The sequence below is a fragment of the Heterocephalus glaber genome, unplaced genomic scaffold (assembly GCF_053883595.1).
Source record: "Heterocephalus glaber isolate CG9 unplaced genomic scaffold, H.glaber_assembly_v1.0 deba00001744, whole genome shotgun sequence".
In the NCBI taxonomy this organism is placed as follows: Eukaryota; Metazoa; Chordata; class Mammalia; order Rodentia; family Bathyergidae; genus Heterocephalus; species Heterocephalus glaber.
Window position 1 is genome coordinate 5334433 of NW_028258450.1, and position 238213 is coordinate 5572645.

The 238213-nt window shown below is 53.4% G+C and overlaps 18 protein-coding genes, 3 long non-coding RNA genes, 5 other non-coding genes and 1 pseudogene across 73 annotated transcripts; 19 read left to right on the forward strand and 8 right to left on the reverse strand.

Moving 5' to 3' along the window:
* The first annotated feature begins 8794 nt into the window (after positions 1-8794).
* On the forward strand, positions 8795-21236 carry LOC147821374 (uncharacterized). Its single transcript, XR_015447167.1, has 2 exons — positions 8795-9635; positions 17482-21236. It is a non-coding gene; the product is annotated as an uncharacterized LOC147821374 (long non-coding RNA).
* Positions 9692-20827, reverse strand: LOC101703471 (orphan sodium- and chloride-dependent neurotransmitter transporter NTT5). Of its 5 annotated transcripts, none has more exons than XM_087200655.1 (12): positions 20729-20827; positions 19447-19949; positions 18475-18632; positions 18111-18237; positions 17739-17914; positions 17437-17547; positions 17055-17296; positions 12824-12911; positions 12295-12496; positions 12044-12203; positions 10039-10201; positions 9692-9948 (listed from the first exon to the last, which is right to left on the reverse strand). In XM_087200655.1, exons 1-12 carry the CDS (start codon positions 20773-20775, stop codon positions 9706-9708), a joined length of 2220 nt encoding a protein of 739 aa, XP_087056781.1. In that variant the 5' UTR covers positions 20776-20827; the 3' UTR covers positions 9692-9705. The 5 variants fall into 5 exon arrangements, 4 of the variants coding, with proteins under 4 accessions (XP_087056781.1, XP_087056782.1, XP_021101704.2 ...); XM_087200656.1 differs by having other exon boundaries at positions 12130-12203; positions 12824-13010; XM_021246045.2 differs by having other exon boundaries at positions 12824-13010.
* On the reverse strand, positions 13042-15673 carry LOC147821375 (glyceraldehyde-3-phosphate dehydrogenase pseudogene; annotated as a pseudogene).
* A 15389-nt stretch (positions 21237-36625) lies between the features above and the next one.
* Cd37 (CD37 molecule) lies at positions 36626-41373 on the forward strand. 2 transcript variants are annotated; one of them, XM_087200660.1, is made up of 9 exons: positions 36626-36785; positions 37030-37104; positions 37200-37272; positions 38241-38365; positions 38456-38530; positions 38984-39088; positions 39375-39611; positions 39997-40080; positions 41048-41373. In XM_087200660.1, exons 1-9 carry the CDS (start codon positions 36723-36725, stop codon positions 41123-41125), a joined length of 915 nt encoding a protein of 304 aa, XP_087056786.1. In that variant the 5' UTR covers positions 36626-36722; the 3' UTR covers positions 41126-41373. The 2 variants fall into 2 exon arrangements, with proteins under 2 accessions (XP_087056786.1, XP_004867004.2); XM_004866947.3 differs by lacking the exon at positions 36626-36785 and having other exon boundaries at positions 36892-37104.
* On the reverse strand, positions 41363-56916 carry Tead2 (TEA domain transcription factor 2). Of its 3 annotated transcripts, none has more exons than XM_004866948.3 (13): positions 56816-56916; positions 54966-55203; positions 54568-54632; positions 54076-54138; positions 53029-53040; positions 52690-52797; positions 52538-52596; positions 49512-49576; positions 48363-48505; positions 45977-46150; positions 43025-43195; positions 42266-42418; positions 41363-42043 (listed from the first exon to the last, which is right to left on the reverse strand). In XM_004866948.3, the coding sequence occupies exons 2-13, from the start codon at positions 55195-55197 to the stop codon at positions 41930-41932; spliced, it is 1359 nt and encodes a 452-aa protein (XP_004867005.1). In that variant the 5' UTR covers positions 55198-55203; positions 56816-56916; the 3' UTR covers positions 41363-41929. The 3 variants fall into 3 exon arrangements, with proteins under 3 accessions (XP_004867005.1, XP_021101712.1, XP_021101713.1); XM_021246053.2 differs by having other exon boundaries at positions 56777-56874; XM_021246054.2 differs by lacking the exon at positions 53029-53040.
* An 886-nt stretch (positions 56917-57802) lies between these two features.
* Dkkl1 (dickkopf like acrosomal protein 1) lies at positions 57803-62218 on the forward strand. Of its 3 annotated transcripts, XM_087200662.1 has the most exons (6): positions 57803-57821; positions 58989-59163; positions 59426-59566; positions 59686-59764; positions 59884-59965; positions 61838-62218. In XM_087200662.1, the coding sequence occupies exons 2-6, from the start codon at positions 59005-59007 to the stop codon at positions 61983-61985; spliced, it is 609 nt and encodes a 202-aa protein (XP_087056788.1). In that variant the 5' UTR covers positions 57803-57821; positions 58989-59004; the 3' UTR covers positions 61986-62218. The 3 variants fall into 3 exon arrangements, with proteins under 3 accessions (XP_087056788.1, XP_004867007.1, XP_004867006.1); XM_004866950.3 differs by lacking the exons at positions 57803-57821; positions 59884-59965 and adding an exon at positions 58524-58726 and having other exon boundaries at positions 59686-59772; XM_004866949.3 differs by lacking the exons at positions 57803-57821; positions 59884-59965 and adding an exon at positions 58556-58765 and having other exon boundaries at positions 59686-59772.
* A 10395-nt stretch (positions 62219-72613) lies between these two features.
* Positions 72614-94934, forward strand: Kash5 (KASH domain containing 5). 5 transcript variants are annotated; one of them, XM_021246046.2, is made up of 20 exons: positions 72614-72824; positions 75214-75337; positions 78311-78415; positions 78849-79035; positions 79471-79535; positions 80722-80788; positions 81063-81224; positions 81910-82027; positions 82379-82429; positions 86980-87057; positions 87291-87347; positions 87554-87613; positions 88155-88219; positions 88303-88390; positions 88830-88952; positions 91404-91462; positions 92882-92936; positions 94267-94331; positions 94411-94524; positions 94611-94934. In XM_021246046.2, exons 2-20 carry the CDS (start codon positions 75295-75297, stop codon positions 94759-94761), a joined length of 1713 nt encoding a protein of 570 aa, XP_021101705.2. In that variant the 5' UTR covers positions 72614-72824; positions 75214-75294; the 3' UTR covers positions 94762-94934. The 5 variants fall into 5 exon arrangements, with proteins under 5 accessions (XP_021101705.2, XP_004866996.2, XP_021101708.2 ...); XM_004866939.4 differs by lacking the exon at positions 72614-72824 and adding an exon at positions 72923-73042; XM_021246049.2 differs by lacking the exons at positions 72614-72824; positions 87554-87613 and adding an exon at positions 72923-73042.
* A 2422-nt stretch (positions 94935-97356) lies between these two features.
* On the reverse strand, positions 97357-98117 carry Pth2 (parathyroid hormone 2). The gene is made up of 2 exons (XM_004866934.4): positions 97986-98117; positions 97357-97549 (listed from the first exon to the last, which is right to left on the reverse strand). Exons 1-2 carry the CDS (start codon positions 98108-98110, stop codon positions 97375-97377), a joined length of 300 nt encoding a protein of 99 aa, XP_004866991.2. The 5' UTR covers positions 98111-98117; the 3' UTR covers positions 97357-97374.
* Positions 98112-102806, forward strand: Gfy (golgi associated olfactory signaling regulator). Of its 2 annotated transcripts, XM_087200659.1 has the most exons (6): positions 98112-99160; positions 99481-99678; positions 100272-100391; positions 100564-101749; positions 101854-102027; positions 102440-102806. In XM_087200659.1, exons 4-6 carry the CDS (start codon positions 100585-100587, stop codon positions 102637-102639), a joined length of 1539 nt encoding a protein of 512 aa, XP_087056785.1. In that variant the 5' UTR covers positions 98112-99160; positions 99481-99678; positions 100272-100391; positions 100564-100584; the 3' UTR covers positions 102640-102806. The 2 variants fall into 2 exon arrangements, with proteins under 2 accessions (XP_087056785.1, XP_087056784.1); XM_087200658.1 differs by lacking the exon at positions 100272-100391.
* Positions 102807-103011: 205 nt separating this feature from the next.
* Positions 103012-113320, reverse strand: Slc17a7 (solute carrier family 17 member 7). The gene is made up of 12 exons (XM_004866933.3): positions 113131-113320; positions 108784-109036; positions 107437-107555; positions 107098-107212; positions 106934-107021; positions 106695-106781; positions 106463-106605; positions 105567-105716; positions 105316-105448; positions 104713-104823; positions 104457-104584; positions 103012-104380 (listed from the first exon to the last, which is right to left on the reverse strand). Exons 1-12 carry the CDS (start codon positions 113190-113192, stop codon positions 104087-104089), a joined length of 1683 nt encoding a protein of 560 aa, XP_004866990.1. The 5' UTR covers positions 113193-113320; the 3' UTR covers positions 103012-104086.
* A 3250-nt stretch (positions 113321-116570) lies between these two features.
* Positions 116571-121180, reverse strand: Pih1d1 (PIH1 domain containing 1). Its single transcript, XM_004866929.4, has 10 exons — positions 120997-121180; positions 120080-120173; positions 119694-119760; positions 119104-119283; positions 118050-118111; positions 117877-117958; positions 117378-117507; positions 117100-117175; positions 116805-116948; positions 116571-116689 (listed from the first exon to the last, which is right to left on the reverse strand). The coding sequence occupies exons 2-10, from the start codon at positions 120167-120169 to the stop codon at positions 116648-116650; spliced, it is 873 nt and encodes a 290-aa protein (XP_004866986.1). The 5' UTR covers positions 120170-120173; positions 120997-121180; the 3' UTR covers positions 116571-116647.
* On the forward strand, positions 120962-137942 carry Aldh16a1 (aldehyde dehydrogenase 16 family member A1). Of its 6 annotated transcripts, none has more exons than XM_087200715.1 (17): positions 120974-121149; positions 125452-125554; positions 125892-126018; positions 126553-126731; positions 126813-126890; positions 127084-127265; positions 127343-127510; positions 127894-128079; positions 128231-128326; positions 128485-128621; positions 128770-128875; positions 128963-129093; positions 129474-129641; positions 129808-130015; positions 132074-132259; positions 132473-132595; positions 137722-137942. In XM_087200715.1, exons 1-17 carry the CDS (start codon positions 121060-121062, stop codon positions 137749-137751), a joined length of 2298 nt encoding a protein of 765 aa, XP_087056841.1. In that variant the 5' UTR covers positions 120974-121059; the 3' UTR covers positions 137752-137942. The 6 variants fall into 6 exon arrangements, with proteins under 6 accessions (XP_087056843.1, XP_087056841.1, XP_087056840.1 ...); XM_087200714.1 differs by lacking the exon at positions 137722-137942 and adding an exon at positions 133149-133408; XM_004866930.3 differs by lacking the exon at positions 137722-137942 and adding an exon at positions 133149-133408 and having other exon boundaries at positions 127343-127495.
* Positions 135991-137476, forward strand: LOC147821376 (uncharacterized). Of its 3 annotated transcripts, none has more exons than XR_015447182.1 (4): positions 135991-136181; positions 136260-136347; positions 136446-136530; positions 137306-137476. It is a non-coding gene; the product is annotated as an uncharacterized LOC147821376 (long non-coding RNA). The 3 variants fall into 3 exon arrangements; XR_015447183.1 differs by having other exon boundaries at positions 136260-136334; XR_015447181.1 differs by lacking the exon at positions 135991-136181 and having other exon boundaries at positions 136182-136347.
* A 1265-nt stretch (positions 137943-139207) lies between the features above and the next one.
* Flt3lg (fms related receptor tyrosine kinase 3 ligand) lies at positions 139208-144778 on the forward strand. 14 transcript variants are annotated; one of them, XM_004866924.3, is made up of 9 exons: positions 139208-139310; positions 139600-139666; positions 140180-140299; positions 140488-140613; positions 140754-140897; positions 141218-141356; positions 142262-142455; positions 142533-142601; positions 144407-144627. In XM_004866924.3, the coding sequence occupies exons 2-8, from the start codon at positions 139634-139636 to the stop codon at positions 142578-142580; spliced, it is 804 nt and encodes a 267-aa protein (XP_004866981.1). In that variant the 5' UTR covers positions 139208-139310; positions 139600-139633; the 3' UTR covers positions 142581-142601; positions 144407-144627. The 14 variants fall into 14 exon arrangements, with proteins under 14 accessions (XP_004866981.1, XP_087056848.1, XP_087056850.1 ...); XM_087200722.1 differs by having other exon boundaries at positions 140488-140541; XM_087200724.1 differs by having other exon boundaries at positions 140488-140541; positions 141272-141356.
* Positions 144779-146043: 1265 nt separating this feature from the next.
* Positions 146044-149695, forward strand: Rpl13a (ribosomal protein L13a). 4 transcript variants are annotated; one of them, XM_004866919.4, is made up of 8 exons: positions 146044-146150; positions 147751-147823; positions 148107-148172; positions 148325-148426; positions 148617-148702; positions 148877-148936; positions 149344-149466; positions 149583-149695. In XM_004866919.4, exons 1-8 carry the CDS (start codon positions 146136-146138, stop codon positions 149667-149669), a joined length of 612 nt encoding a protein of 203 aa, XP_004866976.1. In that variant the 5' UTR covers positions 146044-146135; the 3' UTR covers positions 149670-149695. The 4 variants fall into 4 exon arrangements, with proteins under 4 accessions (XP_004866976.1, XP_087056852.1, XP_087056851.1 ...); XM_087200726.1 differs by having other exon boundaries at positions 146114-147451; XM_087200725.1 differs by lacking the exon at positions 146044-146150 and adding an exon at positions 147429-147451 and having other exon boundaries at positions 148303-148426.
* LOC147821377 (small nucleolar RNA Z195/SNORD33/SNORD32 family) lies at positions 147866-147949 on the forward strand. Its single transcript, XR_015447238.1, has one exon. It is a non-coding gene; the product is annotated as a small nucleolar RNA Z195/SNORD33/SNORD32 family (small nucleolar RNA).
* On the forward strand, positions 148460-148544 carry LOC147821378 (small nucleolar RNA Z195/SNORD33/SNORD32 family). The gene has a single exon (XR_015447237.1). It is a non-coding gene; the product is annotated as a small nucleolar RNA Z195/SNORD33/SNORD32 family (small nucleolar RNA).
* On the forward strand, positions 148743-148813 carry LOC147821379 (small nucleolar RNA SNORD34). The gene has a single exon (XR_015447227.1). It is a non-coding gene; the product is annotated as a small nucleolar RNA SNORD34 (small nucleolar RNA).
* On the forward strand, positions 148994-149078 carry LOC147821380 (small nucleolar RNA SNORD35). The gene has a single exon (XR_015447229.1). It is a non-coding gene; the product is annotated as a small nucleolar RNA SNORD35 (small nucleolar RNA).
* Positions 149696-151001: 1306 nt separating the features above from the next.
* LOC147821381 (uncharacterized) lies at positions 151002-152749 on the reverse strand. Its single transcript, XR_015447184.1, has 2 exons — positions 152611-152749; positions 151002-151190 (listed from the first exon to the last, which is right to left on the reverse strand). It is a non-coding gene; the product is annotated as an uncharacterized LOC147821381 (long non-coding RNA).
* On the forward strand, positions 151828-153835 carry Rps11 (ribosomal protein S11). The gene is made up of 5 exons (XM_004866922.3): positions 151828-152065; positions 152650-152781; positions 152979-153054; positions 153291-153420; positions 153659-153835. Exons 1-5 carry the CDS (start codon positions 152051-152053, stop codon positions 153780-153782), a joined length of 477 nt encoding a protein of 158 aa, XP_004866979.1. The 5' UTR covers positions 151828-152050; the 3' UTR covers positions 153783-153835.
* Positions 153106-153193, forward strand: LOC147821382 (small nucleolar RNA SNORD35). The gene has a single exon (XR_015447228.1). It is a non-coding gene; the product is annotated as a small nucleolar RNA SNORD35 (small nucleolar RNA).
* A 3827-nt stretch (positions 153836-157662) lies between the features above and the next one.
* Positions 157663-168433, forward strand: Fcgrt (Fc gamma receptor and transporter). Of its 4 annotated transcripts, XM_087200799.1 has the most exons (8): positions 157708-158021; positions 158721-158963; positions 159852-159944; positions 160221-160472; positions 160573-160857; positions 166945-167214; positions 167854-167973; positions 168152-168433. In XM_087200799.1, exons 2-8 carry the CDS (start codon positions 158753-158755, stop codon positions 168250-168252), a joined length of 1332 nt encoding a protein of 443 aa, XP_087056925.1. In that variant the 5' UTR covers positions 157708-158021; positions 158721-158752; the 3' UTR covers positions 168253-168433. The 4 variants fall into 4 exon arrangements, with proteins under 4 accessions (XP_087056926.1, XP_087056925.1, XP_012921878.1 ...); XM_087200800.1 differs by lacking the exon at positions 158721-158963 and having other exon boundaries at positions 157663-158021; XM_013066424.3 differs by lacking the exons at positions 157708-158021; positions 158721-158963 and adding an exon at positions 159447-159573.
* Positions 168434-169270: 837 nt separating this feature from the next.
* Rcn3 (reticulocalbin 3) lies at positions 169271-179161 on the forward strand. 2 transcript variants are annotated; one of them, XM_004866913.3, is made up of 7 exons: positions 169271-169374; positions 169754-170004; positions 172195-172397; positions 174152-174324; positions 176993-177053; positions 178458-178657; positions 178740-179161. In XM_004866913.3, exons 2-7 carry the CDS (start codon positions 169763-169765, stop codon positions 178845-178847), a joined length of 987 nt encoding a protein of 328 aa, XP_004866970.1. In that variant the 5' UTR covers positions 169271-169374; positions 169754-169762; the 3' UTR covers positions 178848-179161. The 2 variants fall into 2 exon arrangements, with proteins under 2 accessions (XP_004866970.1, XP_087056927.1); XM_087200801.1 differs by lacking the exon at positions 176993-177053.
* Positions 179162-187373: 8212 nt separating this feature from the next.
* Positions 187374-203649, reverse strand: Nosip (nitric oxide synthase interacting protein). 4 transcript variants are annotated; one of them, XM_021245766.2, is made up of 11 exons: positions 203469-203648; positions 201871-202011; positions 198769-198842; positions 191795-191865; positions 191313-191418; positions 190942-191023; positions 189403-189562; positions 189198-189322; positions 188908-189095; positions 188685-188793; positions 187374-188453 (listed from the first exon to the last, which is right to left on the reverse strand). In XM_021245766.2, exons 4-11 carry the CDS (start codon positions 191862-191864, stop codon positions 188382-188384), a joined length of 912 nt encoding a protein of 303 aa, XP_021101425.1. In that variant the 5' UTR covers position 191865; positions 198769-198842; positions 201871-202011; positions 203469-203648; the 3' UTR covers positions 187374-188381. The 4 variants fall into 4 exon arrangements, with proteins under 4 accessions (XP_021101425.1, XP_021101426.1, XP_021101424.1 ...); XM_021245767.2 differs by lacking the exon at positions 198769-198842; XM_021245765.2 differs by lacking the exon at positions 201871-202011 and having other exon boundaries at positions 203469-203605.
* On the forward strand, positions 203473-210486 carry Prrg2 (proline rich and Gla domain 2). 3 transcript variants are annotated; one of them, XM_004866912.4, is made up of 7 exons: positions 203473-203618; positions 205040-205137; positions 205289-205470; positions 205658-205697; positions 208180-208324; positions 209449-209577; positions 209873-210085. In XM_004866912.4, the coding sequence occupies exons 2-7, from the start codon at positions 205053-205055 to the stop codon at positions 209889-209891; spliced, it is 600 nt and encodes a 199-aa protein (XP_004866969.1). In that variant the 5' UTR covers positions 203473-203618; positions 205040-205052; the 3' UTR covers positions 209892-210085. The 3 variants fall into 3 exon arrangements, with proteins under 3 accessions (XP_004866969.1, XP_004866968.1, XP_004866967.1); XM_004866911.4 differs by lacking the exon at positions 203473-203618 and adding an exon at positions 204300-204445 and having other exon boundaries at positions 209873-210486; XM_004866910.4 differs by lacking the exon at positions 203473-203618 and adding an exon at positions 204381-204445 and having other exon boundaries at positions 204966-205137; positions 209873-210486.
* Positions 210487-210661: 175 nt separating this feature from the next.
* On the forward strand, positions 210662-237332 carry Prr12 (proline rich 12). Of its 2 annotated transcripts, none has more exons than XM_004866906.3 (14): positions 210662-211224; positions 212705-212817; positions 214034-214195; positions 214276-217565; positions 218040-218706; positions 220523-220953; positions 229174-229290; positions 229682-229815; positions 230008-230465; positions 231933-232058; positions 232283-232380; positions 235675-235821; positions 235901-235996; positions 236210-237332. In XM_004866906.3, the coding sequence occupies exons 1-14, from the start codon at positions 211139-211141 to the stop codon at positions 236354-236356; spliced, it is 6072 nt and encodes a 2023-aa protein (XP_004866963.2). In that variant the 5' UTR covers positions 210662-211138; the 3' UTR covers positions 236357-237332. The 2 variants fall into 2 exon arrangements, with proteins under 2 accessions (XP_004866963.2, XP_087056751.1); XM_087200625.1 differs by having other exon boundaries at positions 214612-217565.
* Positions 237333-238213: the final 881 nt, after the last annotated feature.

The following is a 238213-nucleotide window of genomic DNA, read 5'->3' on the forward strand; positions in this document are numbered from 1 at the left end:
GCAAGCACAAGATCCCGAGTTCGATCCCCGGTACCAAAAAAATAAAATTTTTTAAAAATGTTTTTTTGTTTTGTGACAGGGTCCCGCTATGTAGTCCAGCCTGGCCTCAAACTTGCTGTAATCCTCCTGCCTCAGCCTCCAGAGTGCCAGGATTACAGGCATGTGGCAGCACTCCTGGCTACCTGGCTGGTCTCTGAATATAAAGCTGCACACTAGGAGAGGCAAGCTGATGAGAGCAGGACTGAACAACATCCATCAACTTTCACCTAAAGGAAGCGCCCAGAGAAAAGCAACCACTGTGCCCCACCTCTGCAAGCCTTCTCTCCAAAAGAACTGATTTCATTTGATAGAAGACGTGGGAGTGTTCAAAGCCCTGGAGGTTTTGGTGGTAAGCAAGGCTGAGTGGGCTGGAAACTTCATGAGAGATAAGAACTAAACCGCAGGCCAGGTGGGACCCCAGAGGGAATCAGGGAGAGGGCTGATCTCTCTTGGAGTCAAAAAATATCTCAAACTCCCTGCTGCACAAGTGCAAGGACCTAAGTTCAATCCCCAGTATCAAAAAAAAAAAAATCTCAAACTCTATCCTCCTTCCCCCAAAACTAAAACACTATCCCTTTAAGCCAGGTGTGGTAGTGCACATGTCCATAATCCTAGCACTCATGGAGGCTGAGGCAGGAGGATTGCAAGCTGAAACCCAGCCTGGGAAGTTGAGTGAGCTAGTGAAACCCTCTCTGAATAAGAAGTATCAAGGTGGGGAGTGGGGGAAGTTGTTTGTGTAGCTTAGTGGAAAGGCCTTGGGTTCTATTCCCAGCACTGCAAAACAAAACAAACTACCCCTTTAAAGGAGCCCAAATCTAATGAGATCAAATGTAGAATAATTTGTGCCTCAGAATTTGTCAAACAGTTATCAGCCAGCAAATGAGGGACCCCAAAAGCTGTTATGTGATCAGGGAAAGAGACAAAGAAATCTTTCTAAAACTACTGTTATCCCAGGGTGACCTGCATGCCTAAGGCCTTCCCTGTGAGAATTACAGACTATGACCAAGTTGGATCTCTCCCATGACTGTGGATTGACTTCACATTTGAAAACCAGTCGATGCACTCATCATATCTAGACTAAAGCAGCAGTCTCTAACTTTTTGGTCATCAGGGACCAGTTTCATGGAAAGCAATTTTTTTTCATGGATGGGGGTGTCTGGGTCAGAGGGTGGTTTGGGGATGACTCATCTAGGTTTGTGTAAGTTCACTCTATGAGGCCAGACGTGGTGGCACACTTCTATAATCTCAGCACCCTGGGAGGCAGAGGCAAGAGGATCACCAGTTTGAGCCCAGCCTGTGTAGTTTAGTGTCTTAGCAAGACCCTGTCTCAAAATAAAAAAGGGCTGGGGATGCAGCTCAGTGAGAAGGTCCTGGTTCAATTCTCAGTATCAAAAAGTAGATTATACACAGATAAAGGGATAATTATTAACTTGAGAGATATACTAGAAGAAAATCTCCAGAATGATGTTTGGGAACAAAATGATGAAAACTGGAGAAAAGAACATCAATGGGCAGAGCAACAGGCTGCAAATGTAATAATCAAGAGTATCAGCAAGCAGGATGAGGGAATGGGGCAAATGCAATTTGAAAAGGGGAAGATGACTGCTAATTTTAACAATTAAATGAAAGACACCAAGCCACAGACTCCAGAAACTCACTCTGCTAAGTTACTGACATTAAGGCACCTTGCTAGGCAACATTATGGTGGTAACAACTAGTACAAGGTCCAAGCAAGCACAATAAGATAAGGGGACGGTTTGGAAAAGAAGAAATACATCTGCTTTTATTTATTGACATGATTGTGTATGGAAAAAAATGAAAAATAGGACTGGGGATGTAGCTCAGCAGCACAGCACCTGCCTGGCAAGCACAAGGTCCTGAGTTCAATCCTTGGTACAAAAAAAAAAAAAAAAATCCATAGATATATTATTAGGATTACTAAATTTATCAAGCTTCTGGATACACAGTTAATAAAGCACAACTTATAGCATTTTTACAAACCAGCAAGAATAAACAGGTAATGAAAAAAGTTGAAAGTAACAATTATAAGAACATGAAAATACCTAGCCATTAGGTACATAGGTATAAATTAGGTACATAAGTACAAAGGTACATAGCCATAAATCTAACAGAAGTAGTACAAGACCTCGGCACCCAAACCCATAACCATTATTAAGAGAAGTTAAAGTGCTATGTAAATGAAGAGATGCTCCACATCAGCCTTGAGTTGTGTGGAAATGACAGCATTAAAGAGCAGTGGGAGAATGTCTATTTATATGGAAAAGGTGAAATTAAATCCTTTTTCACATCACACAAAAGTTAATCCACAAGGATCATAGGTTTAAACATGAAAAGCAAATTCATAAAGCTTTTAGAAATTAATGTGGGAGGATATTTTTATGATGTGGAAGTTAAAAAAAACACTGTGAAGCAGAAAAAATATTTCACCATATGGCTGAAAGAGCACTTATCCAGAATCTACAAAAGAACTACAAGTCAATAAGAAAAATATAAGCAACTTAGTAGAAAATGTTCAAGCACCCAGAAGAGATTGTCAGCAAAGTGAGTCCCCAGTGGCCAGGGGCATCTGGAAGGTTCTCCAGCTCTCTCATCAGCAGGGAAGGGGCACTAGAACCACATTGAGGCCAAGACATGAGTATCTGCAGAATGAGGGATCATGGGGATCTCACACATCACTGGTGGGAATGAAAACTGATAAAATTATTCTGAAAGATGGGTCTGCATTTCTATTGAGGGTGATGATACGGCCCACAGCCCAAGATTAGGAATTACATTCTTAGCTATGAGTGCAATAAAGATATGTGTACAAATTTGCCCAGCATTGTTTGAAACACTTTCAAACAGGAAGCAACCCCAAAGTCCATCACACTAACATGGATAACCAGTCTTGTGATCAGTACCAAGGAATATTACACACCAAAGAAAAATGAATAATAACTACCCTGAAGGCCAAGAAAGAATCTCAAAACCTTAACCCTGAGAGAAAGAAGTTACATACAAAAGAATATATAACATGTGATTCTGTTTACTTTTTTTTTTTCTTTTTTTTCTTTTTTTTTTTTGGTACCAGGGATCAAACTTGGGTCCTTGCGCTTGCACAGCAGGTGGCGAAACCACTGAGCTAAATCCCTGGCCCCTTTTTTTTTTTGGCACTGGGGATCAGGCATACCACTGAGCTAAATCCCCAGCACCGTGATTCTGTTTATATTCAAATTAAAAAATAGGCAAAACTGAATTAAAGTGCTTAAGGCATGCATACTCAGGTGGCAGAACTGAAAATGAAAGCAAAGACGTTTTGACCCTTAGTGTTACACACTGATCCAATCCTGAGGGTGGAGGGATTGGAGTTTGGGCAGAGGAGGCTCAAGGAAAGGCATCTGGAGTTGGACAATGTTATCATGTTGAGGCCAGGATGCTGGGGACGCTTGCTTTGTAATGAATCACTGAGAGAAATGTTTGAATTTTGCATAACTTTGCATTTGTTTTTCACCTATGCGTGCACACATTCTGTTAGGGTTAGATCGGAAGTGGCCCCAGACCCGTGTTTGGAAGGGACCGGATTATAGGGCTGTGGGTGACTTGTGGCCGGGAGGCGGGTCCTGGGTGGAAGAGGCGGATCCTGGGAGTTTGTCTCCTCCCCAGCTCCTTTCCGCTCTCTGCAGCGCGGAGAGCAGTTTTTCCTCTGTCGTGCTGTCCCGCTTTGGAGCCTGCCAACCATGGACTATAACTGTGTGAAAAACAAAACAAAACAAAACAAAACCCTCTCCTTTAGATCGTGGGCGTGGATATGGTGTCCTAGCGACACACACACACACACACACACACACACACACGCACGCACGCACGCACACTCGGTACTGGGCACTGAACCCAGGGCCTTCTCACTGAGCTACATCTCCGACTCTTTCAAAAAAATTGACAGAGGGTCTCAGTCGCTAAATTGCCCAGACTGGAGTCGAACTTGGAATCCTCCTGCCTCAGCCTCCCAGAGTGCTGGGATTACAGGCGTGTTCCATCACTCAACTATAATTTTTGCTAGACGCTTAGGATTCCAGTGCCGCTCCATAAACCTGGCCCAGTTTATCATTTGCTCAAATCTCCCCGCGAGTCTCGCAGCCCTTTCGCTCTGGCTCCCGGCCCGGGGTTGTCCGACTCCCGCCCTGCGCATGCTCGCTCCTCCGGAGCTCCCCGGCCTCGGCCGGCGGCGGTGTCCGCCAGGGGGCGCCAGCCTTGCAGCTTCCCCTCGGGGCCGGTCGCGATCGCAGGATTTGCGCTCAGCCTGTCCCGGCCTCTGCTCCTCTCCCCTCGGCTCTCGGAGAATCCGGGAGCCACAACCTGCTTGAAGAGCAGCTCAGAAGCCCTGGGACAAACGGGGCAGTCCCGGGAGGTGGCCCCAGAGGAGTCCTCAGCTCTGCCCCCGCTGGGGAGGTCGTTGTCCCCAGGGCGGCTAGAGAGGCGGAGAGGACTGGAGGCGGCGGGCTGCGAGCGGAACGAGGGGCCAAGGGATCCCGAGCCCCGGTCCACCCTGTCCCTCCCTGTCTCGGCGCATCCTGGGTTCCCAAATTCCTGGAGTCAAAGCGAGGCTCCGGGGTCAGAGGTGCCGGGGAAGACACCGGGCTCCCCGAGAGGTCCGGCGCCCCCTTTACCCGCCACTGGGGCGCGAGTCGAGAAAATCGGTGGCCTCGTCGGGTCGAGCGACGCGAGTCCGAGAGTCAGTGAGAGCTGCGGTCACCAGGTTACAGGCGACCTCTGTTTTTCTTCTTTTTTCTTTTTGAGACAGGGCCTCGCTATGCAGTTCAGACCCGTAAGCTCGCTCAGGTGTCGAGGGCCCGCCCACCCCACAGCCCCCGCTCGGCAAGCGGCCATCCCTCTCCTTCCCACCCCTGGTCCCCAGTCCTTGGAGCGTCTTCCACCCAGCGTGTTCTGTGACAACTGTCCCTGAGGCCACCAGGTCCTGGAAACTGAACCCCGCGCGGGTGAGACGTCACTGGTTGCTAGGCAGACTGAGGCTGCGCGGTGCGCGAACCTGGCGGGTTGGGGTCCTCTCGGCTCACAGCTGGCCCGTGCGGCTCCTCCGAGCCAAGCAGCTGCTGGGCTGTGGGCAGCTGGGGCGAGTGAGGGCCCGAGCTTGTAGATGGGGGGGGGGGGGTCTGCACCAGCGACAGGGCGCAGGCGGGGCAGGAGGATGGAGAAGGCTTCCTCTGGTGGAGAACACGCGCGCGTGTGCTGGGGACGGAAAGAGCCGCTCTGCCACTGCTACATCCCCAGCCGTTTTTATTTTGAGACAATGTCTTGCTGAATTGTCCACGCTGGCCTTGAACTTGAGATCCTCCTGCCTCAGCCTCCTGAGTAGCTGGGATTACCGGCTGCAACACTGCATCAAGCATTAGAGAACTCTGCCGCTTAGGGGTCCACTACAGCCAGATCTTAGCATCAATGAGCTGCCAAATAAAAATGACAATATACGTAAGGGCCCCTGTGGGCGACTGGGAAAATGGCACTACTGAAAAGACAGGCAGGATTAAACAGGTATGCACATGCGTGCACACCACACACACACACACACACAGAAAGCTAAAGGGTGCTTGAGGAGATTAAAGTGCAACACAAAAAGATTTTTTGAAAATGGTAAAAGAATATAATGTTTAAGCTTTAAAATTCAGCAGATAAATCGAAGGAGAGATGGTAATTTTTGCGATATATATGAGGGATATTAAAGTAGTACACTAGCTGGGCGTGGTAGTGCACACTTGTAATCCCACCACTTGGGAAGTGGAGGCAGGAGTTTGAGGCTAGCCTGGGCTACATAGGGAGTTCAAGGCCAGCCTGAACTGCATAGCGCGAGACCCTGCCTCAAAAAACAAAAACAAACAAGCAAACAAATAATAGTACACTACATCACAGAGGAATAAAGTTGAGAAAAACCATGGGTTCAGGGTGTGTGTGTGTGTGTCAGTAACAGCACAGTAACAGCAATCCCAAAGAAAGGAGAACGGATGGAGAAAAGACAATAAATGAACTAGAACTAGAAGATAATGTCCCTCAATAAAAGAGAAACTTTTTTTTTCAAATTGAAAGCTTTACTGTGTTCCAGGCATTTTTTTAAAATATCATTTCCTCTGTGTCCTTTTTTTTTGGTACTGGGGATCAAACTCGGGACCTTGTGCTTTCAAGGCAGGCGGCGGAACCACTGAGCTAAATCCCCAGCCCTGTTCCAGGTGTTTTTAATGAGAAAAGATGTGTATGCAGCAGATCTGGTGGGATCGGTGAACTCCAGCAATGTAGAGAAAACCTGTCAGGTATCCAGACAGAACGAGCTACAGGCAAAGGCCAAGGGGTCAGACGGGGATGGGGCTTTTCATCACCAGCCCTGGAAAGCAGAGGCTATGCCTAAAGGGAGAGAAAGGAACCGAAACACAAGAATCCTCTCCCCAGCCTAATATCATTAACTTCCAGGGCAAAGATATTTGAAGACATTGGAGATAAGCATGTCACCCAGCTGTCCCCTCTGAGGAAAATTCCTACAGAAGGGTTCTAGCCACAAAACATACGAACCAGAATGAAGAACTCAAAGGAGAGGAGAAAAAAGAGAAGGAACATGTCATAAACGACAGACACTAAAGCCCGTTCTGCACACATGTGTCAGCCTGGTCCGTGTGAATGTGCAGACTGCAGAGATAGGTGTTCACGTGCAGAGAAGTATATTTTATTTTATTTTATTTTTATTCTTGGTACAGGGGATCGAACTCGGGTCTTTGTGCTTGCGCAGCAGGCAGTGAAACAACTGAGCTAAATCCCCAGCCCCATGAAAAACTTTTTTAATAGAAGAATTTTTTTTTACTTAGAAGAGACAAACTCCCAGGGATCTTAAATAAAAATTTAGAACATTTAGCTCCTGGCATCTCAGCAAAAAATCCAGGAGTTAAAGGTAGAATAAAAGGGTGAGGAAAAGGATTCCAGGTGTCTCGTCTTACTTGGAATGAGAGGGCGGGGGAAACGGGAGATCGTGGTGTGTGGGGAGGAATGCGGACGTCTTTCATTAAAATTATATAAGGGAAGGAAACTTCACAAGCTTGTCTAGGACTGGAAGTGCAGATGCTCTGGGTCAGGTGAGAATTGAGTGTTCATGAATGGAGATGATAAGAAATTTAGAGATCTGGGAATCAGTAAGAGTCTACAATACATTGATGGCACAAAACATGGGGCAAACCAAGCTTTTTTATATTTATACAATACCACTTCAGATTATTAAAAGTGGGCTTTTTTAATCAAAAGAGAAATGGCTAAGGATTTAGCTCAGTAACACTGTGTCTGCCTTGCAGGTGCAAGGTCCTGAGTTTGATCCCCAGTACGGGGTAGGGGTGGGGGTAACAGCCAGGTGTGGTGCTGAACGCCTGCAATCTCAGCATTTGGCAGGCTGAGGCAGGAGGATCACTGTGAATTTGAAGCCAGGCTGGGCTATGTAGTGAGACTCTGTCTCAAAAACACCCAAAAGAGTCAGGGATTTAGCTCATTGGACCTCATCCGCCTCAAAAGTGCAAGGTACTGAGTTGGACCCCTGGTACCAAAAAACAAACAACCCAAAAAACAAAACAAAACATTAGGAAATAGAAAATTCTTGGGCAGAGACTGAAAAACTGTGGGCTATTTAAACACCATCCCTGGGCTAATCTAGTCTTAAATACTCGATCGCTCACTTGGGCTAGGAAATGAATATACAAGACACTGCAGCTGGTGGTAGGGATACGGTGAGCAGCAAACAATCCCTGGCTTCTTGTAGCCTACATTCCAGTAAAGCTCAGATCCTAGTGATTTAAAACGGCTTATGGAATGGGTAATATCCGAGTTGTAATTTCTGTTTATAAAATCTGAATAAATGTGCAGATTTAGAGAAAAATGATACGGTCAGCACACTATTCTCTACATCAGCTCTTTTATCGCAGGACGACTTCATTATGCTGTCATTTGACTTCCTAGCAAATCTGTGGAACTACTTCCCCATCTCCATGTGACGAGTAAGAAAACTAAGGCTAGGAGGGGACAGTGCCTCGCTGAGTGTCCCAGAACTCTCTGAGGGGTTGGAACAGCACGCGCGTGGGTTTGTCTGTCTCTGAGTGCTGTGTTCTTGGCGCCCAGACCCCGAAATCCCCCAGGACGACGACCTCAGCGGTCCCATCACGAGGGACGGAAGCGGAGGCGCCAGCCAGGGAGTTGCTGCGTCCGGGAAGGAGGCGGGAGCTTCAAGGCAGAGTCCAGAGGTCCTCCGGCCACACCCAGAGCTCTGTGGAGAGGCACCTACTACCGAAGCCAGCCTCTGCCGCCGCATCGACGCCCCTACAGCAGTGTGGGGCAGCCCCAGTCCACACAGCCCGAGTCAGGGGTGCAAGGACGACGAACAAACAAGTGGCCAGAGGAAAGACAGTGGGAGGGACAGGTGCATCATCCATCGCGCGCTGGAAGGAAGCGATCGCTTGGTCCCCAATAGAGGACCAAGGCCCTGCTATTGCACCATTAGCAGAAGGCCACGCCCTCCCTCCCATCCACACTGTGTTCGACTCCACGGCAACCTAGTCAAGCAGACCAGTGGTCCCGATTGGAGCGCGGGGAGGGGGCGCGGGAGCGAGGGGCGGGTGCAGGGGCCCGAGAGCCAATGGGAAGGGGGCGCTGGAGCGAGGGGCGGGATTAAAGGGCCTGGGAGCCAATGGGCAGCGGCTCGAAACCACGCCTCCTCCAACCCTGAAATTGAGGGCCGTCCAGAGCCCTCCGACGCCTACAAGCTTCCTGCTGTCAGCAGGCCCACACCTGAGTCTTCTTTTCCTTCGGAAACTGCCCATGGGCCCGGGACGATCCAAACTCCTGAGATCTCTGCGCATTTGAGGGGAACCTATTTCCCGGATCTCCGGGAATCTACACCGCTGCCTACAGCCTCCACGCCGCCTCTGATGCTCCTTGGTCCGGGAGAAGAGGGTCCTCCCGGCCGCTGGCAGAGACCCGCAGTTTTCAGACATTGGCCAAACCCACCGGATTCCTCTCCGTGAGGAAACCAGCGGTGTCTCACTAAGCACAGGCGATGGGCCCCGCCGTGGTTTACAGATGCACCCGGTGCTTTCGGGACCCACTGGCTCAAACTCTCGAAAGCCTTCAGACGACGATGAGGTCGCCCTCCTCAGGAGCAGGCACATTTATAGCCTGTCTGCCTTCCTTCGTTTCCTGGGCTAAAGCCAAACCCTGAATAAGGCCAATCTAGTAGTGTAGAATTTGAGTTTGCCAGGGGCTGGACATTTGGTTCTAGAAAGAACGGAAGCCTGTGACGGAGAACTCAACACCCAAGACAGCTGCAGAAAAACTCTCAGCCGCGGGGCCTGGGCTCAGCGGACTGAGTCACTGGCCTCTTCCCGCTCCAGCCCGGAAGCGCAGGTTTGGTGGGGACGAGAGTGCTGCGGACAGGGACAGAAACGCAGGAGAAGATGGGGCCCGACAGGGCTGAAGCCAGGCCCCATTGCCTCTGTCAGTGCCCCTCCGTAGAGAACGAAAGCGCTCTGGGTCCAGTGACACCAATGGTTGGAAGCTGTTAGGTATGTTTTGGGGGCTGCGGGAGGTTGGAAAGAAAGAATGGAGCTAGGAAGTCGGATGACTGGCTGATCATCACGTCCCTTTATTATCTTGGTGAACTTCTTTCTCTTGGGCCTCCTTACCCGGCATCATCTGGTTCCCCTGACGCAGGGGTGTGGAGGATTTTCCACGCTTGTCCCCACCACTGGGCCTGAAGGGAATCCCGTGGGCGAGGCCGTAGAAGAGGTACACAGGGATGGGAGCGATGACAATGAGGAGAAGTATGATCATCAAGAGCAGCGCCCACGACGGGTACTCTCGAGTCACCTCTGTAGACTGCAGAGACCCGGGGAGGGTTCAGAGAGGGGACTGGAAGGTCCGGTCCCACGCTCTGGGGGCCCCAAGGGCCTGGGCAGGGGCGCTCACATTGCTTGAGTCCCAGGCCAGGTAGGTGATGGGCTTCACACAGCGCTGAACCAGGAGGGCTACAAACATGACGAGCAGCATGACCGGAGTCAAGTAGCTCCACACCCAGCTGTAGAAGCGGAGGGTGAAGCCCTGCGCCAGGTTCATCAGGTCTCCAAGAAACCTGTGGAAGGAAGGGTGTGGGTGGCCAGCCGGGCCTTACCTGGCCTTGGGGACAGTGCCAGCCCAACCTTAGCATCTTTCAGACATTCTGTGACAGCTCTAACCCCTGCTTTCTCTCAGGTCCCTTCCTCTCTCGTCTTCTCTCCAGTCAGTCCATCTTCCATCCTGAACCAAGGAGACTCCAAATGTCCCTCTGTGGTGTGAGGCCTTCTGTGCATCTCACCGCCACTTCCCTCCCATTCACCCCTCCAATATGAGAATATCCGCGATGGGCCAGGGGCTCGCAGATGCTGGGTACCCAGGAGTGAACAAAGGGAAATACAGTTCTCAGGGGACTGATCCTAGTTTTATCAGCCTCATGCCCAGCCTCCTCTACTACATGTTCTCTGTCTCCATGAACATGTAAGAGGGGCCACTGGCATCAAATGTCCCCCTCCCCCTTTCTCTGCCTATTCATCCGCCAGACTCTGCTCCAGCCTCCTCCCCCTGGGACAGCATCCCTAGCTCGCCCTCTCCCTTAAGCAACCATCTGTGGCCCTACCTAGCCTGACCCTATTCCTCCAATACTGACTTCCCACCGCCTGCTGGGATTCTTCCCATGCTCCTTCACTTTGGACTCTGTGCTCTTGGAGCAGAGGGGGCTCAAACTAAGCAATCATGTCCCAGGCCCACCTGGCTTTCCTGACACAGACGGTCTCAAGAGGTGTCTGAGTTCGTCGATGAGGTAATAAGTGGAGGAAATGACTCCAAGAACCACTGCCACCTGCATGTGCCACCCTTTGAGCCTCCGTGCCTGAGTGGCACCACATGGATGCTCACACACCAGTCTGAAAAAGGTCAGACTCAGGAGTCCTGTGTCCTTGGTCTGGACTCTCCTTCTCTTCCATTCCAGTTAGGACTTGCAGGTCCCGCCCCTGGTTATCTTGTCCCCTTTCCTGGTAGCTCCCCTTTCCAAAATCAGACTACTTCGCTCCAGCTACACCTTTACCACCCAAGCCCGGGCCAGCTAGCTCTCACTGGAAGAGGGTGTAGCTCCCAATTCTCGTTTCACATTTGGCTCTGCAGTCTGTCCTTCACAATGCAGTGACAGACATCTTTGTAAAAAATAAATCTGATAGGACCAGGGTTAGCCATTGCCTGCCTCGCAAGTGCAAGGTCCTGAGTTTGATCCCCAGTACCAAAATATAAAATAAAATAAATCTGATAATGCTACTCCCCAAATTCTTCCAACATATTAGCTCTTGCTCTTCAGGAAAAGTTTAAGTCCCATCATGCCCTACAAGGCCCTCACGACCCAGCCCACTCGCTCTCTGCCCCATCTGACATCCTGCTCCGGCCTCTCTGGCCAGCTTGCTCCCCACACACCCAGACACCATGCTTCATCTGACCTGGCTCTTCCTGCTGCCCTGCCTGGTCACTCTCCAACTCTGTCGTGACTCCCTCCCGGGTCCGTGCTGGAACCTGCTCACGGGTCACTGTCCCAGAAGGCCCCTCTCCCACCCTGTCAGGACCCAACTCCTGGTCTAGGTCATCTTGCCCTACTCTGACTTCCTCAGGTCCCTCATCCTTTTCATTATTTCTGTCAGTTTGGTTATTACCTGTCTACACCACCAGAATGTAAGTTCCCTGAGGACAGGGGTGTTTATGGAACACAGTATTTCTGGTAACTAAAACAGTGCCTGCTGCATATGAAAATGTGTGTGTTAAATAAAGAAATGATAAAAAGATGACCCAAAAGGCCCTGCTATGTCACTCTAGTTGGGTGAAAAGCAGAAGCAACAAGAAAGGGGTCAATCTCCCCCTCAGACCCATGCTTTCCAGGAGACTCAGCTTAGGATGTCACCTCTTGGCCCTGAAGGCCCAGGCCACGGCAATGTTTTCACAGATGATGATGAAGATGATGGGCATGGGGGTCCAGTATTCCCTCACCAGCTTGATGATGTAAACGCCAGGGGGACGAGTGAAGTACAGACCACATAGGAACAGCAGCATAGAGATGCTCCCTGGAGGAAACACTGGGTCAGAAGGCTGGCAGGATGACCAGGGCCAGCTAAGGGCCATCAGGGTTGAGAAGCAGGCTGTGGGTCAGAGTACCTGTGAGCAGCTTGGTTTGTTTTCTGAGGAAAGAGGAGGAGTCCTGGAGCGGGATAATGAGGCCTTGCATGAATCCTATCGTGGTGCTCAAGCTTAGCAACAGCAGCATCAAGAAGAAGAGGATGCACCAGAAGATTGACCGAGGAAGGAAGGATGCGGCTTCAGCAAAGGACAGGAATACAAAGCCTGGGCCCTCCTTAGCCTGTAAGGAGAGAAGAGGGAGGAGTTGCAGCATCTTTGAATCTAGCAACAAGAACAGCAAAAGCAAAATGCAAAGGTACGTTCTAGTTTCTCTGGAAAATGCTTTGAAAGCCCTGAACCACTGAGAAAAGCAGACCTCCAAGCAAATCAGAAAGAAAGAAAAGCAGATCCACCTCCATTGCTCGCAGAAGTGAGCCACACCTCTTTCTATTGGTGGGACTGATGGTTACATGGGGTTTCTGAGATTTTCCCCAGTGCACAGAAGCCACACTCACTGTGTCCTGCAGGCCCAGAGGATTCTGGGCCACCTGCAGCTCTCTGCACTCACCTGCAGAATCCTCAACTCTCTGTCACACTTGGACACCTTGCTGAGCACCAGGCTCTTGATATCCTGGGCGAGGCCGCTAAGCCAGGAGCTGTAGGTGGAGGTGGGGTCGTTGTTCAGGTCATCAGGGGGCTTAGCCTCAGGAGGCAGTATCCCCATGTTCACCAGCATCAACAGCATTTCCATGTTCCTGAGGAAAGCAGTTCAGTCAGACAGACAGTGAAGCCTCTTGGGACAGGGCATCTCTTTCTCCACCTTGCCAAGCAAGAGAAAGCTGCCTGCTAGCCTACCATTACTAACTGGGGAGGAAACCTGGGAGGCACCCACTTTTGAGGCCATGAATTCACTATGTGAGCCCAAAGAGTTGATGACCATGGGCCCCTCAAGAGGAGGGTTTTCTATAACCCCCAGGGACTTGGAGTCTTTCCTCTAGTGATGGGAATTCATTCACACCCACTTCCTTGCTGAGACCAGTGGGTGAAAGTTGACCATCTAAATTTCAAACCACAGAATGCTGGGAGCAGTTTACTTGGACTATGCTATGTATAATGAATGTTCCCAAGGAGCTCTGCTATGTGAGCGAAACCTGCTTCTTAAAAAAATTTTTTTTGGCTGGGGATTTAGCTCAGTGGTGCCACCGCCTGCCTCACAAGCACAAGGTGCAGAGTTTCATCCCTGGTACCACACAAAAAATTTTTTTGTGTGCTACTGGAGATTGAAACCAGGTCCTTTGCACTGACCGATACCCCAGCCCTTTTTAAATTTTGAAACAGGGTCTCTCTAAATCACTAAGTTGCCCAGACTGGGCTAGACAAGCTAGTGATCCTCCTGCCTCGGCCTCCCAGAGTGCAGGAATTATAGGTGTGAGCCTTTGACTTTCTGATGTGAACCCCGTTGACTATGCTAGTCTCATCACCCTCCACAACCCCGTTGATAGTCCATGTGCTGCTCACATGTACCTATTTAATATGCTGTCTCATTAGGGACCTCCCCAACCCTGTCATTCTTCACTCAGCTAACTCGTACAAATCCATTCAAGCTCAGCTCACTGCTCTGTAAGAACAGCATTAGAAGGTGTGCCAAGATTTACTGATATGAGCGAAATGCAAGATTTTAGAAAATAAGAACAGTTGGATCACATTTTAGAAAACAAAATACTACATATGTTATTCTGTTAGTAGGCCAGTTAGCTATTTGGACTAATCTTTTCATCAGAAATTATTAAAGGGCTTAAAGATGTTTTTCAACCTTCTGAAAACAATACTGCAGTGGCACAGTAGTACTCCATTGTGTATATATACCACATTCTCTTTATCCATTCATCTGTTGATGGACATACAGGTGCTTCCAAGTTTAGCTATTATGAGTTGTGGTGCTGTAAACATGGGTATGCGTGGGTCACCAGGATAGGATGTCTAACTCTTTTGGGAAGATACCCAGAAGGGGAATAGCTGGATCAAATGAAATTGCTATTTTTAGTTTTTTTGAGGAATCTCCATCCTGATTTCCAGAGCAGCTGTACTAGTTTACATTCCCACCAATGTGGAAAGGTACCATTTTCTCTGCAGCCTCACCAGCAGTTGTTATTACTTGACTTCCTGATGATGATAGCCATTCTTTCTGGAATGAGATGGAATCTGTGTTGTCTTAATTTGTGTTCCACTAATAGCTAGAGGTGTTCAATATATTTTCTTATGTTGATTGGCCATTTGTACTTCTTCTGAGAAGGGTATTCATTTCAGTTGCCAATTTCTTGTTTGGGAATTTTACTTGGTGGGGGTAATGTTTTAAGTTCTTTCTATATTCTATATATGAGTCCTCTATCTGAGAAGTAGCTGCCAAAATTTTTTCCCATCCTGTAGGTTGTTGCTTCACTCTGGAGGTTGTTTCCTTTGCTATGTAAAAGCTTTTTGGTTTTTTTCTTTCATAAATTCTTTTATCGGTACAATTTAGGTATACAATACATTTACATTTATCATTGGGAACTTGTACCTTTACATAATGTATCTTGGTGGTGGTTGTTTTTTTGGTGCCAGGGATCGAACTCTGGACCCTGCACTTTCGAGGCAGGGATTTTGCCACTGAGCTAAATCCCTGGCCTGTTTTTTTAATTTGTTATAATACTATTTGTTAATTTTTTTTCTTGAGAAGTCTCACTATGTTGTTTTAGGCTGGTATTGAACTCATTATGTTTTTCAGGCTGGCCTCAAACTCAAAGTGATTCTCCTACCTCAGTCTCCCGAGTGCTGGGATTACAGGCATGCTGTTCAGAAAGTCCTTGCCTATGCCCATGTTTTCAGGAGTTTTACCTATTTTATTTTCCAGCAGATTATTTAACACTTAGATCTTTGATTCATTATGATTTGGGGGGGGGGTGCAGCAGGCTTTATTGATGGTGTGATGAGCCAGGCTCTCTGGGCCTTCTAGGGCCTGGGATGGAAGCTGTGGGGAGATTCTCAGTGTGCTCGGGCTGGCTGAGTTGGGGGGGCCTCTGCAGTGAGGCCTCTCCCTTCCGCCTTGCTGGGGCAGTGGTTGGGGTGCTCACTCCTTGGAGGCCATGTGGACCATGAGGTCCACCACTCTGTTGCTGTAGCCAAGCTCATTGTCATACCAGGAAATAAGCTTGACAAAGTGGTCATTGAAGGCGATGCCAGCCCCAGCATCAAAGGTGGAAGAGTGAGTGTCACTGTTGAAGTCGCAGGAGACAACCTGGTCCTTGGTGTAGCGCAGGATGCCCTTCAGTGGGCCCTCTGACCCCTGCTTCACCACCTTCTTGATGTCATCGTATTTGGCCACTTTCTCCAGGCGGCAGGTCAGGTCCACCACCGACACATTGGGCGTGGGCACGATGCATTATGATTTTATTTTAGTACATGGTGAGAGATACAGGTCTAGAGTCAATCTTCTGCATGTAGATAGCTGGTTTTCCCAGCACCATTTATTAAAGAGGCTATCTTTCCTCCAGTGTATATTTTTGGCCCCTCTGTCAAAGATCAGATGGCTGAATGTGCCTGGAGTTGTTTCTGCATCCTCTATTCTCTTCCAAAAAATGTCCATTTTTGTGCTATAGGTTTGTAATATAACTTGAAATCCAGGATTGTGGTATCTCCTACTTTACTCTTGTTCCCCAGGATTGCTTTTGCTATTCTTTTTCTCTTCTGGTTCCATATCAATTTTAGGATTTTCTAGTTCTGTGAAGAATGCTGTCGGTATTCTGATTGGAGCTGCACTAAATCTATATGTCAGTTTTGGTAATGTGGCCATTTTGGCAATATTTATTCTGCCTATCCAGAAACAGGGGATATCTTTCCATTTTCTAATCTTCTCTTAGATCTCCTTTTCAGAGTACTATAGTTTTCACTGTAGAGGTCTTTCACTACTTTTGTTTGGTTAATTTCTAATATTTGATTTTTCTTGAAGCTATTGTGAATAATATTATTTTCCTAATTTCTTTCTCAGTGAGTTCATTATTGGTGTATGGGTCACTATGTACCTCAGGCTGGCTTTGAATCTGTGGCAATCCTGCTGCCTCAGCTTCCCAAGTACTGGCATTACAGGCATGTGCTACCACAACCAGCTAGATGTTTTTAAAATTAATGCCTAAAGAATAAAAACTAGGCTGGGAGTGGTGGGACATGACTATAATCCCACCTACTCAGGAGGCTGAGGAAGAAAGATTGCAAGTTCAAGGGAAGCCTGGGCAACATAGCAAGACCTCAAAAATAAAAAATAAGAGCCTAGGGATGTAGCACTGTGGTAGATTCACAAGGCCCTGGGTCCAATGCCCAGTACCTCCAAATAAATAAACAAACCAGGAGTGATCTGACAATAAAGGCTCTAGTGCTGAGAATCCTTTTGGATTTAAGTATGCCAGATGGACAGAAATTGCTAAATTTAATGAGCCCACAGTTATAGGTGGAGGCATTCAGGAATTCCAAGGACAGCCTTGGAAGGATCTCTGAATAGGTATGTTCTCAGGAGGTGTCATTTTGTGTTTTGGGGATAGATTAACGGGGACTTGAATATTGGTCATTTTTAGTATACGTTAGCATAGCTATTTCGAGATGGGTAGTTGGTGACCTCTGAGTCTGAAGACTCCCACAGCAGGCTTCTACTCTCTTCAGAAATGGGTAAGCAGAGACTCAAGAGCACACCCAAGTGGGGATATGTGAATGTGGGTCTTTGGGTTCTCCCGTTCTCTGGGGCTAGGACCCCTCGAAGGAGCTGGCCTTACTTCTCAGTGCAGCGATGTGTGAGGACTGTAGCCCAGAAGCCCAGGAGGGCGAGGATGAAAGGTGTCATGAAGAGCAAGGTGACCAGGTAGATCAGAGCCATGACAAAGGCATCGCCGAGACAGTTGTTGGACTGGGGCATGTGGGAGGATAAGGAGGCAATGGGGCCAAAGCCTAGGCCCAGATCAAACAAAACTTGGCCTCCTGCTACCGACCACACACTCAGGTCATACACAGCCGACATCTGAAAGGGAAAAGGTGAGTGTAAGGGAGGACGTAATAAAGAAGGCGAGGACAACTACAGCAGAAAGGCTGGGGGTGCGGAACAGGAGATAATGGGGACAGGAGCTCTAAGAACAGGCACTTTGGTCTCCTCCACCTCACCTTGGCAGCTAGCAAATGTTTAAGGCCGTATTTTGCCCCTTCCAGGTGTAGACTCCAGATGAAGAAGCAGAAGAAGATGATATAGGAAAGTGACATCAAGATAAACATGCCCTGCATCGAGAGGGGGACAGATTACCATCGTGTACTGGCAGGGGCCATCAGGGATCGAAGGTTCTGGGGCACAAATTAGCAGGCGGTAGAGGAGAGATTTCAGCAGGGCTTGGGGCAAGTGGAAGTAAAGAGCCAGGAGTGAGGTGGCTGTGGCATCTGAGAACATCAAGGGACCCAACATGCCAGCTCACCTTCCCTAGGAACTTGAGCCCCTTGATCATGAAGGCACTAACAAGACACCAGGACACAAAGAAAGGCAGGCTGAGACTCGAGACCACCGGCCCACCATCCTCGATCCTGTCTGAGACCTTCAGGGTCTGCTGGTACCAGAAGTACATGGAGGGTGTCGTCTGTGCGCACTCAGGATCTGAGGGGACCTGGCTTTGGATGTGCCTGCCAGACAGTCGTCGCCCACCCTCGGGGCCCCACTGCCCTCTCCTCCCCCTCCCATCTGTGTTTCCTTCTGTCTTCCTCTGCCTTGTCCCTCCTCCCTCCTGTTTCCTCTTCCAAATTCCCTTGCAGTTTTCATTTTCCCCTTCTCCTTCTCTTTGGCTTCCTCTCACCAAAGTCACTGGAATTCTTCAATAAGGGACATTTCTCCCATGGAAGAGGGAACTGGAAGGTGTGGCTCAGGTAGAAGAGGATCCAGGCATTCAACACATTCGTGTACGTGCTCGTGATGAAACACATCTGGGAGCAGGGAGGAGCTGGCTGAGGGACGAGTAGGCAGGTGACAGCACCACAGAGCTAAATCCCTGGCTCTGAGGGGATGAGTAGGGACAGGAAGACAGGGAATGTGACAGAAGAGTTCGGAGGGAATGCAGGGACATGACCTGGGGAAGTGGTCAGGGGACCTGCTTCAGACAAGGGTTGGGACTCAGGGTGGGATGGTAATCAAGGAGGCCTGGGCAGCCCAGAGCTCCTCACTATAAAGCTGGCGTAGCCTACGCCACCAGCCCAAGGGGCAATGATCTGCCATGTGTCCATGCTGTTCCGATGCATTCTCTGACCAACTGCCATCTCCAGGAAGAGCAGAGGGGTCCCGACAATCAGCAGGATGACAGTGTAGATGAAGAAGAAGGTGCCTACAAAGGAGAGTCCAGAAGGGTTCCGAGAACCATTGCCTTTAGTGCCTGGAACCCTTCACAGGTCCAAGACACCATGCTCACCACCAGAGGCCTCACACCGGGCCCCCAGCACCAAGGGTCACCTGTTTCCACATCCTCACATCCCAGCCACCTCATCTCCTGGTCCCCAATTTCCAGAAGGCCCAGATACCTGGTTTCCACTGCTATGGTTTGATCTAGAACATCCCCCCTGAATCTCGTGTGTTCTGAGATGTGGCTTTTGGGAGGTGATTGGATCATGGGGGCACTGTGCTCCTGAGTGGATTAATCCACTGGAAGTTCAGAGCTGAAAGCGCTGTTAGGAGACAGGGCCTCGCTGGAGGAGGGTGAACCACGGGGGGTGTGTGACCTGGGAGAGTATATTATCCTCCGAAGCCCCTTCCCCTCTCTGGCTTGTCCTCATTCTCTGCTTCCAGCTGCCATGAGGTGAGGAGCTTTCCTCTGCCATGCCAGCAAACCCTGGACTGAAACCTCCTGAAACTGTGAGCCAAAATACATCCTTCCTCCTCTAAGCTGGGGATGTTGGGCTTCTTGTCCCAGTGATGAGAAACTGAATAATATTCCCCCCACCGCTGACCAGGCCTTCAGCTCTACCATCCACACATCAGATACACTCTACCACCTCCCCTCTCATGATTGTAGGCATTCAGGCTCCTTGCTCCTCTCCTGCTCACAGTACCAACTTTCCAGCATTGACCACAGCTCAGAGTTTGAATCCTGAGCAGGCCTCTGTCCTGCCAGCCCCCCATGGCTCCTTGTTTCCCGGACTTACCACCTCCTTTGTGAAGCCACAGGTACACAGAGCTCCAGATATTGGCTGGCTTCACGATGTAGCCCATCAGGGTCAGGATGTACTCAACCGTCCTGGGCCAGAGCGGACGAACAAAGAAGTCATCGCTTTCTTCTCTGTTGGCCAGTTCTTCCTTCTCCTTCGAGGGTTTCGGCTTCAGGACTGAGACAGGTGTCACCTCCACTGCAGAACTTTGGTGCAGTTGTCCAGCCCTGGCCTGGGTCTCTAAAGTGTACATCTCCCAGGCCTGAGCATTCGAGACCTGGGGCAGTGAATCTTCAGGCCCCAAAGACCAGATCATTTCAGACGAGGTTGATGTTTGTCCCGAGGCAGAGAGTCCTGAGTAAGTCTGGGAAAGCTCGGACTCACTAGACCAGCTTGTTTCCAGCACCGATTCCAAAGTGTGGGGCTCTGGCTCCCTCCCAGGCTGACTGTCAGGAGTACCTCTGTGAGCTGCAAGGGAGGGATCCCCTTCCTGAGCAGACCTTAAAAATGTCAACAAGTGCAGATTTTAGGTTTTAGAGTGGAAAATTTACTAAGTTCTGAAACCATCCTCACAAAGTCCTTAAAGCAAACCTTCATTTCTACCTCTCCCACACATACACACAGCTAAAGCACAGTCTCACACACATCCCTCATTTAAGTTTCACTTCTTAGAAATGCTTTAGTGCAAAGGTCAGGGGCAGAAAGAGTCAAGCTCGGTGGAAAGAAGACAGGAATCACACCTGAAGGATTCTGAGAACATGGAGACATGCTCCTTATCCAGTGGTGGGGTATTGTATTGTAATGTGTTGTTTTCTGCTGTTATGGATTGAGCCCAGGGTCTTTGCACTGAGCTACATCCCAGACCAACCTTCCTTCCTTCCTTCCTTCATTCCTTTTTCTCTCCCTTTCTCCCTTTTGCCCACACTGGGTTTGAACTAGTGATCCTCCTGCCTCAGCCTCCAGGAGTGCTGGGATTACAGGCGTGTACCATCACACCTGGTTTGGGAGGGGGGTGCTTGGGAAAGAAACCAATTTAACTGTAATCTGCATCTTCCCTGCGGGAAAGTTGTTTTGCTGCTCTGAGCTTTCTTATCCTTAAAACGCTCTGGTCTTCCTCAGGCCTCGCCTGCTTGTGAGAGCTGCCTCCTGCCCACCTGCTGCCTCCCCACTCCCCACTCCATGCCACCCACCCTTGTCTCTCTTTACAGCCTTTCTTTGTTTTGTCCTCCTTTCTTGGCCCCGATCGCTGCTCTACCCCAGTAACAGGATGGGGCCCTACCTCGTTTCTGGGGCCATGTTCTTCTCTTGTCGCTGTGCTCCCGCCATCCTGATCTTGTTTCGCTGCCTCCTCAAATGCTCTACGTGAGTATGGCCAAGGAGTGTGCTGAAAAAGAACAGAAAAAAAGTGGGCCGTGAAAGAGCTGTACCAAAGCGGATACTGCAGCTGGACCCTGAGGCAGCACTGCGCATGCGGGCCAAATGCATAGTGGGAAACTGTTCACAGATGCTGAGTCAGGACAAAACTAAGATGAAGAGCTCAGTCTGGTTCTACCTTTTTAAGTAGTTCTTTAAACCGTCTACAAAAAATATGTATTGCTTCAATAATCAAGAGAAATAGTAATGAGTAAAAGGTAAAAAGATGATACCAGACAAAGAAATCAAGTTGAGCTGGGTCCAGTGGTGCACACCTGTGAGCCTAGCATCGAGAGGCTGAGGCAGGAGGATCGCCAGAAGTTTGAAGCCACCCTGAACTACACAGAGAGACTCTGTCTCAAAAAAAAACCAAAGAAACCCCCACAAAACCCAAAATTTCATTTACCTAAATTCAGATATTTTTATGTGGAGATTTTGGTAGAAGTAGTATGTTGACAGTTCTCACCTAAGTCCTCTTATAAAGAATCACTTCTCCAGTATATTAATAAGAGTAGGTGAAAGAACAAAGCTGATATCTAAATTTTTATTTTGTTTTATTAACACAAATTAAAATGATACATACCGTTGGTGGTTTTGTTCTTATTCTTTTAGGCACGTATTTAGGCACAAACTTGGAATTTCATAGTTGGAAGTCAGGACTTAGACTCACCAAATGAGAATTCTGAGCTGGGAAAGGGTTATTAAAGCAGCTAATAGAATCATCTGATTCTTCCTTCCTTCCCACTAACATTACTGTGAGTGTGGAATTCCCATTCACTACCAGGTAATGTTGGGGGTGGGCATGAAGGGCTATGAAAAGTGTGAAATTGTGGGGGATACAAAGTGACTACAATGATTTGTGTGGCCAGTTTGGTTTTAACAGCTTGATCTATTCTCCTAAGTGAGGAAATAAACTAATTCCAAATCCACTTAGAGTATGTTACTTTAAAAGTATTTAAAATTAACAAAACCTTAAATTTCAATATTCATACCCTGAGATACTCTGCAAATTACTTAAGGGTCATTATCATAACCACTTGTGGTTACTACAGGAAGTGAAGGCCATTATGGTTGAAATTTTGGAAGGAAATCTGCCAGTCTCAGTAAGAGTGTTGTCTTGGATGCCCATGAAGGGGGTCAGTTCTCAGCTATAACCTCTGAAAATGGAGTGGTATTAAAGTTGAAGGTGTCCCACTTAGCAGAGTGGACTAAGTGAGTAAGGCAGCTTTCTGTAGAATGAGCCCCTATGCTAATGAGTCGGGACCTCACTCCAGCTCCCCAAAATCTGTACCCACCTGATGTTCCTCCAGAATCTCAATGTGAACAAATGTAGTTTGAATGTGTGTAGCTCCCCAGCCATGTGCTCCCTGTTCTTTTGCAATGATTTGAGATCTAATTCATATGTCACACAATTTGCCTAATTCAATTGTATGATTCAATGGTTTTTAGCATATTCACAGACTTACACAACTATTACCACAATCAATTTTAGAACATTGCCATAACTTCAAAAAGAAACTTTACTATTATCCATCATGGCCCAATCCTTCTGTTACCATCATCACTAACACTACTGCCTCCTCCAGCCCTAAGCACCTGATAATTACTTACTTTCTCAGTGAACTTGCCTATTCTGGACACTTCATATTAAACAAATCACATTAAAAAAATAAAAAAATTAACAAATCACAATATAGGATCCTTTGTGACTGCCTTCTTTTACTTAGCATAAAGTTTTCAAGGTTTGTTCATTTTTATGGCCAAATAATATCCAATTGTGTGGACCTACCGCATTGTGTTTATACACTGAGGAATGGAACTCTGACACTGAACAATAAATACACTTATACATTTTAAAAACATTTTATTAGTACCCATCACTTTTACAAAATATTGGGTTTCAATGTGGTATCTTCAACATGCATATAACGTATCTTGATCACATCTGTTTCCCCTATTACCTTGCCTTACACACACACATCTCCATTTCCTTCCTCTTGCCCAATAATAGTCTCCATTCTACTTTCATCCTTTTGGGGGGGACTGTTTAGATTTCACAATTTAGGGAAAACATGCAATTCTTGTCTTTCTGAATTTGGCTTATTTTACTTAACATGATCATTTCCAGTTCCATCCACCTACCCGTAAATGACCATTTTGTTTGTCTTTATGGTCCATTGTGTATACAGATCACATTTTATTTATCCATTCATCCATTGATGGACACCTAGGCTGGTTCCACATCTTGGCTACTGTGTACTGTGCACAATAAACATAGGTATACAGGTGTCACTATAGTGTGCTGACTTTAATTCCTTGGGGTATATACCAAGGAATGGTAGAGTTGGGTCCTACACTCCTTCTGTTTTTTGTTTTTTGAGGAACCTCCATACTGATATCCATAGTGGCGATTACTAATTTAATTGCCACCAGCAGAATAGAAGGAATTTTTTTCTGCATCCTCATCAGCACTTACTGTTTTTTTGTATTCTTGATGACAGCCATTCTGACTGGCATGAGATGGAATCATAATATAATTTTGACTTGTATTTTCCTAATAGTTAAGATGCTGAACATTTTCATATACTTATTGGCCATATGTACTTCTTTTGAGAAGTATTTGTTCAATTTATTTGCCCTTTTATTGATTGGGTTTCCAGGGGCGGGAGGTTAGTTCTTTATATAGTCTAGATATTAATCCTGTCAGAAGAGCAGCTTGCAAAGATTTTCTCCCTTTCTGTAGGATCTTAATGCTGTTGGTTGTTTCCTTTTCTGTCCAAAAACTTATTAATTTGATGTAGTCTCATTTGCTGATTCTTGGTATTATTTCCTGTGCTATTGGAGTCCTATTCAGGAAGTCTCTGCCTCTGCCTAGTGGCTTCAAGTGCTTCTCCTATGTTTTCTTCTAGTAGTTTCAAAGTTTCAGGTCTTTTACCTAGATCTTTGATCCACTTTGAATTGATTTTTATACAGGGTGGGATCTAGGGATCTAGTTTTAATCTTCTACATACGGATACCCACAGTTCCCAGCATCATTTGTTAAAGAGGATCTTTATTCCAATATATTATTGGTCCCTTTGTCAAGAATCAGATGGATTGCTGGGCTGGGTGGCACATGCCTGTAATCTCAACATTCAGGAGGCTAAGGCAGGAAGATTGCTACAAGTTTGAGGCCAGCCTGAGTTACATAGTGAATTCAACACCAGCCTGAACTACATAGTGAGACCCTGTCTCAAAAAACCAAAATAAAGGGCCAGGGATTTAGCTCAGTGGTTCTGCTGCCTGCCCCGCAAGCACAAGGACCTAAGTTCGATCCCCGGTACCAAAAAAAAAAAAAAAGAAGCCAAGTATTTTGCATCAAGACAACTGGAAAGATGCCTTGCTGGGACTGCACAAATCAGCAAGAAATCAGCAGAAATCACCTCCCTTTGCATGTTCATGGATGCAAAGCTGGACCAGAAGGGCCACCTTAGGAATTGATTCCCTGCAATTCAGTCTAGTGCTCAGCCATCCAGGCACTCAGAGGCTTCTGTGGCCAAGATCTAAAGGAGCCTAGCTACTGCTCAAGCTGGCAGCAGACCTTGGTGTCATCTACTTGGTGCTTGTTTTAGACGCATGCAAAATACAAAAGTTGTGGGGTCAAGAAGGTTCCTCTCAGGCTTCAGAAGGCCTGAAAGGCCAGACAGCATGCCACTGAGAAGGCAGTGTATGAAGCTGTGAGGGTGAAACTAAAAGGGAAATAGAGACCCCAGAAAGTTGGCGAAGCCAGGAACATGGAATATCTGAAGAAAGCTGCAGGCAGTGAGCAAAGCTACCCCATAAGAGAGGCCACGAGAGCTGCAACAACTCCTATGGCAATACCATAGGAGTGAGCCCACCCAAGCCATTTACAGCTCACATCTTTGTCCTGTGCCTGACAGAGCTTTAGAATTTAATGTTTGCTATGCTTGGTTTTGGTCTTGCTCTAGTGCCATTAGTTTCTATCCCCTTAATTCTCCCTTTTAGAATAGAAAATTTTACCTTGTGCCATTACATATTGGAAGTATTTAATTACCCTCTTGATTTTTATAGAGGCTCTCAGCTAAGAGTTTCAAATCTCACAGGAGACTTCAAACTTGGACTTTTCAGCAATTCTTAAACTGTTAAGACTTTAGCAACTCTTGGACTAAATATATTTGGCATAAAGAGATACGTGTAAGGGCCAGGGATTTAGCTCAGTGGTTCCGCCGCCTGCCTCGCAAACCCAAGGACTGGAGTTCGATCCCTGGTACCAAAAAAGCAAAAAAAGAGATACATGTAAGATTTTAGGGTCCAGGGACAGAATGTTATGTTTAATATCTACATATCCACCAAGGGCCTCACACTCATAGTCAGGGCTTTTGGAGGGTGAAACTATGGGGTTGGTATCACTGACTTGCTGTTAGGGGTCTGGTCAGAGGAGACAGGTCTAACCTGGAAAGGTTGATCTCCCTGCTATGTTCTTCTCCCTTCTCTCTCTCCTTCCTGACCACCATGATATAAGCATCTTTCTTCAAACCAGTCTTTTCTGTCATGCTGTTTCTCTGTTTAAGCCTTCCAAACAAAGGCTGAAACTTTGAAAACTCCTTTGAGTTGCAGCTATCAGATACTTTTCCCATGAAAAAAGTGACTAAACACTCACCAACGCTTGTTATAAAGAACCAAGAAAGGCTCCTCCTTAGTTTCTCTCTGGGGTCCTCTCTCATTGTATGAGTTTCCCCTCTCATATGCACTCACACCATAATGCTATTCACAACAGGCACTCACCAGATGCCAAGCAAATAGGGAGGCTTTCAGCCTCCAAAACTGTGAGTGTAATAAATCTCTTTTCTTTATGAGTACCCATCTTCAGGTCTTTTGTTGTAGCAATGGAAACCGGACTAATACAAAGGGACATCCTAAAGCTATCTGATTAACACCCTCAAACTGGCAACTTCACTGAAAATAAGAAAATGAAAACCTCAGACCAGATGAGATTTGGGAAACATGAATACTAAATGGGATATAAGATCCTAGATTGGCTTCTGGAACAGAAAAAGGACAATGAAAAAATTGGTGAAATCTGAATAAAATCTTGGGTTTAGATATTATAGTAATATACTAATGTTGGTGTTTTAGATTTGAAAAATATACTATAGTAATATAACACTAATGGAGAGAAACTGGGTAAGGGGTTATACAAGAAGCCTGGGTACTAGCTTTGCAACTTTTATGTAAGGTTAAAATTACTCCAAGATAAAAGCCAAAAACCTAACAAGAAAAAAACCAACGACCAATATTCTTTACTAATATTGATGGAAAAATCCTCCAGATAATACCAGTAAGCCAAATTCAGCAGTATATTAAAATGATTATGGACCATGAATAAGTAAGGTTTACTCCTGGAATACAAAGGATGGTTCAACATGAAAAAATCTATCAGAGAACTAAAATGGGGTACCCATCAGCAGCAAAATACAGCCTCTGCAGGACCCAGAATTCAAACACTTTGAAAATAACTTGGTGAAGAAAAAAAAAGAAGGAAGAGGAGCAGAAGGAGGGGGAGGAGGGAAGGGAGAAAGGGAAGAAGGTGAGGAGAGGAGGGTGGAGAAGTGATGAATCTCCTGGAAATGGGAGGGAACTGACAGGAAAATTAGAAGCTATAGAGAAGTTAGGGAGGTGAACCACAATGCCAAGAAAAGAATGAACCAGTCTGAAAGCTTAACCTGGCTCTTGAGAAGGAGAACCTGTCTCCACAGACATGAAGACCCCAGGATAGAGAGCTCCAGCTGCACCAGACCAAAGAAAAGCCCACAGCTATTGTAAACTGCAAAAACAGCACCGAGTTTTACTCCAAAAGGGGCTCCTGGGTGTAAAGGTGATTTGGGTGCAACAACTGTCACCCCATTTATCAACAGGGTTGATTCAGCTGATCTGGCTGGCTAGGTGAGTGTTCCCTTTCTCCCTCGTGGTTCCAGGTGTGTCCTTCCGAAGGCTGTGGTTGAGCAGGAAAACCACCTCTGATAGAGGAGGACTGTTTCCTCACTCAAGAGTATACAAGTAGCTTCGCTCCCCTGCTAGAATCTCCAAATAAGCTCCCAATGACTTCTGCATTGCAGGCTACAGTTAGAGGATTCCAGTGCAGTGCCCAGCATATTATCAGAGTATTTAATCAGATACCATTTCAAGAAGGGGTTGATTATTTAAGAATGAGCCTCAGAACAACTAAAACACAACTTCACTTCAGGGTTCCCAGTGTTACCTTCCTATGGTGATTGGGTGAGACAGCTATGGGAGACAGTCACAGAGAGGGTGCAGGCTAGACATAGATCTCCTGAGAAGTTTAAGCTCAGACCAGGAAGGACACAGGGCCTCAGCCTCCATGATGAGAAGTCAGGCCTGGTATGTGCCTTTCAGAAGCAGTTGGGTCTGCTTGGCATTAAGTAAAATGGTATGCTTGAACCCTTGCCTTGCTTTCTACATCCAGCACAGATGAGAATTCCACTGGTTTCCCCATTTACCAATGAGAGCAAGGACATGTCTCAGTTTGGACAGTTGCCACAGCCTAGGGTGAATGGACACAGAGACCTCTGGAATAGTGGGGCACCTCACAAAACCACAAGCTATAAAGCTAGGCAGAGAAAAACCATGATTTGCTGGATTCCAAAATGGATTCTGGAACAAAATCATTCATTCAAAAATACAGAGAAGGCTGGACATGGTGGTACATGCCTATAATCCCAGCACTGGGGAGGCTGAAGCAAGAGGATTGATATGCGTTGAGGGCAGCCTGGGTTACACAGTGAGTTCAAGGCTAGTCTGAATTACATAGCAAGACTCTGTCTCAAAAAAAGAGTCAAAAATACAAAAGTACAGAGGCTTTTTTTTTTCTCTTTCTTCACTTTTTTTCTTGATGTTTGGGGAAATCTTCCTTTTTTCCTTTCTTTTCTCTTTTTATCTTTCTTTTTCTTGTTTGTTAGTCTGTTAGCTTTATCTAAGTCTATTTATTTCCTTTTACTCTTTAATGGGATCCTTTATCTCACTTTTCTCTCCTTCATATCTTTAATTGGTTAATTTTTCAAATTCTTCTTTGATTCTCCCATTCCCCACATCCTGTCTTTATCAGTATAACCAGTAAGCTTTATTAATCTTTAGATAGGTAACTCTATGCTATGCTGTTTCTTTCCTATTGTTAGTGGAGGTACAGTTGTCACATTTAGTAGATATTTACTGTATGGCAATATTTAGTATGTATTTGTATTAGTGTTTATCTCTTTTCTATGGTTAAGGATGGTACACTATTGGTTCTTATGATATGCCAATATCCAGTTTGTCTCTGACATTATTATTATTACTTCTATTTTTTTTTTTTTGGTACTTTCTTTCTTTTTTTTTTTTTTTTCTGGTACCAGGGATCAAACTTGGGACCTTGTGCTTACAAGGCAGGCGGCGGAACCACTGAGCTAAATCCCCGGCCCAATCAGTTGTGCTTCTATGCACTAATAATGAACAATCTAAAAAGAAAATTATGAAAACAATTTCATTTACAGAAGCCGCTGAGGTTGGAAGATTGCTTTGATTTCGAGACCAGCCTGGGCTACACAGTGAGGCCAAGGCCACCCTGGAATACATAGACCCTGTCTCAAAAAGAACAAAAAATAAATTAAAAAATAAAAAGAGTAATCCTTACAACAAGCGTTCTGGTGAAACAGTCAATTCGGTCCTTCAGTGACTCGACTGAATTCTGGCCACCTGGCCACGCCAACACCCCTGGGCCCTGCTGACTCTTCCTCACTGGCCCGTGGCCCTGGCAGTGCTGAGCACCATTGTCCCCGCAACTCCTCTCCGAAGCAGCGTTCCCAGCGGGGTGCTCTCCCCTCACCTCCTTCCCTGGAATTAGAACCTCCCAGAAGGCAGAGAGAGCTGGTGTCCAAGGTCCTCAGGGGCCAGGAAACGGCTTCTGTTTCCAGCAGGCAGGGACACGGCCGGCGCGGGTTCCCATCCAGGTGACGCCAATGGCTTCAGCACAGGGCTACGCTGAGGCCAGGTCCTGTGAGGCGCAGAGGCAAGGGCTCTGCCACCCTCAGGGGAGCCGAAGAGCCCCGGCCTCCAGAATGGCTTGTTTCAGGGCTTCCCAGGCCAACTCCCCCTCACCTGGCCCGGAGACCCCGCCTTGCTCTTCTACCAGTCAGTCACACGGGTGAAACGGAAAGTGAAGAGCCTCGGCCGGCCGAGAAGTCTAGTTAAGCGCTCCTACCCGGCTTGGTCCAGCAACGTTCCTCATGCGCGTGCGCGGCCTTTCCCGCTGTTTCTTTGCGCATGCGCTGCCGCACCTCCTGACGCGCCCCCTACGGACATAAGAATTTTCGTATTCTGCCGACCCAGCGCTTCTGCACTCAGGTGCTCACCAGCTTGGACAGCACATGCACTGCTGTGCTCCCCTCATGTTCCTCTTGGGACCACGTGTCCAACCTCCTTCCTTCTCCACTCTCCCCTGAGTCCTTGGTCTGATGCTTTCTCTGATACTCTCAAGTGAGGTAAAAATATGAAGGTGGGAAGCCTCTTCCTGTTCATTCCTTCTGTGGTAGCCGTCAAACTTTTGACACACTCAAAGGTCCTCATATCAGCAGCCTAACTTTAAACACGCATCCAACAAGTCAGACTGGGACCTTGCTTTAAAAGACCTCAGAAATCTACTGGGGTGGTAGACAAGAATAAAAAACTAACAGAGCCAGGCATGGTGGCCCATGCCTGTAATCTCAGCAATCTAGGAGGCAGAGGCAGGAAGGTGCAAGTTGGAGCCCAGCCTGGGAAATTTAGGGATTTATCAAGACCCTGTCTGAAAATAAAATTAAAATAATAAAAGGGGCTGGAGGTGTTAGCTCAGTGTGAAGGCCCTATTTCAACTCCCAGATGGGGGATCAGGGACTGCAAACAGATTTACATGTGTCAACTAATCTCAAACATTTTTAGTCTCAAAACCTCTTTTACACTCTTACAAATTAAGGATAATGGCTTATATATGTGGGTTGTATGTTTATGTGAATTATATCTATCAATGAGAAATTTCTAAAATAATCATTGTCATTTAAAACTCTCTTATAGGGCCAGAGTTGTAGCTTAGTGACACTGCACCTGCCTGGAAAGCACAAGGTCCTGAATTTGATTCCCAGTACCAGAAATAAATAAATAAATAAATAAATAAATAAATAAATAAATAAAACTATTTTGTTGTTATTGTTTTGTTTTGTTTGGTACCAGGGATCAAACTCAGGTCCTTGCGCTTGTGCAGCAGGCGGCAAAACCACTGAGCCAAATCCCCGGCCCCATGTTATTGTTTTTTGATACAGGGATTGAACTCAGGACCTTGAGTTTATGAGGCAGGTGCAGTGCCGCTGAGCTAAATCCCCAGCCCCAAAATAAAACTCTTATATAGCTAGGCACTCTCATCTGTAACCCCAGCACTTGGGACACTGAGGCAGGAGAATTACAAGTTCAAGCCAACCCTGGGCAGTTTAGTGACTCAACAAGACTTGTCTCAAAATAAAACATAAATAAGGGGTTGCAGTTCAGTGTGATGGTGCTGGATTTAATCCCCAAGCATGAAAAAAAGCAAAACAACAACAGAAACTCCATTATGTGTCAATATAAATAACACTTTTATTAAAAAGTAATTATAATTTCCACTCCAAAAGAACATGTAGTGAGAAGACTGCCAATGGTTTACATTTTTGCAAATCTTTTTTGTGTGTGTGGTACTGAGGATTGAACTCGGGACTTTGTGCTTGCAAGGCAGGCGGCGCAACCACTGAGCTAAATCCCCAGCCCTGTAAATCTCTTTATAAGGTCTGGTTTAACAAAAGACAGTTGGATTCTTGTATCTGTTTCTGCACTGGATCTGTTGAAATAAGTTACTCATATAGCTTCTGGGAAAATATCACTACATACCCAGGAGAAAATGAGAGAGAAGGTGCTGAGGATGCAGCTCGGGAACAGAGCACTTGCCTAGCATGTGTGAGTTCCGGGGTTCTAGTTCCAGCCCTGCCAGGAAAAAAAGAGGGTGAAAGGCAAATAACATCTTAGTGTATTATGAAAGTAATTTCCACCGCCATGCCCCTGACAATATCCCCAGAAACCCCAGGAGTCTCTAGGTCACACATTAAAAAGCACGAGCTTCAATTGTAGTGATGGACGGAGGCACACAGAAAGCTTTCTGGATTCTGTAAGAATTCATCACAGTCTGAGGGAATCATTCAGTGCTGCAGGATGTATTTACAGAGAGGCTGCTAAAGGCCAGGCACTAACTCCTCTCATTTTTTGCTTCATACCATAGGAAAAATTTTATTAATCACAAGTAATTACCTACTCACAAATGTATTTAGTACTATGACAAACAAGATGGGAGAAGTTCTATGAGTCAATAATATCAGAGCTGAAAGTTGAAGGGTAATTTACTAAGTGAAAAGTAGGGAGGCCGGGGATGTAGCTCAGTGGCGCCTCGGATGCCTGGCAAGTACAAGGTCCTGAGTTTGATCCCTGGTACCAGGAAAATAAAAGAAAAAAAAAGAAAAAGAAAAGTGGGGACTGGGAGCCAGGTGTGGTAGTGCACATACGTAATCCCAGAACTCCAGAGGCTGAGGCAAGAGGATTGCCATGAGTTCAAGGCCAGCCTGAACTATGCAGCAAGAACTTATCTCAATAAAATAAAGGAGCAACATAAACAACATTGGGAAGAATATTCCAGGCAAAGGGAATGGCAAGAGCAAAGTCCTAGAGGCAGAAAGATACCTTGGGCCAGGGATTTAGCTCAGTGGTTCCATCACCTGCCTTGCAAGGTCCTGAGTTCGATCCCTGGTACAGAAAGAAAGAAAGAAAGAAAGAAAGAAAGAAAGAAAGAAAGAAAGAAAGAAGGAAGGAAGGAAGGAAGGAAGAAAGAAAGAAAGAAAGAAAGAAAGAAGAAGGAAGGAAGAAGGAAAGAAAGAAAGAAAGAAAGAAAGAAAGAAAGAAAGAAAGAAAGAAAGAAAGAAAGAAAGAAAGAAACCTGAGAGCTTTTTAAAAGAGCATGGAGTCTGTTATGGCGGGATCTCAGTGACGGGGGAAGGGTGGTCACAGATGGGTCAGAGAAGTGGCAGGAAAGGAATATGTATGGAGGCTGTTGTAGTCATAGCAGAAACTTGGGGGTTTTTTCTGAGAGAAATGAGAAGCCATTAGAGGCTTCTGAGTCAAGGAATGACTCAGGTTAGGACAGAGGGACCTGTGGTTTGGGGGCAGAGAATAGGATGTATAGGCAAAGGGTAGAAGTACTGTAACAAGCCCCAGAGGAGACTCTCCCACCAGTCCCTGAAAGAGGCCACTCATGGTGGTGCACGCCTATGATCCCAGCAATCTCAGAGGCTGAGGCAGGAGGATGGCAAGTTCAAACAGCCTGGGCAATTTACTGACTTAGCAAGATTCTGTCTCATAATAAAACAACAAAAATTAAAGGGCTGGGGATGTAGTTCAGTGCAAGGGCCCTGAGTTCAATCCCCCGTACCACAAAGATAGATAGACAGATAGATAGGTAATAGATAGATGGATGGCAGGCCCACCTTCAGACACCGAACCCCTAGCCAACAACTGACTGCCCCTCAGGCAGCACTGAGCAGGAACCAGCCAGCCAGCCGCTCCCTGTAGCCTGATCCACAGAAACTTATATCAGATAAGAAATGTTTACTGTCTTAAACTGTAAAACTCAGAGTCATTTGCGAGACTGTTAGAGAGCTAATGGCAATTGGGTTCAGGGGATTCGAGAAAGACAGGAATTGAGAAGGCCTAGCCAGGCCAGGTGGTGCTTGCCTACAATCCCAGCGCTCAGGAGGCTGAGGCAGGAGGATCACTGCAAGTTCAAGGACAGCTTGGGCTACATAGTAAGAGCCTGTCTCAAAACAACAAAAACAAGTTAGAAAGGAGGATACAGTGGAGACTAAGCAGCAGCCAGTGAGGAATAAAGCCAGAAGACAGTTGAGAGGGAGGGGCAGTGCACTGAACAAGGAGGAAGGTTCTAATGCAGATCGCCAGGCCCACAGCAGAATTCCTGACACGGTTGGTCTCTATTTCCCAGGGTTTCTGTACAAATAAGTGCAAACTGGGCCAGGGATTTAGCTCAGTGGTTTCGCTGCCTGCTGCATAAGTGCAAGGACCCGAGTTCAATCCCCAGTACTGAAAAAAAAAAAAAAATGGATAAGAATTACAAATAAGTGCAAACCCAGTGGCTTAAAATGACTCAAATGCATTCTCTCACAATTCTGGAGGCCAGACGTCTGGAATCAAAGTGTCCTCAGGGCCACCTCCTTCAATGGCTCTCAGAGAGGGGCCACCCATGCCGTTATCCCCGGGTGTCTCTACACTTGTACCGGCACTGCTCCAATCCCTGCCCCTCCCTTCATGTGGCCTTGTCCTCTGGGGTTGTCACTGCTGGGTATGTCCCCTATAAAACACATCACTGCATTGAGGGCCCACTCGGGGAATCCAGGTGGACCTCATCTTGGCTCTAACTCAGTCACATCTGCAAAGACCCTTTTTCCAAATAGTCATAGTCACAGGTTCCAGGACGTACGTGTCCCAAGCAACCTAATACATAGTACCAAACGGAGACTGAAAAACTGCTTATATTATATAGATTTTATATAATGTAAACATGTAACATAAAACATCTTATGTTGGTTATATGTTAATATTTTGTATATGCTATTGATATATTAAATATTTCATTAAAATAATTTCTGTTTCTTTCTTTTTTGCAGTACTGGGGATTAAACCCAGGGCCTTTGCACTGAGCTATATCCCTGGCTCTTCTGTAAATTTTTCCTTTGGAGAAAGGATCTTGCTAAGTCACTAAATTGGCCAGGCTGGGGTTGAACTTGGCATCCTCCTGCCTCAGCCTCCCAGAATACTGGGATTACACATGTGCATAACCATGCCCAGCTTCTTTTTATTTTTGTAACGATCAAAGGGTATTATTTGTAGTAACAAGAAAACTGGAAACAATAGCTGAATGGATGAATTGACATTTACTCAGGCTATGAAATAACACAGGATAAGAATATAAAAACTATGGCTGGGCCGGGGATTTAGCCCAGGGGTTTCCCCGCCTGCTGCGCAAGTGCAAGGACCTGAGTTTGATCCCCAGTACCAAAAAAATAATAATAAAAAAATAAAAACTATGGCTACTCACTCCATTGATACATCTCACAAACAACACTGAACAAAATAAGTCAAACACAGAAGAATATATACTGTGAGATTTCATTTATGTAGTGAAAAGTAGGCCAAATTAAACTGCAGTGTTCTAAGCCAGAAGGATGCAAGCTAGTGATTTAAAAGGCTGAAAGCGCTGATGACTCTCAAAGGAGTAAATGATGGCTTTGAGTTGGTGGCGACAGTGTCAGGTGGTGGTGGCTACATGGGTATTTGTTTTGAATAGCACATTGTGTTTTATGAGCATTATTATATGCATATGTCATCCATCACAATAAAAAGGTTAGCACAACATTAAGTACTTAAAATTATTAAAGGGAAATTTAAAAGCAGTGGTATAAATCTCAGATCTGAATTTTGACGCTGGCTAAAATACAGTGAAGAGAGTTCAATCCCCGATATCAAAAATAAAAAAAATAAAATAAAATACAGTGACGAGGATTCTATCTATAGTAGTGAGGATTATTAAAGTTGGATGCTTTAACAAACAACCCTAAAATCTTAGTGGTTTAATGCAGTAGCTTCTTACTTACATGAAGGCCAAAATGTTTGCTGGAGGAATAGCTCAGTGGTCGAGTTTTTACGTAGCATCTGCAAGGTCCTGGGTTTGAACCCCAGCACCCCAATAAAGTCTAAAATATTTTATGTAAGTTCAGGAGAAACCAGGGACCTAAGCTCCTTTTGTCTCTTGACCCTTCCATCATTGAGGCATCCACTGAATTTCAAGGCCTCCAAAAGCCAAATGACTAAAGGGAGACAGAAAGAGTAAAGTATACAGAGGACATTTTAGAGCCAAGTCTAGAAGGGGCCTAGGTCACTTCTGCACCCACTCCATTGGCCCAATACTAATTATGAGGCCTCAAACTCACTGCAAGGAGTCCTGGGAAATGTAGTCCTATGTGCCTAGGAAAGAAGCCACCTGCCCTTGGGCCTCCAATTACTCGTGCCTGCATCCCTGATGAGAGGACTAGGGGGTAGGATAGAGATCTTTGTATTAGTTTCCTATGGCTATGACAAGTTACCTCAAATTTGGTAGCTTAAAACAGAAATTGATTCCCGCCGTTTGTAAACTAGAAGTCCCAAATCAAGGGGCACCAAGGCCACAGCCCTTCCAAGCCTCTGGGCAAGAATCAGCTTTTTGACTCTTGAGCCTGGCTTATGGCTGCCCCACTCCAGTCTCTGACCCCTTCTTCACACGGTGCTGTCCTCTTCTGTCTTCTCCTCCAAGTGTCTCATAAAGACACTCGTCATGTGGCTTCAGGACCCTCCTAAATAATCCAGGATGATCTCGTCTTGTGATCTTTAATTCTATCTGTGAAAACCCCTTTTTCACCAAACAAAGTCACATTCACAAGCTCTGGGAGTCAGGGCACCGGCCTATCTTTTGGGTCATGATTTAACTCACCACAATGAGCCACAAGTATCCTTGTGGCTGGACTTAGGCTGGTGGCCTTCCAGAGAGGTAGATGAATTTGGAATGTACTTTGGAGGTACACCATAGAGAAGTCTGTCATGGCTTAGAAGCAGGAGCTGAGGAAGAAGGGGTGAAGGGTCAGGTTCAAACCAGAACTGGGACACAGCACTGTGTGGCTCAGGTCTGTGTGCTCAGGTTTGGGCCTGTATGGGGGAGAGGAGAGAGGAGACTGGGAGGTGCCTGGGTCCAGGTGGAAGAATGGAGTGCTGAATCAGCCTGCACCATGAGTAGCAGAGGAGGACTGGAGTGAAAAACAGAAGGGGCCTGGCTTTGGGACTGGCAGGGATGTGGCAGAGGTGGAGTGGGGTGAGCACAGCCCGTGGAAGGGATTGGCCCAGTGACTGAGTAGACGGTGGGGCAGCCTTGGATGTGGAAACCAGGCAAGGGAGAGACTCTGGTGGAGCCCCTGACCTCTGTGCAGAATGTGGTGAACAGTCAGCTAAGTTTTCAGAGGGCAGTTTCCCAGGGTCTGAGAGGATGGCTAGGTGCTGGGGAGCCCCCAACGCTGGAAATTTATGAGACTAGGGCCTGACAAGAAGGGGAGGACTCTGGGAAGACTGCAGAGGCTGCTGGGTGCACTGTAGCCATAAGACCACCAAGCCCCTGGCTCCTCTGAGGCCTCCTCCTCAGGGCTCTGGCAGAAGCAGGAAGTCATGCCTGAGGCTCAGCTTCTGCTCGCTGTTGGCACAGCCCAGCCATCCTTGCCACTCCAGGGACCTGCCCAGCTCTGCCTGCAGTACTTTCACTTCCCCAGGTACCCAGCCCCTGCCCCCAGCACGTGGGAACACCCGGTCTAGAACAGGGTGCTGTCTCCCCTGAAAGAGGGACCAAGATAAGAGGGTGGGGAGAGAAAGGACAGAGCCTCAGAGAGAAGCAGACAGAGAGACAGAGGGAGGAAGAACAGAGTCAGGGAGGAGGACACAGAGGAGGACAGAGACCCCCCGAGAGAGGCACAGAGAACCGGAAAGAGGGGACAGTGACCCAGGGAGGGGAAACAAGAGAAGGAGGACAGAGCTGGAGACAGAGATGGCAGAGCTTAGCAGCCATGAGGTCAGGGTGTCTGTGAGGTCAGCTGCAGTCCGGGGATGGCCCTGGGGTCCTGGTGCCCAGGGGTGGCTGCAAGTCAGTCAGGAGTCCCTGTGGGTCCTGAGCCATGGAGACCAGGGAGGGCCCACCTGCCGTGTCCTCGGTGCCCACCAATTTCAGGGCCCCACAGGTACCAGCATGTGTCCCCACAGGGCAGGTGAGGGAGTCAGGGACAGGCAGAGAAGAGTGTCACCTCGCATGAAGAGGGACGGGGTGGGGCCCCACCCCTGGGACTTCCTCTTTCTCTGTGTTCTTCCTTTCTGCCTCCTCTCGGCCTCTTTCTCTCTCCTTCCTGGCCTCTGTCCTTCCGTCCATCAGCCCCGCTGCCGACCTCCCTTCTGTCCGTCCCTCCAGCTGGTCATCCCCCCATCTAGGCCACGATGTCGGCCCAGGAGAGCTGCCTCAGCCTCATCAAGTACTTCCTCTTCGTGTTCAACCTCTTCTTCTTCGTGAGTTGCCCCGTGGTTCCCCAGCCCCAGCCGCAGCCCCCAGACCACAGCTCTGCCCCCCTAGTTGGTCACCACATTGTCATCTCCTCCCCTAGGCCCTTGGCAGCCTGATTTTCTGCTTCGGCATCTGGATTCTCATCGACAAGACCAGCTTCGTGTCCTTTGTGGGTGAGGGGGGCTGGGATAGTCTGGGAGGGCCTTCCTGGGGCAGATCTGGACCTAGCCTCTCCCCTTGTGACTTTCTGGTGTCTCCCTTGTCCTGGGGAGATCCACGGAGCCCAACTCCCCAGGCAGGTCCCCGGCTCCCAGCAACCACTCCCCACTGTGGCTGGGCCTTTTGGAGCCCATGGCCTTCCACGGGCAAATGGGGTTGTGCATACCAACAATAACAGCAGGGAGAGTGGCAGTGATAGCCATTTCTCAAGCATTTCCTGTGTCGGACTCGGACTGGTGCTCATCAGACTCTCCTACCAACCTTCCCCTCTTTTGAGGTTCAGAGAGGGGAAGTCCCTTGCTGGGTGCCACACAGAAAGGAAAGAGAGGAACAGAAATAACATTGAAACAATAAGGAAAATAATAATGGAGTAATCATCAAAGTCCTAATAGCTCATAAGTAGTATTTGCTTTGCACTGAGGGCTGGGTTGAGCACATGCTCTCACATGTCCCTCAAAACAACCATAAGGCCAGGAACCATGGTGCAAACCTGTAGTCCCTGTTACTCTGCAGCCTGAGGAGGAGGATCGCTTGGGCCCAGGGCTTTGAGATCAACCAGCCTGGATACAAAAAAAAGAAAGAAAAGAAAACAAACAAACAAAACCAACTAGGAAATGGATAACACTATGTCCTCAGCTTCAGAGAAGTCTAAGTGACAGGGCCAGGGTCACAGAACAAGTGATGGGGTTGAGGGGCTGCAGGAAAAAGAGAGGGACAGAGATCCAGAGAGGGGCAAAGGGGGTGAGAGACAGGAGAATTCTCAGGAGATAAACAGAGACTCGGGGTGGGACAAGGACAGAGTCCCTGGGACATCGGGAGTCCAGCCAGACTTCCACCCGCCCCAGGATGCTGCTCCCGACTTGGGGGCTGCCTGGGTGGGGCCTGGTGGGCAGAGCTCATGGCCTCTCGCCCTACCCCCCAGGCTTGTCCTTCGTGCCCCTGCAGACCTGGTCCAAGATCCTGGCAATCTCAGGGGTTCTCACCATGGGCCTCGCTCTCCTGGGTTGTGTGGGAGCCCTCAAGGAACTCCGAAGCCTTCTGGGTATGGTGAGTGCCCCACCCCTATCCCTAGAGCCACTCCCCAGCCTCAAGAGTCCCCTGGGGAGGGGTCAGCCTGACCTCTCCCCTCTGCTCCAGTATTTCGGGATGCTGCTGCTCCTGTTTGCCACGCAGATCACCCTGGGCATCCTCATCTCCACCCAGCGGGTCCGGGTGAGCTTACTGCTGCCACCAGCCACTCCTGGCAGCTAAGGGGTTTCAGGTGGAGGTTAGGGGAGCAGGTGCAGAGCAAGGGAAACAAAGCTGATAGGAATCAGAGAGAGACACAAGCACACAGGGAGATCCCAAGGAAAGCTGTGAGTGGTGGCATTCACAGTCCCAGCTACTAGGGAGACTGAGTCGGGAGGATGGATCGAGTCCAGGAGGTTAAGGCAGGTCTGGGCAGCAAAGAGAAAAGAGGGAGTGGGGTGGAAGCCCCTGGAGAAGCAATAGAGACCTAATGACCCCTAGAAATAGGACTGAGGTCTAAGAAAGAGAAAAACTAGTCGATCAAGGAGAACCGGAAGCCACCACAAGGATGCACCCGGGGACCCGTGGGGCTGAAAGCTCCGGGGGTGGATGGAGGGGCGGGGCAGATGGGGTGCAGCCTCACTCACCACCTCTCAGCTGGAGCGAAGGGTGAAGGAGCTCGTGCTGAGCACCATCCAAAACTACGGCTCCAACCCGGAGGAGACAGCGGCCGAGGAGAGCTGGGACTACGCCCAGTTCCAGGTTCGTGGCCCCGTCGCGCCTCCTCTTCCTCCGGGACTCTGGCTTGGCACTGCTCAGCTTGGACTCCAAGGAGGCTCCCCCCGGACGTGGCCCGTTCTCCAGCTCCGGGTCCCTCTCGAACCCCCCACTCCCTCCGGGTACCCAGATGCTGGCGTGGCTCCGCCCCCTACTTCAGGACTCCGCCTCTGCTCCCTGGCTTGACCTCAAACCGGTCACTTGGTCCCCCATTCCCAACGTCATCTGGCATCACCGCGAGCCCGACCCCTCACTCGCATCCCTCCCTCAGCTGCGCTGCTGCGGCTGGCACTCTCCGCAGGACTGGTTCCAGGTCCTCATCCTGAGAGGCAACGCGTCAGAGGCGGACCGCGTGCCCTGCTCCTGCTACAACTCGTCGGCGACCAACGACTCCGCAATCTTTGATAAGATCTACTCACCGCAGCCCGGCCGGCTCGGACCTCGGGCGAGGCCCAGGCACAGCACAGACCTGTGCTCCGTGCCCGCAAATGGCCACATCTACAGCGAGGTAGCTGAGGGTTTGGGGCCTGAGCTGCTCCAAGGGGAGGTGGCCTTTGCCAGGGGGCGTGGTCCGGTTGTGGGCGTGGTCCGGAGAGGCGTGGCTACAAGGGGATCTGTCCAACTAAGGGGAGAGAGCAACGCGAGGGGGCGGAGCCTTACAAAGGGACAGGGTGTGTAAGAAGGGCGGTCCCAGGTACACTGCTGTCTAGAGGGTCAAAGCTTGGAAGAGCTGAAGTGGATGCACAGACCTGAGACTAGGGAACCCCGGTAACTGGAAGAGAGGGTCGGTGCTTGAAAGAGAAAGGAGAACGAGGCAGAGAAGGACGCTGGAACTGGGCTTGAGGACGAATCCTGAAAGCAACGCCACTTTTAACTTTCTCCTGCAACGCCAGGGCTGCGCGAAAAGCCTCCGGACGTGGCTGCACAACAATCTCATCTCCATAGTGGGCATTTGTCTGGGCGTCGGTCTAATCGAGGTGATTTGGCCCCGCTCCCACTCGCGATTGGTCCCAGTCAGCAGATGGTCCCGCCCTCAAGCCCGGAGGACGCATGCGTAACGGAGCACCTGCCCCTTTTGGTCCTGTGGCCCTGGCTTTGGGGACAGGAGGGGCGGAGACCTAACTTCTGTGAGCTCTGATTGGCTATAAACAGGGAGACACTCCCCCTGTGATTGGCCGCCATATCCCTCCTCGCTTTCCTCGCAGGTGAGTCTGATGGTTCTGAGCCTGCAGCTGCACTGCACAGCTCTTCGCCGGGAACCGGAGGCACGAGTCCTGGGCCCCGCGCCCGGCCGCAAGGGGCAGCCGAGGCTCGGCGGGGGTCTACCACACCTGGGGAGACAGGGCGCCGCTGGGCATGGTCCCTAGGGCCCTGGCCGCTATGGGATCGAGTCTAGGAGCAGCCGGATACCCGGAGTGCGGAGGCGGAGACAAATGAAGCCCCAGAATAAAGGCCTCTGGGCTTGCTTCCGACTTCACGCCTTACCCTCGACGGGGTCCGCACTCAACCCCGTGATCTCCCTCCCTGCCCTGTCATTACTCAGCCTGCTGGTCTCTGGCTCGCTTCTCCCAGTTCTCCCTCTAGTCCGCCTTTCTTTTTTCTTTCTCCCAGTACTAGACTGAACTCAGGGCCTTCGCACTGATTTACATCCCCAATGCACTTTTTTTTTTTTTTTTTTGTAAACTTTAAGACAGGGTCTCACGAAGTTGCTAAAATGCCCAGGCTGGGCTTGAACTTGGAATCCTCCTGCCTCAACCTCCCAGAGTGCTGGGATTACAGGCCTGTGCCACCACTCCCGATTCCTACCCACTTCTTTAGTAGTTCTAGGAGCCCTCTTTCCTCCCCCTGGACCCCTTACCCTGATTTTTCTCCCTCGAGGTCCCATGAGACCCCTGTCGCTAGCACTCTTTCACCATCTCTGATCACCATCTCCTTTCTCCGTAGCTCGGCTTCATGACGCTCTCGATATTCATGTGCAGAAACCTGGAATACGTCTATGACCGACTTGCTCGATACCGCTAAGCCCGACTCCACCCCTTCAAGTGCCACGGGCACTTCCCCAGGACTGTAAATATTTGTTTCATCCAGTTTGCCCGGGCTTTGAGCAGCCCCTCATTCCCCTGAGGCCCCAGGTGTCTGCCTGCCCAGCCCCCCCCATTTCCCCCGAGGGACCTGGGGCTTCCTGCCCCACACATATCTGATGGGCAACCACCTCCCACAAGATTATTTTTGGCCCAAACCTCAAATAAATCCCCTATATTTTGGTAAAATAACTTTATCCTCTGTCAGAACACAAACCAACACGCTTTGGGAGGGAAAGGGAGGCAGCAGTCCAGTCCGGGGCTCACATACAAGGAGGGGGGGTGGGATTCAAAGGCCTCACCCCACTGCTCGCCCCACTGGGATAGAGTCACAACCCTAACACCCACGTATAAATATCTCGTTATATTAAAAAAAAATATTTCCAGGGCCTACCTGGCTCTGCTCCTGCACAGGAAGGGTTTTCATTTTGTGACATCACAGATCACAAAGAGGGGTGGTAGGAAGAGGCAGATATTGGGGGGCAGGAAATGGGACAAGTCAATGTGTAATTAGGGCCCCCCAAAATATCCAGAAGAGTGGGGGGACCTGGGTGTTGTTCACTCCTGTCCCCATCCCTGATGTGCTGCCAGCCTCCCTTCTTGCTAGGGGACAGTCCCTGTCCTCAGGTCTCTGAGGTCAGCCCCTTTCCACCACAGCCCCCGCCCCAGATGAGAAGCACAGGGAGCTGGAGGGTCCTCCTGTGAGGAGGATGTTCCGGGGACAGGCCAGTTGTTGGGTTGCCCTTCAGTCCCTGACCAGGCGGTAAATATGGTGCTGGGCCCCACGCTCACTGGTGGAGACCTCGAAGACGTAGGCGGTGCACAGCAGCAGTTCCTGGGTGTCTCTGTTCGTCACCACCTGCAGGGAAGCCAGGAGAACGCTTCGCTTGGACTGCTGCCCCTGCCAGGCAACCAGGGGGCCCCAGGAGCCCTCTCTGCCACCTCCCAAGGACAGTGCCCACCACATTAGAGGGCACCTATGCTAAGGGGCACCTGTGGGTTCCCCAGTGCCCTCTTTCCTGGCTAAAAGAGCCCACTGCGCACCAGTCCCCTGGATGAGGGGGCCCCAGCCCGTGGTCACCTGCAGGATGGTGAAGTTCTCCAGGACGCTGTTCATCATGTAGCGCTCGGGCAGCTGCCGAAGCTTGTGCAGGAAATTCACCAGGTACTCGCACATGGGCGAACGCAGCAGGCGATACACGAACCGCCCATCCTCTAGCTGGGCCCGCTCCGTCTGAACCAAGGGCAGGGAGGGGGGCAGCAGCTCAGAGGCACACGGGTCACCCCAGGAACCAGGACACTCCTCAGGTGTCCAACTCAGGATGTCTGGACCTGTAAGCTCCAGCCCCTCAAAGCAATGTTCTACCCTGAGACCCTTCAAGTCCCCAGAAACCCTAAGTGTAACTTGTGAGCCTCTTTGTCCTGTGAACTGCTTTATAGCCACAGCAGCCTTTTGCATCTTAGTAACTAAATCTCAACACCTTTCCCTTTTGGTTTTTTTATTTGTTTGTTTTGTTTTGTTTCCCTTTTGGTTTTTGAGATGGGGTCTTTCTATGTAGTTCAGGCTGGCCTTGAACTCACTATGGAGTCCAGCCTGCCCTTGAACTTGTGGGGATTCTCCTGCCTCAGCCTCCAGAGTGCTGGGATTACAGACATGAGCCACCTTGCCCAGTTTAATCTCTTCACCTTTCAACTCTCAAAACGGCCCCCTCTGACTTTTGAACTCTGCAATTCCCCCAAGCCCATGCACTAAACCCCAAGACAGGCTGAGACCCTCCCACCAGGTGTACCCCAAATGCCTGCACCATCATGGCTTCTGGTCCCTGGCCCCCAGCCTCACCTCCACCTTCTCCACCACCTGCTTGCCGAAGGAGCAGACTTTGGAGGAGCAGGTGAGGGTCATGTGCTCCAGACTCTCGTACTGGCTGCTCACTCCATAGAAGCCACCGCTGCCAGTGCTGCCACCACCAGCACCTGCCTCCTCACCGCTTGGGCCCCAGTTCAGGTCAGCCTGGGAGGTAGGGAGCACAGGATGGGTAGAGGGGACATTGTCAGAAACTCCGCCCAGGGCCAGGGATTTAGCTCAGTGGCAGTGCGCCTGCCTTGCAATCATAAGGTCCTGAGTTCAGTCCCAGGTACTGAGGAAAAAAAGAAACTGCCCAGAGCCTGCTTCCTCCCACTGCAATGGCAGCTGCCCTTTCTCAACTTTCAAAGTTCCCATCTCTCCAGGAGCTGTTTTTGGATAAGACCCACCCTTCCCATCAGTGTGGATAGGTCTGGGCTCTCAAAAAAGGTCCTGACCCTCTGTCCCTAGTAACCAAGGGGATCTGGAAATCAACTTCTTCCCCTTGAAGTTCCCAACTTCAGTTCAGCATCTCCCAAGGCCTGGTTACTAAGGACATAGTTACCTCTAGCAATCAGCGAAGGCCTAATCACATCCTGTTGGGACCCTGACTGCTAAAGCAACAGGCAGGACTCTGCTCAGAGCACCCTCTCCATGCTCACCCTTTCAACTGATGCTCGGAGTTGAGACACCTCCATTGCCCAGGGGACAAGTGCACAGACAGTTGGCCTTAGCCATTAGAGCAAGTGAGGCCGATGCAGCCTAAGACCAAATCACGTCTTGGGTCTGAGCCACCTCATCCTGGCTGCTGTCACACCCTTCAGAGGCCTGAACATACAGGAGCCAGGTCTCCTGAGGGGGTGGTATCCAGACCTGAGAGCTGGGGAGCCTGGCTTAAGCCCTAACCATGCCCAAGACCTGGGCAGTACATGCCCAGAGCCATCTCAGGCCACTATTTCATAGGCCAGGAAGCTTTACAACCATGGTCTTTCATGCCCAGCAAGACCAGTGCCGTTCAGGCCCCACACTGGTTACCATAGGAATTCAAACCCCTGAACACTCACTCAACACTGGTTGAGTCCCTATAGCATCTACGACTGTTCTGGACCCCAAAACAAACAGGCTCAAGAAAAACCTAAAGTCGGGTGTGAGGGCACACACCTGTGAGCCAGCTGGCTGTGGAAATAGCAGGACCTGTAAATTTCAGGGTCCCAGGGTAGGGCCAGATAACTCTTAGGGCCCCTTATGTAGAGCTTCTCACCGAGTTCCCACAAGAGGTGGAAAGCATAAAAGAGACAAGATGCCATGAGGAGCTCGCTATCATGACTCGCTATAGCCCACCCTGTGTCTCCTAGACCAGGATGTATTTCTGTTGTTACTTTTTTTATCCTTTTCTCTCTGTTTGGCCTAAGTTTGCTCTGCAGAAGTAGTTCTTTCCTTACCTCTTCACCTCTCATTTTCAAATAAACTTTTGGCACTGTTTTTGGCTTGTCTCATCCAATTCTTTGTTCGAGACAAGAAGGACCTGGAATACTTTTGTTTGGTGAGCCATTTCTAAAGGAACTACCCAACAACACCAGCACTCAGGAGGCTGAGGCAGGAGGATGGCCATGAGTTCAAAGCCAGCCTAGGCTACACAGTGAATTCAAGGCCAGCCTGAAATAAATAGTGAGACCCCATCACGGAAAGAAAAACTTACGTGGGAAATGGACCCACTCTGTCACAATTATATACCATTGTCCCTCAGTACTGGTACCAGGATTCCCTGTGGTACCAAGATCTATAGGTGCTCAAGTCCCTTGTATAAAATGGCATAGTATTTGCATAGAACCTGCACACATCCTCCTGTATACTTTTTGAAGTTTTTTTGTTCTGTTTTGTTTTTTGAGACAGGGTCTTGCAATGTCGTTCAGGCTGATCTTGAACTATGTAGCCTAGGCTGGCCTCGAACTCACAGTGATCCTATCTTGGCCACCCAAGTGCTTGGAATTACAAGCATAAGCCACCACACCTGGGCCTCTTGTATACTTTAAGTCATCTCTAGATGCCTTATGACACCAAATACAATGTAAATGCTATATAAATAGTTGTTATACTGTATTGTTCAGGGGATAAAGACAAGAAAAAAATTTGTAACATGTTCAATACAGATGCAGCCATTGTGGACCGAACCATATTCTCCATCTGCAGTTGGCTGAATCTGCGATGTGAAATCCACAGATACCAAACAGCTAAACAGCACCTGGTATCAGGCCTGTGTATGATAAATGCTCAAGGAATGTCAAATACAGGTCTCTGCAAAGCCAGCTCTTTCAATCACTTCAGGGTCAGACATTGGTGGGAAGTTAACAAAGCCCCAGTCCCCTCTTTAGAGGCTAGAACCACCAGGCCTGGTGGCAGATGCCTATATTCCCAGCATTCTGGGAGGCTGAGGTAGGAGGATCACAGGTTCAAGCCAGCCAGGGCAACTTAGCAAGTTAGCAAGAACCTGTCTCAAAATTTAAAAAAAAAAAAAAAGGCCTGGGGATGTAGCTCAGTGCAGAGGCTCTGGGTTCAATCACCAGCACCAAAAACAGGCGGTGGCACGGGGGGGGGGGGGGGGGGGGGGGGGGGGAGGGACACGGACTCAACGACACTGACCCTTAGCAACAAGACTAGATGTGGTCAGGCAAGGCCTGTAGAAGCCTGAAACGCGGCAAGCCAATCCCAGGGTCACATGACTATGGTGGCAAAGTCTAGTGGGCTCTGGGACACCCAGTACCTCCGTCCTGGATAACCTGGGGGCCAGATCCTCTATGTTCCTTCTTGCAAAGGGGCTCGGAGCCATGAGGCCTGACAGTTAAGCCCAGGCTGCCCTGGTAGTCCTGAGACCAAATCCCTTACAGCCAGTCGCTTAGCTGGGATTTCACACGGCTTATGAGCACTTTCAGTTTCGCTGCCAGAACTTACCCAGAACTTGACCAGGAAAAAGGCATGGGGGGGCCCGCGATCATACAGCTCCCGAAGACCACCCTTTTTCTCGGGAAATTTGTCGTAGATCTGCCGGACGTCCACGCTCTCCAGCGGGGGTGCGCCAGGGCTGGGACAGTGCTGGCTGATGTGGACGAACAGGTGCCTCTGGTACTGAGGAGGGCCAGCCACATGAGGAGGGGGCGGCTGGATGCCAACCCTCCCTGTGGGTGCCCGCCCCACACTGGCACTGTCCTCACAGTGGCAGCTAGCTGTCCCACACTGTCCAACAGTGCTGGGCCAGGCCCCGCACCACCCCACTCGCTGTCCCCCACTCCCACACCCACTTGGTCCCTGACTCTAGCCCCATCCCCTCTTCTCGGTCCCCACTGCTCCAGCCTTGGGCCTCATCCTCTCCCACCCTCAGCCTCCAGCTGTCTGTGGCCCTCTGTGACTCACACTCCTCCCACGGCTCCCCAGTGCCCACAGTCAAGCCCCACACCTGTTCAACCTGGCCCTGGATGGAAGAGGTGATGGGAAATGTTCAGTGAGAGGATGAATGGGAATCTACTGAGCCCACATGCGAGACTGTCTTTCTGCCCCCATTCCCATGATTTCTCTCGACTTTCTCCAAATCCTGAAAATCCTCCCCAACTTTTCCTCCAATACTAATCTTCTCTTCATCTTTCCAGCCCCAAATTCATCCAAATCCTGGAGGCCTCTCTTGATGGTGATCAATAGAATCGCTCTACTCACATCCTTTCCCTGGTTCCTCAGCCGCCTTAGGAAAAGTCTGCATTCTTCAGCTTGATGATGCCAGCTCCCCCTGAACCAGCATCTGCCTCACCACTTCTACTGTTTGTTTTCCTTAAAATTCTATGCTCTGCCCACCTCTATTCCTAGAACATCCAATCCTGCACATGACGAACCCCTACACAGCCCTCAAAGCCCAACTCAAAGATTGTCGTCTCAGGGAAGCCTTCCTTGATTGCCCAGGGTGAATTACTCCTCTGCGCATGCACAAAAACTTGACCTTCCCCATCCCTGCAGTGCTCATTATCCAACCATGCACTTAGAGGCCTGCTGTGTGTAGGTGCAAGGAGCTCTCAAAGGCTACAAGACAAAGTCCCTGACCTCATGGACTTCACAGTCTACTGGCACAGAAAGAAAACTGAAAGATCAATGGTGGATAATGTAAACTTCAGAGGGTGATGTACGCCGTGACAAAGATCACAGTAAAGTATAGTAAAAGGCACCTGACATTTGCATATTAAAGAGAATAACTGAGTAAAGCCCTGAATGAATTCGGAGAGTGAGTCACAGCAGGATCCAGCCAGCACACATTCCAGGCAGCAGAATGTCAGGTGCAAGAGCCCTGAGGAAGGAGTGGGCCTGGTGTGTTTGAGAAAGAGCAAGGAGGCTGTGCCGTTCAAATAGTGAGCAGAGAAAGAGGCAGGAATGGGGGTCAGCCTGTGCAGATCTTACTGAGCAAATGAAAGGATTCTAGCTTGTGCCACAAGTGGGAAGGCTTTAACCTAATCCAACTTGAGTTTTACAGCAATTAGTGATTTGATTGATATTTATATGCACAGCACAGAGCCAGGTCCTTTACAGTGCTAAACTACAATTCCCAGGCTCCTTTGCAATTAGAACTTAGACCACATGACTCAGTTCTGGCCAATGGGAGGTGAGCAGACCAGCCAGTTCCCACTTTCAAACAAGACGCGTAAAACCTCCTGTACAATTTTGCCTCTTTCCTCCATCTGCTGGCCAGATGTAAAGAATCTAGCAGCAGATTCCCAAGCCCTAGAGAACAGTGAACCACAAAATGGAAGGAGCCTGGAGCCCAGAATCACTACGTGGAAGGCTCCTGCGGAACACCCACACTGACATGTTATGTGATCGAGAAGCTTCTTTTCAGTTCCTGAGGTTGACAGCTGTTTCTTCTAACAGCCTTTCCAACTGGTACAGCAAGCTTCACCATCCTAGCCCAGGAGAAGCCCGAGCCCAGGAATAAGATCTGCTTTCCCAGATTCCTAGTGAGCATCACAAAGCCTATCAGACGGGGAACTCAAATGTGTTTGATGAATGAACAAGTGAACAATGTCCTGGGGAGTTTCCCTGATCTTCCCAACCTGTGATCCCACGACCTTCCAGTTCCTTGATGCTAGTGGTACTCAAAGTGTGGTTCAACGAGCAGCTACATCAACAACAACTGGGAGCGATGGAATGTGAATTCTCAACCCCGACCCCGCCCCCAGCAGATCTAATGAATCTGAAATTCTGGGAATGGGGCCAGCAGTCAATATTAACAAGGCCTGCAGATGATTTCTACACCTTCCCCGTTACCTTCTACCTTCCAAAGAGCTCCTGAATTTTCACTCACAGAGTCAACTGCATCTGGCGGTTCCACAAAGGCTGAGAATTCCACCAGCTGCAAACGGGCAGTGCCCAGGGCCCGACTCTGCCACGCTGGCGGTGATGGGGCAGGTGGGGGCAGGGGAGAGAGGGCTTGGGGGGGCTCGTACCCTAGAGGGGAGAAAGAACAATAAAAATTGCTAACATTTACTGACTGCACTAGGCACTGTTCTCTCTTGCCTGCCTCCACTTGGAAGCTGAAAAAGCTAAATACTCACTTTCCCAGCCTCCCATGCAGCTAGAGGTGGCCATGTGACACAGTCCTGGCCAATGAGACGTTAGGGAAAATCTGCTGGGGGGCTTCTGGGAAGGAGTTTCTTCCTGAATGAAAAAGACAGAACTTTGGGAGGAGAAAGCTTTTGGCCCTGGCCAAGTCCTGATTAGGACATGATGCCTGGAGTCACAGCAGCCATTCTGGCACAATAAGATAGAGGCTAGAGGAACTGCAGAGATGCAAGTCCTGATATTGCTGAGCTTCTGGGCCAGTTCAAGAGCAACCCACCTCCTCCAGACTTTGTGTTATGTCGCACCATTAAGGCCTATTTAAGGCACTATTAATTTGAGTGTTCTGTTACTTGCATCCTGAGGTATTCCTTACTGATGAATCTGTGGAACCTGACAGAGCTAGAGGCTTATTCTTTCACCAGTCAATCTGAGCATTCATGGTCATCTGAGCATGACCCTCTGGAAACCATCTCAGCTGCCAGGGGGCAGTGAAACCACCACAGAGGAAAGCAAATGGAAACAAGTCCCAGTGCTTCTACTGGGACCCTGGATCCAGCCATGGCTGAAGCTGTAACTCTGGACTATCAGTTAAACTAAGAAATTCGTTTTCCCCCCTTCAGCAAGCTAGATTTGGGTTTCTATCACTTGTGGCTGAAAGACTCTTGACTAAGCCACTTCCCCAATGTCTCATAAGCTAGCAAATGGCAGAACACAAACCCAGGATGTGTGGCTACGGAAGCCCTGCTCTTTACCACCGCAAAGGCTCACACACACCCTGCCCCAGCACAGCCTGCCTCAGGAAGATGAGTCCTCTGACTAATGGGAGGGGAAAGAAAGGCAGCAGGGCCACAGAGAGATGGGAGGCGAGCAGGGGCGCTGAGCAGGCCCTTACCTGGGAGGTCAGTAGATGGGGGTGTCAGTGACAAGGAGAACTGTGTCTGTGAGAATGGCTTCACACTGCGGGAGGAAGGAAGCCAAGGTCAGCAGGGTGAACAGTACCAAGGTCCCTGGAGGCTGGGACAAGCCTGACCATGTGCTGCGACATCACATGCACAATGCATCTCAATGAGGTGCAATTGCTGTGCTTCTCATTTTACACATGAGGAAACTAAGGCACAGAGGGGTCAGCTAATCTACCCAAAGTCACACAGCTGGCATGCAGTGAAGCCTGGACTCAAAACCAGGTCAGTCCCAATCATGAAGCCCATGGTTTGTTTTTGTTTTTGTTTTTGCAGTACTTGGGATTGAACCCAATTCCTTTGCGTTGAGCTGCCTCCCCAGCCCCAATTTTTTATTTTTTATCTTGAAACAGGGTCTTGCTAAGTTGCCCATGCTGGGATGGAATTTGAGATCCTCCTGCCTCAGCCTCCCAGAGAGCCTGGATTATAGGCATACAATAACGGCATTTTGATGCCTCTCAAAAAATGGCAGAAGGAAAAGTGAAAGCAAGTCTGGAGAGGTGCAGAGAAGACACAGAAGATGGGGAATTTAGAGGCAGCAGAGGCTAAAGGGTCAGTGGGATTGGAAGAAAATGACCAGCAATCACAAGCTGGAACAGCAGATAAAGGTAGGGGTGGGGAGAATGTCCTCCCTGTCCCACCTCTGCACTTTCCAACCTGGTAGCCACTGGCCACACATAGCTTCTGAGCACTAGGAACTGGATTTGACATTTTATTCAATTTTAACTAATTTTAATAAAAATAGCTACTTGTGGGCCAGGGGTTTAGCTCAGTCCGCCTCCTGCCTCGCAAGCACAAGGTCCCTAGTTCAATCCCCACTACCAAAAAAAAAAAAAAAAAAGCTATTTGTGGCTAATGGCTAACACAGCTACAGAGGTCTAGGGGTAGCATGGGAGATGGCAGCAAGACTCCAGTCAGAAGTGAGGAAAGAGCTCAAGGACACACTCCAGGAAGCTCCAGATCCTGATTTCCAAGGACTGCCCCAGTCCTTGTCATCTCAATTCCGAAATCTAAACTCCAAGATTCTGTTTGGTGACACAATCATTTGTCATCAGGGCCATCAGTCAAATGCCACCTCCCCAAAAAGGTCTTTTGTGACCTGTGTCTAAAACAGAGTTCTTGAGCGTGGCAGTGCACACCTGTAATCCCAGCACTTGAGAGGCTGAGGCAGGAGGATTAAGTGGGTTCAAGGTCAGCCTGCGTTGCACAGTGAGTTGAAGGCCAGGCTGAACTACATAGGAAGATCATCTCAAAAATAAATAAATAAATAATAAATAAATAAAATAGAGCTCTTAGGTCTGGCATAGCACTCACCCAGCATGCACAAAGCCTAGAGTTGCATCCCCAGCACCACGAAAATAAGGCATAATAAAACAAAGTTTAACTGGATGTGATGGTGCCTGCTTATAATCCCAGCACTCTGGGAGACTGTGGTAGGAGGACTATAAGTTCAAACCCAGTTCAACTTAGTGAGTTAGGGAGACCCTGTCTCAAAATAAAATTTTAAAAGGCTGGGGGTGTACCTCAGTGTGAAGGCTCTGGGTTCAAGCCCTCACATACCTTGCTTTATTTCTCATGTTTACTCCTTTCCTTATGAATTTTTTGTTTACATGGGTGCCATCTGTCTCCTCCCCTCCCCTAGTATGTACAGCTCCATGAAGTCAGGGATTCTGTCTACATACATTGTTCATGCCATGTCCTCAAACTGAGCACAGTACCAGGCCGTTAGCAGGTGCTCAATAGATATCTGACTGGCCAGCTGCTTTGTACTGTCAATTCTTTGACTCCAACTCCCGGAACCTCCCAAGCTTTCCCACCTCAAGGCCTTGTCACATGCTATTTTCTCAGCTCTAGCCCCCATCCCATTCTTTACCTGGCTAAATCCTACTCAGCCTTCAATGCTACCTCTTCAAAGAAACCCTAGAACCCTGGAACCCTTGCTGTGGTTCTTCACGCTTTACTTCTCACTCTTCAACCTGTTTATGCAGGTGATGATTTCATTAATATCTACCTCCCCCATCTGATACATCCTGTCACCCTTAGGTGACAGAGCTGAGAAGGGCCCTCTCATGAACCTGAGGCCCATTTTCTTCCCAGTCAGAAAGATAACTCTTTCTTCCAAGCTTGATATCAAAGGGATGAAAATGAGCCTTGCCATGAGCCTCTGGGGCTCCCTCCCCTCTCCCAGGGGCCTCTGGTCTTACAACTGCCTTCCCATGAGCGTCTGGAGCCCAACAGTCCCAGCAGGGGGGCATTATTCCTGTGGACAACCTTTGGGACCTTCTCATGCTGAGCTCTAAGTTCCATGCTGAGCTCATTACTCCCCAAAGCTGCTCCTCTTGTAGGCTGCACATCTCCAAATGGGCCCAACTTCAGTTCCCAGGAGAGCCTAGGATCTGTCCTTCCCCAACATGCCCTCCCCTTGTAGTCCTAGCCTAATTACTGTACATGTTATTTATTCCAGTAATAACCCTGTGAAAAAGGTAGTCTTGCCCAGCTGTGGTGGCACACACCCGTAATCTCAGCACTTGGAATGCTAAAACAGGAATATCTCAGCAAGTTTAAAGAAGGAGGAGGAGGAAGAAAGGAAGGAGGAGGCGGAGGAGGAGGAGAAGGAAGGGGAAGAAGGGGAGGAGGAGGAGGAGGAGGAGGAGGAAGACAAGGAACAAGGGGAAGAAGAAAGGTAGTCTTATCATCCCCATTTTAGAGATGAGAAAACTGAGGCTATACAGGGCAGGGCTAGGATTCAAATCCAGATAGCCTGGCTAAATCCATGTTCAAAAGACATTGGGGTGAGCCAGGGATTTAGCTCAGTGGTTTGGCGCCTGCTGCGCAAGTGCAAGGACCTGAGTTTGATCCCCGGAACCAAAAAAAAAAAAAGACATTGGGAGCTGGAAGGTGGGGTAAGAAAAGTGGACAACTGGAGAGCAAATGTTGAGCTGAGACACAATGTACTCACTCTGGCACATTCCAGGGGGGCCCAGAGCCCCCTGACCAAAACTGGAACAGCTCAGTGGCCTAGAGAGGAGACAAAGAAATGGGGATTAGTTGGCCCCTGTTGGCAGCTGCAGCCCCATCCTTCCAGCCCCAAACCCCACAATCCCCAGGCACCTGAGGACCAGCAGGACCCAGTTTGGCCTGCAAGGAAGGTGCGGAGATGAGCTGAGCGGATGACATGGTAGCCATCGTCTGGAAAGCCTTGTCCTTGGAAACCTGGTCCTGGGGGAGTTGGAGATCCATGTGAACAGGGCATCCCAGTCAGTACTGCAAGGGTGGGACCACGAGTGGGTGGAGCAAGGATGGGGAGAGGCAGACTTGGAGAGTCCAGGCAAAGGATGGGCAGAGGATGGCACGCCCTCTCCCTACAGCCCTCTGCCCCTCCTGGTCTCCTAAGGGAGGGGGCAGCCGTCTGGGGTCAGAGTGGGTGGGAGGAGGGGCAGGGGGACTTACCACATTCAGGGCCTGCCAGAGGGGGTGGGGAAAGGTGCCAAGGAAGGAAAGAAAACATGACTTAGGAAGCGAAGGCTGGACTCCCTGACTTCCCTGCCCTACCGGTCTGCAGGGCCCACCACCCTGAGCTTAGCAAAGGGGCTAAACGGGGAGCGAGGGGTGCATAAGAACAGAACAGAGGTGGCCGCAGCTAGAGCAGAAAGGGTTTTCAAGCCCAAATAAAAGACAGTAGTGCAAATTTCTAGGTCAAGAAAGGGCCAGAAGTAGAGGTTTCCAGATGCCCAGGCAACAGGAAATGAGAATTTCAGACCTCAGGGGAATAGGAGGTGAATGTTTCCTAATCCAGACAAAACAGAAGGGAACAGAAAAGATACAGAGAAGACCGGAAGTGAAGGCTTTTAGACCTAGAGAGGAAGGAAGGAAAGCTTCCAGGCACAAATAAAGAACAGGAAGCAATTATCCCCAAGTCCTAAAGAGGAGGCAGAAAAGACCTCACATCTAAAGGGGTAGAAAATGAGGGTCTCGGCCCAAGAAGGAACAAGAAATCCAGAGGATAAAGAAAAGAAAAGGAGTATGAAAATCTTCAACAGGAAATGAGGATTTCTGAGTACAAAAACAGTAGGCAGGTCACATGGGGGGCTAGGAAATGGGACAATGAAAGAAGGAAGATGGGGGAGGGGTCCCAGAGCACACGAGGGAAAAAGAGATGAGACCACTGAGAAGGGACAGGAGCAGAGGAAAGGGAGGGGGACGAGGACGAGGACAGCAGCTTGACAACCCTTCCTCACCTGTCCTGACCCAGTCTCTATCTTAGCTCTCTCCCCACGCAGGGTCTCAGCACCCCACCCCCAGATCCTCTGGGTCAGTCCTCATCTCTGCGTCTTGGACACTCAGTTTTCCGGGTCTCTGTTCTCCACTCTGAGGTCTCCTTCCACTCTCTCTAGGTCTCTCTCTCTCTCTCTCTCTCTCTCTCTCTATCTGTCTCTCTGTCTCTCTTTCTCATCTCTGTGCTCCTCTCTCTGGGTCTCTGTCTGCTTTGGTCCTTACCTTCAGCTTGGACTGGATTTCTCTCGATTTCCTCCGAGCCAAAACCTGGATGTGACTAGAGACCTGCAGGGGCAGATAGAGAAGCAAGTTGGAGCCACAGCCATCAGCCCCTGCATTGCTCCCCTTCTCTCCCTCCGGGGCCCACAGAGCCCCTCCATAGGAAGGATAGCAAAGACGCAGAACAAGTGGGCTGGGCCCTTCCCAGGAACTGGCTACCTCCTCGATCACCCTGACCCAGTAACCCAGGCCTCCTTTCCCATCCCCATCCTGCCCTCTTAGGCAATTTTGGTCTCCAACTCTACTTCTAATACAGCAGTACAGAAACGACCCCCAAATAGTCAATGCAATCATACTACCAGGCACACCAAGAAGCCAGGCAAAAGCCCATGAACCAGACCCTCCTTGATCAGGGAGCCCACAGGAAGTGAGAAGTGAGAAGTCCTGAAGTGAGAAGCCAACCCCCAACAGAAGCCCGCAAGCCAGTCATGAGACCTGTTTCCGAGTCCGGGTCTTCCCAGTTCTGAGCTTGATGTAGCGCGCAATCAGTTCATTCCGACCTGAAGAGTCAACGCCAAAGAGGGTTAGATGGTCAGCGGAACTTCCCTATGAGGAGATCACCTAAGAAAAGACTGGCATCTCCCAAGGGCTGCAGCCACCCAGGCTCCCAGTCTCCTCGGGTTTATGGGGCCAGATCCCTGTGGGCAAACCCTACCCCTGCCCACATACTAGCTCTGCAACCTTAGGCAAACTACTTAACCTTCCTGTGCCTCAGTTTCCTCATCTGTGCAAATAGTGAAGCTAGCTCCTAGCCCAGACAGCATTTAGGGCACCATCCAGGTGGGTATCATTACTATACAGTGGGGGTGAGGCCAAGAGAGGGGTGAGCTCACCATACATCTTGCCTTCATCAGACAGGATGATTTTCCGGCGGCCGCAGGGCGGGTAGATGGCCAGTGCCTCCTGGAAGCTCTGCTCGATGTCGGGGCTCCAGACACCCTCTGCATCTGGGCCGCCATCGCCCCCGGCCCCCTCGCTGCCACCCGTGCCCTCCTCACTGCCTTCCTCGCTGCCAGTCCAGCCGCTGCCATCCTCCAGGGGGACCCCAGCCCGGGGTTCCCCCATCTGGGCCTGGAGGAACACAGAGCTCAGCAAGCTTCCCTGACCCACCGAGAGGGACCGGGCCCGGACCCCCGGGTCTGAGGGAGGAGGGCTAGGCTAGGACCTGAGTCTGAGGGAGGAGGACAGGGGCCCAAGGGAGAGGGCTGGGCCTGGGTTTCTGCAGTAGTTTGGGAGGTTGTCCTCCTCTCAGTTTACAGAGGAGTTTGCACTGTGATGAAGCCTAAATACTCCCAAGTAATGCCTAGGGCCATGAGGGCTGAAACTTTGAGTGTGGGTTACCAGTTCAAAGAACACAGGAGTCAGTTAGTTGCTAGGAAGCAGAGTGTGGGTGAAAGCTCCCAGTCCCACCCCTAGAACAGGTGTTAGGAAGCCAGCAGCAGCTGCTAGAAAAGGAGGAGGGGCACAGGCCCAAGATGGACTGAGTGGAGACCCAGAGAGGGGACAGAGACCAGAGAGGGGGATGGGGACAGAAACGGGAGGGGCTGCGTTTGGGGGACAAGAATCCAGACGGAGGGAGAAGGGAGCTCGAGGGGCGGGAGCAGAGATCCAGTGAGATAGGAGCAGAGATTCAGGGCAGAAACTGATGCAGAGACCTGGAAAGAGCCACAGAACCACAGGCTGGGGGAAAGGGGCGCCCACAGAACCACAAGCTGGGGGAAGAGGCGCCCACAGAACCACAGGCTGGGGGACAGGGGCGCCCACAGAACCACAGGTTGGGGGACAGGGGCTCGGGGCCATCTGGAGAGCCAGAACAAAGGGCCCAGGCGTCCCCTCCCCCAGCTTCCCACAACCCCTGTCGGGGGCGGGGCTGCCGGCCATGGCACCTCCCCTCCAGCTCGGCCCCGCCCCGCCCCTCCCCCTACGCCGTGGGCTCGATCCAAGCCAAGTTCCCTGTGACTTTCCGGAGGCCGGGAACAGGGAAAACTTTTTCCAATACAGTCCAATCCTGCCTCCCTGGAGGCTCCATGTCTTCCGTAGCTTTTCCAGGACCTCAGAGTCCAGATCCCCATGCCCCTCTTTCCTCGGACCCCGGACCCCGGGTGGAAGCAGACAAAGACCCGAGGCCCAGCCCAGTGGCGCTAGCTCTCAGGAGCCCCCCCCCAGCCAAAACCGCAAGCCGGCCGTCCCCCATGTGGCCAGACAAAGAGACGTAGGCTCCGGGTAGGAAAGATCCCTCCTGATTTCCCGCCCCAGGCCTCAAACCTCGAAGGGACCAAAAAGCAGATATCAGACGCTCCGCAGCCCTCCCTCGGCCACCCGGGGGGCTCCCCGCGTCCCTGAGGGGGGCCGGACGCCCACAAATCACACCCTCACACCACCTCGATCAGAAACACACACGGGGTCTCTCTTGTGGCAAAGTGGCACCAGGACTCTGCAAGCCGCTACTGGCGGGGTCCCAGCCCCCGGCCACCCCGCGCCCGTATCCCGAGAGTCCGGGGCGCCCCAACTCCGCCAAAGTTCTCTGTGCGCCCGCGCGCGCGCAAACTCTAGCCCCGGGCCGAGGGGGTGCGGGCCGAGCCCAGAGGGTCCCCAAACGCAACCTCACCTCATCCCGCGTAACTTCCCACCCCAACTCACACACCCCAGAGCAGAATCCCGACTCCCGCCGGCGCCTTCCTACCTCCCGGCCTGGGCCTGGGGAGCCGCGGGCGGGCGGGGCGCGGCGGCGGAGAAAGTTGCCGGGAGCTTTGTTTGGGAAAAGTGGGAGGGACCGAGGGGGGGCGGGCCCCGGCGGCCAGCGGAGGGGACGGGATCCTCAGTGACAGTTTGGGGGAGGATTTTCGCATTGGGAGTGAAGTCTAACTGGGGACTAGGAGGAACTCAGGACTTGGATGCTCGGGTCCCTAGGAGATGAAGAGGGGGGAGAGTTGGGACTGAGGTAGGAGGGTCTGAGGGAGGAGGCTAGGGGACCAGGACTCTTGGGTCTGAGGAAGGAGGCCGAGGTCTGCACCTCTGGCTGCCCTGTAGGATGTCCGCGTATTGAAGATCGGTAATTATATAAACATGGAAGACTCTTTACTGTCAGCCCCAAGTATGTTTTTGAAGATTAGACAATTGGCATGGGTCCAATTGACTCCTATGCAACATGGCTTCCTTGTGAGCTCACCAGGTTAAGAATTGTAGGCAAAAATCTCCAGAAGTTGTGGAGGTCACCAGAGGTGCCAGGTCCTGCTCACTCGCAGTGATGGCCTGGAGGCTGTGGTTGACCCAGGACCTGACAGAGCCTCAGCCTGAGGAAGGAGGGGTTAAGGCCTTGACTCCTGGTTCCTTAAAAATGGAGGACTAGGGCTGGGATTTAGCTCAGTGGGTCCGGTTTCACCGCCTGCCTCACAAATGCAAGGTCCTGAGTGGTGGCCCAGCCCTGCAATCCCAGTTCTGGAGAGGCTGAAGCATGAGGATCACCATGAGTTCTAGGCCAGCCTGGACTACATAGCTAGACCCATTCTCAAAAAATCAACAAAAAGGACTGAACTCCCGCCACCAGGGGCTATCAACTGGATTTTGAGGAAAGGGAGCCTGGAGCCTTGGACGATGAAGCTTCTGGAGAAAGTAGGGGTTTTTGTTTGCTGTTTGTTTCCAGTACTGAGGATCGAACCCAGGACCTGCACTTGCCAGCCGAAATCAAGGTTCTTTTTTTTTTTTTCTTTTGGTACCAGGGATCGAACTTGGGTCCTTGAGCTTGTGCAGCAGGCGGCGAAACCACTGGGCTAAATCCCCGGCCCGAAATCAGGGTGCTTAAGGGGAACTGGAACAGGAAAATGAGAAGGGACATAGAGAAAGGCTCAGGGGTGGATATAAAATTGAAGGAGCCTGGGATGGTGCTGCACTCCTGTAATCCCAGCACTCTGAGAGGCTGAGGCAGAGGATGTCAGGTTTGAGCTCAGCCTGGACAATTTAGCAATTTGGCGACAGACTATCTGAAAAAATAAAAAAGGGCTGGGAATATAGATCAGTGTGAAGGCCCTGGTCTCAATCTCCAGTGCAAAAGAAGAAAATAAAAACTCTCAAAAGTAAGCGACTAGAATGACTGGATTCTGGCGTTTAAGGAGCACAAGGAGGCTAGGAATGAAACGGGGTGGGGCTGGGACACAGGCGTGACCCAAATTTAGGGGCACGTTCTAAAGAGAGGGTTGTGGCCTTAAATCAAGGAAGGTGGCTTTCTTCGATCTGCCTAGGACTAGGACTAGAGGGCCAGATCAAAGCACACAGGCAATAGTGTACTGGGTCTCCAAGGCTGAGGTTATCCAGAAGGGGAGTGGTCAGATGAAGGAGGCGTGGCCAAGGAAGAAAGCTGGGCTGCGATTTGTGTTTAAGAAAGGATGGGGCAAGGATCAAATTTTCAGGGGGCGTGGCTATGAAACAGGCCCAGACTCCTGGGTGAGGTCAGCAGGCCGGCTAGGTCAGACAATGGGGGCGTGGCCGCCTCTAACGCTCCAGGAGTCCCGCGTGGGCTGGAGACGGAACTGTTTGGACGGTAACAGTCCTTGGACTGCCGGAGTCGGGGAGTCCGGTGACTGGACTGCGGTCTAACGTAAGGCCGGGGCTCGGAAGGGACGGGGCGTGGGCAAAGGTGAGGCCTGAGATCGGTGTGTGAAGCTGAATCCAAAGAGATTTGGGAAGAGGGCGGCCTAAACTGGATGGAAGGGGCGGGAATGGAAGAAAGGTGGCATGGATGCGGTGTGGGGAGTTGCGCGGCCCGGGGCCGAGCCTGGGCCAGGGACAGTACGGAGGTGTCCTACGGGAGACGTGTGGCCCCTGTGGGGCGAGGGCCCTGACCCCCCTCCTCGGCACAGCCTTCAGCCGCCGGCCATGTGGCATCCGCTGGTCCTGCTGCTGCTGCTGCTCCCCTGCGCCCTGCTGCCCGCTTCGTCCGCGGCCCCCATTGGCGACGGTGACACCCAAGAGAGCTCTTCGGATTTCCTAGGCCTCCAGGGCCTTCTCCAAGGCTTCGGGCGACTCTTCCTGAAAGTAAGCGTTGGCAGGGAAGGAAGAGGCAGAAAGAGAGAGAGACAGGGTAGCAGAAGATAGGAAGAGGCAAGGAGGACAGATGAGGAGAGGAGGGATGGAGACACAGAGACTCAGGGACAGATGAGAGACAGGGAGTGAGGCTGGGGGACTGAGAACAGAGGCAGGACAGAAAAGCCTTGGGAATGAGAGGGACTTGAGGTAGGCCCAGGACATCCCCAGGAGATAAGGTCCAGTAGCTCACTGGTCTCCCCTCCTGCCCTAGGATGACCTGCTGCGGGGTCTGGACAGCATCTTCTCCTTCCTTATGGACTCCCGGGGCCTCCCCAGAGATTTCCACCAAGAGCAGGACCAGAAGCAGCGGGTGGGGAACAAGACCCTCTCCAGCCACCTCCAGATTGACAAGGTGCCTCCTCAGGGAAACCTGGCCTGCAGTCTCCCCAGCACCCTTCATGCTGCGGTACCCATCCAGAAGGAGAGTTCAGCAGCAAGATAGACTTGTTCTTTCTTGCTTGGTCCTCACAGGTGACTGACAACAAGACAGGAGAGGTGCTCATCTCTGAGAAGGTGGTGGCCTCCATGGAGCCAGAGGAAAGCCTGGAAGGTGACCAGGTTAGGACATGGGCGGACCAAGGGACCCAGGCCCCAACATTTGTGTCATTTAGGAGGAGGGGAGAGGAACTGAGTCTCCCACTCTCTCTGGGTGCAACTTCCTTTTTCTAGGCCCCAGTTTTGTCCCCTGTCAGAAGGGACAAACCAGCTCAGAGATGAGGTTCACAACCTCAGCATATATCCATCCTCAACTGTGAGTAAAGCACAGAGGGTTTTGTGAGCTCCAAGGGTTTTGTAGACTAAGTGCTTTTAATTGCAAGGGCTTTGTAAGTTCCACCCCTATAAACCTCAAAATATGTTTTTATTCAAAGTACATGTTCTCCCCCAGCACTTAAAAAACCTACCCCAAAGTGTTTGTTAAACTTCTCCCTTGGAAACTTCAAAATGTGTGCTTTAACCCTGGACTTTCAAACTGACATATATCCCCAGTCTTTTTAATTTCTTTTTTTTTAATTTTCAGACAAAATCTTGCTAAGCTTGCCAGGCTGGGCTCAAACTTGCAATCCTCCTGCCTCAGCCTCCCAGAGTGCTGGGATTATAATTGTGTGCCACCACACCAAAAACGAAAATGTATTTTTTCATCAGGTGAGGTAGCATAGACCTGTAGTTCCAGGATTCAGGAGGCTGAGGAAGGAGGATTGCTGTGAATTCAAGGCCAGCCTGGGCTACATAGCAAGACATAAATCAAAAAAACAAAAACAGACAAGATAAATATATATATTACTTTTATTTCTGAACTGTATGACAGGAAATTGCTGACATCAAGATATTTCACCCCTAATTACTTCCACACAATCTTCTAAGAATAAAATTTCCTCCCTCGTGACCTAAGTATCATTTTTATGGCCAAGAATATTAATGTTCTTATCAGACTTATCTCTGTATTACTTTACTCGGGCTGCTGTAACAAAAGACCACCAATTTGGTGGCTTTAATGATAGAAATGTATCGTCTGTCTAGAGCTTAAGCATTCAAGATCAAGGTGTCAGCAAGTCACGGTTCCTTTTTTTTTTTTTCAGTACTGGGGACTGAATTTGTATGTTTATTATACAGAGCTACAACCCCCACCCATTTATTTATTTTTTATTTTGAGCCAGGGGCTCACTAAGTTGCCCAAACTGGTCTGGAATTTGCAGTCCTCCTGCTTCAGCCTCCCAGAGTGCTGAGATCATAGGTGTGCGCCTCCACGCCCAGCTTGAAATGGCTCCTTCTGAGGGCTGTGAGGGAGAATCTCTTCGCTGCCTCTCCCGTGGCTTCTGGACTTTTGCTGGCTATCTTTGGCATCCCTTGGCTTGTCAGTGCCTCTCCCCAGTCTCTGCCTGTGCCTTTGCCCAGCGTCCTCCCTATGTTTTTCTGTGACCAAACTTTCTGTCTCAATGAGGACACCGGTTAGATTAGGACCCAAGGGAAGATTTCATCCCAAGTAATGAAATCTGCAATAACACAAATAAGGTCACATCCTAAGGTCTCCAACAAATTTGGAGAGGGTAACAGTCTATCCCACAGAGCTTCTCAGACCCCAGTTCGTTAAGTGCAGATGCTGGGCAGAGCAGGGGACGCACTCGTTTTTGTGCCTTGCACTTTCAGTAGTGAGGACTAGAAGGACATTCAGTCCACCATCAAATTTCCTCACTTAAAGCTGTCCTTGAAAGCTGGTTTCATTTTTGATCCAGGATTCAGTCAAAGATCCCACATTGTATTTATGGTCATGAGTCTCTGGTAAACCCAAGAGCTTTTAATCCCAAATCCTTTTGTACATTTCAAACTGCCTGCTAAACCTCAGAGAGTGTTTTATCCTAAAGTGCTTTGTAATCCAACAGGCATTATAAACCCTAAAGTTCTCTGTTTACCTCCCTTTTGAGACCCCCCAAATGTATTTTCAATCCCAAAGTATTCTATAAATCTCAGTGTCTTTAATTCTGAAGTATTTGCAAACAGTGCTTTGTAAACCTCAAAGAGCTTTTTAACCCCCAAAGCACCCCATCAGCTGTAAAGTGGGGTGAGCTGAGTGCTGGGTGTGCTCTATGGAGTGTGAGCACATCTCCTTGCACCTCATCCTCCCCAGGTTCCCAAGGAGGAGAAGGAAGCCCCAGTGCCCGCCAGAAACGCTATGGGCAGCTTCCATCTGGAAGCCCACCACCCAGCCTTCTGGATCATTAAGGTGCCTCGGAGGAAGTCCCACCAGGATGCTCAAGAGGACGGTGGCTGGCTAAGGGAGAAGAAACACCGCCTGCAGGCCATCAGGGATGGGCTCCGAGAGGGCACCCACAAAGGTGTCCTTGAACATGGGACCCAGGACTCCTCCTACTCCAGGCTGCCTACCCGAAAGACCCACTTCCTATACATCCTCAGGCCCTCCCACCAGCTATAGAGGTGGGGATGCCCAGCATAGACTCCCCAGGCCCCACCCCCAGAACCACATGGAAATAAAGAGTTCTTACACCTAGCAGCACTGTGTTTTCGGTATCTGTCCCCAGGCCACATAGGTCCCCCCAACCCCAGCCCTAAGCATGAGGGCTGGCTGTCATAGCTTTTGCCTAAGTCTCCAGGTTTGGTTTTCTCATGCAAACAGGGTCTGCCTCCTGACTGAGCCACTCAGTCCCCAAGCCTGTCACCTCCAGCCCTGTCTGTCCTCTCAGCCCCCAGCTTTTTCACCCCAGTCCTGTCCATCTGCTCAGCCCCTGTATTAGCCTCTTGTAGATACCATAACAAGTAACCACTGATTCAGTGACACAAAGCAACACAAATGTTCTGTAAGTCAAAAGTCCGAGGTGGCTTAGTGGGCCCTTGGTCTGGGTTTCACAAGGCCAGAATCAAGGTGTCCACCATCTAGGATCTTTTTTTTTTTGGTACCGGGAATCAAACTCGGGTCCTTGTGCTTGCGCAGCAGGTGGTGAAACCACTGAGCTAAATCCCCGGCCCTCTAGGATCTTCTTGGGGGGCCCTGGATAGAAGCTGCTTCCCACTTGGGTTTCTGGCAGAATCCAGATCCTTAGGCTTCTGGTCTGTGTCCTCGCTGTCAGCTGTGACCTCATGTCAGCTGCGTGTCACCATCTTTCACTCCTGGATGCCTCCTGGTTCCAGTGCATGGACCTGGATCTCAGAGCCAGCAATCTAGTCTCACACTTGGCATCTCTCTTACCTCCCCTCCTTCACCCTTATCTCTCTATGACTTCCTCTTCTCTACCAGAGGGAGACGGTTCCTCTGCTTTGTTTGCTTTTGCAGTGCCTGGAATGGAACCCAGGGCTTCACACTTGTTAGACAAAGTCCTCCACTGCTGCGCTACACCCACAGCCCACAGTTCTCTGCTTCTCAAAGGCTAACAAGATTGGGTTGGGCTACCTGCACAGCATATGCCCGGCACTGCTGAGCAGGCAACACCTTTGGAGAACCATTATCCTGCATGCCTCAGGTCCAGCCCTGTGTCTCACCTCCTCAGCCACCTGTCTTTGCTCATCTTTATCATCTCACTCACTGACTCTCACTTTGCATACTACCTCTATGTCTGACTTGCTGTTTGTCATTCCCTTGTCTGTCCCTCCATGCCTGGTAGGCTTCAGATGTGGTCCAAGTGTTAGAAGCTTGGTCCCCAAAGTAGTGGCATTAATTGATGGGATTTTTTTTTTTTTGTACCGGGGATCGAACTCGGGACCTTGCGCTTTCAAGGCAGGCAGCAGAACCACTGAGCTAAATCCCCGGCCCAATTGATGGGATCTTAAAGAGATGGGGCCTAGTGGAAGATGACTAGGTCATTGAGGTGCTAGCCCTGGAAGAGATTAAGTAGTTCTGGTGAACCCCATTAGCTCTTCACATGGTGCACACCTATAATCCCAGCACTTGGGAGCTGAGGCAGAAGGATCGCTGCAAGTTGGAAACCAGCCTTGGACACATAGTGAGTTCAAGGCCATCCTGAACTATATAGTGAGACCCTGTTAAAAACAAAACAAAAGAAACCAGAGAGAGTGAGTTGTTATAAAAGAGTGAGCCTGGCCCCTTCTTACTCCCCAGCTTCCTGTCTCTTCATGTGACATCTCCCACCATGATGTGGTGCAGTGAAAGACAGTTCTCACTAGAACCAAAGCCGTGAAGTTTAGACTTTCAGCTTTCAAACCTGTGAGCTAAATAATCTTCTTTTCTTTAGTAAGTACCCAGCACAGGTACAGTGTTAGAGCAGTGGAAAGTGGATTAATACAATACCTATCACCTCAGGCTCCATCTCTGCCAGCCCCAATGCCTCAGCCAGACTTGGAAGCCCTCAGGCCCTATCTCTGGTGGCTACCCACTTTGTCACTCCCAGAGCATCTCCCATCCTCTCTGAGATTCCTCCTTCATGACACATCGTAGAGATGGCAGATCTAGCTCTTTCCAGCACAGAGCCCCAGACATAGTGTTGTGGTTTGTATCTAGGTGTCTCCCCAAAGACTCTAGCAATCAGAGGTGAGTTTTGGGGGAATTGATTGGCTATGGAAGCAGTACTGGGGGCGGGTCCTGTCAGAGGAGACAGGTCACTGGGGGCATGGCCTGAAAGGGTTTCTCTCTCTGCCCTGGGCTCCACCCTTTGCTCTCTGCTTTCCCGAAGCCATGCTGTGAGCAGCTGTCCTCTATGGGCTCCTCCGCCATGCCATCCTGCCTTGGAACCAGATGACTATTGACTGAAACTTCAGTCAAAAGGAACCTCTCCTTTAAGTTGTGGGTGTCAGGTATTGTGTCTCAGGGACAAAAGTGACTAAGACACATGGTGTAGGCTTTCTCCCTTGTAGCCCAGGCTCAGAGATGGAATACCTCAAAGACAGACTGACACACCCAGGAACTCAGCAGTCGTGTCAATAAAAGCAAAAGTTTTTCTTTTGGAAAAAATGTAGGACTTTATTAGCAACTGGTATCCACTTTACATTATAATGTGGGGGGGGGGGGGCAAGAGTAGGGAGGCAGAAGCCTTTCAGTGCCCAGGACTGTGGAAGGCATCGCAAGGCTAATCAGACCAACTAGAGAGGAGGGCAACACAGCAGGACGAGGGATCCCCCCCCAAATAAAAGACCCGGTGAAAAACAGATAATCAGGCCTGGGATTTAGCTCAGTGGTTTCGCCACCTGTTGCGCAAGCGCAAAGACCTGAGTTCGATCCCTGGTACCAAAAATAAAAAATTTTTAAAAATTGAGAAAATAAAATGAATAGACATTTCACAGAAGAAGTACAAATGGCCAATAAAAACATGAAGAAATGTTCAACCTCTCTGGCCATTACAGAAAGACAAATTAAATCAACACTGAGATTCCATCTTATCCCAGAAAGAATGATCATCATCAAGAAATCAAATAACAAATGCTGGCAAGGCTGGGGATGGGGGGAAGGAACCCTTCTATGTTGTTAGTGGAAATGTAAACTAGTACAACCACTATGGAAGTTGGTATGAAGATGCCGCAAAAAAACTAAAACTAGAAATTCCATTTGATCCAGTTATACCCCTTCTAGATATCTTTCTAAACGAGTAAAGTCATCATACTACAGTGATCCATGCATACACATGTCTATAGCAGCACAATGCATAATAGCTAAATCTTGGAAGCAGCCTATATGTTCATCAACAGGTATTCATAAAGAAAATGTAGTGGGGCTGGGGATTTAGCTCAGTGGCACCAGGCCTGCCTCAAAAGCTCGAGGTCCTGAGTTCTATCCCCTCTACCAAAAAAGAAAAAGAAAGAAAGAAAGAACAATAATGAAAATGTAGTTTTTACATACAATGGAGTACTATTCTGGAATAAAGATGGATAAACTTGGGCAGGGGATTTAGCTCAGTGGTTTCGCTGCCTGCTGTGCAAGCGCAAGGACCAGAGTTCGATCCCCGGTACCAAAAATAAAAATAAAAAATAATAAGAAAAAAAAAGATGGATAAACTTGACTCATTTGTATGAAGAAAATGGATGCACCCTGAGATCATAATATTAAGGGAAATAAATTGGACACACAAGTTTAAGTATCACGTGGATTCTTTTATATGAGAAACCCAAATTACAAGTAAAGAGAAAAATAAAGATAGGTAACAGGAAGTAGGGAGATGGCTCTTTCTCAAAGGGGAAGAGGATTAAGACATGGAGAGAAGGGAGAGGGAGGGAAGGGAAGGGGGCAAAAAGGAATTAAGATGTGCTATGTACATGTAGCAGCTCCACACAAGGAACGTAAGCATTACACACTGCAAACATGCACTAATCAAACATGCACTAATAAAAAGAAATTTTAAAAGAATGAGGGGTTGGATGTCACCACCTCTTTCACCTCAGTTTCTCAAAGAAACTCCCAGAATATCCCACCAGCACTGTACCCCAGACTGATCCCAGCATCTTCCTCCCAGCAGCTTCACACTTCTGAGTAAGAGTACTAACATCTACTCCGTCAGCCAGGGCTGGTGCTCCCTGGTGGTACCTGGATTGTTTTTATTTATTTTTATTTGTTTGTGTGTTGTTGTTGGGGGTTTTTTGGCAGTACCGGGGATCAAACTCAGGACCTTGTGCTTGCAAGGCAGGCGCTGTGCTATTGAACTAAATCCCTGGCCCTGGATTGTTTTTAAATTAGAAGAAAGTGTTCATTCAAAATACAACTTCTACTAATCCACAAATACATATTGAGTCCCCAGCACTGTGCTAGGCTCTGAGTATTAAGCTGTGAGCACAACAAAGCCCCAGTCTCACAGAACTTAGCAGGGAAGAGTGACAAATACATACATATCAGGTGATGATGAATGCTGTGTGAGACAGAAGGTGATTTCAAGGGGACAAGATCTATTACAGATGGAGTGGTCAAAAGAGGCCACACTGACACATGAATAGAGACTGACACGAGCTAAAGGAGTAAGTTCTGTCCAGGGAACATCTGGAAAAAGATTTTCAGGCTGAAGGAACAGCAAATGCAAAGATACTGAGGTTGGAAATGTCTTGATTTGACTGGAAACAAACCAAAAAAGCCAGCTGGGGATGGTGGCACCAACCTGTAATCCTAGCACTCTGGGAGGCTGAGGCAGGAGGATCACAAGTTCCAGGGCACCCTAGGCAACTTAGTAACTTAGTAAGACCCTGTCTCAAAAATTTAAACAAGTGCCTGGGGATGTACCTCAGTGTGAAGGACCCAGGCTCAATCCCCATACCAAAAAAAAAAAAAAAAGGAGCATAGTTATTAATGAAAATAGATGGAAAATAAGTTTGAGACAGAAATAAGGCCGGAAATTCCCTTTTCTTTCTGACAGCCAGAAGGGGGTGTGCCCCAAGTGACAGCTGTCACACTCCTTTCCCGTCACTCACCATGCCTGGCTCCAGGGACTTCCTGACACCCCTGGGTTATTTTTCAGCTACTATTCTGGATGTCCAGATAGGAGCCACAGCTCAGCGGACAGCCGAAAGTCCCCTTTACTGCTTCTGCCACTCCACAAGCTGTTGACACCTCTGTGAGGAGTGACAGGAAAGCCACACCTGAAAGGGCAAAGATTAGGAAGAGACCAGGCCCTATTGTCAATGTCCCCAAAACCCCTGAACTCCAGTGGGTCATGACTGACATGGCTCGCTCTGCTAAAGACCCCTCCACAGCCCTGGCAATCGTGATTTCAGCACCCCTGCCCCATTGTCACAGAGACACAGGAGCTGTCAATAGAGCACCTGCTTCCCCTGAAGTTCCACTGAATTGTCACCAAGACAGCCATGGCTGTCCTAGACCCGCCCCTTCCCAGAGACCCTGGGAGATATCAGCCCTGGCCACCGGCAAGCTTGAAACTCAAACCAATCCCAGTTGAATCCACTCTGTGGCCACTCCTGATGATTGCCCTGTAACCTGATGACTCTGTCCCCTCTGGTGGTACTTGGAAACGTCTCAGGACTGGCAAATATACAAAGCAGTGAGTGTGTGGCCCGCTAGAGCAGCTCTCGCTTCCAGTCCTCAGGCCACGTGAGGGGTCTCCTTCCATGCACTATGCCCCGGTGCTGCAGCACGGGTCCCATTTAGCTTGCTGCAGGGGTCCTGTAAACCTACTTGGGATTCTTACCTCAGACAGTGTAAGCAGGGCAGGGCACATTAAAAAAAGCTGTAAACACTAGAGGCTGCTGGCCCTGAAGAGCTCCAGAAACCAGCAGCAGCCCGTGAAGATCCACACAAACTGGTGGCCAAGAACATCAGAGACTGACAGCATCCACCAGCCAGCCAGTGACAAGCAGCATTGACTGACCACAGTGCTGGGCGTCAACTGCCAATATTTGGCAGAGACCAGTGGAGAATCCCAGAGAGGCAGCAGGAGCCGCTGGGAGAGCTCCAGAAAGCTGCCAACGGGGACCATGCACCTCAGCTTCGGTGGGGCTGACAGAGTGGCCAGGAGCTGCCAAGAGCTGTGGCTCTGGGGCTGAGAGCCACTGGCCCTCGGAGCTTGGAGCTGCTGATGTAGCTGCACTTTGCTGGGTTGTGACTGCCATCCAAACTGAGCATCAGAACCCTCGGCTGAGGGGTGACAAGACCATAAAAGATTAATCATGTAGGGCATTTGGGTAGTGTTGAGTTTGTTCATTTGTTTGCAGTTCTGGGGTTTGTTTGCAGTAGCTGAGATTACAGGCATCTGCCTCTATGCCCACTTGATACTGAGTTTTTGTGTTACTCTCTCTGCAATAGAAAGCCAGCTACATTTTATAATTTAAAAAGTGATACAAATGTATTTACTTTTCAAAAATATTAACCAAGTAGGGCACAGCAGCATGTGCCTATAGTCCTAACTACTCAGGAGGCTGAGGCAGGAGACTTGTTTGAGCCCAGAAGCACAAGGCCTGCCTGAGAAACAACATGAAATTCCAGTTAAAGAAAAAAATACAAATTTTCCTTGCCACTATGATGGAGTAGCTAGTACCTGACTAACTCTTCCACCAAAAGGACCTATGAATTCTGAATATAACTAATAAAAATGACTGGAGCCATTAGAGCACCAAAGCAGCCACAAATCAAGGAGTCATGGTTCCAGACAGAAGGGATATGTGATGAAATGAGCCTGACATTCCAATGCAACTTCTCATACTGCCAACTCTGAAACTATGCTGGGAGAACAAAAACTTGGGCAGAAAATTGCTGCCATGTGGGTACAGAGCTCAAAGGAGAATTTACAGCCTCACAGTATTAGGAAAGCAAGAATTTGAATTCAGGGCCTGACAAGGAGAAAGGAACCACAAAACACCTCAAGCTTTCAGACAAGAGCCAGGAAAAACTATACCCTAGGACTGCGGGCAACTGAAAACAGATCAGCCTCAACTGGATCAAGATGATCTTTCCATACTATACTGGCATGAAAGTATTTAGATCCTTTGTAAAAGAAGATAATACTATCCAGAGAGCAGAAGTATTATAGATAATATGCATATTTTTTATTGTAAAAGTACTAGCCTTGTCAGGAAACATGACCAAAATGATTGAAAATCAAGTGAAAAAAAAACCCTTCAATAGAAGTATGTACCCATAGATGATCCAGATATTAGAGTTGTCACAACTAGACTTTATAGTAACTCTCCAGGCATGGTGGCACATGCCCGTAATCTCAGCCTGAGGCGCCTGAGGTAGACAAATTGGAAGTTTGAGCTCAGCCTGGGCCACTTAGTGACTTAGTGAGGCCCTGTTTCAAAATAAAAAATTAAAAAGTCCTTGAATTGTACCTCAGGGCAAAGGCTCTAGGTTCAAGTCCCTGTACAGAAAGGAAGGAAGGAAAGAAAGAAAGAAAAAGTGAGAGAGAGGGAGAGAGAGAGAGAGAGAGAGAGAGAGAGAGAGAGAGAGAAGTTTCCAAAATAAATAAAAAGATGAAGTCTAGGAAGAAATCTAAAAGAGAAATAGAGAAAAAGAGAATCTAATGTAAATTCTAGAATTAAAAAATAACTTGATTGAAATAAAAATTCAGTAGACAGGTTTTACACTGGATTAGACACAAGGGAGAATAGATCAGTAAAAATATCTGGACTAAATTACAGGGGAAAAGTATGGAAATACATAAAAGATATACAAAACATATAGATCACAATGTCTAACAGACACATACTATAGTCTTAGAAAAGAAAATGAGGGGGTTTATGATTTATATCTAGAATCTCTCCCAAAAGGCTCATGTGTTCAGAGGTTGGGCTGTTGGAAGCAGATTGGATCATGGGGATACCACACACATCAGTGGATGAATCTACTGAAGAGTCTGGAGCTGGACGTGCTGTTAGTAACTGGTCTGGTTGGAAGAGGTGGGCACTGGGAGTGTGACCTGGAAGAGTGTATCTCCCTCCCTTGCACCTCCTTTTGCTCTCTCTGCTCCCTGGTCACCATGACCCGAGCAGCATTCCTCTGCCAAACCCTTCCACCATGCGCTTCCTGCCTTGAAGCCACCCAACTATAGACTGAATCCTTGAAAAACTGAGGCAAAATAAGTATCTCCTTCTTTAACTTGTGGGTGTTGGGTATTTTGTCCAGTGACAAGCAAAGTGACTAAAAGACAAGGCTAAACAATATTAAGGAGCTCCTGGCCAAAAATTTTACAAAATTGATGAAAGACATCAACTCAGATTCAAGCTTTAGAAAACTGAAGCATAATAAACCCAAAGAAAACTACACTTTGGATCATCATAATAAAACCTATGAAAACCAAAGACAACGAAGGCACAAATTATCAATATCTGTCATCACAGATCTTACCAATATTACATAGATAAGTGAATATTATGAACACTTTATGCAAATATAGTAATTTGAATCTTGAGAAAGAAATGGGATAAACTCCCTGAAAATCACGATTTGCCAAAAATAATATAGAGCACTTGAATAGTTATTTTTATAAAGGGAAACTGAAAGCTGGGCATGATGGTACACACCTATAATCCCAGAACTCAGGAGGCTGAGGCAGGAGGATTACTGTGACTTTGAGGCCAGCCTGGGCTACATAATGAGTACAAGTCCAGTCTTTACTACATAGCATGACCCTCTCTCAAAATACAAACAAACAAACAAACAAACAAAGTAGTTATCCTTGGCCAGGAATGTAGCTCAGTGGCACAGCATCATCTGCCTGGCAAGCATGAGTCCCTGAATTTGATTCCTAGTACAAAAAAAAAAAAAGTTACCTTTAGAGGGTAATGATTAGGAGAAAATACGATAAAAATTTCTAGACTATGGGCAATATAGTGTGTGTGTGGGTGTGTGTGATGTGTGTGGCATTTCACTAATCCTTCACTAATCCATTACTCCAACTCACTGAGCTATAATTAAAGAGTTGGCATTTTACGTATGTTAAAACTATTCTGGGCCGGGGATTTAGCTCAGTGTTTCCTCTGCCTGCTGGCAAGCACAAGGACCTGAGTTCGATCCCCGGTACCAAAACAAACAAAACTATTCTTAAAATTTCTTTTATTTATTTTTGTATGGGTGGGGTTGAGACAAGGTCTTGCTTTGTAGTGCAGGCTGCCCTTGAATGTACTATGTAGCCCAGGTTGGCCTCGAACTTGTGGCAATCCTCCTGCCTCTGCCTTTTTTTTGGTACTGGGGATTGAACTCGGGTCCTTGCGCTTGCGTGGCAGGTGGTGAAACCACTGAGCTAAATCCCCAGCCCATGGCTCTGCCTCTTGAGTGCTAGGACTGCAGGCATGGGCCACCATGCCTGGCCTAAAAACATTCTTTTAGATTTTACAATATAATCCAGCTCTCAAAAGTGAAGGAAATGGGGCCAGGGATTTATCTCAGTGGCACTGCATCTCCCTTGCAAGTGCAAGGTCCTGAGTTTGACTCCTGGTACCCCCCCCCAAAAAAAATAAAGGAAAGAACAAAAATTCCAAAGGAATAAATTGAAAAGTGATAGAATGCTAACAAAGCTAGGGTATTCACCACTTGCAGCCTGTACTGAGAACACCCTTGACATCCATTCTTATTGAACTGCAATAAGTTCTCATGAGCCTGGGGTGGTGGTGCATGCCTGTAATCCTAGCTTTTGGGAGGCTGAGGCAGGAGGAATATCATGAGTTTGAGGCCAGCCTAGCATCTACAGTGAGTTCAAAGCAAGCCTGGACTACAATGCAAGACTGTCTCAAAATAAAACAAAAACAAACAAACAAAGACCTCATGAGGTAGATGTTATTTTTCCCAATTAAGAGAAGAAGCTGAGATTTAGAGAGCTGAAGTCACTTCCCAGGTCACATAACAGTGGCATCAGTGGCACTAGGTTTTCCTGATACCTCTTTCACTTTTAACCACTAAACATGCCACCTGCCGAACAGGTTCTTTTCCAGGAGTTAAACAAGCCAACATCGAATACCCAAACTAATAACTACCAATTAACTTCTGGAAGCCTAGGATTAGCACAAGTCTTCACGGTAACCTAAGAAGCCAGTATCATCTTCATTTCCAGGAGGAAAACTGAGGCTCAGGGAAGGTAAGTCACTGTTCGAAGGTCACAGCTTTTTTTTTTTTTTTTTTTTTTTTTGAGACAGTCTTGCTAAGTCTTTAAATTGGCCAGCCTGGGTTCGAACTTGTGATCCTCTTGCCTCAGCCTACAGGGTGCTGGGATTACAAGCATACATGCTACACACCCTGAACCCAAATATCCTTCTTGGGGTTCAATTTGGGATATAGCCCTCTTCCTCTAACCATAAAAGTTAAGTAGGGTTTTTCCCCCCTACTCTCTCCAAAAAGGAATGAACGCAAAGATTTGGAAGTAAAGCTTTCAAGGTATTTATTACTACAAAGGTGCTAAGCGGACCGAGGGTGGGCCACCAGGCTGGACATCATTGTGACGGTGCCATGAGGCCTGGCCTGGAACGAAGGACAGTGAGGGCACGGGTCGAGGGCCGATAAGAAGAGCGGGGTGGACAGAGTTCCTCAGTCTAACTTCCCCTTACTCGGTCCTATTTCACCAAAGCTGAACAGAAGAACGTACCACGACGGACTAAATGACCTGTCTGCGCCACCAGACAACCCCTGCAGCGGTCCAGCGCTTCGCTAGTGCGCACACGCCCGCCCCAAAGGGCTGAGCGCGCCTCCCGGACAGCCATACGCATGCGTGACCGCGGTGTCACAGGTAACGGATGAGAGCGCGGCGCTCCTACCTTATTGTGCGCCTGCGCGGGGGGAGGAGTCCGGGAGGGGCGGGGCGGGGCGGGGCGGGGCGGGGCTTAGAGACGCGTGCTCTCGGCGCCGCTGAATGCGCTGGACTTTTTGGAGGGAAAGGCGCGTGCTCCCCTGTCCCAGTCTGTGCGCAACCGCCGTTCCTCGCTCGTGGCCTTCAGCTGTGTCCAGGTACACTTTGCCCATGGCACAGTTGCCCAGAGCAGCCCTGTCAGAGCCCATCTGAAATCTTGGCAAGGCCCCCAGGTTGTACGAGACACTTCACCAAACTTAGGGGCTTTTGGAAACCTTACCCAAATTCCCTCAGAAATGCCACAAGGAAACCCACTAGGAATCGTGCCAAGTGACCCCTGAAATTCTCTCAGAATCTTCCAGAAATTCTGGCACGCTTCTCAGAGCCCATTAGAGTTTCCCTGAGAAGCTTAGAGACCCCCCTCCCCCAATCCTGTCAGAGACGTGAAAATCTGTGGGAGACTCGGAAACCGAAGACCCCCATATCCAACCAGATACACCCCCCAAGTCTTGCCTCCCCAAAGCTCCACCTGGGACCTGCTCTTGCCAGGCTCCATGTCTGTCTCCCCAGCCAGGCATGATGACAAAGGCCTGTAATCCCAGCACTTGGGTGAGCCTGAGGCAGGAGGGTCGACATAAGTTTGAGGCCAGCCTGGGCCACATAGAAAGATCCTGGCTCAAAAAAACAAACAAAAAGTCCCCTCAGACCCCTCCAGTGAAAGGGTCCTCCCTGGTCCCTTAGGATATTGTCCCCTGACCCCAGGCTTGTCAGGACCCTCAAAGGACACCCACCTGGGGCCTTGGGCATCATCTGCCATGCCCATCCAGGGCTCCTGGACAGGTCTTGTTCCAAAGACCCCTTTTCCAGGACCCACTAAAGCCCACTGAGAAGCTGCAGCTGGCAGATTGGGTCTGTCACCAGAGAGCAGGGCGTTGAGGGCACTGGATGAGGAAAGGGAGAGGACAGACAGGCCTGGCCACCCTCCTTGGCTTTTTCCTAGATGCTCCTCAGCCCCAGGGGTGCTGTGGCCTGGTGTAACTGCTATGAACCCCCTTTTCTCTGAGGAAAAGTGCCCTGGAGTTGGGACACTAAGTGGAATGGTCAACCTGGTTATGATGGTGGTGGAGCAGGACATGGTCAGGGCACAAGGGAGGGAGTCCCTCGGTCTCCAGGGTCTCCAGAAAGCCTTCCCAGAAGCCTGAGAGCCTGGAATGAGGCCACTGACAGCAGAGGTGCGGGGTGGGGCTGGGCCTGGGGGCACTCAGGTGCCACGCTGAGCTGGGCCCCGAGAGTAGCAACTTTGGGGGATGATGCTGAGTTCCCATGGGCCACAGAGGGAGGGACTTGGGGATTGTCAGGGAGAGAGAAAAGTGACAAGCAGCAAAAAGCTTCAGGGACCCCTGTGTTTGTCACTCCAGCATGAGTATCCAGAGGTACTCAGGAGCCAAGGGAGGGACAGAGGGTCAAACTGGTACGAGAGGCCAATGGTCTGAATACGAGATAAAATAACAAGAATGCCAGCTCCAGAGCTAGGCACAGTGGCGCTTGCCTGTAATCCCTGCACTCAAGAGGCTGAGGCAAGAGGATTGTCTCCAGTTGAAGGCCAGCCTGGGCTACATAGTGAGACCCTGTCTCAAAAGACAAACAACAACAACAACAAAAACAAAAGAATGTCAGCTGCCAGGACCAGACGCACCTTGTCATGGGTGCTGGTGAGAAACGTTTTTCAGAAAACAAGAGACAGGAAAGCAAGGCGGATGTGCCAGGCAGAGACCAGAGATGGGGACATTTGGACCACTTTGAGGAACAGGGTGCAGTTCAGAGCTGCTGGAGATTTCAGGGTGATTTGGGGAGGGGAAGCAGGTGGCCATACTGGGCCTTTGTTGGCAGATCCGATCAGACTCTGTCCTTGGTGCTGGGGAACCTTGCAAGGGGAGGGCAGTTCAGCTCCGGAGCCCCGAGGGAGTTGCCTAGAGAGGGGAGAGGTCAGGCATGAGGCCCTCTGGGGCAGGAGTGCGGGAAAGAAGGCTATAGGGTAGTCAGGTAGGAGGGATGGGGCTGGACACATGACAAGCCAGGGGAGTAAGAATCACCCTGATTCCCTAAGGGGAGTAGTGGCCCCCACCCACTACCCCCCTTTGATCCCTGCCACGCACTCCTGAGGTCCTGTTTTGCCAACCATAAAACAGGCCAGAGCAGGAGCTGTCCAGTGTGGGCAGAGCTGGCAAACAGGTTCTAAGAACCCAGATGGCCTGGGCACAGAAGGGAGGGTGGGTCCCCACCCAAGGGTGGCTGGACTGAGAAAGCCATGGCTTGCTTGACCTTCCAGGCACTCTGGGCTGCTGGTCCCTTTCCCGCCCCTCCCAGGCGTGAAGAGCAGCTGGTGGCCTGGCTGAGCCGAGCGTGACCCATGGACCTGCCAGAGAGCCAGGCTGGCGGCCGGGCTGCAGAAAGTAAGTAGCTGGGCCCCTGTTGTTCCCAGAGGAGGTAGCTGAGGCACCTGAGCATCAAGCTGAGACCCGGGGACTCAGAGAGGTGGCTTGGGTGGCTGTGCAGGGTGGGCAGGGGGAGTTGTGCTGGACTGGGTACCTACTCTGTGCCAGCTACCTGTCTCCACTGCTCATGCGCTCTGGGGAGGCCGTGCACCCACCCGGAGCAGCCTTCCCCTTGCCCTCACACTACCCTCTCCTTTCAGGGCACTGCCTGCCAGCACCTCTTACTGTAGTGCAGCAGCAGCCCCGTCATGCTCTCTCCCTTCCTTGGATCACTTCTCTTCGAAGCACTGACATCTGTTGTGGTCTGTTCAGTCTTTGTCTCCCTGTAGAACATGAGCTTCCACAAAGCTGAGGCTGTCTTATTCCCAGTTCCTAGAGACCACTGTCCCATAGAAGGGTCAATGAGTCACATATGTAATTCTTTGTGGGGGGCGGGTACCGGGGATCGAACGCGGGACCTCGTGCTTGCGAGGCAGGCGGCAGAACCACTGAGCTAAATCCCCAACCCCTACATATGTAATTCTTAATTATTTTAAAAGGAAAAAAAACAAGAAAGGCAAATGGTAATAATAGATTTTTTATCCTTATACATCTAAACTATCTTCTGCTATTACCAGTATTAAAATGTACTGAGACTTTCCTTGCAAATGAAGTAGTTAAGATCCAGTGTGTTTGACACCAACAGAGCACCCCAGGTCCCATAGCCCCAGCTCAGGTGCTCAGGAGCCACATGTAGGAGTTGGCATACTGCCTGACTGAGCAGGAACCGTCACTGTGTCTGTGTCAAACACATGGATAGATTCAGAGCTGCCTTCAGGGGAAGGTGCTGGGCCACCACTCCCGCCCTTAGGGGAGCCCATTCTGACAGGAGAAGCAGGGCACCTTCCTCGGAGGCTCCCTGGTGTCCCCCAGCACAGCCTGCAGCTTTTCCAGAGGCCAGGCCTGGCCACCACAAGAGGCTCTCCAGGTAGAGGGTCACAGGCCCACACCATCCACTGAGGAAAGTCAAGCTGACCAGCCTGAGACTGCCAGCTAAATGTCACCTGTGCCGGCAGAGGGCGTGCAACCACCAGGAACCACAGGCAGGGGCTGGGCCAGCTTGGGAGGCTCCCACAGCAAGGGGAAGACACACCCAGAAGGTGACCAAGACGGGGTGGCAGAGGGATGGCAGGCACAGAGGAAGGCAGGAGAAAGAGACAGGGACAGAGGAAGATGAAGAGGCTGGGAAGAGAGTTGCCAGGATATGGGTGGAGAGACGGAAAACAGGCCAGGGACAGGGAGACAGGCAGGACATGGGAAGAGAGAGACAGGAAAAGATGGAGAGAAAGATCAGAGAGAAAAGTGGACATGAGGCAGGGACAGAGAGAGAGACACTGAGTGAGGAAGCGAGATCCTCAAAAGCAGGACAGAGACAGTAACATGTCCCTCAGGGGCCTGGGAAGGGATTGCAAATGTGTGGGTCCCCAGAGCTCCCACCGACACCCAGCTCAGCTCGCCCCTGTCCAACAACTGTGACAGGTAACCTTGCTGGAGCACCAAGTCCCCATCCGTAACACAGGACAGAGAGGGGATGCAGGTGAAGCCCTGCTTCCCTACCCTCGCCTTCCCACTCCCCACGATTCTAGCTAGCAGGGGCCAGTTGTGCTCACAAGGAGTTAGGAGGTTGGGAAAGGGGATGCCCATGCTGGACAGGGGACCCTGAGCAAGTTCCTAAATCCTCTGTGCCTCAGTGTCCTCATCTGTAAAGTGAGGCTGAGGAGAGCCAACTCCTCATATTCATGTGAGGGCCCAGAAGAGGCCTGACACCTATTAAATGCTCGGAAGTATCCACTCTGTCAGCAAGTCTCCCCCAAGTGTCAGGCCTTCCACCTGGCCTCTCAGATTCCACAGCATCCTCCCCTAGGAAAATAGCACCGCCCCATCCCCCAGGGGAGCAGCTGAGGCTCAGAGTCCCATGTTCAAGCTGGAGCCCAGGTTTCCCAGCCCTGCAGCCACTGCCAGCTGCTGTCTGGGGACCTGGAAGATCTCTGGGGTCTGGGAGAGCAGTGGGGACAGCCCCATGGAGATCTCTTCCTGTGTCATGAACATGTATGAGGGCCTGCTGTGTGCAGGCAGTGTGGACCTAGCAGTGAACAAGCAGCCCCTCAGGACATACATGCGCCCTCAAACATGCACACGTGCCCTCCCAGGCCTGGTAACTGGCAGTCGCTCTCCCCACCCCCCCCACTTTACTGGTGTGGTGTTGAGGCTCCAAAAGGAGAAGGAGCTTCACCACAGAGGTACAGACAGCTTGAAGCCAGGTCTGCCTGGCATGCAGATCCAGCTCCTGATCACAGATACACCCCCCCGAGTCGCCACTGCCCACCCTGCTGGGATCAGCCACCCCTCTGCATCCTGAGGCTCTGGCCCAGGACTCTTAAGGCTCTGGTGACGCCAGCCTTGCCTGGGAATTCAGGGAGGAGAGAGACCTGGTCCCTGGAGCCAGCTGGGAGACCGGAGATCCAGCCAGTGGGATCGATCCAGGCTGCCCACACTTTATCGGATTGTTCCTAGGGTGGGGTGCGATGGGGGTGCTCAACCTCCGCTCCTCCCAGAATCCTCCCTTCTTTGTCCGCCCCCATGCCTGGCCCGCTCTGACCCCAGCTAGCTGACAAGGGTGGAGAAGTGAGGAGGCCTGGGTGATCTTAGGGTTTGTTATCTACTCCCAAGCCCACTGGACAGGGAGCAGAGCAGGGACTTCCTGGGCTGAAGGACGGGATTGGGGGGGACTCAAAGACCATTAGGTCTCCCACACACACCCAAAGCTCCACTGTTCCCCACCAGCCCCAGCCACAATTGAATCCCCTCCTGTGGGAGCCTAGGGGTGAAGGACAGTGTCACCCTCTTCCTCTCTGCTTTCTGACTGGGGACCTCGCACTCTTGTCTCCTCAGTTTACCACCGGGAGCAGCCGGAAGACATGAGCCTGGGGCCACTGCTCAGCTTAGAGGAGCAGATACTCAACTCCACGTTTGAAGCTTGTGACCCTCAGAGGACAGGTGGGAGGCGGAGGCTGGGCACAGTGGGAGCAGGATGAGGATGGGAGACAGAGTGAACTGGGCGAGGGCTCCTCCTTAGGGTCCTGTAGGAACAAAGCCGGTGACTGTGGGAAGCTTCATTCAGGAAAGAAGAGTATAAGGGGATGAGGTGAACCTGGGGACCGTGATCGGAAGAGGGCAGGGCTTTGAAAGGGGCTTGGTGGGGCACAAGGGTGGTGCCCCTCAGTTGTCCTCATTGGTCTACTTGGTGAGTTGGGGGGACTAGGCCCCATTTCCAGGTGGAAAAGTTGACTCAGTGGAGAGAAAAGGACTTGCCCAGTGTGTCCCCCCAGGCTGTGGGGCAGGGATGCCATCAGCCTAGCCAGCTATGTCCTGCACCCACACTACACCTGGCCCCTCTATGCCACCCCCCTCATGGCGTGCTCTGTCCCAGGCACTGTGGCTGTCACCCATGTGCTGGCCTACCTGGAGGCTGTGACTGGCCAGGGCCCCCAGGACGCACGCCTCCAGACATTGGCCCAAAGCCTGGACCCCAACGGGGAGGGCCCTGGGGCCACTGTGGACTTGGACACCTTCCTGGTGGTCATGCGTGAATGGATTGCTGCCTGTCAGCTGCATGGGTGAGCCCCTGTACCTCCAACCTCTTCTGGGAAGTCCTTCCCCAAATCTAACCTCACACCTGGGAACTGCAACAGCAGCAGTTAGGCCTAGGAAGCCACTGAGGAGGAGAGAAAAGTGAAGAGATGGGGTGGCAGTGAGTAGGTGGGGTCTGAGGACAAAATGCCTTGGATGAGGAGGCATGTGGGGTCTTCGAGGGCAGGAGAAGGGGAGAGCTGGGAGGCTCACAGGCCCTCCCCATCCCCTCCCAAACCCAGTCCCACCCCTCCTGCTTTCCCATCTGGCCCTGGGCACTCGCCATCTGGCCTCACCTTCCTCCCCACAGGGCCTTGCTCACCTGACCTGGCCCCTCCCCGTCCAGCCACAGCCCCCTTCAGGGGCAGGTCAGGATGGTGGGGTGGCTGCAGGGGGCCCTAAGCCTCATCCCTTTGATACAGGGGATTAGAGCTGGGAGAGGAGACCGCCTTTGAGGGAGCCCTGACCTCCCCGCAGCTGCCATCTGGTAAGAGTGCTATATATAGAGTGAAGCAGGTGGGCCCAGGGTCAGCCAGTGGGGGGACTTCCCTCGGGGCAGAGCAGGGGATAATGTGTGACCAGGACCTCTGCTCTCACCTGGAGCTGTGATGTGGCTTTCTAGGTGCCTGTGTGCCTGCCACCCCATCTTCTGGAGCTTTGGGGTTGGGTTTCTTCCTCTGGGAGTTTTTTTTCTTTTTTTCCTGGGGTTTTTCAACTCCTCCTGCCAACACCAGCCCTCTGATAGAAGCCTGCAGGGGACCACCCACCACTCCTTACTCTCGAGTACCCCAGGGCTCCCTGCCACACAGGTTTCACCTGGGCCTGTGGCCAGGCTGTTTTCCAGCCAGATTCCCTGCACCTTCCTCAGCCCTGAGCTGCCCGGGCCAGTGGCCCTTGCTCTCTCCACTCACTCGGACGTGCACACTTTCCCTTGGGGCGCAGCTGTCACCTGCTCGCCCCTGCACTCCTGTTGGGTTAGTGGATGTGCTCATCGCCCTGTGCCCAGGACCTCACACCTAGGAGGTGCTCCATGAACAGTGGCCCGGTCCTGGATGTACCTCAGCGGTAGAGCACTTACCTAGCGTGGCTGAGGCCCTGGGTTCTATCACCAGCCCAGAAAAGGGAGGAGGGCATTGTATTTCTCCATCCTTACAAAGCCAAAAGTGTAAGTTTCTTGACATCCTCTTGAGCCTTCTTCGTGAACTCAGACCCAGGGGAGGGCTGTGAGCCCACAGGAACAAGCCAGGCAGCACTGGGCCAAGAGAGAAAGGACAGAGGGAAAGACTGGAACCCAGCGGGCTGGAGAAGAGGCTGGGGGGAGAGGGCCAGGGACAGCATGGGGACAGAGAAGAGAGGATGGAGCAGACAGCTGGGGTAGGGGACAGGCCCAAGCTGCCACAAGAGAAGGAAGAAACCAGAGGGGCCCGGTGGCTGGAGGCAGGCAAGAGACCTGGGAAGGGAAATGGGTTTGGGGAAGTTGGGGTGCTGCGCAGTGAATGGTCTGAGGAATGAGGAGGGGGGTTATCCAAAGTACCCAGCCTGAGGCCTTTTCAGTGGGAGTAACTGCAACCCTGGGAGTGCAGGGAGGCCCAGGGCAAAGGGGAGGGTGGAAGTTGCACCCAGCGTTGAAGGTCACCGTGGAGCCCAGCCCACTCTTGTCTGTCCCCCTCCAGGATGCCTGGAAGCTGAGGAGCCAGCCAACCTGGAGAGCTTTGGAGGCGAAGACCCCAGGCCCGAGCTGTACCTATCCTCAGACACCGCACCACACACATACACCACCACCACCACCCCCGGGCCCTGTGCTCTCCAGCTGCCCCGGCTGGGTGGGGTTTGATGCCCTCTGGTGACTAACGTGGGTGAAGGACAGGGGCCTCGCTAAGCTCAGGGAAAGCAGAGAAGCTAAGCTCCTCTTTCTGCTTCTCCAGAGCAGCCCCATCTCCCACCACTGGCACCCACTGACCTGGGAGAGGGTGGGGGGCAGCGGTGGTGACCCCTCCCTCCTTGCACCCCCCAGGCCAGCCACCACTGATCTGCTGAGCAGCCTGGAGGACCTGGAGCTCAGCAACCGGCGCCTGGCCGGGGAGAACGCCAAGCTGCAGCGCTGTGTGGAGACAGCCGAGGAGGGGTCCGCACGGCTTGGGGAGGAGATCCTGGCCCTGCGCAGGCAGCTTCGAAGGTGGGCTGCGCACCTGGCTGCCTCCCACCTCCACGGCCCCAGCCCCAGTCTCACCTGCATCTCCTGCTCAGACCTTTGACTGTACCTGTACCTTTGTTGTCTTTCTGTCTTTTAGCTTTCTCTTTCATGTCTCGGTATTTCCTATGCCCCAGCATTTCTGTTTTGGTCTATCTTTTCCTTTAAGTGTGGTCCCCCCCACCTCCCACTCATGATCAAACCCAGTGCCTTCACAATGAGCTACATCCCCAGCTAGAGTGTCATTGTGCAGCTTAGGCTAGCCTTGAGCTCCTGATCCTCCTGCCTCAGCCTCCCAAGGGCTGGCCTGACCAACATGGACTCCTCTATTCTCTCTGATTCTGTGTCATTGCCCTTGTCCTTCCTTTCTGCTTGTTGTGCCCCATGTCTGTCCTCATGGTCCTGCTCTTTCAGTCTCCCACTCTTTGGTCTCTGTCCCACCTCCTCAGTCTTTAGGTTGAAACTGGGTCTCTGTAGCCCCTGCTAGGTCCTTCCTAGCCTTTTCTCTCTGGGTCTCTGTGCCCTCCCTGTGTGTGTTGGTCTGCCCCACTCTGAGTATCTGTCACCACCCTCCCACTGTGGCATTTCTCTGGCTGCTGTCTGTCTGATGGATCTCTCTGCACCTCTGCCCTCCCCTCCTCACGTGGCTCCCCTGGCCCTGCCTACTCAGCACACAGCAGGCTCTGCAGTCTGCCAAGGCCGTGGATGAGGAGCTGGAGGACTTGAAGACTCTGGCCAAGAGCCTGGAGGAGCAGAATCAAAGCCTCCTGGCCCAGGCCCGGCAGACGGTGGGTGCTGGGCCCCTTCCCGCCTTCCTGGAGTCAAAGCAGTTGCTCCAGGTCCTGCTTGCTTTCTCGGCCCTACCTACCACCCTCATGACAGTGACAGCAGGAGCCGTTCTGCCTGCCCTGGCTTGGGTTGGGTTGGATTGGATTTTGAGTCAGGGTCTTGCCATGTAGTTCAGGCCGGCCTGGCACTCACAGCAATCCTGCTCCCTCAGCCTTCTGAGTGCTGGGATTATAGTCCTGTGCCAACACACCCAGCTCCCAGCCCTGTTCTTTAATGACCCAGGCCAAGGAGGGGAGCTCTGGGGTCAGAGAGGCGGAATTGAAGCACTTGTCCTCTCTGGGCTTGTTCAGGAAAAGGAGCAGCAGCACCTGGTGGCAGAGGTGGAGACCCTGCAGAAGGAGGTGAGCCAAGGCCCAGCACCACCTGTCCCCCTGCCACCCCCACGCCCCTGTAGCCTGCAGCCTAAAACTCCAGCCTGCAGGCGAGACCGAGGCATCCCAACAGCACGTGAGCGCCCTGAGTGACATCACACAAAGTAAGAGCTGCACAGTTGACAAGAGCATGGGCTGAGGCACGTGCCTGGCTCCCCTGAAGCACCTAGGTGGCCATGAGCCATTGTTCCCCTTGCTGTGGCTCACTGTCCTCACATGCAGAGGAGTGAAGCAGAAGATACAGGGAGATGTGGAGGACATGCTTGCTAGGCATTGGCTAGCATAGTTTATGTTAGCACTGCTTATGGTAAAAATAACATGGGCTCTGAAGTCAGCCCTGAGTTCGGATCCCACCTCTGCCACTTACATGACAGGCAACTTTTAGGCATGTGGCTTATCCTTTCCAAGCCTTGTTCTGTTTTGCGGTACTGGGGATGAAACCCAGAGCTCTGCCCCTGGGCCGCCCCTCAGTTGCCAAGCTTTAGTTTCATTCTCCAAGAACCGGTGAGAAGACAGCTGTTCTGTAGGGCGGTCAGCATTCCTGCCAGGGCTCCCTACCTTGGCGAGTAGCTTCAGCCCCATGTCTCGTCCCAGCCCCATTTCATTTGACAGAAGACGGCATCTTAGTTCATTCTGGGCCCACCTAGTTCTTGTAGCTGAAACTGGAATTCATCACTGCTGCCCAATCCTCCCCCCACAAGGTGGCATCACTGCAAGGGATCCACCCAGGGCCCTAGTGCTCCAGGAAACAGCAGGTCCTCAGCAGGTGTCTGTCCTCTCTGCTCCTCAGGAGATTCAAGATCTTTGTCCCATCTGTTCACGTTGCGGGGAGGCCTGCTGCCTGCCATCTCTGCTCTCACAGTCCTCACTGCATCTGCTGGTGGCGCCCACTGCCATCTCCATGCCCTTCCAAGGCCCTGAGCCACGTGGGGCCTCCCCAGCGGGCTGCATACGGCCATCACTCCTGCCCGTCCGTGGATCTGAGCTGGGCTGAGCAGGGCTTGGAGCAGCTCAGACTCCCTCTCTTCCCAGGGGCTCTGCATTGTGTCCACCCCTGCACCCTGCACAGCTAAGGGGCCTGGGGTGGCTCAGGACTCGTTTTCAGTCTCCTGCTTTTTTTTCCCCTCCAGTATTGAGGATTGAGCACAGGACCTTTGCACTAAGGTACATCTCCAGCCTACTTTCTATTTTTTATTTTGAGACAGGGTCTTGCTAAGTAGACCAGGCTGAACTCCAACTTGTGATCCTCCTGTCTCACCCTCCCAGGGTGCTGGGACTACAGGTGTCCGCCACCACAGCTGGTTTCCCGCTGCTTCTGGACACTGCAGCACACTCCCCCAGCTCTAAGCATCTCTGCCTAATCTGGGCTGATCGTGTATTGCTGCTAAAGCTCTTAGCCCTGCTACAGGGTTTCTGTTTTCCACTATTCTGTGACTCTTCTGTGAGCCCCGGCTTGGGACACTGGGAACCGCACAGGTGGCCACCACAGTGTGAGGCCTGGAGCAAGGACAGGATGTGATGGTTTCTTCCAGAACAGCTTTTCTGAGAGTGAGGGAAAGGTTTTTCCTGGCAGCACCCTCTTCCTCACATCTCACAGCATCTGAGCATTATAGCTTGTAGCCAGATCGCTCCCTGACAGGGATAACCTGAACACTGATGGGTCCAGAACATTTTCAGCTCCAAGGAAGAGGACCTCTGAGGAAATGGTGGCTTCCACTGAAGGACGCTCATTTTCTTAAGAGGTTCTGAATGATGTGGTCTCTGGATTGGGTTCAGGCTCACTGGCCTTCTCACCTGCCTCTAGCCTCATGGTCACAAGTGGCTGCAAGAGCTCCTGACCTCACATTCTCATTCAAAGCAGGGAGAAAAGGCACCAGGAAATACATATCGAATGGCTCCTCACACATCTGAAGGAAGAGCTTTTTCCAGATGCCTGTTTCCCCACTCAATAGACCTCTCTAGTATGTCACTGACTGGAAAGGGATCACATAACACCCCCTCAACTGCAAAGGAGGATGGGAGAGGATCTGACCTTTAACCCCTAGGATATGAGGCAAATAAGCAAGAAGGGGCAAGAATGGCTGCTAGGTCCTGAATCTGCCAAGATACTGCTCTTCATTCACCTCCAGGCCCGGGGCTGGGACTCCCCGGCCCTGACAGGAGAGTGGACCCTTGAGGACCACAGAAGTGACAAGCAGGGGAGTGGCAGCCAGCAGTCCCTGCCCCTCCCTGTGCAGAAGGCCCTGCCAAGAGCACGCCTCAGCCAGCAGCGCTGGACATCCTAGCACTCGATCCATAAGCTGGAGCTATTCTCGGTCACCATCCTCACCGCAGCTTCGTTTGGAACAGCTATAGATTGAGTTCTCGGGTTACCACTGGGGAGCATAATGCGTAACGTGACACTCAGCTCTGAAGGGCCGCAGCCTCCCGAAGGAGGACTCCGGGCTGGCTCGGGTTTCGGCAGGAGCAGCTGAGTAACCACGCCCCACAGAGGAGCCGGGATCTGGCCTGCAGTCCCCACCAGGTGGACAGATGTTGACACAGCACTCCCACCGTCCTTCCTCCGCCCTTCACCTGGCAGCCCAGACCCGCTGAGACTCAGCGAGGGCGGCTGATGGAGGACTTGGAGCCCGGCCGGCAGGAGCAAAGGCAGAGGGAACTCAGAAGGAGGGCTGTGCTAGAGGGAACTCAGCTGCCTGTGCTGCCACCGAACGCATCTCCTGCAACTGCTTCAGCTCTGCAGCTTGGGAGGTTTACGGTGCACAGAAACATTAGACTCCAATTTGGGCTGGGTTGGTTGGGGGTTTTTGTTGTTGTGGTTTTTTTGTATCAGGAATTGAACTCAGGACCTTGCTCTTGCCAGGCAGGCGCGGTGCCTCAGAGCTAAATCCCCAGCCCATTGGTTGGGTTTTTTTGTTTTGGGTTTTGTTTTTTTGTGTGTGCTTTGTTTTGGTTTGGCAGTACTTGGGTCCTTCACACTGAACTACATCACCAGTCCTTTTCTATTTTTTATTTTGAGATAGGGTGTCACCAACCTGCTAAAGTTAGCCCAGGCTGGGCTTGAACTTGTGATCCTCCTGCCTCAGCCTTAGAGTGCTGGCTGTTTCATTCTCAGGTCCCATTCTGCAGCTGGCATGGGCTGCCCTCTTCAGGCCTCCTTGCCTCCTCTCATCTCGGTTCACCCTCAGAGCCGCAGAGGGCCCCCTCAGGCCCACCTCTGCCATTTGCTTTGGCACCCTCCACTGGGGCCATCTCTGCTCTCCCGGAGCTGCCTGTGGCTGGGGTGAGGCTGCTTCCCTCCGTACCCAGTTCTCAGTCAGCACTGTTCTGACATGGAGAGTCCAAGGTTACAGACGTGGGATCTGACCCCACATCGTGGGTTTGCATCCACTTCCCCTCCAGTGAGCTTGGCCAGGTCCTTATCCCGCTCCCCTCCGTGGCCTCTGTGGAGTTGGGAGGGCTATGCTGTTGTAGCTGGGGAACATTGCACGTGAGCCCTGGACCTGCCCGCCTGCTGGTGGCAATGCTGAGAGTGGCGACCGTCACCACTGGGAGCAAGAATGATGCTAGCCACACCCAAATGCACCGATTCCTCAGGACAGATGCCCTGGCTTCGGCCACAGACGAAGGGCCCAAACAGGACCTACCAAGAGAGATTTCTGTTAGATTAAAAGAGATGACACACTTCAACCAAAACCCATGACAGTCCTTGTTTTGATCCTCTCTCAGACTAAGCCGGGTGTGGTGGCACATGCTTGTTATCCCAGCGCTCAGGAGGCTGAGGCAGGAGGATCCTTGGGAGTTCGAGACCAGCCTAGGCTACACAGGAGATTCAGCACCAGCCTGAGCTACATGCTGAGACCCTGTCTCCAAAAAAAAATTGTAATACAAAGTATCTGAATAAATATGTACTGAGTATTTATCAAGCACTGGGGACACCGTTAGAAATGTCTGTGCTCAGTAGCATTCATCAACACGTGTTGGCATGAAGACCACCTGTGTAATGGGGCATGTTGCTTGGCCTGTCTGTGGCTGAGTTGCCTTTATCTTTAAAATGGGGGCTTAGAACTGAGCTGACACGTGAAGTGCTCAGTAAGTGTTCGAAATTCCTAGTAGCTCATTTAACCCTTATAACAACTCTATGAAGTAGGTCCTTTCTGTCTTGCTCCCCCGTCCCCCCACTCCCATATTGAGGATTAAAAGCAGAACCTAGTGCTCTACCTCTGAACTGCATCCCCCTCCCTTTTTGAGACCAGTCTCACCTAACTTGCTCAGGCTGCACTCAAACTTGGGATCCTCCTGCCTCAGCCTCCCCAGTAGCTGGGATTATGGGTGTGCACCACCACACCTGGCTCCCTTTTGATTGAGCTGAGGTCCCCCTGAGATGGTGGGGGATTGAAAGGCCACACATAAAGTGAATGCTTAGTGTGAGACTGACACCCGAGTTTTCAGTGCATGCCAGCTGTGAGCATCAGTGTCACCATGCGCTGAAGCCCCCTGTCCTGTGTACTGTTCTCCAGAATGGGAAGCTGCTTGCCGAGCGGGATGGAGTGAAGAGGAGAAGTGAGGAGCTGGCCACAGAGAAGGATGCTTTGAAGGTGCTGCTTCTGCCCGATGCCAGACAGCTCCCCCTTCAGGGCCACTGTCACCATCCCAGGCTCTTCTGTCAGGGTCCAGCTCCCCAGCTGCAGGCAGCCCTGCTGAACCCCCTCAGGGTAGCCTCAGGGGTGTCACAGGAGGCCAAGGAGAGGCCCCAGGAGAGGGGGACATGCAGGGGACAAGGCCAGGGTGTCCCGGAGGCCGAGAGATGGACAGGCTCCTTCCTTGGCAGCGGCAGCTCTATGAGTGTGAACGCCTCATTTGCCAACGGGACGCTGTTCTCTCAGAGGTGAGGGCCAGGGAGGGAAGTGTTTGCCCTCCTTGCTCATCTGCCCGTCTCCTGTCTGCCCCAGAGAGGTCGGAAGGTGCCCCCATGGGGATCTGGAAGCCCCTCTGCCCTGGGCATCCCCTCTCAGCCCCCATCCAGTCCCCCATGAGCAGCAGCCTGTTTCCGGGGGCCTGGGCCCAGGCTCAGCAGGCTTTGTGCTTCCCTAGCACGCGCTCCACATGGAGAGCCTGGCCCAGACGGTGGAGGAGTACAGGGCCACCACACGGGTGAGGGCTCCCCACAGCCGCCATCGCAGGGACCTGCTGCCTCCCCTCCCTGCACCTCTCTCTGCCTCTGTCCAGCCAGCTCCTTTCCAGCCCGCACAGTGGGCCTCTTCCAGCCCTGCTGTGCAGCTGTCTCTCCATTTCCTTCTCTGCCTTTTGTCTCTCTTCCTCCCTTCCATCGTCCATCATCCATCTCTGCCCTCTCGGGCCGGTTCCCTGCAGTGCTGTTCTCTGCCTCTAGGTCGAGTCTATGTCCCTGGGCCCCTGTCTTTGAGTCTCTCACACCCCGTGTGTTTCTCGCCCCTCAGTGAGGCATCTGTAGCATCTGCACCTCGCTCTTCCAGGGACCCCACCTCTGCCTGCCTTCCCATACTCTTCCTGGCTGTGGCTCTTTCTCTCTCTTCAGCATCCCAAGTGTGTCACTGCCCTCTTCCTCTGGGCCCTTGGCACTGCAAGTCTGGGGAAGTGGAGAGGATGTGAAGAGGGACTAGGTCGGGGGGCAGAGTGGGGAACCCCTTGTCCTGCATGCTCACCTCCCCTGCAGGAACTGAGGTGGGAAATCTCTCACCTGGAGGAGCAGCTGAGTCAGGCCCAGGAGGCACCGGAAGAGTGAGTGGGGAGTGGGGAGACCCAGGTGGGCAGGCTGGCTGTGGCAGCAGGTGGCAGCAGTACCCTCCTGTCTGTGCGGCCAGGCTGCTGGAAGAGGCCCAGGCCAGAGGAGCCAGCTGGACCAGGCCACTGCCCCCATCGCTGGGCCTGGAGATCAAGGCCATTTGGCAGGTAGGCCTGGCACCCCTGGACAACACTGAAGGCCACCAAGACAGAAACCCCAGTGTCTTCCCCACTCTGATGCTCACATTTGGCCTGGACGATGACCCCAAAGTTCCTCACTGCTGCCAAACAGCTTCCCACCCCAATCTCTGCTCTTCTCAAACTCTACCTCAGATTTCCAACCCCAAATCTATTGTCCCAGGCCCCAGCCAAGCCCAGCTCTGACCAAGTCCTGACTCAGGCCTGTCTCATCCACCTCTACGGCGGTCCCCTTCCTTAACCTTGTTCCTCAACCAGACCCTTCCCTGGTCCTGCTTCCACACCTCCAACCCCAGCCTCAGCCCAGCCTTCCCACCTTCCGCTTTCTTCCCAGCCCCACACTGCACCCATCTCCATCCCCGCCTCAGTCCAGCCATTTCTGACCTCAGAAACAACTTCTCCTTCCCAGAAACAAGAAGTGGCAGGTGCCAAGCTCTCTAGTCCCCTGTGTGGAGTGTGGCAGTGGGGAGAGATCACCCGAGAGCCCAGTGAGGAAGCTGAGTTTCCATCTGAAGCCCCAGGTGGGGGACAGGTGAGCAGGGGAGGGCTCAAGGCCCCAGGAGCCCCTTCATGCCTTTGCTTGGCCCCTGCTCAATAAGCAGCTGTTTACTGAGAGCTCCCTGCGTGCTGGGCCTCAAGCCCCAAACCAAACCGGACACCACCCCTGTCCTCTCAGGACAGACCTGCTGCACAGCAAGCGCAGAGCAAGTGGTGGCTTCTATTGTTTTCTTTTTAGAAACACTGCCAGGGATTACTTTATTTAAAATTGTAGCCAGGTGTGCTGGTGCATACCACCTGTAATCCTAGCACTTGGGAGGCTGAGGCAGGGGGATGGCTGTGAGTTCCAGACCAGCCTGAACTACATAGCAAGACCCTGTCTCAAAAAAAAAAAATTGTAGTAGTATAGGACAATAATAAGGAAGTTGTTCATCTTATCACCGTATGGATACTCTAAGCATGTATGTTTTAATGTGAGGCACCTTTAAGAAAAGCTTAGCAATGAGGCCAGGGATTTAGCCCAGTGGTTCTGTCGCCTGCCTCGCAAGTGCAAGGACCCGAGTTTGATCCCTGGTACCAAAAAAAAAAAGAAAGAAAGAAAAAGAAAAGCTTAGCAAGCTGTCAGATCTTGAGCTGAGAAATAATCATTGTTCTGTAATTTCTATAAGTGCCTGAACAGTATTTTAATATCATTTGAAACAAACAACCGAGAAAATCCACAACTGAAAAATGAAATTTTAATCTATTCAGACCAAAAGAATTCTCTTTTTTTGGTACTGGGGATCAAACTCAGGACCTTGCGCTTTCAAGGCAGGTGTCAGAACCACTGAGCTAAATCCCCAGCCCCAAGAATTCTTTTTTTAGGGAAAATATTCACAAGCCAATGTGGTGGTGCACGCCTGTAATCCTATCACTCTGGAGGCAGAGACAGGAGGATAGTCACAAGTTTGAGGCCAGCCTGGGCTACATAGTGAGCTCAAGGCCAGCCTGGACTACACAGCAAAAAACAAAGAAGAAATTCACAGCCGTATAGACAGTGTTGTATTATCTTGAAAACCACAACCTCTTCAAACTGGTCACCATCCGCTCAGTAGCACTTGGGCCTTTGCCCCAGGTTGAGAGGTGACCCTGTGTTTCTCTTTAACACTGCCTGGTTTCCCACTTAATTCTCTTAGCATCTCTGTGAGGTAAGCATTCTCTTTGTTGTTGTTGTTGTTGTTATTGTTGTTGTTGTTGTTGTTGTTGTGGGGGTTTTTTGAAACAAGGTCTCACTATGCAGTCCAGGCTGGCCTTGAACTCTGGAACTCTCAGTGATCCTCCTGCCTCAGCCCCCCAAGTGCTGGGATTACAGGTGTCCACCACCACACCCGGCTGAATTTACTTTAAAGAAAAAAAAGTGCCAGATGTGGTGGCACATGCCTGTCACGCCAGCATTCAGGAGGCTGAGGTGGAGGAACACCACGAGGTCAAGGCCAGCCTGGGCTACATAGCCAAACCCTGTCTCAAAAAAAAAAGGAAAAAAATAGGGGGAGAGAGAAGAAAAAGAAGAGGAGGAAGAGGAAGAGGGAAGAAGAGGAATATTACGTAGTTCAAGGAATGAGGCCTTCCTGGCAGCAGGAACAGCTTTGGGGGCCCAAACACACTAGGGGAGTCCTGGTGGCTCAGGGTGACTGGTGGGAGGAGGCTGGGCCAGGACTGAAAGGAATCAGTCAGCCTGAGAGATTGTGCTGAAGCAAGGAGGGGTCAGCTCTGGGCAGGAAAGACCCCTCTGGGCTGCACAAGGGACCAGCTGGAGTCAGGAGGGCCGCCCCAGGCTGGAGCCACAGAGACAGAGGACAGGGACACACAGGACGATGGGGTGGAGAGGGCTGTGACAGGCAGATTTCGGGGATGAGTGCTGAGAAGAGGACACTGGACTTAAACCTTGCAATTTAAAGCTTGCAACCAGGAGATGACATCCTGAGGGCCACCCGGGGCCACCACAGGCCACTGGGCACACAAGGCTGGAGCCCAGGGAGTGACTGTGCTTGGGTCACAGAAGGGTCACAGAAGGTGCTGGCCTTCTCCTGGGCCAGCGAGCAGGAGAAACTTATGGGCATCAGGCCTTAGGGAACCTTGATTCCTGGGTGCTGCAGAAGAACACATGGGAGAATCAAGAACAACTGTCCTGAGGGCCGCAGATTTAGCTCAGTGGTGCCATCACCTGCCTCACAAGCACAAGGTCCTGAGTTCGATCCCGGTACCAAAAAAAAAGAACAACTGTCCTGTTTGTGTCTTCTGCCCCTGGGAGGGTGACAGAGTGGCCCCAAGTGGGGGACACAAGAAGAAGCCTTAGAAGGTGGTGAATTCACGGGCAGGTTGTACACAGGGTTTGGGACTCAGGGGCAGGGGAGAGCAGGCACCATTGGGGTGGGCATGGGTGAAGCCCAGGGAGAGGGCTCTGAGTGACAGGAGTGGGGGACAGCTGTCCTTTGTGTTCCCACAGAGAAACTCCAAGGGAGAGCCGACGTGCCCTGAAGGATTGGGGAAAGAGCTGTCGATATGGTAGGAGCGCATTCCTCACTGAGCGGCCCTCTGCCTCCCCATTCTCGGATGATGCCACCCCTTCACCCACTGGAGCCTTGCTGAGGGGCCCCAGCCCTGTGGACCAGAGATGGGTCAGACCCTGAGTGTCTCCTGCTCTGGGGACTTAGACTGGATGGGACAGTTCTGGGGGAGATGAGGCACCCAGAGGTGACCCCTCAGGGGCCCTGTAGGCCCAAGGAGTGGGTATAGGAGCCGTGTAGACAGGAAGCAGGGTGGTCAACCTCCCCCTGAGCACACATCTTCCCAGTCCTCCAGGGAGGCCCAGGGGGAATGAGACCTCCATGGGGCTTGGAGTCCCTCTGGACCCGGCCTCGGTTACTTCACAGTGGGGTTGGGGAGGAGTCCAGCTGTATCCCTGAAGTGCCAGTGTGGCGACTGCTGCGTGGTTGTCACAAAGCTGTGTCCAGGCCTCTGAGCAGGCAGAAAGGGTTAGCCGTCCGGGCCCACCCGGGACCTCTGGCTTCCGGTGGTGTCTCCCCACCCTCACCCTTCAGTCTCCCAGGCGGTGACTAATGAGGCTGCCAGCCGCGGCCTCTAATTGGATTTGTCTGGGGAGAGCTGAGATCGGGCGGGCTGGGGGCTCCGGAGCTGTGCCCTCCCTGCGTCATCCAGAATGGAGAAGGAGCTGAGCCCAGCGTGGGGCAGGGCTGGCGCCGAGTTTCCGGAGAGGCTGGGAGCCTGGGAGTGAGGAAGGTGGCCAGCACTGTGGGTTGAAAGCTTGACCTTGACAGGTTTGGGGGCCTAAACTGCCTGGGTCCCAAGTAGAAGTTTCGGGAGATGGGACAGCTGAGTGTCTGGGCTCCCGGGGCCTGATGCTGTGTCTCTGAGCGAGCAGCCGGTGCCCAGTGAGGGCAGTGACTGGCGGTGTGGACGTCGGTGCTAGAGAACTCAGTCTGCGGGGAGGCATCTAAGGGGCTCAGCTGGCTGTGCCCTGGAAGGAGCAGAGGCTTTAGAAGTGACTAGGTGGGGGCAGAGCTCAGGGTTGGACCTGAGGGTGGGGAGACCTGAGCTGGAGCTCCGGGCCTTAGAGACCGAGTAAGACTGAGGCTGGGAGACTGGCACAAGCTGTTAGATAGCGGCGTGGTGGGTGTGCACGAGCCACAGGGCGCTAGGGTGTTGCAAGTGGGAGAAGCAGAAGCCTCTGATGAGAAATCACCTGGAAAGTATTCTGCTGTAAAATAAAGACGATCCCTTATCATTTGAGGGGGTCACAGCCTGGAGAGTTTGATGGAAATTCCTCTGAAAAGCACTGCAGTATGCAGGACACCCCGGGCCTGCTGGGCCCATCTGTGCTGCTGTAAAGGCTCCCTACCAGCCCCCGGGGCCAAAGGGAGCCAGGCCAAGGGGATGCCTTGGAGTGACTTCCTTGGCCCTCAGGTTGCCTGGAAGAGAGGAAGAGGAGGCAGAGGAGGAAGCGAAGAGCCAGCTCATGGTAGGCAGTCCTGGAACCCCTTCCGGTCCCCTCATTCACTCCAGGCCCCAGGCTGACTAACGCCTCCCAGCCCCCACCCCTGCCCAACTCCTCCAGAGCAGAGAAAAATCAGAAAACTCATTGGGCCGGGAGATAACGAGGCCTTCACAGAGGCTGAGAGGGAGGGATGGTGAGGTGGGGGGGCCTGGAGGGAGGCAGCCACACCAACGGACTGCTTAAACGCACACGCACAGTACCCACCTGCTGCGGTGGGGGGCTGCCTCCCCAGCTGCCCCATCTCCCCGGAGCCCCCACTCCTCCCTGTGAGGGGGACTCTACGACCCAAACTCAGTCACCGGGAGCAGGGGAAGGAAACTGGGTGAGAAGCCCACGCTCTTCAGCTGAGGCGTGCGAGCCAGCCTGGCCATGTCCCTGCCCCTGTCAGGACACTGGCAACCCTCTGGGGCCCAGACTGGCCAAGATGGTGCCCTTGGGGAAGCTGTGCTCAGAGGGACCTGGCCCCAAAGCCCCCCACACTCCCTGCCCCGACAGTGCCAGCTCAGCATCCTCGAAGTTGGTGCAGTGACAGTCCCATGCCTGGCACAGCAACTTGCGGGGGTGAAGACAGTGGGTGGGGACAGTCTCCTGTTCTTGTTGGCTTATTGGTGTTGTCATCATCATCCCTGGCACAAAGCTGTGGGGGTAGGAAGGTCCAGACCTGTGAGAAGACCCCCTAGCAGAGACCCAGGCATGAGGTGGCCGAGGCCTGGGCACAGGCAGGAACATTCTGAGGCCCACACAGGAAGGCAGGCCTTGCCCTTGCAGAGGAGCAGCCACTGCTTCGGCAGTTTAGAAACTCTGGGAACCAGGTGGGACATGAAGGTGGTAATGCGAGGAGCTCAGTTGTGAGTGCTTATTGTGCCCGGCCCTCTTCTGAGCCTTTCCCACTTTTTTTCTTCCTTTTTTTTTTTTTTAAATTGAGACAGGGTCTTGCTATGTAGTTCAGGTTGGCCTTGAACTTGCAGTGATCCTCCTGCCTCAGCCTCCCAAGTGCTAGGATCACAGGCATGTGCCACCACGCCCAGCTTCCTGCCTTCACTCTTCTAGTCTCCATGGTTACCCTATGAGGTGGGGACTGTCACATCCCTGACAGCTGGATGGGTAAAGTGAGGCATAGAGAGGCGTGGCATGGCCTGCCAAAGGGTACATGGCCAGAAGTGGCAGAGCTGGGACCCCCACCTGACATCATGTTCCAAAGAAGCTCCCACACCAACCCCAGTGGCTGCTGCCTCCTGTGTAGTCACTGTGTCCAGGGGCCAGTGCCACAGGGCTGTCTCCTCTGTCCTCCCAGGCTGACCTGACCATCCTTCTGAGAGACCCTCACCCTGGAGACATCCCAGGACGCTCTCCTGAGAGGTAGTGGGACCCACAGGGACTGGAAGGGACTTGGGGACAGACAGCCAGGCGTTATTCTTTCCGATCTGTCCCTCCACAGTCCTGATGAGCTGGCACTCCAGCAAGCCTTGGTGCCCGTGGTGAAGGAGCTGGTCCAAGTCGGGCGGCCCTGGGGCCACCACTGCCTGTCCCTGTTATGTCCCCAGCCACCCAGGTGCGCAGCGTCTCCAGACACAGGGAGGTGGCCAGACCCGGGGCAACTGTGGCTCCCATGCTAAGCCCTCTCCTGCCTCCCACTAGGGCCGCTCAGCACCCACTGCTCCCTGCCCGGGTCCTGGGCCCTGTGCTGCTGCTGCTGCTGCTCCTGCTCTCAGTACTGCTGCTGGGCCAGGCCCTGCCACCCACCTGGCCCCACCTGCAGCTCTGCTACCTCCAACCACCACCAGTGTAGGCACGATGGCCCCAGCCCAGCTCAGTCAGTCCTGGTGCTGCCTGCCGGTGTCCGCACACCTAGAGCCGGTGCAAGGGCAGCCTCATCCCTGTGCTGGGTTTTTATGTGAAGTCTCCTGATTTCCCCCTGCTGCAACTCCATTTCTTAACAGAAACAAAATGCCTCCAATAATGGCTTTGGTGCTGTGGACAATTTATTTCCTCACCACACGAGGCTGGAGTGGGGAGGGCCATGTGGACAGGCCCTCTGTGACTCTGTGACCCTCCCCTCTGTGCACTGGGGGCCATCCGCAGACCACTGGGTTTCTGCCCTGTGCATCATCAGCCTGACTTGGAAGGGCTTGAGGGCTCCAATTTCTCCCTCCTTCCTACCTTGTCTCTACCTCCACCCTGCCCCACACCGGGTCCTGACTGTCGTGCCACTGCCCCATGGCTAGGAGCCTGGGCTGGACCTGCCCTAACTACATCCTAGGGCTGTAGTGGGCTGTCTTCCACCTCCCACCAAAGCCCTCCCCTGGTTAATGCTGTCCATCTTCATAGCTTAGCTTTGCTGCAGTGTAATGCTGAAAACCCCTTCCCACCCTGAGCTGGAGGAGACAGGAGTGGGGAGTGGATGGACCCTGAGAACCCTCTCCTCAAAATTAGATCACTGGCACCTGGCCCTGTGCCCAGCACACAGGCATCGAACTGGGGTTACGCAAAGGGTTCTTCCCAGCTAAGTCGCACCTGTGTTCGGCCTTGGAAGATGGTGTGGCCCGGTTACTGTGACTAGGGGAGGCATGGTCACAGGCACAGGAAGTCTGCGAAGACCAGGCACGGTGGGAAACAGACCCACCTGCAGGGGTTTGGTTTGCTTTGGTTTGGTTTTGGTTGTTTGTTTTTCTTGCAGCCTGGGAAGGATTTGAGGGTGCATTGTGGTGGGAAGTGAAATAAAGAGGTGGGAGAAAGTAGAGTAAGGGAAGAACCCAGGCGGGTTCCCAGCTGCTAGGCCCTGGAGTGGAGCGAGGTCAGGAGAGCTGTACAAGCACAGCAGGAGAAGAGCGCCGGGCAAGCAGCGACTGCTCTAGCTGTGGAATCCCATGTCTTCCTAGAGTAGTGGGGAACCCTGCATCTTTGAAATTACACACATTTGGATTCCATTTATCCTTCTGCCCCTTGCTGACAACTTGAGAAAATTACTCCTAACTTTAAATCTTGTTTATTTGTAAAATTAGGCCAACTCCCCGTGGTTGTAAGGAATACTTATTCCTTCGTTATTTCGTACCGGGGATCGAACTCTCCACCTTGCACTTGAGAAGCAGGCGGCTGCACCACTGAGTTAAATCCCCGGCCCTCCTTCGTTATTTCTGAATGACTGCGGAGACAGTCCCGCCCCCACAGCCTAAGGACCAATGAGGGAAGATCTTGCCAGCACGCGCCAGCCACGCCTCTTTACGTGAGGTCCAGCCTCCTCCCTTTTAGACCATTCGGAATACGGTCCGCACGAGCTGTGCCCCTACTCCTTGTCTTCCAGGGCACGAGTGGAAGCCCTCCGCGTCCCGCCGGGAGTGTGTGGCTGGTCAGCGTTGAGGGGCGGGGCCTCCAGGGTGAGAAGCGGGTTCTGATTGGCTGCTTCCTCGCTTCTTGCTTCACCTGCTGCCCAGGTGACTCCCCGCCCCCGTGCCAGCCTGGCGCCCCCTGCTCTCCCCGGAAGGTCGCAGTCGGAAAACTCTGAGAACCAGGAGGAAAGGCTGTTTCTAATTAGGATTTTTCTGCGCGTCGGGCTGTGCTGAAGCACTGTACAGTACAGGGTCTGGCTTAATCCTCGTTACAGACGAGGAAAAGCAGGCGCAGAGAGGCTTAGAAGCTGCATTCCTAGGGAGAAGTCTAGAGGCCGATGAGGGGTAACAGCAAAACTGAGAGAAAATGAGGGCTGAAGGAGAGAGAATGGAGAGCCGAAGGCAGAAGGAAACGAAGTCATGAGAAAGCCAAGCAGAGAAAAGAGGCAGGGTGCTTAAAAAGGGAAGAGTTTCGGAGACGAAAGAGTCGAGAGGGGAAGCAGAGTTGTCCAGAGGGCCAGGGAGGACACCCAGAAAGGAAAGAGACCCAGAGAAGGGGCGGAGACGCAGAGGGGGACAGAGACCGTGAGGTGACAGAACCAGAAACGGCAGAGACAGACGCGGTGCAAAGGAACAGGTCCAAGGTGAGAGGAACTGAGTTGGCTGGGCAGGACCAGGTCCGGAGGGAGGAAGGAAGCTGGCTTCCAAGAAAGAATTGGGCCGGGCGGGGGGGGGGGGGGGCTCGGTTAAAAGCTGGGTATGGTGGTGCACACCTGGCGTCCAGGCACTCGGGAGGCTGAGACAGGAAGATCGGTGCTAAATTGAGGCCAGCCTGGGCTACATAGCGAGACCCCGTCTAAAAAGGGGGGGTGGAGGGGCCGGGGATTTAACTCAGTGGCGCCTCGCCTGCCTCGCAAGCGCAAGGTCCTGAGTTCGATCCCCGGTACCGCAAAAAATAAAAAAATAAAAATAAAAAAGGGGGTGGGGACGGAGGGGCGTGACGCCAAGAGCGGCCGGCGCAGACCCCACACAGAGGCACAGGAGGCGGCGCGGGGCGAACGGTCTTTATTGGCGGCTCAGGGAGCGTCCAGCAGCAGCAGCCGGTGCATATACGAGTTCAGCCAGTGGCGGCGCTCGAGGGCGGCCAGCAGCCGCGCGCGCTCCCGGAAGGCCGCGTCGTCCGCCAGCGCCAGGCTCCGCCTCGACGCCGGGGTAGCCGGACCGGCCCGGGCCTGGCGGGGGGTGCGGGGGCTGCGCGGAGTCGGGGCGGCCAGGTTACCTCGTGCCCGGGCCCCGCCCGCCGAATCTCCCTGCGGTCGGACTCGGAGCCCGGTTACAGCACCCGGCGGGGGCTCTGCCTCCCCTGCCTTTGTCCCCCACCAGTGCCCCTCTGCTCCCTCAGTTCGAAGCGCCGTGAGGACCCAGACCGAGTCCGCCCCGAGCGCTCAGCTCGCGGCCTGGCACAGTCCACCGTGCAACGAAATGAGTCGGTGTCCAGTCTCCGCCGCTCGCCCACGTCTGTCCTTGCACCCTTCTCCTGTCCATCCTCCGCCCCCTCCCCTTCTCCCTCCGCGCCTGCCGGACTCTGGCCTCCCCTCCCTGGATCCCAGCCCTCTCTGGGCCTCTTTCTTGTTCCCTTTTCTCCAGGTTCCCTCCCTCCCATGGGAGTCCTGGGCCTGGTACCTACCTGAGGACCCCCGCGGGGGGCAGAGCGACCCCTGAGGCGGTGAGGATGCCCCAGGGCGCAAGCAGGAGCAGCAGCAGCAGCAGCAGCGGCGCCCGGGGGCTCCCGCACACCTGGCGAGTCTCCATCACCTGTGGGGAGAGGAGGGGCTGGTGAAGTCCTCGTCCGAGCCCGGATCCCGGCCCGGTCCCGGCCCGCCTTCCGCCCACCCCCAGGCCACCCGCAGGCCCCTACCGCGCAATGGGCTGGGGAGGCCGCGGACAGCCCCCTTATATCGCCTCCCAACCCCCGCATGGGCAGTGACGCAGGCCGGGCCGGGGGCGCGGGGTCACCTCCCCCCAGGCTCATTAAGAGGCGCTGGCGGTAATGAGGAGCCGGGGGTGGGGGCCCTGCCACTGCTTGGCCGCCACCAACTAATTGGGACCGTGAGCTGGGACCTGAGATGAGGGAGGGGAAGAGACAGAGGTGGTCACAGGGGGTGTGTCAGAGGGATAAAAATAGAGGCTGTGGAACGACTATGAGAGCACAAGTCAGAGACAGAGAAAGAGACAGAGAACAAGAGAGAGGAAGCACTAGTGACAGGAAGAGACACAGAGGGGAGGGGTAACCAGGAGAGGAAGGACAAAGGCAGACCAGGGAGGGGAAGGGGATTAAGAAAGGGAGAGCAAGAAAGGAGATAGAGGCAGAGGGGAAAGGCTCTCAGACAGACAGAAGGACAGAGGAAGGACAGCAGCCCCGCCCAGAGAGAACAGAGACTGGAGAGCTGGGGAGGGAGAATGGGCAGAGGCAGCAAAGAGCACGTGTGTGGCAGGGCTGTGAGGACAGGTGACACGACAGGCAAACTCAAAACCTCAGAGAGCCTGGGACAGACTGTTAAGTGGGGACACAGTCAAGGACCCTGAGTTCCAGGTGGGAGTTGGAATATTGTGACAATAAAGCACAATCCACACACTGACTCTTAGGAGGATTTTAACTCATGACCTTATGCTTTCGAGGCAGGCACAGTGCCACTGAGCTAAATCCTCAGCCCCTGTTTGTTTTGTTTTGAGACTGGGTCTGGCTATGTAGTCCAGGCTGGCCTTGAACACACAACGATCCTCCTGCCTCAGCCTCCTGAGTGCTGGGATTACAGGCTTGAGATCCCCACACCTAAAAGGAGACTTCTTCACACACAATGGGTATGTGGACAAAGGTCAGAAGCCGTAAAGGGTAGGGGCAATCCGGGCCATGGGAACCTGGACTTCTAGTTCCTGAGAGAAAGGAGACAGAGCTTGGACTCCTAGGCCTAAGAGTGGCTGAGACCAGGGCCCAGACTCCTGGGTCTGAGCAGAGGGGACTGGAGACTGAGGCTCAGGGCAGCTAAAGTAGGAAGTGACCAGGGACTTAAACCCTTGGGTCGGGGAGGAGAGGACAGAGGACCCTTGGTTTCAAAGACAGTTTGTGTGGGTGACATCTTCTCCCCACATCATCCAGCTTGGAACTCCCTTCTCCACCCCAGAGGCAGTGCCGTTCATCTCTGCCCCTTTAAGAGACTCAGTGCGTTGCTAGGCTCCCAGGATCTCCAGGGAGGGGGTCAGGTGCGTCACCTGTGCACCTATGGGACCCTCTGCTGCCCCGCCTGGAGCCAGTCTGCAGCATTCACCTGTTTCTGCATCCAGCTCCGTTCACTGCTGCTACCTTGGACCCCCCTGAACAGGTAAGAGACCCCAAGCCCCCAGCACCGCTGTCCCATACAGGCATCTACAGCCTCCACCTCCACCTTCCCACATACCGTGCCTGAGTTCAGAACAGCCCAGGACACTGAGCATCTGCTCCGTCCTCAGTAAACAGGGAGCCTAGAGTTCCACCCACACCAGGCTTCGGATCCCCAGCCCCTGTTTCTGAAGGACCCAGGACTCAGGGATTCCAAACCCCTTCTAACTCAGGGTCCAGGACCAACACCCAGCCCCACTTCCCTCAGGCCTTACCACTTGGAAAGCGTGGACATCTGAACACCCAGGTTCCTAACCTCCGGAACAAGCAGGGATGTAGACCCTCAGCCCCTCTCCCTAGCGGGCTCAGGAGTCTGAACCCCCAGCAACCTCCACACCCTCAGAGCCCCAGCGCTTCCTCCTGAGCCTTCTCTGTGTAAACAACCTTGAGTCTAGGTGTCCTGGGGGCCCTGGGAGAGGAAGGTGACCCCTGTCCCCTAGAGGTCTGACACCCTCCAAAGCTGCAGTCCAGGATTTGTGAGGGCTTGGAAAGATATCATACTTTTCCAATTTTTCTGGCATCCCTCGGGGAAACAAGGAAATTATCTGCGCCTTGGAAGTAGCCGGCGCCTTGGAAGTAGCCGGCGCCCCTGCGTCCCTCGCTCTGCTACTGACCCGGAGTTCGGGCCGTTGCAGAGGGGCTCTGCTCCCTTCCCTGGTGCGAAGCTGGGCCCTACGGACAGGTCCACCTGGGAGCAAACTGGTGCATGGAGAGGACTCCGGGGAGGGCCCCCCGGGGGGGGGTCCTCTGGGGAGTGGGCGGGGCCTCGAAGTGGGCAGGACTCCGAGAGGCTTTGGCTTTAACCTTTCCTTTCCTTTTCCCCTGACAGCTAGAGGCATCTCCCAACACTATGAAATCTTTCAGTCCGATCCTCTTCCTTCTGGTCTTCTTCCTTGCCCTCCTGGGCTCCCAGGCGGCACCTTCAGCCCCTCTGCCCCTGGGTTCTGACTTCCAAGGGATGGGCCGCCCCGGAACGACCTCCCCCGGCGCTTCTGAAAACGCCACTGGAGACGGGCCTAACCCACAGCACCCTGTGACTGTTCCTCCTGAGGCCCCGAAGATGCCTCATGCAGTTTCCCCTGAGACCACCCCCCTTAATGTCACTGAGACCCCTAGGCCTGATCTAGAAACCCCACACCCACAGTCTCCTGAGACCCCCCAGCCTGGCCCACTCACAACCTCAGTATCAGAATCCCCGGCCACCCCCCACCCTAACCCCTCCCAAGCAACACACCCAGAGCCTTCTGAGGAGACCCCCGACCCTGCCCTGACAGACACTCCACACCCCGGATCCTCTGAGACCCCAAAACCTAGTCCCTCAAAAACGACACCCCCAGAATATCTTGAGACCCCAAATACTAACCCTATGCAGACCGCACACCAAGAATCCACAGAGATCCCCAGACTTAACACCACTGAAATCTCACGTGTTAAAGGCCCTGACCCCACCAAGCCTCTTGACACCAAATCTCTAGAAGCCCATGATCCGGACACCGCTGAGACCCCAAGCTCTCAGTTCCCCCTGACCGTCCGTCCTGAGCCCACTGAAACCCTGCACCCAGAGACCCACAAGACCCATCACCCCAGCCCCACCGACACTCCCCAAACAGAGCCTCCCACAACCCACCACCAGGGTCCAACCAAGACCCCAAAAACTTCTGCCCTTGAAGTCTCCACTAGTCTCCACCCCGAAACCCCTGGACCCTTCAAGGACACAGCCACTGTACTCAGTGAGCTGCAGCCCAGTCCCCAGGCAGACACCCGTGCGGGCCCCCAGCCTGACCCCTCTCAACTGCCCACCCCAGATTCTCCAGCGACTCTTGAGACAAAGGCCCCCCAAAACTCTGACCCCAAAGGGCAAAGCACCCCTCTGCCCTCAGCCCGGATTGTGGGCCCCCCTGCTCCTCCAGAGCCACCCAGTCAGCTGCTCCCTGCAACTCCTTGGGCTCCTCAGCGGCGCAGCCGAGGCGAGAGAGTGAACACTATCATCGTGGTGGAGCACGTGAAAGAGACCGGTGAGGGGAGGAGCGCGAAGTGGATCTGAGGGAGGAGGCCGGGCCGCACCCCAGGTCTGAGGGAGAGTGGGCTAGGATCTCAAATCACTGGGCTCCTCCCTCAGGCGTGACTCTAGTGGGGCGCCCACGCGGCTCGACTGGAGGGGCCCTGTGCCTGTTCTTTGCTGGGACCGGGCTTTTGATCTGCATCTTGCTGCTGCTGTGGTGTCTCTACCGGCGGGCAGCCCGGCACCGGCCCTTCGCACACCACCGGCTCCCGGACAGCGGAGACGAACCCGGTAAGTGCTGTGTTCCCTTGAACGCCCCGCCTTTTTCCCCATCCTCGTCTCGATGGACATTTTCTGGCTCCAGAAAAAAAAAGTACAGGTCCGCCATCCAATCAGCGAATGACCCCTCCATGATCACGTCCGTCCCTAATGATCTGAGATGTCACACAAGCGCCCAGGTCCGGCCCCAGCCCAGGTGAAACCAGCCCAGAGCCCAGAGCCTCCGTGGCTGCGAGCTGACCCACCCCACCCGGGGCGCACTGGGCGCCCCGGGCCCCGCCCCTCGCCTCAGGCCCCGCCCCTCCGCAGTTCCCTTCGCCTCCTCCACGATCTGGATCCCGTCAGGGCTCCTCATTGGCCAGAGGCCTAGCAGCGGGACCGGCCCGCCGAGGCTGGGGATGACTCCTCCCCTTTGCTCCCACAGTTATGCACCTGGACGCCCCGAAGGACCCCTACAACCTCTACTTTTATGCGCCAGATGCCTGGGTCCCTTCGCACATCTCCACCAAGCAGCCGCCGCCCACACCCCCGCTGCCACCCAAGCTGCCCCCGCCGCCCCGCGGGGGACGCCCCCAGCGCCTGGAGCCGCTGTCCCCTGATACACTCCCCAACAACTTCGTGTGAGCCCCTTCCGGTCCCTCCAGGCCTGCACATTCCCAAGAGGGAGGGGACTCTTGGGTGCTGTCCTCCTGGATGCTTCGCTACTTAGTGAGCCTCTTGGATATAGTGTCCAGCAGAGATGCTTTCCTGGCAATCGGAGAACACCGCTGAATAAACCCGATGTCCCCATGGCTATGCCTCCTCTGGCCTGGGGGGGCGGGGGGGGTCCCACTGGGATTGGAGTCTGCTGGGATTGGGACTGACTTTCTCTTTGGAGAAAGGAAGGGGCTAGGAGCTGGGATGCCTGGTCTGAGGGAGGAGGCTGGGCCAGACCCCTGGTCTGAGGGAGAGGGTGGGGCCCAGCACTCCTGTGACCCACAGTCAGTGACCACTCAGTGTACACCAAAGCATTTTATTGGGAGTGGGGCTGGGCAGGATTTACAGTCACAGAGACAGAAACATCAAGACACAGCCCTGCCCAAGGATAAACACCCCTCTCCCCAGCCCCCTTCTCTTTCCTGGGATTCTGTGTCTTCTACCTATGTTCCCAATTTCTAGACTGAAGGAGGGTTGTGTGAAAGGGGAAAAATCCCAGACTTTTAAGTCATTTAGCCCCTTAGGGACACAACAAATGGCCACTGAGAAACAGGGTAGTCTGAAACCACCCAGAGAATAAAGTGCAAGGAACTAGGCAGGAAAGGGGCATCTCAAAACCACCAGGGGGAAGTTCAATGGTGGTGGCTTCAAACCACTGAATTAATAGACTTGAGCAGCCACTACTTAGACCTGAAAATTGTATCAGAGAAAGTGCACGGGGTGGAGAGAGGCATATTGTTAAAACGGCCGTTTTGGTTGTTTCCCCTAGGCATGGCACAAAGCTAGGGACAAGATGGGGGAACCTGGTGCTTCAGCAGAACCTGCTGGGGGTGGGGGCTTGAAACCGCCATTTTCCCTCAGAAACGCTGGTGAGAATCAATCCCTGGAATGGCGGGGATGGGTGATTGGTTAACCTAACCTGGGAGATGCAGAACGGAGTCAGGAGAGATTTGGAACTTCTAGAGGACGACCTTGAATTTTTCTGAGAGGGGGCGCTGAGTAATCTCAGGGATCAGCCTGAGAATCCCTAGGATCAGAGGAAAGGAGGAGTTGCCTCAAAACCACAACAGTACAGGTTGGACTGTCCATTCAAATAAAGCCCTGAAAGGAGAGATTTGAAACCACTGAGGCAGCACAAATGAAGAAGGAAACTTTAGAGGAATTTGGGTATCCTTGAAACCGCCAGACTGCAGCTTCACTACCCCTGAGAGGCAGTTGGGAAGGGAAGAGGTTCTGACATTACTGGGATGGAGGGAGAGTGCTTCTTAGGCCTGAGGCAGAACAGAGAGGACTGGGGTCCCGTGACACAGTCACTCAGGCCAGAGATGTATGGAGTGGAGGTCCTGGAAACTGCCATTCAGTGGGAGGCACATGGTCAGTAGTCCCGGACAGGGGGTGGGGGCCTTGGGGGCTGAACTGTGCTGTGTGTAGCCCCATAGGAAGGAGGTGGGGCAGGGGGAGCCCCAGGAGGCTCAACCTCATCCTCCATTTCACTCTCGTCGCTGCCAGCCAGCTGGTCGTGGCCGACGAAGCCACACTTCTCCTCGCTCATCTCCTCCGGCTCAGCCCACGGCTGCTTCTCCCCGGAAGCGAAGACCCCGTAGAAGATGACGCCCCCGTAGTGCACCAGGGAGGCGATGAGGAACACGTACTGCCACTCCTCCCTCGTCTGTGGAGGACCACAGGGGTGGGGTCAAAGGAGGGGACAGCGAGGCGGGGTGCAGCGGGAGCTGGCAGGCGCCTACCTTGTGCTTGGTCATGGCCCCCACGATGATGGGGCACACCATGCCGGAGAGCGTGCCCACGCCGTTGGAGATGCCCATGAGGATGCTGGCGTAGCGCGGCGCGATGTCTAGGTGGTTCACGTTGAACCCTGGCAGGAGACAGGCAGGAGGATCACACCGGGCCCTCCTGACTCCCTCTTGTGGGTGCACTCCTTCGAGGCAGAGAGCGCCGTCCGGAGCTGACCAGAGCCCCCAACTGCAGATCTGAGCTTCTCACCCGAGATGGCGAAGCCGCTGAAGCCCACTGCGAGTACCAGGAAGGAGATGGCGACGCCCTTGGAGTGCGAGTAGCCGACCACCAGCAGCAGCGTGGCTTCCATGCCGAAGCCTGCAGAGAGCCGGGTCTACTGAGCGCCTCCCAGGCCTAGACACAGATCCCCCCTTCCACCAGCCCCGTCCACGATCCCCAGGCCGGCCCGCTGGAGATCCAGGATCCAACCCCGATCTGTGCACCTTCTCACCTTTCCTCTCTGCTCCCACTCAATAGGCGGCTCGTCCTCTCAAGACCCCAACTCATAGCCCCTTTCTCCCTAGTCCGTGCCCCGCTCTGCGCAGCCCGGTGCTGGCCTCTCACCCTTACACCCTCAGTTCACTCAAGCGGTGGCCTCAGCTTGACGCGGGGCGTTCGGCTCCGTGCAGCCCCGCCCTCACCCTGGCTCCGTCCAATCAGCTTCGCCCTTGACCAAGGCTGTGACCACTCCCCACCCCCTCGGCCCGCCCATTGGTTATGCCCCCTCCCGCCGCGTGCGCTCTCCGCCTGAGTAGACCCAGGCCAAAATTGGGGTCCCGCCCAGGCCACGCCTCTGCCACGCCCACTCACCTCCGCAGTTCATCAACTTGCGCACGTTGGTGGTGGACATGATGCGGCGGCTCCGCAGGAAGTCGGCGATCTGGCCGCCGATGGGCACGATGATTGTCATGACCAGGTGGGGCAGCGCCGACACCAAGCCCACCTGCACAAGCAGGGCACAAGTTTGCGGGCAGGGCCTCAGGGGCTGCCACTCAGGCCTCGGCTCCCTGGGCCTCCATGCAGGCCCCGCTCCCGTCTCCTCTCCTCCTGCTGGGCCCTACCTTGCTGATCTCGAAGCCGAACACTTCTTCAAAGTAGGCGGGCTGGGAGATGAGGAGCAGGTAGAAGGTCCAGCTGCGGCAGAAGTTGGCGACGATGATGGCGTAGACTGGCATGGACGTGAAGAAGCGCCGCCAGGGGGTGTTAAACTTCTGGGGGTGGAAGGGGCCGCTGAGACAGAGCCCAGGGCTGGGGACTTCGCCAGGTCCCTTGGGGACCTCACTAGACTCGAGCAAAGACCCAGGGACTCTGATCTCATGAGACCTTAGGGAACCAAGGGCGTCGGCCACATCACATCCTAGGCAGTGTCACGTCCATGACAGTTCAGGGATTCGGGGCTGGGGTCTGGCTCACCGTGACCCCTCAGGCTTGCGGGTGTCTGGGCCCCACAGTAACCCACGGGTCCCATAAACGTGAGCCCAGGAGTCTTTCTCTATTCCATCGTGCCCCTTAAATGAAGCCTCACTCACCCGAAGAAATAGCAAATCCCCATTTGTTGCCTTTTGAGACAGGGTCTCCCTATGTGTTCCAGGCTGGCCTTGAATTCACTATGTAGCCCAGGCTGGCCTGGAATTCGTGGCGATCCTCCTGTCTCAGCCTCCTGAGTGCTGGGATCACAGGTGTGCACCACCACGTCCGGCCACATTCTGATCCCTACATTCTAACCGGGTCTCTTCTGCTTTTAACCACGCTTCATCCGTGCTTCTAACTTCGACCACCCTTGACAAGCTCTCCCCCACCGCGCGATATCGAGATCTCAGGTTCTAGCCCCCTTCTCTCTGGGGTCCAGTGCTGTCTTCTCTGAGAGTCTGCAGGAACCCGCCGGGGCCTCCCCGGGGTCCAGGCTCCACCCCGGCTATCCATTCCGCCCGCCCCGCCCCGCGCACTCGGCCCGGACCTTGAGGGGGTTCATGAGCTTGGCGCTCTCGCCGATGGCATCCTCGATGTACTTTCGCTCCTCCTCCGAGATGCTGGGGTGCAGGGCGGGGGACTCATAGGAGACTAGCAACCAAAACAGGTACCAGAAGATCCCGAAGCTGCCTGAGGGGTCAAGAGGGGGACGGGAGCCAGGTGATGACAGGTCCCGCTCCGCCCAGAGCCACCTGGAGACAGGCGTCCAGGTTCCTCACCGTAGACGTAGAAAACAGAGCTCCATCCCGAATACTGCACCAGGACCCCAGCGAGAGGCATCGCGACCACTGCCCCAGCGTAGGAACCTAAGGGGTTTGAGGGTGGACAGAGAACGCGCCCATATTCCCCGGATCCTGGGATGAGGACCCCCAGCCCTCGCCTTTCCGGAACACAGAGGTTCAGGCCACGGCCCCCTCCTCGCTCTCAGGAGCTATGTCCCATTCTCCCTTCCTCTCACCGCAAAAGGCTGTCGTCGCCAGACGACTCCGTTCTAAGGGTGGGGCCCATTTGCTCCAGATCCCGTGGCACGCGGGGTACGTGACTCCCTGGGAAGGAGAAAACCCAAGTTAACGAGAAGAGGCGGGGGCGAGGGCGGGCCGGGCGTAAGAGTCTGGGCTTTACCTCTACCAACCCCTGCAGGATCCTCACGAAGATGACACAGCCGTAGTGGACGCGAGCGGCCGACGGAATCAACATGTTTAGAGTGGAGGTGGCCACAATGGCAAAGCCGAAAACCCTGATTCGAAGGCGGGAGAGAGGGGCCCAGCTCTCCCGCCATCCCTGGGACTCTGCCCTTCCTGCGACTCCACCTTCTCGGTGATTCCCACCTGCCACAATCGCAGGCTCCGCCCCAGCCCCGCCCCTCCCGTCTCCTCGAAATCAGACCTCCCCCTTCAAGCTCACACTGACTCCACCCACACAACTGAAGCTCCCGCCCACATTGAGACCCCACCATGGTACCTGTTGGCTGCGAATTTTTGGCAGATGAATCCTCCAGGAATCTGGGTGACAATGTAGCCCCAGAAAAAGGAGCCATGTATGAGGCCAACAGTTTCTGGATCCCAAGAGAACTGGGCTTTCTGCGGACCAAAAGGGATATTAAACGAGCCGCCCTGCCAAAATTCTGCCCTCCACCAACCAGCAACCCGCAGACGTAGCACCTCAGCCAATCAGCGGCAAGGCATCCCTCAGGCCTCCGAAACACCTGCCAATCATGGCTCGCGCCATCCGCCTGTCAGAGTCGACAAATTGCTCTTCACGTTGCTAGGGCCGGTGCTAGCACCTTAACAACGGGGCCTGTGGCTGCCTAGAAGCCTGGTGTGGCCTGCTGCCTGGCCTAAGGGGCCCCTCCCTGAATGTCCCGGGCCCTATGCAGGGTGGCTCTCTTTTTCCATTTCTCTCCAGTTTATGAACTCTCTCCGGGTAGGGTGAAGGCAGGGACGAGAATCAGCTAAATTAGGGACCATCCTGATTGGAAGGAAGCAAAGAATGGGATTCAGGTAGGCCAAGAGTGAGGCTTCTACAATACTGAACTTAAGAGTGGAGAGGCCGGGGATTTAGGTCAGTGGTTCTGCTCCCTGCCTTGCAAGTGCAAGGTCCTGAGTTTGAGCCCTGGCATCAGAAAAAAAAAAAAAAAAAAAAAAAAAAAGCCGGGGATTTAGCTCAGTGGTTTCGCCGCCTGCTGCTCAAGTGCAAGGACCCAAGTTCGATCCCCGGTACCAGAGCTGAAGGGTAGGGTTTGGGTGGCAGTGGAGCTTCAGAAAAGCCAGGATCAGCCTGGCCCACACCTGTAATCTCACCTACACTAGAGCCGGAGGCAGGAAGCCAGCCTGGGTCATTTAGCGAGACGCTGTCTCAAATTGAAAAGGGTTAGGGATGTAGCTCAGCAGTGCAGCGCTTGCTTAGCACGTCCAAAGCCCTGGTTCCATCCTCAGTACCTCCAAATGGAAGGCGGGATCAAAATGCAGGAAGGAATTTGAGATTGGGATTAAGTAAATGTGACCCAGGGACCTGAGCGTGGGGCACAGGCCTGAACAAGATTGCTGGTAGTTTTAAAATGGAATGGAAGTAAACACATAGGGCACCTAATGCTGGGGCATATGTTTCTAAATCAGGGACCCGGAAATAGGGGCGGTGCTTCATTTAGATCAGGGCAGAGTTTAAGAAGGGAGGACCCTGAGGTGAGGTCAGAAATGAAGGGCAGCACGGGTGGGCGGGGCCACGAGGCGGTGGTGTGGAAAGGGCGTGGCCAGATCAGCGAGCGTGACATCACCGGTGTGGGCGGGGCGGGGCCCCGCCCGCAGCTACCTGCACCACCACGTGGCCCCCGCGGTGGGTCGTGCTGTTGTTGACCATGGAGACGATGGCCACGCCCAGGTTGCAGCGGATGCCAAAGCTGATGCAGAAGCCCAGACCACTCATGATGGCGATAATGTAGCGGCGAGGGAGGCCAAAGCAGGTGCAATCCACCACCGGCGGGTCCCGGGTCTGCGTCGTCACCGGGCGCCCGTCCGCGCTCAGCTCCAGAGTCTCCGCGCCTTCTTGTCGCTTCTCCAGAAGGCTGCGGCAAGAGTCAAGGACTCAGCAGCCCAGGCCCCCAGCCCGCTCCTCCCGCGACACAGGAGTCCATGGCAAACTCTTCTGCTCTTCAAGACCCAGAAGTCTAAGCCCGCAGCCTCGTCCGACCCGGAAGCCCAGGTCCCTGGCTGTTTTCTCCTCCCGGGATCCAGGAATCTTGACCCCTAGGTCCACCTCAGGAAATCAGGATCCTGGCCCCCCTTTCCCTCCAGTCCTGTCATCACTGGCTTTGGGATCCAGAGCCTGCGCCCCAACCCCCACCCCAGCCCAGTCTCTCTGATCCTAGTCTATTTGAAGAAGCAAAAGGTGCTAAAGAGAGGCCTCAGCAAAGGTGTCAGAAGAACAGCTGCTTCCCAGCTGGTCTGCTACATACTCGGCTCCTCCGCTGCCCCCAGGGCAAGCCCTGCCCGCTGTGGGCCCAGGTGTGGGGCTGCCATCAGCTGGCGCCTCCCAGGCCACCCGAAGTCCATCCCAGGGATGTGGGGTGGGGACAGGGCAGCAGGCCCAGGAATCCGGCAGCTCAGCCTGGGCATCCCTGGGGAACCAGGAGTTCAGGCCATCAGCCTAGGGGGCAGGGAGGGAGAGCTGCGGGAGGTGTCCTGGCAGGGGACAGATGGCCCTATGAGGGAGGTTGGCTCATTCCCCAGCGTGCCTCTCGCCTCAGCCCCTTCTGCGTGCAGGATGGAGCCTGAGATGATGGATGAGGCACTTGGAGGCCACCTCAGACCCAGGGAGAAGCTGAGGAGAGAGAGGGGCTGTAGGGAAAGGAGGGTAACAGAGATGGGGGGCTCCACAGAGACCCACAGAGACAGGGGCAGAGACACAAAAGCAGGGAGAGATGGGAGAGCCCCAAGGGGACTGAAGCCCAAAAAGAGTGGGACAGGGCTCCAGAAAGGGGCAGAGACCCAGGAGGAGACAGGGAGATGCTGAGAGGTAGGAGCAGAACCCCAAGGCAGCAAGCAGACACAGAGGGAGAAGAAGCACACAGAGCTGAAAGACAGAGAGGTGAGGAGACAGGAGATGCAGGCTAGGGACAGGAAGTGTGAGGTGTGGCCCACTCCGAGGCGAGGCGAGGCGAGGCGAGGCGAGGCGAGGCGAGGCGGGTAGGCAGCCAGGGTATCGGGCTGGAGCCCAGGAAGGGGCTGGAACAGATGGAGGAGAGGGAGACTGGGACGGGGGAGGAAAGAACAGCCAGACGGTCTGGGGGGAGGGAGGTGGGAGAGATGCTAGCAGAAGGCCCCTCCCCACCCGAGGACCTAAGGAGGTGGAGGGGCAGTTAAGGAAGGGAGGTAGGAGGACAGGGAGGAGTGGATGGAGCCGGGGGAAGAGGAACAGGAGACCCTGAGAGGGGGACAGAGGCAGAGGGAGAACAGAAGCCACCAGAATGAGTCCTACAGGGGGACAGGGGCTCCCCTCAACCCGCCATCAGACTATGTCGGCCAATGAGATTAACTGATGACCCACAATGCTGTCAGTGACATTGGACCCTGAAACTTAAGAAGTGATGGCAGGGCCGGGGATTTAGCTCAGTGGTTTCGCTGCCTCCTGTGCAAGCGCAAGGATCCAAATTCAATCCCCGGTACCAAAAAAAAAAAAAAAGAAGTGATGGCAGCTCCTGGAATTCAACATTCACTGCTTATGAGCTGGGATCTCAGTTTTCCACATCTATAGAATGGGGACAAGAGAAGACATGCAACTTACTGAAGGGGAAGGTCAAGGTGACAGTAAGATAAGAAGACCAGGAGGGCGGGGGATTTAGCTCAGTGGTGCTGTGCCTGCCTCGAAAGTGCAAGGCCCTGAGCTCAATTCCCGATACCAAAATAAAATTAAATTAAATTAAAAATTAAAAAAGACCAGGGATACAGAGGGGAGAGCCTGCAGAGAGATCCCTTCCCTGCCCCCACATACTCAGCTCAGGCTCAGAAATTTGGTGCTGAGGAAAAAACGACATCAGGAGAGGAGAGGTCTCCATTGCCCTCTCTCAGGATCTCTGTCCACTCTCCAGGTTTCTGTCCCCTTATGTCTTTTTTTGTTTGTTGACACAAGGTCTCACTATGTAACCCAGGCTGGCCTCGAACTCACAGAGATCCTCCTGCTTCATCCTCCTAAGTGCTGGGATCACAGACATGAACCACCATGCCCAGTGCCTTTATGTCCTTTTGGTTCTCTCTTATCTTCCCAATGTGCAACTGAGGAAACTGAGGCTCAGAAAGCAGAAGTGATGTGGCCAAGGTCATGCACGAGAATTGCTATGGGGTCTGGTCCTTTCCTGGCTCTCAGCACAGTCCCAACAAGGACCTGGCTCCTCCTCCTCCTGCACCTGCTCCCCTCCGTCCTTGCCCTAAGTCGCCCTGGGCTCCCGTCTGTTTCCTGGTCCGAGAGAGTCCTCCATCTCCAGGAAAATCTGCAGCCTCTGCCCCAGGCTTTCCCCAGGGAAAATCAACCTGGGTTGAAATGATGGGCCTCCTAGTCAGTCATAGGTTCCCTTGCTCCTAAGCTGGGCCTCCGTTTCCCAGCTTGGGGTTTGGAGGGTTATATGGGACCTCGTGCCGTGTCCAGTGGAGGGCTCCCCCCGCCCAGCCATCAAAGGCAACACCCCCAACCCCCTTTGGCTGACAGCCCTGCCTGGGGCTCTGAGCTCTGGGGTCTCTGGGCCCCAGGGGCCTCTCAGGGGAGGTGAGGGTGAGGCTGTGTCGGACACAGAAACCCAGACCCAGATGGGCCGCTGAGAAGCAGAGCCTGAGGAAGGGACCCAAGCAGGGCGTCCCGCTGCTGCTGCCGCCCCCCCAGCCCCCGCCGTCTGCACATCTCTCCCGCTCTCCTGACTTCGCACTGATGTATTTTGAGAAACTCGTGAAAGGAGGCGAGAAAAAGGGTGGGGAGGGGCTGGAAAATTGGAAAAGGAAGGGGTGAAGTTATCTCAGCTCCCCGTCCCCACCCCCACCCCGCGCCATCCTCCCGCTCCCCCCTCGGCCACCTCCTCCCCAGCCTGACTCTCGTCTCTCGTGTTACGAGAGGGTGGGGTAACTTGGGACCTAGCGGGTATTCTGCAGCAAGCAGGACTCATGTTAGACTTAGGAAAGGACTTCGGTGGCCTAGTGAGATGGCACGAGGGTCCCCCAAGGTGGGGCCAGGGCAGTGGGCCAAGGGGACAGGGTCGGAGGCCAGGGCAGCAGGGGCTTGGTGCTGACTAGGCCATCTCCTCCCTGCTCTGTGGCCAGATATTTTTAGGCTTTTCCGCAGCTGAGTAATTTCTCTGACTGGGAGCCAGAGCTGGGGTGGTGTCCGGACTACCTGTGAGGGACACCCAGGTCGTTGGGGTCATCGCCCTGGGTGGGAGGAAGCCCCTCCAGCTCTAGCCTGCATCCTCTGGGACGTCTGTCCTGTTTCACGGGCCTAATTTTTCACCCTGCAACTCCCTTCCCCCACCCCGGGACCCAGGACACCCTGATTTCTTCCTCCCAGCTTAACCCCCCTCAAGCACAAGGGCCAATGGGCCCCAATCGGCTTTAGCTGCAGATTAAACGCCCTGACAGACAGAAACTCAGGAAGACCTGGAGAGAGGAAAGACCCGGGATGAAGACAGAGCAACCCAGAGAGAGCCACAGAGATAAGAGACAGAGGGGGACAGACCTCAGGAAACGGGCCTTGGAGAAGGGGGGTGGGCAGAGGTTCTCAGGCAGCGGCTGACAGAGATTTAGTGACAGCAGTGGCCAGAGAGCCGGAGGGAGGGGGCAGAGACCAGAGAAATGGGAAGAGACATCCAGAGACAGGGGTGCAAAGGTCCAGAGGGGGCACAGGGAGACCCAGACAGGCGGACAGAGACGAGGAGGAGGAACGTCCAATCCCAGAGGAAGAGCGAGCCGGAGTGGGGTGAGCTGCAGAGAACTGAGCGACACTGGCCCGGAGCGGACCGAGGACCGCACCGTCGGACCCGAGCGAAGACCGGGCGGATGGGTGGATCCGGCACGCACGCGCTGCGGGCACCGCCTGTCCCTCTGTTCGTATGTCCGTCCCCGTGTGGGGCTCGGCGCCCCGTGACCCTCACTCTTCCCTCCCAGGATCCCCCGGGCTCACCGGTGCAACCTCCCGAGGGCGCGACCCGCCAGCTTCCGAAACTCCTCCTGGCGGAACTCCATGGTGGCCGCCCCTGCCGAGCGTCCCCCACCGATCCCCCCGCGCGCGGGCCCGGGCGGCCGCGTCCGGGTCCCCGGGGTCTGCCCCGGCCCGGCCGGCCCCGCAGCTCCGCTCGGGGGGAAGGAGGCTGCGAGTGCCGCTGCCCTGGGGCCGGCGCAGGACTCAGCGCCGGGGGCGGGGCGGCGAGGCCCCGCCCAGTCCTCTCCAGACCCCGCCCCTCGCGTGCTAGACCCGCCCCCTTCACCGCCCCCAGGTCCTGGCCCTCCCCCAGCCTGTCCATCCCCGGACCACACCTCTAGGTTCTCTCGGAATCGCAGTGCTCCCACTTGAGACTCTTCCCCAAATTGCCCCCACGTCCCATCCTCCCTAGGTCCTCGCACCTAGATTTCCTCTTTTGACCTGAGTTTTCTCCATGAGAGATTTGGGGCCCCCACTTCCAGCCCCCCTAATCTCCCACTTTCCATCCCCGCCAGTTCCGTCTTCCTCGGTGCTTTCTTCTGCGTTTCATCCGCCCAGTCCCACCGCCCCCCACCCGTACCCCCAATTCCGTGTCCATCTCGTGTTATCTCCACTCCCACGTTCTCATTCAGACTTCTTCCTCTTCTGCAGGGAACTCTTTCCCTCTCAATTCCAGCTCTACTTCCACCCATCCTTTGTTCCCTCTTTTTCCTCCCTCTGCCCAATTTCTCCACCTTTGGGCTCCATCGCTTTCTCTTTGAACCCCACCGCCCTTCTCGGCAGGTTCCCCACTCCTGCCTTCTCTCCCTGAGTTTCATTCCATCCCCATTTCCTTCCTTCTGAACCCCATTCCCTACAGCTCCATCCACCCCAACTGTACGCGGCCACCCCATAGTTTCCTCCCGACTCGGGGTTCTCGCCCTCTCCTCGGGGATCTGCTTGTGTGGAGTTCGGAACCAGCCGTATCTGATCCGCCCTGGGAGTCTGTCCCCGCCCCCCCCCAGCGCCGGCTCCGCCTTCTGCGTTCTGTCCCCGCCCCCAAATCCTGTCCTCGCCCCCTAGATCCTCTGGCCCGAGTCCCGTCTTCGCCCTCTGGGATCTGTCCCCACCCCTTGGGGCGTCCGAGTTCTCTGGGGCCCTGGGGTCCGTTCTCGCCCTCTGAGCTCTGGCTCCACCCCTCCGATCCAGCCCTGCCCTCCTCTGAACCCCGCCCCTGGGTGGAACCCCGGCTCTCTCAGTCGCCGTGCTCCGCTCTGCCCTGCACGCCAGCCCTCGTCCTGGGTCCAGCCCCCAGCAGCTTGCTCCTTTCCCACCGCCTCCCCGCGCCTGGCCGCAAATGCATTTGGGATTAAATTTTCATGATGCTGCCCGCGAGGGGGTGAGAGGAGCAGACTGCGCGGCGAGTGGGCGCCGAGGAGCCCGGAAGCCGCTGACCGCCGTGGCCTGTCTCCTCCAGCCTGGCCTGGCTGGATCCTTGGGTCTCACAGTCTTGCCTATGTTTGAAAAACCCCGGATCCGCTGGGAGAAGAAGGCTGCCGCCCTGAGGACGAGAACGATGGGGCCCGGAACCCTCGGGTCTGAGCAGCCGCGGAACCGCTCACGCGCGCCACCCCGTGGCAACAGAGTCCCGCGCTGAGTGCGAGGGCGGCGACAGCCGGGGCTCTAGGCCAGGTGTGCGGGAGGAGCAGATGGTGAAGAGGAGGGAGTGGGAAGGGGGCCCCGCCGATGCCAAATCCTGGTCCTCTCCGGAACCATCACCATGGAGACGGAGAGAGGAGGAAAGGACCCAGCCCCACGCTTTTTCCGGTCCTGGGAATCAGTTTCTAGTCGGCCGAGGGAAGGTCCCCGCCGAAACTACAAGTGCCAGAGACGGCTGGGTTTCACGATCGGGGTTCCATTCCTACTATGTTTGTTCTGGAGAAGGGCTGCTGGGAGATGTAGTTTTCGGAGCCGGTGAACGGGTCACGTTGCGCCCTCTGGTGGACACTCCGCGCATTCTGCATCCGGCCGACCCGTCTTATCTTGCCAACCTTTTGCCCCCAGTTCCCTGGGCTCCAGCCACACTGGCCTCCTCCCTGTTCTTCAACATTTACCCTGAGGTTCCTCCGCTCCTTTATCCCTAGAACTCACCACGGAAGGAGGGCGTTGGTAACCATTCAGGAACCCAACCTACTATGTGCCAGGCACTGTCCCACCACAGGATTCTCATTCATCCCAGGAAGACCAAAGTATGAAATCCGAGCCAGGCTTCGTGGCGCGGACCTATAATCCCAGCACTCTGGGAGGCTGAGGCAGGAGGATCAAAAAGTTGGAACCCAGCCTGTGCAACCTGAGATCCTATCAAAAAATAAAATGAAGGGGGCCAGGGATTTAGCTCAGTGGTTCCGGCACCTGCCTCGCAAGCACAAGGTCCCAAGTTCAATCCCTGGTAAAAAAATAAAATAAAATAAAATAAAATGGGAGGGCTGGGGATTTAGCTCAGTGGTTCCACCACCTGCCTTGCAACTGGAAGGGCCCGAGTTCAATCCCCGGTACCAAAAATAAAATAAAATGGGAGGACCAGGGATTTAGCTCAGTGGTTCTGTCACCTGCCTCAAAAGCGCAAGGTCCAGAGTTCGATCACCAGTACCAAAAAATAATAAAGTGGGAGGAGAGTCTGTAGCTCAATGTAAAGGTCTTTCCCTCAATCCCTAGTATCGAAAAAACATATGAAGTTGGAAAAGTTTTCCAGAGAATGTTCCATAAAAGGGCTGGGGAAAGGATGCTAGGTTCAGCCCTGTGGGAGAGCATGTGTGTTGCACTGGAGAGGTCCTAGGTTCCCTCCCAGCCGCAAAAGGAGGAGGGATGGGCCTGGGGGTGGACAGGGGTGTACCCCAAGTAGAGCCAGGAGGTAGGCTAGGGCTGGTGGCTGAGGCCCTAGAAAATCTGGTGTGGCCGTGATCCGGGGCAGGTTTCCAGGAGCTGGGAGTGGGGGTCACACTGTGCATTTGGGGTCACTGAAGAGACCAGGAAGTGCCTGTTGGGAAGGAAACCCTTGCACAGGGCTGAGGACAATCAGACTTCCTGGGCGAGGGGACCACAGGATGCCAGGTGGAGGGACAGCAGGAGCTCTGTGCAGTCCACCCCAACCCCAGTACAAGGGACAGGTCATTTACAGGCCGGAAGTGCTCAGCTGAGAGGCTCGGACTTCCTCCTGGGGGTGCTAGGGAGCCCCAAGGGCTGCGACAGGAAAGGACAAGTTCAGGCCTGGAACCCAGGAAACCAGCAAGGGGAAGGAGTGGAGACTGGAAGGTAGGGCACAGGGTCCACAGGGAGAGGGAGAGGCCTGAGCTGGGGTCTGGACTTTTAAGGGACTTGAGGCCCAGTGTCCTCTTCCTGCCCATTTCCCGACCGAACCCCCCATCCCTAGCCAGAGTCAGAAGAAAGGCAAAAATCTTTTATTTCAATTTTAAAAGTCACCAGTCTCTTCTCCATTTGCAAGAACAGGGAGACACTCTGGTTAAGAAGGCACCGGTAGAAGGGGCATGGCCACCATCAGTTGCTGAGGAAAAAGAGAATGAGGATTCAGGACCCAAAAGTCCAGCCCCAGCCCCTCCATCTCCAGACCCAGAGATCCAGGCCCCAAAGCCCCAGGCCCCTGGGCCCCTCCGCGGGACCTTCCGCTTCCGGTGGAAGGCTGCTTTGCTCTCCTCGGAGTTGATCCGCAGGGGGATGTAGGCATCCAGGTGATACAGCTGCTGGGAGCCCCCCATTGCCAGACGGTTCTCCCCAATCTCCAGGGACAGCCCCAAGGCTCCATCCTGGAAATGTGGTGAACTCAGCCCTCGCTCAACCCAGACCAGGCCGGGTGGCCTCGTGTGTGGTGAACGTGGTATTGGAGGGCACACCGTGCAGGAGGCCCTCGGCTCCATCCCGCAATCCCTGGGCCCCAGCTCCATGCAGCCCACACACCAGTTTGGGGAGGTCAATTTCAGCCAAGAGGAGATCGGGGGCTTCCAGCCAAAGGCTCAGGTGCGGCTTCTCAGGGCTGAGGAGGGAGAAGGACAGGACTGAGAGGCTGAGGAGCCGGTGGGTCGTGGGCAGCAGCATTCCTCCTGCTCCACCCAGGGTGGGCCACAGGAGGCTCCTAAGGCAGGAGTTCTCTCTCCGCCCCCAGCGCCCATAGCTGGCAGGACCAAGAGAGGGTTCAGAAGAGCGCTGGGAATCATTAGGGATCCCCGAAGGCTCACCCTCCCTCAGGCCCCCGGGGGCCAGGCATGTGTAGGTTCCCCAGCTCCTGGATCCGAGGATGCTGCTTGGAGCGGATGTTCTGCTGCGAGATGGAGCCCAGGAAAGTCCGGTTCTTCAACATGCGCCATTCTGAGGGGAAAGAGGCAAAGGTCACCCGGGACAGGTCCTCCTGGCTCTCAGGACCTCCTGTAGAGAGAACTTCAGGAGGCTCCGCCCCCTCCCTGAACACCTGGGCTAGACCACGCCCCAAGGCGAGGGGTGAGGAAGCCACGCCCGTTTTGCCACCGCCTTCCTGGGTAGACACCAATAAAAATCACCGCTGGCTCCACACCCCACCTAGAGTCTCCTCTCGGCCCCACCCCTCACTCTGAGAACCCCACACACACACCTGTGAAATCCACAAAACAAGAAAATCCCTGCCCACACTAACCCCATCTTCCAAGGTGGCCCCCAAGCCGGACTCTACTCTTGCCTGAAGGCCCAGGCCTCAACCCTCACCTGGATTCAGCTGCAAGCCGTATTTGTCCTCAAGGCCCTCCCTGGCGATGGTGACCACGAGCTCCCGCAGGAAATTGCTGTTCTACAGAAAGAGGAAGAGACTCGTGGTCCTGGAGGCCTGGAGATCTGGACGGAGAGGCCCCGCCCAGGCCTCAGCCAGAGCCCCGCCCCACCTGCATCCTCCGGTAGAAGTCGCTGTTGACAGCTACATCATAGGCAGTACAGCCCTGGCCTTCTGCAGGGAGAAACAACGGTGAGACCCTGCCCTCCACAGGAAGCCACCCAGGCACAGCAGCCACTCGAACGGGAGATCCTGGAAGTGACAAGCTCAACACAGCACTTTCCAGTCCACTTGACCAGCGTCCTCACAGACTGCAGTCTCTCCCCTCTGGTCTCAGGTGGCCATGTCCCCAGGGATGCCCTCACTTCATGCATTCCCCTGGCCTGGCTTTGGAGGCCCAGTGTGGTGTACAACTCCCACCTCTGGGGAGAAGCTTCCTTCTCCTCTGGCAATGGCATCCCTCTAAATTTCTTCCAATCACCAGCTATCACTGGCTGATCATCCAATCCTTCTATCTCCACTTCTGGGTCCCTCTGTGCTCCGCCAAGAACCCTCTCAAGAGCTCCTGTCCCTTCAAGTCTTACATCCGACAGTTCCTCCTCTAAGAAGCCGTGGGTATCTGGGTATCGGTGAAGAGCCTCCAGGGGACACATCCTCTCTGATGCAGCACAGATCACACCACACTGAAATCCATCAGTGTCCTTCACCCCCATCCATGACTGGGAGTTTCTCAAGGGCGGGATCTGGGTTTGGTAAATCCCATTTCTCAGGACACAGCCCAAAGCCTGGCCCCAGGAGGCTTCCAGAGACATGTGTGAATTGCAAAAAGATCAAGAGACACCGAGAAATAGGGACATGCAGTGATGGAGACAAAGAGGACAGAGGAGAAACAGGATGAAAGCTTGGGAGAGCTGGCCACAAACTAAAGCCAGGAGATCAGTTAATGAGCACAGAGCCCTCTGCCCAGCCCTCCCCTTCCCTCCTTTCCCCAGATGGGACAGGAAGTACCAGCTTGGTCAGGTAGGCAGAACCAAAGCTGTCAGAGGGAAACGGATCAGGCTGGGGGCAGATTTCCAGGACCTGAGGGAACAGGTCCTGGACCCTGGATCCCGAGTCTTAGGGAAAAAGGAAGGAGCCAGACTCCTGGGTCCTGTGAGGACACTGACTTGCATCCAGCTCAGCATGTGGCTCTCCCAGACTCATGGGGATTCGAAACCCAGCTTGGTCTTCCTCCAGCATTTGAAGCAGCTCATCCTCGGTCAAGTCAGCCGGAGGAGGGATGGAGGGAGAGTGACAGATGTTGATGAAAACCTTTCCTTCCGATGAGTTGGTCTTTATGCAGAAACCTGTGGGAGTGTATTTCTCCTGACCATCTGTCTCTGCAAGGTCTCCATCACCATCCATCTGCCCTCCCCCCTTTCCCTCTTTTGCACTGTTCTTCTGCTGGGGCTCTGTATCCCCTCCCCTGGGGTCTCTCTGTCCCTTTTTTTCTGAGGTGTTCCCCTGTCTGAGGCCCCTGACCCTCTTCCCTCTTTGCGTGTCTGACCTGCTTCCTGCTCTGCTCTCTTCCAGTCACTATCCCTAGATGACCTTCCTGGGTGTCAATTCACGAACCTACCTCTAGGTTTATATCTCAGTATCGTGTCTCCTCCCGCCCCCTTTCTCTGTGTCTCCGCAGATCTATCCTCCGCTCTGGGTCTCTGTTATGCTCTCTGTGGGAATATTCTCTCACTCTCTGGGTTTCTGTCTTTCTCACCAGGCTGAGGCTGGATCTGTGTAGATTCTGGTGTGGTTGCCTGGGCTTGCTGGAGCTCCCTGGAAGCCTGTGATGGAAAACAGTCTTTAGTTTTGGAGTCTGTGCAATCAGATCCTTTATTTGTTCCTCAAATGTTTATAGAGTAACTCATACATGAAAACTGTTGGTAACAGGAAAAATGAGACATTCAAGGTCCCCTTCCTCCTTCAAGGACGTGAAGAACCCCAAACCCACTCCCATTTCTTTCAAAGCCTAGCAAACTGAGCCAAGCAACTACAATTCCCATAGGAGTTGTTGTCACTGTAGTGCCTTCTAGGAGCTGTAGTCCCATCACTAGCACCAACGACCCTAACACCTAGGGACCCAGGAATCTGGGCTGTCCATACCTGCAACAGCAGCTCTTGGAACCGCACCGTTTCATCACCCAGCGTCTCTGCCTCCCTCAGCTCTGGTTCCAGCAGTGTTGAGCTCGACATGACCCTGGGAAATAGACCTCAGCACCTCCGTCGCGGGAAACTTTTCCCGCTATCTGACCTCTGGAGCCTGCTCTCAATTGATTCCCGACACACATCTTTCTATTCGGAAACCAAAATGTGGGCTGAGTCTATAATTCCATTCTAGACCAGACACATTCGTCAAATGTGTAAATGAAAGCCACACTTCCAGTCTCTGTGCCTGCAGCACTACAGTAGCCACACTTCCTACTCAACCTCATTCATCAAGCCAACTATTACAGGCCAATCACATCCGAAATATGTAGTCACGCCCCTCACTTCATCCAATCAAAAATAAACTCTAAGAGGACTACGGAAATGCCACACTTCATGTATTTATAAAAGCCACACTTCCGCTCGCTTCTAACCACGGTTTGGTCAGGTTACAGTGCAGTCGACGCTGCCATACTTTAAACCTTAAAAGACTGACTTCTGATCTTTGAACTATCACTTCAGCGACTCCCTCTCCGGAGCTAGATCTGGTCCCTAGTACTGTAAATGGATTTCGGACTAAAGCTGAACTTTCTCCAACACAAAAAGAAGTGTGGAAGACACATCAATACGGCCACCCTCCTAAATTCGGTGCCTTCTTTTAACAGTGCACCCTCATTTCCAGTCTCCCCTGCCTCGTCACTTTGAGGAATTTGCATGCTCCAAACTACATTTCCCAGTGTCACCCTCTAGGCCTACTCCCCCAGTCGGTAGGCTGGAAGGAGTGGGCGAGGATACACTCTATATCCAGTATCCCCTTCCACTTCTCGTTGGTCCCTCCCCTTTGAGCTTGAAAGGGGTGGTGCCACCCTTCAGACCTCAAGGTTCCCCTTTGGTCAGAGCGCACTGCAGTCCTTTGTGGAAGATCGTCCAGGCGAGCTATGGCGGAGACACACGCAAGGCCCAGCGTCCGCGAGATCTTCTCCACTCTGGAGTACGGACCCGCGCCGGAGAGCCACGCATGCGCACTGGTGAGGACTTGCGGGGCCGGTACTTCCTCTCCTTTCCCGGGCCTCGCGACTGTGGTTTAAGCGCGGACTCCCGTGATCCACCGCGGCAGTTCGGCGACTCCACCCCTCTCAGCGCCGTCACTCTCGCGGCGCTTTAGGACCCAGCCTAGGGGGAATTCCCGTGAGCCTTCGCAGTGGCTGCCTCCGCTGTTAAATCTGTTCTCGTGATGCTTAGTGTGGTTCTTCTGCTCCGCCCTGAACTCGATTCCTCATAACCTCTTGAGGGGCTCGCGATTCCTAAGGAACCCCCCCCCAAGCCTCCCGTGATCCCTCGGGCTCCTCCGGATTGCTGTGGGATTCCGGCGACCCTCGTTCAGAACTTCCATAGTCTTCCCAGACTCCTCAACTCCTGTGGCTTCCATGGTCATCGGGGACCCCTAAAACACGTGGTGCTTCCTCGGGTTGCTCCCCCTTGCTCTGGGGATTGAACCCAAGGCCTTCGCTGTAAGCTACATGTCCAGCGGTTTTTATTTTTTGTTTTGTTTTTTTTTTTAAGACAGTCTCAAAATCGCTAAATTCCCCAGGCTGGTCTCGAATTTGAGATCCTCCTCCCTCAGCCTTCCAGGGTGCTAGGATTACAGGCTTGCACCACCACACCCCGCTCCTCGGGGGTTCTAATGCTTATGGGACTCAAGGGAACTCTCAGAACCACAGAATATGTCAGAACTTCCTGTAATTGCCTGCAGCCCCACAGAACACCCCCATGGGGAGCCCATGATTGTGGGGATCTGTCTTCTGTTAAGCCCAACGCAGACTCCCCAGGAGTTCCCATGATTCTTCAGGCCCCAGTGATTCCCCCAAGTCCTCAGAACCTCGAGGGGCTCCCGTTATCCCTCAAGGGCCTCAAGAATCCTCTTGGCTTCCCGTAAGTAGGCTGCTGGGATTTTGTCCTCTCCAAAGGCTCTTCCGATTCCCACGGCCGCAGGGTCCTCAGCACCAGGTGGGAGAAGTGGGGTTTCTTTTGAGGGGGAGCCCAGAGCAATGGTCCAAGCAGAAGAAGGGGTGGCCAGAGCCCGGGGCAGTTGTGGAGATGGGGCAGAGGGTTGAGACAGAGCCAGAAGAACAACCTGGTATGGAGGACTGAGGGTGTGAGAGCCCTGGGACTGCCACAGCAGTGGGTTGGAGGTCTACACTGCTTGTACTTGTGCCTCAGGACCATTGATCTGCAGACAAAACTAGGACTCACCAGTGTAGACAGACAAAGGAACTCACCAGGTGTGGTGGTGCACACCTGTAAGCCCAGTACTTCGTGAGCCCAGCCTGGGCCACACAGCGAGACCTGTCTCAAAAAACCAAAAATAAGTAAAATAAAAACCTCACCCAGGTGTCATGGTGTACACCTGTACTTTGGGAAACTGAGGCAGGAGGATCACAAGTTCTACCCCAGACTGAGCAACTTAGCAAAACCCTGTTCCAAAATAAAAATGGTCTGGAATGTAGTTCAGTGGTAGAGACCCCCTGGGTTTAGCCCTCAGCATCACACAAAAAAAGTGAAATGAAATTTGAATTTGGGCCCTTGGATTCTGAATCCATGATTTTTCCCCTACTAGCAAAGGTCATAGCCTCACAGTTCCTGGCCCAGACTCAACCAACAAACATGTTTCTTTTGGCCTAAGCTTTGTTTTTGAAAATGTCAGCTGCTGGACAATTAATTCCAAATAAATACCCGGGATTCCAGCTTCTCTTGAAAATAAAATTCCACAATGTGGCAACCTCTGGCTCCGGTTCCCTGACAAAACTCATCTGGACGGAATCAGTGCTGTTGTTTTTGATTAAGTTGTAAGCTCCAAGTCCTCGCAAACCCTCTGTCCCACTTACATGACCTGCCAGAACCCTAAGGATGTTCCTTTGGGATTTTTCTTTTAGGGCGAGATTTCCCATCATCCCAGAGGGGTTGACACTGATTAGGAGCCCCACTTACCCATGTTGACTTCAGCAGACATCAACATTTCATCCAGTATTTCCCACCTCATTTTTCTTTTTGCTTTGAGAGTCTTTTAAATAAATCCCAGAAGTCATGTTATTTTCCAAGACATATTTGACTATTTCTAACAGATAATGTTATATAACTGTCAATCATTCATCACATTTCACAGCATTAATAGTCTTTTTTTTGGTACTGGGCATCGAACTCAGGTCCTTGTGCTTGCAAGGCAGGCATCGGAACCTTTAATAGTCATTTTTCCCCCCCAGGTACTGAGGATTCACCCAAGGGCTTTCACACTGAACTATATCCTCAGCCCCTTTTTTTTCTTTTTATGTTTGTTTGGTGGTTTGTTTTGAGACAGGGTCTCGCTATGTAGTTCAAGCTGGCTTTGAACTCATGTAGTTCAGGCTGGTCTGGCACTCAGTCAGTCCTCCTGCCTCAGCCTCCCAAGTGCTGAGATTACAGGTGTGTGCCACCACACTTGGCTTTGTTTTTTTGTTTGGTTGGTTTTGTTTATTTTGAGACAGAGCCTAGCTAATTTGCCCAGGCTGGGCTAGAACTTGGAATCCTCCTGCCTTAGCCTCCCTGAGTGCTGGATGTGTAACAGGTGTTCTTCAATATCTCACGCCCAGTTCATGATTATGTATCCCTGACTATGGCAAAAATGGCTCTTTCCCCCTGCACATTTGGGTTTGGAACTTCTAGGTAACCATTTGATTTTAAAGAGAAATAAGGCTTGCAGGGTAAGAGGAAAAGCAGGAGGCTGCTGAGACAGGATGCTAAGAGGAGAGAGTTTGTAGGAGACAGTAGAAGTGTGTGTTGCATTTACTAACAAGAAAAACAGGACAGGAAAGAAGGAAACCTGGAACATATGCAGAGGATAAAACAATAAAAGGCATGGTGGTACACACCTGTAATCCCAGCACTCAGGAAGCTGAGGCAGGAGGAGGATTACTGTGAGTTTGAGGCCGGCTCGGGCTCCTCAGTGAGTTCAAGACCAGCCTGAACTACATAATGAGACCCTGTCTCCAAAAGCCAAAGGCTGGGTTCTAGAGTATACGTTAGTGTGAAGGCCTCGGGTTCAGACTCCAGTACCAAAAAAGAAAAGTCAATAGAGGCAGGCATGGTGGCCCACCCTTGTAATCCCAGCTACTCAGGAGGCTGAGCCAGGAAGATCTCAAGGGCAAGGTCATCCTGGGCAACTGAGCATGACTCTGTCTCAGAAAAACCGAAAAAAAGAAAAAGTCCAGGTCAATGGGACTTTGCTAGTGGACATGTAAAATGGTGGCTCTGGAGACTGCAGTAAATTCACACAGGGTTTCGTACAGCCCCACAAGTCTTCCCCAGTGTGCCCCTGAACAGATGAAAACCCGGGCAGAGTTTTATACGTACGAACTCTTAGCAGCACAGTAGGCAACTGTGAAACCACCTGAATGCCTGCAGACTAATGGAAGGACAGAATACAGTGGAATAGTATTCAGCTAGAAGAAGGAACAAAGCGAGTCTAGTAGCCCATGCCTGTGATCCCAGCTACTTAGGCTGAGGCAGGAGAATCAAAACTTCCAGGCCAGCCTGGGCAACTGAGCAAGACTCTATCTTAAGATTTTAAAAAAGAAAAGGAAAAAGGGTTAGGGATGCAGCTTAACAGTAGAGTGCCCCTAGATTTGATCCCCAGTACTGGAAAAAAGAAAACAAAGAAATCCTAATGTATGTTCAATAACACGAATGCACCTGGAAAACATTGTGCTAAGTGAAAGAGGCCAGTCTCAAAAAGAGCACATTATGTGACCATATTTCTATGAAGTGCACAGAGTAGGTAAATCCACAGAGACAAAGCAGATTCGTGGTTGCCGGTGGGGACAGAGCTGTCTGCTGGATGCAGGCTGCCTTTGGGACCAATGACAGGCAGAAGTGATCCACAGGCACAACTCTCTGGATGTACTACAGGCCACTGAATTGTTTATTTGTTTGTTTGTTTGTAGTACTGGGGATTGAATCTAGGGCTTGGCACAGATACATCTCCAGCCCTTTAAGAAAATTTTTTTTTTACTTTTTTAACAACAGAATCCTGCCTCTCCAGAGTGCTGGGAATATGAGTGTGTGTGACCATGCCTCTTTAAAATGATTAGAATAGTGAGTTTTACCACACTAAAGAAGGCACCAGGGAGACTGGAGTGTAGCTCACTCAGAGCAGGGGCCCCTGGGTTCAATGGACAAAAAGGAAGAATTAGCGGATGCAGCAAAGGGGTACAAGTGTCTCCTCCGAGGAGACTGGATAGGGACTGAGCTGTCCCGGCTGTGTCTCAGGCCCTCCTCCAAACTGTCCCCTCCCCCAGGCCTGGCTGGATGCCCAAAACCGCCTCTTGGGCCACTATGTAAATGGGAAGTGGCTAAAGCCAGAACACAGGAATTCAGTGCCTTGCCAGGACCCCGTCACAGGTACAAGATTCCCCCATCACTAGAAGGGACATTTGTGTCTTCCAGCTGTGCCCACCCCATTCCCTTTTCAGGGGTGGTCCTGGGGCAGGGAGAGGCCAATGGCCGAAGAGGGGCCAAGGTTTCTGGTTCCTCCTGACAGTAGTCATCCCAACTCCTGTTCCAAATCCCTGAGGAGGCTTCTTGACATTCTTAGCTACCAAAACCCCTGATAATCCCAGGGGTGACCAGGGACAAATGGAGGAGCTGGGGACCAGCCTTCCTGCCTTCAGCCACTACCGAGCTCTGGGAATATTAGCCCATCTCTCTTCCCACCTGGGTCCCCCACTTTTCTCCCCAGGAGAGAATTTGGCCAATTGCCTCCTGGCAGAGCCTGATGATGTGGCTGCAGCAGTGAAGGCAGCCTTGGATGCACGGGGAAGCTGGAGTGGAGTCCCCGGAGGCGAGCGGGCCCAGCACCTGACCAGGTGATACAGCAGAGGTGTAGCCCCAAGATGTGGCAGGGGTGACTCCATTACTCCGTGAGCCCACTGAATTAATTTGCAGACAAGGCTCCTATTCCCAGCATGCACTGAGGCACTAGTGTCCAGAACACCCATTTTCCATGATTCCCTGAGATAGGAAATGAAAACACACCTGTTTCTTAAAATTTCCACAGGAATCAATAAGGCTCCATTTCTCAACAGTTCATTTGGATTGGTGTACCCCAAAACTTGTTCTCTCACACTTTGGGGGCAACTAGGGACAAAGATTCCATTTCCCAAAATGCAGTTGAGATTAGAAGCCAAGACTCAAGTTCCCAATATCTGGTTGGGGTGGAGATTACTGATGGCCAAGACTCTTACACAGCATCATCAGGGCTTGAGAATTTTCCAGACTACATTTCCCATAAATCTTTGATGCCCTGTCCCCCTGGTAAGATGTAGAGGTGCCCCAAGGGCTAATGGGGATTATAGTCCTGGCAACCCTAGGAACAGCCTATCCCCTTGCTTTCTCCATAGGCTGGCCAAGATGATCCAGAAGCACCAGCAGCTTCTGTGGACCCTGGATTCCCTGCTCACTGGGCGGGCCATTCGGGAAGTTCGCAGTGGGGATGTCCCACTGGCCCAGCAGCTGCTGCAGTACCATGCAGTCCAAGCTCATGTCCAGGAAGAGGTACTGGCAGGCTGGAAGCCCATGGGTAAGGACCTGAGGCCCAGACCCAGCCCCCTCTTTCAGAATCCAGCATGGTGGCCCCATTCCCCTCATTCTTTCCTTTCAGGTGTTATTGGCCTCATCTTACCACCCACGTTCTCCTTCCTAGAGATGATGTGGAGAATTTGCCCTGCCCTGGCAGTGGGTAAATGATGGGCTGGGGTCCTGACTCTTGGATCTCAAAGAGGAGGAGGTTGGAGGCCCAGAGTCGCAGGTCTAGGGAAGAGGCTGGGCCTGGACCCCCTGGTCTGAGGGAGGAGGCCAGGCCTGGACCCCCTGGTCTGAGGGAGGAGGCTAGGCCTGGAGCTCTGGGTCCTTGAGTTGTCCCCCTTCCCTAGGCTGCACCGTGGTGGCCATTGTACCCCCAGGCTCCCCAAGCACCCTCCTCCTGGCCCAGCTGGCAGGGGGCCTTGGCACATTCTGCGGGATCCTCAATGTGATTGTTGGCCCTGCCTCCCTGGGGCCCACTCTGGGCCGATGTCCTGGAGTGCAGAAGGTGGCCTTCTGTGGAGCTGCAGAGGTACCCTCAGAGCTGGGATGGGGTGGACGGGGCTGGGCCAGTGGCTTCTACACAGCTGAGCCCCACGGGTCCCTCAGGAAGCGCGTGTCCTGCGGCAGAGCCTGGCTGGCCACAGGCTGGAGCTGAGTCTGGCGCTGGACTTGGAATCACTACTGCTGGTCATGGACTCAGCCGACCTGGACTCAGCCGTGGAGGGCGTTGTGGATGCAGCCTGGTCTGACCGCAGCCCGGTGAGACACATGCATGTGAGGCCCCAGGACGTCGGGTCTCTGCAGACCTTGAGGTCCTACCTCTCCATTCTTGGGTACCCAGTTCTTAGGATCTTAAAGCTCTGTCTATGCCATGTGTGTGTGGAGTCCTCTCTCACTTCTGAATCTCAATGACCAGCTGCCCTGTCACGGGCTCCAAGTCCCTTGCCCTCTTCATTTCTCTGAGTGTCCCTGTCCCTGGTTTTACGACCTCTGCCTTTGCTGTCCAGGAACCACCTTTCTATACCTGCACCCCCTGGGTGGGTTTGTTTCTCATTGATTCTCCATGAGCCTCCTCTATCCCTGCCCCAGCCCTCTGTGGGGACATGTCATCCTCCTACGGCCCTGACGTTGCCCACTCAGGGGCCCATGCCTCACAGGGCGGCCTCCGGCTCCTGGTCCAAGAATCTGTGTGGGAGGAAACCATGAGGCGACTCCAATCGAGGATGAGGCGGCTGCGGAGTGGCCCAGGCCTGGACGGGGCCGTGGACATGGGGACCCGAGGGGCTGCTGCCTGTGATGTGGCCCAGCGCTGTGTGCAGGAGGCCAGGAGTCAGGGTGCAGAGGTGAATCAGAGTGCATCTCAGGTCCCTGGGATGGGGAGAGCCTGGAGCCCTAAATCATGGGTCTGAGGGAGGAGGCTGGGCCTGAGCCCCCAGGTCTGAGGGAGGAGTGCTATGTGTAGGGAGACTTCTCCATCTGTTTCTGTCTCCCTAGGTGTTCCAGGCTGTCACTGTGCCCTCAGGTAGCCCACTCTTTCCCCCAACATTGGTCTCTGGCCTGCCCCCCGCCGCACCATGTGCCCAGGCAGAAGTAAGCCCCTAGGATCTCAGATATCCGGTCTCCCCCACCTCAGCCCATCATGGGTCCTCGGGTCTGGCACTGCTGACTGCCAAAGCCTGTGCTGTAATTGATGAGATTTTGGAAGAAGGGCCTCACCAGGCCACCTGAGCTCCCCAACCCCCTTGCAGGTCCCGTGGCCGCTGGTCATGGCCTCCCCTTTCCGCACAGCCAAGGAGGCGCTGGCCATGGCCAACAGCACACCTCGGGGAGGCAGCGCCAGTGTGTGGAGCGAGAGGCTGGGGCAGGCGCTGGAGCTGGCCTATGGGTCTGTGGGCCCTGCTGGGCTTCGGGGGGCAGTCTGTCCTCGCCGTTCCCCCAGTTCCCTCCCCTGCCCGGGCGGCCTCCCTTCCCCCTCCCTGGCTCAGCACCCCAGCTTCCTCTGTTCTCGCTGACTTCTCCATCTGTTCCCGCAGGCTCCGGGTGGGCACAGTCTGGATCAACACCCATGGCCTCAGAGACCCTGCAGTGCCCATAGGTGGCTGCAAGGAGAGTGGGTCTTCCTGGCACGGGGGCCTGGATGTGAGTGCCCTGTCACCACACCTGCATCCCCTGGACACTGCTGCTACCTGTGTCCCTTGTGTCTCAGTGCTGCAATCCCTCCCACAGGGTCTGTATGAGTACCTGCAGCCCTCGGGGACCCCTGGCCAGCTGCCTTTTGTTTTTGAGCATCTGAACTATGACAGCTTCGGCCTTGCCTTACCCACAGCCCTGCCAGCATGGCCCAAAACAGGGCCCAGGTGAGCAGTTTCAATGCCAAGTGGTCTTAGTTTGCAAGGGGAGGTTGTGTCAGACTCCCCCAAAGATAAGAGGACCGAGGGGAGGTTTGCTAGGGCTGTTTACCAGTGGGAGTCCTTGGGTCCTGCTGAGTGCTGCATGGTGGGTCTTAGGGCCTCGAACACTCACCTATCCCAGCCTGAGAAGAGCCTTGTCTTGCTACACGAAAGTCTGCTTCATTAGAGGCTCATGGGGATGGGTTTGAGCTCCCCTAGAGGCTCATGGGAGCAGGGGTTTGGAGTCCCCTGGAGGCTCATGGGAGTGGGGTTTGGGGACTCTGCAGGACTTCATCAGAGCTAGGGTAGTCGCAGTGGGGTGGAACATACACCTCCCCTTTGTCCAGCCCAGTGCCTCCCTATGGGCTCTTTATCCGGGGCCGATTCCAGCCTTCGGGAGCCGGGAGCTCTAGGCCCATCTGGGATTCTTCTGGCAAACTCCATGGCTACGTGGCTGAGGGTGCAGCTGAGGATGTGCGAGGCGCTGTGGAAGCCGCTCACCAGGCTGCCACTGGGTGAGCAAGGACTCGGGGAACCCAGGTCACAGTTGGCAGGCAGGGTCCCAGGGGACCCCAGTGGTTTATATGCTCTGAGCCTGGACTCCTAGGGGAGGGGCTGGGCATGACTGCGCATCTGGGAGCCAGGACCAGGGAGCCACCCCAACATGCCCCATGCCCATAGCTGGGAGCGTCAGTCCCCAGGGGCCCGGGCGGCCCTGCTGGTGGCGCTGGCAGCTGCGCTGGAGCACAGGGGACCCGGCCTGGCCTCGAGGCTGCAGCGGCATGGAGTGGAGCTCGAGGCTGCCAAGGTGGAGGTGGAGCTCAGCGCCAGGCGACTCCGGGCGTGGGCAGCCCAGGCCCAGGCCCAAGCCCAGGGCCACACCCTGCAGGTGAGAGGGGTCTGGGCGCGCACATGGTGGGCAGCCAGCAAGGTCTGCACAAAGGCTCTCGATGAGCCAGGCTTGGGGTCTGGGCCTAGCACCACCACCTGCCAGCTGCTCGGTGAACAGCAAGAGCCACACTTTCTCTGAACTCAGTTTCCTGTCTGTGTAACAGGCAAACAGTGCACTTCTACAGTGGTGTTTCTCCAGGTTGGATTACTAGCCCTTTACTGGGCTATAAAACCTATTTAATGTGCATAACCATGATAGATTTTTGTTTTTAACAAAAGAGAGAATAAGATGGAGCTGGGCATGGTGGCACCTGCCTGTAATCCTAGCACTCGGGAGGCTGAGGCAGGAGGATCGCCACAAGTTCAAGACCAGCCTGGACTACATAGAGTTCAAGGCCAGTCTGAATGACATAGCAAGACCCTGTCTCAAAAAAATAAAAGCAAACAAACAAAAAAGGCATGTGAAAATGCACTCAACAGCTGGGGTGGGTCTCAGTGGTAGAGCGCTTGCCTAGCATGTATGAGGCCCAGGGTTCCATCCCCAGCACTACAAAAAAAAGAAAAGATCCTCAGTCTCCATAGTCATTAAAGCAACACAGCTCAAACCCACAGTGAGATACCACCGTGCACTTAGCACAATGGCTAAAATTTAAGACTGACTACACCGAGTGCTGGCAACAATGTGGAGGAATTGGACTTCTCATGCATTGCTGGTCCAGCCAGTGGGCATGGTGGTGCACACCTGTAATCCTAAAACCCTGGGAGGCTGAGGCAGGAAGATTGCAAGTTTAAACCCAGCCTGGGAAATTTAGCAATTTAGTGAGACCCTGAGGATCATGGCAATAGGGATTTGGGTGCCCTGGAGGGAACCAAAATAAAAAAATTTTTAAAGCGCTGGGAACATAGTTCAGTGCAAAGGCCCTGGGTTTGATCCTTAGTACTTAATTAATTAATTACAAAAAAGAGGTGCAGCCACTTTGAAAATAATTCGGTACTTTGTGAAAAAGAAGAACATGCTTATACCATGTAACTTAGCTGTCATTCCGAAGTATTTACCTAGATAAAGTTAATTCTTAGGTTTCATCTCAGCAGAAATGAAAGCATGTATCCTTGCAAAGATTTACCCACAAATATTCGCCAAAATGATATGCACTGTTTTCATAATAAACGAAGCAATCCACATGTACCTCAGCAGGTTAGCGGATAAAGCAGTGTGGCACATGCGTAGCACTAATGCCTACTCAGGGCTGGGGAAGGATTACAAAGGAGCCAGGAATCGTGGTGAGGTCCATGGATTTATACACATGGCCAAAACATCAAACTGTGTTAGCCCAACGTGAGGCAAGAGAATCGCTGTGAGTTTGAGGCCAGTCTGGTCTCCATAGTGAATTCAAGGCTAATCTGAACTACAGAGCAAGACCCTGTCTCAAAAAAACAAAAAAGGCTGAGTGTGTTGCCACACGCCTATAGTCCCAAACTCAGGAGGCTGAGCCAGGAGAATCGCTACGAGTTTCAGCCCAGCTGGGTCGCACAGTGAGCTCAAGGCCAGTCTGAATTACATAGCAAGACCTTGTTTCCAAAAAAAGTGTGCAGCCTAATGAAGGTCAATTATATTCAGCTACTTAGCAACCAAGCCCCTTTTTTTCTCTCTTTTTTTTTTTTTCCGTACTAGGAATTGAACTCAGGACCTTGTGCTTGCCAGGCAGGCACAGCACCACTGAGCTACATCTCAGGCTTTCTTTTCCTTTTTTTTTTTTTTTTTTTACACAGGGTCTCACTGTGTAGTTCAGGTTGGCCTTGAACTCACCTCAAACTCCAAGTGATCCTCATAAAAATAAAGCTAAATTTTTAAAAAATGATCTTCCTGCCTTAGCGTCCTAAGTGCTAGGATTGCAGTCATGTGCCCCCACACCAGCTTTTGAGCATATTGTTACTGGACCTGTTATGAAGAAGCACATATGAGGATGGTGATAATATAAGGGGAAGGTGATGGAGAAACCGGGAAGGGTAGTCGAGCTCCCCTGCCTGGCCCCTGACCTCCCATCCGTCCCTACAGGTAGCAGGGCTCAGAGGCCCTGTGCTCCGCCTTCGGGAGCCACTGGGTGTGCTGGCAGTCGTGTGCCCTGACGAGTGGCCTCTGCTCGCCTTCGTGTCCCTGCTGGCCCCTGCCCTGGCGCACGGCAACACTGTGGTCTTGGTGCCCAGCGGGACCTGTCCCCTGCTGGCCCTGGAGATCTGCCAGGTATGCTCACCTGCCTGCTCCTGCTCCCAGCAAGCCCTGGGGCAGCATGAAAGATGTTGCAGCTCTGCAGGACCTCTGCTGTGCCCACCTCCCTTGGTAACCATGGGAACCCGCGTCCCCACATCCCACCCAAGGCTACATCTGCATCTGGCCCCAGTCCTGTTCCTTCCAGGAGCCTCAGCCACACCCCAACGCTCACTCTCTCACCCCCAGGATGTGGCCTCGCTGTTCCCCGCTGGACTGGTGAACGTAGTGACAGGAGATCGTGACCACCTGACGCGCTGCCTGGCCTTGCACCAGGATGTCCAGGCGCTGTGGTATTTCGGATCTGCAGAGGTCTGCTTTGTTGCCCCGATCTCAGGGTTTAACCTCCACCAACAAGCTCCTCCTCCTGAGCCTGTGGCCCAGCTCCCTGAGAGCTCCCACTGCTTAGGGGGAAAAATGCCTTAGCAATAAGGTTCTGAGGTCCCGCCCCTATAGAACCCCAGTTGCTAGGGAAGAGGATCTCCTTAGCAAGAAGGACCTAAGAGCTGCCCAGTCCAAAGACCTAATCTCATTGGATGTCCTGTTGCTAGGGACCACACCCTAGCAACAAAGTTGGAGCCCAAAGTTGGCTGGCTTACACCGCCTATTGGTAACAGCTGGGGACTCCCAGTTGACCAGTGCCCTGGGCCCCAGTCCTGTGGATGTGGGCGTTAATGGGGAGGAAATTCCCTAGCCACAAGGTCGCCTCTTTTTCCCTCACCATCTGGAAGGGTTGCTCATCAGGAGTGCGGTGTCCATTGAGGTCAAGCCTTGGGTCTCTCCTTTCATAACCCTGTTTCTAAGAAAGCAGCTGCTTAGCAAACAAGCTTTGGAGAGCGCTAACCCCTCCCTTTCCCCATCCCAGGGCTCCCAGTTCGTGGAGTGGGCCTCGGCGGGAAACCTCAAGCCTGTGTGGGTGAACAGTGGATGCCCAAGGGCCTGGGAGCAGGAGCCCCAGGGGGCAGGCCCAGAGCTGAGGCTGCGGGCAGCACGGACCAAGGCCCTGTGGCTGCCCATGGGGGACTAATGTCCAGTGCCACGAGAGGAGATGTCCCCTGACAGACGCCTGGCACCTAGAACTTTCCTCTCATGGTCCTGTGTCCTCCAATAAACTGTCCGACCAACCCCGGCCGTGCTTGGAGGGCAAGGCGGGGGACTGTGACTTCTGATCTTTATGAGGCCCTTTAGCTCCAGATTGAGCAGCCCGGTGGGCGGCTCCAGGACAACACAGCGTTTGTGAGACAGATAAAGGGGACTCTGAGAGCCCCTACCCAGGGCATTCTGCGGAGGGCAGTGGGAGGGGTCAGAGGGAAGTAAGTCCCTGGAGGATGCTGCACTGAGCGAGGTTTTGTGGGCCGCTTTGGGGGCCTTGAAGCCACTAACCCTGCTGCTGCCCAGCCACAGCCAAGCCAGGCAGGAAGGCTCCTATTCCCCCTGCCCCAGCAGGGGACCTGATTGGCCAGCCTGACGGGTGACCTCCAATCACATCTGCCCTGGCTGCCCCTAGGACAGTCAGCCATTCCATGCTATCCTCAGCCACAGATACTGATGTGCCAGGGTTTCCTGTCATTACTACAACTTCCCGCAAACAGGCTTGAAGGAAAACAGCATGACAGTATTGTCTTACAGTTCTGGAGGTCAGCATGGGAAATAAGTGTTGCTGAGCTAAGTGGAGAGGTCGGCAAGGCCTCCTGCCTTTCAGAAAGCTCCTGGCCCCACCCATCTTGAACCTTTTGTTGTGTGTTTGGTTTTTTTGAGGCAAGATCTCTATGTACAAACTTGCAGCAATCCTCCAGCCTCAGCCTTCCCAGTGCTGGGGTTACAAGTGTGTGCCATCACCCCGGGCTAAGAGCTCACTTTTATATCAAAGCCACTTCCTCCACAGCCTGTGAGTTAATACACTCAAGACGCCTTCCAAAAGCCCCACCTCCAAGTCCGGTTAAGGTATCAACTTTCAGGTTAGGCTGCCAACACATGGATTTTGCGGGGACACAGTCAGATCACAGCAGAGGCCACGTCACTCCATCATCCACCATCACCCAGTCTGTCAGGCTTCCAGCCAGAAGGGACCTGTCACTTCCGCTCTGGCATCATTGGCCAAAGCACGTCACATGACTATGAGAGCTTCTGGGGCAGGGCTCCTCTAGTGAATGCAGGTGTCCACCATGGATAAGATGGAAGGGGCAGGAGAAAAGAGAGCCACACAGAAAGGAACTGCACCACCTCATTCCAGTTGGAGTTGAAGGGACTAAGGCTGAGAAACAACAAAGTAACAGGCTGGGGAGCCCATAGCCTTTGCTACAGGGCACTGGTGGCCCAGGCAGGGACACATGGGAGCTAGAAATTGAGGATTTTATCAACGATTTTGATGGGAGGTTGGAGAAATAAAGCTGGGAAAGGGGCCAGGGATTTAGCTCAGTGATTCTGGTGCCTGCCTCCCAAGCACAAGGTCCTGAGTTCGATCCCTGGTACCAAAAAAAAAATGCAACAACAAAAAAAGCTGGGAAGCAGCAAATGCTGAGCCCCAACTCCAGAGAGGGCTGAGGATTTGTTCTAAGGTCAAGGCCCTAAGTTCATCCTCAGCACCATGCACATAGGGACCACGTTTATTCCCCTACCTCCCACCCCTGGTCCTGGAGATTGAAGCCAGGGCTGCAGCTTTCTACTGAGCTACATCCTTAGTCCTTTATATTTTTCAATTTTGGACAGGGTCTTGCTAAGTTGCCCAGGCTGGGCTGGAACTTGCAATCCTCCTGCCTCAACCTGCCAGAGTGCTGGGTTTCCAGCCATGTGCTGCCACGCCCAGCTGCACAGGCATAATCTCAGATGACATGCCAGGATGGCACAGAAAGCACCAGACAGTGTGCTGGACAAGGCACTCACGCAACCTGGGTGGGGGGTGGGGGGGGTGCTGGGCATAAGAGCAGCCCTGGGATCCTCCCAGTGCAGGTGTGATTGGCACTGAGCTGGCTTTTTAAAGTTGTGAATATTTACTCACCTGGGCAGAGTGGCATACACCTTTGATTCCAGCACTCTGGGAATCTGAGGCAGGAGGAACGAAAGATCAAGCCCAGCCTGGGCAACTTAGTGAGACCCTGTGTTAAAATGAAAGGGGAGTGGCCAGGGATTTAGCTCAGTGGTTCCACTGCGCAAGTGCAAGTTCCCGAGTTCAATCCCTGGTCCAAAAAAAATGAAAGGGGGCCCAGGAATTTAGCTCAGTGCAAAGTCCTTGGGTTCGATCTCCAGTACCACACATACAAAATAACTCCCATCAATTACACAAATTCATTGCATCGCTATGACATTTCCATCCATGCATATATTGTGCTAATTTTTTTTTTTTTTTAAATACCAGGGATCAAACTTGGTACCTTACACTTGTCAGGCAGGGGGCAGAACCACTGAGCTAAATTCCCAGCCCAATTAAGGAATGCATGATTTTAATTCTTTCACTGGGTCTTGAAGGACAGTGAGGATCCAGTTCAGCCTGGAGAAGCATGTCATAAGAACGTCACAGGAGAGACCGACAAAGGCCCTTTGGCAGGAGACCGTCTTGGAGACCTGCAGAGGGTTGAATAGTTCCCAAGGAGATATGTTACATCCTACTCCCTGGAAGCTATGAAGGAGATCTTACTTGGAAAACAGGTTTTTGCAGATGTAATTACACTACAGATCTCAAGAGGAGATCACCCAGGGTAGGGCTAAGCCCTACCTACACCCAGGCACTGGTGTCCTGAGACACAGAAACAGTACGAGGCCATGAGAAGACTGAGGCAGAGATTGGAGAGATAGGGCCACAACCAACAGTGTCAGCAGCCACCAGAAGCCAGGAGAATCACCAGGCCTGCAGGGCCGTGTGGCCCACCTGCGCCCTGGCCTTCCGCCCTCCAGGCCCTGGGTGAGAACACTTTTCTGTTGCTTGGAGCCACTAAGCTTGTAATCGTGTGTCACATCAACACAGCCCTTTGACCAGCAGGGCGAGAACGAGGTCCTCACCAGAGCTCCAGTGGAGGCCCCAGGGGCTGTGGGGCTGAGACCAAGGAGGCCCACAGTACGTCTGACCGGTATCTTTTTGTTTGTTTTCAGTTCTGAGGATGGAACCCTGGGCCTTTCCACCCAGCTGGATCCCCACCTCTTTTTTGTTTGTTTTCTTTTGAGACAGGGTCTCCCTGAGTCCCTGAACTGCCCAGGCTGGGCTTGAACTTGCAATCCTCCTGCCTCAGCCTCCCAGAGCGCTAGGATTACAGGTGTGTGACACTAAGCCCAGTTTAGTTTTCTTTTTTTTTTTTTTGTACCAGGGATCGAAGGGTCCTTGCACTTGCGGGGCAGGCAGTGGAACCACTGAGCTAAATCCCCGGCCCTTAGTGTCTTCATTTTAAAGTAATGCTATACAACTGCAGTGAAACCACCGTCCTGCCATGACCTTAGGGCATCTGCTGGCAAGAAACCCTCCCGCCTCCCACTGCCAAGCCCGGAGCATGAGCAGGCGGCATAGTGGAGGCTCAGCCCACAGTGCCTGTGCTCTCTACTGGGAGCGGGCACCCCACGGGGTAAGGGCACCACCCCACAAGTCTACCCTCATTTCAGAAGCCCCTTGAGGGTCCTCAGGTCCCCTGTACTTCTGACCAAAGGTTGACAAATTCAGGGGCTCTCATGGCCTTGAGAACTCACAAAACTCCAGAAAGTGCTATACTTACAGCGATAGTTTGACCATAGAATACGGATCTCAGTGGGGTTTGGTAGCACACCCCTGTAATCCCAGCACTCTGGGAGGCTGAGGCAGGAGGATCGCCATGAGCTCTAGGCCAACCTAGGCTACATAGCGAGACCCTCTTTAAAAAATTCTTTTAGGGTGGGGGATTTAGCTCAGTGGTTTCTCCACCTGCTGCACAAGCACAAGGACCCAAAAAAAATTCTTTTAGGGGGGTTGGGGATTTAGCTCAGCGGTTCCACCACCTGCCCTGCAAGCGTAAGGACCTGAGTTCGATCCCCGGTACCAAAAAAGAAAAAATTCTTTTAAAGGAATTTTTTACTGGGGCTTCATTAGGCGGGCACAGTCTTCTGCCCTTCCAAGGAACTGGCTGGGCTGTAGTCACACAACTGGTCTTCCAGTCCCCCCTTCCTGAGTCACCTCCACGTGAACTCCGGTGTGGCCGTGAATGAGAGCAACATCCCTAATGCTGAAATTCTGAGGGTTTGCTACCAGGGCCAAGACCAGCCACATCCTCTCTTATACAACAAAAGGAAAAAGGAGGTAATCTAGACCCACTTCTGCATTCATTCAACAAACATTTGTGAGCTGGGCGTGGTGGTGCACTGTCAGGAGCAATTCTACATAATTTTGGGGAAAAATCATTTCACAAATTATGATTAGACCTAGTTTTCCTGCCTACAGGCCAGCTATGGCAGATTGAGACATAACTCCATTTTCACCGCAGGACACATCAAAAACCTCAATGGTCCTGTGATGCTGTGATGCTCCAGGGCAAGATTACACCAGTTGAAGACATCCTGGGGAGGAACAAATTCCCAATCAACATAAATTCCTCATCAAACTAGGATCTTCATCCACATAAGTTCCTCCTTGTCCTAGGATTATCGCTGCAGCCTTCTGAGTCGTCTGTTATCCCAATGTACCAAATAAAGGTGTGGCAAGCTCCAGGTCTTTCCTCTTTGGTACCCAGAGCAGCATTGATCAGGCCCAAAGCTCAGCTTCTCTAAGTCTCGTTTCCTGCCTTTACTCATTAATTTGCCTGTACTGTCGTGGCTCACAGGAGACCGGGACTACTCACTGCAGGGGTTCTGGTAACATCCCCCTTCCCTGTTCCTTACAGTGCATACCTGTAACCCCAGTACTGGGAGGCTGAGACAGGAGGATTGCAACTTCAAACCCAGCCTGGGCAATTTAGCAATTTAGGGAGACTTTAAAAAGGGATGGGGGCTGGGGATTTAGCTCAGTGGTTCTGCCACCTGCCCAGCAAGACCAAGGACCGGAGTTCAATCCCTGGTACTAAAAAGGGTGGGGATGTAGCTCAGCGCAAAGGCCCTGGATTCAATCCCCAGTACTGAAAAAAAAAAAGATTGGTGGAGCAGCTGCTAACGTCAGGCATAGCACTAGGTGGTGGGGAGTCGGCAGGTCACAACACGTACCCACTGAGGGCTTCCTGGAGCAGATGTCCCCATGGAGACAAGTGACAATGAAGAAGATAAGTAAACCACACAGTGTGTTAGAAGGTGATAAGTACCAAGCAGGGGAGCAGGGGTTCTGGGAGGGGGTGCAGCTTGAAAGGGTGTCAGGAAGCCTTTGCTTCTGTTTCTGCAAAGGCCTGAGTAAGATGGGGTGGGCTGCTTTTGTGGGTACCTGGGGGCAAGGTGTGCAACCCTCAGGTGCAAAGGCCCTGGGGCTGGAATATGCTCACCTCAGACTCAGCAAGGAGGGCCAGGGTGGGGCTGGCTAGAAGGACAGGAGGTGAGGGACGACAGCGCATCCTGCAGGCCCATGTGGACCACAAGGAGGACTGGGAATTTTATACCCAGTGAGGTGGGCGCCACGGGAGGAACATGAGCTGCGCGTGGGGGTCAGGGTTGAGGCAGGCGCCCAGCGAGGAGGCGACTGCTGGGGAGCTCCTGAAAGACCGGTGGGGGCAGGACCAGGACGGTGGCGGCTGGGGTGTAGAGAATCGGTGGAGATTTGGAGAATCGAGTTCTGGACACATCTCAAAGGTGGAGCCGACCGACCTGTTGGGGACTGGACGGCCAGCGGGCAGCGAAGGGCAGAGCGACGCCCGGGCGCCCTCGCCGGGGGGCGGCCACGCTCCGGGCCCCACGCGTCTGGCGACCCCGCTCGCAACCTCGGCGCGCGCCGTCCAGGCCGAGACCCGCGAGGCGCCGCTCTCCCCGCGAGGGGGCGCCCTCCGCCACTGCCCGATTTCACCCCAGCTCGCCGTCTCCCCCCAAATTCCCTTTCGCTTTCGGTCCCTGGCTGTCACCCAGCTCGGCCCTTCCACACCCAGCTGGGGAGAGCCTGGTGCGTGAGGGAAATGGGACTCCGGGTGCCCGAAGGGCGGCGCCGGGGTCGCCGCTCCCGGGCCGGGGTGCAGGGGCTGGGGGCCGGGAGCCGCCTGGGGCGGACGCCGGTTCTTGGAAGGGGAGATGAGCTTTCGCCGTAACTGGGGCTCACGCAGGAAGCCGGGGGCTGCGGGGGGCGGAAACCCAGCCACATCAAGGGCGCGCGGCAGGGGCGGGGAGGCCAGAGGGAGGGCGGGGAGGGGGCCGCAGGGCGCCTGTCCGAGAGCAGCTCTTCCGTCCCCTCCAAGACCCGGCCACAGGCATGAGGGGCCCCGGGCCGCGATGACAGTGCTGGCGCCAGCCTGGAGACCATCGGTGTGTACACCTGGGGGACCGGAGGGGGCGCGACTTCAGGTTGGGCGGGGCTGAGAGCGGAGGTGGGAGGGGAGCCAGGTGAGGGAGGTGGACCGAGGTGGACAGAGGTGGGCAGGTGGACAATGGAGAAAGCAGGCAGAAGTTGGGTGCAGCCGGGCGTGGTGGCGCACACCTGTGATCCCAGTACTCTGGGAGGCTGAAGCAGGAGGGTTGCCTTGAATTCGAGGCCAGCCTGGGCTACATAGTGAGTTCAAAGCCAGCCTGAACTACACAGGGAGACCCTGACCCCAAAACAAAACAAACAGAAGTCTGGTGCAGACAGTAGTGGGGGACATGCGGTAGGGAGAGGAGAGCTGGGGCAGGGCCAGATGAAGCAGGAGAGTTGGAGCAGAGACAGAGGCCTGAGGAGACAGAAGGACTGAGACTCCCAGCCCTATGGGGAGAGCAGGGCCTGGGAGACGCACCATGGGGGGCCAGGTGGGGAGCGGGATGCTAACGGCCGGGTCCCCACAGTGCCCCCTGCTGCTGCTCCTACTGCTCCTGCTGCTGAGCCCCCGCTTGCACGGGACCTCCAGCTGCTCTTTCTCCCACAACCCCATCTCCTCCGACTTCAAAATCAAATTCAGCACACTGGTGAGCAGCCCTGCCCCGCCTGCTCCTGCCACCCCAGTGAGGCCAGGGTTTGGGGATTGGTGCTGAGTCTTCTGTCACCTCTCCCAGGACCTCCCCACCCCTCTCTCAGTCTCTGCCTCCATTTCTGAGACTCCATAGTTCTGGTTACCTCAGTTCTGAGCCAGGCCTGACCCTGCTTTCGCCTGCAGTCTGACTACCTGCTCAAGGATTATCCAGTCACTGTGGCCGCCAACCTGCAGGACGTGAGTCACACATGGGCAGGGCCTGGGATGGAGGTGGGAAGCGGACTGCAGAGACAGCACCTGCGGGACCAGGCTAGTGGGGACAGTCACCACTGCCCACCTGGGATCTGGGTCCAGCCTCCTCCCTCAGAGCCGGGGGTCCAGGCCCAGCCTCCTCCCTCAGACCCAGAGCCTCTCCTCTCCCCCTAACTGGGGCCCGGCTCTCTCCCCAGGAGCAGTTCTGTGCGAAGCTCTGGCACCTGGTCCTGGCCCAGCGCTGGATGGAGCGGCTCAAGACGGTGGCTGGGTTAAAGATTCGAGAGCTCCTGGAGACTGTCGACACGGAGATTCACTTTGTCACCTCATGTGCCTTCCAGGTCAGTCTTGAACTTAGGGACCAGTGAGGGGATGCTGTCCCTGGCTTGGTAGAGAAGCTCTCCTGGGTCTCCCCGGTGTCCTTTAGGTTCCCAAGGGAGGCAGAGCTGGAACCCCACTCGCTGAAGTCCCTGGGTACACTGTTGCTGGGGGACAACACATCTCCAGGCTCGGAAGAGGGTGAAGGGTCTGGGCCCCCTCCTGGGGCAAAAATTCCTTGGGCCCCGAGGAAGGGCACTGCTCAGGGCTTCTCTGCACCACCACCAGGGAGCAGGGGCCTGCCCTCAGGTGACATGGTGATGACCTCTCCCCCTGCCCTCAGCCCCTCCCCAGCTGCCTCCGCTTCGTCCAGACCAACATCTCCCACCTCCTGCAGGACACTGTGGCTCAGCTGGAGGCCATGAAGCCCTGGATCACCCACAGGAACTTCTCTCAGTGCCTGGAGCTCCGGTGCCAGCCCGGTAACAGCCCCAGCCTCCTGCCAGCCACCTGCCCGGTCCCCTCAGCCCCCAACTCCCTCCTCCTTGTGTCTCACTCTGAGACCGAGGCTCGCTAAGTTTCTCAGGCTGGGTTTGAATTTGTGATCCTCCTGCCTCAGCCTCCTGGAATGCTGGGATTACGTGTGTGTGCCACCACGCCTGGCTCTACAGTACATTTTAAGCAAACTTGCCACAGGTCAGGAATTCCACAGCCACATGGGACAAATGGCTGCTATTCTGGATGGCCCGGTACTATAGCATCAAAATGAAGTAATTTTATTGGAATATGATGAAAGACAATGTCTGTGAAAACTCAACTTTTTGGGTTTATGAAAGCTTTTTTTTGTGACCAAGGTAATGGAATTAATCTTGTAAATGAACCGAGTGGTAGGAAATGAGTAGATATTTTGTTTGGGAGGATCAGTTATATCTGAATATAAATATATGTATATATTCTAGGTAGAAATTCTACATAGAATATTGTAGTTAGAATATGGAAATATTCTATCACCGTTGTCATGGTTTTTCATGTTGTTTGTTTTGAGACAGGGTCTCACTATGTAGTGCAGGCTGAGCTTGTACTCACTATGTAGCCCAGGCTGGCCTCAAACTCACAGAGATCCTCCTGCCTAAGCCTCCCAAGTGCTGGGACGACAGCCGTGCACTACCACACCGGGGCTTCTTGTCCTTTTTTTTTTTTTTGGTCCCGGGATCGAACTCGGGTCCTTGCGCTTGCGCAGCAGGCGGCGAAACCACGGAGCTAAATCCCTGGCCCCTCTTGTCCTTCTCTTACTGGGGATGAAGAACCTGAGGCCTGGAGAGGCTGCCCTCCCCTCCCAGTCACACAGCCAGTGCCAGGCAGCCCCTCCTCTCCTCTCTCTCCACAGACCCCTCCACTCCATTGCCCCCAAGGAGTCCCGGGGCTTTGGAGGCAACAGAGCTGCCCACCCCGCCATCCCACTCCCTGCTCCTGCTGTTGCTGCTGCTGCTGCCCGCCGCCCTCCTGCTGCTGCTCGCCTCCGTCTGGTGTTGGCAGCGGAGGCCGCGATCAAGGTGCAGGGCGCCAGGCCCCCAGGAGCCGGTGAGCCCGCGGGGTGGGGGCGGGGAGGGGCTGGAGCTGGAGGCCCCGCCCCTGGCCTGACCCCGCGGGGGCCGCAGGTGCCCCCTCCCTGCAGCCCCCAGGACGTCCCGCTCCTGCAGAGCTGAGCTGCCCAGCACCTGGTCCTGGTGAGTCCTCTGGGCGCTTCAGCCTCGGCTGGGCTGGGGAGGTAGGGAGGAGGGAGGTCGGTGAGCAGTGGAGGGGCAGAAAGACACCGCAGGACTAGAACAAGGTCCTGCCGTGGTGCTGCACGCCTGCGACACTCGCACTCGGGAAGCTGAGGCAGGAGGATCACAAGCCCAGCCTGGGCCATTTAGTGACTTGGAGAGGGACCCTGCCTTCAAATAAAAGGGTCTGGGAATGTAACTGAGTGGAAAGGCCCTCTGTCCCCAGTGCCTGGAGAAAAAAATAAAACAGAACAAATGAAGGGGGCGGCTTTGCTCAGGCCTCAGCTGCCCAAGCTCAGGGAGCCCCAAAGTCAGCCAGCGCTGGAGAGCAAGGAGCGTGGGGGTCCTGGAAGAAGGAGCAGCTGGAAACTGGGAGGGGTGAGGACAGGAGACCCTGTGGGTCCCTAGGTCCAGCGGCTTTAACAGGAACAGGTCTCCCTGGTCACTGGCACAGGGCACACCTGGGGACACAGTCTGGTGCTGCAGCTCTCCACGGATGATCACTCCATTGAAAAGTGGCGCATTGGGGCCTGGGATTTAGCTCAGCAGTGCTGCGCCTGCCTTGCAAGCACAAGGTTCTGAGTTCAATCCCCAATACTGGAAAAAAAAGTGGCTCCATCATCATCCCTGCTCCACATACGGAAGCCGAGGGATAGAAAGGCGAATCATTTACACAAGCCACACAGCTTGTAAGGGACCACCAATATTTAACACCAGGCTGTTTTGTTTTGTTTTGCTTTTTTTATTATGAGGGCCTCACATGTGCCAGGCAAGTGTTCTGCCACTGAGCTACTTCCCCAGCCCCAAATGGCACTCTCCCGCCCAAGACAGGCCTTCATTGTTTCAGGGTGGGCTGGAACTTGCTGAGATCCTCCTGCCTTGGCCTCCTGAGTGCTGAGATTATAGGCATGTGCCACCACATTCCACTTCAAATAACACTTTTTTGTTTTGTTTTGTTTTTGAGATAGGTCTCACTATGTAGTCTAGGCTGACTTCAAACTCTTGCCTCAGCCTCCCAGGAAGAAAACATTTTTATCAGAAACACCAAATCTGTATTTTTTTTTTTTTGGTACCAGGGATCAAACTCAGGACCTTAAACTTGCAAGGCGGGCAACAGAACCACTGAACTGAAAAAAAAAAAAACGATCAACAACATTTTACGTATACAAGACAGTTACATTCATCATTGGGATCTTTTTTTTTTTTTTTTGGTACCGGGGATCGAACTTGGATCCTTGCGCTTGCGCAGCAGACGGCAAAACCACTGAGCTAAATCCCCGGCCCTATCATTGGGATCTTGTACCTTTACCAGTATTTTTTTTTTGGTACTGGAGATTGAACTCAGGACCTTGGGCTTGTGAGGCAGGCGGCAGAACCATTGAGCTAAATCCCTGGCTATATTATTATTTTTGAGAGAAGGTCTTGCTATGTGGTTCAGGCTGGCCTTGAACACATAGCGATCCTCCTGCCTCAGCCTCCCAAGTACATGCTGTGATTATAGGTGTGCACCATCACGCCAAGCAAAATTAGAATTAGGTGAAATTAAAAACTCAGCTCCTCAGTTACACTGGCCCCATTTCAGGGGCTCAGGAGTCACGGTGGCAGGGGCTTCCCTACTGGAGGGTGAACAGCTCGACGGTAGAGGTGACTGGACAGCCACCCTAGCAGTGAGCACTGGCTGCGCCAAGCTATGTGCTCTCCCTGTCCTCCCCTGCTGACCCGAGAACGACCCAGCGAGGTGGACACATTTGTCATCCTATTCACAGAGAAGGACGCTGAGGCCTGGGTAGCGGAGTCACCTGCCAGAGGACACCAGAGCACAGCGGAAGTTGGCTGCAGGCTGGTGCCTTGCTTGTCACTGCTGCCGCCCTGGCGCTCTTCCCAGGACGGAGGCAACGCCAGGACACAGCCCTGGCCCCACTCACCCCACACTGTACAAAGCCCTTGTCCTCAGAAACCTGTACATAAATCGTTCTTTTCTACCAGCTCTGGCCGGCCTGTCTGTGGAAGGGACAGGGCATGGACGGAGCCGTTTAGCCTTTGGTTTTTCAGTTAACGCAGTGTTTTCTTCAGTTCTTTCTTCTTTCTTTCCTTTCTTTTTCTTTCTTTCTTTTGTTTTTGTTTGAGACAGGGTCATGTGATACAGCCCAGACTGGCCTGGAACTTTGGATCCCCCTGTCTCAGCCTCTCAATCGTTGGGATTACAGGGCTGCACCACCAGGCCGGGCTTCAGTTCCTGTTTTCTGAGGACCTCTGGGGCCCAGGGCCAGCACTGGGCAATGCCAGAACCCAGATCTGAAGGAGAAACAGCCTGATTCCGCATAGGATCAGTTTTTTCCTTTGGTTTTCCTTTTTGTTGTTGTTTGTTTGAGATAGGGTTGCACTGTGCATGCAGTTCAGGCTGGCCTTGAACTCAGTATTTAACCCCGACTGGGCTCAAATTCAAGGCAATCATCCTGCCTCAGCCTCCCTCCTGAATGCTGGGATTACAGGCATGCTCCACCACATCCAGCAGGGATCTGGGCCTTTGAGAAAGAAGATACAGAGCTGGGGTCAAAGAGCCAAGGAATGGGCTGCCACGCCCTTATGGAGGCAGCATCGGGAGGCCTAGGAAGAGTCTCACCCAGGTTTGGAGATACCAGAGAGGGTCTGGAGGAAACGACTCCTGAGCCAAAGAGCACGGGCCTGAGAACAGCCAGATTTTAGAAGAGTGAGGGTGAAGGGCAGGGAGAGCATCCCAAGCAGGAGACAGAAGAATGCAGGCCAGGTGTGGTGGTCCACGCTTGTAATCTCGGCACTCGGGAGGCTGAGACAGGAGGATCGCAGTGAGTTTGTGGCCAGCCTGAACTACACAGCGAGATCTTGTCTCAAACAAAACCCACGAGTCTAGAAAGCGAGACCTTCCTTAGGGGAGCCTCAGCAGATGTCGCAGCCAGGCCTGCAGGAGTCGCTCCCGGATCCGTCCCCACACTTCACGAAGACTGCCTCCTCTGCCTGTTTCCTGGCTGAGGTCGGGGTTTGTCCAGGGCTCAATGACCCAGGGTATCTGAACCTCCAAGCCAAGACTGACGCGGGCCAGGCAGGTCGGCTCGCCCCCTGCGGGCCACCACGTATACTGCAACCTTCAGTAGATAGAGGGAGTTATGGCACTTTCCCTCACAAATGTGGCGGACAGACCAAGAGGAGTAGATTAGCGGCCCCTCAAAAATATGGCGTCCAAGGCTGGACGGCCCCGCCCCAGCAGAGCCGCCCCTTGACCCACATGATCCCTCGCCCCTCACAGCCATGGCTGCCAAGGTTCGCTCCTCGGATTGGACAGTTACGAATAAAGCCCGCCTTCTAGTGGGTGTCTCTACACGTGTGTGAAGCACTTTGGCCAATCAAAGGACAGAAGAGTATCCGTGCAGCCCGGGTTGCGTCACTTCCTCCGCCCCTGAAGCAAGGGATAAGAAACCCTGCGCCAACATTTCCTCCTTTCCCAGGCGGCTGCCGAAGATGGCGGAGGGGCAGGTTCGGGCTCTGTGCGGGTCGGAGCGGCGTGGGGTCTTGTGGGATCTGGGCGGGAGCGGAGTTGGGTCTTCTTTTCCCTCGTATGTGTGTTGTGAAGCTTATGGACGACACTAAAGCGAAATAGGAATGCTTGACGTGAGGGAAATATGTAACGTGGGCACAGGAGAAACCGTGGTGTCTGTGTTTAGGTCTAGGGCGGACTTAAATTGCTGCATCGTATTCCTTCCCGAGTTGAAAGGTAATAGTAGGAATGGCAGCACAGGAAGAATTAGTGGCTTTTACACCTGGATTTCGGTGTGTCGGGCCTGCAGTTCGGGTCACGGCAAGATGAGTTGTGTCTTACGTGACCCCAGCGATGGCGACAAAGCGAAAAAAGTGCGGCTGGCCTCGTGGCGCCGACAACTGCCCACAATGGACCCAGGAGCTTCAGCTTAATGTGGGAGCGCTGGTCAGGGTTCCCTACAGTGCCTGGTATTTTAATTTAAGAGCCGCTTCAGTGGGTCGAGGAAGCTGTCCCTGGGTGTGCGGGAATGGGTGGCCCTGGGGTTGGTGCATGCCTTGAAGGCCCGTTGCTCCTGGAAGAGGAGGGCTGTGAGACTTCAAACCAGCCCAAGGCCGCCGCGAAACAGGCTTAGCCTTAACCCACCTGTCTCTTGGCGTACACTGAGGGGGAGGGTGGCTCTGGAAAGGTTTTCCTTTGTTTCCTTGTGGGGTGGGGCCACAACATCGAGGCAGACCTAGGTGGGTGGCAGAACTACTAGCATGTGTTGCTGTCGTTTGCTTTCAGATAGTTGCGTATTTCAGGTGCCAGTCTTATTTTAGAGGTGATAAACTGGAACCATGGAGAGCAGATTTTTGGCTAAGGTCTTGTCAGAAGGTCTGGTTTCAGATTTTGTACCTTTCTGTGCTGCCCTCAATCATAAAGTCACCATGTTATATGTACTTACATTGTTACAGTATACATTCCCAAGTCACAGTGTGAACTTCTGTTTTGGGTGAGGCTGCTGAGGATCCCCTTCTGCAGTTTTCCCCAGCACCTAGAACCAGCCTGGGCTTTTGACTAATCTCCCTCACCTTATCCCACCCAAAGCTGTCTTCCTACTTAAGAAATTGTTAGGCGTGGTAGATGTGGTGAGGTTTATCTGTAGTCCAGCTACTGGGGAAACTGAGGCAGGAGGCACTTGACCCCAGGTGTGAGCTGGCTTGGGCAGCATGGCAAGATCCTATCTGAAGAAACCAAAACAAGATTCTGGTAAAAACATTTTTATACGTCAGAAGAAATCCTGTGATTTGTGATACAGGTAACTGGTTTTTGTAGCTGGATGATTGGGGACGGCATTTATACAGTTGGGTCAAATCCTATCACCCTTGCACTGTGCGAAATACATTCAGGATATACCTTTTCCCCTTTCAAGCACCTGAGCCATGAGTTACTGGTATCTTAGCTCACTAACACCGGGTCATTCTTTGCATTCTTGGTGCCAGTTGCCTTAGCTGTAAGTGATCTTTGAGTCTACCAGGAAGCACCTGGTGGAATGTGGCCCGGCTGGGGCCGGTCCAGCTGTCATTCTCTTAACGCCTCTCACCACGTCTCTCACAGGTCCTGGTGCTGGATGGCCGAGGCCATCTCCTGGGCCGTCTGGCGGCCATCGTGGCCAAGCAGGTTCTGCTGGGTAAGTTTTTTTTCCACTTCTCCCTGTCTTTAGTTCCTCCTGGAGGTCAGTGATGAGCAACAATCACCATCTTTCGTTTGAGTCTCACGACCCTGAGATCAACCCCATGCACCGCTCTGAGACCTGCCAGCTGGGGACACCAGCTCAGAAGTGATTTGGGATGAGTGCCAGCCACTGCTGTGTGACTTGAGCAGGAGACTGGCCTGTGGTCAGGGCTTCAGTGGTCCTTTGTGCACAGGGGACATCCCCCTGCTCCTCTCCAATACCTCTCTATTCCCACTAGGCCGGAAGGTGGTGGTTGTGCGCTGCGAGGGCATCAACATTTCTGGCAACTTCTACAGAAACAAGTGTAAGTTAGAGCCCGGGATGAGCCCTGGAAAGGGTCTCCTCATGGGTGCTGAGGCTTCTCATTCTGGAGGCAGGAACAGAGCCTGGGGCTCTGGTCACCTGGGGGCTGTCAGGTCTGACAGACCAGGCAGGCGTCCTGTGCTCTCCCCCCAGTAAAGTACCTGGCCTTCCTCCGCAAGCGGATGAACACCAACCCGTCCCGCGGCCCCTACCACTTCCGGGCCCCCAGCCGCATCTTCTGGCGGACCGTGCGAGGTGAGCTGGACGAGGGGTGGGGTGTCGGGGCTGTTGGCCAGTGATGAGGATGTCTCCCACTCTTGTTCGAGTTTCCCGACCATGAGAAGACTCCACATGCACTACCATCTGAGGCTGCCTGAGCCAGCCCTGGAGGGGAGGTGGGCATCCTGCGAGCCCATCTGAGCACCCTGCACCCCTCTGCCCCCAGGTATGCTGCCACACAAGACCAAACGAGGCCAGGCAGCCCTGGACCGCCTCAAGGTGTTCGATGGGATCCCGCCACCCTATGACAAGGTGAGCCTGCCCCTGCACCCCACCAGCACTTGTTCTTCTCTGGCGTCAGTGATGCTACACAATTACCTACATTGTTTGAGCCTTGTGAAAAGAAAACTGACTGAGACGCCTGCCCCAGCTGCCTCTGTCCCCTGTGTCCCCACCCCAGCCCTCTGAGTCCCTCTGTGTCCACAGAAAAAGCGGATGGTGGTTCCTGCTGCCCTCAAGGTGGTCCGCCTGAAGCCTACAAGGAAGGTGAGTTCCAGGTTACACTGGGTCTAGGGGTTGGGAGTGAGCTCAGGTCCCCAAACTGGCAGGTGATGGCTTTTTCTCACGATGGTCTGCGGATGCCTCTGGGCAGTGCCGATAATGCCAAAGGCTCAGCTGATGCCAGGTGGGGGATCTGAACACAGGGCAGGTGTGGCCTCTTCTAGGCTGGGCAGAGTTCTCCGGTTCCCTCCCATGATGGAATCTTCATTCTGCGGCCCCAGTTTAGGCTCTGGGTGTTGGGGGTTGTGTCCCCACATTTTCTTTGTGGCCCAGGCCCAGGGATTGAACCCAGGTCTGACATTGAGATGTCACAGAGTTGCCTCCTGTGAGTGCTGGGACTATAGGTATGTGCCACCGCACCCACACATCCTCAAGTCTCATTCTCTCTGCAGTTTGCCTACCTGGGCCGCCTGGCTCATGAGGTTGGCTGGAAGTATCAGGCGGTGACAGCCACCCTGGAGGAGAAAAGGAAGGAGAAGGCCAAGATCCACTACCGGAAGAAGAAACAGATTATGGTGAGGGCAGGGCTTCTCCAGGGTGCACTAGGCAGCTGGGGGTTTGACCCCCAGGGGACTCTTTAAGACCCAGCTGGGAAGCAGCCACTAACCACCAGCTGTCCTTGTCCCTACAGAGGCTACGGAAACAGGCTGAAAAGAACGTGGAAAAGAAAATCAGCAAGTTCACAGAGGTCCTCAAGACCCACGGACTCCTGGTCTGAGCCCAATAAAGACTGTTTATGCCTCATGCTTGGCCTGGCCTGCCCTTCCTCCATCACCACCCTGGGATGTGGGGGACCCAGGGGTGGCTGTCCAGGTGCCACAAGCAACCTGGGACCTAGAGAGCTGGGGAAAAAGAAGGTGCCGTAGTCTATCCCTGTGCAAGGTCGTTTCCTGAGCTTTAAGTCATGTCCAGATGGAATTTCTGACCTCCTTGTGGAGAGAGCTTTAGAAAAGTGATGATATACAAGCACCGTTACTCTGGTGCAGTGCTGAGACTGCTGGGATGGCACTGCCTTTCCCCTCTTCCCATGTGGCCAAATGCCATACTCTGCAGCTGTCAGGATGGGAGGGGTACCTGCTACCTTGGGCCAAAACTAGAGGTGCGCAGACTGGGAGGGTGTGCCAGTAAGGGACTTTGGCCCTGGCCCTTGCCCCTTCCCTCTTTGTCACCAGAAATGAATAAATTATTTTTAAAGAAACATGGCGTCCTTGCATGTGTGCTGTGGAGGCAGGCCCAGAGAACACTGGCCCTTCACAAGGGAAGGGGCTTAAACAGGCTGTCTTTCTATGAATAAGCTGAATCTGCTTTCAAAAAGGGTTTTGTGGGCATCATTCATGTGCCTTTTCCAGTGCAGCTTGGACATCTTAAACACGGCCTGGTGTGGCTGCTGTATTCCAGTTGGGTAAAGTTTCTCAAATCCTGCTGCAAAGTATGGGATTGCCACAATTTTTTTGTTTTTTGAGACTACTCAGTAATTAAGGCTGGCCTGGAGCTCACTTAAGTTTGAGTTTGACTGACCTCAAACTTGTGATCCTCCTGCCTCCAGCCTCCCAAGTGCTGGGACTACAGGCGTGTGCCACCAAGCCTGGTGTGAGATTGCTACGGTTTTAAATGGGTCCCCACTACCTGGCTCCAGGGCTCCTGGGGACTTTGCAGTTGATCAGATAATAGAATGGAGGGTGTTAATTGAATTTCACCTATAGACATGTTGGGTTTGCCACAGTGATTCCCCCACTAAGTCACCTAGGGAATGTTGGGTAGGGGGTTTCTTCACTCTTGGGTCAGGCCCCATGCGGCTGACCCTGGCCGTATTTCACTGATAAGGTGTAGGGATTTTGTCTGCCAGGATTCCACACTTAAGTATTTTGGCCTCAATATAAACAACAGTGCAGAGTGCGGAGCATTTTGCTACAGTTCACAGGGCAACTGTCACTTAAGTAACCCAAAGAGCAGATGACACATCCCAGGTGTGTTCAGTAAATGAATAGTTTCTCTGCCACAGCCGGACAGCTCAGGGGAGCTGCCCGAATTTAAAATAGAAAGCTACATATTAAACAGTACAATTTAATACTTCCAAAAGCAAGATCCATTTAAAAACGAGGCAAGGGCCGGGGAAGTTAGCTCAAGTGGTTCCGCTGCCTGCCTCGCAGGTGCAAGGTTCCGAGTTCGATCCCAGGTACCAAAAAACACGAGGCATAGGTTTGAACCGGAGACCAGCGTGGGGCAACTAAGCAAGACCCTGTTTCAAAAGAAAAAAGCTGAGGTGAGGATGTAGCCCAGTGTGAGGGCCCTGGATTCAATCCCCAGCACTGCAAGAGTAATTACAAATCTGTGTTGTTCAACATTTAGCCAAGTGGGCCTATTTAAATTCAAAGCTAATAAAATTAAAACTAAAACTTAAGGTCCTCAGTCGCAAAAGCCACATTTCAAGTGCCAACGGCCAGCGTGTTGGGCAGCAGAGGTACACAGAATTTCCATCCTTGCGAAAAGTAAGCGCCTTTGTATGCAGAAAAACAGCATTGGAATCCCGCCGCTCCTCGTCACAGTCTGGAGCGAAATGGGACAGGGGAAGAGCAATTTTCATCAAGCTTCTGAAATCTCGGGGGCAGACCCCGCCCCTCACAACAATGGCAGCACTGTAGTGCTCCGAAGACCCTTGTGCCTGTCCCACAGGAAGATGGCCGCCGCCACCGCCTCGGGTTCGAAGACAACCTACAACACCACGCGGTCTCCAAATCCCACGTGAACGAACGCCCCGCAGAAATATGGAGAACTCCCTACAACTCTCGCGATAACATAAACCACGCCTCTCATCCTAACCTAGTGCTCCCGGGAGGTAAAGGTAGATCAAAATCTCGCGTGACAGTGTGCACGGCTTCCCGCTTCTCAGTCCTTCACCATTATGGCTGCGTCCTAGCAGTCCCCCAACGCGTGGTTGGTTAGTGCCACCTGTAGATCAAAGTCACGCCCAAAGAACCTCCCACAGCCTGGCCCGTCCCCCCGTCCGCCTCCTTTCGTCACTTCCTGTCTAGCCCCTGCGCAGTCGATAAGGAAATCTGCACGCCAGTGTCGCTCTCTTTTTTTCAGCCGGCTGGGAAGATGGCGGACATTCAGGTGGGTCCTCAGAGCTGTGGCTCAGGGTCCGAGGCCCGCCACCAGCTTCCTGGGAGCGTCCGGGAGGGCAGGACACTGCGCCCCGTTTGGAATTCATCCTGGGCGTCTCCGATCTGCTAGGGGGTAACCAGGCAGCAGCAGCGTGCATTTGCGTTAGCGTAGATTAGCGCTTTCTGTACCCTGGGAGCTCATGCGTTAATGAAAGTTCAAGCCTTTTGGGACGCTCTAATATTTAAATTTAATTTAAATCTTAAAATTTAAGGGTTAGTAGGTAATGTCTTGGTTCTATAGCCTCACGGTTTAATTCTGTGGGTGATTCCTAAAGGATGAATTTAGGTACCAGGAAGATGTGTTGGAGCGTACGAATTGAACAATCCTGGGTTAGATTTAGGGCCATCTGCGGATTACACGTAAATTTGGAGTGGTTGTGTGGTACAGATTGCTTCTGGGGCGCTGGGCCTGTAGGGGTGGTGTCTGGGGATTCAATGCTCTAGAGGGTGGACCTAGAGCCCTCGAGGAAGGACACTACTAGACCAGGTATTGACCTGTTCCAAGCTCACCATCTTCCTTCTCCATCCATGTAGACAGAGCGTGCCTACCAGAAGCAGCCGACTATCTTCCAAAACAAGAAGAGGGTCCTGCTGGGAGAAACTGGCAAGGAGAAGCTCCCTCGGTACTACAAGAACATCGGCCTGGGCTTCAAGACCCCCAAAGAGGTGAGGAAGGGACCTCAGAAGAAAAAGAGGCTGTCCTGTGGCTGCCCGAGTGGGAATAGAGTTGCCTTGGTCACATCTTGAGTGGCTGCCCCTGGGGCTGCTGGGAATTGTAGTTTCTATCCCTCGGGCCACGCCCCCAGTTCTGTTCTCAAACGGCTTGCCCATGGCTCACTCCACTGCTTTTTTTCTTCGGACAGGCCATCGAGGGCACGTATATTGACAAGAAATGCCCCTTCACTGGTAATGTCTCTATCCGAGGCCGGATCCTGTCTGGTGAGTGAAGGGCTCTGGAAACCTGAACTACTGGAAGAGGTCTCAGGCACTGGCAGATGATGTCTTTCCTCACGATGGTCTTCAGAAGCCTGCCATGGGCACTGCCGAGAAAGCCAGTTGGCATTGCTGATGCTGGAAACAGTTCGGGGACCTCTGCTTGGGTGCTTCTAATTCCCAACATGCCCCAGACTACCTGTGATCCATGATCTTATTGTGTGTCGTCCCCCCCCCACCAGGCGTGGTGACCAAGATGAAGATGCAGAGGACCATTGTCATCCGCCGCGACTATCTCCACTACATCCGCAAATACAATCGCTTCGAGAAGCGCCACAAGAACATGTCTGTGCACCTGTCCCCCTGCTTCAGGTGAGTCTGGGGCAGTCGGCTGGGTGATGCTGTTGACAAGCCTGGAAAATCCCAGCGTTTTTGTAGCTTTTTGTGTTGCTCAGCATAGTGTGAACAGGCACAAGTCTGGGATTGGGTTTATTATTGCTTGGGAACAGGGTGGGCAGCTGAATGGGCAGAGAGGATGGGGGGGGGCTGCCCTGGGCCAGGGCCGAAGGTGACCCCTCCTGAGGGTCTGCTCTGCCCCTGCCTCCCTCAGGGATGTCCAGATCGGCGACATTGTCACGGTGGGCGAGTGCAGGCCGCTGAGCAAGACAGTGCGCTTCAACGTGCTCAAGGTCACCAAGGCCGCGGGCACCAAGAAGCAGTTCCAAAAGTTCTGATGTCACCTGGCCACACCCCCCACCCCAAGGGAATAAAGTTATTTTGGCTCTTACCATGGACCAGGCTTGGATCTGTCATAGTGGGGCTCTGGTGTGTGGATGAGGTGGCCTGGCTGTCCCGCCGGCTGCCTCCCACCTCCTTTTTTGGCCCTTGTCACTTTGCCTGATGTCTGAGTGGATGAGCCTGGCTCCTTCCTGCTGCCTGTGCCCCCACACCCCGGCTCTGGGGAGGAAGTGAGTGAGGAGGGTGGAGCTGCCCTGTGCTGCAGCTTTAGTAGGAGGGTCCCCTGCTTCTGGGCTTTGCCTGAGCCTCCTGCCTCCCCTGCAGCTGTGGGGGGCAGTTGCTGAGCAAACACCTGGGAACAAGCAGGTCCTACCACCACCCCCTGGAGCCCAGTGAGTGATGGGTCCCAGGCCTCAGGCTCAGGAAGAAATGCACTAGCACTGCACTGGCTACCTCCAGACATAAGGGGTTGGGGGTTTTGTTTGCTGTACTGGAGATTAATCCAGGGCTGAGCATGCTAGGCCAGTGCTCTACCACTGAGCACATGCCAGCCCTAGGGGACAGGCCTCCAGGACAAGTGGCCTGGAAGAGACCCACCAAAGGGCCAGGGATTTAGCTCAGTGGTTCCACTGCCGCCTGCCTTGCAAGCGCAAGGACCCAAGTGCAATGCCTGGTACCAGAAAAAAGACCCAACAAGGAGATCCCAGTATGCACACAGACGCACACACACCATTGAACTCAGCACCAGGAAACGTCCCAGTCCCTCCCGTCTACCCACCCCCTTTTTGAGATAGGATCTTGCTAAGCTGCTCATCCTGGGCTTGAACTCATGATCCTCCTGCTTCAGCCTCCCACAGTGCTGGGATTACGGGTTTGCACCACCTCGCCCACCTTGGAGCCTAGCTCTTGAGGAAGCAGGGTACTCAGTAGACCCAAGGTGGGAACACGGTCAGGATGGCAGTGAGAGCTGGGACGACTCTGAGAGCATCTACTGCAGGGCCGCGGATTTAGCTCAGTGGTTCTGGCGCCTGCCTTGCAAGCACAAGGTCCCGAGTTTGATCCCCAGTACCAAAAAAAAAAACCATCCACTGTAGAAGAGGAGGGTCAGAGGGGACTGCAGAAGCTTTGAGTGGAGGGGTGGACCCACTGCACCCCACAGCATATCACTCAAACATTCAGAAAATACAGTATAATCCCATTATGGGGAGGCTGAGTCAGGAAAATCGCCGAAAGCACTGTAGCGAGGCCTTATCTCACAAGAAAGAAGAAAGGACTTGCACCTGACGGGAATCCAGGCCGTCCCGGGCAGAGGGCAACGAGATGCTGGGGTCCCCCGGTGCCTTCGCCTCGGTCCGCAGTGCCGGGGTCCCCAAGTCCCTGCCCCCCAGGCCTGTACCAGCGTCTGAGGGGCAGCACTGGTACGAGGGTTGGGAGACAGGGCCTTGAGGAGAGGAGCAGCCACCAGGAATGCGCACCTCGCCGCCGGCACTGCCTTTTACCCGGCAGAGGGCGGGGGCTGCTGCAGAGGAAGTGGCCCACACCGGGCGGGCAGGAAGGGCGGGGGGGGGGGCACACCCGGTGGGGCCTGCCCTGTTCTCCTGGTCGAGACGGGGGTGGGGGGGTAGGAGGTGCAATCCGGGACACTGGGGTCACGGCCCGGGAGGGGGCGCCGGGAGGTGCGGGCCTCAAGCCGCAGGTGCTTCCGCGCAGGGTGGGGTGATGTTTACAACAGCTCTGCTCCCGGTTTCCTCCGGAGACACTGACACTGGGGTGTCTCCTTCGCTGCCCATCACCTCGGTTCCCAGGCACACGCTCACTTCGGGTGCTGCCTGGCGGGGGATGCAGCAGAACAAGGAGGAAGCCCTGAAGACCCTGGGGCCCCTCCACCCTCCACCCACTCTGCCTGGCTCCAGCCCCCACTCTCCTACTCCCTTGGCCCATGCTCAACTAGCTTCCTTCCTTTTCCATGATGGGGATTGAACCCAGGGCCTTTACCCCGAGCCCTTTATTTTATTTGAGACACTGTCTTGCCAAGTCACTAAGTTTCCAGACTGCGCTCCAACTTGAAATCCTCCTGCCTCAGCCTCCCAGAGTTCTAGGGTTGCAGGCAGGCACCACCAGGCCAGCTTCATCCACCCCCCTCGCTCCCTCAGTGGCTGGTCTTTATCTTCACCAACCTATTTCCACTTGGCGAGCCTCCAGCCCTGTCACCCTTCATGGCTTTATTACCCTGTCCAGTCAGGTGGAACCCATTTCCTTCCTGCCCAATGGTCCTCGAAGACACTGCTTCAGTTTACCTGGGCCTCTGGCCGACCCTGCTGCCCTAGGGAATATGAGCCTTGGGGCCGCCCCGGCACCAGAACACCAGGCAGCCTAGCAGAGCGGCTGTGGAGGGAACCATGGGTCCCACGGTGCTCACCCTAGCCTCTGCCTCCCACTCTGCCCAGTGGTTCTGGCTCCAGCCCCAGGGGAGGCTCCAAACTGGGGCTGTCAGGACCCTGAGCCATGGTCAGAAAGGCTCCACCTGGCCTGTGGCCCCTTGGGCAGACCCAAGGATAAGGTCTTTGGCAGGTAGCCCCAGAGCTATCATATGGTTGTGGAATCCTGGTTTGTTTGTTTAGCTGGGTTTTTCTTTTTCTTTCTTTTTTTTTTTTTTTGAGACAGTCTCACTGTGTAGTTCAGGTTGGCCTAAAACTCAGCAATTAACAACAAATAAAAGCAAAATAAAACTCACAGCGATCCTCCTGCCTCAGCCGCCCAGTGGCGGGATTACAGACATGCTCAACCACTCCCAATTGGTTGGCTTGATTTTTTTTGTTTGTTTTTGTTTTGTTTTCTCCAAATAAAGTGTACTATTTGGGTAGCAGGAAGCTGAATTCATTTGAGTTTTTCCTGAGTTCTGTAAGCTGTTTGGGGGGACTGACCCAGTGGCATTTGGCATTTGTGTGTGTGTGTGTGTGTGTGTGTGTGTGTGTGTGTGTGTGTGTTTGAGCAACCCCGAAGCAAGTTCCAGCACTGCCTGAGTCTGGGGTCTATCGCTACGTCTTATTATTATTTTGCAGTGCTGGGGATGGAACCCAGAGCCTTATACATACTAGGCAGGTGCTCCACCATGGAGCGGTTGCATGTTACAGCCCTGTTACATGTTATAACCTCAGGCCTCTGATGGTTCCAATGGTTTCCAGATGCGTATAGGCTACGGAGGCCCCGGAAGGATGGCAGGGCATTCCGGAGACATCCCTGGCATCCAGGTCCTTCATTATTGCCTGTTCCTTTGCCAACCTCGGGGTGGGTCCAGGAGCCAGCAAGGCCCGTCCCAGCCTCCCCTCAGAGAGCCAGCCCCCCAGAGGGCCCTGTGGGGACCTCAACAGCTGCCTGGCCTGGTAAGGGGCTGAGGGGAGGAGGTGCCACTCCTGACACCCTTACTCTGTGCCTGGTGCCCCTAGCCAAACCTTGGGTCCCCAAAGCCTCTTACTGAGATAGGTACAGTTATTGTCCCCATTTGTAGATAAACCAGAGGGCAAGTGGTGGTGCCCACCGGTGATCCCAGTACTCAAGCGGCTGAGGCAGGAGAATGTCACAAATTTGAAAGCCAACCTGAGCAACATAATGCGTTCAAGGCCAGCCTGAACTATAAAGCAAGACCATCTCAAAAAATTAAAAACCCTTTAAAAAGGACTGGGGATGTAGCTCAGTGTGAGGACGCAGGGGTTCTAACTCCAGTACCAAAAACAAACCAACCAAGGCTCAGAGAGTTGGACCTGGAGGAGCCTGCGAGTTGGTTTTGGCTCAGGTGTGATGGCCTCCCCTGGCCACTAGGTGGCGCTGCGTGCAGGTGCACAGTCGGGCACAGGTTCAGAGTTGTCCTGGGCGCTCACAGTACAGAAGCCGCCGGCACGCGCCAGCTTCCGGGCCAGCTCCGCGGTGCCTGGGGCCGATCAGAAGGGACCGGCGCCTGGTGCCAGACTGTGCGTGAGCCTCCTTGCAATCACACAAGGGGCCCGACGTCGTCATTTTGCAGGAGGCCCTGCGGGTCACGCATGAGAGGGTCCCGATGGAGTCCAAGTGAAAGCCTAGGGGGCGCTCACAGCCCTGGGTACTCCCTGGGGGCTCCAAGGCACCCAGTTTGGATTCACGGTACAACCGAGGAGCCTCAAGACCTTTTTCGCAAGGACTTGCTGTGTACCCTAGATTGACCTGGAACTTGCAATCCTGCCTCAGCCTTCCAAGATCTGGTGGGTTCACGGCTCTGCACCACCACACCTGGCTTGATTTTTGTTTGTTGTGAATCAGAGCTGATTGTTTCTATCCATCTGTCTGTTCTACTTACTAATCATCTATTTCTCCACCAGCCAACCCATCTACCTGTCCTTTCTTTTTTTTTTTTTTTTTTTGGCAGTACTGGGGGTTGAACCCAGGGCCTTCCCACTGAGCTACATCCCCAGCCCTTTTTCTTTTTTATTTTGAAGCAATAACTTTCTTTTTTGTTGTTTTTTTGGTTTTGGTACCGGGGATTGAACTTGGGACCTTGTGCTTTCGCGGCAGGCGCCGGAACCACTGAGCTAAATCCCCAGCCCTTCTTTTTTATTTTGAGACAGGGTCTCACTAAATTGCTAAATTGCCCAGGCTAGGCTGGAATTTTCAATCCTCCTGCCTCAGCCTCCCTGAGTGCTGGGATCATAGGTGTGTGACACCAAGCACAGTTTAGCTGCCTGTCTATTTTTCTGTCTCCCTACCCACCACTTCCCCAGCTGTCTATGCATCTTTCCTGGGGAGGTTGTGGGTGACAGGATCTTCGGGGAGGGGTTGATTATAGAGGGTACCCAGGAGTGGTCTGGGGACAGCAGACACAAAGGAAGGGGAACTGGCTGCCCTTGGGGCCAGAGAGGGCCCAAAGTGACCCAGGGATGAGGCTCAGCATCGGTTTCATCCAGCTCAGGGCTCATTTCGCGGGATCCCAGCTGAAATGGATGCCCAGGACGTTAGAGCTGGCTCCTGGCAGCAGCTGGGTCTCACCAGGCTCGAGGTGGGTGGGCCAAGACCATCAGAGACCCAGCACGTCCTTCGGAGACCACAGAGGCCCGGAGATGAGACTGCCCCTCCAGACCAGGAGCCTGCACTGGATCCAGAGCTGGCAGCACCTGGCGCCACGGGGAGAAGCGGGCCGGAGGGTGCAGGCAAGAATTCACCCTGAGACCCCACGGTCCAGGAGGCGTCCTAGCAGGAGGCCAGGGGCGGGATGGGTGCCGGGAAGCCTAAAGGTGGGACACCAGGCACCTGCCCTGCCAGGGCCGTTGTTCCAGGACCTCGGAATGTGAATGGCGCTGGGGACAGTAGTGCGCCTGTAATCCCAGCTTTCAGGAGCCTGAGACAGGAGGTTTGCAGGAGTTTGAAGACAGCCTGCACTACATAGCCTGTCTGAAAAACAGCCAACCAACCAAAAAAGAAGATGTAAATAGGGCAACTGGCCATAGAAGTGAGGTCCTTTGAGAATCCTGGGTGGCCCTAGGAGTCCCTGCAAAGCCGTAGCGGGACCCTGGACATCTGCACTCCCCTGAGGCAGTGGGTTCCCTTCCCAGCTCTGGCTTGAAGTGCAGCGGAGACGCACGAGGGGAAACGCTCCAGAGAGGCTGGGCCTAGGGCCTGGGGTGTGCCCTGCGGCGGGGGTGGGCCCACGCTGGGAGTCCGCGAGCAACCTCCCACAGGATGTGTGAGAGGAACTGGGGTCTCCAGTCACGAGAGCCAGGGCTGCAGGCCGGAAGGACTCGCTGGACGCTGGACAGAGGGGTGAGGGAGGCGGCCGGGCCCGGACCCTGGGGTCCGAGGAAGGAGATGGGTGGACAGAACTCCACGAAGCGAATTTCGGCCTGTCCAGGTTCTGTAATTAATTAACCAAACCGGATCAAATTCGGGGGTGAAAGTTCACTGAGCCGGAGGGCACTGTCACCCTGGCCTGGACCCCCAAACCTGGGGTCTCCCGTCCCGGCTGGGGAGTGTCCCGGCCAGCGGGGGAAGGGGCGGGGCCGGGCGGGTCCCCAGCCAAGTCACGTGCCCTCCCGCCCCAGGTCGCCCTCTCAGCATGGGGGAGCCCCGGCCGCAGCCCTGGGCGCTCAGTCTCCTGCTCCTGCTCCTGTTCCTGCCTCAGACCTCGGGCGCAGGTGAGCGGCGAAGGCGACCGAAGGCGGGGGGGGGGGGGGAGCGGGGAGCGGGGATCTGCCTGCCGAGGAGGCGGCTCTGAGTTTCCCCGCCCAGCTTCCTGGCCTCGGCGGTCTGCACCCTCCTCTCCCGGACCGTCCGGAGCCCATCAGTCCCCCTCTCTCTGGGTCCCTGTCCAACTCTCTCCAAGTCAGTCCCCTCCCCTGGCTGGAGTCACGTCTCTCAGACTGTGGGTCCCCCACCCCACTGACTGTGTCCATCCCCGTTTCTCCCCGCAGAGAACCATCTGTGCCTCCTGTACCACCTCACAGCTGTGTCGTCCCCTGCCTCAGGGTCACCTGCCTTCTGGGTGTCAGGCTGGCTGGGGCCACAGCAGTACCTGAGCTACAGCAGCCTGCGCAAGGAGGCCGAGCCCTGCGGGGCCTGGGTCTGGGAAAAACAGGTGTCCTGGTACTGGGAGGAGGAGACGACAGACCTGAGAAACAAGGAGAGGCTCTTCCTGGACGCTCTCAAAGCCCTGGAGGAAAAAGGTGGGGCCTGGACCCCGGGTCTGGAGGAGGAGGCCGGGCCTGGACCCCCGCGTCTGAGGGAGGAGGCCAACCTTGCTCCTCAACCCCTCCCCTGTCCTAGCCACCCCAGGTCCCTACACCCTGCAGGGCCTGCTGGGCTGTGAGCTGAGCTCTGACAACACTTCGGTGCCCACTGCCCTGTTTGCCCTGAACGGCGAGGACCTCATGCAGTTCCACCCCAGGAACGGCACCTGGACGGGTGACTGGCCCGAGGCCCTGGCCATCAGCACAAAGTGGCAGCAGCAGGCCGAGGCCGTGGACAAGGAGAGGACCTTCCTGCTCAGCTCCTGCCCGCAGCGGCTGCTGGGCCACCTGGAGCGGGGTCACAGGAACCTGGAGTGGAAGGGTGAGCACGCTCAGCTCTCTTTGTTTTTGAGACAGTATCTCGCTATGTAGCCCAGGCTGGCCTCGAACTCAGGGTGGTCCTCTTGCCTCAGCCTCTGAGTGCTGGGATCACAGCACTGCATCATCTCCATCCTCCCTCCCCCCACCTCAGGTGCCCCCCCAAAGCCCTGCAGAGCTGCTGCCCCCCCCCACCTTGGCTGCCATGCAGTGCCCTAGTTCGAGTCCAGCTGCTTGCTTCACTGTCCTCCTCAGCACCCAGCTGCAGGTCGCCACCCACCCAGCAGCTGCACTGCAGCACACCCACCACTCTGCTGCAAGCACTGTTCCCACTCTGACCCTTCGCGGCCCATGCTGGCTGTTTCTTCGGCACCTTCCCGTCTTAGGGGCCCTCATGGGTGTCGCCTCCTCCTGGAACCCCCCCTCCACGTGCACAAGACCCCCCTATTGAGCATGGGTGGCTCAGTGGCAAAAGAGGGCAGGGTGCGTGTGTCCCCTCCTGCTGCTGGGTAGAGGCTGCTGGGACACCGATGTCCCCAGAAGGTGGCCCACATATTCACAAAAGAGAAGGGGGACTTGAGCAGGTGATTTTTGTTGTTGTTTTTTTAATTATGGAAATTCTCAAGCTCATTTAGGTAGAGGGAATAGTATAATATCATTCCTATGACTCAATAAGTAGCAACACCCTGGGCATGGTGGTGCATGCCAGTAATCCCATCACTTGGGAGGCTGAGGCAGGAGAATTGCTGTGTGTTTAAGGCCAGCCTGAACTACATAGCAAGACCCTGCCTCAAAAAACAAATTCAAAAAAATTACCACTGGGCTGAGGATTTAGCTCAGTGGTTCCGCCACCTGCCCTGCAAGTGCAAGGACCCCAGTTTGATCCCAGGTACCAAAAAAAAAAAAATTACCACCTACAATGGTTCATGTTAGCCTACATCCTCACCTGCTTCCTCCTCACCCCACCTTAGTTTAAACTTTGGTAATTTCACATGTAGAGTATTTCCCGTATTAATACATCAACATTGCCTAGGCGTGGTGGTACACACCTGTGATCCCAGCACTCTGGGATCCTGAGGCAGAAGGATCACAATTTCAAAACCAGCCTGGACCACTTGGCAACTTAGTGAGACCCTCTCTCAAAATGAAAAGTGAAACAGCACTGGGGAGCCGACATGGTGGTTCACACCTGTAATCCCAGCACTACAGAGGCTGAGCCAAGAGGATTGCTGAGAACTCAAGGCCAGCCTGGGTTCCTTAGCAAGACTCCAAAAAATTTAAAAAAATAATGATAATGAAGGAAAGGAAAGGGAGGGAGAGAGAGAGAGAGAAAAGGGGTTTTGTGGGGGGTTTTTGGTACCAGGGATTGAATTCAGGATCTTGAGCTTTCGAGGCAGGCAGCAGTGCCACTGAGCTAAATCGCCGGCCCCTATTATTCAGTTTTGAGATCTGTGTTTTGGAGCCAGCCCTTGGTCAGATGGTGTCCTGTGGAGAGATATCGTGCAGCCTCCACTGCTGGCTGATCTTCTCATTCTCTTAATATCATGACACAGAAGCTTGTAGCGTTAATGAAGTTGGAGTTATCACTCTTTCTCTTCTGGACTGTCTGGCGGGATGGCATCAGCTGACAGCGCCAGGCCAAGGTCCCCCACATCTTCTGTTTATCTCAGGGACTCTTAGGGTTTTGCATTTCATATTTAGGTCCATGCTTCTTCGACTTCAGTTAAATTTTTTTTTGGTACCAGGGATCGAATTCAGGTCCTTGTGCTTACAGGGCAGGCGGCGGAACCACTGAGCTAAATCCACGGCCCTTGAGTTAATTTTTGTGACCGGGAATGTCTTCAAATCTGTAGCGCTCTCTCTCTCTCTCTCTCTCCTTTCCTAGTAAATTCCTTTGAAGAAAGTCAGTTATTTGCTCTGTTGGATTTTGCCCAGGCTGGATTTCGCTCTTTGCATATCTATGATGTTGTGGAACTTGGTTGTTTTTCTGTTCTGTAAAGTGATAGCATGATCTAGACTTGATTGTGACTCAAAACAAAATATTTTTTGGATTTGGTTTTTTTGAGACAGCACCTCTCACTATGTAGCCCAGGGTGGCCTCCCGCCTCAGCCTTCCAAGTGCTGGGATGACAGGAGTGTGCCACCATGCCTGGTTATTGTCTAGAATTTGGATCATCAGCTAGCAACCTCTGAAGGGATCAGTGGGTTTTATTTTGTCTAAGTATTATTATGAACTCTCAGATACTATCGCGTGTTTTGTTTCTGAGACGATGTCTGGCTACATTGCCCAGGCTGGTCTCAAACACCAGAGTTTAAGTGATCCTCCTGCCTCAGCCTCCCTACGAAGCTGGGACAACAGGCAGCACCTCACCACCACCTCCCCCCTGCACTTAGAGCTCTTGTGTCCTTCATGCCCTTCACTGTGGTCTCCCACTTGCTTTGTGTTTTGTTTTTGTTTTTGGTACTGGGGATGGAACTCGGGTCCTTGAGCTTGCGCAGCAGGCAGCAAAACCACTGAGCTAAATCCCCAGCCCTGGTCTCCCACTTGCACCTCACCCCACGCACCCTGCAGCAGTCAGGGGCATGCTTCCAAACAGCCAGCGCCCACGGCTCCCGGTTCCAGCTGCCAGTGGCTTCCTGTGAGTCTGAGGGTAAAACCCCAGGTCCGCTCCCCAGTCTGCAGCCTGCAGCTTCTCTCTCCCCTCCTCCCAGTGCCAGCTCTGCCTTCCCGGCCTTTGCACTTGCTGTTCGTGCTGCAGGGGACCCTGTGCTTGGGGTCCTGTCCTGGCCAGACCCACTCGGGCCTTATCTTCAGCCTTGGATGCCAGCCCATCCTGACCATCTGGACAGAGTATTTCCCCACCTGCCCTTCAGGGTTCCTCGGGCCACACCATTTAGTTATTTGTTTATTTATTTTATTTTTGTGGTGCAAGGGTTCAAACCCAGGGCCTTCACACTGAGCTACATGCCCAGCCCCCTTTTATTTTTTGAGAGAGTCTCGCTAAATTGCCCAGGCTGAGTGATCAACCTTCCTGCCTCAGCCTCTCAGAGAGTTCTGGGATTAGAGGCGTGAACTGCCATGTCTGGCTTCCTATGAATATTCTCCTACTTTTTTTTTTTTTGAGGTGGGCTGTCACGATGGTGCCCGGGCTGGCTGGCCTTGAATTTCAGGGCTCAAGTGATCCTCCTGCCTCACCCTCCTAAGTACTTGGGACTACAGGCGGGTGCCATTTCTCTTTATTTGTGGATCTGTATTTTTATTTATTCTTAGGAAATGCCTCTGAATGGGATCAGTGAGCCCCAGGGTAGTAATCCGATCAACTGACTGTTTTCTCCCAGCAGCTGTGTAGAGTTCTAGTCAATCCAGACTTGGGAGAAATCAATACTTCCGGTCTTTCATATTACCCAGTCTGACGAGTATGCAGTGAGACCTCATTATGATTTTGTTTTTGTTGTCTGATGACACATTCACATTCTTGGCCACCTGCATGTGTGATATTTTTTGGAATGTTTATTCTAATTTTTTGCCAAGTTTAAAAAACGGGAACTTTGGGCCCGGGATTTAGCTCAATGGGTCCACCTGCCTCACAAGTGCAAGGTCTTGAGTTCGATCCCCAGTACCAAAACCAAAAGGGAACTATAGGTGGGCATGGTGGTGCACACCTGTCACCCCAGGACTCAGGAGGCTGAGGCAGGAGGACCGCTGTGAGTTTGAGGCCAGCTTGAGCTACATAGTGAGACCCTGCCACAAAAAAAAGAAAAAAAAAATACAGTACCAGGCACATAGCCTCACACAGCCGATTTCTAGACCTTTTGTAGCTTGGTGACTAAAACTCTGTCTCCACTGTGCTGTGACACCATTTCTCCATCCTGCAGCACATGGTGATCTCCCTTCTATTTTCTCTCCCATGAACTTAGTACTTTTTTTTTTTTTTTTTTAGTACCAGAGATCGAACTCGGGACCTTGCACTTGCAAGGCAGGCAGCGGAACCACTGAGCTAAATCCCCAGCCCCAAATTTGGTACTTTTGACAACTCCTGCAAGTGGAAGCATGTAGAATTTGTTCTTCTGGGCCGGGGATTTAGCTTAGTGGTGCTGCGACTGCCTCACAAGCTCAAGGCCCCAAGTTCAATCCCCAGTACAAAAAAAAAAGTTAAACCCAGTACCACAAAAAAAAGAAAGAATTTGTCCTTCTGAGATCCACTTCTTTCCCTGAGCATAACATCCTCAGGGCTTCATCCCTGTTATAGCCTAAAACAGTTGGTTTTGTTGTTTTTTTCAATTTTATATTTCGTGGTACTGGGACTTGAACCCAGGGCCTTTATACTGAGCTACATCCCCAGCCTTTTAATTTTTTATTTTCAGACAGGGTCTCACTGAGTTGCTGAGTTCCCCAGGCTGAGCAGGAATTTGAGATCCTCCTGCCTCAGCCTCCCTGAGTGCCAGGATTAAGGCACCCCTACCCCACCCCACCTTGGGAGCGCCTTGATTTACAGGCTGAATAGTGGAGGCCACAAGCCTTCTTACCCTTTCATCTGTCACCATACAAGTCTGCGTCCACCCCAGGCTGCCTTCAGTAAGGCTGCCGTCCAGTATCTCTCGGGGATCCTGATTTCAGCTTGGGACAGAGACCCCGAAGTGAGATGCTGGGTCCCGCCATAGAGCAAGCTTTCATTCTCCAGGACACTGCACACCCTGCACCCTTCACCTCCCACTAACAGGGGAGCCTTTCCGAATCCGGGACAATGCTTGCGATTATTTTTCTTTCCTCTGTGAGTTTTTGGTAGCAGCCATCACAATCTGATGAGCTTATATCTCATGCTTTTCATTTGCATTTACCTGATAATTAGTGACATTGAATATCTTTAATATACCTGCTGGTCAATTATATGGGTTTTTTTTGTTTTGTTTTGTTTTTTGGTACTGGGGATCAAACTCGGGTCCTTGCGCTTGCAAAGCAGGCGCCGGAACCACTGAGCTAAATCCCCGGCCCAAGAAACGAGTTTTGTTTTGTTTTTTTTTGAAACTACTCTTTCTACATTTTTTTTTTTTTTTTGGTACCAGGGATTGAACTCGGGACCTTGTGCTTTCGGGGCAGGCAGCGGCACCACTGAGCTAAATCCCTGGCCCTTTTAAAAAAATTTTCGGTGCTGAGGACCAAACCCAGAGCCTCACACTTGCTAGACAAGTGATCTACCACTGAGCTAAATCTCCAACTCTTCTACTCTTACCCTTTTTTTTGTACCGGGGATCAAACTTGGGACCTTGCACTTGTGAGGCAGGTGGCGGCACCACTGAGCTAAATCCCTGGCCCTCTTTTCAATGTTTTTGGTCCAGGTGTCTTGTTAAGCAGAAAGAACGGCCAGGTGAATTTTCTGTGCTTGAATTTAGCCCAGATTGTAAACACTGTGCCCTGCAGACACAAGTGATATGGTCCAGGCATGGTGACACAGGCCTGTTATCTCAGAGCTTGGGAAGCTGAGGCAGGAGGTTCACTGTGAGTTCAAGGCCAACCCGGACTAGATATGGAGACCCAATCTCAAAAAAACAGAAGTGATGTGGTGGCCAGTACAAGGCAGAGCGAGTGCTTCTTAGAAAGCGAAGACACAGGACAAGGACACAGATCCGCCCGCCCAGGCCACCCAGAAACTTGAAGCGTGGCTGCAGGCTGCACTTCCGGAGAAACGCTGAACTGTGCTTCTGCTGAGCTTGGAGCTGACCAAAGCAGGATGGGCATGGCAAGACCCACCCTCTCGGCTCAAAGCCCAAGGCCCAGCCCTGCCTGGCAGACACTCAAATCCCTTTGTCCTGGTTCTGGAGGATGGGAGGGGAGAATCGCTGGAACTGAACCAAGCCTGGTGTGTGCTGGTGCCCTGCCACTGAGCTGCACCCCCAACACTTTTGCAAGTTGATTTATTTTGAGACATAACCTTGCTAAGTTGCCCAGGCGGGACTTGAACCTGAGGTCCTCCTGCCTCAGCCTCCTGAGCCACTGCACCTGGTCCTCCCCCTTTTACCCCTACATTCTCCAGGCTCAGGCCAGTACAGGGCACAGGATGGTAGCACACACTGCCCCGCCCTGTCTCCACAGAGCCGCCTTCCATGCGCCTGAAGGCCCGGCCTGACATCAATGGCTTCTCCGTGCTCACCTGCAGCGCCTTTTCCTTCTACCCCCCGGAGCTGCAGCTGCGCTTCCTGCGCAACGGGCTGGCAGCCGGCACCGGGGTGGGTGGCTTCGGCCCCAACGGCGATGGCTCCTTCCACGCGTGGTCATCGCTCCAGGTGCAGCGCGGGGATGAGCACCACTACCGCTGCCTGGTGCAGCACGCTGGGCTGCAGAAGCCGCTCTTAGTGGAGCTGGGTGAGCCCGGGGGAGGTCCCGGTCCCTGAGTGTCCCTGTCTACTGCCACAGCGACGTCGGTGCCTGCTAATGCCGGTGTTCCCGGGTCTGGCTGCTTCCGCCCTGCAGCACCTGCCCTCGAGATTCTGGGCAGCTGCCGGCCATGTGGCCGGTCCTCTTTTGCTCCGCTGCTGCTGCTCTTCAGGGAGTCTATTTGCTTTGTGCCACTGCCAGCCCTCACCAAGACTGACCATCTCCTGCCTTGCTACAGCTGGGCCCCTGCGCCTGCTGCTTCTGGCAAGCAGGATACCACCCACGTGCTGCTGCAGGTCCCTGGACAGGGTGACCTCTTCTCGCTTTGCCTGGTTCTGGCTTTTCTTTCTTTCTTTTTTTTCTTTTTTTGAGACTCGCTGTGTCGCCCAGGCTGGCCTTGAACGGGTATTGATCCTCCTGTCTCAGCCTCCTGAGTGCTGGGATGACAGTCTTGCGCCACCACGCCCGGCTGCTATGGCTGATTCTCAACACTCAGCCTGGGACATCCTGCCCCGGTTCTGGGTGTCACCTGGGCATCTTGGAGGTTGGGAGGGGCCAGGACCCCCACTTCCGGGCCTCCGGGGTGGGTGGAGGGCTGGACACATCCCGGGCGTTCTCCGGCCGCAGAGTCGCCGGCAGAGTCCTCCGTGCCGGTGGTGGTGGGCCTTGTCATGGGCTTCCTGGTGCTCGCAGCGGCGGCCGTGGGAGGAGCCCTGCTGTGGCGGAGGACGCGGAGCGGGCTGCCAGGTGAGGCAGGCGGTGAGCCTCAGCGCACACGCAGCTGGGGTCAGAGGCTTGGAGAAAGGGACCGGGGGAGGTGGGACCAGAGCGGAGCGGAGTGGGAGACAGAGGCCCAGAGGTAGGCAAGGTCAGGCGCGCACGCCGCAGCCGCAGTCCCTGACCCCTGGACGCCCACTCGCCTCAGCACCCTGGATCTTCCTCCGCGGGGACGACATCGGGGCCCTGCTGCCCGGCCCCGGACTGCCCCAGGAGCCCGACTCTCCGGACGCCAACGGTGCTGCCTGACGTCCCGGCCCCGCTGCTGCCGGCCGATGTGGTCGCGTCTCTGCCATGACACCCCTGGAATCCTGGATGTCTGAGCCTCCAGAACAAATGCTGGGCCCCAGCCGGAGTTTGCCTGAGTGTCCCCTCCCGACATCTCTGGCCCCTTTCCACCTTCACATATAAACACGAGTTTGGGCCCAAATCCGTGTGTTCTCCATCCTTTTCAGTTTGCAGGCTGGGGAGGTAACGAATGGGTAGGGGACTAGGTGGGGCAGGCCTTGAGTTGATTCAGGTCACTCCTATGGCTAACAGGTGGCCATGGGAGAATCTGCCAATTATTTTTGCTTTTTGAGACAGGGTCTCACTATGTAGTCCAGGCTGGCCTGGAACTCACTATGTAACCCAGGCTGGGCCCAAACTCCTGGCGATCCTCCTGCCTCAGGCTCCTGAGTGCTAGGATTACAGGTGTGCGCCATCATGCCCACTTCTAGAATCTGCCAATTTTCTATCATTTTTCATTCATGAGTTTCACGAATTTTTTTTTTTCTTTCTTTTTCTTTTTCTTTTTTGGTACTGGGGATCGAACTCGGGACCTTGCGCTTGCGAGGCAGGCGGCAGAACTACTGAGCTAAATCCCCGGCCTTTGTTTCACGAATATTTACAGACTGCCTACACCATGCCAGGCATTCTAAGAAACTGTTGACTGGAGTATGTTCTGAATCCTTGATGGAGCAGAAGAAAAGAGTTGCTCCCTCTTAGAGGGAAAGGAATGAAGTCTCCAGCCCTTTGGTTCTCCTCCTTAAATCATCCCCACAAAGAGAATGGGCCGCTGGAGGTGGTCAGGCAGGACGCCCCGATGCCTGCCGGGAGTTGTGGTTCTTCCAGGACGCGTCGCTCCGTCTTCGCCCACCCGACCTTCCTTGGGCCACCCAGCTTTCCTTTGTGGACGTGGCGAGGGCGGCCCGCGGCACTCCCCCCATCCGCTCATTGGCCACGCCCCCCGGTCCCTCGCGCGCGCTGATTGGTCAGAGGGCGTGGTCTTGGCTCTGCCGGGGTGGGGCCTGGCTGGAAGGCGGCCAAATTGGGCATCTTTGAGAGAGCCTGGAGCAGAGCTTGGGGAGCAGAGAGAAGCTGGATAACAGGGTAACGGCGGCGTGTGTTGGGGGGGATGAGGGAGGGGGCTCGGCCGCAGGGTCAGGGCCCGGGCCGGGAGTGACCTGGGGGTCCTGCTGTACCCTCTCTGCCTATCACCATGCCCTGCGCTTTGTGAGGGACGTGCTCCGCGCCTTCCTTGGGACCACACCTGTCTGCTTCGGGACCCCTGGGGACCCGGAAGGTCGAGGCCCTCTCTGGCACCTTGTCCTCCGCCTCCCCATCCCCGGCCCCTCCGAGCCCCAAACTTTCTGCAGGCACCTCCCAGCTCCCACTCCTGTCCTAGGTAACCCCTGCCACCCCGGTCGGGTTCCGATCCATTCTTGCCCTTTTCCCCGTGACCCCTGACCCCTGACCTGCTGCTTCCCAGGGACGGAGGATGTGGCGCCCGTCACTCCTGCTGCTGCTGCTTCTGCTGCTGCGGCGCGGGGCGCAGGGAAAGCCATCCCCGGACGCCGGTCCTCACGGCCAGGCCAGGGTACACCAGGCGGCCCCCCTGAGTGACGCCCCGCATGACGACGCCCACGGAAACTTCCAGTACGACCACGAGGCCTTCCTAGGACGGGAAGTGGCCAAAGAATTCGACCAGCTCACCCCAGAGGAAAGCCAGGCCCGCCTTGGGTAAGGGATGGAAATGCTGCGTGGTGGCTATGCCAGTGATACCTCAGCACTCGGGAGGCTGAGGCAGAAGGATTGATGAGAGCTCCAAGCCAGCCTGCGCTAAATAGGGAGTTCAAGGCCAGTCTGCATTACAGTCTGCAAGAGCCTGACTCCAAATCACAGAGAAGAATTGACACCTCAAACTGTGACCTTTGATGGTCGCAAACGCTAGGTCCAGATTCTACCCCAGATCACTGTTTTGTTGTCCCAGACCTTCCCTCCAGCCTCAGTTGCCCGCTCTGTAAATGTGTCTCGTCTCCTTGTCGGGGGTGATGTGGAGAAGGAGATTCTGTGGGGAAGGAGCCCAGTCCAGCCACGAAAATGGCTGAGCCCTGAATTGCAGGGTGAGCTACTTTCAGTGGGGTCTCACCACCAGCCAACCCCTCCCCAGTGCATTCCAGTGTTGCCCGTTCATCCTGCGAGTGTTTTCTGAACACCTACTACATGCAGGCACCGCTCCAGAGGATGAAGTCGCAGCAGGGAGCAAATCAAACAAAACTCCCTGACTTCAAGAGGTTCACACATAGTGAGAGAAACAATAATAAGTCAGTAATAAGTGCAAAGGCCCTGAGGCAGGAGCTGGCTGCTGTGCCTAAGGCTTACAAAGCCCATGCAACTGGAACCCAGAGAGCAAAGGGGAGAGGGTGGGAGGTGAGGATGAAGGGGCGAATATGTCGTCTTCCACAGGGCCTTTGGGTCCCAGGACTGTGATGTGCTTCTCTGAGATGAGAGCCAGGCAAGGGCTCTGAGGGCAGGAAGCTGTGCGGATATGAAGGAGGGCAAGGAGAGGTCTGCACATTGCTCGGGGGCTTTAATGGCCTAACATTTAATCCCCAAGCCTCCTGTGGCGCAGGTACTGTTATTTAGCCCCATTTTACAAGAAGGTTAAGAGGGGCACAGAAGTTGATTGCTTGCCCACGGCCACACAGGACTGGATCCTCTTACCCACGGCGGTCACTCGCGAGGCCAGAGGGGGCTTGGGACTGGGCCCCGGGGAGAGGGATGATGACAGGAGGTGCCCCACGGGGCCCCTGTTAGCGGTGGATCGAGGATCAGGACGGTGGCCAGGGGAGAAAGAGCCGAGAAGGGGCGAGGCAGCCTAATGTGGTGTGACACGCGGCGGGGTCAGGGAAGAAGGAGTGGAGCTCCCCGGGCTGAGGGGGGCCGGGCCTGGCTGCGGGCCTGGTGCGCAGCTGCCTCTGAGCAGCTGCCTGAGCAGCTGCCGGGCAGGGCCTGAGAGGGACCTGCGCCCAGAAAGGGCGGGGCGGAGACTGTGGGGCCGGGGCCTCAGCCTGCTTGGGATTCCGTGTCTCTCCCCGTCCAACTCAGGCCTGAGAGAGTCCGCGCATGTGTACGGGTGGGGCGGGGCGCAGAGTGGAGGGCGTGGCTCTGTTTTGTCCGGGGCTTTACTGGTGGGGGGCGGGGTCTAGGTCAAGGGGCGGGGCACTATGGTAAACGCTGTCCCGAGATTGACATATGTCCCGCTCTGCCTCGGACCCAGGACTGCTTTTTTTTTTGTACCGGGTATCGAACTCAGGACTTTGCGCTTGAGAGGCAGGCGGCAGCACCACTACGCTAAATCCCCAGCCCCCCAGGACTGCTTTTTTGTTTTTCCCTTTGGCTCTGGGATTGAACCCAGCACATTCACACTGAACTACACAACCAGCTCTGCATTTTTTCTTTTATTTATTTATTTCACTACTGGGGATCGAACCCAGGGTCGTCTTACCACCATGATACATCCCCAGCCCTTTCTATTTTGTTATTGTGAGACATGGTTTTGGCTCAGGTGCCAAAGGCTGATCTCGACTTTCCGATCCTCCTGTCTCAGCCTCCCAAATAGCTGGGGTTACAGGCATGTGCCACCATTCCTGGCCTTTATTTTTTTTTTTTAATTTTGAGTCAGGGCCTGGCTAAATCTCTAAATTGCTCAGGCTGGGCTTGAACTTACGATCCTTCTGCCTCAGCCTCCCAGAGTGCTGGGATTACAGCCGTGCGCCACCCTGTCGGTTGAAGCACTTGAAGCACTGCGTGTCCATCCCTACGGGGGCTGTCTCAGGTGGGGCGGGCTCTTGCTCTGGCCTTAGCCTGGGTGGTGGTGGGGCCAGATGTGGGTGTGGCCGAGGCTGACGCTGCCCCGCCCTGTCTCAGGCGCATCGTGGACCGCATGGACCGTGCTGGCGACGGGGATGGCTGGGTGTCGCTGGCCGAGCTTCGTGCGTGGATCGCGCACACGCAGCAGCGGCACATACGGGACTCGGTGAGCGCGGCCTGGGACACGTACGACACGGACCGCGACGGGCGCGTGGGTTGGGAGGAGCTCCGCAACGCCACCTATGGTCACTACGCGCCCGGTACGCGTGGAACCCGACACGCCTGCTCCCCATGACACACACCTCGACCCCGCCTTCTGACTCCCTCGCTCTGAGGACGATTAACCCTTTGACCCAGACACCCTACCTTTGTCCCCTGATCCATTTTAGGACCCCATCACTCTGACACTCCTTTGTGGGGGGGGGGGGTTGAGACAGTCTCGCTACCTAGTCCAGATTGGCCTCGCACTCGTGGTGATTTTCCTGCCTCAGTCTCCCAGAGTGCTGAGATTACAGACATGCACCCCTGTGCCTGGTTTAAGAGATCCCCGATTTCTGATGTCTTGCTTTTCACTCTGAGATCCTAATATTTGTAGCCTGGTGACTTCAGATCCCTGACCGGAACCCCTGTCTTCCACGTTCCTGACCCCCTGACCCCTGACCTCTAACCTCTTAACCTGACAACCCTAAAGCCATTTGCCCTGAACCCTGACTCCCAGTTTTCTCAGCTCCCAGCCTCTGGCCCCAGCGCCCCTCCCGCCGTGGTTTGGTCTGGCCCCCCTGCCCCTTCACCTGCAGCTGCTCTCCAGGCTCCACAGGGTCTTTGCACCCCCAGAGCTGATGCCCCACCCCGCTCAGGGCTGCCCTGTTCCTTCCACCCTGCTCCACCCACCCACAGCTCTGTCTCTGCCTCTGCTGCCTTGGGTGGATTTTCTGTGAGTCCCAGACCTCACCATCTCCTCAACCGTCTGCAGCCCGCATATCCTCTTCCCTCCCTTCTTTGGAGGAAGCTGAGTCAGGATAGCTTCCTGCATCAGGCACTGTGGGGCCAAACGAGCCAGTGCCCAGTCAAAGCCCCTTCCCTGGCCTGGTGTCCTTGTTTCCTCTGCCAGGAGTCACTTGCTCATTCAGCAACTAACAAAAAACGGAAGAGCCCAATTTTCTTGCTTTTTGTGAGCATTAAATGCAATATTGTATGCAAAGAGCTTAGAATGTGTTAAGTTCCTGCTATAAATTAGCTGTCTAGGCAGGAATGGGGGTGCACAGCTGCAATCCCAGCATGCTGGGAGGCTGAGGCAGGAGGATCACTGTGAGTTCAAGGCCAGCCTGGGCTACAGAGTGAGTTCAAGGCCAGCCTGAAATACATAGAGAGACACCGTCTCAAAAAAAAAAAAACTGACTGAGGATGTAGCTCAGTGCAAAGGCTCTGCATTTTTTTTTTTTTTTTTGTACCAGGGATCGAATTGGGACCTTGTGCTTGCGAGGCACGCGGCAGAACCACTGAGCTAAATCCCCAGCCCAAAGGCTCTGCTTTTAAACCCCAGTACTGCAAAAATAAATAAATAAAGATAGCCAATAGTATATACCATAATTTATTGTATATTAAAAACTTATGGGGCCAGGGATTTAGCTCAGGGGTTCCCCCGCCTGCCTTGCAAGCGGAAGGACCCAAGTTCGATCCCCAGTACCAAAAAATCCCCAAAAAAACCCTTATATAATAAGTTTCTTGACTGATTTTTGAGACAAGGCCTCTCTGTGTAGTTCACGGTGGCCTTGAACTCGATATGTGGCCCAGGCTGCCCTGGAACTCTCAGTGATCCTCCTGCCTCAGCCTCCTGAGAGCTAGGATCACAGGCATGCACCACCGCACCAGCTGTGTAAATGACATATAAATCCCTGGTACATGTTAATGCTTCTGCACTCGGGACCTGTCCTGCCCCCACCCTGTCCCCTGTCTCTCCCTCCACACCTGGCCTCCCCCTCTGAGACCATCTCGCCGGGTCCATCCCTCCCAGGGGAAGAATTCCACGATGTGGAGGATCCCGAGACCTATAAGAAGATGCTAGCCAGGGATGAGCGCCGTTTCCGGGTAGCCGACCAGGATGGGGACTCGATGGCCACTCGGGAGGAACTGACAGCCTTCCTGCACCCTGAGGAGTTTCCGCACATGCGTGACATCGTGGTAGCTGTGAGTGCCTGTTGTGGCCCTCAGGGACGGTGCAAGGTCCTGCCTTCCAGCATCTTCCTGGGCTGGCTGTCACCTGGTTTTAGGACTCACTATTTTATTTTATTTTTTAATTTTTATTTTATTTTGAGATTGGTTCTCTCACTAAGATCCCCAGGCTTGGCTCCAACTTGCAATCCTCCTGCCTCAGCCTCCTGAGTGCTGGGATTCCTGGCGTGCACCATCACACCTGGTGTGGCAGGGGTCATTGCAAAGTGCTGGGTTTTCAGAGACAGAGAAACACCTTGAAGCATGGCAGTGACCATGCCCACAGTGGCAGATGCCCGTTACAGTTCGGGCTCCATTTCTGTGGTTAACCGGGCCCTTCAGGGAAGCCAGCATGCTAGTGAGCACTGCAGAGCAGGGGCTGTGTCCTCCTGGCTGGACGTTCTCCCTGCAGTTTGTTCTGAGACCTCGAGGTCTCTCCAACCCCTCATCCACGCTGACCTTTGTCCAGGCCCGGGCCCTTATCGGGGCTCTCAGAGGAGGTCACCAGCCCTTAGGCCAAAGTTTGCAGGCACAGTGCCATGAATCTAATCTACACCTAATGATTAAGAAAAGGAAGGAAGAAAACACCAGGTCTTCTTCACTTGCCAAGTAGCCTGGGGCACTGGCTCCCTTGGGCTAATGGCCGACTCTGCCTAACAGGCACACAGGAGAGGGTGCTCCCTTTCCTGGGCTTCGTAGTATTCCTCGGCCACTCTGCTGTCCTTTGCTTAACAGGATCCCTGGCAGGGCAGCAGCTGCTGTTGCAGAGGACACGGAATAACTTTGAACCTCTGTTTCACAGCACGGACCCGCAGAACTGAAGGATAAAGCTTGTGGGTCAGGAGGATGGGTTTTAGGCGTGATGAGATTTCTAGGCATTTTATGTACTACATTTGTCCTGCAAGGTGAGGTATATGGGGAACTCGGAGACGGACAGGACACCGAGGTCCAGAGAGGAAAGGTGACATCTGGTGGTCTTAGGAGGCCAGCCAACAAGTCTGACCCAGGCCTACAGACTCCCCGTGCTAGGCCCAACCTCCCTTTTCTTTTTCTTTCTTTTCATATTTTGGTGATAATGGGGATTGAACCCAGGCCCTTTACACTGAGCTACAACACCAGCCCTTCTTATCTTGTTTTGTTTATTGTTTTATTTATTTATTTAGGTACCTGGGAATCGAACTCAGGACCTTGCTCTTGTGAGGCAGGTGGCACCACTGAGCTAAATCCCTGGCCCATGTTTATTTTTATTTTTTGGCATAGGGTCTCATGTAGCTCAGCCTGGCCTTGAATTATCAATGATCCTCCTGCCTCAGCCTCCCAAGTGCTGAGATTACAGGTGTCCCTATACGTGGCTTCTATAGTTGAATTGGGGGGGGTACTGAGGATCGAACTCAGCACAACCTTGCACTTGGGAGGCAGGTGGCAGCACCACTGACCTAAATCCCCAGCCCTACAGTTGGATTTTTAACAACACATAATATAAACAACTAATTCTTTTTTTTTTTTTTTTTTTTTTTTGAGACAAGGTCCCTCTGTGTAGTTTAGGCTAATCTTGAGCTCATTATTTAGCCCAGGCTGGCCTGGAACTCATGGTGATCCTCCTGCCTCAGCCTCCCAAGTGCTGGCGTTATAGGTATGCACCACCATACCCAGCTCCAACAATGAATTCTTTACTCTCCTATACAGCATTCATCTTAGTATCAGTGTATCTCCCACAACATTTGGGGCATACTTACAGTGCAAAATGATTTGTTTATCTGAAATGCAAATGTAACTCATGCTGTAAGGATCTGTCGAATACTGAATCCAATATACTAAAGAATTATTGTTGTCATGTAAAATTCAAATGTAGCCTAGTATGGTGGTACATACCTGTGATCTTATCACTCTGGGAGGCTGAAGCAGGAGGATCAAAAGTTTAAGCCCAACCTGGGCAATTTAGGAATTTATCAAAACCATGTCTCAAAATTTAAAAGAATTTTTTTTAAGTCTAGGGATGTAGCTCAGTGTGAAGGCCCTGGATTCAATCCCCAGTACCACAAAATTAATTAACTAATTAATTAAGATTAAAATGTCATCGGGGCCGGGGGTTTAGCTCAGTGGTTCCGCTGCCTGCCACGCAGGTGCAAGGTCCCAAGTTCAATCCCTGGTACAAGGAAAAAAAAAAAAGAAAGAAAGAAAACAGAAGATTAAAATGTCATCATTCTGTTTTCTATCCAGTCTGAAATTTGGGACTTGCCATGTGGTGGCACACAACTGTAGTCCCAGCTACTTGGGAGGCTGAGGCAGGAGGACCACTTGGGTCTGGGTTTGTGACCAGCCTAAGTGGCAGAGCCTCCAGCTCAAAAAAACAAAAAGCAAAAAAGTTGGAACTTGAGTCTGCTCAAGGTAAAGACATCATGGCAGTGTCAGATTCACACACCATTTTATACTAAATGAATCTGGCTGTAAAACTGGGGCACAGAAGCTGTCTTGTTCATCAGGATGTGGCAGCCACACCTGTAATCCTGACATTTGGGAGGCTGAGAAAGGAGGATTGCCATGAGTTCAAGGCCAGTCTAGACTATTAGTGAGACCAAAACAAACAAAAAACAAGCCCCCCTCGGAGCCAGTGCACCAAGCCCACCCGACACTCTTTCCCCAGGAAACCCTGGAGGACCTGGACAAGGACAAGGATGGCTATGTGCAGGTGGAGGAGTACATTGGTGAGTGAGGCCCGACCGACCGTGGCTGAGCGGCCGCCCGCCCTCGCGCATGCGCGACACTGGGCGGGCTTCGCGCCTTGGAGCGCTGCCTCTGAAGTTGAGCTGACCCTGTGTACTTTGCTGTGTCGCCTGGATCCATCCGGCACCTGCAGTGTGCTACTCGGGAAAAGCATTTACGGAGCAGGGCGTGGTGGCACACGCCTGTCATTCCAGCTACTCAGGAGGCTGAGGCAGGAGGATCACAAGTTTGAGCTCAGCTCTAAACCCCCACAGTGACTTCCTTCCTTTTTGTTTTTCCAGCACTGGGATTGAACCCAGGTCCTTCCTGCTGAACTACATCATCCGATCTTTTTAAAATTTTTAATTTGGGCCAAGGATTTAGCTCAGTGGTTCCGGTGCCTGCCTCGAAAGCGCAAGGTCTCGAGTTTGATCCCCAGTACCAAAAACAACCAAACGAACAAAACAAAAGACATAGGGCCATTCCAAATAAAGACAGGAGGAAGTGCTGTGCTCCCACTGCGAAGGGCCTCTGTGTAGAGCTTGTGTCTTGTCTGTTTGGTTTGGTTTGTTGGTTGGTTTGGTACCGGGGATCAAACTCAGGACCTTGTGCTTTTGACAGGCTGCAGCACCGCTGAGCTAAATCCCTTGTTTGGTTTGGTGTCTGAGAAAAGGTCTCGCTATGCAGCCTGGGCTGGCCTCCAGCTCACAGTGAGCCTCCTGCCTCAGGCTCCTAAGTGCTGGGATCAGAAGCGTGCGGCTCTACACCTGGCAGAGTGTCTCAGCTTTGATGACATCTCAGTGGCAGCCTTGTGGGCTGGCACCCAGAGGAGGAAGTGTGTGTCCTCCTTTTCGTGGCTGTACCTGGTGTAGAAAGACGTCACGTCCTGACTTCCAGGTCTAGCTCAGAGCCAGGGCTTTGGCAAGAGGCAAAGCATCGTGAAGCAGAGGCCGAGGGCTGACCTGAGGGAAGGTTTGCGGTGCTTCCTCTTCCTTCCTGGGCCACAGCTGTCTCCACCCAGTCCTCCCTCCTCGGAGACCACGCTGTGCCACCCCACGCACCCAGTGTCATGTGCATGTCTGTCCACCAATGCATTTCACACGAGCCCTAAGAATCATTTTGAAGTTGGGTTTTGTTCCTCATTCTGTTTAAGCAGAAGGAGAAACTAAGATGAAAGAGGAAAAGTGAAGCCAGGTGTGTTGACCCATGTCGGTAATCCCAGTACTGGTGAGGCCGAGGCAGGAGGATCTCTTTGAGTTTGAGGCCACCCTGAACTACATAGCGAGACCCTATCTCAAAAAAATAAGAGAAGAAAAGAAGGAAAGTGAGTTGCCCAAGGTGATGGTCGAGAGGTGTCACAGCCCCCCGAGCTGTCCCATCACGCGTGTCCTTGCTGTCCCCCACAGCGGACCTGTACTCTGCGGAGCCAGGGGCGGAGGAGCCGGCCTGGGTGCAGACAGAGCGGCAGCAGTTCCGGGACTTCCGCGACCTCAACAAGGATGGGCGGCTGGACGGCAGCGAGGTCGGCTACTGGGTGCTGCCACCGTCACAGGACCAGCCGCTGCTGGAGGCGAACCACCTGCTGCATGAGAGCGACCAGGACCAGGTTGGCGGAGGCCCGGGGGTCCCCACCCGTCACAGCCTTGTCCCGTTTTCCCTGTGGTTCTCGCTGACCCTGCTCCCCGCAGGATGGGCGCCTGAGCAAGGCTGAGATCCTGGGGAACTGGAACATGTTCGTGGGCAGCCAGGCCACCAACTACGGCGAGGACCTGACCCGACACCACGACGAGCTCTGAGCCCCGGGGTGATGAGCGCGCAGCTCCCGGCCTGGCTCTCGGGGACCCTCAGGCTCAGCCTTCTCTGGACACCCAGCCCTGCCCTCCCTAGCCGGGCCCCTCAGAGTCCCCAGTGCGGGTGACACCATTCCCACCAGCAGGGTCTCCCACCCAGACTGGGACTGTCACCCCAACTCAGCCCCCAGGAGCCCCACTGACCGCACCCCACGTCTGAGCCACTGCCCCACAGACCCAGAAACTCCCCCGCCCTGGTTCTCGCACCATCCCCAGGAAGCCTCCTCTCTGCGGGGCAACAGTAAAATCCAGTGATGGGGCCTCCGTGTGTGTCTTTTTGTTGTTATTTTGAGACAAGACCTCATTGTGTAGCCCAGGCTGGCCTCAAACTCTGGAGGTCCTCCTGCCTCAGCCTCCTGAGTGTGTACTACCATGCCCTGGGGTGGAGTAGGGGCTGTGACTAAAGGAGGAGTGTGTGGGGGAGCTGAGACAGGGAGGAGGGGACAGGCCTCAGAGGTGGGCAGGAGATGGGGTGGAAGTGAGGACCTTCTGGGGCACAAAAAATAGACCCAGCAGCCTCGGTGCCCAGTGCACAAACAGGAAGCGGGCGTCTTGGGCAGGCGGTCAGTGAGGATAGAGATCCATCAGCGCAAAATCTTGTTTGACCAGAGGAAGTCAAAGCTACAAAGCAGGGAGGGGTAGCAAGGGCTGCATTGCCTGGAAAGGCCCACCTCGGGGAGCTCAGAGGGGAGCATTCCAGCCCACAGGAGCAGCAGGTTCAAGGGTCCTGGAGCAGGAGTGGACCTGGTGTGGGGCGGCGGCAGCAGCAGGAGGCCAGGATGGTGAAGCAGTGATGGACAGGAAGGCAGACCGGATATGGGACGGGTGGGTTGTAGCTGAGTGTGGTGGCACATATGTGCCTGTGAACCCTCAGGAGGCTGAGGCAGGAGGATCTTCGTGAGTTCAAGCCAGCCTAGACTACAGAGTAAGATCTTATCTCAAAAAAAAAAAAAACCAAAAAAAACTAAGGGAAACTAAAATATGAAAAAAACCTTCCCACAACTCAAGTCCCACAGGTCCTTCCCCTTTGTCTCCTGGGGAAGGTGACAGACATAACACAGAGGCAGACTGCAAACCCGAAAGATCAGTGTGGAGAGAAGCGACGGGTTTACAGCCCCGAGTCTCACAGTCCATGGCCATCGGATGTGTTCTCAGGATGCCCGGGCTGCAACTGTCTCAGCAATGCGTAGTTTCCAGTGTAAAGGGTGTGGATGTGTGTGTGTGTGTGTGTGTGTGTGTGTGTGTGTCCACGTGCACTCGCATGCGTGTTGTGGGGGGGGTGTTGGACCCAGGGTCTTGGCGCTGAGCTACATCCCCACCGCTTTGTTTTTTTATTTTGAGACATTCTTGCTAAGTTGCCCAGGTGGGGCTCTGACAATCCTCCTGCCTCAGCCTCCCGGAGTGCTGGGATTACCAGTGTGAGCCACACCTGCCTGTTTGATTTTTAGAGCCAAGGTCTGGTTATGTTGCCCAGGCTGGTGTGGAACAACTGGGCTCAAATAACCCTCCTGCTTCAGCCTTTGGAGTAGCTGGGACTACAGGGTGTAACTCAGCCCTTCCAGCCCGAAGTTCTAGATTGTATCTTGGGTGCCCACAGAAGCCCTGGAGCCTGAGAGTACTGAGAGTTGCTTTTTTGTGTAGAGGCAGCATCTCTCTATACGGCTTAGGCTGGGTTCAAACTTGCTATGTAGCCCAGGCTGGCCTGGAACTTGTAATCCTACTGCCTCGGCCTACCCAATACGGGGATTACAGGCCTACTACGCTACCACATTCAGCTGAGTATTGATTTTTGTTTTTCTGACCAACCATTAGTTTGAACTCTAACTGCAGTCTCATAAATTTTGTTTCTTGCCAAGAGTAGTGGTGCACACCTGTAATCCCAGCAATTGGGAGGCTGAGTCAGGAGGAGCACTGCAGGGTTAAGGCCAGCCTGGGCTACACATGGAGTTCAAGACCAGCCTGGACTACATAGTGAGATTGTCTAAAAAGAAAAAAAAAAAAAAGGCCAGGGATTTAGCTCAGTGGTCTGGCACCTGCTGCGCAAGTGCAGGGTCCCAAGTTGGATCCCCGGTACCAAAAACAAAGAAACAACAACAACAACAAAAGATTATAGATATGCAAAGAATCAGAATAGCTTCAGAATAATTTTCAGTGATAACTAATTAATTTATAACCCTAAAAATGGAATTTATCAAAAGGACTTTCTCTTACTCTCAATAAATTTTGCATTGATAATTCAAAAGAAAAGAAAGAGCGGGCCGGGGATTTAGCTTAGTGGTTCTGGTGCCTGCTTCGCAAGTGTAAGGTCCCAAGTTCAATCCCTGGTACCAAAAAAAAAAAAAAAGAAAAGAAAAGAAAGAAAACTCCCAAAACTATTTTTGTTTCTCCTGTGAAATTTGTGGCTCAAATTTCAGTTCACTTTTTTTCTAGGCTTAGCTGGGCTTCTGTTTTTCTCCCCCCAACCCAGTACTGGGCACTGAACCCAGGGTCTTTGTATGAACTATATCCTCAATCCTTTTTCATTTTTCTTTTTTTTTTTTTTTGGTAATGGGGATCGAATGCGGGACCTTGTGCTTTCGAGGCAGGCGCTGGAACCACTGAGCTAAATCCCCAGCCCACTTTTTTCTTTTTTTTAAAACAGGGCCTCCATAAGTCTAAATTGCCTAGGCTGGGTTTGAATTTTAAATCCTCCTGCCTCAGCCTCCTGAGTGCTGTGATTTCAAGCATGCACCACCACACTTGCTGTAGCTGGTGTGATTCAGGACCAGCTGGACATCTGAGCAAAGCTTACAAATCTGGGGTACCCATTTGGCTTTCTTCTTTTTTTTCCCTTGTACTTGGGATTGAATTCAGGACCTTGTGCTTGCAAGGCAGAGGAAGTGCCACTGAGGTAAATCCCTGACCCATTTGACTTTCTTCTGCAAAATCTCACTTTTCTGCCATGTTGTCCTTCAAGCTGGAATTGCAGCTGCTGACCCTGGTGTGGATGGGAACCCGCCAGTGCTGAATGCAGCATAAATGGGAAACTACTCACTCGGTGCCTTTGCTTTTCTGCTATCAAGTCTCCTCCAATTTATACCTGCTTTTATTCACTTCCCAGGGCCTCTGGGTAGCTGGGGGGTTTTTTTGGTACCGGGGATTGAACTTGGGTCCTTGTGCTTGCGCAGCAGATGGCGAAACCACTGAGCTAAATCCCCGGCCCTGGGTAGCTCTTTTTTTTTTTCTTCTTTTTTTTTTGGTACCAAGGATCGAACTCAGGTCCTTGTGGCAAAACCACTGAGCTAAATCCCCGGCCCTAGCTCTTTCTTTTCTTTACTTTTCTTTTTTGGGGGGATACCAGGGGTTGAACTTGGGACCTTGCACTTGTGAGGCAGGCGCCGGAACCACTGAGCTAAACCCCTGGCCCTCTTTTGTTTAATTAAACAGGGTCCCACTACATAGTTTAGGCTGGCTTTGAACTCACTATGTAGCCCAGGCTGGCCTCGAACTCATGGACTCTCCTGCCTCAGCCTCCTAAGTGCTGGGATTACAGGCGTGCACCACCACATCTGGCCAGCTGTTTTTATTTTATCCAGCGTTCACCTAGGTTTATGGCTGGAGCGATTTTATCTGAATCTGAACCCCTCTTCCAGCTCCTAACGATGGCAGCTTCTGCCCCCTAGTGGCCGCCCGTGCGTTCTGCTTGACGGGTGTATGGGCACATTCCTGCATTCCTGTCTCAGGGCTTCGTGTTTGTTTTTGCTACTATGGGGTTGGGATTCTGGCCCTTGCATGTGCTAGTCAAGGGCTCTACCACTAAGCTACCTCCCCAAACCTTAAAAAAAATTTTTTTTGGAGACAGGGTCTTGGTGTGTAGTTCAGACTGGCCTTGAATTCACTATGTGGTCCAGGCTGGCCTCAAACTCATAGTGATCCTCCTGCCTCAGCTTCCTGAGTGCAGAGAGTACATGCTTGTGCCACCACACTCGGCCTTTATTACATTTTATTTCAAGACAGTGCCTCACTCAGTTGAGCAGGTTTTCCTGGAACTTGTAATCCTCCTGCCTCAGCTTTCTGAGAAGCTGAGATTAAGGGCCTTGAGCCTCTGGACTGGGCTATTTTTTTTTTTCTTCTTTTGAATAGCAACTAGAGAAGATGACTGGTGCTGTTTTTGCTTTCTCGATTCTCGATGTTGCACATTTTTTTCAGTGTCAAAACCTTAGATTTTCCGATTTTAAATCTGAGGACTATGCCTGGCATGTTGGTACACTCCTGTAATCCCAGCATTTGGGAGGCTGAGGCAGGAGGATCGCTGAGAGTTTGCCACAGTGAACGTCCACAACTCATCCCTGGTGTGGCTGATACACTTTTGGGTTGCATCGAGCTTGGGAATGTTGTACACGAAGCTGCTGTCAACTTTTTGGCTTGGTTTTTGTTGCCATTTTTGTTTTCCTGTGCTGAGATGGAATCTAGGGTCTTCACACTGGCTACATTCCCAGACTGTTTATTTGAGCCAGGGTCTCACGATGTAGCCCAGGCTGACCTCAGACTCACCAATCCTCCTGCCTCAGCCTCTTGAGTGCTGGGGTTACAGGCTTCACCACTGTGTCTGGTCCCTGGCCCTTTTTTACATTTTTTATTTTGAGACATGGTCCTGCTAAGTTGAGTGGGCTGAGCTCAAACTTGCAATCCTCCTGCCTCAGCCTTCTGGCTTGTTTGATGAGCATGTGTGCGTGGAGGTAGGTAGATGCACAGGAGGAGATGCTGGGCCACAGAGTGCACCTGTCTGGAAGACATCTTGCAAAGGATGTGCGCAGCCATGGCCTGCCCTGAATGCCGCTCAGTGTAGGAAGCCCCAGCCCCTCACCGACCCTTACCGGAAGGAAACTGTGACCTGTCTTGTTTGTAGTTCTCTGGGCAACTTCCCCAACCACAGGTCGGCACGTCCAGGCCCCAGGCTTGAGGGAAGGGGCCCAGGATGCAGCCTCTGAGGAAGCTAATGTTTTAAAAAGCTGAGATATCACATAAAATTAACCCTTCTGCATGTACACTGCAGTGGCTTGTTTCTCTTTTTTTCCTGCAGTACTGGGATTTGAACCCAGGGTGATCTCCACTGAGGCACATCCTCAAGACCTTAATTTTTTTTTTACACAGACAGGGTCTCACTATGTAGCACAGGCTGGCCTCAACCTTGCTGATCCCCCTGTCTCAGTCTCCCAGGGATTACAGGCGGGGCCCACAACACTGGCATATTTTGAAAAATTTTGATAGAGGATCTCCCTGAGTTGCCCAGGCTGGCATCAAACTTAGAATTCTCCTGCCTCAGCCTCCCGAGTGCTTGGATTGCAGATGCGCAGCACCACATGTAGCCAGTGGGTTTTTATTTATTTATTTTTTTGGTACTGGGGATCAAACTTGGGACCTTGCACTTTCGAGGCAGGCACTGGAACCACTGAGCTAAATCCCCAACCAGTGGGTTTTTAAAAGGTAGTGTATCCTTCCCCACTAATTCTGGATCGTTTTCACCACCCCCAGTGCTGAGGGACCCTTTAAGCAATCAGCTCCTGGCAGTCACAGGTCTATTTCTTGTCCCTCCAGCTTGGCCTGTTCTAGATTTAGAGATCATACAATGCGTGGATTTCTGTGCCTGGCTCCCTTCACTCAGTCCATCCACATTCCAGTGTGCCTCAGTGCTGCTCTCCTTTTCATGACTGGGGAATATTCCCCAGGATGGACAGACCATAGCTTGTTCATCCATCCACCCATCATGAACATTTGGGATTTGGGGCATTTCCACTTTTTGGTTATTGGAACAGTGCTGCTAGGTTCATTTATACACAAGGGTTTTTTTTTCCGTGTGTGTAGGGGGGGTTCCTGTGTTGTTCAGGATTGCCTCAAACTCAGTGATCCTCCTGTCTCAGCTTCCCTGTGTGCACCACTGTGCCTGGCTCCAGTTTTTGTCTTGCTTCCCACTTCCATGATGTGAATCCTTCCCTCTCCCCCAGTCTCCGAGGATGTGTCCCTGGCCCTATAGTGTTATACTTCCACAGTAACTTCCTCTTCTTCCCCCCCCCCTTCTAAAAACCTTTACACTTTTTTTGTGTTTTCTGCCTCAGCCTCCGGAGTCCTGGGATGACAAGTGTGCACCACCATGGCAGGCAGCCAACCTTCACACTTCTAATCGAGGCACCAAGACTGCAGCTCAGCAGGGGAGCCTGGGCACTGGCCCACTGCCTAGCAGGTCTCTCTCCCCTCTGGTCTGCTCCTTGCTGTGGCTCAAGCCACGCCCCACTCTGCTTCCTCTCCTGGTTACTGTGGAAACCAAACAACAGAGGACAGAATGCAGAGCGATCTTGCCACACACCAGTCACCACCCATCTCAGGGTGAGATTTCGGTTCTTTCTTGGGAAATGCCACTGCAAGACTGGAGGCTCCTGTGGGTGTGGTGGTGCACGCCCTAATCCCAGCACTGAGGAGGCAAGAGGCAGGAGGTTCTCCACCAGTTTGAGGACAACCTGGGGTACCACATAGTGAGAACCTGTGTTAAAAAACAAAAGATAGGGCTGGGGATTTAGCTCAGTGGTTCTGCTGCCTGCTTCAAAAAGTGCAAGGTCCATCCAAGTTCGATCCTCGGTACCAAAAAAAAGCGCCAAGGTCCCAAGTCCCATCCCTGGTACAAAAAACAAAAACAACACAAAAGATAAAAAGAGAGAAAACTCTTGGACTTTTTATTAGGAGCATGGGGTTTGCGCCTCATGACCAGGTTCCTGGGGGATGTGAGCAGAAACCAGAAGCCTTATAAACAGCTAAGTTAGTTAAAATATTACTGGCCCTCAGACAGGGCTTGGCCCTCAAGAGTCAATACAGGAGGTAAGAACATGTTTCAACTGGGACTGGAGGCCAGGCATTCCTGCAGAACAGACTTTGAGACAAGGAGAAAAGGCCACACCTACATACTTCCCCTAGGGATGAACAGTGGTGACCATGGGTGGGGACCAAAGCCTCCCTAGCCCATTCCCTCCTGGAAAAGTCCTTGTGTGTCCCAGTATCTGCTATGTGACTTGCTTCCCCACTGGATCCCCACTGAATCAATACATAAGACCCTTCTCAACAAAATAGTGTCTCTCATCAGTTTGGTACTAAACATTTATAATTACTGGGTCAGGGATTTAGCTCAGTGGTTCTGGCGCCTTCCTCGAAAGTGCAAGGTCCCAAGTTCAATCCCTGGTACCAAAAAACCAAAACATGTATAATTACTGTAATTATAAACAAAAATACATAAAGCTTTGAATGTAGTTATGTAGCATAAAAGTTAAGGTTGTTCACTATGATGAACATCTTAGAATTAAATAAAGCTATTACTAGAATCTTATTAGTTGACTATAGTTTTCTACCACCTCGAACCCACCTCACCTCGAGGCTTTGCTCCATAAAATTCCCTTGAGAAGGCGTCTCCCAGGCAACCCACTCTCCAGGACCCCTCCTGTCTCTCTCAGAGAGAAGCTGTCTTCCTCCCAATACATTTTTCCTACTCTTAATCTCCAAATGCATCCTTGGATTTCAGAGAATGGGAACTCCGAGTGGTGGACCCCCGGCAGACTGGGAGGTGTATTTCCCTTGTGTTATCTGGAGGCCCGCAAATCACAAGCCCCATTTCAGGGCTCAGGGTGGTCGGGGCTGGCTGGGCCCAAGGGGCAAGGTGAAGCTCTCCAGGTGATGCATGATGGGGCTTGCTGGGTCCTCAAAAGGCCTGAAAGGGGAGTGGGGGTCTCAGGGGCACAAAGGACCTTGTGCAGCTCGGTGGTGGCCTGCTCTATCTCTGAGACAGTCCCTCCCAGGACTGTGGAACCCAGGGGACAGCACTGAGGCCCCTGATGGCTGGGCTTCTTGAACATCAACAACAACTGAGCCTGGTGCCAGGGCTGGCCCAGGGTGGTGGTTGAGGTTTTAAGGCCCCAAGGAAGGTTCTAAAAGAGGAAGGTTCTAGAAGCTTCTGTGGGGCAAACCCCAGGCTGAGGTAGCTGGGGTGCTGGACGGCCCACACCCTCCCGCCAAACCCCTCCCAGCAGCCGGGGTGACTTAGGTTATGGGCTCAAGGAAGAGGCTGCACAGGACTTCAGGGCTCGATGGTGTCCTGGTCCTGAGTGGCGCAGGGGTGGGAGGCCAGGAATCCGCTCCCCAGGGCAGAGCTCTGGCCGGGACACCTGGGTGGGGTCAGGGGTCTCTGGTTCTTCCGAGCCCGTGTGTCCCAGCGCTCCACACCTCCCAGGGGCTGCTCAACGCATGAACTCATGGTTACTAAAAACAAGCTGTACTGTCGGGCAGGGCCAGGATGTCATCCACCAATCTGGAGGCTGAGGCAGGAGCAGCCTCAGGAGTGCAAGTCTGAGCCCTGCCTAGAGAACTCGGCAAGCCCATCTCAAAATAAAAAATGAAAATAAAAAAAGGGCCAGAGAAGTAGCTCAGCGCCAAGGAACCAGACTCCAGCCCCGGTACTGTGGAACACAAGCTTTAATCCCAGATGCAGGAGACTGAGGCAGAATTGCAACTCTGAGCTCAGCCTGGGCAACTCAAGAGAGACCTGTCTCAAATCAAAAAATAAAACAAAAAAGGATTGGGGATGGAGCCCCGCCCTGTGGCCGATCCCCAGTACCACGAGTAAAACATAGCTACAAAGCTTTCAACCAGCTGCACACTTGTAATCTCAGTCAGTTTCAGTTTTTTTGGGGGGGGGGTACCGGGGATCGAACTCGGGTCCTTGCGCTTGCGCAGTGCACACTTGTAATCTCCAGAGGCCGAGGTAGGAGAATTGCAAGTTTGAGGCCAGCAAGTACAGGGGAGCTAGAGAGCCCGCCCTTCGGAGTGAGACCCTGTTCAGAGGCTGCGCGAGCCGGGCCTCACCTCCCTCCCACTCAGAGCTGCAGGCCTCACTGGCTGTCACCGAGGCCTCCTCTGCCCCTGCAGTCGCCAGCAGGGCTTCCTGACCACACTGCACCCCACCCGCTCCCTCGAAGAATTGTTTCCTGTGTCTTCGTACAATTTCCTCTGAGACTTGGCCCTGGGCACCACACATGCTTCCAACCCGGCACAAGTGGGGGGACCCTGACTCAGGCCGCCCTAAGGTGCACTCACTCCACCTCTGAGGGGCACGGTGACCTTGGCTTCTGGCCATCTGGACCACCCCCCCCCTTCCATCCCGAGCCAGGGTCTTGTTAAGTGGCTACACTGCCCAGGCTGGGCTGGAACCTGGACGCCTCCTGCCTCGGCCTCTCAAGAGTGCTGAGCTTGCAGGCGCGCGGCACCACACCCAGCTCACGTGATCAATCTTGCCGGTGTGTGCCTACGGTTCTGAGTTTGTTCTGAATGTGAGACACATAATATTTTTCTGAGCCTCTCTTTCAAACTCCAGGACAGGAGTCTCGGGCTGCCGGCTCTCAGCCAGGAAATGAAGGCCCCACGCGTCCAGTCCCTGCACAGGTTTATTCGACGTTCGTGGTCCCCTCAGGCCTGCATCACTGGCCTCGACTTCTCGGCCTGCAGCTTCACCCCGGAGCCTGCGAAGCCGGTGCCACCCTGCAGGAGAGGGAACAGGAGGTGGGGACAGATCGGGCTAAGGGGGCTCGGGGGCAGTCCGGGATCCTAAACTAGTCCTGGTGGGTAGGCGGAGCCTAGGTCGAAGGGGCGTGATCACACTAGGATAGGCGTGGCCCGGCCCAGGGCGTGGCCCGAGCTGGGCGGGGTTTGGGGGTGAAAGGGTGAGACTAGGAAAGGGGAAGGGAGGGGATGAGGGGACGGGCGGCTCACGCGCTGCAGCACGATGATGTCACGCTCCGTGAGCTTGTCCCCGTTCACCGGGTCCACCATGTCCTTGCGAATCAGCTTCTCCACACATTCGAGGGTGACCACGGCCCCGCTGCGGGCGGGAGAGAGGGGACAGGACCATGAAGCCACAGTCCCCACACCGGCCCTGCTCCCTCCACAGCCCCGCCGCCCCGCCGCCCCTCCGCCCCTCCAGCCCGGGACTCACGAGGGCCTCAGCACGGCGCACGGTGTGGCGTTGCTGAGACTGTCGCGGGTCACGGCGCACACGTAGCGCTCGCTGCGCGTGATGAGCCCCACGCGGTCCACGGAGTCGTCGAGCAGCGTGAAGCGCACGGGCGTCAGGTCCGCCATGCGCAACGGCTTCCCGGACATGGGGCAGGCGACGGTGCGCGACTGCGGGCAACAGGCAGGTCAGGGGCCGCCCAGGGGACCGGGGACGGGGACCGGGGACCGGGGACGGGGCCTGGGGAGGGATGAGGCCACTGCGGGGCCCACCGGCTTCTCCAGCTTGGTGGCCTTGGCCTCGGGAGTCAGTGACGGGATCCAGAAGCTGGGCAGCTCCTTGTCCTTCTCCTTCGCCTTGCCTGGAGCCCCCGCGCTGGGCCCGGGCTTCGCGTCATCTGCGGGCAGAGGGAGAGGTCGTGCTGGGCCCTGCCATCCCCTCTCCGTGCCTCCCGCCCCAGGCCACGCGAGCTGTCACCTGAGCCGGGGCCCTCGGCCACCTTGGCCTCGAAAGGGTTGAGTGGGCGGCTCACGATGGCCGCCTCCTTCTCCAGGAAGCCTCGCACCTGGTCCTGCGCCGCCGCCCGATGCAGCTGCTTCTGCTCCTCACGCCGCGCGCCGCGCTGCTTCTCGTAGGCCTGCGAGGCAGAATTCACAGGGGTGGGGGGAGGAAACTGAGGCCCGCTCAGGCGCCGCTCTGGCACAGGCCTGATTGGCTGAGGGCAGCACTGTGTGGATGGGCCGCCCACACTCAGTTTCTCCGTGAAACGGGCTCAGGATGGCAGGAGAAAGGTATTTTAAAAATAGGGTCTCACTATGTAGCCTAGGCTGGCCTCCAATACTCAATCCTCCTGCCTCAGCCTCAGAGATGATGGGACTACAGGAATGTACCATGTCCAAGGAGTTTTAAAAGTGCTTAGAAGTGGGGTATGGTGGCACAGGCCTATGATCCCACCACTCTGGGAAGCTGAGGCAGGAGGATCTCAAGTTCAAGCCCACTCTGAGGAGCTTAGCAAGTTAGTGAGACCCTGTCTCAAAATAAAAAGTGAAAAAGGGTTTCGATGTAGCTAAGTGCAAAGTCTATGGGTTCAGTCTCCAGTACCGAAAAAGAAAAAAAGTGCTTAGAACCCACCAGGTACACAGGGAGCTCTGAGTGAGTGCAGGCTGGGGGTCTCATGGTGGCTACGACAAAGTGCATGCCCCTCTGGCCTGGGGACAGACTTGGAGGGTGGCGAGGAGGTACCCTGACAGTGGTGCCTGTGTCAGTGGTGCTGCACCCCAAGACTGCCCTGGACCACCCCCAGGTGTCACCACAATGAGGGGCACTTGGGCCAAAGAGGACGGATCTGCGGGGCCACTCCCTTGGGGCAAACAGCTGAACAAGGGGGCTAGAGAGTGGCTCAGTAGCAGAGAATGTTCAGCACTCACCAGACTCTGGGCTGGATCCTAGCACCGCAAAAAAAATAAGGTAAAATAAAACAGCAATATGAATCTGACCCTGGTGTTTACTGATCTCTGGAAAAGCAAGCAGAGGGCAAAAGGGGAGGCTCAGACCCAGGGAGCCTCAATCACGGGATAAGAGGCCACATCCTTTAAGTGTCCTGGGTCCCACTCGCCTGCTCCTGCTCCATCCTGGTCCTGCTGGCCCACCTTACAGATGGTAACACCAAGGCCAAGGAGCCTCTCTGTGTCCACTCAGCAAGTCTCCCAGGGTCCTAGGGCAGGTGGTGCTCACTGCCTCAGGAGGCCACTGTCTGGGGGACAGGCCACAGGTGACACAGCACACACAGGCTCACAGTTGTGGCGGGAGAGGTGCCCAGAGCGGGCCCTAGAACTGGCTGGAGATACAAGCAGGCAGCGCCTGGGCTGAGATGCCAGTGTGGGAGGGGAGTGGTGCCCCAGGCAGAGGGACCAGCACGGTGAAGGCCCGGGAACTGCCATGAGGCCCACAGTGAGCTCTGCCCCGGAGCTCAGAGACCAGCACTGGCCACCCATGCCCTCTCCCTGTCCCTGTCACCTTCATCTGCCGGGCAATCTCCCTCTTCTGGTGCAGAATGTACTCCAGGATAGCCTCACGCTCATACAGGTAGCCATCTGGGCTGCAAGGGAAGGGAATGAGAAACACACCCGGCTAGGCACACACATCACATGCCTGGGACCCCAGCTCTCGGGAGGCTGAGGCAGGAGGACAGCTGCACCATGTGTGCTGAGATCACAGTCACACAGAGTCCCTGGGGCCCCACACCCCATTATGAATAAGATATGCTCTTCCCCACGTCACAAGAGCAGGCCAGGCTGTGCCCATGGCTCACAGAACAGAGGTCACCCGGCCAGAGCCACACCCGCAGCCCCTCCACCCAGGCCTCCATCTCGTCCCCAGTGTCTCACGTGACAACAGGGTCATGGCAGGGCTGCAAAGACAGGCAGCAGCAGTCGAAGTCCTTCACTGCATCGCGGCTCAGTCGGATGTTCTGGGTCCCATAGCCTGAGGCCGCTGGGGACAGAGCTGGGTGGTAATGGACAAGCCCTCTCCAAATTCCAAGGGACAGGGAGGCAGTGCGGGCCTGTAATTCTAGCATGGGTGAGGCTGAGGCAGGAGGACCACTGAGAGTTCAAGCCCAGCCTGGACTACATAGTGAAACCCTGTCTGAACAACTCCAAATAAATACATAAATAAATAAATGAGGGAGTCAAAAGCCACACGACCTACAGGAAGCTGTTGACTCCCAGAGGGTAAGTGACACATGGGCCCTGTTGCCAAGGGGAGCTGACACCTGCTGGCTCTTCTGCTTCTGTGAGCAAGCTCAGGTGCCTGCAGTGGTAAAAGCCTCAGTGTCCCCTCAGGGACCGCCTCCCACCCAGCGCAGTACCTGTGTCCTTCTTCTTCTCGTGATAGGTGTACACCGCCCCCGCTGTGCAGTTCTTGCCATGCCGAGTCATCCTGGGGGGACAGCGGGCTGTGGTGACTGGACCTGGTGTGCATCACCCCACTCCTCCAGGACTCCCCTCCCCTCAAAGACTTCCCTGAACGCACCCGAAAGGCAACCTTTATCACCAAGAAAAGGGCTGTCAGGGAGGGTGCAGACAAGGTGGCCACTGTGCCATTTAATTGTTAGTTTTTGGTACCAGGGATCAAACTCGGGACCTTGCACTTGCGAGGCAGGTGGCGGCACTGCTGAGCTAAATCACCAGCCCTAATTTGTGTGTGTGTGTGTGTGTGTGTGTGTGTGTGTGTGGTCTTGGGACTGGAATTGAGGGCCTTTACACTAAGCCATACACCTTGTCTTTTTTAGCTTCTCAGACAGGATCTTGCCAAGTTGCCCAAGCTGGGCTCAAATTTGCGATTCCCCTGCCTCAGCCTCCCGAGTGCTGGGATCACAGTGGGCACCATCACACCTGACCGGGAGCCCGGTTTTTTGGTTTGTTTTTTTTTATACTGGGAATCAAACTCACGACCTTGCACTTGTGAGGCAGGCAGCAGAACCACTGAGCTAAATCCCCAGCCAGGGAGCCCGTTTTTAAGGTAAGAACCTTGAGGCCCGCTGAGGCTGGCAGGCTTCCCGGGTCTCAGGGGTGATTACATTTAGCTGGAGGCCAAGCCAGCTTAGCAGCCTGCACGCTTTTATGACCCTTCAAAGGCTTTAGTCAAATTATGTACCTGTCTCACCCACCTTTAAATTACCACCTAGAGCTTCTCCCCTCCCTAGTTGCAAAGGATACACTTTCCAGCACAATGTAACTCTTGTCCTTCTAAAGTAGCACTGGTATGCCTGGTTTGAAATGTAGCTGGTGAAATCTAAATACCCTATGATTTGATACCTACCATTATAAACTTGAAAAGCAGACTAAAGCTCTGCTCTAACCACAGGAAACTTAACTCAGCGCTAGGATTGGGGTCCCGGGCCCTCCCATGGATGAGGAAAGCGCTCCATCACCGGGAGCCTCAGCTGGGAGGAAGTCATTTTACGCCTCCCTTTTTCCTTTGAACTTGTATTTCCATCACACTTCCCACTGTGCTACCTCTATTTTTTTTTTTTGGTACCGGGGATCAAACTCAGGACCTTGCGTTTGCAAAGCAGGCAGAGGAACCACTGAGCTAAATCTCCGGCCCCTATCTTTTTTTTTTTTTTCAATTTGTGACACTGGGAATTTGAAATCAGGGCCTTTACAATGAGCTACATCCCCAGCCCTTTCTCATACAAGCTGCACTGAGTCCCCAGGTCTGGGCTGAGGCATTCTGCTAGAATTTTTTTTTTTGGTACCAGGGATTGAACTCAGGTCCTTGAGCTTGTGCAGCAGGCGGTGAAACCACTGAGCTAAATCCCCGGCCCAGATAAGTGGTTCTCTAAGTGTGACCCTGGGATCCCTGAGGCCAACGATTCTGCCATCACAAATCAATTGTCAGTGTGTACTGAAGTCCAGCATACCTAGCTCCACAGCCTGCAGCCATTCCTCTCCTCTCTGTCCCTAAGAAGGGGCACCTCTGTGCACCCCAGGACACACACTAGAGAACACTATTCTGAATGGCTGGAAAACTGGAAACTACCCAAATTGGGTGTGCTGACACACACCTGTGACTCCAGCACTTGGGAGGCCGAGGCAGGAGGATCCCTTTGTATACAAGGCCAGCCTGAGCTACATAGTGAGACCTTGTCTCAACAAAACAACAGAAAGAACTGGATACTTCCCAAACGCTCATGCACATGGAACAGACAAACACACCGGGGCACAGTCACATAATGGGCGTGCCCAACAACAACACAGAACACCCTGTTGTCACACCAAGCAACTCCCAGGTGGGGTGTTTCCATGTGTATAAATTCAACAGCTCACAAAAGTCACCACAGCCTCAAGCCAGGCTTCCTGTGAGGGCAGCAGAGGCAGGGAGGGGCCCCGCCGGTGACATGGGTGTGTTCGCTCTGAGATCCACTGAGCCATGCAGTTGTGTGTACAGGATCCAGAGAGAGGCCATGGGGCCACTCCTGCTTGTTGATTGCCCCATCAGCCACTGTGCCCTTCCTTGTCCTGTCCGTGCCCATTCTCGCAAGAGTGCCTTTGGGGCCGGGGATTTAGCTCAGTGGTTTCGCTGCCTGCTGTGCAAGTGCACAAGAGCAAGGACCCGAGTTTGATCCCCGCTACCAAAAAAAAAGAAAAGAAAAAAAAAAGGGTGCCTTGCCAGTAAATTCTTTGTTGTTCTTTTGCAGTCCTGGGGAATGAACCCAGGGCCTTCATACTGAACTACATCCCCAGCCCATTTTTCATATTTTACTTTTTTTTTTTTGGTACCGGGGATGAACTCGGGTCCTTGTGCTTGCCCAGTAGGTGACGAAACCACTGAGCTAAATCCCTGGCCCTTTTTATGTTTTACTTTGAGACAAGGTCTCACTAGGTCACTGAAGTACCAAGGCTGGGCTTGAACTTGTGATCTTCCTGCCTTAGCCTCCCAGAGTGTTGGGATGACAGGGCTGTACCACCATGCCAGCTAGGATACATTTTGTGTATGTGGAACCCAGGGCTTTGTGCATGCTATGTAAGCACACTCCCACTGAGCTATGGCCCCAGCCTAAAATAAATTATTCAAAGTGGAGCTGCTGGTTCAGAAGGTGCGTGGATTTACCCTTCGTGAGAATCTGCCCTTGCTTTCCATTCAGAGTTGGGGTCTACACATCCCCAAGCTGGGGAGCCCTGTCTCCCCGCTTTGCACAGGGTTCCCTGTGACCCCTCTGAGCCAGGCCAGGCCAGTGAGGCACCCTGCACATGAGGCTCTGGAGAATGTGGTACTGGGGTAAGCATCTGTGATGTCCCAAAGCAGCCTTGCCATGAGGCTTTTGTCCTAAAATCACAGCTACTGGAGAACTCACAGTGAGAACCACAAAGATTACAGAGAAAATGGGGTATGCACAGCACCCAGAAACTCTGTCAGCAAAGCTGAAAGACAATCCAGGAAGTGGGGTGTGGTAGCACTCGCCTGTGCTGAGGCAGGAGCATTCCTGTGAGTTCAAGGCCAGTCTGGGCTAGTACTGAGACTGTCTCAAAAAACAAAGCAGACACACACAAAATCCTAAAAAACAAGCTTTATAGCACAATTGACTGTACATGAAACTGCAGGAAATCAACAAGAAGGCAAATAGCTTCCTCAACAGAAAATTGAGTGAGGAATGGGAAGCAGTAGAAGAGACTCAAAAGCTCAGCAAGCCCAGGAGGAGACACTGATGCGAACCATGGGGTGATGTTATTCAACCTCTCAGCACAGGAGAGGAGACACTGTTCATAGCAGGGGGGAGTTCAGGCCCCCCAGCTCCTCCCCTGGGCGACTCAGAGTAAATGCGAGAAGGACCATTTCCAAGACCAGGCAGCTGTGAGCTGAGCTGACCAGTATCAGGGCTGGGTTAAGAAAGAAGAATTTAACACTGCAGATGTCAATGAAATCTGTGATCTCACAAAATGCAAACATTTCTTTTGCCAGAGTACCGGGAATTAAACCCAGGGCCTTTGCACTGAGCCACATCCCCAGCCCTTTTTTATTTTTAAATTTTGAGACAGTGTCTGGCTAAGTCACTAAATTGCCTAGTCTGGGCTGAACTTGTGATTCTCCTGCCTCAGCCTCCCAGAGTGTTGGGATTACAGGAGCATACCAGGCTGGGCTAAAATGAAACTTTTTAAAGAGTGGATTCAGAGACCGGGATTTAGCTCAGTGGCACCATGCCTGTGTAGGGTCCTGAGTTCAATCCCCGGTACCAAAAAAAAAAAAAGCTGTCCTAAAACAAAAGGCTACATACACATTAACACAAACACGGGAATAAACACACGAAACAAGGTGGAGGTGTTAGAAGGCTCAGTGCAGAATTCCACCGCGGGACCCTCTTCCGCCTGGTGATTTCCTTTTTTCAGCCTCAGTTTTCCTTGATGAAAAACGAGGATCACCCTAGGGTCTAGCTCTTCAGATCGCAGTGCTGTGAGGACGTGAGCGTGCTCAGAGCCTGACTACAGGGGCCTCGGAAAAGAGCCCAGAAGCTGGGGAGCCCAGCACCCCAAGAGCTGAAAAAGCAGCTTTCTCCTTATCGCCCTCTTCTGGCCGCTTCAAAAAACTTGCCTTCCACATTCACGACCTATGTGTGACCCTGCGCTACAGAGCTCTCGCTCCCCCTACTGGTGTCTTCTGCTCAGACGCCAACTTTTTCTTTTTCCTTCTTTTTTTTTCCTTGGGTACCGGGGATAGAACTCAGGACCTTGCGCTTGCGAGGCAGGCACGGTGACACTGAGCTAAATCTCCGGCCCTTGTTTTTTGATACCAGGGATGGAACTTGGGTCCTTGAGCCTGCACACCAGGCAGTGAAACCATCCCTGGCCCTTGTTTTTGTTTTTTTGAGACAGGGTCTCCCTGTGCAGCTGGCCTCGAACTCACTACATAGTCCAAGCTGGCCTCAAACTTGGGATGATCCTCCCACCTCAGCCTCGGGGGTGCTGAGATTCCAAGCGGGCACACGGAGCACCTCCTTGGCCCAGAGAGGCCCCTTCTGCCCCTTTGCTGTCATCTCGTCCCCGAGAAGGTCATGGCGTTGCTTGCAGAACTGACCTTGATGCACCCCAACTTGACTCCTCCCCCAGCCCCCTCCTTTGACTTCCCAGGCCCCACACTTCTGGAGTAAGCGTCAGCACCTGTTGCCCCCCACCCCATGTGCCACCCGCTCCCCAAGCCTCCCCACCAACACCTTGCCACTCAGGAAGGTCACACTGGCATCAGGGACAAATTCCCAACTCTATTCTTAGTTGTCAACTGCCCTGACCCTGAGGTATTTGGCACTGGACACCTCTGCTTTCCCAGAGGCCAGCGAGCAGTGTCTGGCCAAGACCAGAGCTCTTCGCGGTAGGAAACATCCCTGAGTGGGACAGCTAGAGGGGCGCATTTTTAAATGCTGCCCAGTCAACGAGGATGACCACGGATCACCACCGGATCAGAAGCCAGTGAGGTCTAGGACCCGGATGTCTCCCACTGTTCCACCTCCACGACCCCAGGACCATCTTCGCTTGCTATGGGGCCACCTGAGGCTTGGAAGGGAAGCCACCTGCCTAGGGTAGTGGCACAGCCCAGGGACCTCCAGGGTCCTGAGATGCTCTGGGGTGTCCACAGAATGTCTCCCGGAACTCTAGGACATCATCTGCCCTTGTTCTTCTCTCTCAAGTACATATGGGTTCTCCTGAGGCCTCGAGCTTCTCATGTGCATGGATGCATTCAGCCTTGGTGTTTTTGCTTTTTCTGTGTTGGGGATCAAACCGAGGGCCTTGAACATGAGGGCAAGCTCCCAGCCAAGTGAGCTACATACCACACCCCTGTCCTAGGTTCTTAAAAGGTCTCTTTTAGCCAGGCATGGTGTCACACACCTGTAATCCCAGCACTTGGGAGGCTGAGGCAGGAAGATCACAAGTTTGAGGACAGCTTGGGCTACATAGAGAGGCTCTGCCCTTCTCCCCCAAAAAAGTGTTTTTAAAATTGGGCATGGTGGTGCATACCTATAATCCTATCATTTTGGAAGCTGAGGCAAGAAGATCACAAGTTCAAGCCTGGCCTGGACAATTTAGCAAGGTCCCATCTCAAAATGAAAAATTTTAAAAGGCTGGGGATGTAGCTCAGTGCCAAGGCCCTGGGTTCAATCCCAAGAACCACAAAATAAAATACAGTAAAATAAAGGTGTGGGGGGCATCTGTGTTACTATTCGAGGGAAAGAAAGCCCAGGAGGAGGCCCGGGGATCTGGCTCAGTGGTTCGTTCCGCTGCCTGCCCCGAAGGGCAAGGACCTGAGTTGGATCCCTGGCACCAAAAGAAAATGAAGAAAGCCTGGGAAGCTGTGTGTGTCTCCCTGGCAGGCAGTGTCCAGGACAGGCCGGGTGAAGTACGAAAAACCAGTTTCATGGTGGCCACAGGTTGAGCCAGGGAAGGAATACCCAGGGACTGCTGCTGGCCACAGGGTTTATTTTGGGGGCGATGAAATGTTCTGGAACAAAGTGGCAATGGGTCCCCAACACAGCAAAGAGGGTAAAACCCATGGGATTGTACATTTTCAATGGGTAAATGTCATGGGGTGCACATTTTTGTACCAATCACTGTTTCTTTAATATCTTGGTTTCAATTTCTTTTTTTTAGTACCGGGGATCGAACTTGGGTCCTTGCGCTTGCGAGGCAGGTGGCGGAACCACTGAGCTAAATCCCTGGCCTTGGTTTCAATTTCTAATATGGCAAACACTGATCAATGTACCTCACATAAGCCAAGCCCTTTGGAGGCCCTCGTGAGTTTTCAGATCCTGAGACCAAAAAGTGTGAGAAGCTCTGCCCAGGGCTGAAGGGCTGCTAGGTGGCGGGGCCAGGAATTTCGCAACTCCAGAAGCTGAGCTTGCACCCACCCTGCTGTACTGTCTACTTGCTAGGCCCAACTTCAAAATAGAAAACAGAACTACTGCCATCTGCTGTCACCAGCACTTCAGAGGGGACAGCCAGGGTGGGAGCCACTGCAAAGCCAGCTCTGGTCAGCATCACCCCCACTTTACAAGACAAAGTGGGCTCCTGAATCCCCCAGTTGGGAGGTGGCAGGGCTGGGACTGGAGCCCAGGCACTCAGGCCCTGGAGCTGCCCTCTCTTTTTAGGGGAAGGGGTTTGAGACAGAGTCTCGCTATGTAGTTCAGGTTGGCCCTGAACCCACTACGTAGCCCAGGCTGGCCTCGAACTCCTGGCAATCCTCCTGCCTCAGCTTCTGGGGTACTGGAATTACAGCTGTTCACCCAGCCCTGAGAGTCTCCCTCTTCTAAGGACACCAACCCCATCAGCTGAGGGCCGGATCCTATGAACTTACGCAATTATAATTCCTTCCAAAGGGGCCCCACTCCAAATACAGCCACGCCAGGGGTCAGGGCCTCCACATAAGACCTGGGGGAGAAAATGACATTCAGTCCCTAAGGCCACTGAGGCCCTGACATCCACCCTGCTGTCCTTGAACGTGGGACAACCAGGAGCGATGCCAGAAGGGGCAGCACAGAGGTAGGCATCCCCCCACTGCTGACCCAATGTGATCAGACTTCAGATTCAACTTGCTCATCCCAGGAAGTCGGGGCACACAGCAGGGACTGAGAAAAAAGGGGTGGATGGTAACTATTTTCAACTTTGCAAGCCATATGGCCCCCATCACAGGTACTTGGCTCTGCCCTTGTGGGGTCACTGGGCATAATGTAAACAAACGGGCATGGCCGTGTATCACATATAATTTCCACAGGCAACACAATTTATTCTTCTTGTATCTCAGTGACGCCGCACCTGCCTGGCAAACGCAAGGTCCTGAGTTTGATTGCTGGAAAAAAAAATTTATTCTTCTTTTGTCTTTACCCAATTACTTAAAAATGTTTAAAAACAAACAAAAACTCTTATAATCCCAGCATGCTGGAGGCTGAGGCAGGAGGACTGCAAGTTTGAGCCCAGCCTGGGCAGCTTAGCAACTTAGCGAAACTCTATCAAAAAATTAAAAATTAAAAATCAATAAATCAATCAATAAATAAAAATATTTAGGAGCTTCGAGTGGTGGTGCACACGTGTAATCCCAGCACTAGGGAGGTTGAGGCAAGAGGATCACAAGTTTGAGGCCAGCCTGGGCTATGAAGGGAGAGCCTGCCTCAAAAAACAAAAACAAAAACAAATTAAAATTAAAAAAAAAAATTTAAAATGTGAGTTCTAGGGACATAGCTCATCACAAAATCCCTGAGTTCAATCTTCAGTTCTGCAGGTAATACAAAAACAGGTGGCAGGGGCCCGGGGATATAGCTCAGTGGTGCATTGTCTACCTGGCAAGTGCAAGGTCCCAAGTTCGATCCCCAGTACCAAAAAAAAAAAGATGTTTTTAGTTCAGTGGTCCCATTGCCTGCCTGAAAGTGCAAGGTCCTGAGTTTGATCCCTAGTACCAAAAAAAAAAAAAAAAGTCAATATAGTTACCATTTGACCCAGAAACTTTACTTCTAATAGAAATGAGAACATATGTACAGACAGAAACTTGTACACTCTGCCAGGTGCCACAGGACACGCCTGTAATCCCAGCTACATGAAAGGCTGAGGCAGGAGAATTGAAAGTCCGAGGCCAGCTGTGGCAACTTAGAAAGATACTGCCTAAAAATAAAATGTAAAAAAGGGGGGCTGGTATGTAGCTCAGTGGCAGAGTACCACTGGGTTTAATCCCTAGTAACCAAAAAACAAAGACAAAACAAATTATATACAAATGTTGATTAACAATACTATTTGCTTTTTGGTTGGTTGTTTTGTTTTATACCAGGAATCAAACTCAAGGCCTCGTGCTTGCCAGGCAGGCGCTGTGCCACTAAGCTACATGCCCAGCCCGGTTTTTGGTTTTTTGTTTTATCAAACAAGGTCTTGCTATGTAGTTCAGGCTGGTCTTTTTTTTTTTTTGGTACTGGGGATCAAACTCGGGACCTTGCGCTTTCAAGGCAGGCTTCGGAACCACTGAGTTAAATCCCTGCCTGGTGTTTTTGCTTTTTTTGTTTGTTTGTTTGTTTTGGTACCAGGGATCGAACTCGGGTCCTTGCGCTTGCGAGGCAGGTGGCATAACCACTGAGCTAAATCCCTGGCCAGGCTGGTCTTTTTTTTTTTTTTTTTTTTTTTAAATCCCCGGCCCGAGGCTGGTCTTGAATGCTCTCTGTAGCCCAGGCTGGCCTCAAACCCTTGGTGATCCTCCTGCCTCGGCCTGCTGTGTGCTGGGATTATAGGCATGCACTACCACACCCAGCTTGATAATGGTATTATTTGTAATAGTGAAAAGTGGAAACAATCCAAGAAGTCTATCAACTGATGGAGAAACAAAATGTGGTCTATCTTATACAATGATACATTATCCAGCCACAAAGAGAGAAAATGTACTGGTACATGCTACATGGATGGACCTCGAAAACCGTATGTTAAATGAAAGAAGCCAGTCACAAAAGAGCACATCTTGTTTGGGGGAGAGAGCTCAGTGGTACAGCACTTGCCACTTGCTCAGCTTGTGCACAAAACCACTTACTCTGTGACTGCATGTAAGAGAAATTGTGCAATTAGCAAATCCATAGAGAGAGAAGGTAGATTAGTGGCTGTGGAAGGCAGGGGTTGGGAAGCATTGGGAGAGAATGAGAAGTGACTATTCATACATTGTACTAGTTTGTTTTAAAGAGTGTGGGCTGGGGATTTAGCTCAGTGGTTCTGCTGCCTGCCTTGCAAGCTCAAGGACTCGAGTTCGATCCCTGGTACCAAAAAAAAAAAAAGAGAAAGAATGTTTTAAAGAGTGATGCCAACTGCCAGGCATGGTGACGCACACCTGTAATCCCAGCACCCAGGAGGCTGAGGCAGGAGGATCACCCTGAGTTTGAGGCCAGCCTGAATTACATAGCAAGACTCTGTCTCAAAAAAGAAAAAAAAAGGCTGGGCTGGGGATTTAGCTTGGTGGCATTCTGCCTGCCTTGCAAATGCAAGGTTGTGACCTCGATCCCTGGTACCAATAAATAAATAAATAAATACGAGATGGGGGTGTAGTTCAGTGTGAAGTCCCTTGGTTTAATCCCCAGTACTGCAGACAAATAAATAGATAAACCAACAGTTGTGATGGTTGCATAACTGAACACACTAGAAACTACTGAATTATACATTTTAAGTGAGTGAATTGCACGTTATAGGAATTGCATCCTGCTGGGCATGGTGGTGCACACCTGTAAGCTCAGCAGTTAGGAGGCTGACCAGCAGGAGAATCACCACGAGTTTGAGACCAGCCAGGCCTTCTCTGTGAGTTCAAGGCCAGCCTGAACTGCATATCGAGACACTGTTTTGTTGGTTTTTTTTAAAAAAAAAAGGTGTTGGGGGGGATTACATCCTAATGAGACTGATTTGAAAAAAAAAAAAAGGTAGTCAAGCCAGGCACATGCCTTACCTAGCACTCTGAGAGACTGAGGCAGGACTGAAAGAGCCCTAGCCAGGTGTCATGGTGCACATCTGTAATCACAGCACTCAGGCTGCTGAAGCAGGAATATCGCTGTGAGTTCAAGACCAGCCTGAATTATATAGTAAGACCCTGTATCAAAAAACAAAGAAGCAAACAAAACACACACAAAAGGAATAAAAAAGACGTCAGATGGTAGGATGATCAATAGAACAACAGGACCAAGTTTCTTCAGTGAAAGAATCCATTACACCAAGAAAAAAATCAGGGTGGAGTAGAGGGGGGCTGTTCTAAGAAAGATTTAAAAGGCATAACAGCTATCATCTGACAGGATCCTGTTTCAAACAAAACGAACAGTTGTGTTTTTTTTAAAGGTACTTGGATATTGGGCTGGGGATTTAGCTCAGTGGTTTTGCTGCCTGCTGCGCAAGCACAAGGACCTGAGTTCGATCCCCCGGTACCAAAAAACCCCAAAAAACAAAAAAAACCATACTTAGATATAGCTCAGTGGTACAGCGCACGCTTAGTATGAACCCTGGGTTTGATCACCAGCAACACAAACACATGACATTTCTGAGACACTGGACTTGCATATGGCCTGAGTAGTGGATCACATTCTAGCAGGACAGTTGCTTTTGTAATGTGTGACAGTGGTTACCGTGATACTGTAGGATGTGTGGGATAAAATTAAGAAAACGTCCTTGAGGGTGGGGGATTTAGCTCAGTGGTTCCAGCACTTGCCTCTGAAAGCACAAGGTCCCAAGTTCAATCCCTGGTACAAAAAAAAGAAAAAAGAAAAAAGAAAAGAAAAGAAAACGTCCTTGTTTTTTACCCACGTATCCTAAACTAGAGGTGTCCTAAACTAGAATTGTCACGATGGCTAAGATATGCTTTGATAAGTTTAAGTTGAAAAATATATTCAGCAAGTATGGCCAAAGTCATCACGGGCGGCAAATCTGGGCAAGAGATGCGTATACGCTCACTTTTATGTGACCTTAAACATGTTCATAATAAAACATTAAAACTGCTTCCAAGACGCTTCAAGGCTCAACTTCACACTGAACGGGCAGCACAATCAGGATGAAAGCCAGAGTCTGCCCGACTCCAAAGTGTCACAAAAAACCCTGGTAAACCCTACCCCAACCCAGAGAGCAAAGAGGTTGTCAAAGGGTGCACAAAAAACAACCACAGTAATGGGTGACTGCAGAACCCATTACTGCCCGCCCGCACTCCTCATTTCACTGAGGCCAAGAAACGAGTCCTCTTTTCTCAACTACCAATTCCTAGGCCCTCGAGGTTTCCTAGGCCCTCGAGGTTTCCCAGTCCCTTTTCCGTCTAGACCTCAGACCCATCGTCCTCCACCGCGGAACTACACTCCTCAAAGAACGGCCCGACGAAGCATTGGCTACTTCCAGGGGATGCTGGGAGGTGTAGTTTAGCCTCCAACTTCGCGCGTCTGGAGAACTCAATTAATAATTGACAGGGAGTCGGGAATCCGCAATCTAGCCCCAGTTCCCTTTGAGATCCCAGAGCTTTACCCCGCAGCACGCAACCTCAGCCACACCAACCCTTCACCGTCACGAACTCACCTCACAAACGACTCCTCGTTCTCTCGTCGCTGCTGAGCCACTACACCGGAAGGGAGTGTTGCTCTTTCCCTCCGTTCCGCCTCCTTCCGCCTAGTAGTACAGACCGGAAATAAGGCTGCCCCTAGTTGCCGAAGTACCTCGCCAGGCTTGGTAAGTCCTTTCTTCTTTTCTTCCTCCCTCCGGAAACGTGAGTTGCAGCTAGAAGGTTCCGGATAATGAAACTGGAATGCATATAGGGATTGCGTAGTACGTATAGTATTAGGCATTTCCCAGCGCAGACTTCTCGCTCGATTCCCAGGCTTTGAGCCTTCCAAACCCAAGTTTAGGGACTAACCTCTTACACCAGATGTTGGGATGCCTACTGCTCCAAATATATTATCTATTTTTCATGCTGCATCTTAAGGGATTATTGAGAATTTAGAACTCTTCTTTCCCCACTTTATAGATAGACCAACAGAGAAATCGAAATCCAGAGCCGTTCAAATCACTCTTTGGAAGCAGGGAATTATTAAGGCACTTTTCTGCTATCGCAGGAACCAAGGCATACCGTTTCCGTCAGTTTCTAGCTATCTAGAGACTCGGGCATTTATTTTCCTAGCCGGGCCAGGCAAGTTCCCAGGGAGTGGACAGGCCTGGGAGGTGGAGACAAGAGGAAGGAGGAAGTGTAAATCCAGTCCCCTAAGCCCCCTACGGTGGCGGACACCCGGGCTTCTCTAAGGAGTTCTGGTCCTTAGAACCTTCCTCCTAAGGTCCCTTTAAAAGATTTGTCCCTTACCTGAGTCCCGCCCAGGGCAGGTAATGCAAGCCCCGCCCCACTACCAGAAACTGAGATCTGGCTGGGTTACCACTGGGAGTTGGGGACCCATCGTCCCTCCCCTCCCCTCCCCTCCCCTCTCCCTTACCCTCTCCCAGCTGTCTGCTGCTGGCCCAGGAGGTCTCCATTAAAGAGGAGCAGCAGTGTTTACACATCTAGGCAGGTAAGTGTGTGTTCCTGGAGACAGAGCCTGGGTTGGGGACCCTGGTGTACTGGCCCCCACCATGACCCATAGGTTTGGGGGTCCCAGTCCCAGGAGACCATGGCTGCTGTCTCCTCATGGTTTCAGACCCAAATATATAGGAGTTTGCTTGGCCTGTGATCTTTGATCTCTGTGAGTGGATGTAGCAATGGGCAGGGAGAGGCATAAATGGAAGTTGCCAGGGCGGTGGAAGGAATCCCAGCTATCAAGGGAGCTGTGTCTGAGCACCTACTCCACACCAACCCCTGGACTGGGTGTTGCACAGAAAGGAAAAGCTCCATCCCCACTCCCACTCTCCTCCCTGAAGACACTGCCTTCTCCCAAATCCTGGCTCAGATTTGCAAACTGTGTGCCGATAGGCCAGTTATTTTACCTCCTTTGGCTTCAGTTTCTTCATCTATAAAATGGGTACAATAGACCTGCTGGGAAAGTGCAAACAAATTGAGGCAGCACCTGCTCTTATCTTCATTTATGACAACAGGGCCCAAGCAGTGACCCTTTGCCTTATTCCCCACGGTCTGAGGCACCAGTCACCTACACTGCACCTGGTTTCAGGTGTCTACAAAATATGAGGAGCCACCCTTCCCTGCTGCTGCTCTATATGGGATTGGCTGTCTGCCTGGATTCCTCACCCAGTGAAAAGCAAGACCAAGGTAGGTTGGTCTGGGGGGGGGGGGGACTGGCCGCCAGAAGCTTGACCGCCTTTCCATGACCTCTAGTCCCTTTCACCCCAGACCTTCCTCTCACAGGACTCCATAGATCTCCATCCCCTTCTGTCCTCTTTTTCTGCCCTCATGCCTTTAGGCCCAGAAGTCTTCCTTGCCCATCCAGTGGCCCATAGGTTCCTGGGGGCCCTCAGGCGGGTCCCACGAGCCAATAACTGGGACCTGGAGCTGTTCACCCAGGGGAACCTGGAGCGGGAGTGCATCGAGGAGCAGTGTTCCTGGGAGGAGGCCAGGGAGTGCTTTGAGGACAACACCCTGACGGTGAGGCCTGGGGGGACCCTGGAGCCTGGGACCCTCTGTCCTGTCCAGGCGCTGGGGCAGGGGATCCTGGCCCTCAGCTGCTTCCTCCCTGGGGACTCAGAGGTCAGGGTGGGCTGGTTTTGGGGGGCTGTGAATCTCCCATTTGAACTGCTGCCTTTCCTCTTCTCTTCCCCTTCGGCCTTTCAAGAAGCGCTTTTGGGAGACCTACCCCTACAATGGCAAAGGAGGTAAGTGGGGCTCACACCCTCATCTTCTGTGCAGTGATGATCGCCTGTTCCCATGGAGGCTGAAGCAATGTCCCCCATCCCAAAGTAGACACAAGATTTACCTGACCCCTAATTCATGCTCCCTGATGATGCTCATTAACGAGTCCCCTCCCTGGACAGTAGAACCCTATCTAAGAAACCCACCACCCTGCATTTGCATTTAGAGGAGTCCCCAAGCCTGCAGGAAGGGAACTGGTGCCACGGAGGGGAGGGCTAGAGCCACAGGACCCATCCGAGGGATGAGCCAACTCGAGTCCTTACCTCAGCCCCTTCAGAGCATATTGGTTGCTGAGCGGTTGCTGCTTCCCAGTGTGGGGCCAGGGCCAGAAGCCTAACCATCCTCACCTGTCCTGTCTACCCTGCTGCTTTGCCAACCCCCAGCCCCTCCTCTGAATTCTGAGGCTCCATCTTGACTGCAGCCTTGTTGCTAAGGGGGGCTGCTCCTTAGCAACAGGGTCTGGCCAGGCCAGCCTGAGGAAGCCCCAATCACTACCTGGCTGTCTTCCCCTTCCCCCAATCCCATCCCAGCTGCAGCAGCCTGGTTGCTAAGGAGGCCTTCTCCCTAGCAACTGCACCTAGTTGGAGTAGCCAAGGCTTCTTGCCCACTGGAAGACCCCCCTCTGGGCACCAGATGCCCCACCCCCTCATGGCCTGGTTGCTAGGGGTGGATGCACCTTAGCAACAGGCCCTAGGACTGGGCTGGAGTCCTCACATTGGAGCCTGGTTGCTAAGGGGAGGCAGTTCCTTCACTCCAGGCCTAGTGAGGCCTAGTGGCTTCTTCAGTCCTTGAATCGGGACAACTTGCCTCCTCATTGCAGGTTTTTCCTAAAATGGGTAAAAATTCCAGGGTTTACTGTTTGAGGGAAGCTTTCCATCCAGTGCCAAAAGAAATGTCCCCAAGCTAGGCATGGTGGCAGATGCCTGTAATCCTAGGACTTTGGGCCACTGAGGCATGAGGATGGCAAGTTGGAGCCTAACCTGTGCAATTTAGCAACTTAGCAAGACCCTGTCTCAAAATAAATAAAAAATAAAAAAAGAATGGGGAACATCGCTCAGTGGGAAGACCCTGGGTTCAGTGTCCAGTACCCAGGGGAAAAAATGTATCCCTAGTAGCAAGTGCTGGAAACCATGATGTCCCCTGTGTGCCCTTGAAACACTAAAGGGGGCTGCATTTTATCAACAGGCCCACTTGAGTTCTAGACATGAAATTATTTCAGAGGGTGGGTCCCTAAGTGATGTTTTTCGGAAGCCTTCTGGTAGATTGTGATTCTAGATTAGAATTGAGGCCTTGCCCCTCAGTTGCCTCATCAGTAGAAGGAGTTGCATTCCAGAGCAGGTAGAGATGCCAGAAAAAGTACCAGAACCCCCTCTCCCTCTGTGCTTCCTCCCTCACAGGCAAATTTAAATTTCAGGTGCACAGTGGAAGAATTTTTAGGTACAGATCTATCCCAGATACTTCAAGTGATATACGAAAATGTATTTGTTTTTGCTTGGCACATGCCTGTAATTCTAGCACTCTGGGAGGCTGAGACAGGATAACAATTTTGACCCTAGCCTGGACAACTAAGTGATTTAATTTTTATTTTCTCAAAAATAAATAAATAAATAAATAAATAAATAAATAAATGACTAAGGATGTAGCCCAGTATGAAGGCCCTGGATTCACTTCCCAGTACCAATAAATAAATGAATAAATAATTATATATCTGGATATCATTTAACTGGGTGCCTTGTTATTACTGGTTACATCTGACAAAGCTCAGTATAGGACCTTCTTTGTTTGCTTTTGTGGTACCAAAGAATGAACCAAGGGTCTTTTGCCCTGACCTACATCCCAACTTTTTTTATTTTTAAAAATTTAATTATTTGTTTTTTTGGTACTGGGGATCAAACTTGGGACCTTGTGCTTTCAAGGCAGGCAGTGGGAACACTGAGCTAAATCCCCGGCCCTCCAACTTTTTTTATTTTGAGACAGGGTCTTACTAAGTTGATAAGTTGCCCAGGCTGGACTTGAACTTGTGACCCAACTGCCTCAGCTTCCCACAATGCTTGGATTACAGGCATGGGCCACTATGCCTGGGTTAGAGGCCTCTTGAAGCCAGCAGCCACCTGAGCTCTCCACCTTGCCTTCAGTGTGTCAAGTGCTCTACCTTTATAGATAGATTACTTAGAGGCTGTGCCCCTGACTCTTGGGGACTAGAACCATCTCAGGTCCAGGGAGGGCCTGCTTGTGTTGTCATGGGTCTAAGGCTCCCTACTTCCTAGTTCTAGAGGGAGTTACCTCAGTCCCTTTAATGTGCTAGAATTGCCTGAGGTCACAGAAGTAGGAAGTGCCACCCCCCCCACCCCCACCCCACCCCCCCCGTCCACACTCCTTGTGAGGTGTGGGATTTGGATGTAGGGGTCTGGCAGCCCATGACATAGCAGCTCCCATTCCCCACAGGGCATAGACAAGTGGACGGAGCAGCCCTGGCTGTGGGGCTGACATCTGGCATCCTGCTCATCGTGTTGGTTGGCCTGGGAGCCTTCTGGTATCTGCATTATCAGCGGCGGCACCAGAACCCAAGGCAGCAGCTGAGTCCCCAAGAGTAAGGGGGCTTTGGGGATAAGGAGAGCGGGGAGGGAGGAAGGTTTGATCTAGGGTTGAGGATTGGGGGTTAGAGGGCACGAGGAGTGCTGGAAGAGACAGGCATGTAGGGAGTGAATCTGTCTGTCCTGTGTGCAGTAGTTCTGTCAACACTTGCTACCTGTCTGTTTTCGGGCTTCCAGGTTCCTGGGAGAGCATCGCTCAGGATGTTGTCTATGGCAAGGCTGTTACTGTGCGGCCTGTGGTCCACTCCACGGCTGCCTGTGGCCTGTCAGTTTCCATGGTGACGGGGCGCAGCATGTGCTTGTGTGTGCTGTGAGTGGTCTAGGTGTGTCTCACTGGCAGGGTCCCAAAGGAGGTCTGAGTGTCAGAGTAGTGAGTCTGGTTTTTTTAAAGGATGAGTGTGACCTAGTGTCTCTCTCTTGCACTCCTGTCTGTATGGATCTGCTGAGTTCTGAGTTCTGTCTGTCTGTCTGCCGTCTGCAGGGATGCTTCTCCATTACTCTGCCTGTCATCTAATGGATCTGTGAATGAAAGGCTTTGTCTGTGGGTCTTTCTTTTTTTTCTTCCTTCCTTCCATCCTTTTGTATTGGTGATTGAACCCAAGGCCTTCATACTGAGTGAGATTCCCAACTCTTTTTGGAAACAGTGTCTCACTAAGTTGCCAAGTTGCCTAGGCTGGGCTCAAACTTTCGATCCTCCTGCCTCAGCCTCCCAGAATGCTGGGATTGCAGGTGCACACCACCACGCCCAGCTGTTATTTTTTTTTCCTTCTTTTAAAACAGGGTCTTGACATGTAGTCCAGGCGACCTTGAACTCATTCTGTACCCCAGGCTGGCCTCTAACTCGAGGCAGAGGCAGTGCACCTCTCTTGGCCTCCTCTAGTGCTGGCATCACAGCCCTATGTCCCGTTCTGTGTCTACCTGCCACGTACTCTGCCTGTCATTTCAGGTGCTTTGCTGTGTGTAGGGCTAGGCTGAAGGTGATCCTCCTTTCCTCTGGTTTGTCTCCCTTCCATCTCTATGACCTGCCACTCTCGGTCTGCATCTCTTAGTCTCTATCCTCTGTATGGTCTGTCTCTACCATGAAGGTTTCCCCTGCCGAGCCCACTTTTTCTGTCTCTAGGAGCAGCCTCATCAGCCCTCTGAGCCCACCGACTCCCCTGCCTCCACCTGGACCGCCAGGCCTCCCCACCTACGAACAGGCGCTGGCGGCCTCTGGGGTGCACGACGCACCTCCACCCCCTTACTCAAGGTAGGGGCGGAGCTGCTACCAGGGGCGGGCCCCAAAGGGGGAGGGGCGTGGGCTCAGGGCGGGACTTGAAATTTGGGGCGGATAACCTGGGGCCGGGCTTGAAGTGTAGGGGCGGGGCCCTGAGCAATTGTCTACAGGGGCGTGGCCCAGCCTTGGGAGTGTGGAGTATTACAAGTACATAGAAGGGTGGGGCTTGTGCCCAGAAGGTCCGGGATTGGCTGAGACACCAATCTTGTTGGTGGTGGTGGGGAAACAACCAGATCTTTGACTCCCTACTGTGCCCCTCCTCTTGTAGCCTCAGGAGGCCTCAGTGAAGAACTGCTGCGGAGCTGGGCTCCCCGACCGTGCTCCCGAATCACAACGGATTCCGGAAACCCCCAGGCCTCTTAAAAGTCCCGAGCTGAGCTGGGGGTGGGAGGAGATCTGGGGTCGTCTCACCCGAGGCCTGCCTTGGCACACGTGTTTCCGCCGCGTACAGATACACGCACCAACGTGTTGCAGAGCTCGAGTGCCTGCCCCTGGCGCGCCCCTACGGTGTCCCACGGTGGGGGGGTGGGCACCGGCCAGTGCGGTCCTTGGGATAGGCATGCACGCAGGCCGGGTGTGCAGCCTTGCGTGTGGTCAGATGTGACTCCATCATCGCCCTCGGGTGCCACGGGGCACGTACACGCGGAAAGCCCGGCCCGTGCACACGCGAATCTTTAGCCTCCGTGCGCGCACTGAGGCGCTTCATAACCCAGGGAAAGGGTGGGGGGCTTATTTGGAAGTGTGCTAGAGGAGACAGGCTCATGTTGCACCCGGGAACCGGAGTTGAGCTGTTCCTCTAAATAAAGACCCTTTGGAAAGGAACCCCCCCCCTCCAAAAAGGCCGAAACAATGCAAAAATAAATAAAAATCTAATGAACTGAACCGCGTTCTGAGCGCATCTGCGTGTAGAGCTAGTTTTCTGTACAAGCGCTGCGCCTTACACCCCCAGGCTCTGCTAGAGCTCAGCCGCTCAGTCTCTCTCTTTTTTTTTTTTTTTGCATTTGCACGGGATTGTGGGAGGAAGCGGAGCGCAGCCAGACACCCCGCCGCCCGCCCCCCTTCCCCTCCCCCCTCCCCAGCCGCCTGGTGCAAAGATGGCTGCACCGTGAGCGCAGAGGAGGAGGAGGCGGCGGCGGCGGCGGCGAGAGAGCGAGCACCCAGCGTCAGCACCCACCCCGGGGCCGCCCGGGACGCCCCCTCCCGAGCGCGCGCCCCCCTTCTCTCTTGCAAGCGCCGGGGCAAAGGCGGAGACAGCGGGGTCCCTCCTCCCCCCTTTCCCTCCTCCAGGGGGAACCCCCCTTCCCCCCTTCTTGGCTCAGAGGCTGCACCCCCCCTCCCTTGCCCGCCCCTCCACCCCTGCCCCCTCCCTCCCCCGCCCCGGACCTTCCCGGGCCTTCGGCGGTTGCAAAGAAAAAAAAGAGAGAGAAAAGGGGGGAAAAAAGCAGCGGAGGGAGCGGCGGCGGAGGAGAGCGCGCGCGCGCCCCCTCTTTTCCCCCTCCCTCCCCCTCCCCCCAATTTCCACCGCGGCCAATTCATGGACAGGAACTACCCCAGCGCCGGCTTCGGGGACCCGCTCGGCGCCGGGGCGGGATGGAGTTACGAGAGGTCAGCGAAAGCTAGGTAAGGAGCTGAGGGTAGCCTGGAGAAAGAGGCCAAGGGTTGGGGGCCTGGCTGGGCCGGGCCGGGCCGGGCCGGGCCAAGCCGGGCCCGCCCGGCGACGCGTGCATCACAAACTCCCCTCCGGCTTGCAAGGGAGCGGCCTTCTTCGGTTTGTAACAACGCCGCCGTCCCAGTTTGCAAATTGCAAAGTCCGCCAAAGCCAGCTCCGGCTTGCAAAGGGAGAAATGCAGCGGGAAAATATGGGTGCAAAACAATTTCGGACGGGAAGGCCTTTGGAAGGTGGGAGGGACTGGCGAAGCAAGGCCTGGACTTCCTCGCATCCTTGGATTCCCGGCTTGCTGAACCCTCCCCCCCAGCGCCTCTAGCTCTGCTGTTGCAAAGATGTAAGGAAAGGAGAATTGGAACGCAGACCTGGGGGGCGAGCACCCCCTCCCAGGTCCTATTGTTCCGGGATTGCGCGAGGATGGGCCACTTAGCCCCCCCCAAGAAATTCCGCGCGCAGAGTGGGCATGGGGCCCCGCCCCCTTCTTAAACTGAGGTTCTGCGTGTAATGGGGGGGTCTGGCATCTGGGGCACGCCCCCTTGAACTCCCCCACCCCCAAAGCCTGAGGACCCTATTTGATGACCGGGAGCGAGTGCCCTGTTTGAGTCTCAGCCACGGGTCTGGGCCATTGCATGCGGAGAATCGGATGTTTCCGGGGGGTGTGTGTGGTTGGCTGCGTGCTCTCCGGTGCATCTGGCCCTTTCCCGTGTCGCCCTCCCGCCTCACTTGCCCCCGGCCCCTCCCCCCACCCCGCGTCCCAGCGCGTCGGGATTTTTCTTGTGGGACTCCTCGCTCTGAACCTTTTCTTCCCCACGGGTCAGCTGAATGCCCGTGTACACACGTACCTGGCTTTGCTTGGGCTCATGCAAGGGAGCCTCAGCCCCTGGGGATGGACCGGATTCGTGTTCGCACTTGTACCTGGTATTTTCCCCGGCCCTCCGCCCTCCCCCTCTGGGAACAATCAACCTCCGGCCCCCGGCTAGGTTTCCTCGGCCCCCTGAGGTTCAGTGCCGATCCTGCGACAGGTGCCCATGTGCACCTCAGGGGTGGGCCCCACGGGTCTGTGTCACCGCCTCGCAGGGAGGTGGAGGGGAAGCTAAGAGGACCACGCCTTTCGCATTTTCAACTCTGGACACTTCCTCCGAATTGATTTGCACCCTCTGCTGTGTTTCTGGTTGCATGCCTGTGTTTGTAAACGTGAAACTATCTGGGCTCTATTTACTGGAGCTCCGCAGTGGGGGCCATTTCTATGGCTGTTCGGTTGGGCACCCCATTCTCTGTCATTTTCCCCTAGAGAGCCCAAGGCTCCTTGGGATAACCCCCTAAATCAGCTGGAAACCCCCCCCCCGCCCGCCCGCAACTCCTCGGGGATTTCCTGATCTCCCTTCTAGGAGGGCAGTTTGAGAGGACATTCTGATATCTCCCCTTTGCTCCCAGCTTGGTCTATGGCAGCTCCAGGACCTCACACCCCGAGACGGACATCTTACACCGACAGGCCTACGCGGCCCCCCACCCACTGCAAAGCTATGCCACCAACCACCACCCGGCAGGTACGGCCCCCGTCCCGCCCGGCTTGCCTCGGCCCTCCCTCCCCCGCAGCTGGTTGGCTGCTGAAAGTTCCACCCCTCCTAATTGGCCGTGCCCAGTGTCGTGGCCCTCCTCTTACTGTCTCTCCTCTGATTGGTTGATGGGTGCAGTTTAATATCACGCCGGATTCGTCAGCCGCTTTCCTGGCCCCGCCCCTTTTGCTCCAATTGGCCCCATCCCATCAGCCCCCAAATCCCACCTTCTCTTCCAGGCTTTTCGGCCTCTCTCCAGCCACCCTAATGGTTTCTCTCTGAATTAGCCCCATTCTCTTGGCTCCTTTGCCCTCTGAATTCTTTCTTCCTGATTCCCTTTCTTCCTGATTGGCTCCAATTTGGCCCTCCCCTTTTTTTCTTAGATTTCCTCACTACCTTATTTGGTCCCTTTGGTCCAGCCTCCAGCTTTCTGATTGGTTCCCTTCTTTCCATCCTGACGTCCGGGTCTCAGATGTACCAGTGATGATCAGGCTGTGCTGTCCAGTTTGACCCCTGACACACCTGGTTGGCCTCTTCCCTGTCTCTCACCTTTTTTGCTAGGTCCACCACCTTGCCTAAACCCTTTTGACTTGTCCTTCTGAGACTCCACTTGCCCCATCCCATCCTTTCCCTTTCTTGCTATGTTCCTGAATCCTCTAGCCTACTCCTCCACCCCAGAATCTAGTGAAGATTTTTTTTTTGGTACCGGGGATTGAACTCGGGTCCTTGCACTTGCGCAGCAGGCGACGAAACCACTGAGCTAAATCCCCAGGCCCTAGTGAAGATTTTTTTATTTTATTGTTTTTGCTTTTTGAGAAAGAACCTCACTGTGCAGTCCAGGTTGGCCTTGAACTTGCTAAGTTGTCCAGGCTGACCTTGAACTGAGGATCCTCTTGCCTCAGCCTCCCAAATCCTCAGGTGGCAGGGTACTCCACCATACCTGGCCTTTTCTGGTCTTTTGCCTGATATTTCCCATCTGGGCTCCCTTCCCTTATGTGTGGATTGCATTCCATCTTGCTATACTTAGTCACCTCCCTTCCCTCCGCTTGGCCCAATCTTGCCCTAGTTCTGCCTGTTTTCTCCTCTGAATCGACCCTTTCTGTTCTCTGTAGCCCCTTTCTCTGATTCGGCTTGGTTTGGCCTCTTCCCTTTCTGTCAGTCTGCCCTGCCCCTCACCGGGCTGACTCTGTCCCTTCTCCCTGGCCAGGCCTCTCTGGACTCTTCGACACTGGCCTCCACCACGCGGGCTCAGCAGGGCCCGACGCCTCCGTCATGAACCTCATCTCCGCCCTGGAGTCCCGGGGCCCCCAACCTGGCCCTTCAGCCTCCTCTCTCTTGTCCCAGTTCCGCAGTCCTTCCTGGCAAACAGGTAAGCCTGGTGCGGCTGCCTGGAGGGTGAGGGTGGGGCCGGCACGTGGGCGGCTCTGATCTGGTCTCCATCATCCCCAGCCATGCACACTCCAGGCCCCACGGAGCTCTTCATCTCGGGCGCCCTCCCAGGTTCCAGCACCTTCCCATCCTCCTCTGCCCTGTCGGCCTACCAGCACCCGGCTTCCTTCGGCAGCCGCCCCTTCCCAGTGCCCTCGTCCCTCAGCCTCCAGGACCCCCCATTCAGCCCTCCCGCTAATGGGCTCCTGTCCCCTCACGAAGTGCTGCATTTGAAGCCCTCGCAGGCACCCACGGTGCCCTCCTCATTGGGCTTCGAGCGCCTAGCTGGGGGCGGTGTCCTGGGCCCTGCTGGCCTCGGCCCAGCCCAGACGCCACCTTATCGCCCTGGCCCCCCAGATCCACCCCCACCTCCCCGCCACCTCCCAGCTCAGTTCAATCTGCTGGCTTCTTCTTCCGCCGCCGCCGCCGCCGCCGCCGCCGCCGAGCAGTCTTCCCCACAGCTCTACAACTTCTCCGGTGCTGCCCCGGGCCCGCCCCCCCCAGAGCGGGCCTTGCCCCGCCAGGATACCGTCATCAAGCACTACCAGCGGCCAGCCAGTGCCCAGCCCCCGCCACCAGCCCATGCCCTCCAGCACTACCTGAGCTGTGGAGGCAGCTACCCTTCCATGGGCCACCGGGCCAACTTGGCCTGCAGCCCCCTGGGTGGTGGCGAGCCCTCCCCAGGCGCTACTGAACCCAGCAAGGCTGGTCCTAGTGGAGCCACAGCAGGAGCATCAGGCCGGGCCACCGGCCCGGAGGTGGCTGGGGGAGGTGGGGCCGGGGGTGGCGGCGGAGGCTACCGCCCCATCATTCAATCGCCTGGTTATAAGACAGGCAAAGGTGGTTATGGAGCCACGGCAGGGGGTGCCACCAGGCCCCCACCACCCCGCTCGACGGCCACACCCAAATGCCAGAGCCTGGGGGGGCCAGCAGCAGCATATGCCACAGGGAAGGCCTCTGGGGCTGGTGGGGCTGGGGGCCAGGCCTATTCCCCTGGTCAGCCCCAAGGGCTCCTGGGACCCCAGGCCTACGGGCAAGGCTTTGGAGGGGGTCAGGCACAGGACTTGAGCAAAGGCCCCAGCTACTCAGGGGGCCCCCCGCAGCCTCCCAGTGGCCCGCCACCTTCTGGCCTAGCCACATGTCAGAGCTACTCCCCTGACCAACTGCAGGGGCAGCTGTATGGGGTGCAGGGCGAGCCATACCCAGGGCCTGCTGCCCACTCCCAGGGTCTGCCTACGGCCAGTCCCTCCCTCAGCTATAGCACCGGCCATTCCCCAGCACTCTCAGGCCATGGAGGTGGCTGGGGACCCAGCTCCCTGGGAGGTGGTGGGGAGGCCAGCCCCTCTCACATCATTCGTCCACTCCAGTCGCCACCCACCACTGGCCGCCCTCCTGGAGTGGGCTCTCCAGGAGCCCCCGGCAAATACCTGAGCTCAGTCTTAGCTTCAGCCCCATTCCTGGCAACCCCGGGAGGTGGCAGCTATGCAGCCGGAGCGGGCAGCTATAAGGGCAAAGGGGATGGCTCCGACCTGCTGGCCCCAGGTGGCCCCCCGGCCGAGCGCACTGAGGATGAGGAGTTCCTCATTCAGCACCTCCTGCAGGCACCCAGCCCACCGAGGACTTCAGGGGCAGAGGGCTTGGTGGGCGAGGAGGGGTCAGCAGATGCTTCCAAGGGACTTGGGGGTAGTGGTGGGGCTGGGGGACCACCAGGCACACCCTACGAGCTGGCCAAGGAAGACCCCCAGAGGTACCACCTGCAGAGCGTCATCCGCACCAGTGCCAGCCTGGATGAGGGAGCCACTACAGCCCTGGAGCTGGGCCTGGGGAGGCTGAAGGAAAAGAAGAAAGGGCCAGAGCGGGGTGGCGAGACCCCCGAGGGACTGGCCACCTCTGTTGTCCACTATGGGGCGGGTGCCAAGGAGCTAGGGGCCTTCTTGCAAAAGAGTCCACCGCGCCCTCCACCCACGGCTCAGCCCAACCCCCATGGCCTCCTCCTGGAGGCCGGAGGCCCTGACCTCCCCATGGTGCTGCCTCCGCCTCCACCCCAGCTACTCCCCTCGGTCCTCAGCCATGCCCCCAGCCCCTCTCCGAGCACCCCTAAAGTTGGCGTCCACCTCCTTGAACCAGCCCCCCGTGATGGGGCACCCCAGCCACCTCCGCCCCCACCCCCACCCCCCATGCCTCTGCAGCTCGAGGCCCACCTCCGCGGCCACAGCCTGGAGCCTGCGGCACCCAGCCCCCGCCTGCGACCTGAGGACGGCTTGGAGCCTCCTGGTGCCATGCAGGAATTGCTTGGGGCCCTGGAGCCGCTGCCCCCAGGGCCTGGTGATAGTGTGGGCCCCCCTAACTCAGAGGGCAAAGATCCTGCCGGATCCTACCGAAGCCCCAGCCCACAGGGCACCAAGGCTCCGCGCTTCGTGCCACTCACCTCCATCTGCTTCCCTGACTCCTTGCTCCAGGACGAGGAGCGAAGCTTCTTCCCTACCATGGAAGAGATGTTTGGTGGAGGGGCAGCAGATGATTATGGCAAGACTGGGCCACCCGAGGACGAGGAGGATCCCAAGGCAGTTGGGCCACCTCCGGGGCCCCCTGCCTACGACCCCTATGGGCCCTACTGCCCTGGTCGGGCGTCTGGAGCTGGGCCTGAGACACCAGGCCTGGGCCTGGATCCCAACAAGCCGCCCGAGCTGCCCTCCACCGTCAACGCTGAGCCGCTGGGCCTGATCCAGAGCGGGCCACATCAGGCGGCTCCACCTCCACCACCACCTCCACCACCACCTCCCCCATCCGCCTCGGAGCCCAAGGGTGGCCTCACCTCACCCATCTTCTGCTCAACCAAGCCAAAGAAGCTGCTCAAGACGTCCTCCTTTCACCTGCTGCGGCGCCGAGACCCACCCTTCCAGACTCCCAAGAAGCTGTATGCCCAGGAGTATGAGTTCGAGGCCGACGAAGACAAGGCCGACGTCCCTGCTGACATCCGCCTCAACCCCCGGCGCCTGCCTGACCTGGTGTCCAGCTGCCGCTCCCGGCCGGCCCTTTCGCCCCTGGGTGACATTGACTTCTGTCCGCCCAATCCAGGCCCCGATGGCCCCCGGCGCCGAGGCCGCAAGCCCACCAAGGCCAAGCGTGAGGGTCCTCCCCGCCCACGGGGCAGGCCCCGAATCCGCCCCCTGGAGGTGCCCACCGCCACAGGGCCTGCCTTGACTGCCACTGCTGATGGGCCCAAGAAACCTCGGGGCCGGGGCAGGGGCAGGGGCAGGAAGGCAGAGGAGGCAGGAGGCACCCGGTTGGAGCCCCTGAAGCCACTGAAGGTGAGGAGGGCTGCATCCTGAAGGGTTGGGGCTGGGCATCCTGAGCTGCCGCAGAGGAGAGGCTGAGGGCCACAGTATTGGCTTCGGGGGAGAAATCTTATTCCTAGAAAGACAAGGAGGGAGAGGTTTCAGGATTAATCAGGAGATGGGAGCTGAGGATTGGAGCTTGAGGTCTAGCAGGCATAGGTCTTGGCCTCCAGGTCCTGCATGTTGGAGAATGACCAGTCAGGGACCCTGTGCTGAGTCGTAGGCTCTGGGGACCGAACTAGCTGGTGAGCACAGACAGGTCATGGGTTGTCTGTCTTTCTGCCTTCTGAGAAAGGTCTGGAGGTGAGATTCTGGTTGCTGGAAATACGGTAGGGCGGGGGCTTGGTCCCTTGGGTCTGAGCGAGGAGTCTGGGCCTGGACCCTGGCTCTGGGAAAAGAAGAAGGGCTAGACCCTGGGCTGTGACACCCATTCTCCCCCACATCTAGATCAAGCTGTCTGTGCCCAAGCCAGGTGAGGGTCTGGGAGCCTCGTCAGGTGATGCCATATCAGGCCCCGACCACAACAGCCTAGACTCCAGCCTGACTCGGGAGAAGATTGAGGCCAAGATCAAGGAGGTAGAAGAGAAGCAGCCGGAGATGAAGTCAGGCTTCATGGCTTCCTTCCTGGACTTCCTCAAGTCAGGCAAGCGCCACCCACCACTCTATCAGGCGGGCTTGACGCCGCCGCTCAGTCCGCCCAAGAGCGTGCCATCCTCTGTGCCAGCCCGAGGCTTGCAGCCCCAGGCACCCGCTGCTCCTGCAGTGCCGCATCCTCCACCTGAGGGCGCCTTTGGGCTGGGGGGTGCCCTGGAGGCCGCTGAGAGTGAGGGGCTGGGGCTGGGCTGCCCTTCGCCCTGCAAGCGGCTGGACGAGGAGCTGAAGCGGAACCTTGAGACTCTGCCCTCTTTCTCCTCGGATGAGGAAGACTCTGTGGCCAAGAACCGGGACCTGCAGGAGAGCATCTCGTCTGCCATCTCTGCCCTGGATGACCCACCTCTCACTGGGCCTAAGGATACTTCCACCCCGGAGGGGCCACCTTTGGCCACAGCAGCGACAGTCACGGGGCCACCCCCTCTCCCAGGGCTCCCCAGTGCCAACAGCAATGGCACGCCCGGTGAGCTCCAAGAAGATGGTCTGGGGTGAGGCAAGGGATCGGGTTATTAGGGTCACCTGGGTCCAGTTTTGGAGGTGGTGCACTAAGGGGTTTCAGTCACCTGGTAGCTGATGTAGCCAGGCACAGTTGCAAAGGTAATTTACTGTTTGAGGGCAAACTTTTTTTTTTTTTTGAGGGCAAACATATTTTAAAGAAGGAACATCTTGTTCTGATTGGCTCAGAGATGCTCTGTGGACCAGCAGGGGCCCAGGCAGGGCCTAGTGAATGCTGGAGCCAGGGTCGGTTACAGGTGGTGGGGACAGGTGACAGAGTACCCAGGGCGTTGAAATGCTGGCGGGTGTGGGGGCTGGGAAGGGTTCCGAGACACCAGACCTGAGTGCTCAGGGGCAAAGCCAAATGTAAGTAGAGTGACAGATTTGGTGGCAGGTAAGAGGGAAAGGCTGGCCACAAGACAGTCCGAAGGGCTTTTTGGCGGTGCTAGGGATTGAACCCAGGCCTCTCACACTAAGCTACATCTCTAGACTTGTATTTATTTATTTTCCAGTGCTGGGGATTGAACTCAGGACCTGTGTTTGTGAGGCAGGTGTCGCGCCACTGAGCTAAATCCCCGGGCCCTATTTATTTTTATTTATTTATTTTGTGGTACCAGGGATTGCACTCAGGTCCTTGCGCTTGTGGGTCAGGTGACGGAACCACTGAGCTAAATCCCCGGCCTCCCTATTTATTTTTTATTTTGGGAGGTCCAGGTTTCCTACAAGGTCTACATTGCCGAGCTTAGGCTCAAATCTTTGCTCCTCCTGCCTCAGCCTCCCTAAGTGCTGGGGTTGGGGTTTTATCTTGAGGCAGGCTTTGGGCAGAATTCAAGAGGCTTTCATGGGAGTGGAGGCAGTGGAGGAGGACATTTGTCGGTAAAGAGGGCTTGAGGGCTCTGGAGGGTCTTGGGGTGCAGCAAGGGGCAATGCTATTGTAACAGAGGTGATGGGAGAGATGGGAACAGAGCCAAGGTCAGCACTGTCTGGAGGGAATGGCAATGGTGGCACAGCCCTGGGAGGGCTGGGGACACCTTGAGGAAGGAGCAGTTTTAAGGGGTCAGGGAGATTTCAGTAATTAGAGAGGTACGTTAAAATTTTTTTTTTTTTTTTTTTTTTTTGGTACCGGGGATCGAACTCAGGTCTTTGCGCTTGTGAGGCAGACAGCGGAACCACTGAGCTAAATCCCTGGCCCCCCAATTTTTTTTTTAAAGATACCTCTAGAAGGGAGTTGGTAGACGGGCATGCAGGGACAGTCTGGGCATGGGGAGCAGGCCAGGAAGGACCGGGAAGGCTTGCTGAGGGACAGGGTGCCCAGGAGGAAGTGAGACGTGGGACAAATGGCCTAGGAGTTTGGGGGGACAGGACATGGGGAACAGAGGTTAAGCACCAGACCAGGGCTTTTTGGGGCTCCGACATGATTCAGGACTGAAGAGGGTGTCCAGATGTTGGGTGTGGTGGAGCACACTTGTAATCCACCACTTTGGAAGGCTGAGGCGGGAGGATTGCTTTGAGTTCCAGGCCAGCCTGAAGTGAACTACATAGTCAGACCGTCTCAAAAAGGAATAGGGTAGGTGTGTGGGGGTTAGGGATGCCACCATGGTTTTAGGGGTTCCATGTAGCTAACAGAGCTGGGAAGGACTCCCCTGGAGGGGCTTGAGTGTGGCAGAGGGCTACCGGGCTGACGGGTCAGAGGGCAATTGGTGCAGGAAAAGGTGTTTGAGGGCAACAGGAGGTGGTCGGGGATGGCGAGTGACACCCAGACCTGATGGCCCTCTGTCTCCCAGAGCCCCCGCTGCTGGAGGAGAAACCCCCACCCTCCCCACCTCCTGCCCCGACGCCGACGCCTCCACCTCCGCCCCCCCCTCTGCCAGCGCCAGTGCCAGCGCCAGTCCTGCCCGATCCGCCCCCACTGGTTGCCCCTGTGCCTAGCTCGCCGCCTCCTCCACCTCCGCCACCGCCTCCACCTCCGCCGGCCCTGCCCTCTCCGCCCCCGCCTGCCACTGCCCCGCCAGCACCCCCTCCCGAGGAGCCTGCCGCCCCGTCCCCCGAGGACCCCGAGCCACCGGACGCCCGGCCCTTGCACCTGGCCAAGAAGCAAGAGACTGCGGCCGTGTGCGGGGAGACCGACGAGGAGGCCGGGGAGAGCGGCGGCGAGGGCATCTTCCGGGAGCGGGACGAGTTTGTCATCCGTGCGGAGGACATCCCGTCCCTCAAGGTAAGTGGTGGGTTTGGTCATGTGAGTGTTTGCTGAGTGCCTGCTGGATGACAGGCCTCTGTCGGGGGCTGCAGGGGCAGTAATGGTTGAGACAGACTTGCCACGGCTCCCTCCAGATTTCATTTCTGTGAGTTTGGTAGGAGGGGCCATTTGGGGCAGTGTGGGGTAGTGGAAGCCCCAGGGGCCTCCTAGACACATGCAGGTATCTTACTTATCAGTAAGATCAAAGGAGTGTGTCTACACAGCCAGGTGTGTGGCACACGCCTGTGATCCCAGCACTTGGGAGGCTGAGGCAGGTAGATTGCCGTGAGTTTGAGGTCAGCCTGGGCTACATAGTGAGTTCAAGGCCAGCCTTGGATGCCACTTTGTAAAGGATGCTACGGTGGCGGGACGGAGGCTTTGATGTAGTGCATCCAGCACACACATGTAGACCTTGGAAGTTTAGCAGCTAAGCGTTTGCAATGCTCACTGTCCAACAGGCTATACCTTAAATACTTACGGACTCTGACATGTTTGGAACTTCCTGTTGCTCTAAAGCAAGGGATGGCAAACTGGCCCCTGGGCCTAATCCAACCCACCACCTGGTTTTATGAATAAAGTTTTTTATTGGCACACAGCCAAACTCAGTCATTCACGTACTGTCTCAGGCTGCTGGGCCATGCAGTGGCAGAGTGGCACAGGCCTGCCGGGGAGGAAGGTGCCCGCCTCTGCTGTTCTTGGTTCCCGGGGCACAGAGCACAAGGCACAGTGGGGACTCAGCGGGCTACTGTCACCCTCCTGGTCCCACCAGGGTACTAAGGCTGTTCTCCCGGTTGTCACTGTCATGGACTGTGTGTCACAGGCAGGATCGTGTTTGGCCCTCAGGGTACCTTGTCCTGTGGAATTAAATCTCAAGTGTTAGTGCTTGTGAAATACAGATGGAGAGATTGTGGGATGAATTATAAGGGCAACAGCTTGGCTGCTGCTGCTTCTTCTTCTTTTTTTGAGACAGGGTCTTGCTGTGTAGTTCAGGCTGGCTCTGAACTCACAATGTAGCCCAGGCTGACCTTGAACTCTTGGCAATCCTCCTGTCTCAGCCTCCCAAGTGCTGGGATTACAGGTGTGCACCACGATGCCCAGCTGCATTTTCTTTTTCAATTTGCTTTGTGAGGTGAACCTAATGTATGTTTCCCTATACTGTTTTTTTAAATTTTAACTTACTATTATTATTATTATTTTTTTGAGACATCCTTGTTACATAATACAGGCTGGTGTTAAACTCGTGGTGATCCTCCTGCCTGAGCCTTCTGAGTGCTGGGACTACAGGTGTATGCCACCATGTCCCACCTCTCTATACTATTTTTTTTTTTTTTGGTAGCAGGGATTGAACTCGGGACCTTGCTCTTGCAGGGCAGGTGGTGGAACTAGTGAGCTAAATCCCTAGCCCCTCTCTGTAGTATTTTTAATCTCTTTTATGGGGGAACAATAGGACAGTAGAATATGTATGCAGCTGTAGAACCCTTACATATTTAGCTTCCACCATTTCACCTGATGGTCAGCCCTACTTGCTGTCTACTTGCTACTTTGTTTCTACCCTTTCCCTCAGTACCCATCCTATCCTTTCGGCTGGATTAATTTTCTAGCACAGTTTTTTTTTCTCTTTTTTGGTACTGGGGGTCAAACTCCGGACCTTGCTTTTGCCAGGCAGGCATGGTCCTGCTAAGCTACAGCCCCCCGGTCCTCCAGCACAGTTTTAACACATAAAAAAAAATCTGAGGCCAGGTATGGTGGCCCATGCCTGTAATCCCAGCACTCTGGGAGGCTGAGGCTTGAGCCCAGTCTGGGCAACTTAGCAATTTAGCAAGAACCTGTCTCAAAAATAAATTAAATACATAAATAAATAAGGGCAGGGGATTAGCTCAGTGCAAAGGCCCTGGGTTCAGTCCCCAGTATGGCAAAAAAAGAAAAAAGGGACATTTGAAGGATTCAGGGTGTAATTCAGTGATAGAGTGGTGGTCTAGCATGGGCAGAGCCCTGGGTTATGTCCCCAGAACCCCCCAAAAAGACCATTCATAAGAGATGAACAAATCATAAAGCAAACTGCTACCGTGAGCTCTATGATCCCACTGCCATGCCCAGCAGCTGGCATCGAAGATGTCCCTGCCCTGACCTCCTGCATCCCCAGGGACATACGTGCCTCTGTGTAGTCCTGTATAAGTTACCTCATTTTAGTAAAAATGTCTGAGGCCGATGTGGCCATCACCAGGACAAGTGAAGATGTAGAACAGCAGTAAGCATGACTGCTTCATGTGGGACCCTGCACAGTCAGAACTGGAACCCAGGGCCCTTTGTGATGAACTCTGTCCTCAGCTCTGCTAACCTGCCCAGGCTGGGCTCAAGCTTGTGATCCCCGGTTCAGCTTCCTGGAGTGCGGACTCCAGGCCTGGCTCATCTTGTCTGTCAGGTGCTAACACATGTATCAGGAAATCAGCCGTTGTGAGCACATGGAAGCCTACAATTCAGTACCATTAAGCATATTCACAGCGTTGGGCAACTCCCTGTGCCAGCCATCTCCAAGATCATCTTTCCCCATAGGACTATGGGATAACCAGATGTGGTGGTGCACACCTGTAATCCTAGAACTTGGAAGGCTGGGGCAAGGGGACCTCTTCAAGTTCAAGGCCAACCTGGGCTACATAGTGAGATCCTGAGGCTCAGGGAGGTAAAGTGGCTTCCTGGGCTTTTGCAGCTTCAGATCCACATTCAGCCCTCCCAGCCTAAAAGCTCACGGACCCTGCACCAAAGCCAGCTGTGCACCAGGTACACTCTGGTCAGCTGTCAGCGATGACAGTGGCCAGCAGTGCTGCAAGCAGCACTGGGCTAGATGAGCAGAGCTTTGGGCAGGAGCTCAGCAGCTGTCCCCATTTTACAGATGAGGACATTCACATACAGAGAGAGGGAATCCACCCACTGGCAGGTGCCGAGCTGGGATGAGAGCCAAGGTATCTAACACCACCTCCCAGCTGATCTGGAGCAGAGGAAGGGGCCAGGCGAGGACTCAGATGCTTAAAATACAACTTGCACATGCGTGATGGTGGGGTGCACCTCTGATCCTGAGCCACTCGTGAGGATGTCAGGGACTTGGTTCCAGGCCTAGAGGCGGGGCAAGCTGGTGGCATGGTTGAGAGCCCAGCTTTGGCTGGGCCTGGTGACACACGCCTGCAGCCTTCTGGGAGGCTGAGGCAGGAGGATCATGAGTTTGAACCCAGCCTGGGTTCAAACAACTCAGCGAGATGGTGTCTCAAAATAAAGAATAGATAGGCCTGGGGATGTAGCTCAGTGTCAAGGGCCTGGGTTAGAGCCTCCGTTCTGAAAAAAAAAGAGAAAAAAAGAAAAAGAAAAACAAAGCTCAGCTTTGGTGCTAACTGATCCATCCAGTCTCTGCTACTGTGGAGCTGGGCTGGTGTCTCCTCTTCCAAAAGCCACAAATTACTGAGCTGGGGACACCAAGTGCTGCCCTCAAACTATGTCCTGAGGACTCACACAGAGGGTCCTGTGTTTGTCCATTGGCTTTGCTATCCCTTGAAGTGCTCTTGTGTAAGTCTTTAGTGTAGGGCATGGCAAACATGTTTTGTAAAAGGACAGATAATTTTTCATGTTGTGTGGAGCACATATACTGTCTGCCACATGTTCTTTGCTTGTTTGCTTGCTTGCTTGCTTTCCTTCTTTCTTTTTTTTGTTTTCTACAATCCTTTAAAAATGTAGAAATTGGGGCCAGGGATTTAGCTCAGTGGTGCCGCTGCCTGCCTCGAAAGCACAAGGTCCCAAGTGTGATCCCTGGTACCAAAAAAAAAAATGCAGAAACTACTGATAGTAACTCAGTGGTAGAGTACTCACCTATGTAGCCATGAGTTCTGTCCCCAGCATCTTAGGCTATTCTTTGCTCCAGGATGACTATGTGTATTTGTGAGTGAATACTTGGCACATTGTAATTTTTTTTTTTGGTACTGGGAATCGAACTTGGGTCCTTGCGCTTGCGCAGCAGGCGGTAAAACCACTAAGCTAAATCCCCGGCCCTGTAATTTTTTTTTAAAGACAGATTCTCACTCTGTATCCCAGGCTGGCCTCAAACTCACAGCAGTCCTCCTGCCTCAGCCTCCTAAGTGCTGGGATTACAGGTGTGTGGCTCCATGCCTGGCCTATATTGTAATTTTGTTTTTCGGTACCAGGGATTGAACTCAGGACCTTGTGCTTGTGAGGCAGGCGGCGCCACCACTGAGCTAAATCCCTGGCCCCCTATATTGTAATTTTAAACTTTTGCATTCCTCTGTTTATAAAGAAATAAAAAGTTGCTGGCTGTGGTGGTACACAGCTGAAATCCCAGCTATTTGGGAGGCTGAGACAGAAGAATCACAAGTTCCACCCCAGCCTGGGCAGTTTAACAAGTCTCTGTTACATTGGGGGATGTAGCTCAGTGGTAGGGCACCTCTTGATTCAATCCCCGGAACCACAGAAATAAATAAATAATAATTAACTAAATAAATGATGGAATTTGCTACAGAAATATATTTTATTTTACCCAAATATGTAAACTATTTCAACATGTTGCTGGGCATGGTGGTGTATACCTGTAATCTCAGCACTTAAGAGGCTGAGGCAGGAGGATTGCTGTGAGTTCGAGACCAAAAAGAAAGAATTGGACATTATGGGACTGGTCTGTTCTCTACTTCGGTGTCCCCATCTGTAAAATGGGAGAATAATATTAATTCCCAGTGCTTGGAGCTGTTGTGAGAATGCATTACAATGTCAGGTTATAAAGGGCATATATGGGGGATATCCAAAAAGTGGGAATCGCCTATGCAAAGCCCCTGGGGTGAGGAGAAGCACGGCATATTTGGGGTATGCAGGGTTGCAAGGCCTTGTGTGATTGCACTGTGCATACTGAGGCTGGGAAGGAAGTACTTTGTATGCTGGGTCCCATAGATGTGTGCTGTTGGAGATGTTAGGGCCCCTGTAGCTAGGGCCCTGATCAGCAGGGAGGTAACTGGGAAGTGTCCCAGCTTATACTGCCATGGCCTCTGACCTGTGACTGACTTCCTGATTAACAGGATCTGGTAGCTTTCCTTTTTCTTTTTTCCTTTTGAGACAGGGGTCTTGCTGTGTTCCCCAAGGTGGCCTTGAACTCATGGGCTCAAGCAGCCCTCCTGCCCCAACTTTCCCAGTAGCTGGGGCTGCAGCCACTTGTCCCCATGCCTGGGTTGGCTTTCTTGCTATTATTGTGCCTGTGTGCTCCTAGCTGCTGGTTTATGCCCCACTGCTTAAGCTACTTGTTTTGGCTTGTTATCATTCAAGTTTCCCCGAGAATCTGGTCCTGCTTAGCATTCGGGGCCATGCTGGGGTTAATGACCTCCCTGTCCATTGGCTGATTCTCTTTAGATCTTCTCCAATTGCCTTCCCTTGTGTGGAGGTTGTGGGTGGGGGCGATGGGAGTGGACGTGGCCACAACATGACTGACAGGAGAGGCAGGAAGGGCGAGGCAGGGGACTGGGTGGCCCTGATTGGGAAATGAAAAGATGACTCCAGGGTTTGGGCCTGGTGCCTGGGAGTGGGCCCTGGGAAGAAGACTGCTCTTGAGGATTGGAAGGGACAGCATGACGGTCACCTTGAGGGGAAAGAGGCATCCCTGCAGGCGGCCCAGAAGTGCAATGCCCAGGGCTCAGAATCTGGACTTGGTCTGGATGGCTGTGGGTGGGGTACAGGAGGAGTAGGAGGCTCTTTGGACCAGGCTAAGGCGTCGGAATCAGGGCCCTGGGATGTTTCACAGTGGGCAGGATGTGGTCTGAAATGGACTCCTCGCCTTTGGACCTCTGGCCTGGCCTCTGAAGTCACTAGGAGGAGGACTGAGGACCATGTGGTGGCTTCAAAGGAAGGACTAGGGTTAGCACGTCTGCATCCCTGTCTCATTCTGCCTCACGCCTTTGTGAGCCTTTAGCCAAGACCTGGTTTGATTTTGTTTGATGTACTGGGGGTTGAAACCAGGGCCTTCGCTCTGAGCTATATCTCCATTCCCTTTTTTGTTTGTTTGTTTGGGTTTTTTTTCTTTTTTTTTGGTACCAGGGATCGAACTTGGGTCCTTGCACTTGCGAAGCAGGCGGCGAAACCACTGAGCTAAATCCCCGGCCTTTCTCTTTTTTTTTGTACTGGGGATCGAACTCAGAATCTTGGGCTTGTGAGGCAGGCCCGGCACCACTAATCTAAATCCCCAGCCCAGCTAAATCCCCGGCCCTCCATTCCTTTTTAAAATTTTTTAATTTTGAAACAGTGTCTTGCTAAATCACTAAGTTGCCCAGGCTGGAGTCGGCCTTCCAGAGTGGTGGGATATCAGGTGTACCCTGTCACCTGGGTAGGCCAGGACCTCATTTATGGACCTCATTTTCAGCAGGCCACCTTAACCCCTTCTTTGCACTCACCTGGCTGATCTAAGAGTCACAAACATAATTTACGGTGTAAGAGCAGACTTTCCAGTACCAAGAGTAGATGACCATTAGCTGGCGTATGGGTCCCTTGTAGATGGTGCCTGTGGAAGACATCACTAGAAGATCCCAGTGCCCACCACTGCTGAGTGCAGAGCTAAGGCAGCCATGACTAATCAATAGGAGTTGTCTGAATCCTGCCATGACTTGACTGGATTCTTTGAACACAGATTGCCTTTGTTCATTCATCTCTAGGTTGTCACATTTTGGGGGTGGGGACATTTCCTACTTTGTTCTTATTCTTTACTTACCTGTGCTTGTCAGTAGCTTACTGAACACATGTTCCTCTTGGACTCATTTGAGTGTCACCTCTTCTAGGAAGTGTTCTTGGAATCATTGAATCTGAAGGCCCCACTTCCACCACCACTGTGGGCTCCACTGTGTCCAGGGAGTTAGCATTAACTCATTTCTTACTTGTGCTCTTACTTTTGGCGGCCACATTGGGCTCCTGTGCTGTTCCCTTCACTGAGGAAGGTCAGATGATGAATCTGAGTCCCGTCCGTGGGTTCCTGGTGCCACTGTGCAACAGAGAAACCTCGAGGCCAGGGTGGTGGGCTCACTGTGTCTGGAGAAGGGGATCTTTCCCACTCCCTGTCCTCCCTGATGTCAGAGGGCAGGCAATGGAATGGCCTCAGGAACCTGTCACGGTCTGCTCTTAGCCTAAGCCTCAGACTCGAAGTATTTGATTCTTTGCTTGTCTTTCTTGTTCTTTGTATGATGAAGGGAGCAATTTGGTGAGTGACTTACTCTCTTCAGGCTGATATAATCCGGGTGGCTTGTAAACAACAGACAGTATTTCTCACAATGTGGGAGCTAGAAGTCCAAGATCAAGATGCCAGCGGGGTGCCACACACCTATAATTCCAACACTCTGTGAGGCTGAGGGAGGAGGATCTCAGGTTCAAGCCCAGCCTGGGCAATTTCAATTTAGAGACTTAAAAAACCATGTCTCAGGGCTGGGGATTTAGCTCAGAGGCACTGCACCTGCCTGGCAAACGTAAGGTCCTGAGTTTGATTTCTGGTACCCAAAAATAAATAAATAAATAAATAAATAAATAAATAAATAAATAAATAGGCTGTGGATGTGGCCTAGTGTAAAGGCCCTGGGTTCAACCCCTCACTGCTGTAAAAATAATAAAAAGGTGCCAGGAAATTCCTTGTTTGGTGAGCGCTGCTTCTGGTTGCTGTCTGGCACCTTCTCGTTGTGCCCTCTCGTTGTAGAGGGGCCAAGACAGCTTCTGGGCCCTGTGGACCTAGTCGTCTTCCAAAAGCCCCATCTCCTAATGCCAATCATAATGCCATAGCCTTGCCATTTAGGTGTCAGCTTAGGGACTTGCCTGGGACACACAGATACAGACCTTGGCCAGGGTCTCTTTCACAGCTTAACCCTGTGCCCAGCAAGGATCTGAATCTGAGGAGTAGTGGGTGGGTGCTCGGGATCTGTCCTCATTTTAAGTCACAACGAAGTGTAACTAAAACCCTGCAACACGTAAAGGAGCAGCCCAGTGGGGAACAGGGGCCAGGCCCAGGCACATCCTGGGGCTGAGGGTGTCATGGGGCCAGAAGATACTTGTCATGAGTGGGTGGTGCTTATTGGTGGTTCTGCCCCTTCTCAAAGGGGATAGTGAGGTAGGGTTGGTGAGATAGGAAACAGGATGCGAGGGCAGGAGCAGAGGCTGACATTGTGGGCCCTGTGGCCTCTTCCTCAGCTGGCGCTGCAGACAGGGCGTGAGCCCCCGCCCATCTGGCGCGTGCAGAAGGCCCTTCTGCAGAAGTTCACTCCTGAGATCAAGGACGGCCAGCGACAGTTTTGTGCCACCAGTAATGTAAGCCTGTGCAGGGGCATGTGGACTTGTAGGCCACAGGGAGGGTCTGGGACTGGGTCCCTCTTGCATGGTTCTGACTCATCCTTGCCCTAAAATATACTGGGGAGCTGGGTGTGGTGGTGCACGCCTGTCATCTCAGCCCTTTGGAGGCTGAGGCATGAGGACTGTCATGAATCTGAGGCCAGCCTGAGCTACATAGTGAGTTCAGGGCCAGCCTGAGCTACATAGTAGGATGCTGACTCAAAAAGCAAAAAAGAAAGAAGAAAAATAAAAGATGTATCAGGAATGGGTCTTGAGGCTCTGGCAGGCTCCAGGCGGCTGCCGTGGGGTCCAGGGCAGGGTGGCATGGGGAGGGTCACAGACTTTCTCATGTGCCTCCTTCTCTCCGTAGTATTTGGGGTATTTTGGGGATGCAAAAAATCGGTACCAGCGACTGTATGTCAAGTTCCTGGAGAACGTCAATAAGAAGGATTACGTGAGGGTCTGTGCGCGGAAACCCTGGCACCGGCCCCCAGTGCCTGTGAGGTACCTTCGTGGTGGGGGGACACAGGAGCTTGCGGCAGGCACGTCCCATACGCATGGGGCTGGGAAGGGCCGGGGAAAGGCGCCAGAGGAGGCAGGGGCGGGGCTTCCGCTTGCCCGGCCCGAGCCAAGCGGGGTCCAGCAGGATGTGGATCTAGTAGGGCGCTGACTGCCGTCCTCTCCTTGCTCCTGCAGGCGCTCGGGGCAGACCAAGGGCCCTGCATCCGCGCCTCCTCCCAAGGCCCCAGCACCACCTCCCAAGCCTGAGCTGCCGGAGAAGGCACCATCGGAAAAGCCCCCAGAGCAGACACCCCAGACAGCTGTCCCTGAGGCTCCGGCCCCTGAGAAGCCATCGGCACCGCGGCCTGCAGAGAAGGACAAGGACAAGGAGCGGGTGACACGAGGAGAGCGGCCGTCACGGGGCGAGCGGGGCGCAGGTGGGCGGCAGACCCGCCCTGAGCGCAGCCTTGCCACGGCCCAGCCCCCTACTGCCCGGCCCCCCAAGGCCCGGCCCCCCAAGGTGAAGGCTGAGCCGCCCCCTAAGAAGAGGAAGAAGTGGCTGAAGGAGGCAGTGGGCAATGCCTCGTCAGGTGGGGGTCCGGCAGGCAGCTCCTCGGACTCGGATTCCTCACCTGGAGCTCCCAGCGAGGACGGTGAGGCCCCAGTGACAGGGACATCGGGGGACTGCAGTGGAGGCATGGGATTCGGGTCTTCAGAAGCCCTGTCACTGGAGGGCTCCGTGTATGCAGCAGGACAGAAAGAAAAATGAAGTACAAGTAAGAACAAAAGCTAAATCCCAGCACTCTGGGAGGCTGAGACAGGAGGATCTCAAGTTTGAGCCCAGGCTGAGCAACAAAATAAAGTGCTGACGATGTAGCTTGGTGAAAGGCTCTAACTGAGTACAAAAAACCAAACAAAAACAGCCTTATTTTGTGGGTACTGCTTGATTCGGGTTAAATTGCTCTGTTTTCACAGTAGTCCTAAGAAGCCGTACTAGTATTAGCCCCACGTACAAATGAGGAAACAGGCACAGTGGCAGTGCCCAGGTTCTGTCCAAGGACACTGTGCTCTTTGGTGCTGTCAGGCAGCTCCCGACGGCAGAGATCCAGTGGGCCAGCCTCAGTCCTGGGCCCAGAGAGAGGTGCTTTATGTGATTTGCTGGGGGACCAGAGGACGGGGCGTGATCTCTTGGTGCCATAGCGACTGCTCCTGTAACATGGGCCACACAGATAAAGCTCCCAAAGAGTGCTTGAGGGCCGGGGGTTTAGCTCTGGTTCTGCTGCCTGCCTCCAAAGAGCGGTTGTCTGGAGCAGAGCCAGATGGGAGCCCCACGTCTGCCTGGTACATGCTGTGTCTCCAGCGCTGAAGTGACATCTGGTTAGTGGTGACAGTGACAACAGATTATACCCATATATACATACGTAGAGTAAAATAACGGCAGACTTTTATGGAATGCCTCCCATGTGCCAGGTACCATCTCAGGCATTGACTGACTTCAGCATTACGCAACCCCTCTGAAGTAAGCACTATAGAATTAGCCTCATGTTATTTATTTTTGGTTTTCTGAGACAAGGTATTGGTATGTAGTACAGGCTGGCCTTGAACTCACTGTGATCCTCCTGCCTCTGCCTCCCAAGTGCTGGGATGACAGGCACACACCACCACTCCTGGTTCTTCCTCATTTGAAAGACCAGCAAATTGAGGCTTGAGGGGTGACAGGACTTGCCCAAGACCCCACTCTCATAGTACAGAGTCTGACAATATGAGTGGAGTGGAGATAGGTGGAATTCTCTGAGGGAGCAGAGGGCCCATGGGAATCCGAGGCTCTTTGTTAAGGTTGTCAGGAGGCTTAATTAACACCATGCTGAGCGGGCAAATGAAGTTCACTGGCTCGGATGTTCTCTGTCTGCACCCAGGCTCAGCACTGGTGAGACCTCTTCTGAGCCTTTCCTGCTGCCCGGGCTGAGCCAAGTGTTCCTCTGCCCTCCCTGCGAGGAACAGGCTGTGGCTCTGTCTGACCAGGGCTTCTCTCTTTGATTGTGCTACTGAGAGTAGTGTTTGCCATGCAGGTGGCCTAAGAGGAAGAAGGACTCACAAACCTGTGCCCCATTTCCCCCCAGAGCGGGCGGTACCAGGGCGTCTTCTAAAGACCCGGGCAATGCGGGAGATGTACCGGAGCTATGTGGAGATGCTGGTGAGCACGGCCCTTGACCCGGACATGATCCAGGCCCTGGAGGACACGCACGGTGAGCTGGCGCCTGCACAAAGGGTTCTGGCCCCGGACCCCTGGGTCTGAGGGAGGAGGCCAGGCCCGGACCCCCGGGTCTCAGGGAGGAGGCCGGGCCCAGACCCCCGGGTCTCAGGGAGGAGGCTGGGGCTGAAGTCCTGGTGTGAGGCAAATGATTTGGGCTCCCTATCCCCTGGCCCCCTGCATTGTGGAGCCATGGCCTTGACACTTCCTGTCTTCCAGATGAGCTATACCTCCCACCCATGCGGAAGATCGATGGCCTCCTCAATGAGCACAAGAAAAAAGTCCTTAAGCGGCTGTCGTTGAGCCCTGCCCTACAGGTGATTGAAGGCCTGGGCAGGGGTTGTCTGAGGCCCGGGACTCAGACGTGGAAGTGACCTGTGGGTGTCCCCTGAACACCTGGCCTGCAAGGGACATTGTTAGGAGGGGATCACTCTCCTGAGAGAAAAATTGCGGATTGAGGGGTCCCAGAGTTGCACCAGCTCTATGGCCAGATGGAGGGGACCCATAGGCCTTGTAGAGGTGTGGGATTGGCAGGGCTATTGACAAGGCTCGGTACAAAGCAGTTGTGGAACATAAATGGAGACAAGATACATAAGGCTGTACACCGAAAGCTCATGCTGGGGCAGCCTTTCCCATGCCTTCTCCATCTACGTGATGTAAGCTGTCTGACTTCCAGGCTTCCGGTGAAGTCATTTATCTGTGTAATTTCCCTCTGGAGAGGCCTAGGATGCTGGTGTAGCGTGTAAGGACAGCTCTGAGAATTCTGGACAGTGTTGATCTGGTTGAGGATCCTGGTGGGGATGTTCCTCTGGCACTTAGGGTAAGCTTTATTTTGTGGTGCTCACTCGTAATCCCAGCAGCCTTGGAGGCTGAAGCAGGAGGGGTGAGAGTTTGAACCCAGCCTGGCCAATTTAGTGACTTAGCAAGACCCTGTCTCAAAGTAAAAACTAGAGGGAAGGGCTGGGGATTTAGCTCAGTGGTTTTGCCGCCTGCTGTGCAAACACAAGGACCCGAGTTTGATCCCCAGGACAAAAAAAAACTAGAGAGAAGATTCAGGATGTAGCTCAGTACAAATACCCTGGGTTCAATCCCCAGGATTTAAAAAAAAGTTTGTTAGGATAAGTGGCTCAGAATTCTGGGATGGAATGTTCATCTGGCTTTGAGAATTCTGGGAGGATGTAAATACGACTGAAAGTTCTGGGGTGGACTTTAGTGTAGGTCTGAGCGTTCTGGTGTGATGTGAAGTTGGAGCTCAAAATTCTGAGATAGAATATGAAATCCCTTAGTGGTGCCTGGTGGGATATTTGTCTGACTCCAAAAATAATGGCGTGTGCATTGTCAGTATGGTTCTGAGAATTCTAAGTAAGGATGTTTCACGTAGACTTCTGGGTTGGATGATAGGATGACTGTGAATTCTGGAGTGGAAATTAGGCTGGTGCTGAGAATTCTGTGTAAATGCTGGTTTTGAAAATTCTGGGATACAGTGTTAGCTGGCTTGGAGAGTTGGCTTCTGAAGAATTGGAGGATTTTCTTTTTTCTTTTTTTTTTTTTACTGGCGATCGAACTCGGGACCTTGAGTTTACAAGGCATGTGCCAGAACCACTGAGCTAAATCCCTGGGCCCCCCCCCTTTTTTTTAAGAATTGGAGGGGCTGGGGATTTAGCTCAGTGGTTTCGGCTCCTGCAAGGTCCTGAGTTCGATCTCTGGTACCGGGAAAAAAAAAAAAAGAATTGGAGGATGTTAATCCGGTCTGGGGAATCAGAGATTGTCAGGCTGGCGCTAGAGATTGTGGGTGGGAAGTCATAGTACACTGGAGGGTAGAGTTATGTCTTACTTAGGGTACTTAGTAAAGGTAGGGTTCTGTCTCTAACCCCATCTTGAGTTGAAAATACCATAGTTCAAATACATTTAGTGCACCTGAACCCCAAAATATCATAGCTAAGCAACACAGCACACTCAATAGTCAGTTGTTGCCTATTCTTTTTTGTTGTTATTTATTTTGCAGTATTAGAGTTGAATCCAAGGCCTTGTCACTGAGCTACATCCCCAGCCCTTTTTAATTTTCTTTCTTTTTTTTTTTTTTTGGTACCAGGGATTGAACTCGGGACCTTGTGCTTGAGAGGCAGGTGCCGGAACCACTGAGCTAAATCCCCGAGCCAAGCCCTTTTTAATTTTTGGATTAAAAAGGAATTTTAATTTAGGATTTCATTAAGTTTCCCAGGCTGGACTCAAACTTGCAACCCCCCTGCTTCAGCCTCCTAGAATGCTAGGATTATAGGCATTCGTACCTTCTTTGTTTCCTCTTAGAATCCCAGGACTGAGAAGCTACTGAAATTCAGAATTTCAGATATAAGCCAGGGGGTACACACCTCTTATTCTAGCACTCTGGAAGCCTGAGGCAGGAGAATTGTAAGTTTGACCCCAGCCTGCACAACTTAGCCACTTAGCAAGACCCTGTGTCAATGGGCCAGGGATTTACCTCAGTGGCAGTGTGCCTACCTTGTAAGCACAAGGTCCTGAGTTCGATCCCCAGTACCAGGAAAAAAGAGGAAGAAAAGGAAAAAAAAAAAAAGACTCTGTATCAAGAAAAAAAATTTGTTAAAGGCTGGAGATGTATGTAGCTCTGTGCTTAGGCCTGGGGTTTAATCACTAGTACTAGGTTGGGCGTGGTGGTGCACACCTGTATCCCAGCACTCGGGAAAATGAGGCAGGAGGGTTGCCAAGAGTTTGAGGCCAGCCTGGGCTACATAGTAAGTTCAAGGCCAGCCTGAACTACATAGTAAGACCTGGTTTCAAAAAAAGATGGGGGGGTGGGGGGCGGAGACTGAGCTCAGTGGTGCCACAGCCTGCCTGGCAAGTGCAAGGTCCCAAGTTCGATCCCTGGTACCAAAAAAAAGCCATGATGATTGCACACCTGTAATCCTACTCCTCAGGAGGCTGAAGCAGGAGGATCACCATGACATCCAAGCCAGGTTGGGCTACATAATGAGATACTGTCAAAAAAAAAAATCACTAAGTCATATATAGCATGTTGCAGTCTGCCTATATGAAATATTAGAATTGGTCTGAGAATTATGGGATAGAGTGTTAGTCTACTTTTAGAATTCTGGAATTGACTGGCACTGAGAATTTTAGAATAAGTTTAAACTGACTCCTGGAATGAGGAGTGGGTATTAGGTTGGCAGTGAGATTTCAGAAATAAATTTATTTTTGTTTTTCTGAGACAGGGTCTCTGTGTAGTGCAGGCTGACCTTGAACTCTTGGTGATCTTCCTGCCTCAGCCTTCCGAGGCTTCAGGGATGGAGTTTTAGCTAGTGCTCAGAATTCTGGGATTTGATTCTAGGCTGCCTCTGAGAATCCTGGGATAGACTCACTATGTACCCAAGCCGGCCTCGAATTTATAGTGATCCTCCTGTCTCAGCCTCCTGACTGCTGGGATTACAGGCGTGTGCCACCATGGCTGGCTCAAGATTCTGTGACCTCTGAGGAGAACCAAACCCCTGAGTGTCTCCTGATCTGCAGCCTGGGGGAAGCTGAGGCACCTGCTGCCAGGCCATGGGTGGGGCTGTGTGGGTCCAGGGAGCAGCCCGGTGACCCCCGGCTTCCTGCAGGACGCCCTGCACACGTTCCCTCAGCTTCAAGTGGAGCAGAGTGGGGAGGGCTCCCCCGAAGAGGGCGCCGTGCGGCTACGGCCAGCCGGGGAGCCCTACAACCGCAAGACCCTGAGCAAGCTCAAGAGGAGTGTGGTGCGAGCCCAGGTGGGCGCTGTGGGGTGCCCTGGGGGAATGGGGCGACCTGGGAGGCCCAGGGCCTGAGCATCTCTACGCCTCTGCCCAGGAGTTCAAGGTGGAGCTGGAGAAGTCAGGATACTACACACTCTACCATTCCCTCCACCACTACAAATACCACACCTTCCTGCGCTGCCGGGACCAGGTGAGCCACAGGGCACCCTCACCTGGGGTGTCCCCTTCACAAGTGAGCTCAGGACCTGCGAATCCAGATCTGCCCTCCTCCCTCAGACCCAGGGTTCAGGCCCAGCCTCCTCCCTCAGACCCAGGGCTCCAGCTCCCATCCCTTCTGCCCTGGGAGGCCGGTCCCTGGCCACCCTCCATCTCGAGCCCCCGGCACCCCATTTAACCCCTCCAGACCCTGGCCATCGAGGGCGGCGCCGAGGACCTGGGCCAGGAGGAGGTGGTCCAGCAGTGCATGCGGAACCAGCCGTGGCTGGAGCAGCTCTTCGACTCGTTCAGCGACCTGCTGGCCCAAGCACAGGCCCACAGCCGCTGTGGGTGACCCCGCCCCCCGGGCTACCTCCTCCGTGAATGGAGAATTGGGACAGAACTGTGTCCTCGGGAGCTCAGCCCTGGGCGCCATCGATGCGTGGGAAGGGGGTGTCATCGGTCAGGGTGTGTCCATGCTGCCCCCCAGGGCAGGGTTCAGAATTGGAGGCCCCCCCCCAGCCCTCTCTCCCCCGTCCCCCTCTGCTGTTCGGTGTACAGAGAAATTATTTATATATATGTATAAATGTCTATTTAGTAACGGTTTCCCTCGCCCCTTGCCCATCCCCCCTCCACGGCCATAGGCCCCCCCCTTGTACATATGTATAGGAAAAGTCTATGTATGGTTGCGGGGGGTTGGAGTGGCTTCAGAGAGCTTGGGGGACTCGCTCCCTCCCCAAGCCCACCCCTAGGCCAAGATCTTTGCCAATGGCCATTCCTTCCCCAGGGCATTTGACGTCGGGTGGGAGGGGAAAACGCATCTTGTTAATTATTTTTAATCTTATTTATTGTACATACCTGGGGCTGGGGGGGCTGGGGAGGTAGAGGGGGAAGGGTCCCCTCCCTCTGTCTGTCCCACTCCTTTTCTACGGCGATTCGTCTGTGTCTGTCCCCCTCCCTCAGCCCCCTCCCGTTGTTGTCTGGATGTGGTTCTATTTTTTAATCGGTCCCCCTTTCCAGCCTCCCTCTCTCTGTCCTGCCCCCCTCAACCTCCCCATACCCCTCGTCTCCTGCTCTTTCTTGGGCGTCTCTACAACTCACCTTGTATACACTGTGTACACAACCAGCCAAACGAAACCCAACGGCAACACTTTACCTGCGGGCCAGAGTCCTCTGTCCTTCGGCGAGCTGAGCGGCGGTGGGAGCTGCGAGTGGAGGGCCTGGGACTGGGCTTTTCTAGAGCCCTGGAGGGAGGTGGTCTGAGATCTGGTGTCCACTGCCTAGCAACCGCTGCATCTCGAAACGTAATAACTGCAAACGACGAACACTGATTCTTACAGTTTCTTTCTTTTTTTTCTTTTCACCCTTGAGACGGTCTCCCTATGTAGTTCAAGCTGGCCTTGAACTCGAACTCTTTGTAGCCCAGGCTGGCCTTGAACTTGGAGTGATCTTCCTGCCTCAGCCTCCTGAGTGTTGGCATTCCAGGTGTGTGCCCCCAAGTCTGGCTTAGCTTGCACTTTCTGAAGATGAGTTCGGGGCTCAGCAGTTCTGGCCTCGGGTCTGTCTTGAGGCTGAGAGTCAAGGTGCCACATAAGACTTCTGGCTTGGGCTGGAGGCCCAGTGCCCTGCCATGCGGCTCACTGTGGAGTGGCTTGGGCGTCCTCACACCACGACTGAGGCCAGGGAGGAAGCCATGAGAGGTTCGGTCCAAATCTCGCTGCCATAAACCCATGCTCTGCCACACTTTTTGCTACCAGTCATTAAATTTGATTCACATTCATGGAGAAGGAAGTTACCTCCATTTTGTGAAGGAAAAAGTATGATTTTTTTTTCAGTATTAGGAACTAATTGAACCCAGAGCCTTCATACCAAGCTGCATCCTCAGACCTTTCTTTGTTTCTTTTTTGTTTTGAGGCAGGGTTAAAACACGTTGAAGTTGGGTACAGTGTTGCGCCCCTGTAATCCCAGCTACTCAGGAGGCTGAGACAGGAGAATTGCAAGTTTGAGTCCAGCCTGGGCAACAAGTTGCAAGGAGTTGTTTTAAAATAATAAATTTTTAAAAAGCTCTGGGGATGTTGTTCAGTGCAAAGGCCCTGGGTTCTCTCCCCATACCACCAAAAAAAGAGTCTGACATTTGGAGATGAACTGCCAGTATTGCAGAATGCGGCCTGTGTGGTGGTGAATAGGCCGCATTCACTCCAGAGCCCTGTGA

What these genes read in the sequence shown, in the direction of transcription:
- LOC101703471 (XM_021246045.2), bottom strand. Translation starts at nt 20,775, where the DNA reads ATGGCGGGAGCACAGCGACAAGAGAAGAACATGGCCCCAGAAACGAG. An exon ending in GTGGCTTCACAAAGGAGGTG is followed by an intron (nt 18,633 to 19,446) that starts GTAAGTCCGGGA and finishes TCTCCTTTGTAG; the next exon opens with GCACCTTCTTCTTCATCTAC. An exon ending in AACATTTGCTAGCTGCCAAG is followed by an intron (nt 17,297 to 17,436) that starts GTGAGGTGGAGG and finishes TTTCCCTTTCAG; the next exon opens with ATGTCGGCTGTGTATGACCT.
- Cd37 (XM_087200660.1), top strand. Translation starts at nt 36,723, where the DNA reads ATGGAGACCAGGGAGGGCCCACCTGCCGTGTCCTCGGTGCCCACCAAT. An exon ending in CCAATTTCAGGGCCCCACAG is followed by an intron (nt 36,786 to 37,029) that starts GTACCAGCATGT and finishes CCCCCCATCTAG; the next exon opens with GCCACGATGTCGGCCCAGGA. An exon ending in TCTCCACCCAGCGGGTCCGG is followed by an intron (nt 38,531 to 38,983) that starts GTGAGCTTACTG and finishes ACCACCTCTCAG; the next exon opens with CTGGAGCGAAGGGTGAAGGA.
- Tead2 (XM_004866948.3), bottom strand. Translation starts at nt 55,197, where the DNA reads ATGGGGGAACCCCGGGCTGGGGTCCCCCTGGAGGATGGCAGCGGCTGG. An exon ending in CCCATCTACTGACCTCCCAG is followed by an intron (nt 48,506 to 49,511) that starts GTAAGGGCCTGC and finishes TCTCCCCTCTAG; the next exon opens with GGTACGAGCCCCCCCAAGCC. An exon ending in AGGTGGTGGAGAAGGTGGAG is followed by an intron (nt 42,419 to 43,024) that starts GTGAGGCTGGGG and finishes CCCTTGGTTCAG; the next exon opens with ACGGAGCGGGCCCAGCTAGA.
- Dkkl1 (XM_004866950.3), top strand. Translation starts at nt 59,005, where the DNA reads ATGTGGCATCCGCTGGTCCTGCTGCTGCTGCTGCTCCCCTGCGCCCTG. An exon ending in GCCACCTCCAGATTGACAAG is followed by an intron (nt 59,567 to 59,685) that starts GTGCCTCCTCAG and finishes TGGTCCTCACAG; the next exon opens with GTGACTGACAACAAGACAGG. An exon ending in AAAGCCTGGAAGGTGACCAG is followed by an intron (nt 59,773 to 61,837) that starts GTTAGGACATGG and finishes CATCCTCCCCAG; the next exon opens with GTTCCCAAGGAGGAGAAGGA.
- Kash5 (XM_021246046.2), top strand. Translation starts at nt 75,295, where the DNA reads ATGGACCTGCCAGAGAGCCAGGCTGGCGGCCGGGCTGCAGAAA. An exon ending in TGGAGACCCTGCAGAAGGAG is followed by an intron (nt 82,430 to 86,979) that starts GTGAGCCAAGGC and finishes ACTGTTCTCCAG; the next exon opens with AATGGGAAGCTGCTTGCCGA. An exon ending in GGGACGCTGTTCTCTCAGAG is followed by an intron (nt 87,348 to 87,553) that starts GTGAGGGCCAGG and finishes GTGCTTCCCTAG; the next exon opens with CACGCGCTCCACATGGAGAG.
- Pth2 (XM_004866934.4), bottom strand. Translation starts at nt 98,110, where the DNA reads ATGGAGACTCGCCAGGTGTGCGGGAGCCCCCGGGCGCCGCTGCTGCTG. An exon ending in CCCCCCGCGGGGGTCCTCAG is followed by an intron (nt 97,550 to 97,985) that starts GTAGGTACCAGG and finishes GACTCCGCGCAG; the next exon opens with CCCCCGCACCCCCCGCCAGG.
- Gfy (XM_087200659.1), top strand. Translation starts at nt 100,585, where the DNA reads ATGAAATCTTTCAGTCCGATCCTCTTCCTTCTGGTCTTCTTCCTTGCC. An exon ending in GGAGCACGTGAAAGAGACCG is followed by an intron (nt 101,750 to 101,853) that starts GTGAGGGGAGGA and finishes CTCCTCCCTCAG; the next exon opens with GCGTGACTCTAGTGGGGCGC. An exon ending in GGACAGCGGAGACGAACCCG is followed by an intron (nt 102,028 to 102,439) that starts GTAAGTGCTGTG and finishes TTGCTCCCACAG; the next exon opens with TTATGCACCTGGACGCCCCG.
- Slc17a7 (XM_004866933.3), bottom strand. Translation starts at nt 113,192, where the DNA reads ATGGAGTTCCGCCAGGAGGAGTTTCGGAAGCTGGCGGGTCGCGCCCTC. An exon ending in TCCTGCAGGGGTTGGTAGAG is followed by an intron (nt 107,022 to 107,097) that starts GTAAAGCCCAGA and finishes TCTCCTTCCCAG; the next exon opens with GGAGTCACGTACCCCGCGTG. An exon ending in AGCTCATGAACCCCCTCAAG is followed by an intron (nt 105,717 to 106,462) that starts GTCCGGGCCGAG and finishes TTCCACCCCCAG; the next exon opens with AAGTTTAACACCCCCTGGCG.
- Pih1d1 (XM_004866929.4), bottom strand. Translation starts at nt 120,169, where the DNA reads ATGTCGAGCTCAACACTGCTGGAACCAGAGCTGAGGGAGGCAGAGACG. An exon ending in ACAGATCCAGCCTCAGCCTG is followed by an intron (nt 119,284 to 119,693) that starts GTGAGAAAGACA and finishes ACACTCCCACAG; the next exon opens with GTTTCTGCATAAAGACCAAC. An exon ending in ACTTCTACCGGAGGATGCAG is followed by an intron (nt 117,959 to 118,049) that starts GTGGGGCGGGGC and finishes CTCTTTCTGTAG; the next exon opens with AACAGCAATTTCCTGCGGGA.
- Aldh16a1 (XM_087200714.1), top strand. Translation starts at nt 121,060, where the DNA reads ATGGCGGAGACACACGCAAGGCCCAGCGTCCGCGAGATCTTCTCCACT. An exon ending in CGGGCCCAGCACCTGACCAG is followed by an intron (nt 126,019 to 126,552) that starts GTGATACAGCAG and finishes CTTTCTCCATAG; the next exon opens with GCTGGCCAAGATGATCCAGA. An exon ending in CCAGGAGTCAGGGTGCAGAG is followed by an intron (nt 128,080 to 128,230) that starts GTGAATCAGAGT and finishes CTGTCTCCCTAG; the next exon opens with GTGTTCCAGGCTGTCACTGT.
- Flt3lg (XM_013066295.3), top strand. Translation starts at nt 139,436, where the DNA reads ATGAGCTTTCGCCGTAACTGGGGCTCACGCAGGAAGCCGGGGGCTGCG. An exon ending in AAATCAAATTCAGCACACTG is followed by an intron (nt 140,300 to 140,487) that starts GTGAGCAGCCCT and finishes TTTCGCCTGCAG; the next exon opens with TCTGACTACCTGCTCAAGGA. An exon ending in TCACCTCATGTGCCTTCCAG is followed by an intron (nt 140,898 to 141,217) that starts GTCAGTCTTGAA and finishes CCCTGCCCTCAG; the next exon opens with CCCCTCCCCAGCTGCCTCCG.
- Rpl13a (XM_004866919.4), top strand. An exon ending in CTTCTGGCGGACCGTGCGAG is followed by an intron (nt 148,427 to 148,616) that starts GTGAGCTGGACG and finishes CTCTGCCCCCAG; the next exon opens with GTATGCTGCCACACAAGACC. An exon ending in GGAAGAAGAAACAGATTATG is followed by an intron (nt 149,467 to 149,582) that starts GTGAGGGCAGGG and finishes TTGTCCCTACAG; the next exon opens with AGGCTACGGAAACAGGCTGA.
- Rps11 (XM_004866922.3), top strand. An exon ending in GCTTCAAGACCCCCAAAGAG is followed by an intron (nt 152,782 to 152,978) that starts GTGAGGAAGGGA and finishes TTCTTCGGACAG; the next exon opens with GCCATCGAGGGCACGTATAT. An exon ending in CACCTGTCCCCCTGCTTCAG is followed by an intron (nt 153,421 to 153,658) that starts GTGAGTCTGGGG and finishes TGCCTCCCTCAG; the next exon opens with GGATGTCCAGATCGGCGACA.
- Fcgrt (XM_087200799.1), top strand. Translation starts at nt 158,753, where the DNA reads ATGGATGCCCAGGACGTTAGAGCTGGCTCCTGGCAGCAGCTGGGTCTC. An exon ending in CAGGAACCTGGAGTGGAAGG is followed by an intron (nt 160,858 to 166,944) that starts GTGAGCACGCTC and finishes CTGTCTCCACAG; the next exon opens with AGCCGCCTTCCATGCGCCTG. An exon ending in GACGCGGAGCGGGCTGCCAG is followed by an intron (nt 167,974 to 168,151) that starts GTGAGGCAGGCG and finishes CACTCGCCTCAG; the next exon opens with CACCCTGGATCTTCCTCCGC.
- Rcn3 (XM_004866913.3), top strand. Translation starts at nt 169,763, where the DNA reads ATGTGGCGCCCGTCACTCCTGCTGCTGCTGCTTCTGCTGCTGCGGCGC. An exon ending in CTATGGTCACTACGCGCCCG is followed by an intron (nt 172,398 to 174,151) that starts GTACGCGTGGAA and finishes CATCCCTCCCAG; the next exon opens with GGGAAGAATTCCACGATGTG. An exon ending in GCAGGTGGAGGAGTACATTG is followed by an intron (nt 177,054 to 178,457) that starts GTGAGTGAGGCC and finishes TGTCCCCCACAG; the next exon opens with CGGACCTGTACTCTGCGGAG.
- Nosip (XM_013066313.3), bottom strand. Translation starts at nt 191,864, where the DNA reads ATGACTCGGCATGGCAAGAACTGCACAGCGGGGGCGGTGTACACCTAT. An exon ending in TGCGCCGTGCTGAGGCCCTC is followed by an intron (nt 188,794 to 188,907) that starts GTGAGTCCCGGG and finishes TCCCGCCCGCAG; the next exon opens with CGGGGCCGTGGTCACCCTCG. An exon ending in ACATCATCGTGCTGCAGCGC is followed by an intron (nt 188,454 to 188,684) that starts GTGAGCCGCCCG and finishes CCTCTCCTGCAG; the next exon opens with GGTGGCACCGGCTTCGCAGG.
- Prrg2 (XM_004866912.4), top strand. Translation starts at nt 205,053, where the DNA reads ATGAGGAGCCACCCTTCCCTGCTGCTGCTCTATATGGGATTGGCTGTC. An exon ending in TTGAGGACAACACCCTGACG is followed by an intron (nt 205,471 to 205,657) that starts GTGAGGCCTGGG and finishes CGGCCTTTCAAG; the next exon opens with AAGCGCTTTTGGGAGACCTA. An exon ending in CAGCAGCTGAGTCCCCAAGA is followed by an intron (nt 208,325 to 209,448) that starts GTAAGGGGGCTT and finishes TTCTGTCTCTAG; the next exon opens with GAGCAGCCTCATCAGCCCTC.
- Prr12 (XM_004866906.3), top strand. Translation starts at nt 211,139, where the DNA reads ATGGACAGGAACTACCCCAGCGCCGGCTTCGGGGACCCGCTCGGCGCC. An exon ending in AGTTTTGTGCCACCAGTAAT is followed by an intron (nt 229,291 to 229,681) that starts GTAAGCCTGTGC and finishes TTCTCTCCGTAG; the next exon opens with TATTTGGGGTATTTTGGGGA. An exon ending in GGCCCTGGAGGACACGCACG is followed by an intron (nt 232,059 to 232,282) that starts GTGAGCTGGCGC and finishes CCTGTCTTCCAG; the next exon opens with ATGAGCTATACCTCCCACCC.